The sequence below is a fragment of the Canis aureus genome, chromosome 5, assembly GCF_053574225.1.
Source record: "Canis aureus isolate CA01 chromosome 5, VMU_Caureus_v.1.0, whole genome shotgun sequence".
NCBI classification, from domain to species: Eukaryota; Metazoa; Chordata; class Mammalia; order Carnivora; family Canidae; genus Canis; species Canis aureus.
The window spans coordinates 22,332,049-22,620,406 of record NC_135615.1 but is presented as its reverse complement, the minus strand read 5'-3'; the positions used below and the strand labels follow the sequence as shown (position 1 = coordinate 22,620,406).

General features: G+C 40.2%; 7 protein-coding genes, 1 long non-coding RNA gene and 1 pseudogene across 33 annotated transcripts in view; 5 read left to right on the top strand and 4 right to left on the bottom strand.

Moving 5' to 3' along the window:
* The first annotated feature begins 70,332 nt into the window (after positions 1-70,332).
* LOC144313811 (small ribosomal subunit protein eS6 pseudogene) lies at positions 70,333-72,619 on the top strand (annotated as a pseudogene).
* A 41,535-nt stretch (positions 72,620-114,154) lies between these two features.
* Positions 114,155-132,535, bottom strand: CDNF (cerebral dopamine neurotrophic factor). The gene is made up of 4 exons (XM_077897110.1): positions 132,294-132,535; positions 121,713-121,840; positions 120,280-120,421; positions 114,155-114,823 (listed from the first exon to the last, which is right to left on the bottom strand). Exons 1-4 carry the CDS (start codon positions 132,406-132,408, stop codon positions 114,645-114,647), a joined length of 564 nt encoding a protein of 187 aa, XP_077753236.1. The 5' UTR covers positions 132,409-132,535; the 3' UTR covers positions 114,155-114,644.
* Positions 132,536-132,777: 242 nt separating this feature from the next.
* Positions 132,778-171,412, top strand: HSPA14 (heat shock protein family A (Hsp70) member 14). 2 transcript variants are annotated; one of them, XM_077897120.1, is made up of 14 exons: positions 132,786-132,953; positions 134,254-134,334; positions 134,408-134,490; positions 142,666-142,714; positions 142,839-142,944; positions 143,737-143,827; positions 144,916-145,020; positions 146,080-146,241; positions 147,941-148,096; positions 150,764-150,866; positions 166,930-167,142; positions 167,754-167,927; positions 170,072-170,142; positions 171,206-171,412. In XM_077897120.1, exons 1-14 carry the CDS (start codon positions 132,897-132,899, stop codon positions 171,282-171,284), a joined length of 1,530 nt encoding a protein of 509 aa, XP_077753246.1. In that variant the 5' UTR covers positions 132,786-132,896; the 3' UTR covers positions 171,285-171,412. The 2 variants fall into 2 exon arrangements, with proteins under 2 accessions (XP_077753247.1, XP_077753246.1); XM_077897121.1 differs by lacking the exons at positions 166,930-167,142; positions 167,754-167,927; positions 170,072-170,142; positions 171,206-171,412 and adding an exon at positions 151,370-151,660 and having other exon boundaries at positions 132,778-132,953.
* MSANTD7 (Myb/SANT DNA binding domain containing 7) lies at positions 134,278-141,134 on the top strand. Of its 2 annotated transcripts, XM_077897138.1 has the most exons (4): positions 134,278-134,334; positions 134,408-134,490; positions 136,550-137,277; positions 137,791-141,134. In XM_077897138.1, the coding sequence occupies exons 3-4, from the start codon at positions 136,716-136,718 to the stop codon at positions 138,312-138,314; spliced, it is 1,086 nt and encodes a 361-aa protein (XP_077753264.1). In that variant the 5' UTR covers positions 134,278-134,334; positions 134,408-134,490; positions 136,550-136,715; the 3' UTR covers positions 138,315-141,134. The 2 variants fall into 2 exon arrangements, with proteins under 2 accessions (XP_077753264.1, XP_077753265.1); XM_077897139.1 differs by lacking the exons at positions 134,278-134,334; positions 136,550-137,277.
* On the bottom strand, positions 165,063-178,479 carry LOC144313813 (uncharacterized). 3 transcript variants are annotated; one of them, XR_013379431.1, is made up of 7 exons: positions 178,155-178,479; positions 177,355-177,514; positions 173,429-173,602; positions 170,682-170,994; positions 169,480-169,619; positions 168,320-168,474; positions 165,063-167,898 (listed from the first exon to the last, which is right to left on the bottom strand). It is a non-coding gene; the product is annotated as an uncharacterized LOC144313813 (long non-coding RNA). The 3 variants fall into 3 exon arrangements; XR_013379430.1 differs by lacking the exon at positions 170,682-170,994; XR_013379432.1 differs by lacking the exons at positions 169,480-169,619; positions 170,682-170,994.
* Positions 178,480-178,596: 117 nt separating this feature from the next.
* On the top strand, positions 178,597-231,511 carry SUV39H2 (SUV39H2 histone lysine methyltransferase). 14 transcript variants are annotated; one of them, XM_077897133.1, is made up of 8 exons: positions 179,245-179,303; positions 180,061-180,124; positions 181,372-181,517; positions 189,402-189,571; positions 193,906-194,577; positions 196,420-196,566; positions 213,399-213,649; positions 214,141-221,594. In XM_077897133.1, the coding sequence occupies exons 5-8, from the start codon at positions 193,909-193,911 to the stop codon at positions 214,160-214,162; spliced, it is 1,089 nt and encodes a 362-aa protein (XP_077753259.1). In that variant the 5' UTR covers positions 179,245-179,303; positions 180,061-180,124; positions 181,372-181,517; positions 189,402-189,571; positions 193,906-193,908; the 3' UTR covers positions 214,163-221,594. The 14 variants fall into 14 exon arrangements, with proteins under 14 accessions (XP_077753250.1, XP_077753249.1, XP_077753257.1 ...); XM_077897128.1 differs by lacking the exons at positions 179,245-179,303; positions 189,402-189,571 and adding an exon at positions 178,743-178,760; XM_077897127.1 differs by lacking the exon at positions 189,402-189,571 and having other exon boundaries at positions 179,247-179,303.
* Positions 196,852-239,513, bottom strand: DCLRE1C (DNA cross-link repair 1C). 8 transcript variants are annotated; one of them, XM_077897115.1, is made up of 15 exons: positions 239,333-239,419; positions 235,036-235,087; positions 233,540-233,624; positions 232,299-232,383; positions 228,781-228,840; positions 226,759-226,814; positions 226,122-226,223; positions 225,026-225,098; positions 224,696-224,836; positions 220,984-221,085; positions 218,906-219,042; positions 218,322-218,376; positions 214,417-214,505; positions 213,640-213,734; positions 196,852-205,023 (listed from the first exon to the last, which is right to left on the bottom strand). In XM_077897115.1, the coding sequence occupies exons 3-15, from the start codon at positions 233,575-233,577 to the stop codon at positions 204,101-204,103; spliced, it is 1,956 nt and encodes a 651-aa protein (XP_077753241.1). In that variant the 5' UTR covers positions 233,578-233,624; positions 235,036-235,087; positions 239,333-239,419; the 3' UTR covers positions 196,852-204,100. The 8 variants fall into 8 exon arrangements, with proteins under 8 accessions (XP_077753241.1, XP_077753238.1, XP_077753240.1 ...); XM_077897112.1 differs by lacking the exon at positions 233,540-233,624 and adding an exon at positions 233,242-233,435 and having other exon boundaries at positions 239,333-239,412; XM_077897114.1 differs by lacking the exon at positions 239,333-239,419 and adding an exon at positions 233,242-233,435 and having other exon boundaries at positions 235,036-235,088.
* A 4,636-nt stretch (positions 239,514-244,149) lies between these two features.
* On the top strand, positions 244,150-253,290 carry MEIG1 (meiosis/spermiogenesis associated 1). Of its 2 annotated transcripts, none has more exons than XM_077897109.1 (3): positions 244,150-244,397; positions 248,842-249,008; positions 252,957-253,290. In XM_077897109.1, exons 2-3 carry the CDS (start codon positions 248,871-248,873, stop codon positions 253,083-253,085), a joined length of 267 nt encoding a protein of 88 aa, XP_077753235.1. In that variant the 5' UTR covers positions 244,150-244,397; positions 248,842-248,870; the 3' UTR covers positions 253,086-253,290. The 2 variants fall into 2 exon arrangements, with proteins under 2 accessions (XP_077753235.1, XP_077753234.1); XM_077897108.1 differs by lacking the exon at positions 244,150-244,397 and adding an exon at positions 248,342-248,501.
* Positions 253,291-287,702: 34,412 nt separating this feature from the next.
* Positions 287,703-288,358, bottom strand: part of ACBD7 (acyl-CoA binding domain containing 7) — a 9,513-nt gene continuing 8,857 nt past the window's right edge. Inside the window, exon 4 of the mRNA XM_077897107.1 lies at positions 287,703-288,358. This exon is cut by the window's right edge and continues 1,220 nt beyond it. The gene's annotated coding sequence lies outside the window, so the exon portion shown is untranslated.

Genomic DNA, 288,358 nt, shown 5'->3' with positions numbered 1-288,358 from the left:
GGTGGGGATGTGGAGGAACAGAAACTCTCATTCATTACTTGAGGCAATGTAAAATGTTACAGCCATTTTGGAAGACGTTTTGGCAGTTTCTTAGAAAACTGAACAAACTCTTTCCCCCGATCCAGCAGTTGTACTCTATAACATTTAAACAAATGAGTTGGAAACATGTCCACTTAGAAACCTATACATAAATGTCTACAGTGTTTTTAATCATGATTGCTAGAACTTGGAAGCAACCAAGAGATTTCAATAAATGAGTGGATAAACAAATTGTGGCACATCCAGACAACAGAATATTATCCAGGTGTGAAAAGAAATGAGCTGGGCAGCCCAGGTGGCTCAGTGGTTTAGCACCGCCTTCGGCCCACGGCCAGATCCTGGGGACCCAGGATCGAGTCCCACGTCAGGCTCCCTGCATGGAGCCTGCTTCTCCCTCTGCCTGTGTCTCTCGTGAATAAATAAATAAAATCTTAAAAAAAAAAAAAAGATATGAGCTACCAACCCATGACGTGGAGGAATCCTAAATGCAAATTACTAAGTGAAAGAAGCTAATTTGAAAAGGTTACATGTTGTATGTTTCACTTCATGATATTTTGGAAAAGGCAAAACTCTGAAGATAGTAAAAAAGATCCATGGTTGCCAGGGTTTCAAAAGAAGGAGGGAGAAATAGGCCAAGTACAGTGAATTTTTAGGACAGAAAACTCTTCTGTATACTACAATAGTGGGGTACACATCATTATGCATTTGTTAAAACTCATGGAATGTACAACACAGAGTGAATCTTAATGTAAAGCTATGGATTTTAGTTAACATAATGTATCAGTATTGACTTATCAGTTAACTGTAAAGTAGTACTAGGCTTAAATCTAGTTTCTTGCCAAAGAGCAAGAAATCCCTCCAAGTTACCAAATCAGGAAGATATGATTTTCCAGACCAGCATCATCACTTAAGAAAAATACACATACTTCGATACTTTTAGGACTTTTAGGAAATACACATTTATACTTTTAGGAAATCACAGAAGTAAGGGAGGCTGACTGGAAGTCAACATCATTGGTACAGTGAGTCTGAGGCTTAATGATTTCCAAATTATTGCTGGAAAAAGGTTTAAGGAACAAAATGGTCAGAGCCTTGGGTGATAAGTGGCTTTTATACTAATTTTCTTTTTCTCAGAAGTTCCTAGGAAGGGCTTTGTTTTAGAAGATGAGCCCAAAATTCCTATTTGCTTTGGGCTGCAGTTTAGAGATTTCCTTAGTGGTGACTGAGACTAGAAGTATGCTCCCCTTTCACTTTAGGGCTTCTTGTTTCTTTGGACTTCTTTTCCTAAACTGGGTTTCTGGAGCAGCCCTGGCCTTGGCTACTGAGACTCAGTGGACACCCTGCTGCTATTTGCTCTACAGACAGGTTTAGAATCTCATCAAATCCATGGTCTCTTCTGGCTAATCAGATTAAATTTAAACTAACTACATTGTCATATTGGAGGATAAAGGGTATTATCAATAGTTACTCCGTCTCCCCAGTTGATAGTATGCATCAAAAGCCTCTATATTGTTCTTGTCCCTTGGCCCTGCAATTCCATAAATGTCAGCAAAGGTTTATCTATAAGGATGTTCTCTTTACAGCATGAATAATGTTACAGAAAAAATATTTTTTTAAGATTTTATGTATTTATTCATGAGAGACACAGAGAGAGAGATGCAGAGACACAGGCAGAGGGAGAAGCAGGCTCCACACAGGAAGCCCGATGTGGGACTCGATCCGGGGTCTCCAGGATCAGGCTCTGGGCTGAAGGTGGCGCTAAACCACTGAGCCACCGGGCTGCCCCACAAAAAACATTTTGAAAATATTTTACAGGGGACCACTCTGCAAAAAATGTCCCTGTAACCATTTGCCTTCATGGTCCCAAGGAGAGGAGGGAGGAAATGCCACCTAGAGCTGGAGGAAATTTGTGATACAGAGAAGTCTTTGAACAGGGAAAAGTAATGCAAATCATTTGGCATTTCTGGAAAAAAGGGAAGAAGTGTAGGGAACTCTAGAGGGGAGCAGGACAGGGATAGGCATATGTGGGTGCTCTGGTTTCCCTATTCTGCACCGATGTTTTGATGCAGGGCTTGTTAAATGGGTTGAGCAGAAAGTATAGAACATCAGGGTTCATGGTTGTCTGGCTTAGAGGTTTCTGGAAGCATCTGGGGGAAGATTCTTACTCAGCCACATGCCACATGGAGCTGGAGTGCTGCCGGCTCAGCATTGGTGGTAGGAGGGGGCTGCGTGGATACCCCAATGACATATTGCTGGACTCCCTCAGTCTCTGTTAGCCCAGGGACTTTACAGGTGTCCGTGTGCTTTAATTTGGGCCCAGAGGATTGGTGGGCTGGTGGCCTTGGCTCAGGACACAGAGGTGACAGAGTGATGGGACTTTAAGATAAGATGCAAATGGCTAGTACCAGGACATTACTAAGACCAGAGTTCAGGTCTTCTCAGGGTCCCATGGCACTTAGCTGGGATGGGAAGGTATGAGTCTTCACAATCAGATGATGGCATCAGAGCAGGGTCCCTGGCCGTCTGATTTGATGTTCACTGGACAAAGCCTGCCCCAGTGACATATGCTCAGGCATGGGCCTTAGGCCTCAGTTTAGCTAAGGATGCATTCTCTCTTGCCCATTGTTTCTTGCCTCTGAAATAAGAATCCTGATCTACTTGGTTAGATTATCATCAGGAAAGAGATAAATATTTTTAAATTAGAAAAGTGTTTATAAATGTCCTAATATGACATAATAATACTTTGCCTTCAATGATGCATTTTCCTTTTGAGAACCTAAAATAGTATTTTTCCATTAACATAAATATTTCATAGAGAATGAAAGATACAAAAATGTTAGTAATTTGCTCTGGAGAACCACACAAGTCATTTGCCTTTTCAGATTCATTCTTCTGCTCTTCCCCCACCTATGTTTTTTGGGCTCCCTTACTCTCTAGGTGAGAGGGGTTAGTGGGCATGGTTTATACTCCCCTTCCACTTTGAAAGCATAGGCCAGTGCATGGTCTGGGCACCCTAACCAGCTGCCATCTCAGTAAACCCTGGGGCCTTAGCCCAGATCAGCCCTAATTGTCCCACCAAGATGGTCACAGAGTAGTGTCACTGGGACACCCCTGGTTAGAGCTCACTACAGCCCAAACCTTTGTGCCAAGGTGATGCAGACACAATATACCCAAGAACACTCCAGGACTATTTTCACTTTGGGTTTAGACAGCTTGCTAGGATTCCCTCAGTGCAGAGCACCCCCACAACATCTCAGTTGGAATCTCCTTTGGATCCACCCACCCTGTAGGGTGACACCTGTGAAGAGTGCCCCAGGAACCCCAGGCCTCTGCCTCTATAGGTTTTAGCCACCTCACAAGAGCACCCTCTGTGGGGAGTGCCCCAGACCCCTCCCTCCCATGCTGGCCTCAGCTCTAGCCACCTGGCTACCTGTTATGCTGAACACCTTGGGATACTCCAGCCTGCACCCAGTCAGTTTCAGCTGTCCTGCAAGGTCAACCTCAGTGTGGGAAGCCCAGGAAACCCTGGCATGCACTTAATTCAGCCCCAGCTGCCCTGTCAGGGTACATTTTGCATGGACAGCCCAGGGACCATATTGGCCCATGCCTATTTTAGCTTTAGCTGTCCTGCCAGGACATTCCCTGTGCAGAGTGCCCTAGGACATCCTGGCCTGAACCCCACCTCAGCTTCAGCAGCCCCTTCGGGGCACTCTCAATGTGGAGAGTCTAGGAATATCCCTATTTATATCCACTTCTGCTTCAACTATCCTGCCTAGGTGCCCTCTCTATATATGGAGTCCTGGATTTCACTGTCTTGCATCCACTTTAGTTTCAGCTATTCTGCTAGGGTACTGTCTGTGCAGAGAGCTCAAGAACTTCCTGGCCCACATACACATCAGCTCCAGCCACCCCATCAAGGCACCCCCTGCACAGAGCACCCTGGAACATCCTGGATGGCACCTATTTCAGCTTCAGCTGCCTTGCTAGGGTGCTCTCTGTGCATAGAACCCTGGGACACCCTGGCTTGCATCCAACTCACTTTTATTTTATTTTATTTTATTTTATTTTATTTTATTTTATTTTATTTTTCCAACTCACTTTTAGCCCTGACACGGAATGCATAATGTGGAAAGCACAGAACCCTCAGCTCATGACAGTCACAGCTCCAGCCAGCCAGCAAAAGTCACTAAGTACACACAGTCTACATAGGGGACAACCAAACATAAGACCATTCTTTGAAGTTTAGGAGAAGTAGCTATTCTGCTTAATCTATAGAAACAAGCACAGAAGGTCAAGCAAAATGGGGAGACAGGAGTATGCTGCAAAAGAAAGAACAAGAAAAAATTTCAGAAAAAGAACTAACTGAAATGGAGATTAATAATACGTCTGATTAAAAAAAGACAGTACATCTGATAAAGTAATGATCTTAAATCACAGGCTGGAGAAAAGAGTGGAAGAGCTCAGTAATACCTTCAATAGAGGGATAGAAAATATAAAAACCAATCAACATTGAAGAATACAGTAACAGAAATAAAACAAAAAAAAATACCTAGAGGGAATTAACAGCAGACCATATCAGCTATCTGGAAGATAGGGTATTGGATTGTACCCAAGCAGAACAGCAAAATAAGAAAAGAATTTTTTAAAAAGAAGATAGGTTAAGGGATCTCTTGGACAATATCAAATGAACAAACATTCATTTCATAGGGGCCCCAGAAGAAGAAGAGAGAGAAAAATGGGTAGAAAACTTACTTGAAGAAGTAATAACCAAAACCATCCTAATCTAGGGTAGGAAATACACATCCAAGTCTAAGAAGCATTGAGTTTCAGACCAGATAAACCCAAGGAGGTCCACACTGTGACACATAATAATTAAAATGTCAAAAGGTACAGATAGAATCTTAAAAGCAGCAAGAAAGAAACAAGAATACCTTGTAGGTAACTACCTAGAAGGGAAAATCTATAAACCTATCAGTTGATTGTTTAGCAGAAACTTTGCAAGCCAGAAGAAAGTAGCATAATATATTCAAAGTGCTGAAAGGCAAAAACTTACAACCAAGAATTCTCTACCCAGCAAGGTTAACATTCAGATTTGAAGGAGAGATAAATAGTTTCCCAGACAAACAAAAGATAAATGAGTTTATCACCACTAAACCAACCTTACAAGAAATGTTAAAGGCACTTTTTTAAGTGGAAAAAACTGGTCATAATTAGACATAAGAAAGTTATGACTAAAAAGATGTAAAATATGACAACAGGTACATAAAATGTGGAAGAGGAAGAGGAAAAGAAGAGGAAAAAGGAAAAGAAAAAATTCTTGAAGAAAAGGAAAAAAATGACCATCAAATTAATGCAGACTCTATTTACTTAGGATGGTTATTCATGGTAACCACCAACCCAAAACTTATGACAGATACACAAAAAAAGAAACTCAAACATAAAACAATAGAAGCTCATCAATCACAAAGAAAGAGAGCAAGAGAAGAAAAGAACAAAGAAGAATACAAAAAACAACCATAAAACAATAACAAAATGGCAATAAGTACACATCTATCGATAATTACTTTGGATATAAATGGCCTAAATGCTCCAATCAAAAGATATAAGATAACAGTAGATAAAAAGCAAAACCTGTCTATCTGCTGCCTACAAGAGACTCCCCTCAGACCTCATGACACATATAGACTGAAAGTGAAGGGATGGAAAAACATTTATCATACAAATGGAGGAGGAAAAAAGCCAAGGTATCAATACTTATATCTGACAAAATAGACTTAAAATTTTTTAAGAGAGAGAGCATGCGTGCACGAGTATGGAGGGGCAGAGGGGACCAAGAAAGAATCTGAAATTGACTCTGCGCAGAGCCCAATGTGGGCCTCAATCCCATAACTATGAGATCATGACCTGAGCTGAAACCAGGAGTTGAACACTTAATCAACCCACATGCCCCTGACAAAATGGACTTTATTTTATTATTATTATTATTATTATTATTATTATTTATTTATTATTTATTATTTAAATATTTTATTCAGGAGAGACAAACAGAGAGAGGCAGAGACACAGGTTGGGGGAGAAGCAGGCTCCCCCCAGGGACCCCAGGATCACGCCCTGAGCCAAAGGCAGACACTCAACTGCTGAGCCACCCAAAATGGACTTTAAAACAAGACTGTAACAAGAGAAAATAGGGCATTACATAATGATAAAGGGATCAGTTCAACAAAAGAATATAGCAATTATAAATATCTATGACCCTACACTAGAGCACCTAAATACAGAAAGCAAATATGAATGGACATAAAAAGAGAAATTGATGGTAATGTACAATAATAGTAGGAGCCTTTAATATCTCACTTATATTAATGGATAGATCAGGCAGAAAATCAACGAGGAAATGACATCTTTGAATGACACATTGGACCAGATGGACATAACATATACATACAAAACATTCCATCCAAAACCAACAAAATATACATTCTTTTCAAAGGTACATGGAACATTCTCCAGATCACATATTAGGCCACAAAAAAAAAAAAGCCTCAATAAATTTAAGAAGATTGGAATCATGATATATATTAAGGGTATACAACTAGAAATAAATCACAAGAAAAAAAACAAATACATGGAGACTAAACAACATGATACTAAACCAGTGAGTCAAGAAAACACTCAAAGAAATAAAAAAAAATAGTTGGAGACAAATAAAAATGAAAACATGATGGTCTGGAATCTTTGAGACACAACAAAAGCAGTTCTAAGAGGGAAATATATAGCGATACAGGCCTGACTCAAGAAACAGGAAAAAAAAAAAAAAGAAACAGGAAAAATCTCAAATAAACAATCTAACCTTATACCTAAAGGAACTAGGAAAAGAACAAAGCCCAAGGTGAGTAGAAGAAAGATAATAATAAAGAGCAGAGCAGACGTAAATGACATACAGACTTAAAAAAAAGTAAAAACATCAGTGAAACTGAGAGCCAGGTCTTTGAAAAGAGAAAATTGGTAACCACACTCATAAAAAAAGGAAGGAAGGAAGGAAGGAAGGAAGGAAGGAAGGAAGGAAGGAAGGAAGGAAGGAAGGAAGGACCTAAGTAAACAAAACCAGAAATGAAAGGAGAAATAACTAACACCAGAGAAACACAGAAAATTATAAGAGACTACTATGAAAAATTCTATGTCAACAAATTGGACAACCTAGAAGGAATGAGTAAGTTCCCAGAAACATACAATCTTCCAAAACTGAACCAGGAAGAAATAGAAAATCTATATAGACTGATTATAAGTAACAAAATTGAATTGATAACCAAAAAGCTACCAAAAAATAAAAGTCCAGGACCAGGCAGATTCATTGGTGAATTCTACCAAACATTTATTTTTTTTTTTCTACCAAACATTTATTTTTTTTTTTTTTTTTTTTTTTTTTTTTTTTTTTTTTTTTTTTTTTTTTTTTTTTTATGATAGGCACACAGTGAGAGAGAGAGAGAGGCAGAGACACAGGCAGAGGGAGAAGCAGGCTCCATGCACCGGGAGCCCGATGTGGGATTCGATCCTGGGTCTCCAGGATCGCGCCCTGGGCCAAAGGCAGGCGCCAAACCGCTGCGCCACCCAGGGATCCCTCTACCAAACATTTAAAGGAGAGTTAATACCTATTCTCAAACTATTCCAAAAAAATGGAAGAGGAAGCACAGCTTCCAAATACATTCTATAAATCCAATATTACTCTGATATGAAAACTAAACAAAGACACTACAAAAAAAGCTATAGGCCAATATCCCTAATGAACATAGATGCAAAAGTCCTCAACAAAATATTAGCAAACCAAATTCAACAATACATTAAAAAAGATCAATAAAAAAAAAAAGATCAATCACCATGATCAAGTGGAATTTATTCTGGGGTTGCAGAATGGGTCAATATTTGCAAATCGATCAATGTGATATACCACATTAACAAAACAAAGGATAAAAATCTAATGATCATTTCAATAGATGCAGAAAAAACATTTGACAAAATTCGATATCCATTCATGATAAAACTCAACAAAGTGGGGTTAGAGGGAACATATCTCAACATAATAAAGGTTATAAGTGAAAAATCCTCAGCTAACATCATACTCAATGGGGAAAACTCAGAGCTTTTCCTTAAGATCAGGAATATGGCAAGGATGTCCACTCTTGGCACTTTTATTCAACATAATACTAGAAGTTCTAGCCATAGCAATCAGACAAGGAAAAGAAAGAGGCATCCATATTGGTAAAGAAGAAATGAAAATGTCACTATTTCCAGATGACATGATACTGTATGTAGAAAATCCCACCAAAGACCACCAAAAAAAAGACTATAAGTAATAAGTGAATTCAGTACAGTTGCAGTATATAAAGTTAATACTCAGAAATTGGTAATATTTCTATACACCAATAACAAGCAGAAAGAGAAATTAGGAAAACAACACTATTTATAATTGCACCAAAAAGAGTAAAGTACCTAGAAATAAATTTAACCAAAGAAGTGAAATATCTGTATTTCAAAATGTATAAAACATTGATGAAAGAAATTGAAGGTAGCACAAATGGAAAGATATTTCATGCTCGTGGATTAGAATTAATATTGTTAAGATGTCCATATTACCCAAAGCAATCTACAGATTCAGTGCAATACTTATAGCAATAATTGTGCTGTGGATAAACCTCATTGGCTATGATACTGTCACTGCACAAAGCTGATTCAGTGCAATCCTTATAAAAATACTAGCAGTAGAACAATTAATCCTAAAATTTATATGGAAACTGAATGGCCAAAGGAATCTTGAGAAAGAACAAAGTTGGAGGCATCACAATTCCAGTTTCAAGATATACCACAAAGTTGTTGTAAGCAAAACAGTAAGGTGCTGGCACAAAAACAGACACAAAGATGAGTGGAACAGAAAAGAGAACCCAGAAATAAACCCACAACTATGCTATGATAAAGGAGGCAAGAGTATAAATTGGAGAAAAGACAGTCTCTTCAATAAGTGGTACTGGGGAAAATAGGACAGCTATTTGTAAAAGAATGAAACTGGACCATCTTTTAACTCCATACACAAAAATAAACAAATTGATTAAAGACTTAAACGTAAGACCTGAAACTATAAAAGTCCTAGAAGAGAACATAGGCAGTAATTTCTATGACATTGGCTATAGCAACATTTTTCTAGATATTTCTCCTAGGGTAAGGGAAACAAAAGCAAAAATAAACTCTTGGGACTACATCAAATGAAAAGCTTTTGCACAGCAAAGAAAACTATCAGTCAAACAAAAGGACAACCTACTGATTGAGAGAAGATACTTGCAAATGATATATCCAATAAGAGGTTAATATCCAAACTATATTGAGAACTTATGGGCAGTCCGGGTGGCTCAGCAGTTAAGTGCTGCCTTCAGCCCAGGGCCTGATCCTGGAGACCTGGAATCGAGTCCCATGTCAGGCTCCCTGCATGGAGCCTGCTTCTCCCTCTGCCTGTGTCTCTGTCTTGCTCTGTCTCTGTCTCTCATGAATAAATAAAATCTTTTTTTTTTTTAAAGAACTTATACAACTCAACACTGGAAAAAAACAGTCTAATTAAAAAATGGCCAGAGGGCCTGAATAGACATTTTTCTAAGGAAGATATGCGGATAGCCAACTGACACATGTAGAGTCGCTTAACATCACTAATCACCAAAGAAATGCAAGTCACAACCACGATGAGATATTACCTTATACCTGTCAGAATGGCTAGAATAAAAAAGACATGAAACAACAAGTGTTGGAGAGGACATGAAGAAAGAGGAACCCTTGTACACTGTTGGTAGGAATGCAAATTGGTGCAGCCACTGTGGAAAACAGTATGGAGGTTCCTCAAAAAATTAGAAATAGCATTACCATATGATCAAATAATTCAAGTTTATTGTAGCATTATTTGCAATAGCCAAGATATGGGAAACAATCTATGTGTCCACAAACAGATGAATAAATAAGATGTGGTACAAATATGCAATGGAATATTACACAGCCATAAAAGGATGAGATTGTGCCATTTGAGACAACATGGATGGACCTAGAGGGTATTATGCTAAATAAAATAAGTCACACTGAGAAAGACAAACACTATATGATTTCACTCATAAGTGGAGTCTAGATTAAACCAATAAGAACAACAAATGTATAAACAAACAATGTAGAATCAGACTTATAAATACAGAGAACAAACTCATAGTTGCTGGGGGTGGGGTGGAGTGGGGTGGTTGGGGGGTTAGGCAAAACAAGTGAAGGGGAGAGAGAATAACAGGCTTTCAGTTAAGTCACAAGAATAAAGGGCAGAGCATAAGAAATATAGTCAATGATATTGTACTAGTGATATATCAGGAGAGATGGTAGCTACACTTGTGATGAACATAGCATAATGTATAAATTTGTTGAATCACTATGCTGTACTTTTGTAACTAATGTGACATTGTGTGTCAGCTATACTCAAAATAAAAACAGGAAGTGTAAGCCCTCCAGCTGTATTCTTTTTTATAAAAAGATTATAGTCCAAAAACCAAAAAACAAAAACCAAAAAAAAAGATTATAGTCACTGTGAAAAACTGTATGGAGTTTCCTTAAAAAGTTAAAAATAGAACTACCCTATGACCCAGCAATTATATTAGTAGGTGTTTACCCAAAGGATACAAAATACTGATTCAGATGAGACACATGCACCTTGATGTTTATAGCAGCATTATTAACAATAGTCAAATTATTGAAAGAGCCCAACTGTCCGTCGACTAATGAATGGATAAAGAAGATAGATAGATAGATAGATAGATAGATAGATAGATAGATAGATAGATAGATAGATAGATAGATGATAGATAGATAGATATAGATAGATAGATATAGATAGATAGATAATAGATAGATAATTACTCAACCGTTAAAAAGAATGAAATCTTGCCATTTGCAATGACATGGATGGAGCTAGGGTATATTCTGCTAAGTGAGGTAAGTCAGAAAAAGACCATATGATCTCATTCACATGTGGAATTTAAGAAACAAAACAGATGAGGGGTGCCTGGGTGGCTCAGTCAGTTAAGATCTGCCTTCAGCTCAGGGTATGATCTTGGGGTCCTGGGATCGTGCCCCATATCAGGCTTCCTTGCTCAGTCAGGAGTCGTCTTCTCCCTCTTCCTCTGCCCCTCCCACTGCTCCTGCTCGCCCACTCACTCTCTCTTTCAAATAAATAAAATCTAAAGAAGAAAAGAAAAGAAAAGAAAAGAAAAGAAAGAAAAGAAAGAAAAGAAAAGAAAAGAAAGAAAAAGAAAACAGATGAACATAGGGAAAGGGGAAAAAAAGAGAGGGAAGCAAACCGTAAGAGACTCCTAATAATTGAGAACAAACAGGATTGATGGAGGGGCGGTAGGCAGGGGATGAGCTACATGAGTGATAGGTATTAAGGAGGGCACTTGTTCTGTTGAGCACTGGGTGTTGTGTGTAAGTAATGAATCACTAAAATTCTACTCCTGAAACCCCTGAAAATTTTTTTTAAATTTTTGAAAAAAAAAAAAAGACAAAAAAAAATTATGTTGAAGGTCATTGTCAGACAAAAAATAAAGTTACAAGGAATGGAAAAAACTGTTTTTGGTTATTGTGGTTCCCTTAAATTTTAAGATCAGTTTGTCAATTTCTGCAAAAAAGATGGCTGGAATTTTGAATTGTGTTGAATCCATAAACCACTACAGGAAGTATTATATACATATATTTTTTTTATTGGAGTTCAATTTGCCAACATATAGCATAACACCCAGTGCTCATCCCATCAAGTGCCCCCCTCAGTGCCTGTCACCCAGTCACCCCAATCCCCTGCCTACCTCCCTTCCACCACCCCTTGTTCGTTTCCCAGAGTTAGGAGTCTCCCATGTTCTGTCTCCCTCACTGATATTCCCCACTCATTTTCTCTCATTTTCCCTTTATTCCCTTTCATTATTTTTTATATTCCCCAAATGAATGATACCATATAATGTTTGTCCTTCTCAAATAGACTTCACTCAGCATCATACCCTTCAGTTCCATCCACATTGAAGCAAATGGTGGGTATTCGTTGTTTCTAATGGCTGAGTAATATTCCATTGTATACATAGACCACATCTTCTTTATCCATTCATCTTTTGATGGACACCAAGGCTCCTTCCACAGTTTGCCTATTGTGGACATTGCTGCTATAAACATTGGGGTGCAGGTGTCCTGCCGTTTCACTGCATCTGTATCTTTGGGGTAAATAAACCCCCAGCAGTGCAATTGCTGGGTCGTAGGGCAGTTCTATTTTTAACTCTTTGAGGAACCTCCACACAGTTTTCCAAAATGGCTACACCAGTTCACATTCCCACCAACAGTGCAAGAGGGTTCCCCTTTCTCCATATCCTCTCCAATATTTGTTGTTTCCTGTCTTGTTAATTTTCACCATTCTCACTGGTGTGAGGTGGTATCTTATTGTGGTTTTGATTTGTGTTTCCATGATTGCCAGTGATGCAGAGCATTTTCTCATGTTGGCCATGTCTGTGTCTTCCTCTGAAGTGTTTCCATCTTAATAAGTCTCAATCCATTAAAATGTCTGTCTTTCTGTTTATTTAGGTCTTTTTAAATTTTTTTCAATGATATTTTATAGTTTTCGGTGTACAAGTATTGTGCTTATTTTGTTTAATTTATTGCTAAGTATTCTTTTGATGCTCTAATAAATGGAATTATTTTCTTAGTTTCATTTTTGGAGTGTTGATTGCTAGTATATAGAAACACAATTTATTTTTATATATGTATCTTAACCTACAACCTTGTCAAACTTGTTCACTGGTTTCAATAGTTTTTTTAGTGGATCATTAGATTTTTCTATATATGATATCATGTTATATGCAAATAGAGAAAATTTCACTTCTTCCTTTCCAGCCTGGATGCTTTTTATTTCTTTTTCTGGCTTAATTGCCCTGATTAGACCCACCAGTATCAGGGCATCTGGGTGGCTTAGTGGTTGAGCATCTGTCTTTGGCTCAGGTCATGATCCTGGGGTCCTGGGATTGAGTTCCATATGAGGCTCCCCATACGGAGCCCGCTTCTCCCTTGCCCTATGCCTCTCTCTGTGTGTCTTTCATGAATAAATAAATAAAATCTTTATTTAAAAAAAAAAGAACCACCAGCATCATGTTTTTTAAAAGATTTTATTTATTCATGAGAGACAGAGAGAGAGACAGGAGACAGAGAGAGGCAGAGACACAGACAGAGGGAGAAACTCTCTGCATGGAGCCTGACATGGGACTCGATCCTGAGTCTCCAGGATCACGCCCTGGGTTGAAGGTGGTGCTAAACTGCTGAGCCACCCAGGCTGACCCAGCATCATGTTTAATAGAAGTGGCAAGAGTAGACAGACATCTTGGTTTTTTCCCTGGTAGTAGAGCAGGAGCCTTCAGTCATTCACTATTAAGTATGATGTTAGCTGTGAATTTTTCATATGTTCTTTATCAAGTTGATAAAGTTCCCTCCTATTCCTAGTTTTTTTAATGTTTTATTAAAGGAATACACTTTTGTGTCTTGCCCTAACCCATAGATCTTTTAGCCTCTATTACCCTAAATGAATTTATTCTTTTAGTTCCATGGAAATGACAGCAAATAGCTACCACATTTGATCTCTTCTTCTTACTAACTAGCTTATTCCCTCAGTTCGAACAAAGCAGTTAAGTTTCTTAGAATAAGTATTTAGGATGTTCTATAATGTATAAAGCATACACGGTACTAAACTTTAAAACGTAAGCAAAGAATAAAATACTGCAGTAACAAAATCTCTATTTTATTAATGCCACGAGTCTGTTGTTGCTTGAGCCTTTTCTTCCTGTTATCCCACAGCAATTGGCATTAGTTTGCTTGTCTCAGTCATTTGTGGGATTGAGGTCATGCTTTCTTAGCTGTGTAGCCCAGAACAAATTACTTAATCTCTCTGTACCTTAATTTCCCCATCTGTAAGATGATCCTGAATACCTAACTTATGAAGAGACATGTATCTGTGTTAAGTATTTAATTTAGTGCCTGACACTTGGCAAATACACAGTACAAGTCAGCTCCTACCATTATTACTATTACCAAACTTAGCCATGTATGAGCTTCATGTCTCTATTTCACATTCCGCAGATAATTTAACATTGTATATGAAGAATAAGTCATTTAGGAGGCTGAGAGGAAGTCTGTTATAGTCTAATAATCATCATGACAGCCTCCACTTCCAGTTAGTATTTACTGAATATTCAGCTATATCTGAGTCTGTGGGTTTAGAGGTCTTGGACATAGAATCATTCAAAGTCATTTTCAAAATTCAGGCCTATACCATTTTTACTTTATCCTCAGAATTTTCATGAGTTTAAAAATAAAAACGTTTTCCTAAAATAAAAAGAAAGTGATGTGCTGTATAGACATTTCTTCTCATAAACAGCAGAAGCATGAGCCACTTTCCATGTCCCGGAGGGAGCAGTTCCTTCCACAAACGTACACTCCCTGCTGCTGCAGTGTGTGCAAGGCTGGGAGTATTGGGGAGGGGAGGGTGGGCTGACCCTGGGGTTGATCTTAGATTTTCTTAACTCTGAAGGTAGGTACTTACCTTACCACCCTTTCTGGAAATTTGAGCACTGAACTTTTCTTGGCTTTTCTCGAAGAAACAGATAGTTGTTCCCCAAAACACTGCTCCCTTTCCCAAGGTGGACTTACCACTGGAAGGTAGCTACCCAGCCAGGTACCACATTTCACACAGCTGGGTGCCACCATGTAACTGAGTTCACTAATGGATTGTCCACAGAAGTGATGCCACTTCTTGGGCTGCTCATAAAATTTTGTGGAGCTCTCCATATTCTTACTTCTTGGATGGAATATAATTAACCTCTAAAGAGTTAAAGATGGTAAAACCTCCATCACCCTTGATCCCTGAACAACTGTGGGCTGCTCTGCTGACCTCATCTATCAGTACTGTTATAGGAGTGAGAAATAAAACTCTATTGTCTTAAACTTCTGAAAGTTGAATATTTGTTTCAGAGGCTAACATTACCCTAATTCTCTCACTTTTATAAATCCTGAGTATTTATATAATCAGGCTTGTTTTTCAAGTGAGCATTTGTCTTAGTTCGTTTGGACTGCTGTAACAAAATACCACAGACTGAGCAACTTATAAACAGCAGGAATTTACTTCTTTCAACTCTGGAGGCTGGAAGTCTGAGAACAGGGTGCCAGCATGGTCAGATGAGGGCCCTCTTCCAAGTCAGACTCCTTGCTTTGTCTTTATATGGTGGAAGGATCTAGTTAGTTCTCTGGGGTGTCTTTTATAAGGGCACTAATCCTTTTCAGGAGGGCTCCACCTGCATGACCTAATATTTTCTCAAAGGTCCTTGGGCATCAAGTTGTCAATATATGAATTTGGTGAGGAGACAAATATTCAGACCATAGTAGCATTTATATGGGGAGAAAGTCTTTTTTCCTGAATAGAGAGGGAGGGAGGGAGAGGGAGAACCTGATTTATTTTAGAACCTGGGCTTATTGAAACATGTTGAGATTAACATGCATGCACATGCATGAATATGTATTTATAGTCATATATGTTTGTTTATTTTTATTTTTAGTCATATATGTTTATGTGGATTTCTCTTACCTACTGAGTAGTCATCAGTTCATTCTTTAAATATCAAATGCTTACAATATGCCAGGCAGTGTGTGGACATAGGAGAACATAAAGGTTAGTAAGATATGGTCCTTAGCCTCCAGGGGCTCATAGAGACCTAATTTTAGTTTCTAGCTACCTAGAGCCTAGTTTTGCAGCTATCCCATATAGTCAGATAGTTCACCTCCTAGAGTGACAGAATGCTAACTCCAATGGATCATTTGGATCAACTCTAAAACTGTCTGGAGCATGTGCTCACATTCCATTTTCAGGAGGAGAGTATTCTCTAGGATGGGAAGCTTAGACCAGAATCCTCTCAGAAGGAAAAATCAGCCCTCACATGGTCTTCACACAAATTCCCAGGAAGCCCAGTACTAATAAAGATAGGGAAAAGACTAAAGAAGGACCCAGGATGACAGAAACTCATCTGAAAAGTAGAGTAGTCCATCCTTGGGCCTTAAACAGAGGGACTCCAGTCTCTCCCATTCCAGGGTCACTTGCTTGAGAAAATGAAGCATGGACATTTCTAAAGTGAGTTTGAGAATGAAATCACAAAAATAAACATTTGTGGAATCCATGTATAAGGAGGTTCTGATAACTTCAAAGGATTGCAAGGAAACAACATTGCTATGAATTTGGTGTAAGTGAAACAGAAATATATGATTTAGATTTCCGTAAAAATAAACCCAGCTCCACAGAGAGAATAAAAGCAGCACCTGAAGGGATCCCTGGGTGGCACAGCGGTTTGGCGCCTGCCTTTGGCCCAGGGCGCGATCCTGGAGATCCGGGATCGAATCCCACGTCAGGCTCCCGGTGCATGGAGCCTGCTTCTCCCTCTGCCTGTGTCTCTGCGTGACTGTGTGACTATCTCTCTCTGTGTGACTATGATAGATAGATTAGATAGATAGATAGATAGATAGATAGATAGATAGATAGATAGATAGATTAGATAGATAGATAGATAGATAGATAGTACCTGAAGGCCATATGCCTTTGTATGGGCCTTTGTGTTTGTAAACCCATAAGCCTCACAGAAAGAGTAGAGATTGTCAGGCCCTAAGCAACATCCTAGCTCCCTGCAGAGCCAGTCTCACTGAGCTGGGTAATGAAGCTTGGTTGGGCTTCCTAGAGGCTAGAATCTTTACTTGAAATTTGAGATACTTAGGGAGTCACTTAAAGAAGACAGTAAGGCAGAACAGGTGGAGAAGGAGAGATTGAGATTCACTCCTTAAAATGCAAGGTTTATGACCACGGAATATCTTTTACTCTGGATTTCATATTCAATCACTGCTCTCAATCAGTTTGGGCTACCATAATGAATATACCACGGATGGGGTGGCTTAAACAACAAATACTTATTTCTCACAGTTCTGGAGACTGGGAAGTCCAAAATCAACATGCTCATAGATCCAGTGTCTGGTGAAGACCACTTCCTGGTTTGTGGGTGGCCATTTTGTCATTGTATTCTTACACAGTTGGGGTCTGGGTTGGGGAATGGGGGTAGGTGGAGAGGGAAAGTTCTCTCATGTCTCTTTTTATAAAAGCACTAACCCCCTCACGAGGGCTCTACTCTTATTAGCTAATTACCTCCCAAAGACTCTACCTCCTAATACTATCATATTGGAAGTTAAGATTTCAACACATGAATTTTGAGAGGACATAAACATTCATTCCATAATAGTTCCAAGTCAAATCTTGGGGGAAGTGAACACAGAAAAATGTTCACTGGGAGGCATCTCCTGTTACAAACCAGGTACAGTGGTTTGCTTTGCGTACTGCCTTAGAGCTGAGTAGGAAAATATAGCAGGATTGGATTAGATGTCTGCACCTTAAAGGAAGAAAGGAATGAAACCACAGCGTAGGATAACATAGAACCAAACTGAAAAGACATTGTTTGTTAGATCTTTGAGGGGTATATTTTTTGGGTAATATTCCATAATTAATGACAGTAGTGTAATACTTCCCCCTAGAAATCATGTTTACCTGCATGGCAGCTAGAAATCTGTACAACTTTTTGCAAATGGCTTGACCCTACACAGCAGGCACTTCCCAAAAGGGCCAGTGCAGCTTAAATGACTCTTCCAGGCTTCCCAAATTATTAGCTGCATATCTTGTGCCTTCCTATATAAAAGGGTTTTTAACACTCTGATCATTCTCTGATCTTCAGAAACAGATATGTATTATTTTAGAGATAGCACCATCATGCTTTGGGCTTTGGTCACTGCCAGAGCCATGTCTCTTGAGTCTTAACTATGACAGTTTGTTCCAACCTGGACTTCCAACTGTCAGTAGCTGCATCTCCATGCCGTGGCGCTTTTTCTAGGACTAAATACTGTAATGTAAGAGTCAGCACACCATAGGTACCTGGAAATTAGCACCTCTCATTAGCAGCTCTTAACTGATGACTCTTGGGTGTTGGTGTGTAAATACCCCAGTTCCCTTAATCCTCAATGGGATTATACTGAGGCATGTGTTTTACACACTTCTCAGACTCTCTGCAGTATTAAACTCCAGTTGTCCTCTGTGGTGGCTAATTTAGTGTTAGGCTTCCTTTCCTTGAATCACTTCCCCACTCTTTTCTTGAGGCTTCTGGGGAAAACCTACACTAAAATAGACACTGAAATGCTTAGCTAAATCTCCATGCTTTAGCAGCCCACCTCACTTCCTAGTTTTAAGCAAAACGTTTAGAAAGTGATTACAGCAAATTTTGGGTACATTTAAAAGCTCTAAGCAGATGTAAGAAGATGAAATACCCTCTAGCAAACTCTTTAAATTCCAAAGTATAGAGGGCTGGGCTAAGCATGGGCAACCTCTATCATCATTCTCTCTCCCTTCCTCTCTCCCTCTCTCCCAGCCCTTCTTGCTTATCCACTGCCACACTTGATCTTAGCCAAAAGGCGGAGAAGCAATTCCACTGCCACACTTTATCCTCCTATAATTATGGAGCAAGGAAGCCTTACTGAATAACCCAAAAAGTAAATGTCCAGCCAACACAACACTTTGTGAGCTGCTGGGTAGTCTGAGATCTGAGCCCAAAGCCATGGGCTGGGTTATTTATTTAAATCTTTAAGATCAATTGCATTTGCACTTTTTTTTTTTTAAGCAAAGTTTTCCATTGATAAAAATCACTTCAGTGTACCAACTTTCTTAAAGAATAATCAACAATTATCTTTTCCTCTTTTTGGTTATTTATTTCTTTGATGATGTGGTTTTTAGTGTGTGCCTATATGTGTGTGTATTTTCTTTTTAACTGCCAGTGGTAGATGTCATAACGTGAAAGTAAACCAGTGAGAAATATAAAGACAGAGCACAGTAAATAGAGATGAAGGAGAAAGGAGAGGAGAACCACCCCCAGGATATCAATTCCAAAAGATATGGAAGCCCAGCTGGTCCAGCAGGGGTAATTTATGTGAGCTATCCATCACTGAGGGCCTTACGAAATATATTTCTTTTTCAACAGCTTCACCATCCTGATATATCTATATAGACTAGGATATTGGGTTGGGGATCATATTTTCCTTTCACTGCATGGTGATTTATTTGCAAAATTCTGAATCACAGACAAGTTTGCAAAGCAGTCAGCTGAGGAGGATACAAATGCTTTTAAAGTATCTAGTCATCATGTAACACTACTTATATTCACCTACAGCTTTTTTTTTTTTTTTTTTTTTTTTTTTACCATGCTCACTTGCAAGTACCCAAGAGGAAATCCAAACCGAGGCTAATATTATCCAAATACCAATCAGTTCATTTATTTATTGAGCACTTACTAGATGTCAGGCACCAAAAAAATAAGACAGAGGATGCCTATCCTTATGGGGCTCTCAACCTAGTAGGACAGAGGAATTAAGTCAATTAATTTTACCAAAAAAAATTTATTTCTCAACTCATATACTCCTTTGTTTTTACCACGTTGCTTCCCTGTATACTATTATATCAAAGATTACCAAACATCTGGTTTCCCTGGAACATTACCAATTTACTCCTGCTATCCCAATGTAATTATTAATAATGACACATTACACTCTCAAAAATTCCCCAGTTTCTATGGTAAATTATATGAAGACCTAACAATAACTACCCTGTCTATACCACCTCAATCCTACTATTGATTTTCTGTGTTCATTTTCTTACAACAGCTAGCTCTCCACACAGACATCACTGTTCAGGGGTTATTGACTACATCCTGAATACCCCATGAGCAAGAGCAAGGAAATGAGGCAAACCTATTTTTTCATTCTATAAACCAGTCTCTCCCAAAGATGGACAATTAATCAACTTGTCAGACAGGCAGTGCTGTGTAGTGGGAAAATATTGATTGCACAAGGAGTCCAAGAGCTGTTGTCAGTGATGGCTTTGCCATTTACTAGATGTTATTAAACTTGCTAGAGCCTTAATAAGTGGCCTTATCTTCAAAATGGGAATAATAACACCTGCCTGGACTATTTTAGAGAGTTGTTTTGAGAAGCAAATATATGTGAAAGTATCTCTAAACTGTAAAGTGCTATGCACATGTAAAGTATTGTAAATATGAAAGTAGAATACACTTGATATTTATAATTGACATGCTTAATCCAAATTATAATTCTTGTTAATAGAAACATATACTGTGTATAAAGTACAAATATTTTGAAGGCATGTATACTACTGATATTATTAGAATATTTAATGTTTTATATAACATTTCAAAATATTAGGAGCAAATCTGATACTCTCTTTTTTTTTTTTTTTTTTTTTTTAGAGGGGGAGAAAGAGTGAGCACACAGCGGGCAGGGAGATAGGGAGGGAGGGAGGGAGAGAAAGAGAGGGAGAATCTTAAGCACGCTCCATTCCCAGCACAGACTCCCATGTGGGGCTCGATCTCATGATCCTGAGATCATGACCTGAGCCAAAATCAAGAAGACTCTGATGCTTAACTGACTGAGCTACCCAGGTGCCCAGTAAATCTGATATTTAATGTGTTTTGTATAATATTCAATTTTAGATATTCAGAAGTAGAATAAATTACTGAAATTGCATATAGTATTCTAACTAATGGCAGCCATTATGCCAACTTCTTTCACATTAAGCTATAGTACTGTATAAGCTATAGTACATGTAGTTACCTTCACCCAACTTTTTGAGATAAAATAGCCTCAGAGGCCACCTAATATATCTACTTTAGTTTTGTCAGTGGACATCACATTTTCTCTCAACTTTGTCAGCCTCATGAAAAATCTCTGATTTATTTTGTTAATAAAATGCTGTCAAATTTCATACAAACCTGACTAAAGTTAAGTAAAAATATATGTCATGCAAAAATGACATTCACCAAGATAGTATTGTTTTACACATGATGACAAACTAGTTCCTGAATAAAAAGGTATAGTGACAACAGCCTGCCTGTCGTGCCAGGAAATTTACACTAGCAATGAATATATCATGGGGCTCTTGAAATATTAGAGTAGATACATATAACAGTGGGGAAAGCTTGTTCATGTGAATGATAAGGCAAACTGGTAAATTCAGCTTCTATTAGATCACTTATCTTACACTTTGAGAGGTATTTAACCATGAGAAAACTGTGGCTCAGAGAGGCTGTGCAACTTACCCAACATCAAACAGCAAGTAGCCAAGTCAAGATTCGACTCCAAGCCTTTCTGGCTCCGGAGTTTATGTTCTTTCCAGAAAACCACACTGCTTGTCAACATTTTCTTCTTCGGTAGTTGTCTAATTTGATTATATTAACTGCATATACCGTTTGGAATTAATTTCAGTGGATGTCCCTATATTAATCAGGATTTGCTAGAGATAAAATCAATAGGATATAAAGGGAAATTTATTATGAGGAATTGATTCATACAATTATGTAGGCTGAGAAGTGCCACAATCTGTCATCTGTAAGCTGGAGACACAGGAAAGCAAATGGTGTAATTTAGTCTGAGTCTTGAAGGCCTGAGACCCAAGATTGATTGAAATCTTCACCCAATAGCAGAGGATGAGATGTCCCAGCTTATGCAGTGAGGCAAAAAAAAGGGGGAAAATTCTTCCTTCCTCTGACTTTTTGTTCTGTTTGGGCCTTCAGCAGATTGGATAATGTTCACCCAAACTGGGGAGAGCAATAATCTACTAAATCCATTGATTCAAGTGCTAATCTCATCTACAAATATCCCCACAGACATACTAAGAAATAATGTTTAACCAGGTACTGGGACATCCCCTAATCCAGTCAAGTTGATGCATAAAATTAACTATCATAGTCCCAGAAGTTTCTGGTCACCTGGTGTTTATAGAGAACTTTGGTAAGGACAACTGGTGCTAAACCAATGATGTCATTACTTGAGCCATTGACTCAAATAAATGGACTGCTAGCCACATCCACATAAATTTGGGACTAGATTTATTCTAGACACACACTTAAACTTATTTCAATAGAGTCTTCTTCACTGGAAACAATTTAATTTGTAATGAAATTAAAACGTTAAGATAACAGGAAGAATAAATGTCCTGCTATACATAGTCAAAGATCCATTGTTTTATTGCTTATTAAACCGTGAGGGAAAGTGAATTGAAAGGCAAGATGAAGAGTTTCCAGAGCACTCAGAGACACTAACATTGTCAGACAGAAGCTATAGCCCAAGTATATTTTTCTTACATTGGCCCTACTGGATTAATAGGGAATTAGAAGCATCTACTAAATGATTATAAAGATGATTATGAAGAATTAGCAGGGCTTATTCACCAAAGCTTAGGACACACCTTCATTGCTCAAAGCTGAGCAACATTTTGAGTCTGTAGATTTACCACTGCTCTTGGCATTTCCTTACAGTTCTGTGCTTTTAATAGTTCATTTTCTGGTACCTTAGCAGTGAAATGCAGTGGGTACAGTTTTACAAATCCTCAAAGAAAACAAATTAATATACATCATCTCCCCCTGTGGCACATGGAAGCCCATCTGTCCTAGCCTAACCTGCCAAGTCAGCTTAGTCCTGAGCCAGCCAACATAGGCTGTCATGTAGGCTAGTGTCCAGCAAGACGTCGCCCACCTGCTGTCTCGAGGCTTGTATTGCAAAATTGGGTTGTATTTCAGTGTTTGGTCATTCTAAACTGTTGTGCATGCTGCCTGGAAAAATAAGTGGAATTCTTATCCCCCCAAATCCAGTGACCTTCCATGATGGGGCCAGATACCCATCTCTTGGAGCTATGTAGGAGTGGCCTTGACTACAAGCAGGGTGATAACTGGTTAGATGGCTCCTCAGGATGTCTGTCCGCTCGGTAAAGAAGAAATAACTTGAATTCTTAATCCTTTTAAGAGAAATGAAGCATTAAAAAATAAGCAAGAAAATTTTGGGCAAAAGACCATATGCCTATGAATGATTATAGGAGGAATTCCCCCAATTGCAAGGGAGTAAGACACTGTAGTACATTATTCAGGGAAAGAAGATTGGGAAGACTTCTTTGCAAAGGATTTAAAGCAAAAGGGTGTCTAATGATCTGCCAAGCTTCTCTGAACCAGGGCATGAACTGAAATGCCATTCATACTCAACTTCCACAGATCTGTGAATATCTAGCTTAATAGGATTCTAGAATTCCTTCCTTAGAAATGTAGTAATGCTAACATCTATTTGCATATTACTCTATAATTTCCCAAAGTACTATTATACATATTACCATATTTTATTGTTATAGGAAGGCTAGGAAGAAAATAGGGCATGATTGTAGTTTAAATGTAATAAAATACCTCAAGAGGTTTTAGTTATGCCCAGAGGTGGAGCAGTATGGAGAGGGAGCAGAGACCCAAGATGGAAGTCCTCAAAAATGTCTCCTTGGCAAAGTACGTGTGTTCCTCTAAAGTATATTATGATAGCCAGCCTTAAAATGGACAACTGAAAGAGACCTGAGATATCAAGTTCATTCTCCAGCTTTCAAATGAAGAAAATGAGCCCATAAAAGGGAAGTGATCAGGCCACGTTCACATGTCAGGAGAGAGGCATAAAGGAACAAAAACGCAGGTCTCATAACTCCCAAACCCTCTGCTTTTTCCACTTGTCCACAGTCTACCTTATGATCCTCATATCTTTCGGTTTCATCCTCATTCTTACCAGAAACCTGAGTTTAAAACTGATCGTAGGGCAGCCCCGGTGGCCTAGGCCTAGCGGTTTAGTGCTGCCTTCTGCCCAGGGTGTGATCCTGGAGACCCGGAATCGAGTCCCACGTCGGGCTCCCTGCATGCAGCCTGCTTCTCCCTCTGCCTGTGTCTCTCTCTGCCCCTCTCTCTCTCTCTCTCTCTGAGTCTGTCATGAATAAATGAATAAATAAATAAATAAATAAATAAATAAACAAACAAACAAACAAAATAAATAGGGATCCCTGGGTGGCGCAGCAGTTTGGCGCCTGCCTTTGGCCCAGGGCGTGATCCTGGAGACCCAGGATCGAATCCCACGTTGGGCTCCCGATGCATGGAGCCTGCTTCTCCCTCTGCCTGTGTCTCTGCCTCTCTCTCTCTCTCTGTGTGACTATCATAAATAAATAAATATTAAAAATAAATAAATAAATAAATAAATAAATAAATAAATAAATAAATCATCTTTAAAAATAAATAAATAAAATTAAACTGATCGTAAATGACCAAGAAATCATTTTAACTTACTTTCTAAATGAAAAATACTGTATGCATCATTTTAACTTTTGTTAGTTTTAAAGAACAAAGAAGTAGGAAAAATTTACTGATAGTAAAAATTTTTTGAAATCCAAGAAAATTTTAAAATTAGAAGGCAAGTCCTGTACCCACATTCACTATTTTTATTTTTTATTCAATGGTAAGTCTGTTAAACTAGTTATTAAATATTTCTGAGTGCAAACCATTTGCCAGTAACTATGGAATGGAACAAGATGACAATGAACAGGATAGGCCCCACCAGAAGGAAGTATATGTGCAAAACCAAAAAAGCACAAAGGAGCAAAATACTCTTGGGTGTGGTTTAGTGGTTGGTAGTGTAGCCTAGAATGTTTATGTGTGTGTGTAGCAAAAGATAGAGCTGTAGATGTGTGACCAGATGGTGGGAAACCTTACATTGCCATACTAAGGAATTTGATGTTGATTTTTAAGGAGAGACAGATATGGTCAGATTTATATTTCACAAGGAATAATACAGTGGTGTAGAAAGAATGCACTGAAAGACTGGAGACCTTTTAGAAGGCTAAGGAAATTGTCCTCTAGATTCTTCAGTCATTCCTTTTCAGTGACTTTTGGTATTCTCCTCTACCTGACCCTTAACATGTTGGGGAATTCATTGCTCTGTCCTTGCCACTTTCTCTTCTCTAGTTACACACTTCTTGGGTGATCTCATTCAGCTCTGCGATTTTTAGTATCTTAACATTTTTAATATTTAATAATATTTCTGTGCTCACAATCCTCAAATCTTTATTTTCTGTGAAGACATGTGCAATATATCACTGATCATTATGAAAGTACAAATTAAACCACAATGAGATACCAGCCTATACCCATTAGGAAGGATAACTGTAATAAAAAAGATGTACATTAACAAGTATTGGCAAGGATGTGAAGAAGTTGGAATGCTCATACATTACTGGTGTGAATAAAAAATGGTGCAACTACTTTGAAAAACAGTTTGACAGTTTCCTGAAAAGTTAAATGTAAGTTTATATGATCCAGCAATTCCACTCATAGGTATCATCAACCCAAAAGAAATGAAAACATACATTCATATAAAGATTTGTATGTGAATGTTCATAGCAGCATTATTCATAAGAGCCAAAAAGTAGAAACAAATGTCTATAAACTGCTGAATGGATAAACAATGTGGCATTTCAATGCAATAGAATACTATTCAACAATAAAAAAGAATTAAGTATTGATATTATTGTTATATGTTACAACATTAGTGAACTTCAAAAATATCATGCTAAGTGAAAGATGCCAGACACAGAAGACCACATATTATATGGAAATGTCCAGAAAAGACAAATACGTAAATAGAAAGATTAGTGGTTGCCTGAGGCTAACAGTGGGAACATAGGTTAATGTAAATGGGCATGAGGGATCTTACTGTGGTTATGGAAGTGTTCTAAAACTGGACTGCGGTTATGCAACTTGGGTAAACTTTAGAGAGAAAGACAAACCATTAGAGACTCGTAACTGCAAAACAAAGTGTTGCAGATGGGGAGGGTAAGTGGGGGAATGGGGTAATTGGGTGACAGGCACTTGAGGAGGGCACTTGATGGGATGAGCACTGGGTGGTGGCAATTTGAATTTAAATTTAAAAATAGGGATCCCTGGGTGGCGCAGCGGTTTAGCGCCTGCCTTTGGCCCAGGGCGTGATCCTGGAGATCCGGGATCGAATCCCACGTCAGGCTCCCGGTGCATGGAGCCTGCTTCTCCCTCTGCCTATGTCTCTGCCTCTCTCTCTCTCTCACTGTGTGCCTATCATAAATAAATAAAAATTAAAAAAAATATATTAAAAAAAAATAAAAAAAATAAATTTAAAAATATTAAAATAAATCATTAAATTGTACACTTAAAATGGGTGAGTCTTACCATATATAAATTATACCTCATTAAAGTTAACTTTACTGGAATCTGTTTCCAACCCTGCCATCTTACTGGAATACAGACTTCTACATCCAGTTGATTACTTGACATCTTTGGATGCCTAATGAGTATCTTAAACTTAACATGGCCCAAAAAGAGTATGTTTTAAAATGAAGTTTAGCTTATATAGTTATACAAATCAAGTGTGTAACTTGATGAATTATACCCCTGTAGAGCCACTACCTGGATTCAGATATTTCCATCAGACCAGAATATTCCTTCACACTTCTCCCCAGTCAGTACCTCTTTCTACCTCTCCAGAAGTAATCACTTTTATGATTTCTATCAGCATTGATTAGATTTGCCTGTTCTTGAACTTCTTATAAATTGGGTCTGGCTTCTTTCACTCAACATGTCTATGGGATTCTTTCAGGTTGTTGTATATATAAGTTGTATAATCTTTTTCATTGCTGTTTTTATTGTGCATTCTATGTATGAATATATCACAATATATTTATACATACTCCTGTTGATGGCCATTTAGTTTAACTACCATTTGGATTATTATTAATAAAGCTGCTGTGAACATTCTCATGTGTCTCTTAGTAGCTATAAGCATTCATTTCTATTGGATATTTTCATAGAAGTAGAACTGCTGTCATAAGAGATCCTTGATATTTCCCCTTAAAAGTTATCTTTCTTGAATTTCCCCATATCATAAATACCACCGCTACCTATCTAATTGTTCAAGCTCCAGATACAACTCTTATCTTACCTTTTACCCCATTACTTTTGTCCTTAATTCCTTCTCTGCATAGCAGCTAAGGTTTTAGAAAAGTCAGATCATATCATTCATTTACCTAAAACCTTTTTTCCTCCAAAATTTCCAATAAAGTCTATAAACTCCTTTCCTGAGTTACACACCCCTGTTTTTTCATCTGGCCACTACCTACCTACCTCTGAAACTTTATCTCTTGTGCATGGTGTTCCAGCTGCCTCCAAACTTTCTTTTTGAGTACACAAAGCTCATTCCCAGGGCATTGGTATCAATTCTATTCCATAGCTGAGAGTACTAGTCCTCTGATCTTTGCATGATTGACTCCTTCTGTTCATTCAGATTTCAACCCAAAAGTCACTACATCTGAGAGGCCTTCTCTGAACCCTGAATTTGGTATAGCCATTTGGTCACTAGCTTTTACAGTAATGTAATATAGTTCTCTGTAGGGAAATTATGGCTATCCTATTTTTATTCTGTTTATTATTGTTTGTCTCTCCATAAGAATGTATGCTCCACAGGAACAAGGAATTCATCTGCCTTATTTATTACATGCTAGTGCTTTATAGAATGAATGTGTTACTTCATTGACAGTTACGGTCCAATTGTCACTTCCTTCAGCGGTTCTTAGAAACTCACATCCCTGGGGATCCCTGGGTGGCTCAGTGGTTTAGCACCTGCCTTCGGCCCAGGACGTGGTCCTGGAGTCCCGGGATCAAGTCCCACATGGGACTTCTGGAAGGGAGCCTGCTTCTCCCTCTGCCTGTGTCTCTGCCGCTCTCTCTCTCTCTCTCTCTGTGTGTCTCTCATGAATAAATAAAATCTTAAAAAAAAAAAAAGAAAGAAAGAAACATGTAGAGCTGGAGAAAATGGATAATTCAAGTTGTGGGTCTGCCAGGTGGATGGCAGGAAATGAAGATGTTGAGGGTGTTGGCAGAATGCCAGATATGTTATACCCCAGAATCCAGGCTGGAAAGTAAAAGGAAGAAGCTATGTGGGAAGAAAATATGATTTAGAGGAGACTGGGAGGGGGGGTGGAATCTGACACAGCCAAAGAATATTTATATCCAGATTATATTGACATCTGAATCAGAAAGAGAGGCCAAAATAGCTGAAGAAGTAAGTATTGGGACTTACTTGCTCTGATAGTGGTTCAATAGCATGATTGAATCTTCCTATAAAAACTTATTTTATGTGGTCAGTACTTGGCGCTAGTCAATAAATATTTGTTGAATAGTTTGATAAATTAATGGAAGGATAAAGAAACAGCAAAGAGATGGTAATAGTTAAATGAATGAATGATAGAGTACAAAATTCATGTTCTACTGTGTTGCTTCTGGAAGTTAAAAGAAATAATTTCTTGCCATAAATTTGTCAACCTATTTTCAGCTCTCCAATGATATGAGTAGTCCCACTCCCCACTCCCACTCAGTCTAAGGGACAAGCCAAACTGTTTGGGAGAGCTTTCCTATAGACTCACGATTAAGACTATCCATTTGTATATTCTTCCTATTCCACTAAACTGAACAATACTTTATATAAGTACAGTAAGTTGGCTGTAAAATAAAAACCCCAAGCCCAATTATCACTCAGTTCTCCTTCACTGGCTCTATAAATCAGTGCTATTTTCTGAGTCCAAGATATACTAAAAACCTTACTAAGTACAAGCATCATAAATCATTAACTGATAATTTCCAAAAATTTATTTTAACTCCAGCCAGGAGTAACTCTTACTGGGATTTATTTTCACTCGCCGGCATGCAATATTATTTCAGGGTAGTTAATGCTGTAATGTTGAAATGATAAACTAAAAATAGATTTTAAATGAATGCAATAGGAAATGTTGGCAGTAGAATACAGGGTGAATGTTGTAGCTTAAGTCTGCAGAGGAATCCATTGGAGCCTTGATAATGTCATCCCCCAGCCCTCAAATAGGAAGGCAGCACCAGGTAGCTTTGCTGACAGCCTGGGAAAGATGTCACTCCCTGAGAGAGAGTGAAGAGAATAAAATTCTTTGAACTCACGGTAGGACAAAGGAATAAGGAAAGGAGAAATAGAGGAGGCAGTAAAGCAATTCCCGAGGAATTCCCAGAGCACGATGGAGCCAGAGATCTTGTCAGAACTCTTGAGAAAAAACAGAGAGACTCCATTCATCTCTGCTTTACAGTAGGCCCTTTTGTTTGGCTCCTATGGTTGGTTTCTTTTTTCGTATATTACAGAGTTGGAGTCAGGATGATCTGAGGAAAATAGGAGAGAGAGGAAAGAGGACATAAGAATGAAAGAAAGCACTTCCTTTCATCAGAAAATAAAGTATTTTATTTCCACAGGGAAATGTTCTAAGATAAATTTATCTTCCCCAACCAAGAGACTTCTCTGGAAATGCTCCCCAGGCCAGTAGGCCAGTTCATCCCTGTGGATTTCTGCTCTCTCCAACTAGCTCATTGGCTTTACTTAGACTAGGTACCAGTTCAGTGCCTTAGCTTATCTTTTTTCTCCATCTGAAAATGTAATTTACACCACGGATTGATAGTGATGTTGTAAAGCTTGCCTAACGTTTTGGAACATGACTTGTTCATGGACAAAAGCTTTATCTCTGGAAGCTTAATTCTCCTGACATTCAGCAGCAGCTAGTGCCACCACTGTGGAACATTTATCATGTGCTAGTATTATGAGAAACAGTTTACACATAAAACCTCACTGGAAATTAATAATATTTACACATACAAATGTAGAATGACAGGGAAGAAGTTTTCCCCATTCCGCAGCTGAAGAAGCAGAAACACAGGAAATGCAATTAACTTATTACAAAGGTAATAAGTGGCTGAATCTGGACCTGAATCTACATCTGACTCCAGAGCCCAGGTTGTTTGAAAACAGTCTTAAATTAGATGAGATAAAACAGTGAGAATAGTGAGTTTGTTGGGAGGCAGAGTTAGGGAAAGACAAAGTTATCCACACTACCACTGAGCTCATGCATTTGTACAGAGAATTGATTGTTAACTAGAAAGTGATGTGATGGTTTTCTTGGATTCCAGGCTAGGCTATTTCTCTTGACCATAGCCACACCCCTTAACCTCCTTAGTCTGCTCAGATCTTATCTATAAAATGAGATGGTCTCTCAGGGCCCTTTCAGCTTCAAAACATTCCCTTAGGATTCCCAGTGGTAGCCTATTTCTGGGTAGCCTGAAGCATGTCACACACCATTTGAAAAAAGGAGGTTAGATGCAAAAATACAAAATTAGGTCAGTAGCACCCTAAGGACTGCCTGTAGGACTAGTGACTGCTGAGTGTCCGAACATTAAAACTAGCAAATGTTTGGGACTGAATGGGTTGGTGTGCTAAGTTTCAGTTGATCGTATTGTTATACTAGTTGCTGTCTATTCTGGATATTATTGCTGTGTAACAAGCAACCCCAAAGCTCATGGCTTAAAGCAACTATTTATTTTGCTCACAATTGTGGAGTCACAAATTTGGAAAGGGCTTAGAATGGGCTCTTTAGCCCTGCCCCACATGTATCAGCTGGGGTGACTGGGGCTAGTGGATACCCTTCCAAAATGGCCTTCTTACCCATATGTCTGGAGTCTCTCTCACATAGCTTCTCATCTACTTGGGCCCCTTTGTATGGCTTAGACTTCCTCCAGCATGGTGGTGTCATTATTTGTAGTTCTAACGTGGCAGGTAGCTTCCAAAAGACCAAGACAAACCTGCTAGTACTCTTGGAAGCCATGCCCTAAAGTAGAATGTTACTATTAAACCTATTAAAGTAATCACAGAGGAATCCAGATTCAAAGGGAGAGGAAGGGGCACCTGAGTGGCCCAGTGCGTGGAGCATCTGCCTTTGGCTCAGGTCATGATCCCAGGGACCTGGGATCGAGTCCCACATTGGGCTCCCACAGGGAATCTCCTTTTCCCTCTGCCTGTGTCTCTGCTTCTCTCTGTCTCTCATGAATAAATAAATAAATAAAATATTTAAAAGGGGGGGAGGGGAAACAGCTTCCCCCTTTCAATGGCAAAGTGTCAATCTGCCATAGTGTCCTACCTACCTCAAGATTTGGCCAGAAAGGAGCCACGTAACTATCAGATTTGGAGAAAGTGGAATGAGTCAGGGCAAAGAACTATAATCACCCACTGGGAATGGTATACTTAGCAGTTTGCCTGCCTAGCATTCATGATCCAGCCAGCTCTCTTCTGGCAATAGCACCTTGGGCAACCTGACCTCCTCAGCTCCTAACTCATATGATTTGGATAAAGGATAGATTTTATTCCTGAAATATGTGACTTGGACCTGATCAAACATCTTCAGTGCTTAGAACAGTGCCTGCCACATAGTAGGTGCTCAATATGAATGAATAAAAGAAAAAGATTGCATTCCTCTGGCCACAGGGATTATTTCAGGGATACATGATTCAAGTTATAGGACTTTTTCTAGAATGACTAGGAAAGAACTATCCTCCTTATGCTGGACTTGGAATCTTAAGTATGTAATGCAAAGTTATTGAGAGATACCACAAGGTAAATCCCTGCAAGAAAATAGGACTGGCCTAGTGGAAAGGAAAGCTGAGAGATGAAAAGAAAAAGGCAGAGTCTTGATAACATTGTTTGACATCCAGCTAGGCCTAAAGTTAGTCTGTCTCTTAGACTATTCAACTAACTAGCCAAAATCCAAAACACTGACACCAGCAAATGCTGACAAAGATGAGGAGCAACAAAAACACACTCATTGCTGAGAATGCAAACTGGTACAGCTAGCCATCTTGTAGGACAATTTGGTTGTTTCTTAAAAAGCTGAACGTAATCTTACTGTTCAATCTAGTAATTTTGTTCATTTACCCAAATGAGTTAAAAAAATGTTCACACAAAAACCTGCACATGAATGTCTATGGCAGTTTTATTCATAATTGCCCCAAATTGGAAACAAACAAGATTTTCTTTAATAGATAAATGGATAAATGAACTATGGTACATCTATTCAATGGACTATTTTTCAGATATAAAATAAATAAGCTATGGAGTCACAAAAAGTCATGGAGGAAACTTAAGTGCATATTGTTAAGTGAAAGAAGCTAATATGAAACAGCTAAAAGCTTATATCCTGTATTATTCCAACTATATCACATTTTGGAAAGGGCAAAACTATAAAAGGGCTCAAGTGGGGGGAGAAAGGAAGGTATGAATAGGTGTAGCACAGGGCATTTTTAGTGCAGTGAAAATATTCTGTGTGACATTATATTGGTGGATATGTCCCATTGTATATTTGTCAAAACCCATAGAATATACTGTACAGAGAATGAACCCTAAGATAAACTATGGACTTAGTTATTGTATCAATATTGGCTCATCAGTTGTTATAAATATACCATACTAATACAAGATATTAATAATAGAGAAAACTACTCAGGGGACAGATGGTATAAGAGATGGTATATGGAGACTCTGCTTTCTGCTTTGAAAACCTAAAATTGCTGTAAAAAATAAGCTACAAGTCAATACATCTTCTTTTTAGCTTAAGCAAGCTTAGGTTAGTTTTCTTTCACTTGTGATTTTAAAAAGCTCTAAGGGGTGCCTGGGTGGTTCACTTGATTAAATGTCTGGCTCTTGACTTTGGCTCAGGTCATGATCTCAGAGTCATGAGATGGAGTCCCATGTCAGGCTCTGTGTTGGGCTTTATACTGAGCTCCTCTCCCCCTCCCCACCCTGACTTGCTCTTTCTTTCTCTCTCTAAAGAAAAAAAAATTCTAATAGGTCTTGAGATGAATCTGGTTTAGTGGCCGGGAAATGACATGAGAAAACTGTGACAAGACTCAATTGTGCCCCAACAGCAGGCAGCATGGGATGTGATGATTTCCCAACAACAGGCAGCACTATGGTCAGGTTCCCCATGACTTTGGTGATTAGAGAAGTGCAGACAATATGCCAGAACCAGGGTGCCCAGTCAGGGGTGAGACTCTGAACTAGAGAACGGAGAATGGAAAGAGCAAGATGGGAGCCAAAGTATTGAAGAAACTGTCAAGACAGTCCCAAGGAACAAGGCAAAAGCCAGATATCAAGAAATGGAGGAGGCTTACAGTGTCAGAGTAGTGATGCCTCCACCAGGCCCTGATCTGGAGGTGGAAGGAGAGTGAGCTTGTAAGAGACGATTGTCTGCCCCACCCCTAGAGGGCAGGAGGGAACAAAGGAGGAGAGGAGCTCTGTGTTTTAGGCAAGACAGCACCCAGTTTGATTGCCACACTAGCCTACAAAAAAAGTCTGTTAGGAAAAGCAAACTGAATGGAGAAAGATGTCAATCTCTTTATCTCCAGAAAAACCAGAGGGTACCCTCTGCCTCCAAACACAGACTCCATGAGAAGAGTCCCCTTTAAATATAATTCCTGAAAGCCCACTAGTTTCTTTAAACCCAGATCCCAGCACTGTTAGTTCTTTTCTTATGACAAGTTGATATTATTCTTCCTCCCTTCTTCTTTCCACACGTAACTGCCCAACTTTCTGAATAAGTTTTGTATGACCTAACAGGTGCTACAGAATCATCTATGAGCAATGTTTTAACTGTTTCTCCAAAGAAGCTTGGACAATGAAAAGAACCTGGATTTCAGCACCAGGCTCAATGTGTGTTTTGACATCAGGTAATGCTAATAAAGTACATTATTGATCTTGGTTGTAATTAAGAACTCTCCCTGTAGGCAACCAAAATGATCTCTTCTTTTTTGTTAATGACTTTAGTTTAATAAACTGATGTTTATGTTTAGAGAGATAGGTTAAAAAGCCCACCAATAGCTCTTCTCTTTCCCCCCCAAAAAGAACTGAGTCCATGAAATACAAAGATATATGCACCATAAGGATTGAGTAACGTGGGAAGGGTGTCTTTGAATGAAGACATAGTTTAATCAACAAGGAGAGGCTTGACCTGAATAGAAGCTCCTCAAATTTAGAGACCTAGCACTGTGATGCAGTTTCCCAGGGAGACTGATTGGGCAACAAGGGGAGCTTTGAATCCAAGAATGGCTGTTTTTGTATTTTATGTATTGGTGTTTCAAATAAAATTTCCATTGAAAAGGATATTTCACTAATTTCCCTTAAAAACAAAACTTTAAAGACATAAAAATCACTGCCCAAGACGTATTAGTTGAATAAAGATACATTGCTGCTGAGACTTGGGAATGAAAAGGAGCACCTGTGTCAGTGGTGGTCTTCTTGAGTCAGTAGAACCACTGGCACTGTGATCTTCCATTCTTTGATTTCTGCTACCTGTCCAGGGACAGTTAAGAAGTTTTCCTGGACTTGACTCACCTTCAGGGTTTTGCTCAAATGTCACTTCTCAGTGAAGCCTACTCTGACCAGACTGTATAACATGTCAAACGCATGTTGCCCAATAGGTACTCCCAGTCACCCTTACCTGATTTTTCTTTTATTCCTTAGCACTTTATCACTAACATACTATATAATTTAATTACTTATTACACTCCCCCTGAGACCACCTTGACTAAATGAAAATAGCAGCTACTATCGATTTTGTTCATTGCTGAACCTAAAACCGTGCCTGGAATATGGTAGGTGCTCACTAAATATTTTTAAAATGCTGGATGTGTTGTTTCTCTTTTCACCCTTGGCTGAATCATGGGAGAGAAAATGAAGAGGAACAGTATACTACATGCATTCAGAGATGAGCATTTGGCCAGGTAATATAATGCTGGATTGGTTCATTGGCCAAATTTTAGCAATTCCTCTCTGGATTTTATATAACTCCTTAGCTCCTGTGTTCTCTCTCTCTCAATCTCTATCTCTTTCTCTTTCATAATCAAACTTACTGGAGAATAGTCTACATTTCTCATCTCCACTGTTTAATCATCCTTCTCTCCTACATTCATTGTAGTTCTTGCAGTGAAACAACTTTCTTGAAGATCACTAAAGATGTCTTTTACCGAAACCAATTGTACAGTTTTTAGTCCTCTGACTCTTGACCTTTCTACTCCCTCCCACTTAAAAGTGTCTCTTCCTTTGGCTTTCATACTCTTCTGGTTTTCTTTCTTCCTCTGTTAGTTTGACCCCTCTCCAGTTCTTCACAGGGTCTCTTTACTCTGTTCTTGAAATGCTGGTGGTCCATGCCCATGTGGTATCCTTGGACCTCCTTCATCCATCTGCTCAGATTCTCCCTACTGATCCAGTTGCTCTATGACTTCAACAATGCCCAAGACAATAAGTTTCCAAACTCTATCTCTGGTTTAACCTACCCTCCTAAAGTTTAGATCTACACATTCCTCTGCCTCCTTAGCCATCTTTACTCTAGTGCCTCATAGGCACCTCAAACTCAACATGTCCAAATTCAGACACATCCTCTCCCTCCCAAATCTATAACATCACTTTCCCCACAATTGCCCAGCCCCTTAAGCTGCAAATCATCTATAACTTCTCCTTCTCTTATAAATACCACATTTAATCAGTTATCAAGTCCTATCAATTCTCTCTCCAAAGCATCTCCTTAATTATATCATTCATGAATCTATCATTATTTATTCCCTCAGTTTTTATAGGAACTTCCTAAGTGGTCTCCTTAACTGGCAACTAATTTCCCATGATAAAGTGATGTTTCCTTGAAATTCCCCGGTAATTCTCTATGATCTTCAGTCTAAAATGCAAACTCCTCAGTAAGGCATGCAAAGCTTGTTATAAATATACCATATTTATTGCTCTTTCAATATGAATTTATCAAATGAATTTATCAGAACATGATCTGTTCTGTCACTCCACCCCTATGCCCCACCAGGCTCCTCCATGTCACCATATGCAGCTGTAGTGAAATTTTTTTTTTCTGAAACACCCTCACTCACCTTTGCTCTGGCAGTCCCACCTGTCTTTCAAGATTTCATTTATTGTCAGATCCTCTGATTAGGTACCCCAGTGCTTACTTATATCAAACACCTATTGTTCTTTTCTTATTTTCAGTTTTGTCTGCCTTCCCAACTAGATAGGGGGCTACTTGAGAAGAACATCATTCTCATTTACCTATATATTCCCCATCCCTACCCCTAAAAAGTAGATACAGTGCCTGCTTCCTAACAAGTGCTTGATAAATGTATATTGAATGAATGAATGTCTTCAAGCTGGGAATAAGTACATGGGGGGTCAAGACAAGATCTGAAAAAGGGTAGTGGACATCTGTTATTCTTTTTGGCCACCCAGTATCTGAACCTTCCTCCCACGTCTGGAGAATTTCTGACTCTTAGTGGGAGGCAGAGCCTACCTCACACTCTTGATGCTGCAGATACCAGCAACTCACTATCCATCTCTTGTAGCTGTGGCAAAGGCTCTAGTCTGACTTCCTGCAATGAAATGGACCGTCTTCTCCAAGACTTTGAATGGGAAACTTGCACTTCAGATAGATGGAACTGAAAATGGTGGCCATTAGGCAAAATTTGCATTCCAGGGCTACAACAGCAGTGGTGCAAGTAGTAGCATCTAGAGTCTGGTCCCAGAGGTTTCAAAGGTAGAGTAGCATTTAACCAAGATACAGTGCAAAAGAAGACCAGGTAAAATTCCAGGGGCATCAAAGTCTTAGCAGGACCAAGTGGGACTGCATAACCTGCTTGCTCAAGTGCCAGCTGGCCTGAATTTTACCCCTGTCCTTCCTCAAAGCAAGGTTAAGAATAGATCTGATTATACCTTTGGGATCTGGAAGTAACCTTTCTTTAAAAAAGAAAAAAATCCTGAATGCTTGTTGTAGAGTCAGAGCCTGTGTATTCCGTGGCATGCCTAGAGTTTAGGGCCAGATGAGACCTGTTAAAGGCTAAAAGAGAGCTGGAGTTTGGTTCCAGCCAGCCTTTCTGGGAAGAATGAATCGCTGAGGTAGAATGGCTATATTTGTGAGCCAGGGAACAATGCCATTTAAGAAGAAACAAAAGCCCAGACAGACCATGTGATCTGTCAGCCTCTTGGAAGCCAGTTTGTCTGAGGACTTGTCACCTGAGTGACACTTCAGTGTGGCTGGTGAGTGAAGTCTTTCCCTGCTCACATGGTCTAATGCACTGTTTACTCAGCACATCTCAATGAGATCCTTGTGTTTTGACATTCCTCTGCCAATCCCCTCTTCCCCCTTCAATCAACCTGACTTCTGAGATACTAGTGCCTCATTTCTTCCTGGTTAAAATCTACTCTGTCGATCAAAACTAGATTGTGAGCTAGTCTGTTAAGTAAGTAAAAAACACACTTCATCATACAATAATTTTCCCTGGCACCAGCACCCTCACTCCATGGTCAAATGAATAATGTAGTGGCCTTATTAGAACTGAGGCATGACCAAAGTTCATATCCTAGTCTTAGTGAGGTCTTTATAGAGATGTGAAATGAGTCAGAAGGATAGCAGTTACAATATACCAATATTTATCTGGGTAATTTATCACCATGGGCTTTTTTTTTTTTTTTTTTAGTATTTATTTATTTATTTATTTATTTATTTATTTATTTATTTATTTATGAGAGAGAGCAAGAGAGGCAGAGACACAGGAGGAGGGAGAAGCAGGCTCCATGCCGGGAGCCCAACGTGGGACCTGATCCCGGGACCCCAGGATCCCACCCTAGGCCAAAGGCAGGCGCTAAACCACTGAGCCACCCAGGGATCCCTCACCATGGGCTTCTAACATCCCAGGGAGCAGAGGTACCAAGGGCCCACCCTCTCCAGTAATATACTCTGTATCAATACACTGCAGTGCCTAAAATCAGTAGCAGTAATGTCTTTGAAACAATGCGTAGTTCCAAAACTACGATGACAATGCCCCATGTGTTGTGGGAGGAATCATTAACAGCCACTGACACATCCACAGTAGTAGACCTTTAGGGAATTAAATCTAAGATAAGGAAGAAGACAGCTTGGAAAAAGAAAAGTCTAATCCCATTATGGAAGCCAGTCATGGAAGCCAGTTATGGGTGAGGCACCACACTGATCATCCTGAAGAGCCAAGGTACTTGGGAACTCAGAAAGAAAGATGAGTCAATAGCTCAAATAAGGAGAACAATCTAGGAAAAGCCACCTGGGGCCAGGAGAACAATTTGAAGGCAAGGCTAGTATGAAAATCCATTGGTAGCATCTCCAAGGCCTTTCTTATGGAATTTAAATGGGTCTCATTCACAAATGTCTTCTAAATGCATCCTCCCCTGAAAACTACTCCCCTGAGCCACATCTTGGAATATAGGACATCTGAGATGTTGGAGGAGATCATCAAGAGGATATGACCATAAGCTGACCTAAGAACTGGACCTGGGCAATCAGAGGCTCCTCATCCCTCCCCTATCTTTGGAATGTGCATTCTTCCCACTGTTGCTGCACTAGGAGCCACTTCAAGGATACAACCTTGAGAGAGTAATGTGTTATTTAGATTATCTTGACTGTATATGTGACTGAACCCCAATTAAGGCCTTTATATAATCTCTAAAGGTGCTAGTTCATGGGTGGAAGATCTATTCTTCTTGTGGCCATCAAGACAAGCCATGTACATAAGCTCCTTTGCTTATTAAAATGGCCAACTGCCAATCTGGAAAGGTCTGCTTCTTTCTTTAGTCTCTCCTTGCCCTCCATGTATGGAGACCAGTTTTGGATGTCATTTGGGGAGCTCCCAAGGCTGTGAACCAACAGTGTAAACCAAGGGAACTGAATCAGAATGGAAAAGCATAAAAAATTTAAAATTCCATAAAAAGTAGAATTCCCTGGAAAAGCACTTTTAAAGCACTCTAAAACTATCAAAGATGACAACACTCAAGTCTAAGAAAAGTAAAAACACAGAATATGACTTTTGCTGTTATTGTCCCAGGGATATCATGAAACTGAATGTGTTACGGGAGGAATCATTGCGTGCAGAGGACCCTGAATCCAGCCCTTAGACCCAGGCATCCAGGGTCTCTGCCGGTAGCACTTTGCTCTAGAGAATTCTACTCAAGGAGTCCTAGGCCAAAAGATGTGCCCACTTAGCACCTCTCCCCTTCTAGATCATGCTGCAGGTTCTTGGGACCCAGGAATTCCCTAACTAGACTATCCTAGGTGGAAAACTTTCTTCCTCAAATCTGTAGTGCTGAAGGACCAAATAGCAGATGTGTATATTTCCAGTCAGGAGGAAGGTTCAGAGGGTAACTCTTTGGGGAAGGATGGGACAGCATTGGAACCTGCAGGCTGAGAAGTACAAATGCATGTGCTAGTGACCCCTGAAGGTACAAGACAGAATCAGGAGTGGCACAAAGAGGGAACTTGGCCTCAGACTTGTTTTTATTCTTACTCCAGTCCTGCAAATATTAGGAACAAATCTGCCTAATGCATTATTTCTGTGTCAGCACATCTGCTAAGGAATGGGCCCCAAACTGTTGGACATCCGCTAGGTAATGAGAATGAGGAAGATGACAGGCCTCAGCTGGGCAGATGGGATGTGCACATCTGCTCCCTTACTTCCTCATTATGATCTCTGGGGAAAGGTTGAATCTAAACACAGAGACTCCTCCACCCCCAAGTCTTCCCAAGAGAATGTTCCAAAGCAAATCCATAAATGAGGATTTTTAAAGAAACTCTCTTTGCAATTAAAACTAGAGGACATTATGGGAAACCATTCAGTTTTTATGTAATTTCTGATACATGGCCCTTGTCCTGCAAGGGGCTGAGCATGCTATGTAGACAATTTGTCTTCTGCATCTCTTTTTGAGCTTACCAGTCAATACTGAGAAACCACTAGTGAAAAAGAAAGTCTGCAAGACTGGGATATTAAGCATTGAGTAGTTCTTAAGGGAAGAAAATCAAGTGGAGTGACCTGATACGCTAACCCTTTGAAAATGTGGAAAGTCCTAGAACATTGATAGTTCTGTAGACCATTCCCAATTACCCCCCGCCCCCAGAGTTGTCTCTGGGTATCCATATGCCCTGGCCTTTGGCTCTGAGAGCTGCAGGGACAAGAGGGCAAGGAAGGGTCAGGTTCTTCAGAGAAGTTTATAACATATTTAGACTGAAGTCTACCTGCCCTATGCTCATACCTCCACCTCCAAAGAAGGTAAAGACTTGTTAATAAGACCAGAAAGCTTTTTCCCAGTGGTTGGTAAGAGAAAGAGGTTACAAAAACAGTGAAAGGAATTAGAAGAGAGATTTAATCCACCTCATCTCTAGCTCTGGGTTCCAAATGTTTTTTTTAAATACCCACCAGTCTTCCTATTTTAATATTTACAGGGCCATGGTGGATTTTTCCATTTCAGGTTGATGTCATTCCCAGGCTGCAGGTTTCCCGATATCCCATCTGCTAATGCAGTTGACTCCTGCAGACACAGACCCATTCACTCTGGTCTGAGAGGGCATCCTTCCTTCCTGTTTTTGCTGCAGCCTGGAAAGTGATGCCTGGAAAAAGGGACTGAACTTACTGCTCATCAAATCTCCGTGACGTCAGAGTTTCTTTCCTTTGGCTCCTCACTCGTCTCTTCAAAGGTGGCCCTCTAAACCACCCTGACCCTGTGTCCCTGGAAGGAACAGAGAGTCTGGAATAGACCCAGCTTTACACTCCAAGATTTCCCTGTCCCATTCCACTTACAAAAATTTCAGAGATGAGTTTTACCTCCTCTCCAGGGACAAGTGCAGATACTGAGACATATAGCATCTAGTAAACCTTGCATTGTTAGTAATAAGAGTTTGATATAGGAGATAAACATCTAACTCCAGTGGAACTAGATTTGTGCCATATTGTATAGCCTCATCATGTGTTGGGGTACCTCCTTGTGTGTGACAGTACAATCGTCTGTTGACGATTCTAAGATGGGATGGATAAGGCTTATGAAAACTTAGCCATTCGAACAATATAATATAAAAGAAAATTTTAAGAGCAGGCAATTTTTATCAGTCCAAGTATAATTTTAATAAAGTATGAGTGCTCCCAAAGTACAAAGCTGACTCTTATTCAAAACCTACTTATGACATTATTGAAAGGGTAGCAATGAAAAGAATGGTAATAGATGTCTGCATGCATGTACACAAATACACACACACATACACAAACACATGCACACGGACAACAATCAAGTTCTACTATTTGCTACAATTGAGGATGGTGACAGAAACTAGAAGTTGGGAATGGGAGTTTAAAATCCCATTACAGGGACACCTGGGTGGCTCAACGGTTGGGTGTCTGCCTTTGGCTCAGGGCATAATCCTGGGGTTCCGGGATCCAGTCCTGCATCAGGCTTCCCGCAGGGAGCCTACTTTTCTCTATGCCTTCTCTCTGTGTCTCTCATGAATAAATAAATAAATAATTTTAAAATAAAATAAAATCCCATTACAATGTAAGTTCTTCCTCCTGATGCCCACACCTTAACTGTGGGCAGATCTTCCTCAGACTTGTTGATGCTTAGGAAAATTCACAACACATAGAAGGAACTTATGCATTTATCATAGAGAGCCATTGTAATTATTCAGTACTTATTAAAGGTAAAATAGAATGCTTTTTTAGTTTCCTCACATCCATGTTATATTTATTGTGTGGATGGATGGAAGAAAAATCAGAGGAAAGCAACGGGATGAAGGGATAAAGTTAAGTATTTAAATGACTGACTTTTTAGTTTATTCCAATTTTTTACTTCACATATACTCTTCAGTGATAAGGAGAAAATTTTATTGCTTCTCAAACAAGAAAAAAGTACATTCAACTTTTCCATTTTGATAACAAAGAAAGTATTTTGTTAGCTGTTTTCCAAATGTTCAACATTCTCCTCACCCGTATAAAATTTCAGGTACCTTGAATTCAACTAATAAATTTTTCATATCAAATATTTTAAAGGGAAAGTGAATCCAAGTAATTTCTGAAATATATATGTATTAGACATTGAGCCTCCCCTGAATTCATTGTGCCCCTGCACTGATAAACAGCAATATGTTGTGAATAGGATGGCCTCACATCCAGCCCCAGAGGTAGGATCTAACTTGTCAAGCCAAGTAGAGTAGTTCCATCTCCTTCTTTGTACATCATGGTAACAAAAGTCCAAGACTTGTTCTGATGGAAAAGAAATACTCTTTCCTCTCTGCCTCTCTCTCTCCTCCAGCTAAATGAGGATGGGAAAGTTTGAAGCCCTGGCGGCCATGTGGTGACTGGGGGAGCTAGCCTTTAAAACAAAATGACACTGTGAAAAGCAGAGAGGTGACACACAAAGAGTTGGTCTTTGGTACACCTTTGAGCAAAGCCTGCCCTGACTCCAGACTTTTCAGTAATAAAAGCTGTACTTTCTTTAGTCATTTGAGTTGGGATTTCTTCCACTAAGATGCAAATGTACTATGCCAGATACAGCACATCTACGTGTCTTCAACCATGTGGGTTATTTTATTTTTCTTATAGAAATCCATCATATACTGAAAATTATGAACTTCTTTCCTTTGAAAAATATTCAGTCAAAGATGAAATGCAGATCTGGAAAAAAATGGAAAATATTTCTTAACACCAAAGGTTGGATTAAATTCCTAATGACACGATGTAGTAAGTAAACAAGCCTGAGGTCACCCGTGCTTGCCAGGGCCAGGGCTTGAGTTAAGACCTGTTTTATGATATTTTAATTTATCAGTCAACCTTTTCACTGTCAGGGGAAAGCATATTTCAGAGGGATAGAAACTTGGAAACTGACCATCTGAACAAAGTCAGCAAATCTATAGGTTTGACAACCTGACACTTCTAAGGAGCATTTGACCTGACACTTCTAAAGAGCATTTAACACCAACCATGGTCTAAAGTAAGCATAAAATGATTTAGCGGTCCCAGAGAAATCTCTTTTGAGCAAGAACAGGTGACACTAGGTAAAAGGCCATTGTCGAGTCTAGGAGAGTAAAATTACCAGCAGTGGAATTAAAAGAACTTCAAGATCCCCAAAGCAAAGGCTCTGTAGTCAGAGCACTACAGCATTTTCCTCAATGGAAATATGTCCAATCAATTCCTGCTTTCTCCAGAAAGCATTCCATTGATTTCTTTTCCATCCATTCCATGAAGTTTTTTCTCTTTCTTTCTTTCTTTCTTTCTTTCTTTCTTTCTTTCTTTCTTTCTTTCTTTCTTCTTTCTTTCTTTTTTTAAATTTATTTATTTGAAAGGGATACAGAGCAGGAGGTGGGGAGAAAGATGGAGGGCAAAGAGAGAAGCAGACTCCCCCCTGAGCCGGAAGCCGAATGCAGGCTCCATCCCCGGATCTTGGCATCATGACCTGAGTGGAAAGCAGACTTTTACTGACTGAGCCAACCAGACGCCACCATGATGTTTTTCTCCTTATCAAACTCTTTGTGATAGTCTTATGTGTCATCTTGATTAAGATGGCACCTAGGCCTTTAATCAAACACTAATCCAGGTATTGCTGCATAGATATTTTGTAGATACCCTTGATATCTACAATCAGCTGACTTTAAGTAAAGGAGATTACCCTTGGTAGGGTGAGCAGGCCTCTTCCAATTACTTAAAGGCCTTAAGAGCAAAGACTGAGGTTTCCTGGAAGAAAAGGACATTCTGCCTCAAGCCTGCAGCAAGTCCTGCCTGTTTCTAGCCTGCTGGTCTGTCCTGTGGATTTTATTTTTTTATTATTATTATTTTTTAATTAATTTTTTTAAAGATTTTATTTATTCATGAGAGACACAGAGAGAGAGAGGCAGAGACACAGGCAGAGGGAGAAGCAGGCCCCACGCAGGGAGCCTGATGTGGGACTCTATCCTGGGACTCCAGGATCACACCCTGGGCCAAAGGCAGGTGCTAAACTGCTGAGCCACCCAGGGATCCCCTGTCCTGTGGGTTTTAGACTTGTAGGTTCCCACACCTTTGTGAGCTGATTTCTTAAAATTTCTCTCTATATATAGATGATCAATGGACACATGAGAAAGAGTGATGCATAAATAGATAACATACATAGATGAGTAGATAGGTATTTAGATATAAATACATAAATATACCCAACATACATGTATTTGTGCACATGCATGTACATGTGCATGCACACACACACACACACACACACACACACATATCTTGGTTCTGTTTCTCTGGAGAGCCCTGAATTATATACACTATTCAATAAGCCAGATAGGACAAACCTAAAATTGCCCTGTTGAAAATCAAGAAATTGAGAGAGAATCCTTGGGATGTAAGAAACCACTATTCAGTGACAAAGGGAGACAGTGATGTATAAATAAGACCTCAAAAATGCCGTTTGATAGAGTGGAAACCACAGAGAAAATTTTCCACAACCAGAGAAAAGATTTTACCATTGAGACTTTCTTAAAACAGGCAGCCATTTTACTGATAATGTCCATAGATAAAGGAAAAACAACAAGCTCTCTAGTTGAAATAATTTGAAACTAGTTACATAGAAGGAAGGATAAGCTCACCCATCCTTCTTTTCCTTATTCTGTACACAAAACCATCTGGTTCCTTCTTCGTTGTTGTTATAATTTTATTACTAATCACATAGAGCATAAATTTATGGCAGGCTCCCTTAAGAGGGAAAAAGATTGCACAGAGAGTTTTAAATTACTTATATTATCCCTATAAAATTAGTTGATTAATGTGTCAGTACAGTCCAAACTCAAGTCATGTGTCCATCACTTTTTGTTGTCTATATTAAGCATTTGTTGTGTACCCCATGCTATGCCAGGCCATAGGAGCTATGGGCTTGTTTTCAAAGAGCTTATTTTCTAGTCAGGGACAAAGATGAACCTTTGAAAAGCAAAATGAATAATATGACTGAGTGTAGAACTGAATGCTAGCAGATATAAAGAAGATGCTATCTACCATTGGATTTTGATAAAGATGATTATAAAGGACTCAAATTCTCAAAGAAGATTTCATAAAGAAGACATGTACAGATCACTAGTAAAGATGTAAGATTCTTTGGCATTAAAACAAAATTCCCAGGGTGCCTGGGTGGCTCAGTAGGTTAAGCATCTGCCTTCAGCTCAGGTCATGATACCAGGGTCCTGGGATCTAGCCCCACATCGGGCTCCCTGCTCAGCAGGGAGTCTGCTTCTCCTCTTCCTCTGCTGTTCCCCCTGCTTGTGCTCTCTCACTCTCTCTGTCAAATAAATAAATAAAAATCTTTTTAAAAAATTCTCTGTGATTTAACCCAGAGTTATTTAACCCAGTTTAGCCATAGCATTCTGTCTGCAAAATGGAAACAGTGCATCTTTCTGGATCAGAAATGATGCTTTTAGCTGAAAATTACAGTGCCTAATCACATTTTATGTGCTTAACTATTTGCTAGGAAAAGAAGTGAATGGATGGGAATTATGTCTGGTTTGGGAACTATCTATATAAAGCAATCGAAAAACACAGTGGTAACAATGCTAATGCTGTGCTTGGGCGAGCTGTCAACCTTAATTTGGGACTTGTCACCATCTGTGTCCTGAAAGTGAGCCACACATTGGAAGATCCCTTAGGAATAAATAACCTAGGAGGTCATTCAACAAGGAACCTCAGAAACTTGAGAAGAAGGGTTTCACTTTTGGCCTCTGGAGAAAATGAGTATAATCCAGATGATCAAGCAAGAGAGGTGGTACCACCCAAAAGCATGAAACGTACAGAAACTCTTAAGTTGAAGAACTGGCCAGAATGACTAGATAGTGAATATCTCAAGGAAACATGGATTTAAAACTAACCTGGGACAAGATATCTTGTTTCAGAGGCCGGAAGCTGAGCAGGCATTTAGGAGATAGGTTAGTGATTGTGCCTCTCTTAGAGTGTCTGCAAGGAGTAGGAGTGGAGTGACACACAGTTTGCCCTAGGTGCTGAATTTGGGGTCCCCATCTGTAGGATATGTTAGCAGGCTGATCCCTGAGGAATTGACTGATGCAAAAACTTTCATTTGAAGCCAGAAATCTGGGCTGGGATGCTGCAGCTGCTAACATGCATTCTCAGGTTAGTTGGAGAAAAACAACAAATAGTGCCAGCAAATGGATTAAAAAAGAAAATCTGTGCTCATTCAGTTCAACACTCTCTGTATTTGTCTCATTTCCCTTAACTTCTTTTTTAAAATGTTTAAAATTTTTAATTTAAATCCAATTTAATTAACAGATAATCTATTATTAGTTTTGGGGGTAGAGTTTAGTGATTCATCAGTTGCATATAATACCCAGTGCTCATTACAAATGCCCTCCTTAATGCCCATCACCCAACTACCCCACCCCACCACCCACCTCCCCTCTAACACTCACAGTTTGTTTTTTATAGTTAGGAGTCTCTTATGGCTTTCCTCCTTCTCTATTTTCAACGTATTTTTCCTTCCCTTCCCCTCTGTTCATCTGTTTTGTTTCTTAAATTCCACATATGAGTGAAATCATATAGTATTTGTCTTTCTCTGACTTATTAGCTTAATACTCTCTAGTTCCATCCATGTGTTGCAAATGGCAAGATTTCATCCTTTTTGATGGCTAAGTAATACTCCATTGTGGGTATGTGTATGTGTGTGTATACCATATCTTCTTTACCCATTCATCTGTTAATAGACATCTGGATTCTTTCCATATTTTAGCTATTGTGGATATTGTTACTATAAACATTGGGGTAAAGGTGCCCCTACAAACCATTATTTTTGTATCCTTTGGGTAAATACCTAATAGTGCAATTGCTGGGTCATAGGGTAGTTTCATTTTTAATTTTTGAGGAACCTCCGTATTGTTTTCCAGAGTGACTGCACCAGTTTGCATTCCCACCAACAGTGCAAGAGGGTTAACCTTTCTCTACATCGTAGCCAACATCTTTTGTTTCCTGAATTGTTAATTCATCATTCTGCCTGGTGTGAAATGGTATCTCATTGTGGTTTAGATTTGTGTTTCCCTGATGCCAAGTGATGTTGAGCATTTTTTCTCATGTCTGTTGGCCATTTGTGTGTCTTATTTGGAGAAATGTCTGTTCATATCTTCTGCCTGTTTCTTGACAGTATTTTTTGTTTTTTGGGTGTTGAGTTTGATAAGTTCTTTATAGATTTTGGGTACTTGCCTTTTATCTGATATATCATTTGCAAATATCTTCTCCCATTCCATAGGTTGCCTTTTAGTTTTATTGATTGTTTCCTTTGCTGTGCAAATGTTTTTTATCCTGATGAAGTCCCAGTAATTCATTTTTGCTTTTGTTTCTCTTGCCTCTGAAGACATGTCTAGCAAGAAGTTGCTGTAGCAGAGATAAGAGGCTGCTGCCTGTGTTTTCCTCTAGGATCTTGATGGATTCCTGTCTCTCTTAACTTTTAAATACAAGTTTCACTGGAAAAAAAATCTATCTATTTTGAGATAGATTAATATGCCCCAGAGTACTAACTGGGCTGTGACAGTGAGAGAGGGTCTGCCCACGTACTGGGTCACAAATAGGGTCTGAACTGATAACAAAAGATTGGGATCGTCCCCTGCATATTCTCAGATCATAATGCCTTGAAATTAGAACTAAATCACAACAAGAAATTTGGAAGGACCTCAAACACGTGGAGGTTAAGGACCATCCTGCTAAAAGATGAAAGGGTCAACCAGAAAATTAAGGAAGAATTAAAAAGATTCATGGAAACTAATGAGAATGAAGATACAACCGTTCAAAATCTTTGGGATGCAGCAAAAGCAGTCCTAAGGGGGAAATACATCGCAATACAAGCATCCATTCAAAAACTGGAAAGAACTCAAATACAAAAGCTAACCTTACACGTAAAGGAGCTAGAGAAAAAACAGCAGATGGACCCTACGCCCAGTAGAAGAAGAGAGTTAATTAAGATTCGAGCAGAACTCAACGAAATCGAGACCAGAAGAACTGTGGAACAGATCAACAGAACCAGGAGTTGGTTCTTTGAAAGAATTAATAAGATAGATAAATCATTAGCCAGCCTTATTAAAAAGAAGAGAGAGAAGACTCAAATTAATAAAATCATGAATGAGAAAGGAGAGATCACTACCAACACCAAGGAAATACAAACGATTTTAAAAACATATTATGAACAGCTATACGCCAATAAATTAGGCAATCTAGAAGAAATGGACGCATTCCTGGAAAGCCACAAACTACCAAAACTGGATCAGGAAGAAATAGAAAACCTGAACAGGCCAATAACCAGGGAGGAAATTGAAGCAGTCATCAAAAACCTCCCAAGACACAAGAGTCCAGGGCCAGATGCCTTCCCTGGGGAATTCTATCAAACGTTTAAAGAAGAAATCATACCTATTCTACTAAAGCTGTTTGGAAAGATAGAAAGAGATGGAGTACTTCCAAATTCATTCTATGAGGCCAGCATCACCTTAATTCCAAAACCAGACAAAGACCCCACCAAAAAGGAGAATTACAGACCAATATCCCTGATGAACATGGATGCAAAAATTCTCAACAAGATACTAGCCAATAGGATCCAACAGCACATTAAGAAAATTATTCACCATGACCAAGTAGGATTTATCCCCGTTGAACCAAGGCTGGTTCAACACTCATAAAACAATCAATGTGATTCATCATATCAGCAAGAGAAAAACGAAAAACCATATGATCCTCTCATTAGATGCAGAGAAAGCATTTGACAAAATACAGCATCCATTCCTGATCAAAACTCTTCAGAGTGTAGGGATAGAGGGAACTTTCCTCAACATCTTAAAAGCCATCTACGAAAGGCCCACAGCAAATATCATTCTCAATGGGGAAGCACTGGGAACCTTTCCCCTAAGATTAGGAACAAGACAGGGATGTCCACTCTCACCACTGCTATTCAACATAGTATTGGAAGTCCTAGCCTCAGCAATCAGACAACAAAAAGACATTAAAGGCATTCAAATTGTCAAAGAAGAAGTCAAACTCTCCCTCTTCGCCGATGACATGATACTCTACATAGAAAACCCAAAAGCCTCCACCCCAAGATTGCTAGAACTCATACAGCAATTTGGTAGCGTGGCAGGATACAAAATCAATGCCCAGAAATCAATGGCATTTCTATACACTAACAATGAGACTGAAGAAAGAGAAATTAAGGAGTCAATCCCATTTCCAATTGCACCCAAAAGCATAAGATACCTAGGAATAAACCTAACCAAAGAGGTAAAGGATCTATACCCTAAAAACTATAGAACACTTCTGAAAGAAATTGAGGAAGACACAAAGAGATGGAAAAATATTCCATGCTCATGGATTGGCAGAATTAATATTGTGAAAATGTCAATGTTACCCAGGGCAATGTACACATTTAATGCAATCCCTATCAAAATACCATGGACTTTCTTCAGAGAGTTAGAACAAATTACTTTAAGATTTGTGTGGAATCAGAAAAGACCCCGAATAGCCAGGGGAATTTTTAAAAAAGAAAACCATATCTGGGGGGCATCACAATGCCAGATTTCAGGTTGTACTACAAAGCTATGGTCATCAAGACAGTGTGGTACTGGCACAAAAACAGACACATAGATCAATGGAACAGAATAGAGAACCCAGAATTGGACCCTGAACTTTATGGTCAACTAATATTCAATAAAGGAGGAAAGACTATCCATTGGAAGAAAGACAGTCTCTTCAATAAATGGTCCTGGGAAAATTGGACATCCACATGCAGAAGAATGAAACTAGACCATTCTCTTACACCATACACAAAGATAAACTCAAAATGGATGAAAGATCTAAATGTGAGACAAGATTCCATCAAAATCCTAGAGGAGAACACAGGCAACACCCTTTTTGAACTTGGCCACAGTAACTTCTTGCAAGATACATCCACGAAAGCAAAAGAAACAAAAGCAAAAATGAACTATTGGGACTTCATCAAGATAAGAAGCTTTTGCACAGCAAAGGATACAGTCAACAAAACTAAAAGACAACCTACAGAATGGGAGAAGGTATTTGCAAATGACGTATCAGATAAAGGGCTAGTTTCCAAGATCTATAAAGAACTTCTTAAACTCAACACCAAAGAAACAAACACTCCAATCATGAAATGGGCAAAAGACATGAAGAGAAATCTCACAGAGGAAGACATAAACATGGCCAACATGCACACGAGAAAATGCTCCTTATCACTTGCCATCCAGGAAATACAAATCAAAACCACAATGAGATACCACCTCACACCAGTGAGAATGGGGAAAATTAACAAGGCAGGAAACAACAAATGTTGGAGAGGATGCGGAGAAAAGGGAACCCTCTTACACTGTTGGTGGGAATGTGAACTGGTGCAGCCACTCTGGAAAACTGTGTGGAGGTTCCTCAAAGAGTTAAAAATAGACCTGCCCTACGACCCAGCAATTGCACTGTTGGGGATTTACCCCAAAGATTCAGATGCAATGAAACCCCGGGACACCTGCACCCCGATGTTTATAGCAGCAATGTCCACAATAGCCAAACTGTGGAAGGAGCCTCGGTGTCCATCGAAAGATGAGTGGATAAAGAAGATGTGGTTTATGTATACAATGGAATATTACTCAGCCATTAGAAACGACAAATACCCACCATTTGCTTCAACGTGGATGGAACTGGAGGGTATAATGCTGAGTGAAGTAAGTCAATCGGAGAAGGACAAACATTATATGGTCTCATTAATTTGGGGAATATAAATAATAGTGAAAGGGAATATAAGGGAAGGGAGAAGAAATGTGTGGCAAATATCAGAAAGGGAGACAGAACATAAAGACTCCTAACTCTGGGAAACGAACTAGGGCGGTGGAAGGGGAGGAGGGCGGGGGGTGGGGGTGAGTGGGTGACGGGCACTGAGGGGGACACTTGATGGGATGAGCACTGGGTGTTATTCTGTATGTTGGTAAATTGAACACCAGTAAAAATTTAATTTATTAAAAAAAAAAAAGAGAGAGAGGGTCTGCTTAAGAGTCAGCTTGTGGCATCAGGATACACTGTCTTTACACCATTCTGTCCCTTCATTTCTTCTTCTTCTTTTTTAATTCATGAGAGACACCGGGAGAGAGGCAGAGACACAGGCAAAGGGAGAAGCAGGCTCCTCACAGGGAGCCTGGTGTGGGATTCGATCCCCAGACCCGGGATCACTCCCTGAGCCAAGGCCAACCCACCCAGGCATCCCCCTTTACTTCTTTCAGCAACTATGAAGGCAGCTGACCTCTGGACATATACTTCTATGGAATAAGACATATCCTTCTGTTTAAGCCAATCAGAATCGGGTTCTTGGTCACCTGCTGCTGAAAATGCCTCTGTCTTTTTCACCTGGTGAATACCTTCTCAGCTTTGAGACCCTGCTCTTGTCGCATTGAGTCACTGCCTACCTTCTTAATGCTCCAGATTTCTATCATGGCACCTCTGCTCTTAGGGTTTATTTCTATCTCTGTCAGCCAGACAGTAAGCCCCTTAAGAGAAGGAAGTTACTCATTTTCCCCCCAGAATTGAAAGAGTCCCTGGCACAACAAATGTGAATGAATGAACGAATATGTGACCTTAGAGATAGAGATTCTCTGTGACAGCAGAAATGCTGAAATGTAACTATGAGTCAAGAGAAAAGGAAGCAAGAATAATAAAGGACAGTGTGGAACAGGGAGTGAGGAGAGAGAAAAATGGGAAAAATAAGAGACTGTAATTATGAGAAACTGATATATGATCAAATTAAGGTTTATGGAAATTCCATTGGATGGGAAAGAAAAAAGTGTGTCTAACTGTATAAATGCTTTTACCAATAAGCCATAGAAATAAATATTAATGCCATTTTGGCATTTATCACCTCATTCCATAGCTGTGGATTTGCCTGACTCCTGTGCTAATAGCAAGCAACACAAAGGCAAGCCAAGCACTTGGATCTTCATGTCATGCCCAGCACCTAACACAGTGTGTGTCAGGTCCTCATTAAGATCTGTTGAATTGAGGATCGAATAAAGACTTTAAAGCTTCAAAGTTAGCTCTCACCCTGATTACTGAAAGCGCGGAAGAAATAACCTGTTGAACATTTTATTTGAAATTATTTGTTCCTTGTTAAATCGAATTACTTTTTTTCTCCTTTAACACTCTCTAACAATAACATGTAAATCATGAGCTTTTATTTCAGATTTAGAAACTTAACCATTAAGTACAAAAAGCCTGTGCTTGATACTTAAACCAGTTTAACTAATAAGGTTTAATATATATATTGTGTATATATATATATATATATATATATATATTTTTTTTTTTTTTTTTTAGCCAAAAGCATTGTAAAGCCAGAACTAGAAAAAAAAATTAGGCCATTCTTAGCAATGTCTTTTGTACAGCTTGGTGTCTTATTAATGTGAACAGTATTATTTCTATACTTCTCCACATGCTATTAAAGTCACACAGAGTACTGAGGTGAATGTATCCCTTTGTTCTCTTCTCCCATTTTAATGGTATCATTACTTATGTTATTAATATCCTATATTTCCTCCTGTAATGCTTGAAGTTCTGTATAAATAGTCATTCTTTCCAATCTGGTACTAGAATTATAAAAGCTCTCATTATCCTCATTGTGCAAATAGGAAAACAAGCATAAAGTGGCCCATTCTTTGCATAACGTGGTCCCAAAAATAGAGTATAAGGACAGTTGAAAGGAGACTTCTGGCTGAGTTCACTTCAAAATAAATTTGTCTGGGTCTATTGTCTCTAACCTGAGTAATAAACAGCTCACTCTTCAGAGAGATACATTCTCTTAGGCCCTACTCCCTGGTGTAGTTTTAAATTATTTCCACCAATTTCTAAAATGACAAATGTGTCACAAATATACAGGCCACACTAAACAAAGTCCTCATGATAAAAATATGTGAAGGCTCATGTAACATAAAACTCTCCTCTAATTTTGATTTTATTGATTCATCTTCTATGTGCCAAGTACTGTTATAGGTGCTATGTATAATAGATAAAAAGAAAAGAGGATATAGCGCCTGCCCTAAAGTTCTTCACAGCCTAGTGGAGAGTCAGACACATAAACTTGGTACAGTTTAATAAATGCTTTAATTGAGGTAAACACCAAGTGCCAGGCTAGCCCAGGACAGAGCACCAACCGGGAACAGAGTGTTGGGGATGGTGTCAGAAAGTGGGGACAGAGAAGGGAAGAGCAGTAGGAGAATGAGCAGGATATATCCAAAGTGCATGGAGGATAATGGGGGAGGGAGGAAGCACGTGGCCCAGCTATATAATACGGTAGTTATTGTACCACCACAAAGGGAAGCACTTGTAGGGTGAAACCAGTGTTATGGATGACTGAGCAGAGAGACAGAAGAATCTAGATGCTCAGTGGCTTCATTGAACTGCTGAATCAATCAACTCTGAAGTCACCCCACCCTGAGGCTTGTTTTTAAATGAAATAATACACTTCCATGTTGTTAAATGGAATAATACACTTCCATGTTGTTAAATTTAAGTAGGGTTTTTGTCTCTTGCAGCTAAAAGTGTCCTGAGCAATATGTGGAGGAGGTTAAGGGGGAAAGATAGTTCTTTCTTGCAAACATTGAATTTGAGATGGTTGTCAGTCCACCTGGAGATTTCCCAAGGATAGGTAGGTCCAGTTACCCTTGCTGAACAGTTTGCTATTATTTTAAAATAGCCTTAGCATACATACTTTGAGTATCTATACCCTTACTATAGTATCTGTAGTATATGCATAGTATATATGCACTTGAAGTAGCTCGATGGTATCCTCAACCCAGGTGCTTTCTTGCCTTCCTGCTTTGCCATCTCTAGATGATTTGCTTTTATTTATAGCTTTGTCCTCTCCTGCTCACAAGATGGTTATAGCAGTATCAAGCATCCCATCCACACCCAGCAACATCCAAAGGCCAAGTTAGAGTACATTTTTCCTTGTTCTTTCTTGAGAGCAAACCAAGTTTTAGAGCTGACGCTTAGAGGTGGTTAGTATTTGAAAGACTCTAATCAGGAGTCTGTATTCATAGGCACCTATACCAAGTGCTTCAAATGAGGTTTAGCTAAATCTCAACAACAGAATCCACTAAGTAGGATAAGAGATTTTAGAAATCATTTTTCACTTGTGAAGTGATTGGTATTCAAAGTATGTAACTGATCTGCATTTCTGCCTTTGCAAAATGAAATGTTTAAGAATGTGGTGAGTTCATAAGTCCAACTCCTTTATACTAGCATCCTGGATCTTGAACTTCACTTCGCCCTGGATTCTCATGAGCAGAGGGCACCTTCATCCCCTGTCTGAATAGATGGTTTGTTGGTTTTGCCAATAGAATATTGTTGCATTCCTATACATCATTTTAGTCATGCAAGGGGCCACTGTGTCAAAGACTAGAGGCTGGGGAACCTCTTCCAGCATATAGGGTCAGGGAATATGCCCTTTTTGGCCCGCTTGCCAACACTTGTACCTGTGAAAGAATTCATGTGACGCTTTCTTTATTGCAGTGTATCACTGGGGATCAAGTTGTGAGTGTGTATGCATTCAGCCCCTATCTGCCTTGTATAGTTGGAGGACACCATTGTTTACTGGATAACTTGCAACAACACCACCACTACACCAAGTTACTTCTCCCTGCAGAGACTCAAGTGTTAATGCATTCAGGTCAGATGAGTCCTGGCAGAAACTCAGTCAAAAGAGCAATCTTTCCTGTAGACAGATCTCCCAGAATCCTAGGATAGGGACCAAGAATGAGAGCCTTCTGGGGAAGCCACTGCCTTACTCCGTACCAGAGTCTAATCAGTTGGTCTTTTTCTTCCATCACTGCTTCATGTGTGTCTCTGCTGCAACACCCAGCTCAGTCAAAAAGGAAAAGAATTCCCAGATTAGAAGAGGACTTCTTACTGGTTCAGGGTATATACATGGCTGCTCCCATTCAAGGCTTCCTTAAATAGCATCCCACACTCCCTTTATTCGGCTTCTACTGCATGACTTTCTCACACCCACTATTCACAATCAGCATCCTGAGGTTCTCTAACATCCCCCTTGAATTACTATGCCAGAAAGCAGATCAGTGAGAGTGATGTTTTCCAGCTGTATTGAAGAATGATTGACAAATAAAAATTGTGTATGTTTCAGGTATAAAATGTGAAGTTTTGATATAGGTATACATTATGAAATGATTACCTAGTTAATTAACATATCCTTTATCTCACATCATTACCTCTTTTTTTGTGGTAAGAATGCTTGAGATCTACTGTCAGCAAATTTCAGGCATACAATATGTTGTTATTAACTGTAGTCATCATACTGTACATTAGGTCTGCAGAATTTATTCCCCTATAACTGGAAGTTTGCACCCTTTTCCTGCCACCATCCCCGGCCCTTGGCAACAATCACTGTGTTACTATAAGGGCAACATTTTTGGCTTTCACATATTAGTGAGATCATACAGTATTTGTTTTTCTGTGTCTGGCTTATTTCACTTAACATATGTCCTCCAGGTTTATCCATGTTGTCACAAACGACAGGATTCCATTGTGTTCTATTCCACTGTGTGTGTGTATAATCACATTTTATTTATTCATTCATCCACTGACAAACACTTAGAGTGTTTCCATGTCTTGTCTACTATGAATAGGGCAACAATGACCTTGAGAGTATAAAATGTCTCTTCAAGAAAGTGATTTTATTTCCTTTGGTTATGTAGCTGGAAGTAAGACTATATGGATTATACGGTTCTTCTATTTTTGATTTTCTGAGAAACCACCATACTGTTTTCCTTAATGGCTGTACTAATTGACATTCCCATCAACAGTGTGTAAGTTGTAAGTGTTACCTTTTCTCTACATCCTTGCCAACACTTAGCTTCTCACATTTTTATAATAGCCATCCTAACATGTGAAGTGATGTGTCGTTGTGCTTCTGATTTGCATTTCCTGGATGATTTGTAGTACTGAACATCTTTTCATATACCCATTGGCTATTTAATGCAATCCCTATCAAAATACCATGGACTTTCTTCAGAGAGTTGGAACAAATAATCATAAGATTTGTGTGGAATCAGACAAGACCCTGACTAGCCAGGGGAATATTGAAAGAGAAGACCAGAGCCGGGGTCATCACAATGCCGGATTTCAAGTTGTACCACAAAGCTGTGATCATCGAGACAGTATGGTACTGGCACAAAAACAGACACATAGATAATGGAACAGAATAGAGAACCCAGAAATGGGCCCTCAATTCCATGGTCAACTAATATTCGATAAAGAGGGAAGATTTTATCCACTGGAAAAAGGACAGTCTCTTCAATAAATGGTGCTGGGAAAATTGGACAACCACATGCAGAAGAATGTAACTAGACCAGGGACACCTGGGTGGCTCAGCGGTTGAGCGTCTGCCATTGGCTCAGGTGGTGATCCTGGGGTCCTGGGATCAGGTCCCACATCAGGCTCCCTGCATGGAGCCTGCTTATCCCTCTGCCTGTGTCTCTGCCTCTGTGTGTGTGTGTGTGTGTGTGTGTGTGTCTCATGAATAAATGCATAAAATCTTAAAAAGAAAAAAAAAGAAACTAGACCATTCTCTTACACCATACACAAAGAGAAACTCAAAATGGATGAAAGATCTAAATGTGAGACAAGAATCCATCAAAATCCTAGAGGAAAACACAGGCAACACCCTTTTTGAATTTGGCCACAGCAACTTCTTGCAAGATACATCTATGAAGGCAAGGGAAACAAAAGCAAAAATGAACTCTTAGGACTTAATCAAGATAAAAATGGACCCTTAGGACTTAATCAAGATAAAAAGCTTCTGCACAGCAAAAGAAACAGTCAACAAAACTAAATGACAACCTACAGAATGGGAGAAGATATTTGCAAATGACATTGATATGATAAAGGGCTAGTATCCAAGATCTATAAAGAACTTATTAAACTCAACAGCAGAAAATAAACAATCCAATCCTGAAATGGGCAAGAGACATGAACAGAAATTTCACCAAAGAAGACATAGACATGGCAAACAAGCACATGAGAAAATGCTCCGCATCACTTGCCATCAGGGAAATACAAATCAAAACCACAATGAGATACCACCTCACCCCAGTGAGAATGGTGAAAATTAACAAGACAGGAAACAACAAATGTTGGAGAGGATGTGGAGAAAGGGGAACCCTCTTGCACTGTTGGTGGGAATGTGAACTGGTGCAGCCACTCTGGAAAACTGTGTGGAGGTTCCTCAAAGAGTTAAAAATAGAGCTACCCTACGACCCAGCAATTGCACTGCTGGGGGTTTACCCCAAAGATACAGATGCAGTGAAAAACCAAGACATCTGCACCCCAATGTTTATAGCAGCAATGTCCACAATAGCCAAACTGTGGAAGGAGCCTCGGTGTCCATCGAAAGATGAATGGATAAAGAAGATGTGGTCTATGTATACAATGGAATATTACTCAGCCATCAGAAATGACGAATACCCACCATTTGCTTCAACGTGGATGGAACTGGAGGGTATAATGCTGAGTGAAGTAAGTCAATCGGAGAAGGACAAACATTATATGGTCTCATTCATATGGGGAATATAAAAAATAGTGAAAGGGAATAAAGGGGAAAGAAGAGAAAATGAGTGGGAAATATCAGGGTGACAGAACATGGGAGACTCCTAACTCTGGGAAACGAACTAGGGGTAGTGGAAAGGGAGGTGGAAAAAAAAAAAAAAAAAGGAAAGGGAGGTGGGCGGGGGGATGTGGTGACTGGGTGACAGGCACTGAGGGGGGCACTTGATGGGATGAGCACTGGATGTTATGTTATATGTTGGCAAATCGAACTCCAATAAAAAAAATATACAAAAAAAAAAAAAAAAGAGAGAGAGAGAGCATTTTACCCATTATGTATTCCTGCTGTCTTTGGTGAAGATTACTTGAACACATATGAGTGATTTTTTTTAAATGATACAACTTTGAATTAGCTCTAATTACAAGTGTATGTATATCACATTTGAATTTTTAGAAGACTATGCATTGTTTTATGTAAGAAACAAAATATTTAAAGTTAGTTTACAATCTGCAGATTGCAGTACATTAATTACCATTAGTAATAAATAATGTATGGTACATCTTTTTGAGATTCGATGCCTTAAAGTTACAGAAACGGATCCTCTTCATGGAGGTGGCTTATTTGAGAAGTTTCTCTTTCTGTGGACAACCAAATCATGCCTATGTATTTAGGTTCTGACATTTGCCTGAGTTGTCATTTTCTGTTTAACTGAACACGAGATACCCACAGACCAGCTTCCCATAACAAAATTGTAAACACTTCCCATAGCAGTCCTGTGCCCTTTGTGGAGACTCCCCCTTCCTCTAATTCCTCAAATTTCCAAACACTCCCCTCTCTTGGTGCAGAATTACAAAACCAAGTACGTCAACCTAATATCAGAAAAAGTGTTAACTTGATGAACTCTATTTTATTTGGAAATGAGGAACTGTGAGTGTAAAACTAAAGGCAGTTCAGATCAGGTTAACACATGTCCTTGGCTGAGGAAAAAAAACAACAACCCTCTAACTTACCATGATTAATATAGCATATTCATTCAGCCAGCCCCTGTGGGTCTTGGAGCATAAGAAATTTTAATTTCCAGCATACCCAGTGAGTAGAATAGTGGAATTTTTTTTTAACTGAAGTAAAACTGCATGTTATGTAATCAAGAGAATGGAAATTCCAACTCTACAGATGCAAGTATTTGAAGAAAAATGGGTCCAGTCAATGAATTGGCATCTTCTTGGTGGCTGTTTGGTTAGACACTCCAGGCAACTGATTACAAACAAAGTAAACCTTGCTCTTTCATTAACCACCTGTGAAAATGAGGGCAAAGGATCAACTAGGTCATGGGCAGATTGCCAGATTCTCTCTGATGAGCTAGAAGTAGAGGCTGCTCAAAAATGGTCCGACCTCTTTCTTTTGTACTTCTCTCTCTCTCCAACATATCAACACCTACTTCGATAATATTTATTATTCTTATCTAAATTGTAAATTCTAGAGTAACCTCACTTGAAAATGATGCTTTAACATTTCATGAAATTATACACTCAATTCTTATTTCTTAGCTTGGAATATATATGCCCTTCCACTCTAAATTTTCTGAAAATTTTACATTTTTTACCATCCTCTATAGTCTTTTATGGACAGTCTCCAATAGTCAAATCTGTACAATGTAAATTTTCTTGGTTTTATGAGGATAATTAATTCATTTCATTCCAAGAGAAGCCAGAAAACGATCTCTTTTCCAGTTGGGATGCAACTGAATATCTGGATTGGAAAATTCCTAAGTACACTGGGTATATCATGCAGTCTCATGCCACTATATTTAACATCTTTTGAAAGTAGAAACCTAACATAAGAAGTTATTAGGACTTAAGAGGAATGGGATGGGATTCCCCCCAGTTCATATCCCCTTGTTCAGAAATAGGGAGCATGAAAGGGGACTAGAAAATTAATATTTTCATGGATTTATAAGGGTTTTTTCCTTAAAAACATCCCTTTATATCAAGGGGTGTCTGGGTGGCTCAGTTGGTTGAGCCTCTGCCTTTGGCTTGGGTTGTGATCCCGGGGTCCTGGGATCGGGCCCCGCGTTGGGCTCCCTGCTCAGTGGGGAGCCTGTTTCTCCCTCTCCCTCACACTTGTGCTCTCTCGGTCTCTTGTCTCTCTTTAAAATAAATAAACAAAATCTTTATTAAAAAATCTTTATATCAAACCACCTATCTAGCAGAAAGCTTCCTTAATAGGATATTTGTTTTTATAGGTAGCCTGAAATTCTGTTCTCTTCTATTTAGGCCCATAAGAAAAGGAAGGAAAGATGTCATTCTAAATAAATTCAGGCAAACTGGTTTGTATCAGAAAATGGAAATGCAGCCTAGCAGCATTGCTCTCCATGATGCTTATACAAGGGGGGGAAGCAGAGTTAAGAGTGAGATGAGGGGTGATAGATGTTTACACACAAGTTTACAATATGCTCCTAAGTAGTACTGCCCTCCACAGATAGTACTCTCAAGGCTCAACTTCAAGACAACTTTAAGACATTGAAAATAAAAATAAATTTGTTGAATGAGATCAGTTGCCTATAGAGGCAAATACCTCCAAGAGCTTTTCTGTTAGTATGTACCCAGGAGTCTCTCCAACACCAAATTCCAATTAGCACGGCCTTGATGTAGCCCTGACAGAATATGGCTGGAATCTGATTCTAACAAAGGAAGCGGAAATCCAATTAATTAAACCACCCCAGGTCTCAACAAAGACTGTGCCAAGAAAAGAGGAAGGATGGGTATGGAGTCTAGACAAGAACAGCAGAATAAGTAGCTATTAGGTTATTGGTAGCATGAGTTCTACACTGCCCAAGGAAGTCATGCTTTGACGGTTGAAGTGAACTTTCTGGTCTGCTGAAAGGATTACCCTTAGAGTGGAAATTACTCAGATGCTTACCTCCACTGTGTCCTAGTTTCCCCATCAGTAAGAACAGTAAGAGATAAGTTCTGAGAAGTCATGGGGGATACTTTGTATAGGACTGATGGGCCCCTGTGAAGACCTGACTTTTAAGATTAGGGAACTGGGGAGCCATTGAAAGGTTTTGAGCAGAGGAGTGATTGAGATTATCAGGAACTAACATTGTAAAAGGATAGAAGGACCAAATTAGCTGATCCAAGTAAGGCACTTAGCACCATGCCTAGTGCATTAATAGTGCTCAATAATGAATAATCATGATTATAAATACTATACTTCAGTAAAGCTGTCAAAATAGCCCTTCTTCATCAAGAATAAATCGTGAAGAAATAGAAAATCTGAATAGACCTATAACTAGTAATGAGATTAAATCAGTAACCAAAACCTCCCAACAAAGAAAAGCCTTGGACCAGATGGCTTCACTGGTGAATTCTACTAAACATGTAAAGAATTAATACTAATCCTTCTCAAACTCTTCCAAAACAAATGGGAACACTTCCTAAATCATTCTGTGTGGCCAGCATTACTCTGACACCCAAGTTAGACAAAGATGTAACAGGAAAACTAGAGACCAATATCCCTGAGGACTATTGATGCAAAACTCAACAAAATCCTAGAAAGCAGAATGCAACCACATGTTAAGATTACATGATGACCAAGTGGGATTTATTCCTGGAATGTGAGGATAGTTCAATACACAAACTATCAATCACCATAACACATCAAATTAACAGAGTAAAGGAAAAAATGATTAGATCTATTGATGCAGAAAAAGCACTGACCAAATTTAACATTCTTTCATGATAAAAATACACAATAGAGTAGGAAGAGAAGGAAAGTACTTCAACACAATAAAGTCCATATATAAAAAACTCACACTGAAAAAACAAAACAAAACAAAACAAAAACACCTCACACTGTACTCAAAGGTAGCACCATATACAATGGTGAAAGACTGAAAGTTTATCCTCTAAGATCAGGTACAAGACAAGAATGTTAACTTTTGCCTTTCTATCCAACTAAGTATTGTTGAATAGCATTGGAGGTTCCAGCCAAAGCAATTAGAGAAGAAATAGAAATAAAGGCATCCAAATTGGAAAGGAAGAAGTAAAATTATCTATGTTCACAGATAATATATTCTTATATGTAAAAGCCATAAAGATCACACACAGACACACACACACACACCATTATAAGTAATAAATAAATTAAACAAAATTGCAAGACACAAAGCACATGGACAAAAATCATTTGCATTTCTATACACCAACAGTGAACAATCTGAAAAGGAAATTAAAAAAACAATTTTATTTACAATAGAATCAAAATTGGAGATAAACAGCCTGAAACAAAGAACTTTTATACTGAAAACTATAAAACATTGCTGAAAGTAATTAAAGAAGACACAAATAAGTAGAAAGATAAACTGTATTCATGGATTAGAAGACCCACTATTGTTAAAATGTCAATACTATCCAAAGAAATCTAAAGATTCACTGCAAATCCTAACAAAATGCAAACAATTTTTTTTGGAGAAATAGAAAAAAAAATCCATCTTGAAATTCATATGGAATTCAAGGGACCCCAAATAGCCAAAACAATCTTGAAAAAGAAGAACAAGCTTGGATGTCTCATGCTTACTAGTTTCAAAACCTACTACAAAGCTACAGAAATCAAAACAGTGTGTTACTGGCATTAAAACAAACAAATAAACCAATGAAATGTAATAAAAGAGCCCAGAAATAAACCCTCACATATATGGTGAAATGATTTTTCACAAGGGTACCAAGGCCATTCACTGTGGAAAGGACAGTCTTTTCAACAAATGGTGTTGGAAATATCAGACATCCACATGCAAAAGAATGCATTTGAACCTTTACTTTGCATCACATACAAAAATTAACTCATAATGGATTAAGACCTGAACATAAGTGCTAAAACTATAAAACTCTTAGAGGAATACATAGAGAAAAAACTTGATGGTATTAGATTTGGCAATGATTTCTTGAGACAACAAAAGCACAGGAAACAAAAGAAAAAATAGATAAATTGGATTTTGTCAAAATTAAAATTTTTGTACATCAAAGGACACTAATTCAACAACAAAAAATAACTCCATTTTAAAAATAGGCAAAGGCCTTGAATAGGCATTTCTCCAAAGATCATAAACAGCCAATAAGCACATGAAAAGATGCTCAACATCACTAATCATTAGGGAAATGAAAATCAAAACCACAATAAGATATCACCTTATTCTCATTGCAATAACTATTATCAAAACAAATGAACAAAAACTTTAGAAACAAGTTGTGGCATGAATGTGGAGAACTTGGAGCCCTTACGCATTGCTGGTAGGAATATGTGGTACAACCACTGTAAAACACTGTATGTCAGTTCCTTGAAAAATTAAAGACAATTACCATATGATAGGGCAACTCCATTTCTGGGTATATTGAAAACAGAGTCTTGAAGAGATATTTGTAAACCCATGTTCATAACAGCATTATTCTCAGTTGCCAGAAGGTGGAAATGACATAAACCCCATTGACAGATGAATGTGTAAACAAAATGTGGCATATACATATGATGGAATATTATTCAGCTTTAACAAGGAAGGATATGCTGATACGTGTTTCCACATGGATGAACCTTGAGGACATTATGCTGAGTGATTTAAGCTGGATGCAAAAGTGTGATTCCACTTATACAAGGTACTGAGAATCATTAAATTTATAGAGACAGAAAGTAGAATGGTGGTTGCCAGGGGATTAGGAGAAGGGTGAATAGTGAATGGGGAGTTACTGTTTTATGAATATAGAGTCTGAGTTGCAGAAGATGAAGAGTTCTGGAGATGGATGATAGTGACAGGTGCACATTATTATGGACATACCTAATGCCACAGAACTGTATATTTTTAAATAACTAAAATTATACATTCTATGTTATATATTTTACTACAATTAAAAATGTAGCCTCCTTCCTCTGAGTCATATTTTGAGATTTTATTTATTCATGTGAGACAGAGAGAGAGAAGGGCAGAGGGAGAAGCAGGCTCCCCACTGAGCAGGGAGCCCAATGCAGGACTCAACCTAAGACCCTGGGATCATGACCTGAGCTGAAGGCAGACACTTTGCTGCTTAGCCACCCAAGTGCCCCATCTGAATCTTTACTCTCCAACCAGTTTTCTGGTTATCATTTCTCTTTATGTATAATTTTCCTGTGGCAAAAATACGTGGCTTAGTAAGCCCTACCCTGACAATTTCAAGGCTGACAACTAAACAGTTGTTCTGATTTATACATCAGGCTCTTGTAAGTATGAGTATCAAGGAACTACATCTTACAGAAGGATGACTGACAAAACTGGTATTACTCAGACCCTAAAAAGCAGTGACAGTCAAGCGTAGACTCTAGGGAAGTCTTGGTTACCACTTCTCTGTCTAATAGCAAAAATGGCCTATTATAAAAAGCAATGCAGTTGTCAACTGCAAGATAGGCTTTGTATTCCCTTCCTTTTTAGAAAACGAACTTTTAGTCAAAAATACCCAGGAATGGGCCACCTGGGTGGCTCAGTCACTTGAGCGTCCAGCTCTTGGTTTTGACTCAGGTCATGATTTCAGGGATGGAGTCCTGCGTCAGGCTCTGTGCTTAGCGAGGAGTCTGCATGAGATTCTCTCTCTCCTTCTCCCCCTGCTCCTCCCTCAGTTCGCACCTGTGCATGTGCAGTCTCTCTCTCTCTCTCTCTCTCTTTCTCTCTCTCTCTCAAATAAATAAATCTTTAAAAAAATACCCAGGAATGATTTCCCAACCCACAGTTACTTTCTCTTCCTGTGTCAGGCAGGCAACTTTATAGAGTAAGAACTGAATAAAAAATTAACCACTGCTGTAGAAAGTCTCTGAAACTACCAAACTCCTCTGAAGCTAGTTCATGTGGAAACCATGTCTTTCTTACGCTGCCAACATTGTGAAGGAAGAGTGAGAAAAATAGCACCATTCAACTAAGAAGCCAATTTTAAAAGAATAAAGTAGAAACCCTTCGCCTCCATATATTCTAGTCTTCCCAAGGCTAAGATAGGAGCTTCTTCCATGTGCTCTTCTGGATGTCCATTATTGAGACATAATGATTCTCATATTGCATTGACACCAACAGTTTACTCTCTCTCACTGGAATGGAAGCAACGTCACAAACTGTATCTTCAGTCTTTTTCCTTAGGGCTAGGGCTGTCCTGGCACATAAGAACACAATAACTCTTAGCCAGAAAAATAAACAGCACACTGCTGTGTTTCATTGACTCTACAATCCCAGTAATTATTAGACACTTCAATTGCAAGACCACTAAGAAAAAAAAAGTACAATCAGAAGATAGCAGGAGTTGTAAAACATTCCAGTGTTAGGGTTATTATCACCTTGATTTCAGGCCTGGAACAAGGAAGAGATGGCCACGAAAAGGTTGAAGACTAATTGGTATCACTTCGTAAATACAGATATGTGCACATACATTTATACAAACAAAAACCTTTTTTAAATTAGTTCACTTGGCCTATCTTGAGCTTTTCCTCTTAGACCAGATGTTGCTTCAGATTTTAAAGAATCACCCTCTTGTCTGAACTAGGTAACTAAAAATAGAGAGGAGGACTTGTCCCCATTTCTTAGCTATGGTTATATTGTAAGGCTGAGTCCTAAAAAAGAGTATTATTTGTTGTCTCTACCAAGCCAGTTTAAATGATGAGGATCAGTGCATTAACGGGGAAATGTTTTTGCCTCCAGGCAAGGCTGTAATAAAAGAAGCTCATTCATCTGTGGAGGGGAAACACATCACTACAAAAATTACTAGGTAATGAAAATTCTGGGCAGTCCCATGGCACTTTTAATCAGAAGATCTCTAAACAACCCCACCATGTCATCAACAAAGTCCTGTCATCAGCAGGATGCAAAGTGGAAAATCTCCCTTTCCATAATGTTAATACCATTAATCTAAGATTTTTAAGAGGTTAAGCAAATTAATAAAAAGCAAATAATAATGATGATGGTTATATACACAGATACATTTACATATAAATACATACACATACACACACAAATTTAATTTGATTGCGTATGAAGTGAGATCATGTGTGACTATTTGATTGTAAATCCTCAAACACCATACAAGCAATAATAAGGAGCTGAGTTTCAATCCTGGCTCTACCACTTTCTCCCTCTGTGACCTTAGGCAAGTGTCTTACCTTATCTAAGTGTCAGGGAATCATAAGAATATGCACCTCACTGTAACCAAGGTCCACGGGATGCTCCCTATAAAGCACTTAGAAGAATGGCTGACATATGGCAAATGTTCTGTAAATATTAGCTTTCTCCATTTGAACTATAATAGGACGCCCATATACCACCCCCACAGGACCCACTTTTCCCATACAGCCTGGTCTTAGTTTTATAATGTTTTCATTTCATCACTCCCAGTTTGGTCTCACTTCCCTCCTCACGTGGTCTGAGACCCATAAAACTACTGCATTTGTTGTCCCTTGTGGTCCTTTCTTCTTTGGTCCTCCCACTTCACCTCCCTGCTATTCTTTTTTTACAATATCCTCAAGCCTAGATCATTACAATGACCTCAACTCCAAGTCTTCTCAACTCTAACCCATCCTACTTATGAAATCCTAAGCATGACCAAAAATTTGGTCTGCCCAAAATTTGGTCTGCAATTTCTCTGCCCAAAATTCTCAAAGCTTCCACACTGCCTACTAAGTTCACTTCTGACCATAGCATTCAAGACATCTCACTTTTGGCTTCAATCTACCCTTCCAGGTATCTCTCCAACTTAGCCAATCTGATGTACATATCCCTAAGCTACATTCCCCCACATCCATGGTTTTGTTCATACAATTTTCTTTTATTGCAATGTCCTCCCATTCATCACTGCCATAAAAATCCTAACCCTCCTTCTAAATCAATCTCAAATTCCACCTCCACTACAGTGTACTTTTCCAACCTCCTTCGACCTATCTTATGTGTGTCTTGAGACACTAGTATTTAACCTTACATTGGGGTCGGTTCCATCGTAAGGCCTGTGTCACCTCTGTAGTCTATCCATGACTTGCTCATACTAGTGGACAATAAATATGGATGCTACTTCACTGTGTTTAATTGGTTATATTTGAATATGCATATTTACTTTGAGTCCCTGTGTCACATATTCCACTAAGACAGGAAGATAAAATCAAATCAACCCTTTGTATTCACTGCTATATTTAGCAATATAGGGTGGGTCCTAGGTTGTTCAAATCTCTACCCAACAGAACCTTCCAGCTCATAAAACCAGTACATCATTGGGTCTTTTAAGATGCAATAAATAAAAACCCAGCCAGGATGTCCACTTAGCCTACTATGATACCGCTAACAATATCTTCATCTGGACGTGGATACAAACTGAAAATTGAATAATACATGTTTTTGCTTTTGGTTGTTTGCTTGTTTTGGGTTTTGATTTGGTGATGCTGGGTGGGGAGGAGAACCAAACCACTACAGTGCTTTTTTTTTTAAGATTTTATTTATTTATTCATGAAAGACACAGAGAGAGAAAGGCAGAGATGTAGGCAGAGGGAGAAGCAGGCTCCAGGCAAGGAGCCCGATGTGGGACTTGATCCTGAGACCGCGGGATCATGCCCTGAGCCAGGGGTATTCGCTCAACCACAGAGCCAGGTGTCCCCAAACCACTACAGTTCTTGCTATAACAGAGTGAAATCCTCTGTCCAATCTCAAAATAGAAAGATTTAGACAATAGGGATAAGCTTCAGTAATTTAAGATAAGCCTGTAGAATATCAAATGAAATTAGTTTTAAAAACATGTGTTAACCTTATCTTCACTGTTTAGCAGTTTTCAGTACTAATGAGGCCTCTTGGTCAGCAAGTCAGACAAAATATGATTTGTTAAACTAGATGGAAAACAGTGATTTTTGAAAATTGGAGTATCTTAGTAATGGATCCACAAAGACTTCTCAGTTTTTTAAGTCTGGTCCTAAGCTACTTGGCCAGGAATATGACCGAAAAATGCTCAAAAGGTATCTCTGGAAAACAGCATTCAAAAAACCCTGTCTCTTGAGATTACCAAGAACTTCAGCATGGCTGTATAGCTCAATCCAATCAGAATAGTCAACAATTAAAATTCGGTATTGCCCCCAACAGGAAGACAGATAAATAAATATTTCAACATGATGCCTTTGGAGAGCAGCACTTTTTTGTTTTTTTGTTTTTTGTTTTTTTTTTTTGAAATAGCTTCATTCTCCTGCCTGAGTTGGGAAACTATTGCAGGAACACCCATATTACGAATAGTTTTACAGGTTGGTTCCTTTCTTTACTACTATATATACAATGATCATCATTTCCAAATTTTCCCAAACTGCCTTGGTACCATTTTAAGTAGGGGAAATTCCTTAATTCTATAATTAAATCTTTTATATTGTAGATTTTCATATAAATAAACTCATGTACCAGTTAAAAAAAAAAAAGAAAAACAAAACAAAAAAGCTTTCCCAGACTATCTTACCCCTAATCTGTTGAGACACTGTTGACTCCGAAGCACCATGGGCAGTTAATTAAAGGCCAGTTTTGGCCATTGCTAAGGCCCCAGTGCTTATTATCATTGCCTCCCTTTACATCCTTTGAGGTCCTTATGAGAATTTAAAAGGCTTTACACACTTCCTCTCACCAATAAGAGTTCCCCTCAACATATTATTCACTAACATTAAACAAGTTTGTTTCCTGAAGGCATCCACCAAATAATAAGAACACTCCTCCAACACCATTCCTTCTATAATAGCATTGGGAAAACTCACCGCTGGCATTTCAATAATTGATGGTCTGGGGATAGAAGTCTGGAAAGTAACTGCCTCACAGTCCAACTTATCTTCTGGGTTCCCAGGAGAATCTTCAGGGGTCTCAGCAGGCTGGTTGACAGTGTGGTTACTTGAATTCAGATTTGTGCTGCCATTTTTCTCTGAACGGATGCCAGAATCTTGCCTTTTCTCGGGAATTCCTTCTTCCCCTTTTGAGTGACTTGCATGTCTGCTCGCTTTGGCCATGGGCTGAGTATAGATGGTGGAATGAGTATCAGCTGTGCTGGGCTGATCAAAGGGTGCATTCTCCCTTGTGTTCCCAAAACAAGCAAGCAGAGCTGAGCATGGAAAGGGATGCATCCTCCTAGATGGAGATTTCAGTCTTTTGGTGAGCCTTGCTTTCCATGTGGACATGACCTGCAGGGAAACATTGCAAAGTTCAAAGCAGGAAAACTCTCCAGGGGTTCACATCACCTCCAGTTTCCTTATAGTAACTATTTCCTTGCCTGAAGAGAAGGGCTTTCTAGTGGTTACTCCTAAATAGAAGATTAGGAGATGGCAGTGCCACCCTCCCTTGGAGTCATTTAGCAGCCAACTCCCCTTCGGGAAGCGTCTGTCGCGGGGCGATTTCACGCTCTTCCTTCCTTGATGCTGTCAGTGGCTAAAGAAAGCTGTCTGTGAGGCATGTGTTGGCTTGGGTTACAGTCCCTCAGCAGGGCAGACGCTTCAGTGTAAGGTAGTGCCAAGTAAAAAGACAGTTGCTTCAGGTTACCTTGAAGGCATAAAGATAATGTAGCCTGATAGCGTCTGCCATAATAGTGTCAGCCTGTGTATCAATAACATCATAACAGCAGCATAACCTTCTTCTATTACTCCCTTCAAATATTTATTCTCCCAAACAAAACAAACACCACTCAGTTATCCATCACAAATGAGGACCCCTAGAGGGTCCTCGACCCTGGCAGCTGTTTCATTATTAAAATAGGAGGTAGATTTGAATCTTTTGTCTGGAGAGCTCCATGTTTGGGTTTGATATCACAGGGGCTTTCCTGGATCTTTCCTGAATCTTCCTCAAACAAGCTTCCTGGCTTTAGGATCCATATTCCTCCTCTGGTAACTATAATTGAGTCTTTATTAATTTTCTTTTTCACTACCCATGCTAAGTCCATGACTAATGTTCAACAACACTGAAACAAAAGAATAATTAGCTAAAATGAATAATTAACACAAGTATGTATGTATGAATGTGTGTTCTATTCATTTACTGTGTATATTAATTTTGGAAAATAACCTCCTTTTGAACTTAGATCTGTTTTTTCAACACATTAATGTGTGAATGGTGAAAAATAATAAATTATAACCATATTCTGAGAATATGCTGAAAATTGAAATTTTTTTCCTTAGCCAAGCATCTGCTAGAAATGTTGGAGAAAGATAATACTGTAATGGTTCTACCATTAATAGTGACTTTCAGATCAAGATTTCAGGGTGTATTACCCACTCTAATTTATTCATTTCTCTCTCTTTTAATTTAATGTCAAGATGTGCTCTTAAGCCCAAACAGGTGGTAGATACTATAGTACTAATCTCCCATTTCACAGAGACAGAAAATGATTCTTTGAAATTTCAAGATACTGATACAAGGTTATGCTATTGAGAAGAACTGGTAGAAAGTCTAAGATCACTGCTACCCTATCTGATCTCTGAGGCTCACTCAACTTGACAATCATCTTATTGACATAACAGCTGTACTAGGAACATTGCAGTGAATGGGCAGTTATGGCCATCATACATCAGGTCAGATATAATTTGAAGAAGGTGGATAAAACATCAAATGCAGACTTTATTCTAGTCTTTAGCAAAATTTAGAAATATAATATAAAACACTGCCATTACTGAAAGGTTACCATGTAGCAAGCCCTGTGCTAAACCACCTATACCAGACTTCCCAGTCATGAGGGATCATTCTCCCTTTAATACTGAAGTATAAGCAGTGTAAATCCTTCTCTCCACGATAGCGGGAAGTTGAGGCTTTTAGTAGGCTCCTCAACCAAGTGTTCCTGAGAAGCCCTAGGAACTGTGTTTTGTCTCTCCTGCCATGGTCACTATGATCCCCTCAGGCAGAGTGACTTTAAGATGCTTCCCTCACAGGCTCCTTTGTGGTCCCCTCCCTACCAGGCGTGTTTACAGTAAAGCAAAGATGGCTTGCAGATGGCAAGAGGGAATTAAAAAGAAGTAAAAATAATTCTTAAACTTGGTTTCATTCACTCATTCATTTATTTACTCAACTATATGGCAAACACTGTCTAAAACTAGAGAGACAGCAATTAACAATGCAGCTTTCAAGTGGCTACAGTTGGTAGGCTCCTGGGCAAAAAAGCTCTGAGCCCTCCCCAGACCTTTTGTATCTTCTCTTCTTGGTCCTGTGCTCAGGAACTCTGGCCAGAGTGCCAGCTCCAGCCCATGCAGGGCAGTGGCTTCTTTTTAGCTAGCATGGTAGCTAAGTCTTACCTAAAATAACAGTAGTAACAGATAATGGTTATTGAGTGTTTATTATCAGTCATGATTCTCAACAAATTAACTCATTTAATCCTCACAACCCTAGGAGAAAGGTGATATTATTAATTCTCATTTTTACCCATTAGAAAAACAAGACACAGAAACTTAAGTAACTTGCCCAAGGTCACAGCATTGCTAAGGAAGAGAGCCAAGATTATGAGCCCAGGCAGCCTGGCCCCAGAGTTCATGCATTTAATCACTATACAATATCACTTTCCAAAACTACACACGTGCTCCAAAGGGGAGCTTTCCAACAGCCTTCAATCCAACACACTACCTCTAGAAATTTATTCTACAGATATACAATGCATAGAGATATATCCAGAAATATTCATTGCAGCAGTATTTGGAATCACAAAATTAACTGCTAATTAGTAGAAGACAGGTTAATATATATTTTAAAAATCCAGACAATTTTACATTATGCAGCTATCAAAAAGAATGATGTAGAGACTGCAGGTTTAATATGGTAGGCTAATTAAGCACATGTATTTATATCCTCTTTCTGAGAAATTATTAAGATAATAGTAATGGAATTTTTTAAAGACTTAAGTTCACAAAGAGAATAGGAAGAAGGCTATTAACATAAAAAGAAAACTCAATAAATTCCTATAAAACAAAAATCAGATGAAATATTAATTAATGAAAAAAAAAAACAACAAAAAAACAGAAAGCCAGCATGGAACAGCCATATAATACAACCACATGGAACCTCTTGGCTTGGGCAACAGGTACAATGGAACTTAAGAAAAGTCCTGAAGGACACTTGGGGTGGCTTAGTCGGTTAAGTGTTTGCCTTCAGCTCAGGTCATGACCTCAAGATCCTGGGATTGAGTCCCACATCGGGCTCCCTGCTCAGTGGGGAGTCTGCTTCTCCCTCTACCCCTCCTCCCCCACTTATGCTCTCTCTCTCTCTCTCTCTCAAATAAAATACGGAAAAAAATTATATATTAAAAAAGGGAAGGCCTGAAAATATGGGATTAATTGAAGGTCTATGAAAATCAAGTTTCTGCTCTTTTTCGTGGTGCCTCCGAGGCAGTATGCTGCTTCAGGATGAAGCTGAACATCTCTTTCCCAGCCACTGGCTGCCGGAAACTCATTGAAGTGGATGATGAGCACAAACTGCATACCTTTAATGAGAAGCATATGGCCACAGAAGTTGCTGCCGATGCTCTGGGCGAGGAATGGAAGGGTTACATGGTGCGAATCAGTGGTGGCAATGACAAACAAGGCTTCCCCATGAAGCAGGGTGTCTTCACCCATGGCTGCGTCTGCCTGCTGCTGAGTAAGGGGCATTCCTGCTACCAACCCAGGAGGACTGGAGAGAGGAAGCGCAAATCTGTTTGGGGTTGCATTGTGGATGCCAATCTCAGTGTTCTCAATTTGGTTATTGTGAAAAAAATGGGAGAAGTATATTCCTGGGCTCACTGATACTACTGTGCTTCGTCACCTGGGGCCCAAAAGAGCCAGCAGAATCTGAAAGCTTTTTAATCTGTCAAAAGAAGACGATGTCCACCAGTATATTGTTAGAAAGCCCCTAAACAAAGAAGGTAAGAAACCTAGAACCAAAGCACCCAAGATTCAGCGTCTTGTTACTCCACGTGTCCTCCAACACAAACGTCGGCGTATTGCTTTGAAGAAATAGCGTACTAAGAAAAATAAGGAAGAAGCTGCAGAATATGCTAAACTTTTGGCCAAGAGAATGAAGGAGGCCAAAGAAAAACGCCAGGAACAGATTGCCAAGAGACGGAGGCTGTCCTCTCTGAGAGCTTCTACCTCTAAGTCTGAGTCCAGTGGAAAATGAGATTTTCTAAGAGTGACAAAATAAATAGGATCAGACACCAAAAAAAAAAAAAAAAAAAAGAAAGAAAGAAAAAAGAAAGTCAAGTTTCCTATACCTTCCTGTACCAGCAAGCAGGCTACAAAATGAGTGGGTGAATAAATAAAATAAGTAAGTAAACAATAAATAAATAAAAGTTAAGGTGTGGAGTCAGGGTCTTATTTAAACATATCTTTAAAAACTGCCTAATTGGGGCACCTGAGTGGCTCAATCAGTAAGGTGTCTGCTCTGGTCATGATCTCAGGGTCCTGGGATTGAGCCTCCAAGTCAAGCTCTCTGCTTAATGGAGAGCCTGCTTCTCCCTTCCCCTCTGCCTGCCCCTCTGCCTACTCTATCTCTCTCTCTGTTTGTCAAATAAGTTAATTAATTAACTAACTAACTAACTAAAAAAAAAAACCCTGCTTAATCAGTTCTTGCCTAAACTATTTGATGAACTGTCTAAAGAACTAACAAGGGTAACTAGCCTGGATGTCACTATCCAAGAATAAAGGCCTTCTGCTGCTTTATTTCAGCCCTGACATTATAGCCAAGAGTTTTCTGTCCACTTAAAGTGAACCCATAAGTTAGTGAGTCTCATCAACGTTTACAGAGTTGCCAATCTTCAAACTCTTCCCTCATGTGAAAATACAAATAGATCATAAGACATTTGAGAACTGCCAACATCAATAAACAAGGAAAAAGAAAAGAAAGAACCTAGCAAGGAAGAATGAGGGAATGGCAGTGGGGTAGGCAGCAACATCTGCCATTAAAAGTATGGTACAAGTATGCAGCTGGATTCTGAACAATGGGAGGAGAGTAAGGAGAGAGACTCTTTGCAATTTGACACTGGGAACATTCTCTTTGGGTGCCATACAAGAGGTGATGAGGGCCCCAGAGAATTTGAAAACATTAATTTGCTCTGCCATGAAAACTGTTTACATAGCTATCATAATATAAGTACTATTCCAATTTTTTCATATAAGTACTATTCCAATTTTTTCAACTTTTAGAATTAATATACAGACCAAGAGTTGCATAGTGGTTACTCTCACGCAAAATTAGGCTTAAAGATGTGTTTTGTTTGGCTCTTGACATTTAAAAAAATTTATCACATCACTGTTAGATCACAGAAACTGCCACTCTCTGTATGTTTCACGGAGTCAGTTCACAAGTTTATGTAAACAGAACACTACAGACATTAGAGTTTGTGGTCTAGGGTGGGTATTTGTGGTTGGTGCCTCAGTATCTTTTCCTTCCTTTCTTTTGGTAACAGTATCCTGATTTCCTTTTGGGGAACTCCTTCTGTCCTTTGGGTAGAACTTTGGGCCTGGTTCCAGAAATGGGAGTTAGGTAATCAACATCCAGAGCTGCTGATCACAGTGATGGGTTCAAAGATATACATGAGAACACATTGTTCCAATCAGGATAAATCCCAAAATTTGGCTTGGAAGAAACTTTCTCATCTTCTCACTGATTAACTCAATTTCAACTTGAGAAAGTATAAGACTGGAGCAGCTGCCAACATCTTGTGTCCTTGAGAGAGCTTTTCCAGGATGGAACCAGCACAGGGCAGAATTTTAGAGATGTAGAGAAAAAAACGGGTCCTGAAAATGCTAAGTTTTGCATAAGCCACATTTTCCCCTGGGTTTCCTTTACTGTTTCATTTGCATGAGCTGAGTTTTCTGTCACTTGCTACTAAGAGTCCTAATCAGTATATGACCCACAGGTACCAGCAAATCACAGAAGATCATTATGGTTACAGAATAGGGTGAAAACATTATCCACTTGACAATACCAAAGTAAAAGAAGAGCTGAGAGATTCTGAGAAAGGAAGGGTTGTGAGGCGGTGATATGTTGAGAGAAGAATAGGCTTGCTAATATTCTTACATTTCAAAGTCAGAAGGACTCCCTATGGTTGCTGCAAAGAGGAACAGTTAATGTGTGGTGTCTGAGGCTGCTGAGGTGACCAGATGGGGAACTGAAATAGAGATCGAGCCACACCGGGAAGATATAGGGCAGAACTAAATGCTCACCTGTCTTACTAGAAAATTTATGGTAATGTCTAGAATTGGTAAAGACAAAACCATATTAGCAGGATAAATGGTCATCTATCATACCTGAATGTCAATAGATAATATTTCAACTCAATAAATTAAGAAACAGAAGCATAAACATGTTACTTATGATATGGTGCTATCCACCAGAAAACCAAAGACTGAAACAGGTAAAAAAGGTTGCCTTTAAGGAAATAAGGATAGAGGTGAGGATATGAGGGAGATGAGTCTCTTCTATTATAAATCTTTATATATAGTTTAAACTTAAATCATATGTATTATTCTAATATGTTTTTTAAAAGAAAAGAATGTAGTAATTTGCATATGGCAATATGGAAAATATCCAAGATATGTTTTGAATGACAAAACCAAATTGAAAAACAAGGTATATGGTTTGCTTCAAATTGTATTAAATATTTGCATACATCTATAAATATGCCTATATAAATATATACATGTATGTGTTTATACTTATATAGAAAGTTTATGGAAATATGTCTAAGAAGTATCTGCCTCTAGAGAGAGGGCACTAAACATCTGGCTGGGAAGAAAACACTTCTCATGGTATGTCCTGTTTGACTTTTTTTTAACCATATGTAAATATTAATTTTTCAATTTAAAAAACCTGGCATAGAAACATTCCAGGGTAACATGGCACCAACATAATTATTTCTAGGCAGGGTCACAGATAAAAGTCAAAAGTTTGGTTCAAGTGATCTCTCTAAAGAGAAGACTAACAAGGCTTAGGTCTTAACCTAAGAGTGAGTGAAGTCATTTGGTGCCACTGTTAGAATGCCTTAAGAATATTAGTCATTTTCCATATAGAACTTATAGGTGTAACACTAACAATGGGACTCATTTATTCAAACGATGTTTATTGAGAAGCCATGACATAGCAGATTCTGAGTTAGGGGCTACTATGGGGATTCTTGCTTTCTTAGAGCTCAAAGGCCAGTGGGGCATGTAAGCAAGTATGCTAAATACAATAGGGGAAACCTACTGGCCTCCAGAAATGACATAATAACTTGTGTGGGGAAGGATAGCTGCCCTCACAGTCCATGTCCTTGTCTGCTGGCATTCACTTTCTCCTTGGGAATCCTACTTATCAGTATCTTGCCACAACAACCTTGGGAGGCACTGCCCTCCCCTTTACACATACAGCCCAAGAAAAGGCGCACCTGTCCCTTCTCCTCCATAGCTCAGCTGGTACTAGTATATGGTTCTGATGATTCACTTTACATACCAAGTTGACTGGGTGAAAGGATGCCCAAATGGCTGGTTAAACAATATTTTTGGATGTGTCTATGAAGATGTCTCTGGAAAAGATTACCATTTGAAGTAGGAGGTTGAATAAAGACCACCTTTTCCAAAATGAGTGGATATCAGCCAGTCCACTGAGGGCTGAAATAGCACAAATAGGCAGAGGAAAGGCAAATTTGCTCTCTGCTTGAGATGAGACATCCATCTTCACCTACCTTTGGGTATCAGTGCTCCTGCTCCTGATTTTGAGATTTAGATAGGGATTCACACATCAGCTCCCAGATTCTCAGGCCTTGGGATAGACTGAATTATACCACCAGCTTTCTCAGTTCTCTGCCTTGCAGACAGCAGATCATGGAACCTCTCAGCCTCCATGACTGTGTGAGCCAATTCCTACAGTAACTCTCCCCTTATGTCTATCTATCTGTCTAGTAATGACCATTTTACCCCCTCAAGTTCATCTAGACACCTTAGAGACCAGCCTCAAGAGACAAGACCCTGAGAGAGAGAAAGGAGCTCTCTCCTTCCTGAGAGCTCCCTCTCTAGGCACTTCCTGTACCAGTGTGACTGACACTGGAAATATCCCCTGCCCTGAGAAGACTCCCCTTGCCCTTAGGTGGTAGCCCATGTCCCAGCAAGACAAATAATCACAACAGAATTCAAGGGTCCCGTATGAGTCCCTGAAAGTAGCAGGAGGAGCCAGCCTCCTTCTAAGTGTTGAGAAAGGAAGGTGACCCAACCAAGAGAGGCAGGGCAAGAAGATGCAGGAAACAGGTCACTCAGGTGTAAGACCCACAAACACAGCCATAGTTCTAGATGAGGCCAATGTCATTGTTTGATTTCACATCCTCCTCCTTTCCTCATATTTATTTTAAAATCAAAATGAATTAAAATGGGGGTTAAACTTCCTTGTTGTTGTTGTTAAACATTTCTCAAACATTTCTTTCTTTTTTTCCTCAAACATTCCTGAGACTGTTGAAAATGACCTACATGTTGCAGAACTAGATTTGACTGTCATGGGATGTGCCTCAAACTAAGACTGGCCTACCTTCACATTTCCAGAATTTTCTTTACCCTTCTTTGTAATACTCACAAAGAAATCCTGCCTAATTACAGTGTGATCTTCCCTAGAAAGCATAAGCAAAAGCGTGCCTGCTTTCCATTCAAAAGCACAGCTGAAATTCAAAGGGCTAATGTGTCAGGTAGACTGAAGAAAGCAGACGTTCTCTGTTCAATGCTCAGTAAATCTCTAAGCTTCAGGATTATATTTATATCATTATAGCTTCCACCAGTACTTCTGAGGTAATACTGATCTATCAGGTTCCTAATTAGATTCCTTCAATGGGCCCCTAATCTTTGGGTGGATTCAGAGATTCCCCACATGGGCCCATTTCCCAGCCCAGTTTACCATTCTTCATGTTCCACAGCCTGCCACTCAGAGGTGTTTTCACCCCCAACCCCCTGGGGTGGGGGTGGGGACAGCTGTAAGAACAGGCAGTGGGTATTGATGGCAGTGGTGGTGAGTGAATAAAGACAGATGGAGTTATATCCTTATGAGAGTGGCTAGTCCATCTCCTGATACAGTCATTAGGATGTCTTATCCATAGGTAATGTCTAGATATCCATAAAGTTTTGCTCCAGCAGTTTCAGAGTAAAAAAGCATCTTCCCTAAACCACAGGTGTTATGTCCTTTCCAAGTAGCTGTACCTTGACCATGATTCATCCTGTACTCCGATCCCTCCTCACTTAAAATTCACAGCCTCTGGCAATTCCCCTTCTCTTTGGCAGTGGGTGTGCCAGCCATACTTGTTTTCTTGCATTGTATACCACAGGCAGGTGGTGACAAAGGAATGAGGAGGGCAGGTCCCCTGGTAGGTTGACCACAAACTAAAAATCTTTATACTCTACTAATTAAAAAAAAAAAAAGATTATAAAGCATCCTATATGATCTAATTTGTTAAAGAGACACTGAATTTGAAATAAAAAATGAATATATTTCCTGACATGGTTCAAAGCTCTACTCTAAGTTCTAAGCAACTAAAGAATATTGAAATGATAGTAAGAGAATTTAACTAAAATAACAGTAAAATAAGACCTTAGCTCTGGCTGCTCTAAAAAAATATCAACTGGATGGTTTAAACAGCAGACATTTATTGTCTCACAGTTCTGGAGGCTGGGTAATCCAAGGTCAAGGTGCCAGGCAATTCAGTTCCTAGCTTACAGATGACTGCCTTCTCACTGTGTGAGCCAGCAAGCTCCAGTCTCTCTTCCTGTTCTTTCAGGGACACTAGTCTTATCTTGGAGGATCCCCTCATAACCTCGCCTAAACCTAAATACCTCAGAAAGGCCCCATCTCCAATACCATCATATTGGGGGTTAGGGGTTTGGGAGAACACAAACATTCAATTCACAACAATAATCTAAAGGGTTTAAATCCATAAGGACAAAAAAAGAGAATAGAAGACAAGAAATAGAGGAAGCTGGTAGAAGAGTGGTAATTGTCCTTACTGATTGAAACCCACATATCCAAGGATACAAGATGGTAAACAAGTGAATCTCCATTGAACCACCCTTCCACCCAACTCTCCACTTCCCCACTCCTTTCAAAGGTTTAGAAATTGGGAACAGAAAGTAATCTGGAGGTTGCAAGGAGTGGGGGATTATTTGGGATTTTTTTTTAAGTTTGTATGTTTGTTTATGAGAAACACAGAGAGAGGCAGAGACATAGGCAGAGGGAGAAGCAGGCTCCATGCAGGGAGCCTGATGTGAGACTCCATCCCAGGACTCAATCCCAGGACTCCAGGATCACTCCCTGGACCGAAGGCAGGTACTAAACCGCTGAGCCACCCAGGGATCCCCCTATTTGGGAATTTGTTAAAGAACACTTAGACACCATGTCTTTTCTCTAATCCAGGCAGCCAAGTTGCTGCTCTCCCCCGACCCCAGCCCTGCCCTCCACCCCCAGAGAAGACGGTTACTCTCCAGAGGAATTGAATCACAAAGTTTGTGGGCTTGGGCCAGGGGAAAGAGGAAAGCATGGAAATGAAGATAAGAGAGAAGACAGGAAAAAAAATATTAAATCAACCCATGAGATTCAATATCTACTGAATAGAAATTCCAGAGAGAACATTGAAAATAATGGGTAAGAAATTACTAAGAAAGGAGGGAAGAACAACAGGAGGGAAGGAAAAAGAAAAAAAATTAATCACTATCAGCCTGTCACTGTCTTTCTCCAAGTCATTGATTTTCTCCAGTTTTAGCTATCTAATTCCATATTCCTTATAATTAATAATTCCCAATTTTCAAAATATGTCTAAAACATTACACTCACACATACCTCCAGTGCCATCACTTCACTAGCTCTGATCCCTAGTCCATGCTAATAAAAAGTTAAGCAATGGTAATATAGCTGCACACCAGGGGTTGTCACTGCTCTGTCATCACGGAGCTATGCAGCTATTGCCAGATGGCTGGTAGATGATCCCCCATCAAAATTCAATTCTGGGGGAGGTGGGTGGGAGGATGGGATAACTGGGTGACGGACACTAAGGAGGGCACCTGATGGGATGAGCACTGGGTGTTATACTAGATGTTGGCAAATTGAATTTAAATTTTAAAAAAATTCAATTCCAGAATCTGTTTCCTAGAACCACACCACCAACCAACTCTTCAGGTTGGGTTTGTTGGCAAGCAGTCTGAGTTGGAGATTGATGTGTGGAAAACTTATCAAGGAATACTTAATACTTAAATAATTGTAATTAATAATGATATACAAATCTCTGATCTGTAAACACACCACCTCTCAATTGTTGTAATACATGAAAGGGAATTATGATGCATATGAATTTAGATGGTGAAGAAATGACCCAGATGGACCAACAGTCCTGTCCTGGGTGTAGGGTCACTGAAAGTGTCTTGTCAGGAGCAGTTATTAGTTTTTCCAGGAGATATTTCTCTGTGAAGCTTTACCTTAGAGGTTCCCAGTTTCCCCCCTGCCTTTAGGAACTGGCTGTCAACTGATGAGTCTGCTTCTCTAAAATCATATCACCTTTACTAGATGATAAAATAAAAATAGAAGTCCTTTTGCTTTGAGTCTTGATATCCTTGGCTTTTTCTTCTTCCACCTGAATTAATTGTACTAATCAGAGGCATATTCAGGAGGTTTCAAGCCTCTTAGGCTAGCCTGAGGCTAGCTAACAGGCACTGTAAATGGATGCAACCAGCATCTATTAAATTTCCTCCCTGTTCACATTATCGTGTTTCAAAGTCCCCTCTCCACTGTCTTTGTAAATGTGTTTCCCTGCCCACTGGAAAGTTATGGCATCAGTTCTTAAAACCATCAGTTACTATGGTTTAACAGCAAGAGAAAGACAATTCAAGATAAAATGGTTTTAGCAAAGTAAGACATTTGTTGTCTTACATAAGGAATATAGAACTGGCTTCAGGCAAAGCTATACATAGAGCTCAAGTGTGTTTTCAGATCTGGGGGGCATGAAGAGTATTACAGAAGCACTCAAGAGAAACATCTAATATAACTCTGAGGGGTCAAGCTTCCTGGAGCAGGTGACATCTACAGTAAATCCTGAAAAATGAGTAGGATGAATTATACAGGAAAAGAGAGAGATTGAGGGAAGGAACAAAAGGACATTCCAGGTAGATGTGGAAGCACCTGGTGAAGTCTGGAAGCAAGGAAAAGCAAAGTTCTTTTAGGGCATGGCCAGCCCTATAAATGGCTGAAAGGTAGAAGAGGTGAGAAATAATGCTGTAACAGTAAGTGGTGTATAGATGAAGTTGGTCTTCTGTCATGCTGAAAATATGAGCCTCCTGCTGAAGGCTCCGGGAAGCACTGAGAAGGACAACTTCAAAAATAGAAGGTGTCATGAAAACTGAGCCAGGAAAAATGTGAAATGAAGAACAGGCAGTCCTATCATCTGGTCTAATGATTGTGATGGTTTAAGGTAAAAGTGGATATAGAAGCACCTAGTCCTGAGAACTGCTTTCCCCACTCACTTTCCAGTTAACTACTTCTATAGGATTCACCAAATCCTAGACTACTAGTTGAATATTTTTAAATTGCTAGAATAGGAGTATTAGTAATAAACAGAAGGCTTTGATCTGTGCCAACAAGAATCCCCGGTGACAAGTATGAATCAACCATCCAATTTCATTGTCACAAAAAAAAGAGAAGAATTTATGGATAACTATGTAATATATCACCCAAACTGTTACAACTTTTTAAAAATCAGATGTCTTGAGTTACAATTTACATACCATAACATTTCTAAATTCAAGTGTTTGTTTTGTTAAGTGATGATAAATGGCTAAAGAGATGTAACCACCACCCTAGTCAAGACATAGAATGTTGCCAGTACCCCTAAAACTTCCCTATGCCCCTTTTCAGTGAATCTCCTCATCCCATCCTCCAATTCTGACAACCACTGATTTCTCTGTCACAATAATCTGGACTTTTCTAGAATTTCATATCAATGGAATCATCTAAATATTAATCTTTTGTGCTTGGCTTTCCTTCATTTAACTTTTGAGATTCATGCACACTGTTAATTTCAGTAGTTTCTATCTTCTTATCAGCAAGTAATATTTCATTGTTTGGAAATACCACCAGTTAATGTTTATTTTTTCCACGTGGCTAACTAATTGTGCCAGCACAGTTTATTGTAAACACTATTTTTTTATTCATTGAATTATTTCAGCACTTTTGTGGAAAATCCATTAATTATACATGTTTGGGTCTATTTCCGGACTCCGTTCTGTTCCATTGATATATATGTCTAAATTTATGCCAATAAAAATAAATTTAATAAACACTGTTCTGTTTACTGCAGCTTTACAGTAAGTCTTAAAATCATGTAAGTATGACTTGTCCAGATTTGTTCTTTATTTTCAAAATTATCTCATATACTCTAGCTCCTTCACAAACTGTACCATCAGTTTGTCCATTTCTACCAAAAAAACTTTACTGGGATACTGATTGGAATTGCACTAAATCCATAGATAGATTTGGGGAATATAGTAGGCTAAATAATGGCCACCCAAAGATGTCATGTCCTATTCTCTGGAACCTGTAGATGTTGCCTTTTACGGCAAAGACTTTACACATATGCTTCAGGATCTTGAGATGGGGAGATTATCCTGCATTATCTTGGTGGGCCCTAAAAGCAATTATGTGTACCCTTGTTAGAGGGAGACAAGAGAAGGCAGAGATTAGGGGTGATGGAGCCACAAACCCAGAGATTACAGCAGCAACCAGAACCTATAAGAAGCAAGGAATGATCTCCATGAGAGCCTCTGGAGGGAGTGTGGCCCAGCCAACACTTTGCTTTCATCTCCAGGAAATGGATTTCAGACTTAAGGCCTCCAGAACTGAGAGAGAATATAAACTTCTCTTGTTTTATACCACCAAGTCTGTGGTAATTTGTTATAGCAGCTATAGAAAATTAATACATGGAAAATCAACATCTTAATAAAATTGAGCTTTCCAACCCAAGACCATAAAATATGTCTCCATTTATTTAGATCTTCTTTATTTCTTTCAATATTTTAGTTTTGAATGCACCAATTTTGCACATATTCTGCTAAATTTATCCCAATATCTTGCATGTTTTTTTGAGGCTACTGTAAGTATTTTTATTTTTCTTTATTTATTTTTAAAGATTTTATTTGTTTATTCATGAGAGACACACAGAGAAGCAGAAACATAGGCAGAGGGAGAAGCAGGCTCCCTGCAGGGAGCCCGATGTGTGACTCAATCCCAGGACCTAGGATCACTCCCTGAACCGAAGGCAGACGCTCAGCCACTGAGCCACCCAGGCATTCCATAAATATTTTTAAAATATCAACTTACGATTGTTTATTTTCAGGGACACATGGGTGGCTCAGCGGTTGAGCGTCTGCCTTTGGTCCAGGATGTGATCCTTGGTCCTGGGATCGAGTCCCACATCGGGCTCCCTGCAGGGAGCCTGCTTCTCCCTCTGCCTATGTCTCTGCCTCTCTCTGTGTGTCTCTCATGAATAAATAAATGAAATCTTTAAAAAATTGTTTATTTCCAGCCCATAGTGACATGACTAATTTTTGCATATTAACCCTGGACCTTGTGACCTTCTTAAACTTATGTATTAGTTCTGGAAGATTTTTTTGCTGATTCCTTAGGGTTTTATACTTAAATAATCATATCTGTGAATAAAGAATTTTACTTCTTTCTCTCCAGTTGATATGCCTTTTCCTGACCCTCACTCCTTATTAATTTGGCTAGGAAGTATAGTATAACACTGAATGAACGTGTCAAAATGGATATTCTTGTCCTGTTGCTGATCTTGGGGGGCAGGGGGAAGTGTGCATACAGTCCTGTACTATATTATATTGTGTTAGCTGTGGGTTTTCTAACATTCTTCTATTAGAATGAGGAAGTTCTCTTCTATGTGTAGTTTGTAAGAGTTTTTATCATGTCTGTGTTGAATTTTGTCAATTTTTTTCTTTTGGCATATATTGAAATGCTCTACTCATTCTTTTCTAGTCTATTAATATGGTGGATAATGTTAATGTTGACTTTTGAATGGGAAATTAACCTTGCATTCCTGGAATAAATCCCAGGTGGTCAAGATGTATTATCCACTTTGTAATCTGCTAAATTTGATTTGCTAAAATTTTTCAAGGGTTTTTTGTCTCTGTTCATGAAGGCTATTGGTCTATGATCTCTTTTTCTTGTTTAGTTGATCAGGTTTTATAAGAAAATTATAAAGATTAAAGATTTCTGACTCTTGGCCAGTACTCTAATGTTTTTAAATTTTTTATGAAGCATAATATCCATACTGAAAACGTATATATCATAAATGTACAATTTAATCTACTTTTATAAATTGCACACACCCTTGTAACTGGCACCCAGAACAAAAAGAATAGTACTAATGTCCCAGAAGATCTCCTTGTGCCAGCTTCTTTTTACTACCCCTCCCCAAAGATAAACACTATTTGACCTCCAACACCATAGATGAGTGTTGCCTTTTTTAAACTTTATGTAAATCCAATTGAATAGTCTGGCTTATTTCACTCAACATCATGTTGCTAGATTCATCCATTTTGTTGTGTGTAACCATAGGTTGCTCATTCTCATCAGTGTGTAGTGAGTACCGTGGAGGGTCAATACAATAAAATACCTGTTCTACCAGGAATTTGGGTAGCTCCCAATTTGGGTTCTGTTGGGCATAGCCAAATATTGCGTTATGTCATAAATTGTCACTAGTGTAGAAAAAGTGAGCATGAGTATTAAAGAAGTTAAAATTTTAAAACTACTAAAAAATTGCAACTGAAATCAATCAACTTGCTTTAAATACTAAGTAAAGCAAAATGTCACCCATCGTTTCTTTACTCTCATAATATAATGGTGCCTCCCACCAACCTCTTCTTTTTTTTTTTTTTAAGCTTTTATTTATTTATTCATGACAGACAGAGAGAGAGGGGCAGAGACACAGGCAGAGGGAGAGGGAGAGAAGCAGGCTCCATGCAGGGAGCCTGATGTGGGACTCAATCCTGGGTCTCCAGGATCACACCCCGGGCTGAAGGCAGCGCCAAACCGCTGGGCCACCAGGGCTGCCTCCACCCACCTCTTCTATCCGTGCTGCTCTGTCACTTCAAACTTATCATTCTATTCATGTTCTCGCTACCCTGCACCTCCTCCTTTCCTCTCACACTGCACTGGCCATACCCTCCTAACATTTAAAAGTTAAGTTGGGGGATGCCTGGGTTGCTCAGCATTCGAGCATCTGCTTTTGGCTCAGGGAGTAATCCCAGGGTCAGGGATCGAGTCCCCCATCGTGCCCCTGTGGAAAGTCTGCTTCTCCCTCTGCCTTTGTCTCTGCCTCCTTCTCATTCTGTCTCTCATTAATAAATGAATAAAACCTTAAAAAAAAATAAAAGTTAAGTTGGGTGCTTGGGTGGCTCCATCAGTTAAGCATCTGACTCTTGATGTCAGCTCAGGTCTTGATCTCAGGGTTGTGAGTTTAAGCCCCACATTGGGCTCCATGTTTAGCATGGAGCCTGCTTTAAAAAAAAAAAAAAAATCTCAAGGCATTCCCATAAGTGAATGAACTCAAAATCTTACCCTTTTGGGTACTTAGTGGCAATGCACCTTCTAAATCTCTCTTGGGTATCCAGGATTTAAATATATTAGCTTTGTGTCTAAAACTTACTCATAGAGTGTTCCATTGGTTTAGTCTTTTTAGATCTCAGTCATTATCTCAGTTAGTTTCCAGTAATTTATATTTGCTCACACATTAACAGACCTAATTTCAGATATTACCTATGGTAACCAAGATCATAAGTAATTCCATGTACTTAAAAACTACTATTTAAGAAGGGAAATCATAGTAAAGTCAAAGGAAAGCTGGCAACTCCTCACCTAATTCTCATCCATGCTAAGAAACTGCTCAAAATACAAAAAAAAAAAAATCTTAAACTCTTTAGCAGTTAATGTGAAGAAGCAGCACTCTGTTCTCTGATCCTGAAACACTAACATAATTATTTTAAAGATTTATTTATTTATTTGAGAGAGGGAGAGAGAGGACAAGTGGAGGGAGGAGCAGAGGGAGAAGCAGGCTCCCCACTAAATTAGGAACCTGACTTGGGGCTCTTGATCCCATGGGATCAGGACCTGAGCCAAAGGCAGACGCTCAACCACTGAGCCACCCAGGTGTCCCCATCACACTAACCTAATTTAAAATATACTTACATATTCTTATTGTAAGTACATATATTTTACATGTAAACTTAAATTTACTATTTAAGTTTTAAATATATGTTTATATTTTACATGCAAATATAGAGAATATTCTGAAATACTTAGAACCAAAACACATCAGACATAGGTTACTAAAGTTCCCTTAAATTGTTCCTTTTCCTTTGTAACATGATTCTGCCTAAAATGTTAACAGGACCCACTCAAATTAAATTTTAAATTATTGATTATGTATTTAATGTTACACAGCCTAGGAAAATAAATATTGAAAACTTTTATAACTTCACTTTCCTAAGACTAATATAATATCTAGTCTTTTTATTTAAATATGTTTTCCTACATGATAGACTAAATGCAATTTAATAATCCTATTTTCTTCACTTACAGCATAAGTATTTCATACTGCCACCAAGTCTTCACATCATTATTTCTAGTAGCTGTCTGTTCTATGTTGTATGGCTACTTTCTGTTTCTCAGTATAATAAGCATTCTGGGAGAATTTTCATGAATACAGCCTTTTCTCTGTATTTTAGATTATCCTACCAAGAGAGTAGCACAAATAATATAAATATTTTCATGGTTCTTGAAATTTGTTACATCTTCTCCTGAAAGAGTCCATTTTATTTCTTCTGAATAGTAGTCACAGGACTCCCTGGCTAAGAAAGATGCAATAAGCAAAAGGTTGCAATACAGGTTTTGCTAGTGAATAATTGAACTTAAAAAAAATGTGACTCAAATGATAGGTTTTGAAAATACGTTTATTTTATTAAAGATAATAAAACATGCATTAGGTTTCTTTGAAATTCAGAGAGATAAAAAGGAAAAATGGGAAGCAAAATTAGGCCACAATTTATCTGCTTGGATTACTCTGGTTAGCATATTTTAATAAAAGTAATAAGTGTATGCAGTTACAGTTAGAAAATGCAAAGTTCATAGAACAAAACATGCCAGATCAATGCTTCAATCCTTTCAATCCTTCTTCCCAGAGCTATTTACAGCTCAAATTTTAGTTCAAAATATTAAATGTATCATCTCTCTGGGGCAAAAGGAAGAATTTGAAACCATAGTGAAAAAGGAGAAATGGGGTGGTTATTGTTCAATGGGTACAGAGTTTAATTTTGCAAAGTGAAAAGGCTTCTGGAGATGGAAGGTGGTGGTGGTTGCACAACTATGTGAATGGACCTAATACCATGGAACCAAACACTGAAAAATTATTAAGATCATTGCCCCTAATATGAGAATAACCAATTATATAAGCCAATTGATAAAAAAATTAAAGAAACACATTGATAATAATAATAAAATAATAGTAGGAGACTTTACCATCCCACTCACTGCAATGGACAGATAATCCAAGCAGAAGATCAACAAGGAAACAAGGGTTTTTGAAAGAGACACAGGACCAAATGGACCTCACACATATATTCAGAACATTCTATCCTAAAGCAACAGAATACACATTCTTCTCAAGTACATATGGAACATTCTCCAGAATAGATCACATACTGGGTCACAAATCGGATCTCAACTGGTACCAAATGATTGGGATCATTCCCTGCGTATTTTCAGACCACAATGCTTTGAAAGTGGAACTCAACCACAAGAGGAAATTTGGAAATTTGGAAAGAACTCAACTACATGGAAGCTACAGAGCACCCTACTAAAGAATGAATAGGTCAACCAAGAAATCCAAGAAGAATTTAAAAACAAATGAAAATGAAAACACAGCTGTTCAAAACACTTGTAATGCACCAAAGGTGGTCCTAGGAGGGAAGTATATAGTAATGCAAGCCTTTCTCAGGAAACAAGAAAGGTCTCACATACACAATCTAACCTTACACCTAAAGTTGCTGGAGAAAGAACAGCAAATAAAGCCTAAACTCAGCAGGAAAAGAGAAATAATAAAGATTAGAGCAGAAATCAATGTAATAGAAACCAAAAGAACAGTAGAACAGATCAAAGAAACTAAGAGCTGATTCTTTGAAAGAATTAATAAGATTGATAAACCTCTGGCCAGATTTATCAAAAAGAAAAGAGAAGGAAACCAAATAAAATCATGAATGAAAGAGGAGATATCACAACCAACACCAAGGAAATACGAACAATTATAAGAACATATTTTGAATTACTATATGCCAACAAATTAGGCAATCTGGAAAAAAATGGCTGGATTCCTAGAAACATAAAAACTACCAAACATGAAACAGGAAGAGATAGAAAACCTGAACAGACCCATAACCAGCAAGGAAATTGAAGCAGAAATTGGAAATCCCCCCATAAACAAGAGCCCAGGGCCAGATGGCTTCCCAGGGGAAGTCTACCAAACATTTAAAGAGGAATTAATACCTATTCTTCTGAAACTATTTAAAAAAATAGAAATGGAAGGAAAACTTCCAGACTCATCCTATGAGGCCAGCATTACCTTGATCCCAAAACCAAAGACCCCACAAAAAAGAATTACCTGGCCAATATCCCTGATGAATATTGATGAAAAAATTCTCACCAAGATACTAGCCAGTAGGATCCGACAGTACATTAAACTGATTATTCACCACAACCAAGTGGGATAATAATTATTCCTAGGCTGCAAAGGTGGTTTGACATCCAAAATCAATCAATGTGATACACTACTTTAATAGGAGAAAGGATAAGCACCATATGATCCTCTCACTAGATGCAGAAAAAGCATTTGACAAACTACAGCACCCTTTCCTGATTGAAACCTTCATAGTGTAGAGATAGAGGGAATATATCTCAATACCATAAAAACCATCTACAAAAAGTCCACAGCGAATATCATTCTCAATGAGGAAAAACTGAGAGCTTCTTCCCTAAGGTCAGGAATATGGCAGGGATGTCTTCTATCACCACTGCTGTTCAATATAGTACTAGAAGTTCTAGCCTCAGCAATCAGACAACAAAAAGAAATAAAAGGCATCTGAAGTGGCAAAGAAGTCAAATTCTCACTCTTTGCAGATAACATGATACTCTATATGGAAAACCCAAAAGACTCCTCCCGCCCAAAATTGCTAGAACTCATACAGGAATTCACCAAAGTAGCAGGATATAAAATCCATGCACAGAAATTAGTTACATTTCGATACAGTAACAAAAAAAAAAAAAACAGAAGAAAGAGAAATTAAGGGGTCAATCCTACTTACAATTGCACCCAAAACGATAAGATACCAAAGAATAAACCTAACCAAAGAGGCAGAATATCGGTACTCTGAAAACTATAGACCACTCAAGACAGAAATTGAGGAAGACATGAAGAAATGGAAAAACATTCCATGCTTATGGATTGGAAGAACAAATATTGTTATGGAACCAGAAAAGACCCCGAATAGGGATCCCTGGGTGGCTCAGTGGTTTAGTGCCTGCCTTTGGCCCAGAGCACGATCCTGGAGACCCGGGATCAAGTCGCACGTCAGGCTCCTGGCATGGAGCCTGCTTCTCTCTCTCTCTCTCTATGTCTATCATGAATAAATAAATAAATCTTAAAAAAAAAAGTTTCTATAAAAAAAAAAAAGACCCCGAATAGCCAAAGGAATGTCGCAAAAGAAAACCAAAGCTGGTAGCATCACAATTCTGGACTTCAAGCTCCATTACAAAGCTGTAATCATCAATACAGTATAGTACTAGTACAAAAACACATAGATCAGTGGAACAGAATAGAGAATCCAGAAATGGATCCTCAACTCTATGGTCAACTAATCTTTGACAAAGCAGGAAAGAAGATCCCATGGAAAAAAGACAGTCACTTCAAGAAATGGTGTTGGGAAAACTGGACAGCCACATGTAGCAGAATGAAACTGAACAATTTCCTCACACCATACACAAAAATAGACTCAAAATGGATGAAGGACCTAAAGGTGATAAAGGAATCCATCAAAATCCTAGAAGACAACACTGGCAGTAACCCTTGTAACCTCAGCCACAGCAACTTCGTGCTAGACATGTCTTCAAGGGAAGGGAAACAAAGGCAAAAATGAACTATGGACTTAATCAAGTAAGAAGCTTTTGCACAGAAAAGGAAACAGTCGACAAAACCAAAAGACAGCCTATAGAATGGGAGAAGATATTTGCAGATGATGTATCATAAAGGGCTAGTATCCAAAATCTATAAAGAACTTATCAAACTCAATACCCAAAGAACAAATGAGCCAATCAAGAAATGGGCAGAAGACATGAACTGACATTTCTCCAAAGAAGACATACAAATGACCAATAGACCTGTGAAAAAATCCTCCACATCACTCAGTATCAGGGAAATACAAATCTAAACCACAATGAGATACCACCTCACACCAGTCAGAATGGCTAAAATGAACAAGTCAGGAAATGACAGATGTTGGCAAGAATAAGGAGAAAGAGGAGCCCTTGTACATTGTTGGTGGGAATGCAAGCTGGTGCAGCCACTCTGGAAAACACTGGAGATTCCTCAAGAAGTTAAAAATAGAGCTACTCTACAGCCTAGCAATTGCACTACTGGGTATTTACCCTAAAGATACAAGTATAGTGATCTGAAGGGGCACCTGCACCCCAATGTTCATAGCAATGTCCACAATAACCAAACTATGGAAAGAGCTCAGATGTCCATTGACAGATGAATAGATAAAGAAGATGTGGCATATATATATATATATATTATTCAGCCATCAAAAAGAATGAAATCTTGCCATTTGCAATGATGTGGATGGAACTATAGGATACTACACTAAATGAATAAGTCAACAGAGAAAGACAATTATCTCCTTCATATGTGGAACTTAAGAAATAAAACAGAGGATCATAGGGAAAGGGAGGAAAAAATAAAACAAGATGAAATCAGAGAGAGACAAACCATAAGAGACTCTTTTTTTTTTTTTTCATAAGAGACTCTTAAGCATAGGAAACAAACAGAGTCACTGGAGGGGAGAAGGGTGGAGGGATGGGAGTAACTGGATGATGGACATTGAGGAGGGCACATAATGTAATGAACACTGAGTGTTATATCACATCATCTTCTCTCTGTGTGTGTATCTGTGTCTTGATATCTTCTTCTCATAAGGACACCAGTCAGATTGGATTAGGGCCCACCCTGATGACCCCATTTTAATTTAATCACCTCTTTAAAACCTGTCTTCAAATACGGTCACATTCTGAGGCTTTGGGGGTTAGGGCTTCAACATATAGACTTGGGAGAACAAAATTCAGCCCAAAAGAAAATGACAAATTTTATGTTATGTGTGTTTCATCACAACTAAAATATATTTTTAAGCCAGTTTATTTTTGTGTTAATGAAAATGATGCAAAAGTGGGGAGGAATCCAGGGATACAGGAAAAAGAAGGGCACGGAGCAAAGTCCTGGAATAGGTGAGATAGGATGAGCATGGACTGTTTATCACTTGTAACGAAAGAGAAGGCAAAGTGTCTAGGTCCAAAAGCAAGAAAGTTGGCATATTTGGTGGAGATAGTCAAGGATGTCTTCTCATGATTGTGCTTATCTTCCTGATTGGAATCAAGGTCATGAGCTGAGAGGGAGGGTAGGACAGATGCTGAAATTTCATGAAATGACAGAAGATGTGAATTGGTCTTCTTTGTAAATAGAAGAGTTAATTCAGCAGGGCAATGAGATAGGACTGCCAGGTGCGATGCTGGTTGACAGCCATGCGGTTGATGTGAGACAGCCCTCATGGTCGGGGGCCTCTAGCCACACTCAGTAGCTCAGATGCAGAGACAGAGATGGCCAGAAATAGATTTAATCAGGTTTTGCCAGGAGAGTACTGGGCAGAGATCAAAGGAGTTGAGGATATATGCAAAACATTGTTTATGATTATAACATTGCAAAGCTTGGTGAGAAAAGAAGGAAGATCATGGGGTAGGGGTGATAACTTTAAGTAAAGAAATAAACCCAGGGGACACCTCTTGACTATGACTCTACAGGCCAGAGGAGTTTACATTCCTGGTCCTGTGAACTGTAATAATTATTATCATCTAGAAAGAAGCTCATACCCTTGTCTTGGTATCCTAATTAAAAGGCTGCTGCCAGGAAACACCTCTGCATTTCCTGGCTCTGATGGCCAGTGGAGCTTATGCTCATGGGTCCCAGAGGACTTTAATTAACAGAGAAAAGGTTCCTAAACAGCCACCACCCTCAGGGCACAGAAGAGGCCAGAAACCTAGGAGCTCAGTCTTTCTGTGAAGGAAACCTATTAGCTAATCATCAAGGCTAAGGGTCAGGCTTTTAATTAAACATGCATGTAAGGGCTGATAATAATCCTTTCCAGAGACTTCACAGCATGGGTGCTATCCTTGTAGTTCCCCTCTGCCATCCTCCAGAGCACCAATGTCTCCTGGAGCGGAGTGTTAACATGTAGCTAGTGACCTGGTTTTTATGTCTAGTGCCTCAAGTTTTGCAGCCAGGGAACACCCCTTGATCACCTGGCTCTAATGACCAGAAGGGCATGCACAGTAGTGGCAATCAGAGAGATGGTTCTTGGCAGGCTACCACCGCTAGGGCACTGAACAGATAACAGACTGAGGCACCATCCCCAGTCTTTCTGTAAAAGGGGCCTCTTTGCTTGTTCTGAAGATTTGGCCTTAGGGACAGGTTTCAGTTTTGACACACATTTAGTAACCTCTAGAACTGCTCTCAAAGAATATAGGCTGCAGATGCCATTTTGGTTTTCTCTCTCTCTGCCTTACTCCAATTTGCCAGTATCACCTACAGAAGAGCTTATACATTCATCTGAAGACTCAATTTTTGCAACTATCACCAGGCAATACTTTCAGATCACCTGGCCAGCAGAGCTTATACTTGTAGTCCCTATACAGGACTTTATATAGTTGCATACTTTTAAAAAATGTATTTTATTTATTTATTTGAGAGAGTAAGCAAGAGAAAGAGAGAGAGAGAGAGAGAGAGAGCGCACGCAATCATGAGCAGGGGAGGAGCTCAGGGAGAGGGAGAAGCAGACTCTCCAGTGAGCAGGGAGCCAGACACTGGGCTCAATCCTAGGACTCCAGGATCATGACCTGAGCCAAAGGCAGACATTTAATCAACTGAGCCACCCAGGCACCCCTATATTTGCATACTTTTGAAAGCTGCTGCCTGAGGGCCTGATTTCAAAACAGCCTGAAGCTAGGTGCTGAGATCCTTCAACTAGGAACACTGATAGTTCTTGACACATCCTCAATACTGGGAGCTATTAAAAATATAATAGGCTGGGCATCACCTGGGTGCTCAGTCAGTTGAGTGGCTGGCTCTTGATTGCAGCTCTGGTCATGATCTTGGAGTTCTGGGATTGAGCCACTGTCAGGCTCCATACTCAGTGAGTAGTCTGCTTGAGGATTCTCTTTCTCCCTCTGTCCCTCCCTCTCTCATATATATATAATATGTATAATAGGCTCTTTGGAGAAACACAGAGGTTTGAGAGACAACAAAAAGCTGATACAAGGTTAAGCAACAAGGTTCACCTTCTACACAAGACCACACTTTCAAGACTGGGAGAGGTGATTGCTTCATCTGATGTATAAAAACCAAAACAGAGAGCTAAGCAAAATGAAGAATCAGAGAAATACGTTCTGATTAAAAGAATAAGATAAAACTTCAAGAGAAAAAAAACTTTAATCATACCTGATAAGAAGTTCTAAGTAATGGCTATACAGATGCTCAGCAAATTGAGGAGCAGAATGGATGAACACAGTGAGAACTTCAACAAAGAGATGGAAAATATAAGAAAGTACTAAATCAAGGTCGCAGAGCTACAGAATACAATAACTAACTTGAAAAATACACTAGACAGGTTCGATAGCAGACTAGATGAAACATAAGAAAGGATCAGTCTACTCAAAGGTAAGGCAGTAGAATTCACCCAATCAGAGTGGCAAAAAGAAAAAAGAATGAAAAAAAAATGAAGATAGCATAAGAGGCCTATGGGACAACATCAAATGGACTAACGCTCATATTATAAACATTCCAGAAGAAGAGCAAGAGAACAGGGCAGAAATCTTTGAAGACATAATGGCTAAAAATTTTATTAACTTGGGGAAGAAAATAAACATCTAGATCAAAGAATCCCAGGGAGGATTCCAAATAAGAAGAACCCAAAGAGATCCCACCAGGACACACTATAATTAAATGTCAGAAGCTAAAGACAAGGAAAGAATATTAAAAGCAGCAAGGGAAAAACAACTTATTGCATACAGGGAATGCCCATAAAACTATCAGCAGATTTTTCAGCACAAATTTTGCAGGACACAAGGGAGTGGCATGATATATTCAAAGTGCTGACCAAAAAAGAAAAGAGAAGAGAGAAAAAGAAGAAAAAGGAAAGGGAAGGAAAAGAAAAGAAAAAGAGAAAAATTCCAACCAAGACTACTCTACCTGGCAAAGTTATCATTCAGAATTGAAGAAGAGATAAAGAGTTTTCCAGGCAAACAAAAGCTCAAGGAGTTTATCACCACCAAGATGATCTTATAAGAAATATTAAAAAGACTTCTTTAAAGCTGAAAAGAAAAGGTACCAATTAGTAATGAGAAAACATATGCGGGACACCCGGGTGGCTCAGTGGTTGAGCATCTGCCTTTGGCCCAGGGCATGATCCTGGAGTCCCAGGATCGAGTCCCATGTTGGGCTCCCTGCATGGAGCCTGCTTCTCCCTCTTCCTGTGTCTCTGCCTCTCTTTCTCTGTGTCTCTCATGAATAAATAAATGAAATCTTAAAAAAAATATATGAAAGAATAAATGTCACTAAAAATGTAAATATATAGCAAAAGTAGTGAATTAATCACCTATAAAGCTAATATGAAAGTAAAAGAAAACATGGTAAAAATAACTGTGATTACTATAATTAGGTAAGGGATACCTGTGATACACAAGATAAAAATATGTAAAATGTGACATCAAAAATATAAAATGTGGTTGCGGGGGTAAAAATGCTGAGTTTTAGAATGGGATCAAACTTAAATTGTTATCAACTTAAAATAGACTGTTACAAGTATAAGTTGTTTTATGTAAGCCTCTAGGTAACCACCAAACAAAAATCTATAGCAAATACACAAAAGATAAAAAGGAAAGTATATAATTAAACCGCTGAAGAAAATCATCAAACCACAAAAAAAAGAGAGCAAGAGAAGAAACAAAGGAACTGTGAAAGCAGCCAGGAAACAATTAACAAAATAACAAAAAGTACATACATACCAATACTTAATTTAAATGTAAATGGACTAAATTCTCCAATCAAAAGACATAGAGTTGCTGAATGGATTAAAAAAACAAGATGCTTCCTTATGCTGCCGACAAGAATCACTTTGTTTTTTATTTTTTTTTAAGATTTTATTTATTTATTTATTCATGAGAGACACCAAGAGAGAGGCAGAGACCTAGGCAGAGGGAGAAGCAGGCTTCTCACCGGGAGCCAGATGCAGGACTCCATCCCAGGACCCCAGGATCACAACCTGAGCAAAAGGCTGATGCTCAACCACTGAGCCACACAGGCACCCCAGCCACCCCAGCTCCCCTATCTTTTTTTAAGATTTTTAAATTTATTTATGAGAGACACAGAGAAATGGGCAGAGACAGACAGAAAGAGAAGCAGGCTGCCTGCCGGGAGCCTGATGTGCGACTCTATCCCAGGACTCCGGATCACACCCTGAGCCAAAAGCAGACACTCAATCACTGAGCCACCCAGGCATCCCCAAGACTCACTTTAGATAAGGACACACACAGATTGAAAGTGAAGGAAAAAGATATTTTATGCAATAGAAACCAAAAGAAAGCTGCCATAGCTATACTTGTGTTAGACAAAACAGACTTTAAAACAAAGACAGGCATTACATAATGATAAGAGGATTAATCCAACAAGAGGATATAAAATTTGTAAAGATTTATGCACACAACATGGGCTTACCTAATATGTAAAACAAATGTTAACATACCTAAAGGAAGAAATAAACAGCACTACAATAATAATAAGGTACTTTGTATCCCTCTTACATCAATTGATAGTTGATCCAGACAGAAAATAAGGAAACATTGGCCTTAAGTAACACATTAGATCAGATGGACTTAATTAACAGGAATATACAAAGCATTCCATCCAAAAGCAACAGAATACACATTCTTCTCAAATGCATATGGAATATTTTCCAGAATATGTCACATATTAGGCCCAAAACAAGTCTTAATGAATTTAAGAGGATTGAAATCATATTATCTTTTCCAACACAAATGTATGAAAGTAGAAATTAATACTTGAAGCAAACTGGAAAATTAACAAATATGTGGAAATTAAACAATATACTACTGAACAACCAATGGGTTAAAGAAGAAATCAAAAGAGAAAATATGAAAATACCTTAAGAAAAACATAAATGAAATTGGACAGCCACGTGCAGAAGAATGAAGCTAGACCATTCTCCTCTACCATACACAAAGATAAACTCAAAATGGATGAAAGATCTAAACATGAGACGAGAATCCATCAAAATCCTAGAGGAGAACACAGGCAATACCCTTTTTGAACTTGGCCACAGCAACTTCTTGCAAGATACATCTGTGAAGGCAAGGGAAACAAAAGCAAAAATGAACTCTTGGAACTTCAAGATAAAAAGCTTCTGCGCAGCAAAGGAAGCAGTCAACAAAACTAAATGACAACCTACAGAATGGGAGAAGATATTTGCAAATGACGTATCAGATAAAGGGCTAGTATCCAAGATCTATAAAGAACTTATTAAACTCAACAGCAGAAAAATAAACAATCCAATCCTGAAATGGGCAAGAGACATGAACAGAAATTTCACCAAAGAAGACATAGACATGGCAAACAAGCACATGAGAAAATGCTCCGCATCACTTGCCATCAGGGAAATACAAATCAAAACCACAATGAGATACACCTCACCCCAGTGAGAATGGTGAAAATTAACAAGACAGGAAACAACAAATGTTGGAGAGGATGCGAAGAAAGGGGAACCCTCTTGCACTGTTGGTGGGATTGTGAACTGATAACAGCCACTCTGGAAAACTGTGTGGAGGTTCCTCAAAAAGTTAAAAATAGAGCTACCCTACGACCCAGCAATTGCACTGCTGGGGATTTACCCCAAAGATACAGATGCAGTGAAAAACCAAGACATCTGCACCCCAATGTTTATAGCAGCAATGTCCACAATAGCCAAACTGTGGAAGGAGCCTCAGTGTCCATCGAAAGATGAATGGATAAAGAAGATGTGGTCTATGTATACAATGGAATATTACTCAGCCATCAGAAATGACGAATACCCACCATTTGCTTCAACGTGGATGGAACTGGAGGGTATAATGCTGAGTGAAGTAAGTCAATTGGAGAAGACAAACATTATATGGTCTCATTCATATGGGGAATATAAAAAATAGTGAAAGGGAATAAAGGGGAAAGGAGAGAAAATGAGCGGGAAATATCAGTGAGGGTGACAGAACATGAGAGACTCCTAATTCTGGGAAATGATCAAGGGGTAGTGGAAGGGGAGGTGGGCAGGGGGTTGGGGTGACTGGGTGACAGGCACTGAGGGGGCACTTGATAGGATGAGCACTGGGTATTATCCTATATGTTGGCAAATCGAACTCCAATAAAAGAATATACCAAAAAAAACCATAAATGGATATATAACATACCACAATTTGTGGGATCAGCGAAAGAAGTTCTAAGAGGGAAGTTCATAGGGGTAAATGCCTACTTCAGAAAACAAGAAAAGTCTCAAATAAACAACCTAACTTTAAACCTAAAGGAATTGGGATGCCTAGGTGGCTCAGTGGTTGAGCGTCTGCCTTTAGCTCAAGTCGTGATCCTGGGGTCCTGGGATCAAGTCCCGAATCAGGCTCCCTGCTCAGCGGGTAGCCTGCTTCTCCCTCTGCCTACGTCTATCTGCCTCTCTCTGTGTGTCTCTCATGAATAAATCAATAAAATCTTGAAACAACATTTAAAAAAATAAAAATAAATCTAAAGGAATAGAAAAAGAAGAGACAGCAAAGCCCAAAGTTAGTTGAAGGAAGGAAATAAAGTTAGAGGAGAAATAAATGAAATAGATACTAAAAGAATGGTACAGAAGATCACTGAGATCTAGTTCCTTGAAAAAATAAAATTGATAAGCGTTTAGCTAGACTCATCAAGAAAAAATGAGACTCATTATAAATAAAATCAGAAGCAAAAGAGGCAATGTTGCAACTGATACCATAGAAATACAAAGGATCACAAAAGACAATATGAACAATCATATGCCAACAAAATGGACAACACAGAAGAAATAGATAAGTTCCTAGAAACCTACAACCTACAAAGAATGGATTAAGATAAAATAGAAAATAGATAAATTAGTCATACCAATTACTAATAAGGAAATTGGATGTGTAATCAAAAACCTCCCAACAACAACAAAAAAGTCCAGGATCAGATGGCTTCACTGGTAAATTCTACCGAACATTCAAAGAAAAATTAATACCAATCCTTCTCAATCAAGGGGGAACTCTTCCAAAGTCATTTCATGAAGCCAACATTATTAGCCTTATATCAAAACCAGATAAGAGTGCCAGAAGAAAAAAATATGCATGCCAGTATCCCTGATAAATGTAGATGCAAAAATAATTGGCAAAATAATCATACACTATGATTAAGTGAGATTTATCCCAGAAATGCAAAAATGTGCAAGTCAGCCAATATGATATATCATATGAACCAAATGAAAGATAAACATTATATGAACATCTCAATAGATGCAGAAAAAGCATTTGACAAAATTCAACATCCAGGGTAGCCCAGGTGGCTCAGTGGTTTAGTGCCGCCTTTAGCCCAGGGCCTGATCCTGGATACCCAGGATCAAGTCCCACGTCGGGCTCCCTGCATGGAGCCTGCTGCTCTCTCTGCCTGTGTCTCTGCCTCTGTGTATGTGTGTGTGTGTGTGTGTGTGTGTGTGTGTGTGTGTCTCATGAATAAATAAATAAAATCTTTAAAAAAAATTCAACATCCATTTATAATAAAGACTCAACAAACTGGGTGTAGAGGGAACATACCTCAACATAATAAAGGCCATATATGTGTCAAGCCCACAGCAAACATCATACTCAAATGTGAGAGCTGAAAGTATTTTCTTCAAAATCAGGAACTAGACAAAGATGCCTACTCTCTGCACCATTTTTCAGCTTAGTAATGAAAAAAATTGAAGAAGGCACAAATAAATAGAAACATATTCTATGCTCATAGATTAGAAGAGTCAAGATTGTTAAAATGACCATACTATCAAATCAGTCTACAGATTCAATGCAATCCCTATCTAAATTCTCATGGCATTTTTCAAAGAAATAGAACAAATAATCCTAAAATTTGTATGGATATACAGACACACACACACACAGACACAATCCAAATTGCCAAAGTAATCTTAAGAAAGAAGAAATCCAGAGGCATAGTGCTCCCTGATTTCAAACTATATTACAAAGCTATAGGAACTAAAACACTATAGTATTGGCATAAGAAGACACATAGATCAGTGGAACAGAATTGAGAGACTAGAAATAAACCCACACATGTCTGGTTAATTAATTTACAACAAAGGACCCAGGAATATGCGGTGGGGAAAGGCTAGTCTCTTCAATAAATAGTGCTGAGAAAACTGGACATCCACCTGCAAAAGAATGAAACTCAACCTCTTTCCTACACTATACACAAAAATGAACTAAAAACGGATTAAATACTTGAAGTAAGACCTGAAACTCCTAACAGAAAACATAGGCAGTAAGCTCCTTGACATAGGTCTTAGTGATTACATTTTTAATCTGACACCAAAAGCAAAAGTAACAAAAAGCAAAAATAAATAAATGAACTCTATCATACTAAAATGCTTCTTCACAGAAAAGGAAAGTATCAACAGAATGAAAAGACAATTTACTAGATGAGAGAAAATATTTTGCAAATCATATATCTGATAAGGTACTTATACCCCAATTATAGAGAACTCATATGATTTCACTTATGTGTGGAATCTAAAAACAAAACAAAACAAAACAGAAACAGACTCCTAAATACAAGAGAAAAAAACTGGTGCCTACTAGAGGGAACACTGAGAGGGATGGGCAAAATAGGCACAGGATATTGACAGGTCTAAACCTCCAGAATAAATAAATAAATTTGAAAATAAAATGGTTTCAAAAATTATAAAGGATAAAGCCATAGGAATTAATCTAGCAAAAGCTATGAAAAAAAATAATAAATTAAAATTAAATTTTAAAAAAAGCTATGAACATTTAGGCAGAAAATTAACAAACTATTAAATGACATAAAAGAAGACCTAAACAAATGGAGAACTGTAACGGTAACTATATAAAAATCAACAGCAACATAATTCTTCCCACATTAATCTATAAATTTACCACAATTCAAGTAGAACTTCCAATTGCTTTCTTTCATGGACCTTAATGAGGAGATCCTTGAATTCCATTTAGAATGGAAAAGCCAAGCAAATTTTTTTTCAAGTAACAGTGATAACAGTGATATCAGATTTTGTGGTTGAGGGATCCCTGGGTGGCACAGCGGTTTAGCGCCTGCCTTTGGCCCAGGGCGCGATCCTGGAGACCCGGGATCAAATCCCACATCGGGCTCCTGGTGCATGGAGCCTGCTTCTCTCTCTCTCTCTCTCTCTCTCTCTCTCTGCCTCTCATGAATAAATAAATAAAATCTTAAAAAAAAAAACATAAATAAACCTTGAAAACAGTATGCCAAATGACAGAAGCCATACCAAAGACCATGTATGGTATGATTCCATTTGTATGAAATGTCCAGAATAGGCAATCCACAGAGACAGGGATGAAACTAGTATTTGCTAGGGTTGGTGGTCAAGAGAAAAGGGAAATGACTACTAATGTGAGTACAGGGTTTCTTTTGGGGGTTAAAAAAAATGCTTTAAAATGAGGTAGTGGTAATGGTTATCTAATCCCATGGTATGCTAAAACCACCAAATTGTATACTTTAACAAGTTACATTTCATGAGATGTGAATTATATCTCAATAAGGGTGTTAAATACATATGTAGTTATTTATAATTTTAAATCATAATTGATGAATTGAACATAATAGGGAGCATAATAGGAAGATTAGATATAGCTGGAGAAAGAATGTACTGAAAGACAGAGCTATACAAAGTTATCCAGAACTCTCTACAGAGAAATAAAGAGAAATATAATGTGAAAGGTAGCTTATGAGAAGTGAGACGGGCAAGTAAATTCCAACATGATGGTAAGATATAGAGAATAAAAAATAAAGAGATGTAGAAAAGGTGTATTTCAACAGATATTTTTGTGATTTAATTTTTTCAAAATACAAGCCTATGCACAATCTTCACTTGTATAACCTCCAGTTTACATTTTCCTTATCCCTTCACATTTCTTCAATGACTCGCTGCTTCTAAAGTGATGTGCTTTGCAATAATTGTATATTTTAAAATATAGTATGTATCATCAGTCTAGATTTACATATACAAAGGTACCGTCAGCATATATTTATGTCTTCATTCAGCAAAATAGAATTATTATCTACTTAACATGAGTGATTTTTTATGAGCAATATCTGTCTTCTTTTCCAGTTCCATACTAAGTATTTTGGTTCCATTTGTAACCCTTTAATAAGAAATAATTTTGCTTGTCATCAAAAAGTATCAAACAGGGAAGCCCAGGTGGCTCAGCAGTTTAGCGCTGCCTTCAGCTCAGGGCCTGATCCTGGGAACCCGGGGTCAGAGTCCCACATCAGGCTCCCTGCACGGAGCTTGCTTCTCCCTCTGCCTGTGTCTCTGCCCCCGCCCCCGTGTCTCTCATGAATAAATAAATAAAATCTTTTTTAAAAAATAGTATCAATCATACAACTTCTTGAATTTAATCCTTCTGTAGATGGTTTCACAAAATTTCATTCTATCAGGAATAGTTCCTGCTATTATCTTCTCAAGGTTTCCCATGGCTCTGGGAGCTGGCTTCTATGAGGGTGTGAAGGCAGATCCAAGAATGTATGTCTTAGAGTCTTTGCTTACATAGCATAAAAGCCAAAGACCCTTGAGAGCCTTTTTCACATTCATTCCCTGGATCAGAGTCCTATCCATTTGCTCAGAAATTACCATCAACTGTCACCAGATTCCCAAAATGTGCCCTTCCTCCCAGAACTATTCCTTTAACAGATACAGTGAATCCTGTTAATATGAAATGTCATGATTGAGCTCATTCCTCTAAGAGTCAAAAAAGAAAAAAGAAAAAAAGAAATGAGCTACATCTAGATGCTTGCTAAATGATGAAACTAGCAAACTCCTCAAATATGCTAATGTGATACTTGGCTTTAGGACCTCCTAGGTCCCTTGTTACCAACTTCCTGGTATGTTTCTTTACTCCTTCCCTTACAGAACTTGTATCAACTAACACACAGCAGTGCATTCACTGAAACAGCTCTGGGATTATTTATGTTTTAAATGACTTTCATTTTGGGGAATAAAATCTTCCAGACACAAAGGACTAAAATCTCTAAGGGTGAAATTCTAAACCACTGATAGGAAGTGAGGAACAAAGTTTGGGCCCAATACCTAGCACATATTAGTCTGTGTATTAAATGACAGAAAATATTAAGGAACACCTGGGTGGCTCAGTGGTTGAGCATCTGTCTTTGGCTCAGGGCGTGATTCTGGGATCCTGGGATCAAGTCCCTCCCCTTGCAGGGAGCTTCTCCCTCTGCCTATGTCTCTGCCTCTGTGTGTGTGTGTGTGTGTGTGTGTGTGTGTCTCATGAATAAATAAAATCTTTTTTAAAAAAATTTAAGACAGCAGTGCCAGAACAGCACCCCAGACTGGTGAGTGTTGGTGGACATAATTGATGGGAAAATCAGTGAGTCCTTAGAAGTACTCGAAAGTTCCACAGAGCCAACTTGAACTTGGACTAGTATCCTTTCATTGGTTATGTGACAAAAATTCTGAGGGGGGGAAAAAAAGCTAACCTTTACATTTCTTCTTCCTCCCATTTATCCCTAGACACAAACATAGTGTTACGTAATGTTTGAGGAAATGTTTACAAAGTGGCCAAGCATATGGCCAGTGGACCGGCCAGATAAGCTGACACCAACATCAAAGGAAGGACAGGAGGGGTGGGAAGGTTATGAGTCAGTGTGTGCACATCTCCTGGCGAGATGATCCCTACATCCTCTCAGTCTATGCTAGAGCCACATTTGCTCTCCCAAACACCTCAGCCTGGAGGGCCTGCAAGGCAGTAGCATTTGAATGGAAAATGTTTGCCTGCTGTTTCCCCCAGAATCTGGACGGCAGCCAGCTTCCGCAGTGGACAAGTCCTTATGTTCAAAGAGTGAGGGAACCTGTTGTTTGGCCTTCTGCACCTGGGAAGGAAGAAGAACTTCATCTGAGGATGCCGCCTTAGGCACAAGTGCCCACCAGGAGGAGTGCACGGTGCGTGGACCTGGCCTGCTTGCTGACTGCTTTATGGAGTACTGTACTGCTGAGTCCAGTGTGGTACCTAGAGAGAATCTGGTCTTGGTCTCCCACAGAGAGAAGAGAAGAGAGGGAGAACGCCATGCTAGTGACTTACACCTGATGCGCCTAGAATTAAGACTGGGGGACCCATCCCCCAATGTAAAGAGTTGTTATCTTTGCCAGTTGTAATTACTAGTGATAGCAATTACTTAATTTTTGCCTAGGTTGGTTTTCTAAATTTTCTACAGTGAATATGTATTATTTTTAAAAGAGGGAAGGAGGTGGGAAATGTTCTCTAGACATCTCCCACTTCACACACTGGAGAACATTAGCTCAGCGGACCCTTCCACAATACTTTAAGGTATGGAAACCCACATCACCATCATTAGTTTGCAAATAAAAAAACTGAGGCCTGAACTTCATCATTCTTCACTGGGTTATACTTACCCCAAGCAAGCTGATGTCACAGGCAAGCAAACCCCTTTTTGGATGGCTGATAAAGCCACCCACTACCCTGAAGCCCTCTCATGCTCTCCACCCCACCCCTGTGGCCTGCCGAAGGTTGCTGCTCATTCTTCAATCAATGGCTACTTAACCAGAGAAGGCAGCACCCTTTATTCTGAGACTCGGGATCTATACCCAATGAGCAAGAAGTAGCAGGGTGGCTTGCTTTCTCTTGTTTATGGCTTCCCTCTGAAGAAAGGAATCTTAGAGACTTGAAGAGGCTAACTAGTTTGTCCAAGGCCGCACAGCTAGCAAGTGGCATAGCTACTACGTAGATCTAACAATCTGACTGTAGAGACCTCACACTTAATCACTAGATTATAGCCCCTCAATAAAATAGTCAAGATTCATTCAAAACAATATAGATGTGAAACTCTCAGCTGGCATACCACCAGAGCTGGGGGGATCTCTTTGCTCTTGACCTGGCCAATTTGCATCAGAAGCACGGGAGGTAAGACAGCATGAATGGGAGATTGGTCACATCCAAAAGAAATAATCCCATACATTAAGGATCATGGAAGCCAATCTTCTCATTGTTGAAGAAGAGAGGCACAAACATGGAAAAGGCAAGACTCGTGATCTTGGATTGTAATCAGGCACATTGGCATGAACACAGGGTTTCTAAAATATAGAGATATAGCTACAGATGTAGTTACCAAATGTACATGTGTGCTTATAGCTCTACCCACTGAGAGGACCCAGAATCAATGACGCTCTGGTAGCACTAAGCACTTTTAATGCCTAAATCCTGATATCTAAATAACATTCTCAATTAAAAGGAACCAGGGCTCCTTGAAGATATAGTTGACTCCAGGGCTAGGATAAGGAAAGTACCAGATGAGCATGGAATCTCTCATGGCAGAAATAAGGAAGTTCTCCAAGAATCTTTGTAACCATCAAAAGTCCTAGGAGCTTGAAAAGTCTCTCACTGGCTAAATCTGGGCTAGCTTGAGCATCACAGTAAATAATGCTAGTAGTGTATTATAAATCATTCAATAAAACAGGAATCATGGATCCACACTGATACAAATAAATAAGAAGAGGAAGCTCTCCCTTATGCCAGCAAATATGTATAGAAGAAATAGTAGCATTATATAATTACTTATCCACCATGTTAATAATACTTGGGTGAGGAATAGCATCTCTGGATGCCACAAATAATGGGTAAAGGTTTAATAAGGAACCAGGTATTTATACAGACTTGAGGTATCTCCCCACAAAATACTTATTAACATCTTAATGAATACTTACTTATCAATACTTACTAATACCCCACCACAAAGTACTCATTAATTATCTGTACTGTGGAGAAACCTGACAGACAGCATTTTAACCAAATGATAAAAGTCAACATCACCAGTAATAAGTTAAATCAACATCATGTACCTGCTGATAATATGCACTGAGAAAAATATCTGCTCATTTCTATGCTAGTGTCAAGATACACCTGAATCTAATCATGGCAAAGGATGAGACAACTCCAAATTGAGGGACATTCTTCAAAGTAACTTACTGGGACACTTCAAAAAAGATAAGACTAACTAGCTTGTTCCAGGTTAAAGACAACTAAAGAGACATGCTAACTACATGCAGTGCATGATTCTGGAAGTATAAACACTGGAACAATCAGGGAAATTTGAGCAGGGATCTGCAAAGTAGAAGACAGTACATTATCAGTTTCAATTTCCTGATTTTGATGGGTATCCTGTGGCTACATGGGGAATGTTCTTATTTTAAAGAAATGTGCACTGAAGCATTCAGAGGTAATGGAACATTGCACCATTTGCAACATAATTTCATTTTTTAAAATATTTTATTTATTTGAGAGAGAGAATGAGCAGGGAGAGGGGCAAAAGGAGAAGGAGAAGCAGTCTCCCTGCTGAGCAGGGAGCAATGGGGACTCAATCCCAGGACCCCAGGGTCATGACCTGAGCCAAAGGCAGATGTTTAAACAACCAGGTGCCACCTGAGCCAACCAGGTGCCCCTGAAACATAATTTCAAATGGTTGAGAAAAATATGTGTATATAGAGAGAGATGAAAAATATGGTAGATTATCAATAATTGGTGGATCTGGGGAAGGACTTCTGTGTTCTGTTCTTGAAATTAAATTTTTTTCTATAGGTTTAAATTTATTTCAAAGAAAAAGTTCCCCCCAAAAAGTATATGATAAAATTCAATACCAACTTTTAGTTTAGCAAAGCAACAAATAATACATATCTAGAGAGAGAGAAAGAGCAAGATATACTACTGAGAGACAGACAGAGATGGGGGAAGGGAGAAAAAGTCATTATCTGAGACATTTTTCTATATTTATGTACATACATAGCTTTGTAGCAGTTTTTAAAAATAGGATAATACGGTATAAACACAACTCACTTTTTTTACTTAAAAATATTACTTAGCAATCTTTCCAGATCAGTAAGATAAATCTACCTCAGTCTTTTTAAATTACTACATAGAATTGCCTTATATTGCCAGTCCATCATTTTTTAAAAATATCTTATTTATTCATTCATAGAGACACACACACACACACACACACAGAGAGGCAGAGACACAGGCAGAGGGAGAAGCAGGCTCCAAGCAGGGAGTCCGACGTGAGACTCGATCTCGGGTCTCCAGGATCACACCCCGGGCTGCAGGCAGCGCTAACCCGCTGAGCCACCAGGGTTGCCCCAGTCCATCATTTATTTTTTTAAAGATTTTATTTACTTATTACTGAGAGACACAGAGAGAGAGAGAGAGAGAGAGAGGCAGAGACACAGGCAGACGGAGAAGCAGGCTCCATGCAGGAAGCCCGACATGGGACTCGATTCTGGGTCCCCAGGATCACACCCTGGACCGAAGGTAGCGCTAAACTGCTAAGCCACCCGGGCTGCCCCCTACCCCCAGTCCATCATTTTTAAACCAATTTCCCATCAGAAAGTATTTAAGTTGCTACCTAAAATCCTTTATTTTTGTAATAATAAAATTATTTTTTATTGGTGTTCAATTTGTCAACATACAGAATAATACCCAGTGCTCATCCCGTCAAGTGCCCCCCTCAGTGCCGGCCACCTAGTCACCCCCACCCCCCCTCCCCCGCCCTCCTCCCCTTCCACTACCCCTAGTTGTTTCCCAGAGTTAGGAGTCTTCATGTTCTGTCTTTCTGATATTTCCTACCCATTTCTTCTCCCTTCCCCTCTATTCCCTTTCACTATTATTTATATTCTCCAAATGAATGAGACCATATAATGTTTGTCCTTCTCTGGTTGACTTATTTTACTCAGCATAATACCCTCTAAAACATTTGTTTTCATTTTACACTTTTACTACCAAATCAAGATCATATACTTAAAGTCAGCATGTGAACTACTCAGACCTGGGTCACACAAATATTCAAAAGTAATGATAAATTCAAGGCAAGGCTAGTGCCAATGAACAAATCAATAAGACCCTTCAATCGGGCCTAAATTTCTCGTATGCCCAATGTCTATTAGTGCAACTGGCAAATTTTCAAGGATTTAACTTTTTCCAATAGTCTACTTGTTATTAAAACTCTTTCATTTTGACTTAGGAGACCTGTTTGTCAGTCTACTTAGGAATGGGCATTGCAATTTCTTCCCTTATCCTACAGCTATAAGCATTTTCTAGAATGCACGCACATGTGAAATTATTCAGACCTATCGATAGCAAAAACACAATCAGAGGAAACCATTTCGTCCTCTGTGTTTATTGCTAAAGAATCATCCTCCCTTGAGGTACTCATTGGGGATGGCAGAGCTTCTGCATACATGTCATTATTCTGTAATTAGAAGAGGGAGGTGGGAGGGGCCATCCATGAAAGAATGTAAGCTTCGCAAAGCAAGATGGGGCTAGGTCAGAGGTATCTACAGCACCACCACCCTGCCAACGTCCAGTAAGGAGCGGGGGTGGACATTAAGTATAGTAGAAGCAGAGGTAGTCGCAGGATGAGCATTCAAAGCCTTGGACATTTCTCTTGCAAAACTGACCCCCAAGACACTGGGAAATTGCTAGATATTCAAGGTAGAATTTCTGTGCATGAACAGAAAATAAGCTTGCTCATGGTTATTTTTGTGAGGCTTTGATTTTGTTCAACGGAGCCAGTGAAGCTAAGAGAAAAGGTATCCCAGGAGTCCCTCCTGTTTGCTTCCAACTTACTAGGAAGTGACATGATCATCAAAGACTCAAGATCTTAAGAGTGAAAATTTTACTGCCACAATCACCCTTTCCATTCCACCTAAACCACACATGATAGTCACTTTAAAAATATTAAATTTTCAAGTCATCATCATTCTTACAGCTGGGGGGGTTGGAATTCCATTCAAGTTAAATACAATGATTAGTAGAAACATTTAAGTGTCCTTTTGTCTTTTATATATAGTATTTACTAATGAAGATCTAGGTTTAAAATTAAGGCACAAATAGATTTATACCCAAAGCACATTTATAGTCATTGATTTTCCCAAACATTATATTTACCCATTGCCGCCACCTCCAGAAAAGAGTTACGTAAGTTGGAGTGTGTTCTGATAAGCATAGGTTAGATGAAAATAATTGATACTACTATAAAGATAGGAAAAGAAAAATCAACTTTATGTTTTCTAACAGTTGAAACAAGTGAGAAGCAATTCTTCAAAACAGAACAACAAAATATCACATGATAGTATATTACCTTTTTGTCTAATAGAAAAGGGAAGACCATCAGGAAAGTTCTTAATAGTCAAACTAGTTCAAATAAAGCATAATACAAAAGTGCTTCATCTGAGATTGCTGACTTTCAAGAGTTTTAAAAGGCATTTCAGAAAGATGCTGATGAGTACATTTCTCAGGCGTCTCCGGACAACTGGTATATGAGGTTGCAATAAAAAGATCCAGGAACATACTCATGCTTTTTTGTTGCTGGACAAGACAGTTACAGTTGGCCTAATTTCTTCTATATTTCACATGAAGCAATAGCATCATGGAGGTGTGTAGAATTATAGGATGCTCCAGAAATATTGAGTCACCCCACATAAAAGACATAGCCCACTATTGACCACATGTGTTGTTCTAGAACATGTTATGGTCATGACTTATCAAATACCAATCACTTCAGGTCATTTCTATTTGACCATTTCTTGTGATGTTTTTCACACCCCAAAATGTGTAATGTGAATGTGCCTACTTCCCAAAGATCACTTAAAAGTCCTAAATTCCAAATCATCAAACTCTCTCACCCCTGAATTTCTCAGCCTAAAAGTTTACATCCAATCCAGAAGTCAAATGACCTGAATTCATTTCCTTGCCTCAGTGGGCAAGTCACTAAATGTTTCCTTTGCCTTACTTCCTCATCAATAAAATGGGCCACTGCTCATCATACCTTCATATATAACATTGTGACAATAAATGAATTGTTTAAAATAAAGTGCCATGCAGATTCAACTCACATCTATTGAGGTGTCTATCCTGAGCTGGACACTCTGTTACATATTTTACTTATATTTTTCCATTTAATAAAATAGCCCAGTTATTAGCTATACCTAAGACAAAAAACTGAGAGCCAAAAAAGGTGAATTACTTTTCTCAGCACAACTGGCCAAATACAGGATTCAAATTTCATTCTGGTGCTCTTTCCCTCTTATTATTTCTACTTCTATCTTTGTATAGTCAAGATGCTATTACAGTACTAAGATTTTCCAGTAGAATGAAATGTTTAGGAACCACCAATAATCTATTAGAGAAAGCAAAGAAAACTGCAAAGATAATTTGTAAAATTTGGGTCTGAACCAGAGTCCTGAGCATATACATCCCAAGGTCAAGGAGCTGTGACACTGAACTTTCTGAGGAGACAAATATATATGCGTATAAATATAATCTGAAAAGGAGAAAAGTCCAGACTCTTTTCAGAAAGAAACCAGGAATTTATTAATTTAGGACTGAGGAAGAATAGAAATATATGAGCAGCAAATATCTGACCAGGGGAAACACCTGAATTTCTGGGATAGGCATTCTTAGAAAACATCCAGGAGGTGAGCAAGTTTACTGCCCGCTAGAGACTGCACAGCCCAAGATCCCTTGGAATGTATTTATAGACGCTCCATCACTAAGGGGCCAACATTTGATCTGTTCTTTCCAAAATAGGTCTTAAAAAATTCAAAAGGAAAAAGGTAAGAGCCCTGTAAACAACATCCTCTGGGGCCGATTGTAAACATTGCCACCAAAGAGAAGAGCAGACTGTTGCTTGCAAAGTGTGAACAGACTTTCAGTCTGGAGAGAGAGAAGTCTTGAGGGTGGGGGTTGCAGAAAGGAGGAGCAGCCTCCTTTCTGCTCCTTGGCTCTCAGGACCTGAGAAGGAGAAACCACAGCTGACCCACCTGTTTAGAAGGAAGACAACACGGTGAGCGAATTTCCCTGATAAGTATTTAGTACTGACCCTGTACCATACATACTTCTGGAAGGCATGTGGCCAAAAGAAAGATGTGAGGCACCTGGAGTCCTAATTTTCTGAGACTCTCGGGTGCTTTTCAACTCCTTTCTAGGAGAAGGAAGTTCTGTCCATGGGAGACTAGTCTACGGGCGGGAGAGGTTTTATCAAAGAAGGCCCAGAGTCTTAATTAATGATTGATAACAGCTAGATTGGAGTCAACACAGAATGACAGTGCACAGTCTCTCATCTAAGATTCAGAAATCCAAAAGGCTGTGAAAATAAAAGATTCTTTTTTTGTAACTCATGTGACAAGCAAGACCTGATCCAGCTTCTTCTGGTGACCAAACCTGGCCTGGATTGGTTGGTTGATTGATTGATTGATTGTTTTAAAAAGATTTTATTTATTTATTTGATGGAGAGAGAGAGCACAAGCAGGGAGAATGGCAGGCAGAGGGAGAGAGAGAAGCAGACTCCTCACTGAGCGAGGAACCTGAGTTGGGGCTTGATCCCAGGACCCCACAATCATGACCCCAGCTGAAGACAGATGCTTAACTGACTCAACCATCCAGGCACCCCCACCCCCGACCTGGATTTATGAGTATTATGGGGTGCTGCTTCAAACCCCTAGGTGATTATGAAATACTTAGTATATGTACCATACTGTCTTTCCAAAATCAGAAAAATTATGAATTCCAAGAATACCTAGCTCCAGGTATTTTGGTAATGGATTGCAGACCTGTATTATATATCTTTATGTGTTCTTTTTTCTTTCTTCTTTTGTTCTAAATGTAGGTTAATTCATGTCTCACACAGTACAAGTAACTAATCCATAGCATCTTAATAAGCAGCCATATGTTCCCAGAAAATGCAGTTTGCCAGACCAGGTATCTTATCTTGCAAGGTCAGCCACCAAAACTTTGGAAGGGCCCAACTGCACAGGGTGAGCTTCCCACATCAAAAAACTATGACGGCTTGGAGGAACTTCTAGTATTCTATGTAGAGTACTTATCGACAGCCTTCCAGAGAAATCACATGAGAAGCCTTAAAAAATACTGCCTTTTCTAAAACTGATCCATTTCAGTGACAGCTAACAACTTTACCTCTGTTAACTATCACATTTACATTTTTAATTTATCTGTCTCACACATCAAATTTTTCATTTAAATCCTGGTGAGCTTTAGAAATTCAGCACCAAAAAAAAAAAGAAAAAGAAAAGAAAAAAGAAAGAAATTCAGCACCAGGTCTACCTGCACAATCCCAAATTCTGAAAATGTGTATCAGTGAAAAGCAAACCCCCAAACAAACCAAAAATTTAATATATACTGTTCATCCTTTTTCCATTTCATAGTTGGTGGAATTGTTTTATTTCAAACACACTGTGAAAGAACAGGTCCTTGATTCAAACACACTGTGAAAGAACAGGTCCTTGACAATCATTTCCCTTAGATGAGTCTGGAAGGCAAAAACTCAGCTATCTGCCAAGAAGAAACACTTAATCAAGAGCTGCTCAAACCCATAGGTGGAGCCTCTGGGATCACAAAGTGCCCTGCTTGTTTTTAAGGATCTGATCATCAAATATTTTCTTGTATATGCCAAGCTCTTTTGTTCAAAATGTAATACTCTAGTGGAATGTAAATGACGAATATCCATACTCAAGGAACTACAACTTTTAAATGTTATACTTAATCTCCCAGATGTATTTGGGCACCAAATTAAAGGATCATCTACTTGAACTTTCTGAAATGTAAAATAGATTGGGAATAACATCTGTCCCAAACCGCTGCTGTTTAGATGAAAGTTCTCAGCTCAGAGTTCTGCCACACTTGTCAGAAAGTCTGATTTGTAAATCTTGTGTGCTTATGGACTTGGGGTAAAAATACAACACAAATTGTATACACACACACACACAATGAGAGAGGAAGCAATTTAAAATGAAAATAGAAAAACAGGAGCTACTTCTTGTCAAACCAAAAAAAGAAAGATATAATTGCCTACATTTACAAAAGAAGCAAATAGTAAGAAGGAAGAAGAGTTATTTAGGGTATGATAACCAGGAATTATAACTAAAATTCATGGGAATGAAAAATTTATGCTGTGTGACAGAGACGGCTTGTGGCCACAAACTATTTCTCCCTTCTTCCTCATTAAAAACAAACAAAAACCTCTATTTTATTAGGGCAGCTATGAACTCAACTAAAAGATATTATTTCCCAAACTCCCTTGCACCTAGGTTTGGCATGTGATTAAGCTCTGATCAATGATCTGTGGCAGAGTGTTAAGTGGGAGATGGACCCGAGGGGGGATGTTGAGGAGGGGTAACAGGAAGGGAAGGGGGGGAAGGCTGCCCTAAAGAGGCTGGCTTGGCTTAAAGACTATTCTTTCCATGCCTTCTCCCTTCTGGAGTAAGGAGCTCCAGACTGAGCTTGGACCATGGGTTAAGAATGGAACACGCACCTAACGTAAAGCAAAAAGATAAGAACTCGATCCCAAGTAACTCAGTGGAGTTGCCATATTTACTCTGGACTGACTACCTCTGGACTTCTTTTATATGAGAGAAACAACTCGTGTGTTTATTGTTTTTGTTGTTGTTGTTGTTATATTCGGCTCTATCAAAAAACTAACAGAGAATTGGCAGCTGGAGAAAATAAATCAGCTGGGGGGTCCATGACTCAGGCCTTTGCCGCTCCAAGCATGTGATCCCTGCAAGAGCAGCATGGGCATCACTTAGGAGCTTATTAGAAAAGCAGAGTCTCGGGCCCCACTCAGGCCTTCTGAATCAAAATCCAAATTTAAACAAGATCCCCAGGTGACTTATGTATGCAGTTTGAAAAGTTTCAGTGGCATTCACTGAGTAAATGCTCTTTGACAAGCCAGACCAAACATCATGGATCTGAATGAACCTGCTGGGCAGTATTCTTATTACCTAGATTTATATCCTGGGGTGGGGGGGAGGGGGTAGGACAGTAAGAAAATATGATCTGTTTTGAGATCAGACATCAAACATGCTATTTTCAAATGATAAGTTTCTCAATTGGTTCAAAATGCACTAAAGGAAAACAAATACCAAAAAAAAGCCCTAAATATGGACTTTTTGAAGATATAATTCATAATAAAGTAGAGTGCTTTCCACATAATGATCAAGCTGCCAAAATCCAGAAACAATAACCCTTTTGGTCACTTACTACACCAAAGCTTTTTATTCTCATTTTTAAGTTACTAACCACCAATTCTCTGACAGGTTCAGTTATATCCCAACTGACAAATTGAAAATTTGCTTACCTGCGCAGCATTTAAACGTGAAAATTATACTTTCAGTGTACATGTTCATTCTGGAAAATTTCTCCTCCACTCCCCAAAAGCACTCCCAGTCAGTAAATGCAATTCTTTACATGAACAAGATGATTTGAATGAACTAAGTTCAGTTAACTTTAAAATAAATTTTCTATATTTCAGATAAAACATATATACAATAAAATGCCCAGATCTTAATTATACTACTGGATGAGTTGCATAATCATATCCAACCATGTAACCACCACCCTAGTCAAGATATACAACTTTCCCATCCCCCCAGAAAGTTCCCTTTGCCGGCCTTCCCCACCTCTGCCTTCCACCCAGAGGGAGCCACTTGTACAGGGGAGTTCTTACTCTGATGTGACCAGAAAATAGAGCCAAGAATGATTTTACAATCTAAAGCTAATAAAATAGGGCAGCCCGGATGGCTCAGCGGTTTAGCGCCGCCTTCAGCCCAGGATGTGATCCTGGAGACCTGGGATCCAGTCCCTGTGTGGAGCCTGCTTCTCCCTCTGCCTGTGTCTCTGCCTCTCTCTCTCTCTCTGCCTCTCTCTCTCTCTCTCTCATAAATAAATAAAATATTTAAAAAAATAAAGCTAATAAAATAGCATTAGGAACCATAGAGCTCTATGTTGCCTGCAGATGCTGTTACCATGCTTTAATTCTCTATCAAAAGCTTGTCTAATATGTGGTAGAAAGGAATACAGAATACCTTGAACTTGGTTCAATCAATATGAGTGTTGATATGATTTGTTAAAACATTGACTATACTTGAGTGGATTCTTGATCTATTTTCTTTAAGTAGGTGTAAGTGAATTTTAAATAGGTATTCCTTCTATTGGGAAACCCTAATTTCAAGTAGTGCTTCCTGCCCTCCCATATTTGATACCAAAAAGAGCCAGAACATAAAATGATTTGCAGTTGAAAGTACAAAGTTTATTTTTTAAAACCTTTGATTATGTCATGTGATTGTGTTGGATTGACGGTGGGTGTTAGGTAGGCTAAACACTGTTTCTTTTGTCTTAAACCAATATATTTAATTAAAAATCAGTGCACAGAGAGGGGCCTCTGAGCACTGTCTTCTTTTTTCGAATTGACTTATTCCATCCATTTTTCAGTAGTTCATCTTTCCCAATTTTAAGGAAACAGGCAAAGAAAGATATATAATCCTTATAAAAATTATGAGAAAGGCACTGTTAGGTTGGGTACACTGGAAATATAAGACACCACGAATATTAACAGTTTTCACTGTAATTCCAAGTAACCAATTCTTGGCTGGTTGTGTTAACCAAAACAAAAAATGTGAGACCACATACAGCACAACTCCTGGTTACTCTTAACCAACAAGTCCATATCCTGGAGAGTCACTGTATCTGTCATTAATGGTGTACCAACATCCGAGGATCAGAGCTCTGTTTTGGGATGGGCTGCTGCATACTTGGGTGCCAGTTCAGTGATCAGATTCACATAGTCAGTTTTTTCCGCACAGGCTATGCACTCCTCTCCCCAGCTGTGCAGTATCTGTTTCAGCTCTGCTACTCTCATCTTTGACAGGTCCACTGATGCCAAGTCCAGTTTCTTTTCTAAATGACAAAAAGGAAAAGCAGTTTTTAAAAAAAAAAAAAAAAAACAACAACTGTGAAACACTTAGAAAAGCCAGTGGTGTTACTTATCTTGGTGCTGACTACCCTATGTTTCAAAGTGGGGATCAGTTCCAATTTCTATGGAAACCAAGACATACCTAAGGAAAATGTGTTATGTACAAAGCTATTGGGATCATTAGTGTTCTATTAAACTTGTTTTCCATGGAATTATACTTGCTTCAAAACAGGGGACCGGGTAGATTTGCAGTATTTTGTGACTTCTCAAGACCATAATTATTAAACCATGACTGCACAGCATTCTAATTGCTGCTCCTAAAATACAAAGAAGGGAACTGATAAATGACGGTGCCTTGAAATGGCCTTGAGTGTGGCCAACTGAAAGCCCTTAACTGTAATTAATTAAAGAAAAAATAAATAAATAAATAATTGTAATTAATTAGAAAGTGATAGTTCACCTTCTATACTGAAGACATGTCTGCACTAAAACAGATGGACATACCTATTACAAAGCACTATTGAGTTTTTAAATACAAATATAAAGAAACCAAAACACATGAATAAAATTAAGAGCATTTTCACTGAGCCTTAATTGTTTGGGAATCTCTGCTTGAACTCACCTGATCCTCTGTCCCTACTGGGATTACAGAATCATCACAGCATTCATTTATAGTCCTTTGGGATATGCCCACGTCTCTAATGCAGGCTCTTTGGTGCCAGCCGATCTGGCTCCTAACCTTCTTGCCAATAACACTTGTCATGAACATCCAACTCCTCTAGAAAGACTACTGCTCCCATTTACTATCTATAGACAATGTCAAGAACTCAGCTTCTTCTCTAATGCAAAACCCAAAGATAGGAAATACAAACAAACAAAGCTCATCTATAACATACTTATGATTATAATCCCCGTCAGAAAGGGGAAATTCTTTTCCTTCCCCCTCCCCCATGACCAGCTGTGTGTTTGAACATGGATGCAACATTAATGTTGCCACAATAAGTGGCAGCTCAGAACCTTTGCAGCTTGACTTCTCTTGAGGAGCCCTTTCCTTTTTTTTCCCTGCATAAGGCAACACAGCATTTAAGTCTTTCAACAACCTAACATAGTTGTCAAGTGACTTATCAAAAATTTCCAGTAACTGCTCAAATTTAAAAGTTGGATTTTATACTTAGGAATAAATTTAATCAAGGAGGTGAAAGATCTATACACTGAAAACTACCAGACTTTGATGAAATAAATTGAAGAAAACACAAATGGAAAAACATCCTGTTTGTGGATTGGAAGATTAATATTGCTAAAATGCCCTTTCTACCCAAAGCCATCTACAGATTTAATGCAATCCCCATCAAAATTCCAGTGGCACTTTTCACAAGAAATAGGAAAAACAACCCCAATTTGTATGGAACCACTAAAGATCCTGAATAGCCAAAGCAACCCTCAGAAAGAACAAAGCTGGAAGCATCCTGATGTCAAACGATACTGCAAAGCTATAATAAAACAGTGTGGTACTGGCATAAAAACAGACACATACACCAATGGAGTAGAATCAAAAGCCCAGAAATTAACCCTTGCATATAAGGTCAACAGTATTTGACAAAGGAGCCAAGAATATTCAATGCAGAAAGAACAGTCTCTTCAGTAAATGGTGTTTGGAAAACGGGATAACCACATGCAGAAAAATGAAACAGGACTCCTATCTTATATCACTTGGGAAAATTAACTTGAAATGGATTAACAAGTTAAATATAAGACCCCAAACCATAAATAACTAGGAAGAAAACATGGGGAAAGTCTCCTTGACATTGGTCTTGGCAACGATTTTTTGGATATGACACCAAAGCACAACACCAAAGCAAAAATCAGTAAGTGGTACAAAATAAACTAAAAAGTTTCTGCCCAGAAAAGAAGCCATCAACAAAATCAATGGCAAGTTATGGGATAGGAGAAATTATTTGAAAATCATATATCTGATATGGGGTTAATGTCTAAAATATATAAAGAACTCACGCAACTCAATAGCAAAAAAATCCCAAACCATCTGACTAAAAAAATAGGCAGAGGGACTGAATTGATATTCTCCCAAAGAAGACATATACATGGCCAACAGATACATGATAAGGTATTCAACATCACTAATCATAAGGGAAATGCAAAACGGCACTACAATGAGGTATCACTTCATATTTGTTAGAATGGCTGTCATCAAAAACCTAAGATAGGGCAGCCTGGGTGGCTCAGCAGTTTAGCGCCGCCTTCAGCCTGGGGCATGATCCTGGAGACCCGGATCGGTATCAAGTCCCACGTCAGGCTTCCTGCATGGAGCCTGCTTCTCCCTCTGCCTGTGTCTCTGCCTCTCTCTCTCTCTCTCTCTCTCTCTCTCTCTCTCTCTCCCTCCCTCTCTTGTGTCTCTCATGAATAAATAAAATCTTAAAAAAAAAAAAAAAAAAAAAAAACAAGATATAGCAAATGTTGAAAACAATTTGGAAAAAAATCACTGTCCCTGGCAGCATAAGTTTGTACAGCCACTATGGAAAACAGTATGGAAGTTCCTTTAAAAATTAAAAGACTGGGATGCCTAGGTGGCTCAGCAGCTTAGTGCCCGCCTCAGCCCAGGGCACGATCCTGGAGTCCGGGGATTGAGTTCCACATCGGGCTCCCTGCATGGAGCCTGGTTCTCCCTCTGCCTATGTATCTCTGTATCTCTCTCTCTCTCTCTCTCTCTGTGTCTCTCTCATGAACAGATAAATAAAATCTTTAAATAAATAAATAAACTATCAAATGACCTAGCATCCACTTCTGGGTATATATCAAAATGAAAATAGGTTATCAAAGAACTATCTGCACTTCCATGTTTATTGCAGCATTATTCATAATAGGCAAGATATGTAAACAAGCTAAGTATCTGTCAACAGATGAATGGATAAAGGAGATGTGTGTGTGTGTGAGAGAGAGAGAGAGACGCAGGTATACACACACAATGGAGTGCTATTCTGCCATGAGAAAGGAAATCTTGCCACTTGCCACAACATGAATGGACTTTGAGGACATTATACTAAGTAAAATAAGTCAGACAGAGAAAGATAAATGCTGTATATCACTTACCAGTAGAATCTAAAAAAGCCAAACTAATAGAAACAGAAAGTAGAATGGTGGTTACCAGGGGCTGCAGGGTGGAGAAATTAAGGAGATTTTGGCAAAGGGTACAAACTTCCAGTGATAAGACAAGTTCTGGTAGACAAGATCTAATGTATGCCATGGTATTTATGGCTAATACTGTATTATATACTTGAAAGTTGCTAAGAGAGTAGATCTTAAATGTTATCACAAAATGATACGGTATTTATAAGACACAATGGAGGTGTTAGCTTATGTAATGGTGCTAATATTGCAATATATAAGTGTATCAAGTCAACATGTTATACACCTTAAACCTACACAAAGTTTTATGTTAATTATATCTTAATAAATCTGGAAAAAAATAGGTAAAAGTTAAATTTTAAGGCTTTTTTTATTTGGAGGGTCAGCTACACCCTGTGTTCCAGAGAACCCTTCGATTTTTATAGTGATACCTATCCTTTAAAAAAAAAAATAGATCTAGTGAAAACATACTTTCAGGTCAAAAACCAAATGACACCTTCCTAATTAAAAACATAATCCAGGCAGCCTGGGTGGCTCAGTTTAGCGCCGCCTTCAGTCCAGGGCCTGATCCTGGAGACCGGGGATCAAGTCCCACATTGGGCTCCCTGCATGGAGCCTGCTTCTCCCTGTGTCTTTGCACCCCCGCCCCCACTCTGTGTCTCTCATGAATAAATAAATAAAAATCTTAAAAAAAAACAAAACATAATCTCTTCTACCCAATCTCAGCCTACCCAAAAGGCTGGTCCAGATACAAGTCCTATTCACTTACCTTGTTTGTTAATTTCATGACTGACTTAGCAAAATACCTTTAAACATAGATGCTTTTATAGCTTAAATTATTAATATCCCACCATTCAAACGCCCTGTTCAATCTTAACTTTCCTGCCAACAATAAGATGAGAAGGAGAATTTAGAACATCCTTCAAATGACTGAAGGAAAAAAAAATACTTTCTTGCAAGTGTCATTAGAGTTTTTGAGTTTTTCTAGAAAACTTGGCCTCTGGCATTAATTTTAAAAGAGGAAAAACCCTGTAACCCTAAACCTATAAGGAAAATGTTGATCCCAAAATTAAAACTAGTTCATGGCTCCCCAAGGGCCTCTAGTGGCCAGCATTGCCAAAACATTAGTAAATATGCATTTCTTCTCAATAATATATGAATATTTTTTGTAATTCAAGGACCCAAGTAGGATCCCTTGTATATACCAGATGTTATTCCAAATACATTTATCAAATGAAAGAATCAGGACAGGTTGGTCCCTTTTGTGAATATTGTTCATATGTATTCAATGATTTCTGCCTCTATTTCATTAGTTGGAAGCCAATAAAAACAGATGCCTTCCCCATAATCACTACCTTGGAGATTGGGGCCTGCCCTTGGCAAATTGAGAAATAGGTTGTCTTTGGTATCTTCTGACCTTAAACCTATTTAAAGCCAGCTTTGTTGCTATGGCGCATAGGCATATTACACAGCTATGTTGGAAAATAAGACTAAAATTATTCAGAGTCGGTGTTAATGACCTAGTTTGTAGTACTACAGTGGATCTGTAACACAAAACAATGACTTAAGAAAAAAAAATGTGTCTTTCCTGGTAAAATCTCAGGTATTAAGGATTGGCAAAGGGAGGGCTCCCCAGGCTTTTAACACACCTATTCAGTCTACCCAAAAGGCTGGTCCAGATACAAGTCTTCAGTACTGTATAAGAATAGATCTATATCTGTGAAATTCCTAAGGCCAAGGATAATGTTTTAAATAGGACATCTCCTTCCTTTCCTCACTGTTTATTTTAGGCACCCTTGATAAGCTTACTTCATCAAGCAAAACCTGACTTGATGTGAATAACCTATTTTCTAACATTTAAAACTGGCAGGATGGTAGACAAATCTAGGGGAAAAAGATACAGTCATTTTTAAAATTTCAAAGTTCCAACATCACATTTGAATAGATGCAACTTTTTGTTTTAATAGGTTACCAAGAGCCAAATCACCATGAATAGCTGCTCCCTTTGCATTTTGAATTTTTCCTTGACATACATAGTTGACATTGCCTTGGTGATTTAAGAGTTTAAACTTTGCTATCTGGGTTGGCAATTTTACCGAAAGCTGATTGTGCCAGGATTCATTTCTCTTTCCCCAAAGGAGCTCAGATGGCACTAGGCACCATTCAGCAGCCCAGCCACCTACTGGCAAGTGGAGATTGCCTTCCCTTCTCACACTGACTTTTTAGAAACAGGGACCTTGATTTAGGGAATTGGCAATCCCCTGGACATATTGGAAAAATACATTTGACTTCATTATACCATATTTCAGCTCACATATCTGGCTGTCCATCTTCTTGAGCTTCTCACAAATCTTTATTGCAGGCATATGCACACTCATTGGGCGAGCAACCTCACTGAGGATCTTTGTGGCTGCATCCTTCGTTGCTCCTAGGTAATAGCACTGAAGGGTACAAAGAGAAGTTAGTGTCCTGGGTGATGAAAAAATGTAGTTAGTATAGTTTTGGAGAAGTGAGAAAGAGGTTAACCTAGTTTTCTTGACCCAGCTATTAAATTTTAACCCCTGCTGACTAAGACACCAGAAAACAAATTATTCCATCCCCGTGATCATGTTAATTAGAAGCGCCCTACAATTCACATGATGCTCAAAAGACTAATAAGAGCCAACACTTGCTAAGTGTTTTCTCTGTGTGAGGTGCTGCTCTCAGGGCTTTAAAGGTCTTAACTTATTGAATTCTCACAACAATCCTGTGAAGTAAGTACTATAATTATCCTCATTTTACACCCAAGTCAACTGAAGGTCACTAGTTGGTAAGCAGAAGAGATAGAATTTAGAAACCTAGGATTTTGGCTCTAGAGTCCATATCCTTCTCCCTCATGTTAGGCTTGCCTTTCAGGTAGCTGCCTAACTGAAGCAATTTACATTTAAAAATATGAAACTTAATGCCACAAATAAATATTGAGAGTTTTACAATGTGTCAGTGGTGAACAGTCAACAATGCAGATTTAACTGACAAATTGAACATGAAAATTTTAGGCAAAATGAATTGGCCTGCAATTATCTGTAGTAAAGTAAAACACTATTGAAATAAGTCATCTGTGTAAATCCAGGTAACACATTATAAGATAATATAAATACCTCATTAGTTATATATAAATCACGTTATAGAAATATTTTGGGGCTGCCCAGGTGGTTCAGTGGTTTAGTGCTGCCTTCAGCCCAGGGTGTGATCCTGGAGACCCCAGATCGAGTCCCACATCAGGCTCCCTGCATGGAGCCTACTTCTCCTTCTGCCTGTGTCTCTGCCTCTCTCTCTCTCTTCCTCTCTCATGAATAAATAAATAAAATTTTTAAAAAAAGAAATATTTTGACAGGTTTGGTAATAATAGTCTTGGTAATAAATGGTCTTAGTAATAAATAGAAAATCTACCACTCTTAAACCAGGACAGAAAAATTCTCATTAGGAATTTGCATAAAAAAAAAGGAATTTGCGTAAAACATGGAATTTCTTGTCTATGGTTTATTCAGAAAACAAAATGAAACCGGATATATTCTAGATGAAAATACATAGGACTACATTTCACTGGAAGATCAATTTCTGCGTGCTATCTACAATGAACATGCTTGAGGCAAGCATCTAAGCAGGAGAACATTAAGACTAAGATGAAAAATGCAACTATTAACAGTTTTCTTCAAGCATAAGGGAAAAATGAAAGATGAAAATTTACCATACCAGGCGGTTTTCTTTTCCTTTGACATCCAAGCAAAAGCTGACCAATTCATTTTCTATGGTGTCTAGGGAAAAGTTGACTCCTCTGGCTATTAAGGAGTTATAGAATCGGTTCAAGAATTCTTTACATACTAGAAGGATCAAAGAAATTATGTAGTTACATACAATATAATCATACACTCATACAATACATACAATACACTTATGTGTATCCCCCACTCATCAAATGAAAAGTTAAATATGATTCAACACATTGTGACAATGGATTCAAATTATAAGTTAGAATGGTTTGGGGTCTACAGCTATTAGCTTAGTATTGGGTCTTGAATAATATGAACTTATCAAATCAATCAATCAAATGATCTTTGGAACCAAGTTGAATCTAAAAATGAGAATTTTCCCACAAAATTAACCTTAAGAGAGAATGTAGCTTTATATAGGATATGATGCTTGGGACAACTTTGTTTAAAGCACAGAGAAAAACCTGAATACATATCTTAAATGAAACCCCTTGGAAGTCTGCCTATGTCTCTATGTTCTATCATCACAAACCTAAGTAAAACTCCAATTTGAACAACCATATTCAATCCCAGCATCCAGAGCCAGTGAAGAGGTGGAGGGAACTAACTAAGAAGTGCAGGCAATAACCATAGTTAGCATTTGTTGGGTGCTTACAGGTGCTGGCACTGTTCTAATGTATGTTATTAACTCATTCAAGTCTCAGAACAAAGCTATGACGTAGATGCATTACTATCCTTATTTTACAGATGAGGTAACTGAGTCAAAGAGAGGCCAGTTAACTTGCCTAATAAGTGCTAGGGAGGAAATTAGATCCCAGGTCATCTGACCCTGGCCCTACACACGTATCCATTAGGTACTTCTGAAGTAGGAGGAGGATGCTTTCCCATGTTGCTTTCCCAGATGGGGCAAGCATCTGGCCCTAGCAAGCAGAGGATATGGCGGCCTAGAAGCTTATGCTGGAAAACAGTGGCCCTAGTATTGGAGAGAGAATTCTAGAGAAACATTCTAAGGAAGAGTGGAGAGTGCTCAGGCCCTTGCTTCTGTCCCTATTCTTGATTCATGGTATTAACTAAAACCAGATAATGGGCTCTCTCCTCCATCCCCAATATTCAAGTGTCTTATTTGTCTGTCTGATAAATGAGACAAGACTTCTGATCACCCTAGTACACAAACTAGACACCTACTGTAGTTTAAATTATGTTCATTTGATTAAATTAATTTTTTTATAAACATTTATTGAGCACTTCCTCTGTATAAAGCACTTTTGGAAGCACTACTAAAAGATAAACTTCAGGAAGTAGGAGGCAAGATCCAGAAAGGAGAATCAGGTTGCAAGAAGTAATGTGAGAAGAGAAAATGGCAAGTGGGAGAAAAATCTAAATCAAGATCAACTGTGTAAACAATAATAATAAACATGTAGGGGTATAAGCATAAGGTAAAACCCAAATACAGGACAATCCAAACACATAAGATGGGAAATAAAGGAGAATTCACATGAAACTTCTGAGATCCCTTATCATCCAGAAGAGGGTGGAGAAACATTACTGTTAAGTCATAATAATTTTTAGCCAATTAACCATGTTAACAATGACAGGGTAATAACTAAAAAATATAAACATTACTTTGAGATGGGTATTTGTGCAGGGCCTGGGGAGGGATTGTTAAAACATTATCAGTTCATTAGAAGGCAGAAAAGATTAGAAAAAGAAAGAAAAAAAAGCACAATAAGTGTTTTTTAAACTACAAAATTAAGTGGGAAAAATAAACCCAACTATATCATTAATTACAATAAGTATGAATGTATTAAGCTTGCAGTTATATAACAGTATTTTTCAGAGTAGAACTATTAAATGTTCAATTATATGCTATTTATAAGAGTCATATAAAGAGTGAGAATATAGCAAAAGGTTGAAAAAACAAAAAACAACATTAGGGAGATTTTAAAAATAAAAAGATATGCCTGGAAAATGCTAACCAAAATCTGCTTTAGTTCTGTAAAGCATTTTTGAGCATAACAACAGTCACTACCAATCAATCTGAACCATTTACCAGAAATATCAAAAAGAAATGTTCCAAACTAATGGACAGCCAATAACATAGCCTAATAATATAAAAACTTCTGATAGAACTATAAGGAGAAGTTGACAAATTCACAATAACAATAGATGGTTGAACACTTTCACAGCAGTTATTTGATCAACTCAACCAAAAGTTGATAACGACATTAAACATTTAAGCACTATTCACAAGTTTGACCTTGTAACATACGAACTCCTCTCCCCCAAGTTAGAGAATCCACATTCTTTTCAAGAAAATATGGAATATTTACATTTATTTGCCAGGTAGTGGGTCAAAAAGCAGTTCTCAACAAGCACAAAAAAACCTGTACTAAGCAGGCCACATTCCCTGAACATAATTAGAAATCAGTAACAAAGCTAATATGATCCAACTCACTGTCTGCCCTCCTTACGCCCGGATATGTTTAAAATAACGCACTTCTAAGTAACCCATGGGTCACAGAAAAAGTAGTAACAGAAATGCAATTTTTAGTACTTAATTCCAGTAAAAATGCTATATATAAAACTAAAGGACTTCAGTTAAGCAGTACTTACAAAGAAATTCATAAATAAGTATGTATCTTTCAAAAGAAAAAAATAGAAAATTAATGAGAAAGCATTCAAGTTGTTTTAAAAATATAACTATATAAACCAAAAGAATATAGAAATTGTTAGATAATAAAACCATACAAACTAAGTACAAAAAAGTAAAGATAAAATGAAACTAATAAAGATAAGTTCTTAGCAAGGAAAAAAATTTAAGTGATAAATCATATAATATTCAGACAACCAAATAACAAGTAAGAACTTTTGGTAATTAAAAATATTGCTGAATTAAAGAGAAAAGTCATCAGATTTATTGCGGAGATCAAGTTGGGGCAGGGGCAGGGGCGGGGAATCACCAGGAAGTAGACCACAAAACAAACAGGTTGAAAATGATTAATAAAATTTGAGAAATTCAGGAAGACAAATACCTAAATAATACAAGCTTCAGAAAGATAGAAGAGGCAATTGCCAAAGAACCAAAATAGGAAATATTCTCATTAGCAGAAGACATGAATATCTGGATTGGTAGACCCACAAAATTGAAAAAGATCTATACCAAAACACAAAAATCAAGAAACTTTGGAACACCTGTAAAAAAGAAAAGATTCTATAATTCTGAAATCTAAAAAAGCTCTAATAACAGTATAAAATAGAGTGAAACAGAGTTATGAAATAGATTTGCTAACACTGGAAACTATAAGAAAATGACTTAATATCATCAAAATTCTACAGAAAAAAAATTTTTTTTTTCAGAAAACATATTTTTGACCAAGAATTCTATAAGCAGGTAAGCTATTTTAATGTAAAAGTAAATAAAGTCATTTCCAACATTCAAGATCTCAAAATTATATTATCATGCACTGTTTTTCAGGACAGTAGGCTTCACCAAACTGGAAGAATGAAGCAATCAAAGGAATGCCTTGGGTTCCAGGAAACAAAGGCTCAAACACAACAAAGAGGCCAAGGAAATTCCCTGGAGGGGAGGGGAGTGAACCATAGGAAGCCAGCCACATAGCAGGCTGGAAAGATGCCTGTCCAGGTTAGAACAGGACACAGAGAGTCCCAGGAATTATGTTACCAAGCAGAAAATCAAACTAATAGACTACCTGATGTGGCTAACATGTTCAGAGATGATTTTCAGCTGTGTATATATGTATATGTATATATGACATACATATATGATATGATCAATTAATGATTGGAACAAAACCAGAGAAAAATTAAGGCAAGTTTTTGTTTTGTTTTTTTTAAGATTTTATGTATTTATTCACAATAGACATAGAGGAGAGAGAGAGGCAGAGACACAGGCAGAGGGCGAAGCAGGCTTCATGCAGGGAGCCTGATGCAGGGCTTGATCCCAGACTTCAGGATCACACCCTGGGCCAAAGGCAGGAACTAAACCGCTGAGCCACCCAGGGATCCCCTGGCAAGTTTTAATTCAAGGGGAGAAAGATGTACATGAAAGATGAAATCCTGGTGCACTAGGTAACTCACTTCTGAATAATATTGACATGGGCCCAACAATATAAATCCTGAAGTTTATTTTTAACCCAAATAGTGATATAAATGCATGTAAAATGGGGGAATGTGTGTGCAGAAGACAGATGTGGGTGGGTGTAATAAATCTAAAACTTAAAAAAAAATGAAAAATAAAAAAATAAAAAATAAAAAAAAATCTAAAACTTCATTTTCCAAAGATAATAAAAATGCAAAACTGAAAAAGAATTATAAGCAGTTTATTTAGATTAATAAAGATATGTGTCAGACAGGGACACCTGAGTGAGTCAGCAGTTGAGCATCTGCCTTTGGCTCAGGTAGTGATTGAGTTCCTGGATAAGTCCTGCATCAGCGGGCTCCCTGCATGGAGCCTGCTTCTCCCTCTGCCTGTGTCTCTGCCAATCTTTCTCTCTCTCTCTCTCATGAATAAATAAAATATTTTTAAAAACCCCAATAGAACGTTTATAGATTTTACAACCTGGTCCAAAAATACACACATAAAGGACGCCTGGATGGCTCAGCGGCTGACCATCTGCCTTTGGGTCAGGGCGTGACGCTGGAGTTCCAGGATCGAGTCCCACATCGGGCTCCCTGTGAGTACCCTGCTTCTTCTTCTGCCTGTGTCTCTGCCTCTCTCTCTCTGTCTCTCATGAATGAATAAAATATTTTTAAAAAATACACATGAAGAAACAAGAGCAAATGAAAGCTAAGGAATGTTTGAAGAAGAAAATAAAAAGGAGTCTGAGGAGTGGACACTATCAGATATAAAGATTTAGTTCTAGAGTGATGGCATTGAAAACAGTGTGGAAATGCCACAGAAATAGACCAGGAGAACTAGGCTAGAAACAAATGCACAAATCTCGAAGAGGTTGGTAAAGGATGGAAGTGATGCTAAAAATCAATAGAGGATAAAAATTTACTAGTCAGTAAATAGTACAAAGACAACTTACCACGGCATATGATGACTGACAACCCTTCCACTTGCTAAGGAGATCCTATCAAACCCCTGCTCCTACACTTGTGCCCTCTCCCTCCCGTCTTGTTCCCCATTAGCCCACAACGTACTGTTACTTCTCACATCTCAGAAACAATAGAAAGCTCTCTCAACACCACATCTTCCCCATCTCCCCACCCGCCACCATCAAATACCACCCCATTTCCCCACTCCTCTTTAAGAAAAAGACTCAAAAATTCTTTATGCTGCGGTTTCCAAGTCTCTTTTCTCTTCCTCTCCCTCACTCCCCCACACCTAGTTTAAAGTCAGTGAGTTATAAAAGATTTGTTGTGAAAAACAGAGTCCTTTGCTTCCCTTTGTTACCTGGTTATTTGAAATTTTTTGTCTGCTTGCTTATTTTGTCCTGCATGATACTTACAGTCACTTGAAATGTATTCGTGGAGATCATTAAGGCCTAAATTGAAGATGCTTTATTTCCATAAAGGATTTATGTCTGTATTTTTTCAGGCTTAGGAGTTACTAGCCAGGGACTAGTTTAAATGAAACTGACAGCTTGATATTTTTTTTGTGAATTTTAGCTGTAAATCCAAGTGAGGACATCTTGTGGTTATAATCTCAGAAATGTATTTATTCTTTTTATTCTGCTCACTGTCAAGGAAATTTTCCTTAGAGACCCCTGTGGGCAGGGATGGGTTAGGTTTATGGCTCATTCAACCTTACTCTGAGGGAGTAACCCTTTGGGAATTCCAGGTTAACAGAGAAGAGTGTCCTAGTGGACTCCCCACTTGAAACAAGTCTTAGGCTTTGCCTTCCATCTCATTCACACCAAACATCGTCTTTACTTTGGCCAGTGTCACCCGGGGAAAATGAGTGTAAACTCAGTTTGCCATTTGGGATTACTTCTTCCCCTTCAATTTTGCCCTAGTAAATCTTTGTCTTGTCAGCTCTTGGTTCCTTTATGATGTTTTCATATTTTCTCCTGCAGCATTAGGGTATCTTGGTCAGATTACAACAATCTGACCCACTAAATTCCCAACAGTCTAATCAGATTATTTAAAAATGAAAGTCAGATTATGCTACTTCACCTGCTCAAAACCCTCCTGTGGTTTTTTTTTTTTTTTTCCTTTCTGTATCAGCCAGAGTCTGATCCAGTCTTTAGATTGTCCCATGGTCTCTGATGACCTGACTTCTCACAGCTTCTCACACCTCAGCTTCTGTCACCTCTCCCACTTAAGCCACATTGCTCTGTCCTCAACAACGTACCTAGACTGGGTGTGAAATATATATTTTTTGGCTGAATAAAAGAGCTCCTGTATATCTATAAAAAATAATCCCACAGTCCAAAAGGGAAGAGTTAGGTTGAAAATGCATATAACATCTCACCCAGAAATTCTTCTTCTATGACCTAGAAAAATCATCATATATGTGCTCTAGGAGACATGTATAAGAATATTCAGAGCACCATTGTTTCAAATTATGTAAAAGTGGGAAGAACCTAACCATACCTCCAAGAGAGAACAGTTGCATTTCACTCAGAAAGTGGAATTGTATAGGCAAGTTAAAAAGAATGAACTACATCTATAGTTCTCAATGTATATAAATGCCCCAATATAATGTTGAATGAAAAAAGTTGCAAGTGAATATGTACAATGTACAATTATATACATCTAAGATCCAAAAAATTACATAATTTGTGGATACACACTTTTATAGTAAAAGTTCTTCAAAAATGGAAAAGCAGCACACATTAACTTTAGAACAGACATTTGTCCTGGAAATGGAGAGAAAACAGTGGCTCAAATGTTTTATTTTATTTTTTAAAGAAAGAGAATAGTAGCAAATGTGGCAAAATATTAACAGTTAATCTAGATGCTAGGTATATGTCATAAAAAATGTTCCTGTATGTTTGAAGTATTTCCTAATTGATGTTAAAAACTCACCACAGTATCTTCGACCATCACAGAAATCCCCAGTATGCTCAATAAAATATTTGGTAATATTAATGAAATTGAATTTAAAATGTTAAAGTGAAATCACACATCAATTAAGCAATTATTAGCCAGAGCCCAAAAGGAGAAAATAGGATTTGGAAAATATAATAATGCCACCTGCAGGAAAAGAGCTACAAGTTATTCAAAAAGATAATGATAAACGTTTAAAGTCAGGTTAGTGGAATAATTAAACTGGAAGTGAGCTAGAAATATTATTTTCAACAGTTCCATCCACATCTTCTCACACCGAAATCAGTCCCACATTATCTGTTTGATTTTAGAGGAAAAATAAAAGACAACAGATTAATCTTGGACACCAGGACTAGAGGAGAATTGCTACCTAAGAACATAACACATGTTGTTATAAGGAGTTTAGGAGTTTAAGAATAGTCAGATCTTGAATAATTTGTATACCACTTAATTTTTCTGATTTTATTTTTAATATTTCCTTAAATGATTTAGTTCCTAACACTATACTGAGAAAGCAATATAGGTGATAATTCAGTGCTTGGATTCTGAAACCAGACTCCCTGCATCCAAATCCTGACTTTACTGATTACTAGCTGTGTGACTTTGGGCCTTTCACTATTGAATCATCTGACAGTCTAACTTGAAGGTCATCAGAATTTTTCTTCTGGCTGCATTTAAGGTTTTCTAATTTTTTCTTCTTCTTTCTCTCTAGTGATTCATTCTTGACAACTTCTTCAATCTTCTTCCTAATTCTTTTATCAGCTGTATGTAATCTGCTGTTAATACTATTAATTTGTTTGTAGCCATTTAATCTGGTTCTTTTCCAAATATGGTTGGACATTTTTAAGAGTCTTTTGCCCCATTTTCATATTTTTCAATCCCTTCCTTCATCTCTTTAAACATAATAAATGTATTTTCTATTCTGTGTCTGATAATTCCAGTACCTGAAGCCTTTTCTCTGGTCCCTGCCACTAGTTCAACTGGCTGTCACTTATGGTGCCCTTCTTTCCTGTGAGTGCCAGAACTTTCTGAATGTGAGCTTTATTTCTTAGACTCTAGCTGTGAGAATTATTTGTAGACTGGGTTAAAGGTGGATTCTTACAGGTAAGAACAATATTTGCTGATGTCTGCTTAAAATCCCTTTAAACTAAAACTTCAGTTTGAGATGTTCTGGACCCTTCAAGTTGTGTGCCTTTGGGCCTCAATGCCTATGTGGGTTATCTTGTGATTAGGAGTTATCTGGAGACATTTTTGTTTTCCCTTTTGGTACAAAGTTCAAGTACCACACTTAATTTTACTCTCTAAAGATGAGGGTAGAGCTGTGGTTATTTCCAGGTCACATTTTATAATGGAGGTGAGCTCTTTGGGGTTTCAAATTAATTGGGGGAAAACCTAGTATTATACTCCTAACTTGGGAAGGTCCTGGGCTTTATCTTTATTCTTGATTTTACCAAAGCCAGGAAAACCTAAATTCAGATCGCCTGGATAACAAATGCCCTCAAGGCAAAAGCCATCTACCAGCCTTTACCTCTTTGAGTTTCCACTTTTACCTTTATTTTTGGCCTTGGTAACGTTATGCCTTACTAACTTACTCTTAAAATTATTTTTAGGAGTGCCTGGGTAGCTAAGTTGGTTGAACGTCTGACTCTTGATTGTGGTTCAGGTTCTGATCTCGGAGGGTCAAGGGATAGAGCTCCTCAGGGGAATGTTTTCTGGTCTGTCTCTCCCTCTGCCCCCCTCCCGCTCACAGTCTCTCTCCTTGTCTCTCAAAAATAAATAAACCTTAAAAATATTTTTTTTTACATTTTTTTATTTTATTCAGTGCTTATAGCTGTTTTCAGCTAGAGGATCAGTCATGTCTTTTGGAGCTCAAAGTCCTATTCATTCCTAATGCTATTACTAGGAACAGAACATTAAATACAACAGCCTGTCATTTGTGTTTTTAACATTCATTGAGCAATTAGTAGGTACCAGACGGTGTTCTAGGTTGTTGAAAAAGAAAGTCCATACCCTCAAGGATTACATTCCAGGGAATAAATAGAAGAATCTCCTGGCTGTGAAGAAAAAGCAACATAATGGGGGTAGAAAGTGACAAGATAAATAGTGTTACCCTAAAAAGGGTAGTTAAGGAAAAAGTGGATAAAGTGGTACTTGTGCAGAAACCTTAAGAATGGGAGTGAAAACCACGAGTGGACTACTTGGGGTAGAACTCTCCCAGCAGAGGGGAGAAGTGCAAAGGCTCTAATGCAGGAAGTCCTTGGTGGGTCCAAAGATAGGGCACCAGGGTGGTAGAAGCAGAGTGAGCAAGAGGAGGGAGGACAGTAGACAATGAGGTCTAGTCAAACATGCAATAATCACAATATGCTGTAATAAATCTAGGAAAGATGGCATAAGCTTCACATCGAGATGCTCTGGCTTTTCTGAAATGTTTTTAGGTAGTAGCTGGAGAAATTGCTACTAATGAGTAATCAGATCAATTGTTTATGTCTCACAAATTCTGCTTTAAATGTATAGCATGCAGTTATAAGATTCTTTAAACAAAATTATAACTTAGCTGAATAAATATATCTAAAGAAAGTTTAAAAATGACATCGTGTGGGTATTTCAAATTTCTGGAGAGAAAGTTTAAGTATTGTAGGGCTGGTAGAAAACTGGACTCCAATTCTTAGCACTTCATTAAGTTATTATACAAACTTCACTCATCCAGTTATTCAATGTATACTGTGAACTTACAGTTTCTGGTTAAGTAGGGATAGAGTCCCAAGATCACACAAGGGTGAGGAGGATATACACTTATGTAAATTGTTTTGGTGAATGAGATATGGTTATTACAGCAGTCCAGGAGGAAGGGGCTAGCATAGCTAACTATCTTCTTTGACCTTGTTAACAACCCTCTGAGGTAGGTATAATCACGCTGATTTTGCAATCAAGAGGTTTGGGGGCTCAGAGCCAGAAGAGTTGGTGGAACCTAAACCCAAGTGTTCTGATTGCAAACGCACAGCTGAGGTTCTGCGAACTGGAAAGAAATCATTGCTGGGTATTCCTCTTGAATCAACGTACTGCTTTGTAAAGCAACTTGACTCTGTAAAGTTCTAACAAACGTTAGTTCTGTTTATGGCACCTCAACTCAATTACACACAACTTGTTTTATTTTTCTTTTGGGAATCAGACAAATTTAAATTTGAAAGACATCTCCTGGGCAGGGAGAGGCCGGATTCGCCCGCCCGGATTCGCCAGCAACAGCATCATTGACGGAGCGCCAGGGTCTTCAGAAGCTAGTAGCGTCTGCACAACATCTAATCCAAATCCAAACTCTCCAGTTTTGACCGCAGCAGTTTAATAGACCAGAACGCGGCCTCAAGGCGTCACTGGGCCCGGCTCGAACTTTTGCCCAGGACTGGAAGACGGCGATGGGAAGCCAGGGAAGCGGACCTGCATTTCCTGAATCTAATGTTATTTATAGCCAGGGCCAGGAGAAGCCAAAGCCGACGACAGCTGCGCTGCAGCGCGGTGCCACTGTCACGCAAGCAGGGCTCACACCGCTCACCTTCACAGTCGGCCCCTGGCCTCTCCCCGGCCTCGTGGCCCAGCGCCAGCCCCGGGTTAGAGACCCAAAGCCCGGCACAAAAGGCCACCACTGCGGCCGGGCCCGTGCACCACATGCTGAGCCAGCCGCGCAGGACGCCTCGCCACCTGCGCCCACCAACAGCCACGCTGCGATGTAGCCCGGAGCCGCTCCGGGACGCGTTGGAGGCGGGCGAGTGTCCCGGGGGAAAAAAAATCTGCCGGGAGTTGCTAGGGCGAATGACGCAATTCAATCCTGAGTTCCCATTGGCCTCCGCAGGGGGCGGAGCGAAGAGATCCCTTCCAGGCCCTCCCGACCGGCGCGTGCGCACCGCCGCACACGCGCTGCGGACCCGGCAGGGCGGGGCTGGGAGGGCCCAGGAAAGCTATTCGCCGACAGTCCGGGAGGAAAGGCGAAACCTTCGCGCTGATTGGTGGCGGCGCGGGGGGCCGCGGCGGATGGACCGGACGCAGTGGGCGGGCGGGAACGTGAAGTTTCCGCGGTGCCTGATGGGGCTGCTCCGAGGCCCGAAGCTGGTGCCACAGGGGGACCCCTCGCCACTGCTGCCGCCTTCTCTGCCGCCTCATGGCGGCCATCGGGGTTCACCTTGGCTGCACCTCAGCCTGTGTGGCCGTCTATAAGGTGAGGGACTGGGGGAGCTGGGGTCTGCGCTGCCGGCCGCCCCGTTCTCCGGCCGCGGGGCCGAGCCCTCCGGTCTACGGGGCTGCGAGCAGCGTGTCGCCGGCCTAGGAAGGTCGCGCGGGGAAGTTTGGAGGCGGAGGGCGGGCGGACCCGGCCTGGTCCCCCGCAGCCCCTGCGGAAAGGGTCGTGACGGCGCCGGGGCCCGGGGTCCGGGAACGTCCGCGCACGTCCGGGCCGCGGGGAGCCTGCGGGGAGCCTGCGGGGAGCCTGCGGGGGAGGGGCCGGGCCCGGGGACGCCAGGGCCTCTGCAGGCCCGGAGGGGTCTCGGGGCCGTCGTGGGCACTGGGGCTCCGAGTCGGGCAGCCCCGGGGGCGTCAGGGCCGCGGGAGGCCGGCAGAGGGGGGCCGTCCCGGGGACATCAGGACAGAAGAAGGCCTGGGGACGTCAGGGCCGCGGGAGGCCGCCAGAGGGACGGGCCCGGGGACGGCAGCGCCGCGGGAGGCCGCAGGGGTCTCGGGGTCTCGGGGACGTCGTGGGCACTGGGGCTCCGAGTCGGGCAGCCCCGGGGACGTCGGGGCGGCGGGAGGCCGGGAGGGGTCTCGAGGACCTCGTGGACGCCGGGAGCGGGGGCGGTCCCGGGGACGTCAGGGCCCCTGGAGGCCCGGAGGGGGCCCTGAACGTCCCAGCCGGGAGGTTTTTTGAATGTCAGGAAAGGCCTGCGTGGTGGAGGTCTGGAACTGGGGTTGTTAATCCTGCCAGTTGGTGGTCATGCTTTACAGACTTGACCTTTCTTGAACGAGAGAGCTTAACGAAAAATTGTAGCCTTCCTCTCATCAGTGGGGAGGCGGAAGGAACAATAATAATGAACTCCCCTGATGTTAGTCTTGCATTCAAATGTCAAGTGACTTGGAAAAACCGAAGGGATTTAGTGCTACTTAGTCATACGTAGGAAAAGGAAGAAAGATAATGTTTGTCAGGGAAGGAAGAAAACTAGGAAGGGTGATGTAATAAGGCATCTTATTATTGTATATGTTTGTCCCAATGATTGGCTACGCAGAGCAGGTTGAAAAACTGAGGCAGTTCTTAATGGAATGTTGATCTTATATAAAATCCAGGAAATTAATAATGGCAGTTAAATCCACAAGTTTAAAATATTGGTAACATCAGTTTTCTTTCTACAGATGTGGCAAGATAACACTGGCCCACATATGCCTGATGAGACTCTGTGTGTGTGTGTGTGTGTGTGTGTGTGTGTGTGTTTTTCAAAAGACCTGATATCCTTGTGCTTTTTTTTTTCCAGGATGGCCGGGCTGATGTGGTTGCAAATGATGCAGGTGACAGAGTTACTCCAGCTATTGTTGCTTACACAGAAAATGAAGAGGTACTATTCCCCTTATTTTTTTACTTTAAAATAAGTTAAGATTACATCATTGTAATATGGTACTCTTTTTCAGGTTGTTGGATTGGCAGCAAAACAAAGTAGAATAAGAAATATTTCAAATACAGTAATGAAAGTAAAGCAGATCCTTGGCAGAAGGTATGGAATAAAATAATACTTTTATATATGGAAATTAAGAATGTTTATGCATTCTAAGCATAATGTGAAATGAAACCAGAAACACCAGTGTGGTTTTTTGTTGTTGTTGTTGCTTTTTTATGATTAAGTCATTTTCAGAGATTATCCCAGTAAGCTCTTTCATTTAATAATTAGTGTTGTATCTTCTTGAGGATGGGATTCATTCAGGAATTTGTTTTTTGCTGAGAGGTCTCTTTTTATTGATAAATGCCAACATTTGTATAGATGGTAATATGTTTCACTTAGAAATAGTAATTTGGATTTTTCACCTTTTTACATTACTGGGGGAACTTAAAAGATTTTTGTGGGAATTTGATGATTTTTCTGCACTGTTGAATTTTGCAAAATATGTAACAATTGGTCATAGTTTGTATAGAAGCTATTGATTCTCTTCCTCAGGTCCTTTTGTGACACTTTCTGGGAACTAACTTTTCCAGTTGGCTTACAAATTTAATCATTAGAGAAACAGCTTAATTAACATCTTAAGAATCAGGTTAATCATCTGTTGTAACTTTAATTAAAAGATTAAAGAGGCTTCCTTCTCCAGACTTCTGTCTCCTCAAATTATAGATTACCATAATAATTAGAGGTTTTCATTTTCACTGGAGTAGTAATACTTGGTACAGTGTTTTTAAATTTTCAAAGTGCTTTCACATCTATTATTTAATCCTCTCAAATCCCTAGAAGATTGGTAGGGCAGGTTTTATTCCTCCCCATTTGTAGAGGAGAAAATCAAGGCACAGGAGTTATGCTATTGCTCACTTGCGGGGCGGGTGGGGAGTGAGCTAGAAAGGACTGCAGGTCAGGACTTCTAATCCTTAGCCCCAGGTTTTTTCCTTTCTTTTTTGTTCAGTTGAGAATTTAAGTATAAATGTCCCGTGTTGATCTTAGGATTTGGGGGTTATGGGTTAAATGTAATATTTATTTCTTTTATACATATAGATATTTTTATTATCCTTTATCTGTATTTAGTTAAATTGAACTTGATATTTATTTTTTTTCTTAGGGTATTTATGTACTAAGTCAAAAACAATAATACTTTGGAGAGAATTTAAATTTTTCTGATGATAAATATACTCCTCTATCCATTTATGTGTTGATAAAACTGAGTATTGAGCATATTGAAAACAAATTAGCTGGTGTCAAAAATTTGCAAGTTATAAAACCCTAAAAAAGCAGGGAGCTCTAAATGGGCTTTGAAGCTGTACTCACTATAAGCAGCCAGCAATAGAGGATTTTTTGCAATTAAACTTTTTATTTTGAAATCATTGTAGATTTGCTTACCGTTATAAGAAATAATACAAAAAGATCCAATATATTACTAGATTTACCACTTTCTCTCATTGGTAACATCTTGCAAAACTATAGTATCACAACGCGGATACTGATGTTGGTGCAATCAAAATGCAGCATATTTCCATAGATCTATCTCCTGGTAGCCCTGTTTTATGTTACTACTTTAGGGCAGATGATTGGAGTAATGATACAATTGTCTTCTGCCATATTATGTAAAATCTTTGTATTATCAGGAACAATTTAAGTTTGCTTTTCTGACTCTAAAAGTTATCTTTTAACAAAGTGCAATGGTGACAGTCAGATGGTAATATGTAGCCAAAGCATGCTGCTTAGGCCAAGGCTGGCAAAGTATGAGCGCCCTTCAGACCTGCTGTTCAACCATGGTCCTGCTAGCACTTCTCTAAAGTGAGCTGCCTCACAGTCCAGATATTCCTCTCTCCATCTACTTAAAAGACAATGTGATTTTTACGGATATACAGTTGTATCCAGTCTCGGCCTTAGAAGCACCCTCTCTTTTGTGGAGGAGCCGGTCCCCTTTTACCAAGCCAGTAAGGCCCGTCTCAGCCTTTGGTCCAGTACCTATCCCAGGCGAACTCACAGTTGGGCTCTCTTAGTCTTGGCATCCAGCCTGTTTGCACCCTACTTACAGGTAGCACCATTTAACTTGCTGCCACAGTTATCCTTACACCCTCCCTGTAACTCTCATTCCCCTGTGGCCTTCCAGCCAGAAATGCGGTCCTTGGACCTGGCTTCTCAACAATTAGCCCTGAGAGGGAAGAATCGGCTGGCTCCTGGAAGTACATTGAGAGCACACAGAGCTTCCCCACACCTTCAGACTTGACCTTGCTGCCCAGGACCTTCCTGCAGCTAGCCTTCCTTCCCAGTCCACTATGGCCAGTTCCAATAGCAGTGCGGGCATCCGGTGGTCCAGACAGGAGACACGAACTCTTCTCTCCATACTAGGCGAGGCAGAGTATATCCAGCGCCTCCAGACTGTGCATCACAATGCAGATGTCTATCAGGCTGTGTCTAAGCGAATGCAGCAGGAAGGCTTCCGCCGCACCGAACGTCAGTGCCGCTCCAAGTTTAAAGTTCTGAAGGCATTATATTTAAAGGCGTATGTTGCCCATGCCACAAGTATGGGTGAGCCACCACACTGTCCATTTTATGATACGTTGGATCAGCTTCTCCGAAATCAGATAGTGACTGACCCAGACAACTTAATGGAGGATACTGCTTGGGCCAAGCACTGTGATCAGAACTTAGTGGCCTCTGACACCCCAGGGGAAGAGGGAGCCAGCATTCTCAGAGCAAAAAGGACTCAGGCAGCAGACCATCAGCCTATCTTGAAAACAGTTAAGGAATCAGATGAGGATTGTCAACTGAGAATCAGTGACCAGATGCGAGAAACCAGTGACCTTGAGGACTCCTGGGATGAATCCTCGGGTGCAGGTAACTCCCAAGCATGTGAAGGATTGGGGTGCCAGAGTCACTTGGTTCTAAACAGCAGTATATGTTTGGATGGTGTTCTCTTCAGCATTGTCTCTATTTCTGCCCCATGCCCTCTGTTTTTTAAGCCTTCTGGTAAGATAAAGGGCTCCAGGTTTTCAAAAGCAATGATTCTAGGTATATAAGATATTGGAGCTTTTTCAACATGGAAGAAGTATTCTTTAGAACCAAACGATTTGGTATTATTTATAGTGGGTACTTAGAAATTTGTGACCAGAGATTGGGTTGTCTGGCTACCTGGAAAGGGGTTCAGGGAAGGCAGAGGGGAGGTTTTGGAGGTAAGACGGTAGGCCAAAGTATCCAAATCAAGGAATTGAAATCTTCCCAGACCCTTGTGGAAAGAGCCATTTTCAGAAACTACCAGAGTTTTATAATTGTCTCTCAGCTCCGCTGCTGGCTCCAAGCATTCCCTTAGCAGGAATGTCCTCTTTGCAACATTGTTGCTTTGTTTTTCAGGGTGCTCTCAAGGGACCCCCAGCTACAGCAGTTCCCACCACCTTTTCAGAGGTGCAGTTGCTCCCTGTCAGAGCAGCCCCATGACCAGACTGGGTGTGTCCGGTGAGCCCAGTCCCTGCGCCAGTACCAGCCGAAACACTCCTGGGGTGGCCTCCACACAGCGGCCTCCGGCCTCTTCCTCCAGAGTTCCTTTTGTTTCTGGTGGGGATAGGCCCTTGACCAGTGAGCCCCCTCCAAGGTGGGCAAGGCGAAGAAGGCGGTCAGTGGCCAGGACTATTGCGGCTGAGTTGGCAGAAAACAGGAGGTTGGCACGAGAACTTTCAAAGCGTGAGGAAGAAAAATTGGACAGGCTGATTGCTATTGGTGAGGAGGCCAGTGCTCAGCAAGACACTGCCAACGAGCTCCGCAGGGATGCTGTGATCGCAGTCAGACGCTTGGCAACAGCAGTGGAAGAGGCCACCGGTGCTTTTCAGCTAGGGCTTGAAAAATTGCTTCAAAGATTAATTTCAAATACCAAAAGTTAGGAACTCGTTACAGAAGAGTCTATTTCCTAAACTGGGAGAAGCCCAGTTCCAACACCTGCCTTTTGGTCCCCTGGCTCCTTCCACAGGTCCTTTGGAAAAAAAGAGTGGATGAACCATTTAATATGCAGAGTAGCAGGAAGATCTGTGCTAGTTGCTTTTCCCAGGCTTCTCTAATCGAAAGACCTCTTGGATATATGAGGAGTGGTCTCATAGAAAACAGATGGAGCCAAGGCCAGAGAGCTGGTCAGCTGTGGCTTTGCTACTGACGTGAGGCAGTTTAGTTTACCTCTACACCAGTTTCCTCATCTGTAAAATGGGGGCTAGGTAATAACTCCTGACCTGCCTACCTCACAGGGTTGTTGTGAGGATCAAATGGCTAATAGATGTGAAAGGGTTTAAAAGTTTAAAAGCACTACACACTATATACATGTAAGTTATTGATACATATGACCTTGGCCGAGGTAAGGCTCGGGTGAAGCACATTAGCTGACAAGATACAGAATTATGGTGTATACCATGACCTCATTGCTTGAATCTTTACTAGTTTAACTTGACTGCTTCTTGTAAGATCTTCATTTTTTAAAATTTCTCTATAACTCATTAGACTAATATAGATACATGTATTTGTACCTTTATCTCATATTTTCACTGCTGTGTCTGTGACATACCTACTGGTAAGCACTCAATGATCAAACCATCATGCCCTCCCATTTTACTAGTTCTTAATGACTTATCACTATAAGGGTATAATTCAGAACAGACAGGGAGCCACAGTTGTGTGTTATGATTCATATTGATAATCTTCAATATAATGAGGTATTGGCTGTTCTATAAAATATTAAATGTAAGTAAATTCTTTGCATTCCATATAATTTGGGTCCCTCTGTGTGCATAATTACATATCTTTAGGTTGTCATTTGAACAACATGTGGAAACAATTTAGAATCTGTTTTCCAATTTCTTCTAGCTAATTTCATTCTTTTTCCCTAGCCTTTTTTCTGTCTAGTATGTTACAGAAAGGGAACACCAGGAAACTTTCTTCTAGGGAACTTTCCAAAGTCATTTTTTTTCATATGATGTAGACAAAAGTTCACCTTGTTAATGGCATATGGTGGAAGAGGATAGCTTTGGCAACAGTTGAGAATGATGCGGATAAAGACTGCCTGCAATAGATAACTCCTTTTAAGCACAAAGCCCTCAACAAACACACCTCTCTCCCTGCCCAAAACACACACACTTCCTTTAGGAGATAGGAAGGTGTTGAGCTATACTTCCAACTTACTTTAGAAGGAATGCCATTACTGGCCATTATTAAATTAACTAACTAAAGCTTTTAAGTAATTTACTTAGTACTTTCAGGAAATACAGATGGGAGCGTTGGAATTTAAAAGGCTTTTCCTCCAGTCTACAGGCTAAAACAAAGACAAATGCAGGCATGTTTGAAGAGGTTTTGTTTATATTTTGTAGGCTTGGGTGCTTACCTAAAAGCTGTCAATACAGATAGATAGATAAATAGAACAACAGTGGGAATGCACCTGGAACCATGAATGGATGGCAAGCAAGCAAGCCGTTCTGATGAACAGATGATGAATGTAGAAGGCAGCTGGTGTGATACAACACACTGGACTCAGAACTGGGTTCTAATAACCCTGTCACAATTTGTTATATGGGGCAGATGACGTGCCCTTCTTGTGCCTCAGTTTCTTTAAAATGAGAGGTTTGTACTAGATGGCTTTTCTAGTACCTTCCAGTTCTAAAAAAATTCTATAAATGTTATAAAGGACAAAGTGAAATTTTAATTGCAGTGTCTTCAGTTCATAGCCACATGTTGTATGTTTGAAATCCTGGTAACAATTGTATTTTAAGGAAGCATCCTGTGGTATTAATATTTATCAATATACTCATCTTAAATAAGCACCACACCATACATCCGTTCCTTGCTTTAAAGAACCATATATTAAGACAGTGAAATGGATATGTGTGTGTGTGTATGTGCATTTTCTCAGTTGTTTTAGGCCTTTATGTGGAGGGATGTGTGTCAGTTACGACTGGATAACACTAACATAGATATGTAGACTTTCTGGAAAAACAGGGAAATACTTGAAGGAGAGTAGACCTGTACAATATTAATCTCTTAATGGTAGCAAAGTAAATATGCAGGGATTAATTTGCGATAAGAGAAGTGCTAAAGAACAAAAGTGGAGTTAAACTTGGGGGTAGGATTGTGAATATCTTTTGGGTGAAATAACCTTAATGTGAGAATAAAATTAAAGGGAAAGTTCTTCATGAGATAAACAGAAAAAGAGGCAAAAGATTAGGAGGGGGTCATATGAATGAGAACATGTCCTAAAATCCTGCCTAAGCTCTAGGCCCAGCCATTCCTACCTGCCCGTCCTTTGGCAGGTCATTTTACCATTCTGTGACTCAGGTTCCTCACCTACAGAGGGAAAAACGAATAACTCCTACCTACCTCACAGGAGTGTTGTGAGGGCCAAATGAACAGATGAATGTAAAAATAAAAATGCTTTCAGATGTGGAAGGCACTGTTTTATGACAGTAACGGGGAAGAAGACCCTGTGGCAAGTTAGTGCTGATGTGTGCCAGGTCCAACAGCCTGCTGATGATGCAAGAGACATTTAAGGAAGGATGAGGAACAGAAAGTGGCGTTGCTTGTAGAGGTGATACAGTGGTGGGATTAACACTCTGCCTCCTGAAGATGATGATGTAAATGAGGTGCTGTGTATGCCAACTTCCCACCATCCTTTGTGTTTCTGTTAAGTGATTAAATCCTGGTATGGACAAATAAAGTTATTACTTGTATGTGCTTGTGGGTCAGTCCGCTACTTTCTGGTGATATCCATGACCATTTGTCGTCACCTCCACTCTCTGCTTTCTGTTTCTTTACTAGCAAATCTCCAGGGTCTTGCGTGTATATGGCCCTTAGAGCTTTGTGTGCTTCCTGTCCTCACAAGAGTAGGGCCCTCTTTGCAGGGCAGTGGAGAAGTAATTTCCCATTTCTAAAAGTTCTTTAAATTCCATAATAAAGGTTTTCCTTGGAAATTGTCTTAGATAGCTTACAGATAGTTTGCAGAGAACAACGTAAATTGTCCTGGTTGACTAAAATTCTGTTCTGACGAAAACTGGTAAGTGTCACGCTGGAATCATATTGGTGCAAAAAAATTAGTATGGACATACTTCATCTTTTTTTTCTTACTCTGAAAATAATTTGTCCAGGATATAGTCTAAATACTGGATTTTTAAAAAGGGAGAAAGTGTAGGCTTGGTGACAAGAATACTAAACTTTGTATTAAAGATCTGGATTCCAATCCATTCTGCCATGAATTAACCATGTGACTTTGGGCAAGCTCCTTACCTATTTCCCTCTCTATCAGTTTTTGGGTAATAGAGAAGAAGTATGAAGAATCTACAAGTGTTCTGAGAGATTTCTGAGCTGTAAACCCCTTTGTCTTCCTCTTACATGGGTTAGAGTCCTCAGATGTTCAATAACTCTGCAGCCGGTAGTCACTATTACTTTCCAACTCCTCTTAAAACTAGTCTCTGAATAGAACAGCTATAGCCCTGTTGGAAGAAGGGTTAAGTGAAAGGGCTTACATTAATTTCTAGATGAAGTTAAGCCAAGGATCAAAGACTCCTGTCACTGCTCAAAGGGGCAGAAGTACTTCAGTCATTTACCTTCTTACTGGGAGCAGGTGGTAAAGTGTAAACACCACGAGCCTGCCTGAGAAGACTGGATCCTGATTCAGCCCCTTATTAGCTTATAAGTCGTTGACTCTCTATGAACCTATTATCTCTAAAATAATACCTGCCAAATTAACCCCACTTAAGAGTTGTGAAGATCAAGTGAGGTAATACATGTGAGAACATTTTGTAGTCTGCATAAATTGCTATTTTGAGCAACATAACACCTATTGTAATTTTTTCATTGCTATACACATTTAATGCCCACTTTGTATAGGACATTATAGATTTTATCTTTTTCATCTTAGTGATTGGGTCTTCAAGATCATAGGTGAAAGAGTATATGACATAAAGTCATTGATATTATGGAAAATTACCCTCAGTTGTATAGCATCTGTTCATAATAAGATCAGAACAAATAAGAGCTATTTACTTTCAAATGTGAAGGTTAATACTCTAATAGAATTACTATAACCATTGTAAATATTGTATCCATTTGATCTATTGTCTATATCATGATTTTTTAATATTAAGCAACTTAATAATTTTGTATTTTGATATTTGTTTAGTAGTATTGAAATACATAATCTTTACATATTACAGATCAACAATACTTATTTTAATATTTGACTATCTTTATCTTTATGGACAGCTCTGATGATCCCCAGGCTCAGAAATACATCACGGAGAGTAAATGTTTAGTGAGTATGATTCTATTATTCTTTTACACAAAGTAATTACCAAGGTTATAACTTATTATATTATTTTGAAACTTTGTGTTTTTATTAAAATTATTCCTTATTTAACACGCAATTTCCTTTATAGGTCATTGAAAAAAATGGAAAGTTAAGATACGAAGTAGATACTGGTGAAGAAACAAAGTTTGTTAATCCAGAAGATGTTGCCAGACTGATCTTTAGTAAGATGAAAGGTATTGAGCCAAAGAGATCTTTTAAAAGTTGACCTTAAGAAAAAGTTAGGGGTGTTTCTTGATGTGGAGAGAAGTGGGGTGATTGAGCAGATGCAGGTGACCTAATGCTAGACCTGACTGTGCCACTACCTGGCCCTGTGACCTTGGTTAATTGACTACCTTCCCTGACTTTGGTTTCCTTAGAAGTAACGTTAATGGGTTGGGCCAGGTTAGCATTTTCACACCTTCTTAAGCTGAAGTGGCTGAATAAGCTTGGTGAAGTGCTCTTTGAACACTTACTTAGGCAGTTTAAGTCAGTCTGGCTTATTACCACTTCCTATGAAGGCACCAAGCTGAGTGGTATGCTGTGGAGCAACTTGGGAAATTCTGGAGTAGATTATTTATCAGGCTCACTTCAGTTCTGGAATTGTGTTAGGAATTTGTGGGCAGCCTTTTAATATGTTGAACTAACATGCCGCTTGTCTTCACACTGACGCTTTAGAAGCTCATTCTTAATAGAACCAGTCTAATTTGGGAGGTGGTTGAAATTTCTGAAGCCTAAGAACCAGGCTTTTTGGAAAGTACCTGGTTCCCATGACCACAAACCCAAAACCACGAAAAGTTCTGCACATTTTAAGAGATCCAGAGAAGCAAATGAGTGGGGTGGGTGGGGAATCAGGTGAATTGGAAAGTCTTTACAATGAGAAGATCATTGGCACAAATTAATAAGCCACTTAAAAAATAAAAAAAAGCTGCAAAGTATCATGACTTTTTTTGTCATTGGAATTTATTTGTATGTTTTTTCATATACAGAAACAGCACATTCTGTATTGGGCTCAGATGCAAACGATGTAGTTATTACTGTTCCATTTGATTTTGGAGAAAAGCAAAAAAATGCTCTTGGGTAAGTTTATCTTATTTGCTTAAAGGAAATATAGCTTTCATAATATTACAATGTAGTAAAAGGTAAAATTGTATTTGAAAATACCTTAGGCCTTAAAATTGTATTTGTAAACAGATGTATGTATTTATATATGTAATTAGTATGATAAAAAGTATAGTAATGATCATTAATATTTCCTGTCTTTTATGAAGTACCAAGAGAACATACAATTAGATGTGATTGTTAGCTATTTTGATTGGAAATGTTGGGGGATCCCTGGGTGGCTCAGAGGTTTAGTGCTGCTTTCAGCCCAGGGCCTGATCCTGAAGACCTAGGATCGAGTCCCACGTTGGGTTCCCTGCATGGAGCCTGCTTCTCTCTCTGCCTATGTCTCTGCCTCTCTCTCTCTCTCTCATGAATAAATAAATAAAATCTTTTTTTTAAAAAAGGAAATGTTTTTATTATTTTTTTAAAGATTTTTATTTATTTATTCATGAGAGACACAGAGGCTCCGACATGGGACTCGATCCCGGGTTTTCAGGATCAGGCCCCTGGCTGAAGGCGGCGCTAAACCGCTGAGCCACCCGGGCTGCCCAGGAAATGTTTTTAATACCAAGTTAGGTTGATGTTTATAAATTGCTTTACCTTCGTTCCATGCAATCAAGGTTTATGTAGGAATTATATAAAAATAATACAATTTAGAAAATATTTGCAATGACTTTTTCACCTTAGATCTTCACATCTAAGCCAAAAATTGGGTTTAGTTTTTATGTGTCATTATGCAAATGTAAGTGGCAAGCATGCATATTTTTGCCTTAAGGATAGAGTTTCATATGGGACTTTATTTAGCAAGCATCCGAGTTGCTTCTGGGACAGATAATTGCTTATTCACTTGTAGGATGCTAAGAACTCTGACCCTAAGTTATAGAAACTGGAAAGTTCCAAAACGTATTGTAAATTTGTTTTAATCTCTTTCTAAAGTTTATAAACACAGGCAGTCTTGCGAGCTTTCCTTTTCTGTACTCAGTATATGCACACATTATTTTCTTTGTCAAGAAAATACTTGAGCAGTTGTGATATTAAATTCATTGAAAGCAAATCGTCCACAGGGAAGCAGCCAGAGCTGCTGGGTTTAATGTTTTGCGGTTAATCCACGAACCATCTGCAGCTCTTCTGGCTTATGGAATTGGACAAGACTACCCCACTGGAAAAAGGTAAAAACCATATTTGCAGCTTTAAGTTTTTCAGTGCAGAAAACATTTTAGATTACAGCACTTATATCAATATGAATTGTTATATAAAGCCTTTATGAATGAAAAGCTGAAACTCTCACCTGGAGTTCTTCAGATAGGTGAGAAAAATGTCCTAGGAGAGCAGAAAAAGGACATAACAAGAGGGAACATTCAGCTTTCCTGCTCTTCTCTTATTACTTATGTTATATTTCTTCATTGAAGGAAGATTTGAAATTTACAAGCCCAGCCAGATTCTAGCTCAAGCTAGGGCACTGTTAATTCTACCGATTTCAGTTATTAAACATGTTTAGAAATAGTGAGTACTTGTATATACATTTTTCTCTTGGCAGGAGATGGGAAAATGCAACATAGGATTTAAGATGTCTTTTCATAGTGAAATAGTAAGACCTACTCCTAATTTAGTTGTGAAAACCTGTCTTACAAGAGCTGACACAGGTACCTTTAGGAAGATTAATTCAGATATGTTAATTTTCCCTAATTGTTTCACTTCATTCATATTTCACAAAGAAACTAATATGTATGAATCAGTAGGAAATCAGTTTTAGGTAAACTAGATAAATGTAGAATATCAGAAATTAGCTTCTAGTTTTGCATATGTTTGATTTTTATAGAACATGTTATTGTAGTGGTTACTTGGATAATATTAGCACAAAGAATTTCTATACTTAATTTTCTTACAATTCACTATAATCACAAATCTCTACTTGGAAAGGTTAGTGTCTTGCACTATATGTCAATTATACTAGAATTAGAAAAGTTTGTGTTTTGAATTCCATTACTCAGAAGAATCCAGTTTTACTGGTACATCTAAGTAAAAACAAATTTTGACTTTGAATCAGAAGGTGTGGTTCTAGGCTTATTCAGCACTAGGTGATGACCATGGACAGTTAATTTGACTTGTGTCAGATTCTCAGTTTCCTTATTGTGATTAGGGGTTTAAGTAAGTTATTTCTAATGTCCAACCTACTTTTAAAATATTGTGGTTCTCTCTTAACTTGTTCATGTTATCTTTATTTTAAGCAATATTTTGGTATTTAAACTTGGAGGAACATCCTTATCTGTCAGTGTCATGGAAGTGAACAGTGGAATATACCGTGTTCTTTCAACAAACACTGATGATAACATCGGAGGTACACATTTCACAGAAACCTTAGCACAGTATCTAGCTTCAGAGTTTCAGAGGTGAGTATTTTGATGATATACTTTAAGTTTCTTTTCAGAGTTTTGGATTTGTTTGTTTGTTTTTCTTATTTTAAATTGCCCTGCTTCAAAGGAGGATGTGTGTTTTTGTTTTTAGTTCCAGTGGCCTGGATGTTTTCATGTCTGGAGTTATAATGTCCTTTCTAGGCACTTTCAGGGAAGCAGAAATTTGGTTGCACAGTGCAGTGTGCTCAGATTTTTCACATACTGTGAGGGCCCACCAGATGTTGAACTGCATGAACTTGAGTCTCAAGTTCAAATTCGTAATTCCTCAGGTGCTGCAGCTGTTATGTCTAGATAAAGGAAGGTACAGGCTCTGAGGGCTTTCTACCTTCTAAATGGCTTTTGAAAGTTTAGATGTGATGAAAATTACATTATATTATAGTCACATACTAGTGAATTAGTGCCTTTGGCATGTTTATTTAATTACTAATCTGCTGTCACAAGGAGTATTTCGGTTTTGTTACTAGGTGCAATTATTCCATTCAAAATCACAAGTCAAATAGATAAAAGTTATGTTTTGGACATTGCCACTCTTAAAAAAAAAAAAAATTGGAGCTCAAACAGTATTTTCATCAGCTTGACTAAACCGACTGGGTAAAAAAGTCTTGAAAAAGAGGTAAGTTCTCACTTGTTTCGAAGACCTGTGCTGCTTTTTGTTATGCAGGTGCTCCAGCTCAAGGTAGGGCATTGTTAATTTGACTCCCAGGTCCAGTTATTAGACATGTTTAGAAACAGAGCCAAGCAATTTTAACAATTAACTTGTCTTGGAGATAGAAGAATGAGAATTTTATATATTTGATACATGTCAAATTTCTTGGAAGAACTCTTTTTTATTTTTTTTTAGTGCTGGACAATGATTTTTTACTATTAAACAGTGATTGTGCTGTAGTTGTAAGGGGGAGATAGGAGACTTGACTTGGTTAAACAGATCTCCTTCACCCTCTTTTTGTCACATCTGCAAAAAAGGTGTCAAAGATGTCCTTTGCTTTCTTCAAAGGACAGTCTGTTATTATGGTCACACAGAATTTAGCAATTCTAAGTATCAAGAATACTTGTTATTCACTTTTCTTGAGGAGACCTTTCCTTTCCTTTTTTAAAGATTTATTTATTTATTTGAGAGAGAGCTCGCACACATGAGCGGGAGGGAGGGGCAGAGGAAGAGGAAGGGCAGTCTCCAGCAGACTCCCCACTGAGCCAAGGGCCTGACAGAGCTCAATCCCATCGCCCTGAGATCATGACCTGAGCTAAAATCAGGAGTCCAATGCTTAATGTACTGAGCCACCAGGCGCCCCAGGAGACCCTTCTTTTAATTGCAAAGAATTTCTTCAGAAATTTGGGAGGGAGGGCAGTCCTGGTGGCTCAGCGGTTTAGTGCCACCTTTAGCCCAGGGCCTGATCCTGGAGACCCCGGATCGAGTCCCATGTCAGGCTCCCTGCGTGGAGCCTGCATCTCCCTCTGCCTGTGTCTCTGCTTCTCTCTCTCTCTCTCTCTCATGAATAAATAAATAAAATCTTTAAAAAAAAATTTTTTTTGGAGGGTTTGAAGCCAGTTACTGAAATCTAATATTAATATGAATTTATGAGCTTGTTATTATTCTAATAGGCATTATCCAGATTTGAGTTTTATAAATTCTACATGGCCTAGTAATTTTTAAACTCCAAAGATATTTTTGATTTAGAGCCTTCAAACATGACGTGAGAGGGAACGCCCGAGCCATGATGAAGTTGATGAACAGTGCTGACATTGCAAAGCATTCTTTGTCAACCTTGGGAAGTGCCAATTGTTTCCTTGATTCATTATATGAAGGTCAAGATTTTGACTGCAATGTGTCCAGGTAAAACTGAAGTTCAAAAAACTTTGAAAAATTCCAAATACATTTATATTTTTAGGTGTAATTTTCTCACTTAGGGCTTTTTGTTTGTTCTTTTGAGACTTATTAGCCGTCAATAAAAGGAGAGCTTGCACTAAATTGCAGCACTAAATCATCAGAGATGTTTGTGACATGTTAATAAAACATAAAAACTGGCATAGTAAAGTAAGAGAATCACACAAAAAGAAAAACTTCACAAAAACAGTTCACTTCTAAACCTCTAAGACCTTTGTTTTTGCTATGTTTACAACAAAGTGGGAGGGGACAGCTGAACTGCAACACATAAAAACTCCTTCCTTGGAATGAAAATTCCCCATGAAACTCTCTTTTACAGAGTTAGTTTGTTCCCATAAGTCAGGTGGCAGCACAGCAGGGGAGGCTGGAGAGGATAATCAAGAGGGAGAGGCCAACATTACCTTCCTTCCACCCTCCCCTCCATGCAAGTGTTCATCATTTATCCACAGCTTCTCCCAGCACAACCAAGTGTACATCGGCCTAACTGCACACTGGCATATGGGGGTGAAAAGATCTCCAACAGAATTATTAACGGAACTGCTCAATCACTGTCTTTACCTCTGAGGTCCTATTCTTGTCAGACTATGGAACAGCTTCCAGAGTACTGACCTCAGTTGTGATTGCCTGCCCTGTTACTGACAGCTCCAAAGAGCAATGTGTGAAAAAATGCATCCTAGATCTTGGAGAGAGAGGCTTGCTGTTGATTAAGTTTGATGTGGGGCATGTTTCAGTTATACTTATCCTAACTAACTAGTTAACATTGTGTGGCAGGCTGTAATCTAAGTAGTCATTACATTAATTCATCAAATCCCCATAACAACCTAGTGAGGAGAGTAGTAGTATTTTCCTTATTTTATACATGAGGAAGCTGAAATAGAGAAGTTTCATTCTTGCCCAAGGTTAGACAATAAATGTTGTAAATTAGCAGTGGACCAGGGGTTCAGACCCAGCAAGTTTCACTCCAGAGTTCATACTTTCTATCACATCTTACCAAAGATTCATACCTGTCTTGGTTTTGTTGGTTGTCATCCATTGTCAACATTTTAAATTTTGATATGGTTTATTTAGTAAACACAAGTTTAATGTGCATAAAATTGTTTAAAATTACCTATCTTTTACATAATCCAAAACATTGGTTACGAGTAATTGGCACCTTTACCCAGAGAATCCAAAGGGAGGACATTGCCCTCCCATTTTCCTTTGCTTATTATTGACAGTAATAATAGCCACTAGTGGTTCACTGTTTAAACCTCTCAGCAACCTAACAGGTGACTTGGAAGCAGTAAAAATTTCCAGAATTACAGTATTATTTTTAGGATTCTCCTGAATGTATTTAGTTAAATTCACTCTTCATCTGGCCCTTGTACTTTAGCTTCCTCACTTCCCTAGGCTTTCCTGCAAATCTAGATCTGTGTGCCCAATACAATAGCCACTAGCAACCTGTGGCTATTTAAATTATAATTAATTAGAAATAAGTAACATAAAAAATTTAATTCAAGCACTCAATAGTTTCATGTGGCTAATGGCTCACAGAAAATTCTATTAGCACTGCACTAGTTCTTTTTTTTTCTTTTTTAAAGATTGTATTTATTTATGGAGACAGAGAGAGAGAGAGAGGCAGAGACACAGGCAGAGGGAGAAGCAGGCTCCACACAGGGAACTCAACATGGGACTCGATCCTGGATCTCCAGGATCACAACTCGGGCTGCAGACGGCACCAAACTGCTGTGCCACTGGGGCTGCCCTGCACTAATTCTTTTAAGAGAGATTTCAAACTACAACCCAGAAGATTGAAAGGTGTTAAATTAAACTGAAATCTCTTTGTAGGCAAAGTGTTGTATATTTTTTCTATTTCTAGAATTCCTAACTTAGTGCTGACTTTGTCCAAGTACTCAGTATATGCTTGCTAATTATGGCTTAGTTACTAGGAATGAAATAGAATTTGTAATTTTTCATCAAGGAAATTTTGCCTTTATCACAAAAATTTCAACTTATGTACAGCATAAGCATAGTCTCAGGTTACAAAGAAAAAATAATGAGAAATAGTTTTTTAAACTTTTAACATAAAAATAGCAAAAGCTTCCAAATGATGATTTGGTTTGCATCTGTGGCTTTCTTAGGAATGCCATACACTGAACATTTACTTGTAGGTTTTTTTAAAGCAGCCATAGGTAAGAATCTTGTCAATTTGACATTGAATGTCTTCATACATTTGTAGGTGAATAATTTCGATGTCTCCCCCCCAACACACACACCATGGTATTACACTGTTGGATGTTAAATATCTTGTTCTGGTCATAAACCTTTTTTTTTTTTTAAGGTTTTATTTAGTTATTCATGAGAGAGAGAGGCAGAGACACAGGCAGAAGGAGAACCAGGCTCCACGCAGAGAGCCCGATGCAGGCCTCGATCCCGGGACTCCAGGATCAGTCCCTGGGCTGAAGGCAGGCACTACAGTGCTGAGCCACCCAAGGATCTCCTCATAAACCTATTTTTAAGAAAATCATCACATTTGGTTTTGGCTTTTACTCATCATAAGAAAAATTGTCATGTTTAATTGTATTAAGCCTTTTCTCTGTGTCTTTTCCTATGTGTGTGGTGTGTGTGTGTGTGCAGAGCAAGATTTGAACTTCTCTGTTCTCCACTTTTTAATAAATGTATAGAAGCAATCAGAGGACTCTTAGAACAAAGTGGATTTACAGCCGATGATATCAATAAGGTAATACTTTTATATTTTTCTTATTTATTTTTGGAGTAGTATCAGACTTAAAATTTAGGGAATAGCCCCTTGGTACTGAAATAATATTTTTATTAATTTAAATATTTTCTGAGCTTGTGTTAATGAATAAGGAAAATTGAATTTTTTATTACTGGCTCCAATGATATGTATTTATGAATTTCCTAGCAAAAAAAGAATAATTCCTTTCCAGTATATCTTTTAATATGTAAGCAAAAGCTGATGGATATTTGCATGTTTACTATGTGCAAAACGCTCTAAGTATTTTACATGGATTAACTCCTTGAATACTTACCAGCTTTACAAGGCAGGTGCTTTTATTTATCCCCATTGTATGAGTGAACACCCCAAGGTACAGAAAAATGAATAATTTCCTGGCAATCCTGTGGTTAGCGGTAGAGCCAGGATTTAACTCCCTGTAGTTCCTGAGTCTGTATTTTTTGGTTTTTTAGTTTTTTAAAAGATTTTATTTATTTATTCATGAGATACACACAGAGAGCAGCAGAGACATAGGCAGAGGGAGAAGCGGGTTCCATGCAGGAAGCCTGATGCGGAACTCGATCCCGGGACTCCAGGATCATGGCCTGAGCCAAAGGCAGATGCTCCACCACTGGGCCACCCAGGCATCCCCTGTGTCTGTTCTTAACCAGTACAACTGTACCGCTTCTCTCTGCTTGCTTGAAAATATTTTGGTACTTTCAAAGATATTCAAATTGTTAGTGTTTTCTTTTTTCACCCCAAGATTATTTCTGCTCCTTTAAAGTGTATATAAGTTTTTTTTTCATTTTCAGTATTAAAATAGTAAGTATTCATAAAAAAAATTCTAGAAGTACCAAAAGGCAACTACCACTGTTGTATTTTGGAACATTTCTAACTAATCCAATCTTTATGTACAATTTGGATTTTATTTTTTTAATATATTATGACCAGTTCCTTTCCCCATATTACTGTATAAGTTCATAAACACATTTTTAATTTAAATTCAATTAGCCAACACATAGTGTACATCATTAGTTTCGGATGTAGAGTTCAGTAATTCATTAGTTGCGTATAACACTCAGTGCTCATCACATCACATGCTCCTTAATGCCCATCACCCAGTTACCCCATCACCCACCTCCCTTCCAGCAACCCTCAGTTCATTTCCTATAGTTAAGAGTCTCTCATGCATAAACACAATTTTAAATAGATTCGTACCATTCTAGGAAAGGAAAGATATAATAGATTATTCCATTCTATTGTGTTCTATTGTGGACACTAGGTTGGGTCTCCCTGTCTTCTAAGCAGTGATGCCCATCTTTGAACATCAGCTTTTACCATAATTGGGGTGGATTCCCATTATAAAATTACTGAGTTGAGCATAAATAGCATAAGACTATTTTTACCTTCAATTAATTTCTAAGAGTTGCACTAATTAATACTCATGTCAGCAATACCTAAAGATGTGCATTTTACCTTGCCAACTCTGAGTCTTTTTTTTTTTTTTTAAGATTTTATTTATTTATTCATGAGAGACCAAAGAGAGAGAGACAGACACAGGCAGAGGGAGAAGCAGGCTTCATGCAGGGAGCCCAATGTGGGACTTGATCCCAGGACTCCAGGATCACGCCCTGAGCCAAAAGCAGATGCTCAACTGCTGAGCCACCCAGGTGTCCCTGAGTCTTATTATTTAAAGATAAATTTTCCATTGAATTGTTGAAAAAAGATAGGTCTTCTTATTTTATTGACATTTAGAGGACTCTTAAATGTTTAATTTTATATTTCCTTCTGTGTACTTCATATTTTTTACCTACTTAATGATTTAAATCTTAGGGTTTTAAAAAATGTATTTGCACAAATGCTTTACATATCAAAATATTAACTAATTTACTGCAGTCTTCTTTTGAACCATGTACTTTACTGCTTAATTTTGGCCAACTGAAGGAAAGTGGATATTTGACATATAAAAGTTTCATTTATTTTATTTTTATTTTGTCAAATACTTTACATATTTATTCATGAGAGAGAGAGAGAGGCAGAGACATAGGCAGGGGGAGAAGTGGGCCCCCTGTGGAACTCGATCCCAGGACCCCGGGATCATGGCCTGAGCCAGACACTTAACCGTTGAACCATCCAGGCACCCTCATTTATTTATTTAAATCTGTTGGTCTCGTTTTTTCAGGTGCTTCCAGGTTTATAAATTCCATCTCTGTTCAGATGTATGACAAACATTTAATATTGTTTTCCTTTAATTTGTCTATAGTTTGAAAGTTTTTATATTGTAACTATTGTGGTATACATTGTATAGTGCAGATTGGATTTTTTTTGTTGTTGTTCTTTGGGTGGTTTTCTTTGCAATTTAGTTCAAGAAGGTTTTGTTTTGTTTTGTTTTGAACACTTATAATATGCCAGACATTGTGCTAGTGCTTGGGGCCTTGGGCTGGATCATGGAGAATAAGACATGGTATATTGATAGCAAGGCAGCAATGGAAATGAGTAGGTTTGGAGACAGACCCGCCTGAACTGGAAGTTTCATGGTTCTAATAGTTCCGGAGTGGGCTTAATTTCCAAATCACTTAATTTCCTGAGCTTTCTCTCTTCTTATGAGGGGGTGATAATACTTACAAGTGATTAGTATTATAACTTATTCTACAGGGTTGTTACAAGAGAGTTAAGAAAAATATCATGTGTAATATATTGTAAGTAAGCAATTAATGTAAGTTCTCTTCATTCATTCATACAGCTCTGACATTTAAATATCACAAATGGTATAGTTCTCAATTGCTGGAATTCAGGTCGAATATATTCTTAGGATTAAGAGTGTTGTTAAAGATCACTCCCAGATATTTCTAAAATAAAGACTTTTAAGAACTTAAAAACAGAGTTTTCTTTTTAGTTTGTTGACCTTCTTACAGTAACAAGCCCCAAATCTCAGTGGTTTTCTACAGTAAACAATTTTTTCTCACTTCTCATGTGAGCTGCTGAAGGTGGCTATAGGTCTGTTGCTATGGCTCTCTTCTGTGTGCTTCCCATTCTGTGACCCGGGCTAAAGGGGGCAGCTAGCTCTCTGGGACATACATTTTTCATGGCACAAGGGAAGGAAGGATAGAGTTTGCAAAAAGATGCATGGCTTTAAAAAAACTTCTACTTAGATACAGTATGCTTCACCTGCGGTCGGCCAAAACTAGACACAGGGCTGGGCCTGACAATGGGGCAGGGGAATCTGCTCCGCCTGCAGAGAGGCAGAGTTGGGGCAGTGGTAATGGGTGGGGATGTGTAATCCTCTTAGTGGGAAGGAGGAGGGAATAATTGGACTTCTACTTGCCCTAAAACATTTAATCCACACAACAGCAACATGAGGTAGGCACCGTGATCTCCATTTTCAGGTGAGAAAACCAAGAGGTTTCCAAACAGGTGAAGCACTTAAGTGGTGGAGGTGGGACTGGAGCCCAGGCAGTCTGCCTCCATAATCGAAGATCTTTCTTCACTCATGGCTATGCCCATTGCCTTTCTCATCTTAGGGTCAGAAAGTCTCATCTTAGCAGGATTTGTTTTTTTTTTTTGTTTTTTTGTTTTTTTTCAGAAGAAATCCTCTGATCTCTTGCTTGAGAAGGACATGTCTGGTTTCTGGCCTGCTGAAAACAGGAGCCTCAGGGTTCCTGTTCCTTAATCTACACACTTCGCATGTTCTGCCTGTTTTCAGCACCATGCCCACTCCTGCCCCATGCTGTATGCTTGTACCCACATCCCATACCTTGTCCAAACCTCCATCCCTGCATGTGGGAGAAGGTGCTCTCGGCCCCCTGTCTGAATTAGGGGAGGGCTTTGGAGAGTCCAGTCACTCTGTGTGTATCCTCTCTGCCAGTCATCCTGCTTTCACATCTGTGCTTCACCCTCCCTTCCTGTGGTGCTTGGTGCTTCCAAGACCTAAGCCACACTGGGATTCTGTGCAGGTGAAACCACCTTGTCGTCTCCTTGGTCCCCTTAAACTTAATCTACTTTAAGAAAAATCCCTCTGTTTTCCAGCTTCCAGAATTTGTTGAAATTTCAAACTCAAGATCTTATTCCCATTTGTTTTAGCATTGTGCACTTATATCTTAAATTTATTTACTGTCAGTTTAATGGGCTTTTTGGAAGAAACATAAATAAATTGATGTGATTTTAATCCCTCCATTTTAATCTAGCTCCCATACTCTTACAGCTGCAACTTTAGCTGCATGGTATTTGATTGGTATTATGGTATTGACATACCACAATTTATAAAACCAATTCTTTGTTTTGGTTGGATAGGTGATTTTGGTTTTATAAACAGCAGTCTTGTGGCTTTGTGAACATCCTTAATTTCCTTAGGATAAAATCTAGGAGTAAATCCCAAATTTTAAAGCTTTTAGTATTTACCACCAAATTGCTCACCTGAAAGCAATTTACTTTCCAAGCAGTTGTAAACCTTCATTATTAACATAGCAATTTTTAAAAATTCTCTTTATTCATACTTCTTTTTCTAGAGGACATTAGAATTATTTTTTCAACTTCCTACATAAAATCCCATTGTAATTTTGTTAGTTTCATTAAGACTGTGAGAGTCACTTGTGCTCTCTCTCCCGTTTGCTTTGTGTATGTCTCTCTCCAATGAATTAATTAATTAAATCTTTAAAAAAATGAAAAATTTGGGATGGTGTAGTAACTTTACAGTATTTCGTTTTCCTAACTATGAAGTTGATATGTCTCTGTTTAGATCTTTAATACTTTAAGTTTTGTGTTTTCTTAGCATTTGCATTAAATTATTGCTATATGTGCTGTCAGATTTCTGGTTATTGTGAATGAGTTGTCATTTATACTTTTGTTTTCTAATTTGTTTTCACTGATAAGTGGAATATTTACTGGATTTTGCTTATTTGTATCTTACATTTTGCCATTCTTTTTTTTTAAGATTTTATTTATATGAGAGAGAACAAGCCAGAGCAGGGTGAGGGGCAGAGAGAGAAGGAAAACCAGACTCCCAATGTGGGGCTCCATCCCAGGACTCTGGGATCATGACCTGAGCCAAAGGCAGACACTTAACTGTCTGAACCACTCAGGCACCCCTATATTTTGCCAATTCATGAACCCTTGGTATTAAGTTTTCTAGAAATTCCTAGGCATGCATTTAAATTAATTTACTGATTAATCCACAACTAATTATTGAGCACACCTATTCTGTGCAAGCAGGTTCTAGGCACTTTGGATATAGCACTAAGTGTAATGAAGTCTTTGCCTTCATAGAACTTCTAGTAGGAATATTCAGGTAATGTATAAAACATATAAGGAAAATAATGCCCAGTTATGATAACTGTTAGGAAGAAAAATAAAGCAAGATAAGGGCATAGCTAGTGACAAAGGGTGATTTTTCATTTAAGAGTTCCATATAAGGAGTGGCTTTTGATCAGAGACCTGAATGAAGTGGAGGAACTAGCTATGTGCATATCTGCCAGTTCCTAGGCCTTGGGAACAGTGACGTGAGAGGAGCTTGCTGTGTTTAAAGAGGAGCAGTGAGGGTAGTAGGTGTAGCTGAGTGGACCAGGGAGAGATGGTAGTAAGGGAGCTAAGGACCAGATCAGAACAGCATGGATGTCTCTAGCTGTAGGAACAGGAGTACAGTGTGGTTAGACATGTGAGTCTGGGTTTTAGGAGAGTTTTGAGCTGGAGATCTACATTCATCACATTCATCAGTGCCTGTGTGCCACTTAGAGCCATAACTGGATGAAATAGAGCCACAACAACGATGAGACCTCAGGATGGGGACCAAGGCTCTGGACATTTACAAGCCAAAAGGGGAAATAGCACAGAGGATTTAGGACTAGCCGGTGAGGAAACACGAGAACCAAGAGACAAGTGACACTGTCTGGGTTAGGGAAGGAAAGGTCACTTGTCCTGTGGTATTGGAAGTCCAATAGGTGAGGCTCGAGAATTGACCACTGGGCTTGACAATGTGCAAGTGCCTGGTAATAGCAGTTTTAGTGGAGTTATAAAGAGAAACATGTTACTGGAGTGAGTTAAATAAAGAATAGATGGTAGGATCATGGATACCACGAGTAAAGAGAACTCTCTTGAGAAGTTTTTCTATAAGGGCAGCAGGAAAATGCCATGGTAGTTGAGGTGGGCTGTGAGTTCTGGAAGAGGGTTATACATTAGTGGTGATATTTTCTCAAATATGTATCTCTCGCTTTTTTATATATACTTGGTTGCCTTGGTCAGAACTTCCTTCTTTTATTCTCTTTTTTAGGAGAATATTATTATTAGTCTTTTAACAAAAAATGTGATTACTGGTACTTGGGTTGAAATAGATTCTCATATTAAGCATTTCTTTTTTCCTATTTTTAAAGGGGTTTTATTATGAAATAGGTGGTGAGTCTTCACAAATGTATTTTCTGGATACCTGCAAGGCAATCTTATGGTTTTCTTTATATTTGTCTTAGAGTTAGATGATAATATATTGATAATTTCCTAATGTGGAACTGTATTCCTGAGATAGACCTCATGTGGTTATGAAGAAATGTTCTTTTATATGTTGCTTAATTTTCTGTGATTATTTATTTATTATTTTCACCTTATTTTATGTGGGTTAGCAGGAAGGAACAGATGGTGTATTTCAGGTTTCCCTACCTTAACCATATTGTCTGAACAAAGTAACCCCTTTTAACATCAGATACTTAAAAGAGGAATGGTCCTGCTTTTTTATGTCATTGGTCTAAGAAGTGCCTTAGCTGCTGGCCTCCAACTCATACTCTCATCCCTGCATGATGAGTTTTCCATGGTTTCTCCTGAACTATTGCTTCTCAGTAAGGCCCCAGGGTTTCTATTTAGGGACAGTGAGAGGCATATGGGTGAGTCTCAAGCATTGTTCAAATAAGAAGCATATTGTAAGCTGGAGGCACAGCTTGGTCCTTCTCTCATCCTTCTCTCATCTTTTCCTGCCCTTATCTCCCTTCTTCTATCTACACAATATGACCTGCTCCTTCCTTTTAATGGTCTACCATGTCCAAGTTGTAACTTTATAAGCAGAGGAAATTAAGTTTTCTCTCTCTCTCTTTAAAAACAACAACAAAACATCCTGAGACATGTTCAAAGAAATAAGGGCATTAACCCTTTTTGGCTCAATTGCTTGAACTTTGACAAAATACCACAATATATCTGATTCATTTACTCAGAATAATACCTTCTAAACCAAAACTTCCAGTACTTTACTTTATTCCAGATAATATAATCATACACAGTGTTCTTCAGGAAAGAGGCTAATATTACCTTCCTTTTCTTCATAGCCTTAAGCACTGTGTGGGAGAGGTTACACGCTCTAGGAGTTGTAGGGGCCAGTCATGAACATGAGTAAAGTTGTCAGGTATAGAAAAACACAACTGCCAGAAAATATCAATCTGAACTCAGTATAAAAATACAAATATCCTATAGTAGAGGTAACATTTTAAATTCCACCTTGAAAAAAAAAAATAGATCGACAAATAGAAATATTTAATAATTAATGTTCTTTTACCTAATTTCTCTAGATTTGGAACCTGACACCCTTTTGCTTCTGTTCCACAATGTCAGTGTCAGATCTTACATTTTTGTTATGTTTGGCATAAAATTCAGCCTTAAATCCTTTAACTAGAAGTAATATTTCATTTTTTTCATTTTTATCATAAGAAATACCTGTTCACAAAATAGATTTCTTTCGGGATACCTGGGTGGCTCAGTCCATTAAGTGTCTGACTTGGGCTCAGATCATGACCTCAAGGTCCTGGGAGTAAGCCCTGCGTTGCCTCCATGCTCATCAGGGAGGCTGTTTATCTCTGTCCATCTCTCTTTGCCCCACCCCCCACTTGTGCGTGCGCTCTCTCTCTAAATCTTAAAATAATAGGTTTCTCTAAACAAGGACAGAATGTACACTGGTTTTTTAAAATATATATTTAACATAACTAAAGATACATGTAGGATTCTAAAATGAATCTTTAACCACATAATGTGGGAATATGATTTTAGGTTGTCACTTTCATATCTGTAAGCTAAGTTCAACATAAGAAAGTATGCAGATCCCTTGCCAAGTAGGTTTCCACAGTATTCATTTCATTTCTCTAGGAGTGAGGAAATCATATCTTTTACAGGGACAGAAGTATTGGTAGTTCTTATGCAGAATGTAATGTCAGTCAGAAAGATAACGTTTGGTCCCTCATACCTGATGCACCAGGGCTAAGATTTTCCCCACAGATGATATGAAAAAAAGATCGATTTCTTTCTGCACATAAACTATATGAATATCTTTAAGTACTCCACCACAGTTAAGCTGTGTAGCAGCCAGGTAGGACAGCGGGTTGAATGTACCATACCATTCTTCAAAAAAGAAATATATTCCCCACCATTTTTCTTCAAACACACAACAATCCTCTTGGTCTCTCTTTTCCTACTGGATTAAGAGATGGGTTTAAAGAGTTTGAGGAGTTTCACATTAAACTCTTTATTGTCATAGTGCTCGCTTTGGCAGCACATATATACTAAACTCTTTATTGTCACAGACACAAGAGCAAAAATGTGATTATAAATGGCAAGTGACCACTAAGCTGGTGTGAGGGCCACAGGAGGTAGTGGTTGGCCTGCTACATAAGACAGAGCTGTCCTAGTCCAAAAGTTCCTGGCCACCTACTGATTACTGCCTTTCAGGGATGCAGGCTAGTGCTACTAAAGCCTTTGACTTTCTGAGAGACTCTGAAATAGGGATTTTAAATAAATTTTACTGTTTATTTTGAATTGGTTTTATATTTGCACAATTCAAAGTGCAGAGGCTTCCCCCCGTCTCCCCAACCACTCAGTCTCTTTCCCTCCCTGGAGGTAACTAATATTACTGATTTTTTGTGACCCCTTCTGGAGATATTTTTACAAGTAGTGTTTTGATTTTTTTCTTTTTTTTTTTAAATCTGCTTAAATATTAGTAACTAATTCAGAACTTTTAAAAATACTCTGTAAAGAGGTAAAACATCTTGTATGATAAAAGGTGCAAGTTGCTACATTGCACCCTCCATTTCAGAGAGTTTTCTTTTATTGGTATTTGTTTTTATGGTTTTGTTCTTGGGTTATCAGATGCTCATAAGATGAATTTTATATCTTTTCATCTTCTGAAGTATTCCATGGATATTCTCTGTTCCTCACACATTCCAAAGAAACTTTCATCATTTCTCTTTACTTCTTTAATTTTGAATTGAAGAATTTTGTAGACCTATTTCAGGATGATTTCTTAAATTTTTAACATTTGACTTTGTATAATCATAATTTTTAATTTTTGTGTATCTTTTGATACCAAGATTTTAAAGTACAGAGAAATTTTTGAAATCTGGACAATTTCTCTATTTTTTCCTTGAGTTTTTCTGTTTTTTGCTTTCCTAGATTTGACATATTTATTTTTTCTCCAACTCCTGCCACTACTACACCAAAAAAAACTTTAGGTCATGTTTTTTTCTTTTCTAGGTTGGTTTATGTCTGATTTTCTCTTTATTTCTTTCAGTCTTTCCATACACTTTCATTATTCTTACACTGCAATTTATTCCTTCCGTTGTTTTTTCCCCTAATAAAAAATTTAACTACAATCTCACTTCTTTTTTTTTAAGTAATAGAACATTTTTATTATTTTTTTTTTATTTTTTAAGATTTTATTTATTTATTCAGAGAGAGAGAGAGAGAGAGGCAGAGACACAGGCAGAGGGAGAAGCAGGCTCCATGTAGAGAGCCTGACGTGGGACTCGATCCCGGGACTCCAGGATCATGCCCTGGGCTGCAGGCGGTGCTAAACCGCTGCGCCACCGGGGCTGCCCTACAATCTCACTTCTTTTTTTTATTTTTATTTTTTTTAATTTTTATTTATTTATGATAGTCACAGAGAGAGAGAGGCAGAGACACAGGCAGAGGGAGAAGCAGGCTCCATGCACCGGGAGCCCGATGTGGGACTCGATCCCGGGTCTCCAGGATCGCGCCCTGGGCCAAAGGCAGGCGCCAAACCGCTGCGCCACCCAGGGATCCCCACAATCTCACTTCTTAATAATTTTGGTTTTATTCCACAAGTTTTGACAGATTTTATTTTCTTTATTTTTAGGATAATCTGACTTTTTAAAAAATTTTTGTTGTTTAGATTCATGTTTGGTTTTTTTTTTAAGATTTTATTTATTCATGAGAGACACACAGAGAGAGAGAGAGAGGCAGAGACACAGGTAGAGGGAAAAGCAAGCTCCATGCAGGGAGCCTAATGTGGGACTTGATCCTGGGACTCTGGGATCACGCCCTGAGCCGAAGGCAAACAGACGCTCAACTGCTGAGCCACCCAGGCATCCCAAGATTCATGTTTTTAATACCCAAGTAATTAAGATGGTTTGATTTTTTTAATAGCTTTGATTTTTTAACAGTCTTATGAAATTACTGTGAGAGTTATATTTGAAAAGCCTTTAGTAAGAGAAGTTATTTATGTTCAAAATATGTATATTCTATTAAAATTTAAGTGTCAGGAACACCAAGGTGACTCAGTGGTTGAGCGTTTGCATTTGGCTCAGGTCATGATCCCAGGGTCCTGGGATCAGGTCCCACATCGGGCTCTCCACAGGGAGCCTGCTTCTCCGTCTGCCTATGTCTCTGCCTTTCTCAGTCTCTCATGAATAAATAAGTAAAATCTTTAAAAAATAAAATTTAAGTCGCAAAAGAAATCTCATGCTACAAACTAGATGTTTAAACAAGTTATTTAAATTAGAATTTGCTGGTTACTGTCAGCATTAATGGTAACACATTCTTAATATTTTTTACTTTTTCAATGAAAATTCCAAAAGCTAAGATTTTCTAGTTTGTTTTTTTTGCATAGCATCACTTATTTGCTTCTCTTTTTTTTTTTTTTTTAAGATTATTTATTTACTTATTCATGAGAGACAGAGAGAGAAAGAGGCAGAGACACAGGCAGAGGGAGAAGCAGGCTCCATGCAGGGACGTGGGACTGGATCCCGGGATTCCAGGATCACGCCCTGGGCCGAAGGCAGGCACCAAACCGCCGAGCCACCCGAATATCCCCAAATTGATTCCTTTTTTTTTTTTTTCTTCAAGATTTTATTTATTTATTTATTGATGAGAAACAGAGAGGGCGGGGCAGAGACACAGGCAGAGGGAGAAGCAGGCTCCACGCAGGGAGCCCGACGCAGGAGCCCGAATTGCTTCTTTTTTTTTTTTTTTTTAATTTTTTTATTTATTTATGATAGTCACAGAGAGAGAGAGAGAGAGGCAGAGACACAGGCAGAGGGAGAAGCAGGCTCCATGCACCGGAAGCCCGACATGGGATTCGATCCTGGGACTCCAGGATCACGCCCTGGGCCAAAGGCAGGCGCTAAACCGCTGCGCCACCCAGGGATCCACCCGAATTGCTTCTTAATAAAGCTTTTTGATGATGAATATGAGAAATTCAAAAGAGCATACATATTCTACATTTTTATTCTCATGGTATTTGCCTGTGATCATAAAATTTTAGAGAAGACTTATTTTTCTTGCCTCCAAAACAGACTTTTTAAGGAAGTCTTAGGGAACTTTGCTCAACTACAAGGCTTTTCTTTTTTTCTTTGTTTCACTCAACTGATACTCCTCATGCCCTCCCCTGAAGATCAGTATGGTATTACTCCTCATTTCACACCTAATGTTAAAGAGGCCTAGTTTTCATCAGTTGATCCTTTCCTCTGACACATTGAGCTTTGAGAACATCCATGAAAAGACTCCAAAATAAGTAATTATTATTTTTTAATAATAAATTTATTTTTTATTGGTGTTCAATTTACCAACATACAGAATAACACCCAGTGCTCATCCCCGTCAAGTGCCCCCCTCAGTGCCCGTCACCCATTCACCCCCACCCCCCGCCTTCCTCCCCTTCCATCACACCTAGTTCATTTCCCAGAGTTAGGAGTCTTTATGTTCTGTCTCCCTTTCTGATATTTCCCACACATTTCTTCTCCCTCCCCTTATATTCCCTTTCACTATTATTTATATTCCCCAAATGAATGAGAACATACACTGTTTGTCCTTCTCTGATTGACTTACTTCACTCAGCATAATACCCTCCACTTCCATCCACGTTGAAGCAAATGGTGGGTATTTGTCGTTTCTAACGGCTGAGTAGTATTCCACTGTATACATAAACCACATCTTCTTTATCCATTCATCTTTCGATGGACACTGAGGCTCCTTCCACAGTTTGGCTATTGTGGACATTGCTGCTATAAACATCAGGGTGCAGGTCTCCTCCCCATAAAAGTCAGGGATTTCTTGTCTCTTGCTGCTTTAAGGATCTTCTCTTTATCTTTGGAATTTGCAAGCTTCACTATTAAATGTCGAGGTGTTGAACGGTTTTTATTGATTTTAGGGGGGGATCTCTCTATTTCCTGGATCTGAATGCCTGTTTCCCTTCCCAGATTAGGAAGGTTTTCAGCTAGAATTTGTTCAAATACATATTCTGGCCCTCTGTCCCTTTCGGCGCCCTCGGGAACCCCAATTAAATGTAGGTTTTTCTTTCTCAGGCTGTCGTTTATTTCCCTTAATCTATCTTCATGGTCTTTTAATTGTTTGTCTCTTTTTTCCTCAGTTTCCCTCTTTGCTATCAACTTGTCTTCTATGTCACTCACTCGTTCTTCCACCTCGTTAACCCTCGTCGTTAGGACTCCTAGTTTGGATTGCATCTCATTCAATTGATTTTTGATTTCTGCCTGATTGGATCTAAATTCTGCAGTCATGAAGTCTCTTGAGTCCTTTATGCTTTTTTCTAGAGCCACCAGTAGCTGCTGTATAATAGTGCTTCTGAATTGGCTTTCTGACATTGAATTGTAATCCAGATTTTGTAACTCTGTGGGAGAGAGGACTGTTTCTGATTCTTTCTTTTGAGGTGAGGTTTTCCTTCTAGTCATTTTGCTCAGTGCAGAGTGGCCAAAAGCAAGTTGTATTGGGAAAAGGAGAAAAAGAGAGGAGAGGAAGAAGGAAAGAAAAGAGAAAAAGAAAAAAGGAAGAAAAAAAGAGAAAGAAAGAAAAAGAAAGGAAAAAAAGGGTGGTGGAAGCAAACAAATCAAAAAGCAAAAAAAAAAAAGAAAAAAAAAGAAACCACGGGGAGTATCTTCTGATTCTGTATACTTTAAGTCCCTTGACTTCCCCTGGAACTTGTCCGTCTAGCTGGTCTTCTGGGGGAGGGGCCTGTTGTGCTGAATTTCAGGTGTTAGCACTTGGGGGAGCTGCTCTGCCCCCTGCCTGGTGCAGGGCTCAGTGGGGGTTGTTTACCCCGTGAGGCCCCAGGAGGAACAACTGCAGTGGCGGAGCCAGCTCTCGAGCCCTGGATTCAGCTACGGCAGGAACTACGGAGCTCTCTGCAGGGCCTGGAGGCTCCGGGGCGGGGCGCTGATCTGCTCAGCTGGGGCAGGAGCGTCCTCGCTGTCCTGGGCCCTCCCGGCCTCTGCCTCTCCCGGGGGGAGGCCGGATCCTGGGCTGTCTCCCCAGCGCCCTGTGCTCCGGGGCCTGCGCTGTTGGATTCGCGCTCCCAGCCGCGCAGCCCCCTCCACGCAGAGCCGCCGCCTGAGCCCCTCTGAGCTGCTCCGGGTCCAGCCGTGAGCGCTGCGGCCCTTAGGGAGCTCGGCTGCCCTTAGGGAGCTCGGCTGCGGGGTATGGCGCACTCTCCTGGGCGCGCAGGTGTCTGTTAGTGTCTGTTAGTGTCCCAGGGAGCCTGAGGCCATCCCCGCCCTCCTGGGGTCCTGCTCTAACTCCCTGCGGGCGCCTTTCCTCCCGAGAAGGTCGGTGCAGTTCCTGCTTCTCCGGGACGGGGCTCTCCTGTCCTGGGGACACTCGCCCCGGCCTCAGCCCGGCTCCTCGTGGGGCCCCCTCCCCCTTGGATGCCTTTTGTTTCATTTCTTTTTCCCCATCGTCCTACCTTGATAGAAGCACGAACTCTTCTCACTGTAGCATTCCAGCTGTTCGCTCTTTAAATCTCAGGCCGAATTCGTAGATTTTCAGGATGATTTGAAGGTTATCTAGGTAATTTGGTGGGGACCCTACTCTTCAGCCATCTTGCCCCTCCTCCCAAGAAGTAATTATTGATGATTTCCCTTCTTAGGCTATTTAATATCCTGTGTGCCTATGGAGATGTAAGTGTTAAGTGTATGAATAACTGAGGAAATTAAGGTCTTTATAAAGGAGCAATTTTATTCAGCTTTAATGAGGTGTAATTGACAAATAATTGTAAGCTATTTATAGCATACAGGTGAGATTTGATAATATGTATACATTGTGATAGGATTCCCACCAGAGTCCATTAGCACATTAGTCACCTCATATTTTTACTTTTTTTAGGTCAGGGGTGAAAACACATAAGTTTGCTTTCTTAGTAAACCTCAATCACACGGTACTGTGTTATCAACCATAATCACCATGTTATACATCAGATTCTCAGACCTTACTTACAACTGAAATTTTGTACTCTTTACTAGCCTCTTCCTATTTCCCCCATCACTTAGCTCCAACCACTTTTCCATCTTCTGTTTCTATGAGCTTGACATTTTTTTTCTTTTTTTAGATTCCACATATAAGCAACATCACACAGTATTTGTCTTTCTCTGTTTAGCTTATTTGACCTCTCATAATGCCTTCAGATTCATTCATATTGTTGCAAATGACAGAGTCTCTTCCTTTTTAAAAACTGAATACCTCACTGTGTTTGTATATATGCCACATCTTTATCCGTTTACCTATCAACAGACGCTTAGGATACTTCCATATATTAGCAATTGTGAATAATGCTATAATGAACATGAGAGTACAAATACCTCTGAGATAGTGACTTCATTTCCTTTCAATATATACTCAGAAGTGGGATTGCTGGGTCATACGATAATTCTGTTTTTAGTTTCTTGAGGAATTTCCATACTGCTTTCCATAGCGGCTTTATCATTTTACATTCCCAACAGTGTACAAGGGTTCCCTTTTGTCTGTATTTTTGCCAATACATGTTATCTCTCATGTTTTTGATGAGAACCACCCTAACATTTGTGAGGTGATATCTCATTGTGGTTTTGATTTGTATTTGCCTTATGATTAGTGATGTTAACCATCTTTTCATGTGTCTGTTAGCCACCTGTATATCTTCAGAAAAATGTCTGTTCAAATCCTTTACCCATTTTTTAATTGGGTGGTTTGGTTTTTTGCTTTTGAGTTTATGACTTTCTTTTATATTTTGCATATTAACCCCTTTTCAGATATGTGGTTTGCAAAAATTTTTCCCATTTTTATAGGTTGTCTTTTCATTTTGTTGTTGGTTTCCTTTGTTGTTCAGAAGCTTTTTAGTTTGAAGTTACTTATTTTTAGTTTCGTTGCCTTTGCTTTGCGTGTCATTACTCTCCTGACTTCAGCAAGCAGCTTTATTACTATTACTTGGAACTGTATTGGGAAAATCTCTTATCTTTGTTTCATTAAGATTATTTTTTGAAGATTTTTTTTGTTATTTCATTTGGAATACATGTATTGACTATCCGTGTTGGTTTCTGTGCATTACATGTAACTGCCACGTTCTAGTCTTAACACATAGCAAATGAACTTTGTCAGTCAGCCCAGCCCAGGCTCCTGGTTGCTTCTCAAACCTTTGTGAGATCTCATTTTAAATTTTGCTTTTATGAGTAAAAAATATATTAAATATTTAAATGTGTTAGATATATATTTATATACATATGGTAAGTACAACATAAAATAATGTTAAAATAGGGCTTCTTATATTTTATTATTACATGTAGTAAAGATGGCTGAACCTGGGCAGCCCAGGTGGCTCAGTGGTTTAGTGCTGCCTTCAGCCCAGGGTGTGATCCTGGAGACCCGGGATTGAGTTCCGCGTCAGGCTCCCTGCATGGAGCCTGTGTCTCTGCCTCTCTCCCTGTGTCTCTCATGAATAAATAAATAAAATCTTTAAAAGAAAAAAAAAGATGGCTGAACTTAAACGCTTAATTTTGAGAAATAGCTATTGTTTAAAAGTAAAAAACTGAAAATTATTTTTATTTTCCAGGTTGTCCTTTGTGGAGGCTCTTCTCGAATTCCAAGGCTACAGCAACTGATTAAAGATCTTTTCCCATCTGTTGAACTTCTGAATTCTATCCCTCCTGATGAGGTCATCCCTATTGGTGCAGCTATAGAAGCAGGGATTCTTATTGGGAAAGAAAACCTTTTAGTGGAAGACTCCCTTAAGATAGAGTGTTCAGCAAAAGATATTTTAGTTAAGGTATGTTTAACTTTTCTTTACTTTTCCATAAAAGTAGTATCAACTTATTGCCATAAGTTTTTATACATATCATGGTTTTAAGTGGAACTTTGTATATTGTTAAAAAGTTTAAATTTAGATTTATAATTTTACATTTAATGAGTTTCTCATGTTCTTTCAGGTGGTGTTTAACATATTATTTTTTTTTAAGATTTTAAGATTTTATTTATTTGAGAGAGAGAGAAAAAATAAGAGCAGGTGGAGGAGAAGAGGGAGAGAGAGAAACAGACTCCCCACTGAGCAGTGAATCCCATGTGGGGCTCCATCCAAGGACCCCAAGATCATGACCTAAGCTGAAGGCAGATAGATGCTTAACTGACTGAGCCATCCAGATGCCCCTAACATGTTAATTTCTTATATTTTTAATCATAAGCTTCAAATCCAGAACCTGTTTCAATTTATTTTTAAATAAAGTAGGTTGAGATTAAGGATCATTTCTAATTTCTTTTCTTTGCCTATCTGTAGTTTCCAAATTATCAACAAGGAATAAGTAGTATATTTATAATGGGAGTGACTTTACTATTGTAATGATAAATATCAAAGGATATACATATTATTTTTCTGTTTATTAGGGAGTCGATGAATCAGGAGCCAATAGCTTCACAGTACTCTTCCCATCGGGGACTCCTTTGCCAGCTCGAAGACAACACACATTACAAGCCCCAGGAAGTATATCTTCAGTATGCCTTGAACTCTATGAGTCTGAGGGGAAAAACTCTGCAAAAGAGGAAGACAAGTTCGCACAGGTGAAGACAAATTTGAACAATGAATTAGTCATGTGAAACTGTTTAGCTTTTCCTTCTTCATTAGACTCAGTTTAATATCAATATAAAATGTATATAAGACATCTAACACATTTTTATGAATGGATTACTTCTTTTAAAAGAAAGAAGCAATTTTAATCTGAAAGAGTTACAGGAAAATAAGAACAACATACAATATGTATTTTTTCTGTTTGCCTTTGTGTTCTCAGCCCTCCTTGGTAAAATGTAAGTGGCAGGGGAAAATGACATTTTTTGGTTTGCCATATGCCAGGTGCTATACCAGGCAACTTACATATATAATCTCAAAATGCCATGAGATAATAACTTTGTTCATTTCATAGATGATTGAGAAACAGGTTCATGGCAGTAAATACCTTGTTATTTTCCTGATTGGGCTAAGATTTATCCTTAGTTTGTTTGGCTCCTGGCCCCTTCCTCTTGCCAATATACCGTACTGCCTCTGATATGGGATACCTTTGCTTTTCCAAAATACCACATTCATATTTCACACTGTCGAGTCTTCTGCGTCCTTTAAAAGGAATGAAGTGGAGCCACATTATTTGCTTAGAAACATGGCCAAGAAATATAATTACACTAAAACACATATACAAGGACTGCAGAGCCATATTTATAGTCTGATGTCATTTGTGTCTAAATAAAAAGTTTGAGAGCATGAGTGTGGGTGAGGGAAATGGTGTTTGGGTAGGTGTGTGTATATAAATATCCATGCATAGATACAGAAAATATCTATAGGTATTTGAACTATATTTAGGAAACTTAACAGTGGGTAGATTTGAAGGTATCAAGAGGGGTTTTTTGTTTTGTTTTGTTTTTTTACTTTTTAACACTTTGTCCTGAATTTTTAATCAACAGCACAGGACATGAGCATGAAATATTTTTATAATGAAAATAAAACAAATATGGTAACCAAAGAGAATGTATAGTACTTTAAGCTTTATATCTATTTTCTAATTTCAACAAAAGAATAATGAAAACACCCATACAAAACATATCTGGGCTCCACCTCAGACATCTTAAAATCTAGGGCTTCTTCAAAAACTCCTCCAGATGTTTCTGTTGTAGATTACTATAATATAAGCCCTTTCCTGTGTACTATATTTCTAAACTCAATTGGCTGTCTTAGTAACCCCTTAGCTTCTCTCTATTGTACATTACCTTTTTTCCTCACACACTACTCTAAGACTGCAGCTACTGTCACCATATCCTAACTTACAGATGCCAGGAGAATGGTTAGTCACCTAATACTGAATTTGGAAGATACTCGTTTAAAAATCCCATCAGTTCTAGCCTCTGTGTTTTACAAAAGAGTAAATCAAGGTACTTAGTGCTTGCCTAAGGTCATAAGACTTGCTATTGGCAAAGTCACTTCCAAACTTAGTTTATTGGTATACCTTTCGTTAGGAAGCTAAAGAATTTTTTGATAACTTCATTAGTATCTCTTACATACAAATGCAATCATAGTTGTACAAAAGAATTTGTCAAGTATTTCTTTAAATTGGTTTATTAGGGGGACCTGTGTGGCTCAGTGGTTGAGCGTCTGCCTTTGGCTCAGGTTGTGATCCCAGGGTCCTGGGATTGAGTCCCACATTGGGCTCCCTGCAGGGAGCCTGCTTCTCCCTCTGCCTGTGTCTCTCATGAATAAATAAATAAAATCTTAAAAAAAAAAAAAAAGAATAAATTGGTTTTCCAAGTGTATTTAAAATATTGGAAATTTTAAAAGTTTATATGGAAGTATATGTCAAAATATAATTTACATGTTACTGGTACTGACTTAATAACCAAAAAGCAAAGAAGTCTTTATTTTCTGAGACACAGAATACTTCATACAGAAGCAATCATTTTAATCTAGGACATCACATTTAAGAGGAACAAATCTATTAGTTATATGCTCTCCTTACAGAGGAGACATTTCCACTTAAGAAAGCTTAGTCCTATTCTGATTTTGGTAAATGGTAGGAAAACCGAAAACTGCCCTATTTTAAAACGTTTGTTTCAGTAATAAGTAAGATTTGATCCATTGGAATAACTGATGCATTAATATTTTGACTTGATATAATAATACTTCGGTGTACTAAATGATCTTTGTATTATTTTTGCACAAACAGGTTGTACTCCAGGATCTAGATAAAAAAGAAAATGGATTACGCGATATATTAGCCGTTCTTACTATGAAAAGGTACAAAATTAAACTACTCTGATGTTGAGAAAATTCACTGTGAGGCTTGACCTTTTTTTCTTAGTTTGTTGGTTCTTCACACATTGCCATTCTAGGAAAATCATATTTTAAAGCTGACAAAGATTTTACCAACAAATTATATTTTCTGCCGTGCAAAATTGCTGTCTCTTACAAAGAAAACTGTATCTCAAATCATTTGCATTCTGAATTTTTTTATGAACTCTTATTTTGGTGTGGTCAGCCTAAAAAACTGGTCCATGAAGTTTGAAGTATAATTTTTATCAATTTTAAATATAGTTCTCTAAGGTTTACATAATTAATATTATTTGTCCTATGAAAGGATAAGTTTATTTCAATATTGCTACAGAAGATCTCTAGGAAGTAAATTCTTAGATAAATCCAGATATTAACCACTCACTAACAACCAGCCATGCATAAGACTATGTCTGGCAAGTAAATCATTTCCAAATTAACCCTGAGGACAATTCATCCCATAACCATACTTAGCAAGAATGTCAAATTCATTAGAGTAGGTTTACCTTGGCCTGCCTGGGCTTAAAAATGGCAGGTTGGGGCAACCCCGGTGGCTTAGCGGTTTAGCACCGCCTTCAGCCCAGGGCATGATCCTAGAGACCTGGGATCAGTCCCATGTCGGGCTCCCTGCATGGAGCCTGCTTCTTCCTCTGCCTGTGTCTCTGCCTCTCTTTCTCTGTGTCTCTCACGAATAATAACAACAATAGTAATAATAATAAAAATGGCAGGGTGCATCTTCAATGTGTATGAAGTCTTAAAGTTGAGATTTTTATCATTGTATCATGGTTTTCAAGGAATACCAACTTCTGTATCACGGGTCTAGGAAGAGATTTTTAAGAACAGCTACCTAATTATAGCATATGACATTAATTTTAGACATTTAGACACTGATATTGTGTTTCTTCTTAATCTTAATACTCTTCTTTCAGAAATTAAAATTATCTGTTTACTCAAAGTCCTCAAATAATTTCTTTAGAACTTTCTGCTCTTATGACATGAGCTTATAAAATGTTATTTTTTGTTTGTTTAGGGATGGATCTTTACATGTGACGTGCACAGATCAAGAGACTGGAAAATGTGAAGCCATCACTATTGAAGTGGCATCCTAATGTTCTAAAGAAACCAGAAATTTTTTAGAACTAGAATATTATTTGGTTTTGTTTACAAGTGATGTTTATATTAAAATACTTTTTGAATGAATTGTATATGTTTCTATTAAAATACAATATATTGGTAAGTGTTGCAACCTTTTTTTGTTTTCCATGATGGGAAATATAAAGTCCTTTAGTAGTGGGAGACATAAGGAGCTTTTTCTATCATGAAGCTATTTAGAATTATTTAATTGGATGGAAGGAAATTTTACAAGAAATTTAACAGTGTCTTTTTAAAAAATTTTTGTTTCTATAACTTCAAATTTGAAGAAGTCTTACTAATTCTTATTAGACAATAAACTAAAAACAATTTGAATATCTTTGATATTAAATGAAGAAATTGGAGAGCCATGTGCAAAGTAAAATACCATTTTTGCTTAAAAGAAAAAAGTAAATTCATAACCCAACTGTTGTATACACATATGTATGCAACAAGCATAGGAAACAAAAATCTAGAAGGCTGCCCACCAAACTCATAACAGTGGCCTTTTTGTGGACAGAAATATTATAGGGTGCCACTTTCACCTTTCCTTTTTACAGTTTTATTTAGTGTGATTTTTCTAACATATTTATCTCTTGAAATTAAAAGATTTTTCTATTTTGAAGAGAGGGCTAGCCACATTCCATTTATCAGAGAACAGTAACTAGTACACTGAGATACTCAGTGGATTACTAATGAAAAGCTTATTCACTAACTAAAACAAGACAACTAATCTGTGTATATTGAAAAAAGAGCTGGAAGGTAAGCAGTGTACATCAGACTCTATTATCAAGAGAGGATTTTCCATTCATTTCTCTCCTTGGTTCCCAGAAGACTTGAGAAGAGGAAATACCTTTACCCAGTGGTAAAATTAAAAAACAGTGCTGTTTTTATCTTGTTCAGGCCTTGTGGATGTGCTTTATTCATTATAGTTTATTTTTTTGGAGCTAGGTTGCAGTAATATTCTGTTTCTAAAGATACAGAAACCAAACATTTTTTCCTGATTATTCTGTGTCAAATTATTGACAGAATCAAGAAGAATTCAGATAAGATTTTGACTCCACAAAGAAGCAGACTCAAAGATATATCTTTTGGATTAAGGCTAAATACTTAGCTATTTTTTAGGATCTTTTCCAAAGTTATAAAAACTTTGGAATCAAGTAAATAAATGTAAATTAAATGTTTTCAAAAAATAGGAAAATAGCATCCAAACTAGTTGAACTCCTTTCCGTTATGCTTTGGAAAGTGCTTTAGGATTTTATTTTGTAGTTATTGATAGCTCTTTAAACATTTCAGGCCCTGGCCAACTATAGCCAGTGTGTCAGTTCTTCACCATTCCTATTTTTGTAAATAAAATCTTACTAGAACATAGCCAGGCTCAATGGTATATGTATTGTTTGTGGCTGTTCTCACACTGTAATGGCAGTGAGTAGTTGCAACAGAGACTGTGGCCCACAAACTTTAAAATACTTACTGTCTGGCTCTTTATAGAAAATGTTTGTCAACCCCTAAAGTAGATTAATGAAATTTATAGAATAAAATATCATAAGGATTTATCCAAAAGTTTTCTTTCCTTCCATGTCCATTAATTATTTATTTATTTGACTGCTTTCTCCACTAGAGCAGTAAGTATTGTGAGAACAGAGACACTCTTAGTCACCATTATGTCCCAGGCCCTAGAATAATACCTGAACATAGGTGTTCAGTCAGTGTCTATCAAGTAAGTGCATTACATGGAAGAAAAAAATAAGTCCTCTTTTTATTCTACAGGACAATGGTCACCAGTAAGTACATCTTTTGCATATCTTATGATTTCTTTAGAAACAATAAAGAAGGAAAGGAATACCACTACTTCTGGCTTCATTAGTCAGCTTTGCATGATTTTTTCCTCAGACATACCAAATTTGAAATTGTCACCGAAGGTGCTCTATTGCCTAGTAAAATGTAATCCAATTTTTTTTGCATCCTCATATGACAAGTTATTTTTCTTGGGGAAGTTTTGCCTTAAACTAACTTTTCTTTCTTGTGTTTTACTTTTTCAAGATAAAAATAGCTTTAACATTCTTCTAATTATAAAATGATACATGTTCATTAAAATTAAAATTTCACAAGAAAGGGGCACCTGGGTGGCTCAGTAGGTTAAGCTCTTGACTCTTGATTTCAGCGCAGGTCATAATCTCAAAAGAGTTGTGAGGTCCAGTGTCAGGCTCCAAGCTCAGCAGGAGTCAGCTTGAGATTCTCTTTCTTCCTCTTCCTCTGCTCCTCTTCTGTTCACACATGCACATGCAAATTCTCTCTGTAGTAAATAAATCTTTTTTTAAATGTTAAAAGAAGTAAAATTGCAAAGGAAGAAAATCTAAAACGTATTCCTACCGTGTTGAGTAACAACTGTTAAGACGTTTTTGATGAACATCTTGATAATCTTTTCATGCACTTACCAATTGTCTTTGCAGCATCACATACATTTAAAAACATGAGCACTTTTGCTAGTAAAGCAAGAGGTTACGTCAAACTATAATTTTGCCTATCTACATATCTGATACTGTCTAAAGGACAGAGCCAAATATGCAGCTAGAAATAAATGCCTACATATAATAGTGTGAAAATCCTGGGAGGACAACATATCTGGCATCACAAACAAAGCTTTTTATATGTATAAGAACTTTTAAAGATTAAAAGAAATGTATCAGCACAAAACAAATTCTGTGGGAAAATGTTGAGATTTCTAAAATAACTGAGTGACCATGTAACATTTATAACAATACCAGTTTGTTTGCTTTAATTCTTTATCTCATTTTTTAATTATGACCTCACTCTAACTGCCTGAGTAGTTGCAATAGAGTGTAATCTAGCCTCTTTTGTGTTCTACATGTAGAAATAGATTCAGAGGAATTAATTTATTCAAGAACTGACAGTAAATGTGAAAATTTGAACTAATACTCATGCTTTTTTTGTGAAGTTTTTCTTGCTTACTATTATAAGCACTTTATGTGCATTTCATTTAAATTTACACTGTCCATTCTACTGTTCCCTGCCTTTCAAGAACATTCACATGAAAGAGGAGACATTCCATGGGTCTCCAGAAATCATGTTTGCAATGGTTTTTATGAAAAAAACTGGGGAGTAGAGGCATAATTCTTTGTTTCCCTTGAGGACATTGATATATTCCTCTCAAGTTTGATTTCCCTTTCTATTTATAGCCAGGATTTACCAAGATCCTCAAAAGTTTTAGTCTTAGGACTCATTTACACTCAACAATTATCGAGAACAGGGGTGCCTGGGTGGCTCCATTGGTTAAGCGTCTGCCTTCAACTCAAGTCATGGTCTCCAGGTCCTGGGATTGAGCCCTGCACTGGGCTCCCTGCTCAGCAGGGAGTCTGCTCCCTCTGAGCCTCCCCCTGCTTATGTTCTCTCAAGTAAATAAAATCTTTAAAAAAAAAAAAAAAAGTTATTGAGAACCTAAAGAGCTTTTATTTATATTGACTTTATGGTAATAGTTATTTACCATAGGTGTTAAAACCAAGAGATTTTTTTTTAATCCTTCACTTTCAAATTTAAAAATTAGATGTTAAGTAACATTTTTATGAAAAGTAACTTTTCAAAAAAGATTTAGTGGGTAAGTATATCATTTATGCTTTTTCAAATCTCTTTAATGTCTGCCTTGAGAAGATAGCTCTGTTCTGTTTCTTCATTAACTCTGTTGCAATGTCCAAGTTGTTTTTCTCTGAAAAACCTCACTCTATACTTGTGAGAGGAAAAAAGGCAGATAATATCTTGGTATTATTATGAAAAGTTTTGAACTTATGAGCCCCCTGAAGGGCTTCATGGTCCCTGTCCCATAGTTTGGGAGTTGCAGTTTTAGATAGTAGACACAGTGGTGCCTGTTGAAGAGACCAGGTCTCATCTGTCTCCTGGAATTAGTGGGGTTGGACATGAAAAACAACTAATTTACAAAAGAGTCTAATCCATTCTGTAAATTTTTACTGATACTGAACAAGACCTAAAGAAACAGACAAGATGACTACAAATGTTGGGAAGTGCATTTGGTGCAAAGAAGAGAGAATGGAAGAGGGTAGGTACCTACTTTTAGTTAGAGTGACCAGGAGACGCCTCTGAGGAAATGGAAGCAGCTGAGACCCAAACAATAAGAAGGTAGCCGGGTGGAGAGGAGCTTGTCTTCTAGGAAGACAATTCTTCCTACAATTACTTCCTACAATTAGGAAGTAATTATAGAGTTGCCTTAAGGTATTTATTTGTTTATTATCTGCTCCTCCCACTAGGATATAAGGTCTAGGCAGAAACAGTCTTTTTCTTTCCTGTTTTAGCACCTCATACAGTGCCTGGCACATAGGAGATGTACCATAAAAGATTTCTGAATGGATGGAAAACATCCTAGAGAACAGTGAGCACAAGGGGAGAGTGGCAAAGTAAGGTCAGGGTGACAGGGTTCCAATCACTTAAGGCCTAGCAACTATCCAAAGGTTTAGATTTGGGGCCCCTGCATGGCTGAGTCGGTTAAGCATCCTCCAGCTCAGGTCATGATCCAGGGTCCTGGGATGGAGCCCCCATCAGGCTCCCTGATCAGCGGGGAGTCTGCTTCTCTCTTTCTCTTTCTGTGACCTCTCATTGCTCTTGCTCTCTCTCAAACACATACCTTTTAAAAAAGATTTGAATTTTATTGTAGGTACTCCAGGAAGTATTTAAAGCAGAAGGACATGTCCCACTTTATGTTTAAGGTCACTTTTTCAGTTGGATGGAAAAGGGATTGGAGGGGAAGCAATAGTGGAAGTGAAACCAGGTAGGCTTTTACAGGACTGAGGGTGAGAAATGGCCTGTACTAAGGTCATAGCAGCAGCAATGGAGAAAAGAGATAGAATCAAGGTGTATTTTAGACATAGCATTGACACAACTTGCTAACGAAATTACAGAATGAGGAGAGTAAATCAAGATGACACCTAGATTTCCTTCTTGGGCCCCTGAATAGATGGTAGTGCCAGTGTATTAAGATGAGAAAGTCTGGAGGTATGGCAGTGGAGAGGCCCAGGCTTGGAGGCAAAAATCAAGGGCACTCTTAGGAGTGTGTTTGATTTGAGATGTTTGTGCACACCTAAGAGGATATGTCAGCTAGGTGCTATGAATATTCAAATCTGGAATTCAGGGGAAAGATTAAGGCTGGAGACAAAAAGTTGGAAATCTTAAGTATAAAGACAGTCTATAAACCCATGGGAATGGAGGCAGTCACTTAGGGAGGGAGCCTAAGAGAGATGTCTTGGAGACAAGCCCTGAAGAACCCTAGCATTTAGGCTCGATAAAGGGAGCCCAAAAGGGTAGTTAAGAGAGGTCAGTAAGGTAGAGGTAAGTGAGGTAGAAGAAAAACCAAGAAAGACATTGAATTAAGACAGATGCTCCTGGGGTGTTCTAAGAACATAGAGGACAGACAAAAAATACACTTGGGGAGGGAAGGCGGGCGAGGCTGTATCGAAGTCTTAAAGGATCTCTAGGGCAGCCCAGGTGGCTCAGCGGTTTAGCGCCGCCTTTAGCCCAGGGCAGGATCCTGGAGACTTGGTCAGGCTCCCTGCATGGAGCCTGCTTCTCCTTCTGTCTGTGTCAGTGTCTCTGTCTCTCACGAATAAATATAAAATCTTAAAAAAAAAAAAAAAAAGGATCTCTAGTAATCCTAGCAAAGATGGGGGAAAGTAGGCATTTTCTATCAGCAAGGGCAGAACTGAAGAAGTCCCTGGGGACAGGGAGCAGGAATATTCAAGGAAGTCATAAACTAGAATAGGAGAGAATGATGGATGAATCCTTTATTTTTCAAAAACAAAGTGATGGATGAGCAGTAAGGCTTGACAAGTGGACAGGAAACACCAGGTTACAAAGGGGCTTCTATACGACAGGGTTGGATAGGACCTTTAATTCCTTACTATCAAGGTACTAAGATGTTCATTATAGAACATGGTTAAATATGTAAAAAGGAGAAGTCAAAAAGGAAACCACTCCCCGGAGATTTTACATTTATCTTCCTCTACATTTTTATGTAGTTGAAACCTTTTAGGGCAGCCCCGGTAGCGCAGCGGTTTAGCGCTGCCTGCAGTCCGGGGTGTGATCCTGGAGTCCCTTGATCCAGTCCCACGTCGGGCTCCCTGCATGGAGCCTGCTTCTCCCTCTGCCTGTGTCTCTGCCTCTCTCTATCTCTCTCTGTGTGTCTCTAATAAATAAATAAATAAATAAATAAATAAATAAATAAATAAATAAATAAATAAACAAATCCTAAAAAAAAAAAAAAAAGAAATTCGAAAAAAAAAAAAAGAAACCTTTTAGTTTTTTGTTGTTTTGTTTCTATTAAACACTTCCTCCATGATAATAAAGGCCTCATAAACGTCTTCCTAAGTGGCTAGACAGTATTTAATAATGAGACCTAACACACTGATTTCTTTAGTGTTCTGTGCGCACCCTTCCCCTCGACGCCGCCCAGAAGCATCAGGTGGAGAACCTGGGCACCTGGGTGGCTCAGTGGCTGAGCGTCTGCCTCCGGCCCAGGGCGGGCCGTCATCCCAGGTCCTGGTGATCCAGTCCCGCGTCAGTCTCTCCGCAAGGAGCCTGCTTCTCCCTCTCTCATGAATAAATAAATCTTAAACAAAAAAACAGGCAGAACCTCAGGTCCCAGCACAGACCTACCTAATTTGAATCTGCATTTACTGTAACGAGATCCCCCAGATGATTCCCATAGCCACTCAAGCGCGAGCAGCACCGATGGAGACTGGTGGTTTCAAGCGGCGGCAGGCGGCACACTGCAATCACCTGGGGGAGCTCTTAAAAAATTCCAAGGCTCAGGTCACGCCCCTTACCAATGAAATGCATCTCAGGGAGCGGGACCACAACGCAAAAGCTTTCCACGTGATCCCAGCTTGCAGCCCATTTTGAGAACCTTTGATCTAAGGGTGTAGCGTGGAAGGAAAACCATGGTTAGCTGGGCTCAGGTAGCTGAGGCCCAGGCCCGGGAACAGGGAGGTAGAACTACTCCGCACCATATGGCTCTGCTCTGCGTCGTGGATTTTGCACAACATACAAGCAGCGCTGACGTGGAGCAACGCAAAAGCGTGGGAAGGCCTGGTGCGCGCGCGAATCAGGGATGCCGGCCGCGGCCCCTCCCGCCTCCACGCCTCGCGGCTCCCGCGCCCTCCCGCGCCCTCCCGCGCGTCGGGATGGGACGTGCGGCGCCTGCGCGCTGGCCGCCGCGGCCGCGGCCGGGGCCGGCCTCCAGTGACGTCAGAGCGCGTCGCGGGTTCCAGCCCCCCAGCCCGGGCCCCCAGACTCCCGCGCCGGCCGGCCGGGCGGGGGCGGGGGCGGGGGCGGGGGCGGGGCGTCGGGCCAGCTGAGCTATCCCGTGTGACCGCGCCAGTTTGAATGCAAGCTCCTTAAGATGGCGGCGGCCGGGGCCGAGGCGCGACGAGGTGAGGGCTGGAGAGGGGCTCCCCTCACTGTCCCTCGTTCTCCAGGCAAACTCCCGAGGCCCGGGAAGCGGGGCCGGGACCCGCAGGCCCGCCAGAGCGCGACACGGCGAGACGCCGCCTCCTGCCCCGCTGACACCTCGGGCCCCAGAGGCGCCCCGCGGGCGTCCCCCGTCCCCCGGCCCCTGACCCTTCTCGAGGCCCGGCCCGCCCGCTCCCCGCAGTTTCCTCCTGCGCCCCGCTCCCGCCGGGCACGGCCCTCGCGCCCTGCCCCGAGGTCGGCTGCCTCCCGCTCGGCGGAGATCCCGCGGGCTCCGTGGACCCCGTGGCCCGGCCCCCGCTGCCCGTTGGGCCCGGGGCCGCCCCGCGCCTGGCCGCCGCGGTGTGGAGGTATTCGGGCGGCCGCCGCGGCTCCCGGTAATCCCCGGAAGTGGGGGGGGGGGGCTGCGGGCGCGCGCGCGGTTTGCTCCTTTGTGGTGGTTTGGGCGGGCCGTGCCGTGTCGGGGCTGCCTTTTGGACTGGGAAGCAGGAAGTACCCGGTGGTGTGTGAGTGTGACCTCGGGGCCTGAGGGGAGGCCGGGACGGAGGCTGAAGCTCGGACGCTAAACAGACGAGCGGGCGCACTCCCCGGTTCCGACGCGCTGCGAGCGACGGTCGCGTCCCCGTCGCAGAGTAGAGCCCAGTTCGCGGGTGTTGGAAGACGTAGCCTCGGGCTTACGGTCATTTCCGTACCCCCGGGACCCCGCGTGGTATCTCTGTGGACGCCGGAGAATTAGGTGGGGGGGTGTGTGGGGGTGTGTGTCCGTCGCGCGCACTCTCGGGAAAACTGGAATTTTCAAGGCGTTCTAGAATTCAAAGGCGTTTGCTGGCACCACTCCCTAGATTAGGAACTCAATTATCCCCAAACTTACCTTCCACGAGGGCTTTGTGTGAACCTAGCGTAAGGTGGTGTTTTTTGTGGGGTTTTTTTTTTTTTTTTGCATTGGTAATGAAATGTTTAATCTTGCAAATGAAGTATTTTTCTACATTCCAGTAGATCACTGGAATGGTTACCAAAGGGTCTGCGGAATTTTGTGTTCCTTTTTTTTTTTCCCCCCCCTTTTCTTCTCAAGAAAAAACAAAAATGGCATTTCCGTCGAGGGTTGTCTTGAACGTCAAGTTACATAAACTAGATCAGAACGGTAGGGACGACAGACTTGCACACCTTGGGTCGATACCCAAGAGGAAGCTCCCTTGCACGCGATCGCCATGAGGAGGGTCACTCTACACACAACATCCTGAAGTTCTTGTTTTTGTTTTTAAGTGGAAGACACTGAAGTGGTCATCTCTGTTCTAGCGCTTTCCTATCCTCAAACCACCACTTCAGAGTAAGCAGTCTCTCAAGATTTTTTTTTGGGGGGGTGGGAGAAAATACCTTTCATTTTCTTGGTCTGGCATTATGAGTCTTTTGTGGGAAGCGGGGGTGATGGAAATCGTGCCTCAAGGTTTCTGACAATGAAGCCCCTGTGAGAGCTGGGGAGAGTGAGGGAAGGATGTGGTAAGAGCAGCTGTGTTCTCTCTTCCTTGGAAATCACCGCAAAACAAAAGGTTACCACAATTACCTGGGAGAGCTACCAAGCAAAGCTGGAGTTTACCGATAGATTTTGTTTGTTTAATTGCACTCTGCATCCACCCTCACTTTTTTTTTTTCCCCCCCACTGAACCTGAAATCCGTAGATTGAAATCTCCCTAAAGTCATGTCGCTGGGCACCCTAGCAAAGGCTGAGGCAGAGGACCCTTGATTCTCTGGAGTGCTTATTACCATAACACTAGCCATAAAACCAAGTTTATTACATATCGCTAAACACCAGTTTGTGTTAACATATTTTACGTGCCATATGGTAGCATACTGTTTCCAGAATTTTGAGAATAAAATCTTTGGCAGCACATTTAGTTAGTGGCGCCTGTAAGGTTAATTACGAGTGTGTCTGGTTTTAAGTGTGGTATGTGGATTATGTAAATTAAGTACTCTGTTTTGTAAATCTTGGCTTTAAAAACAATATAGGAAATGAGTTATGAAAATAAATTCTCCATTATTTATTATAACTCCTGGGCTTATTTATCTTTAACAATACAGTACAGCATAGGCAACATAATAAATGGAGTTAAAATTTCATGCAGGATTCCAGAATGGGAAAAGTAGGGTGTGTGTAATTGATGTATAAGTTTCTCTTAGAGCTCTACATTTTATTAAAACAGCAGTTATATTCTATGTAGGATATGATGGAAAAGGTAAAAACATTATCTTTGTTGACCTTTGCATCTATATGTAATTTTAAGAAAGCTTACAAACATGAAACTTTTCATTCAGGTGGCTCAGTAGAAATTAATTGATACTAGTTAAGCGTAGTAGGATAGAGACCCATGAGAAAATCCAAGAAGACCGATTTACCAAAATGGTTCTTTAATGCTTAATTTTTTCTTGAAGACACATAAATGGTTTCTTGTCATATGAATTTTCAGTCCTGTAAATTTGCCAGTTGAAGGGTGGGGATATAGAGGTCTTAAGTTTTTCCTTTTTTGTTTTAATTGAGTAGCTACTTCATTAGTAAAGAATTCTATTTTCTTATTGTAGCTTGGTGTGTGCCTTGCCTAGTTTCACTTGATACTCTTCAGGAATTATGTAGAAAAGAAAAACTCACATGTAAATCGATTGGAATCACCAAAAGGAATCTAAACAATTATGAGGTGGAATACTTGTGTGACTACAAGGTAGTAAAGGTAAGGCAAATATCTAGCTCCTTAAAAGAGACCTAATCAGACTTCAACTCAGTATTTCATATTTCTGTAACATTAAAAGAACCTTAAAAGTAAGCAAAGTTCTTCTTAATGTTAAAAATTCTAAGCCATAATAAATTTATATGTCCTATCATCTATATTGCCAAGTAACATTGAGAGGATTTTGAAGCATTAAATGTTCTTATATTATTTTAAGGTGCTTACATCATTCTACATCCAACTCTTGATTATCTCCATGTGGATTACCAGAGCAAATGTTTTATCTCATATTGGCTTCTCCTGTCATTCATTTTGTTCCTGTATCATATTTCCCCACTATCACCTGAAATAAACCTAGAAATTCAAACCCAGTTTTAGTGCTATTGGATCTCCTCAGGAAGCATCAACATTTGTATGTCCTGCATCATGTCAAACTCCAATATTAGTGAGGTTCAGTGGTGTAATAGAATGGCCTGGAGTTCAGAGTCATTTCTAATCTTCGATTGATACTTTGTAGCTTTCATCAAAGTCCTGTAACTTCTCTGAGCCTCACTTGATTCCTATTTCTCTTTAAAATGACAGGGTTGTTTTCCTAAGAACCTTCTTCATTCTAAACCTTATGATATATTTTTGAGTGATTCATCTTTCTGTAGCCTGCTGCCTCTCCAAACCTCTCCAAGAATTCTTTTTTGGTCATTTATTTGTCAGTTCTTCCAGACAAATGAATTAGGAATCCTCCTCCTTCATCTTCCATATCGATTCAGTCATTAAATCCAACTCTTCCTTTGAAACATCCATCATCTTTTCATATAACTGCCTTCCTCACTCAATGGGATTTTATGATCAGGCATTTCACCTGCACTCTTCAACAGCCTTCAACCACAAAACAGCCCAGTCATCTGCCATCTCAGTGTATAAACTGTGGCCTCACCAAACTAGCCAATAATATCCTATAATCACACGTATTGACACCATTGAAGCTTATTTCTAGTCTCGTTCCGTTCAGTTCTACATGAGGTTTTTATCTGTTACTTTTCCCTTTCTTGTCAGCAGTTTTTCCGACTTACTACTTTTCTGGACTTCTCACGCTATCCTTCACCTTCATATTCAGCCACAGATCTCTTTCAGTGGCAGATAGGATCTTACTTGAAGATCTTTCAACCTACCTTTACACCAGTTATGTATCTTTGCTGTTACTGTTTTTCCTTTTTCTTCCTGTCCATCCCTGGTAGGACTTTGTTTAATCTGTGGTACTTTATTTATTTATTTACTTATTTATTTTTTAGCTTTCTTTTTCCACTGACTTGTCTCAGGCAGTAAAACCTACTCACAGCTTCCCCAGTCTTTCTTTGACCTTGCCTCCCCACTCAAGCATTTCCGGTCTTCTACTTCATTCCCATTAAGTTTTTAAAACAGCTTTGTCACGATGTAATTCACATACCGTACAGTTCACTAATTTAAAGTGTACAATTCAGAGCTCTTAGCATGCTCTCAGAATTATTCTAAAGTTGACTGTGGTGATGATTGCATGTTTTCATTATGCCAGGAAGAAAGTCCTTACCACCCAGCCATCACTCCCCAAACCTCCCCAATCTCCTTCCCCCACTAGCGCTAGCTAACCACTAATCTACTCTTTGTCTCTGTAGATTGCCTATTTGGATTCATAAATAGAACCGTATAATATGTATGTGGTTCTTTGTGATTGGTTTCTTTCACTTAGCATGGTGTTTCCAAGGTTTGTCAGTGTTGCATCATTCCTTTTTATTGACAACTATTCCATTACAGGGACATTTAGCACATTTACTTAATTTATTTGTCACTTGGACATTTGGGTTTTTCTGTTTGGGGGATATTATAAATGTTATGAACGTTCATCAGAGGTTTTTGTGTGGACATGTTTGGATGTATACCTAGGAGTTGAATTGCTGAGTCATATAATTTCTCTTTGTTTAACCATTGGAGGAACTGCCAGATTTTTCCAAAGGGACATTCCCACTAGCAGTGTTACTAGTGTTTCTGTTTTTTTTTTTTACCTCCTTACCAACACATGTTGCTACCTGACTCTGATTACCGCTGTCCTAGTGGCTATGGAGTAGTACCTCCTTAAGGTTTTGATTTGCATTTCTCTGATGGCTAATGATGCTGAGCATCTTTTCATGTGCTTTTTGTGTATCTTTGGAGAACTGTTCATTCTGAGGCTTTGCCCATTTTTTAGATTGTTTTTTAATTATTGAATTGTAATAGTTCTTTATATATGCTAGATAGTCCCTCATGAGATACATTTGTATTATTTTACATTTGTAAAAATTTTCTCCTGGGGGTTGTCTCTTCATTTCTCATTAACTTTTTAACCCACTTTATTCTGATCCATGCCCCTATCAGTGACCTACTTCTATCCCCTTCTTTTTTTTTTTTTTAAGATTTTATTTATTTATTCTTTAGAGAGAGAGAGAGAGGCAGAGGCAGAGGGAGGAGCAGCAGGCTCCATGCAGGGAGCCCAATGTGGGACTCAATCCCAGGATTCCAGGATCACGCCCGGGGCTGAAGGCAGGTGCTAAACTGCTGAGCCACCCAGGCTGCCCTTCCATTCCCTTCTTAGCAATATCTGATACTGTTGGCCTCTCTCTCTTCTTTGAAATATTCTTGTCTATGAAGAGTGCCTATGTTCATACTCCGTCTCTACTCTTTATTAGTTGAGTGACTTTTAGCAAATTACTTAGCCTCTCAGTCTTCCCATTTATTCAAATATAGAATGAGGATAGTCATAGTACCCATCTCATAGGGTTATGATTAACATTAAATGCATTGATAAAGATAAATGCTTACAACAGAAACTGATCTCTGATATTGTAGAAGTGTTTTCTGACATTGTTATTCATCTCTATATCCCTTCCTTTTTCCGCTTTTCCTACCACTCTTTCTGAATCGCCTTTGTTGTCTCTTATCTGTCCTTCCTCTGAAATGTAGGTAACCTTCACAACTCTATCCTTGACCCTCTACTCATTTAAAGTGGCTCTGTAGATGACCTCTTTCCCAGTGGTTTCTACTTCTGTCTGTTTGACTCATGACTGCCAAGTCTTTGTGAGGCATTGATCTCTTTATGGATTCATTTTGAACTGAACACTACAGGTTCCCAAATTCACCATATTCAAAACTGTACCTGCTTTCCTCCCTCAAATCTGCTTCCTGGTCTGGTGTTCCCTATCTAAGCTAAACATAATACCTCCAGATACCTAACCTTATAAGTTCATACTTTTTTTTTTTTTTAAGATTTTATTTACTCATGAGAGACACGCAGAGAGAGAGAGAGAGAGAGAGAGAGGCAGAGACATAGGCAGAGGGAGAGAGAGAGAGAGAGGCAGAGACATAGGCAGAGGGAGAAGCAGGTTCCTCACAGGGAGCCTGATGTAGGACTCGATCCCTAGACGGGGATCACACCCTGAGCCAAAGGTAGACGCTCAACCACTGAGCCACCCAGGCATCCCAAGTTCATACATTTTTAATTCTTCCTTCCTACCTATCCTCTAATAGGTTGTCAGATTATATTATCTCTCTCTATTGTGTTTTCCTGTTCATTCTTGCTGTACTCTCACAGTTAGTTACCTCGGGATCTGTGCTTACATTGAAGGAGCTACCATTATTCTTATGCAGGATTCTGAGTATTGTAGTTAGGTTTTAGATAGCTTTTGCTCCTTGGTTTCCCCTTGGTCCTTCTCATCAATCCTTTTGGTTTCTTGTTTTGGAATAAGCACCCCTACTTGCGCACTTAGATCCTCAATATACCACTTGTATCCCTCCTTTCTTCTCATTTCTAGCGCAGGTTATTTAATCTATAGCCCAGTATTATTCCAACGTATCTCTATCTTTTCTCTCTCTGCCCTCTCATGTTCAGGGCAGGATAGAGATCTGTGTCCTTTTCTCGTGTGTACCCCTCCACTTAGCTCATAAGAGACTGTTGCAATACCATATTCTTCAAAGCCATGATAGAAGTTTCTAAAACACACTTCTGGTTGCATTAGGGCCTTGCTCTAGACCTCTCAATGGCTTGTCTACCAATCTAAGCTGAGATCCTTTGTGCTGAGGTTCTTTATTATCTGGGAACCAACTACCTTCCCAGCTTTATCACTGGTCACATATCCTATTTTTTATGCACACGGAAATACTTGTAAATTCTTTCATTTAGCTAAGATTTAATGAGCACCTGCTATGAGCTGGGCAGTCTTCTAAGCATTGAGAACATAGTTTAAATACAGATAAAGCTTATATTCTAATTCCTTAAACATATTATGCACCTCTGTGCCCTTTTGCTGTTCTCATCCAGTTCCTTCTTTGGAATACTGTTGTTTCCCTTCTCTCCTTGACAGAATTCTCTTTGGTCTGGAAAGTTAGCTGAAAGGCTACCACTATTTTTGAGCCTTCTTCCCCTCCCCCATGTCCCTAAAATTAATTTATAGTCAGGACTTAAAAAGCACTGTTTTTGTTGTTATTCTAGAACTTTGACATCTTTTATAGCTTGGTTTCATACCTCCTCTGCTAAATTGTCAGCCATTTAGGGCCAGACTATGTATTACTGTAGTCTCTATCTAGTACATAATGGGTATTTAGTTAGTGGTTAATTAATTTAATTGGCTTTTGCATCAGTGATTTTTTCTAATCCTCACACAGTCACCAGTAGACTAGACCTTTTTAGCTTCATACTTAGGGTACAGCAGCAATCTGTTGACTAATAGCTCCCGTGTCATGTTTCTCTAGTCTCAGTGAACATATGAGTTTCTTCTGTGTGTCAGGTATTGTGTTATGCTCTGGGAAAAATAAAGATTAATCAGCCTGCTGGAAAGATTGACAGATAAACCATTCATTGTATAGTATAATAAGTGCACTGGCAGACTTGATTATATATCTGTGGGAGGTGCACTGGGCCAAGTCGCAGAAAGCTGCTCAGAGGAGGGGAGGTCCCACTGAGGCCTGAAAAAGACAGGTACACTGTAACTCATGGTTTTAAGAGAATGGAGTGCTAGAATATGGGAGTGGGAAAGAATGAGAGAGGAATGAAGAAACTTCCACATCATTCTACAGCAAACGGGGATCATTTAAAAGGTTTCAGAAAATGATACAATCAGATATTTAGTTCAGAATTTTCTTTCTGCAGTGAGGAAGGTGGATTGACGGGGAGGGGAGTGATACACAATTTAAACATTCTGAAAGACTGTTGCAGTAATCTGGGCAAGAAATGATAGTGCTTAAACTAAAGTAGCAAAGGAGGTGAAAAGAAATAGGTGATTTTTTTTTAATTATCATGGTTATTAAATGTACAAGTGTATGGTTTAGTGGTTGGGATTGGGGAGGGATCCAGCAGTGAGGGATCCACATCTTTGAAAACATGGGTTTCTGACTTGCAGCAGTAAAGATAATACTGCTCCCCAGGATCCAGCAATATAGGAGGATTAGGATAGGAGGACCAGGTTGGGTTTGCAGAAGGTTGAGAACATTTAACTGTAAGATGACCAGGAGACAGTTGAAAACTGGAAACACAGAAAATATAGCAATTAAAGTTCTGGGAGTGAATACGGTCACCCCTTAATGAACTCAGCAGCTTTTATTGCCATCTCCCATCTCTAGGATTATATCCTAAACACTAGGGATCTCAGCATTGAATGACACAGAGGTCATTTTATCCACTGATACATAGAGTGGATCCTTCAGTGAGGGTAGAAAACCTTACAGTTTAGGTAAGGACTAATGTAACAGAACGATGTAACTTCTGGAGAAACTAGGCAGCCGTTTGTGAGAAATGGTGTTTAAACTCAGTCCTAAAGGATGGGAAGAGAAGTAGGGAAGGGTCCTGAGGCAGAAGAGAGCCTGACTTCTTCAAAGAATAGAAAATGTGAGTGGAACATAGCAAGAGGGATTGAAAGGAGACTAGAAGGATGTAGAGGACCAGAAAGTACAGTTCCCTACAGTACAGGAAAAGAATTTGGACTTTATCTTAAGGGCAGTAGGGAAACACCTAGTAGTTTTGAGCAGAGGAGTGACATAATGAGGTGAATGTCTTGAAGATGGTATTCTGGCTATTGTGCCATGAATGGTTCGAAAGTGATAAAGGTTATTGCAGTAATTCAAGCAAAAGAAATGTAAGAAGAGAACAAGGACTGATGAGTGGTATGGGAAATGGGGTAGGGAGTTCTCACGCGAAGAACTATCAAAGAAACAGACAAACTGGCCAAAGGTGGGATGAAACCCTGGAAAAATGAGTCATGAAGCCTGAGGGAGAAATAATGTCAGCAAAATAAAGAAGAGGCCAATAGATCAGAGAAGAACCAGAAAGGACCCATTGGATTGAACAATGGAAGGGTCATTGATGCAGTGTCTGTGCATGGGTAGAAGAAGCCAAAGTAGAATAAATTGAACAAATTAGAAGTGAGAAGGTAGAGTCAAGTAGTGTGGACAATGCTTTGAAGAATTCTATGTTTGAAGAAAGGGAGAAATGGCTATGTAGGTTTAAAAGGCGTTTATAATTTTATACTTTATTAACAAATCTGAATAGGTAGTATATGCCTGTTATTTTAAAAATTGAAGGTTAGAAAAGTTGAATGTTCTTATACTGAAAAGAAATCTTACCCCACCCCCGCAATGACCTTAGTCTCCCATCTCTCAACTTTTAGTAATTTATCATATCTTTTTGAAATTCCTTACATAGTCCAGCATTTATATCTCAAAGAAGGTTTGGTCTGATTTTGTGTTTAAAAAAATGAAGGACGTTTAAATGCTAGTGAGAACAAATAGGGAGAACCTGAGAGATAGGAGAGGTGGGACAATTGATGGAGGAAGTACATCTCTTGTATCTGCTCCACTTTTTCTCTAGTTATATGTTCACGGAAGGGTAAAAATTAAGGGAGCTTCTTTTTTTCTCTCTGTATTAGGAACAGAGGTCTAGTGCTACTGAAAACAATGGGGGAGGTAGCGGGATAGTGCCCTTGAACAAAGTGGGAGAGTTCTGAAACAGCCAGCGTGGGAAGTGGAACAAATGCTCACTGGAAGAACAACAAGACTCTTACTGTCCTGAGTTCACGTTCGGGTCCATTTGAACAAACTGTAATAGTGTCAGTGCTGTAGGATTCTTCTGCACCACGTTCTTGTCATGTTGAACTTTCATACAGGAAAACTTGTGACAAAACTGAAAAGAACCAGAACCCCCCATGCACATGGTAAGGCTTCTCCCTTAGTAAGCAAATATTAAGAAAGAAATCTTACCACAGTTTGGCTTCATAAAGTTTCCAGGTAGTTCTGTGTCTCTAGAACTGCCACTGCAGTGCATGGCACATCTGATAGAATCATCCACATCAAACAGTAGATTACTATTCCTAAAAGACTGATTGCACTTAGAATGATTTGTTAAGAACTGGGGTAACATGGAAATCACTTGACTAAAATCTGTATTTTAGAGATGAAGGAAACAGAACTCCAAGAAAGGGCTTTTCCAGGGTCATGTTGCTCAGTTGTGTCTATCTTGGACCACTAGCCCAGGTCTGAGAATTGCTACTTGGTCAGTTACTGGCCTGAAAATCCAGTGACCTTCCACAGACACTAGTGTTTTCATAATTAAATGCAGGCTGTTTTACCACCAGTACTAAATATGTTTTTAAAACTTGGAGGAAAAATTAACTATATATATTTCTTTAAGTTTTTGTGCTTGCTACCACTTAGTGGCTGTAGACAGCAGATGACAGAACAAATATTGAAAAAAACATGAATTACTATCCAGATTAAATTTAACAGCTTGTGTTTCTTTTAAAGATCCATAAAGTTACTATTATTTGTGATTTTTTTTTTTTTTTTTTTTTTTATTGCATGCATGTTGATAGTCCTATTTTTTGTTTTGGCATTCAGAAACATGTAGTCAAAGCCAAAGATAAAGTAGCCCATTGTGCTTGGTTTGGGGGCTATGAAGAATAAGATTTCATCCCCCTCGGTCTCTGGTTAAGTTTGGAAGTGGGAACACAAGGGGTTGGCAGTGATCAGCTCTCCTTGGATAAGAGAAGCAAGAAAGACTTCACAGGGTAGGTGACATTTGAGCTGACTTATAAAGATGAGTAGCTTTTTTTTCACAAATAAAAGATGAGACCAAAATAAGTTCATTATGGAAATGGAAGAGGTCATTGTAATTAGAACTTTGTGAACAAAGCAGAAAGGAGTGAAAAGGCCTGGCATGTTCAAGTACTAGCAGCCACAGTTCAGTATTGCTAGAGGGTGGTGTATGAATGGGGCCATAATGGAAGACTGTGCCAGAGAGGCATCAGGGACCCAATCAAGAATGATCTTTTTATTATTTTTTAAAGCTTTTATGTATTTATTCATGAGAGACACAGAAAGAGAGGCCAGACACAGGCAGAGGGAGGAGAAGCAGGCTCCATGCAAGGAGTCCGATGTGAGACGAGTCCATCCTGAGAATCCGGGATTAGGCCCTGAGCCAAAGGCAGACGCTCAACCACTGAGCCACCCAGGCGTCCCAAGAATGATCTTTTTATAATAGGAAGTTTGAACTTCATTCTTTAGGTTATGGGGGAGCCATTAAAATTTTTAAGCAAGAAAGTAATAGAATGATTGGTATTGTGGATTTCTTATTTTTATAAGAAAACTTTAGTAAAGATAAAGTGGGGTATTGTCAGACTAGAGGCAGGGAAACCAGTTAGGAGGTTAATGTAATAATCCCAGGAAGAATTGAAGGCCTGAAGTAACTAGGGCTATGGTAATAGAGATGGACAGGAACAAGTATCTGAAGAAACCTGATGGGTTGAGAAGAATCTAGATTGAGCTCCTAGTTTGTGACTCTGTGACTGGGTAGATGGTAAGATTACCATGGGAAACAAAAATCCATCTAGGAAGTTCCATGGAGATAGGTGGATTTAAGAACCTATTGGACATCCAGTAAGCTATTGGATATATGGGGTGGGGCATTGAAGTTATATAGGGATGAAGTTTTGGAAGTCATTAGCATATGTTAACACCACTAGAGTGATAAGATTGCCCAGAGAGCAAGAATTAACTTCTGGAATCCAAACAGTCTCCATTATCCAAAACACGACATATGTGACTTTTGTTAGGGGAAGGTCCATAGTTTTCTTTAGATTCTCAAAAGGGATAAACATTTGTTGTGAAAAGGGGCAAGAACAGAGCCCCGAGTATCTGCATTAAGTGATGGGCAGCGATATAGTATAAGTAGTCTCACCAAAGAAGGCAGAAAAGGAACAATAGTGAAGAGAAAAAGGTGGTATCAAAGCCTAAGTGAAGTAGCAGGAGGACTGAAGAAGAGTCGTTGGCTTGGCAATTAGAAGACTGGTAAATTGTTCCTAATGAACAAGGTGGAATTAAATGTATGTGTATGTAATGAAGCTTCCTGCAGAAACACCATGGTTTCTGAGAATTGTAAGAACCATTGGCCTACAAAAAAGTTCAAATGCCTCTGTTGAGTGTTCAAAGCTGAAATTTGCTCTTGCCTTGCCATTACAGTTGAATTTCTTGCTTCAATATTCTGAACTTTAAAGCTAGCCAGATCCATCTCTTCACTGTTTTCTGGATACTTCATACAAATCTTAGCTCCAAGCTTTTGCTGGTGTTTTTCATCCTGCCTGCCCTGTTTGTTCCCTCCCAACAAACCCTATCGGCTTCTCACAGTTTAGTTTGTTCTGCTTTCTCTGTACTCCTTTCTGACTATATTAATTTCCCTCTTTATATTCTAGGTATTTATTGTCTTGTTTTGCCATTTAAAATTGTACCGCTTTGCATTGCTGCTTACTGTACATATTATTGCCTCTTTTCCCAGTGAGATTTTTTTTAACTCCTAAAGGTTAGCCCTACCTTATATCTCTTCACACCCCCTAGTGGCTGAACTTACATGTACTTATTTTAAATACTAAAATATTTGAATGAATTTTAACCTAAGCCATGCATAGTGGGGGAAAATGTCTTTAAGAAAAAAATCTTATGATGCATTCTAAATTATACAGGAGTGATTGATGGATTATTTTTACAATCATACTCCATTTCTATGGGTAATCAAGAGTTGATTGCATATCAGAAGATACTGACATCTATGAGGCTTAGGAACTTTTGGGCTTTTATTTGAGATTTTTAACATAATGAATTAACTAAGTCTGTTAAGCCAAACTAATTTTTCTGTGTAAAATTATCAACTTTTCAAAATGGGAATAGTTTTGGATTTAAAAGTAAAATACATTTACTAAAATAAGTCTATCAAGTAGAGATATTACTAGTATTTCTATACTATCTTGCCAAAGGCACTCATGTTTTATAAACATCTTTACTAGCCATAAATTAAGTAGATACCAATGGGATTAACATACAAAATTTAGTCACTAATAATGCAGCTGGCTCATAATTAAACAATACATACTACTTTGGAAGCTGACTTCAGAGGCCTGGTGTTACTAGTTCTGCTGAATGATAATTTAGCTTAATCATTTGATTTGAAGCCAGTGTTATTGTTTCTTTCATTATTTGCTGACAACTTTTGGCATAATCCAGGGTTATGATAGGAAAAACTGTTGTAGACAAAAAAGAGGACTAGAGTTGAATTGCTTTATTCCCAAGTCAGAAAAATTAAAAACTTCCTTAGCTAAGAAGTAGAATAGATATGTTAGATACTGCCACTTGGATCACATTATTGTTGAGCCAGATATCTACTAATGTAAATCCTAAATTGTAGTAACCGGACAGGAGGAAGAAATCTGTGTTACTTTAGTCAGCCAGTTTAACACTTAAATATGTGACTAAGCTTTTCCTTTTTTTCCACTGAAATCACAATATGTATTTCCACAAAAGTACAATTTTTGTGCATATCTTCACACCTTAATTTAACCATATTTTTTAATAGGTAATGCATATTTTGACTGTTTTTGATAAAGAATAGTTCTTTTAATTCACAAGCAGTATTGCTTATTGAGTAGACTATACTGAAACATTGAGATTCATCGGTGGAGAGAAAATAAAACTTACTGGCTAAGTGACTTCAGCAAAGCTGCCTCAGGGTACCTCCCCCTAATTTGTGCCTCAGCAACATTTCTCAAGTCTTCCAGGTTATTTGGCATTAATAAATTATGAATAGTAGAACAAGTGTGATGCTCATCCTTACTTTATAATAAAAACTTTGTTAAAAATTTTAGGGAAAAGCAAATGTATCCCAGTTAAGGTTTTAATCTATATCTGATTTAAAATAACTAAAAACTGTAGAATACAGTTTAATCACTTTTATATTTTAGAATGTGGATATATGTTATTCCAGACGACAAAGAAAAAATTGAAGGGCTTTAGAATTTTTTTATTTTATTACACACTTGACTACATTTTTAAAGAGAAACTTACTTAACATGGAATTCCCTGATTTTAAGGGAGGAGAACCTCAGTGACTCACTGGGGTAGGAAGGCAAAATTCTAGTTACCATGGTGGCCACAACAGCAGTCAGAGGGATAAATCAAAATGTTTGCTCTTTGGTAGCTGCTACCTAATCCATTCATGCGTGAGTCTAAAGTAAGAATTCTCTGGAATAGTTATGTCCAATAGAAACAATATAAGCTACATATATGTAATTTTAAATTTTCTAGTAATCACATTAAACAAGTGAAATGAAACCAGTGAGATTGCTTTCAGTAATATTTTTAATCAGGGGCACCTGGCTGGCTCAGTCGGTAGAGTATGTGACTCTTAATCTTGGGATTGTGAGTTTGAGCCCCACATTGCTCATAGAGATGATTTTAAATTAAAAAAAAAAAAAAGATATTTCACCCAATAAAAGCAAAATATTTCAGTAATCAGTATTTTTCAAATGTTGAATATGTTATTTTTTTGTTTATTGTTTGAACTCAATGTATATTGTACTTAAAGCACATCTCAATTTCGACTAGCCAGATTTAAGGTGCTCAGTAGCTACATGGCAGCTAGGAATGTTTGTATTGAACATTGTGTTTCTAGAACATCTAAGGGCTGTGTGCCCCATGATATAGAGAAGTAGAACTTGCCTTATATCCAATGTAAAATATTAAAATTCCCTACTTAGAGGATGCCTACATCTGTGCTGGTCATGTCAAGTACTAACGTAGGTCATAAATTGTTAGTTTTGAGACTACCTGTTTCCATGATCAAGATAAATACCATTGAATTTCAGTACTCTTATCTCCGAGGTGCAATTCTTTACCTGTGTTCAAACATACTAAACTAAATTCTGTACATATTTTATGTAGTATAAAGAAAACCTCTGACTCAGTGTATTCTGAACTTTATTAAGGAGAATGATAATGGCTACCTTACCCTTCAAGATATTATTTTAAGTAATTAGGACTGTCATAATCTGATTGCAATTTTCTTTTATATTTTAAGGATATGGAATATTATCTTGTAAAATGGAAAGGATGGCCAGATTCTACAAATACTTGGGAACCTTTGCAAAATCTCAAGTGCCCATTACTACTTCAGCAGTTCTCTAATGACAAGCATAATTATTTATCTCAGGTAAAGAAAGGCAAAGCAATATCTCTAAAAGACAATAACAAAGCTCTGAAACCTGCCATTGCTGAATACATTGTAAAGAAGGCTAAACAGAGGATAGCTCTGCAGAGATGGCAAGATGAACTCAACAGAAGAAAGAATCATAAAGGAATGATTTTTGTTGAAAATACTGTTGACTTAGAGGGCCCACCTTCAGACTTCTACTATATTAATGAATACAAACCAGCTCCTGGAATCAGCTTAGTCAATGAAGCTACCTTTGGTTGTTCATGTACAGATTGCTTCTTTGAGAAATGTTGTCCTGCTGAAGCTGGAGTTCTTTTGGCTTATAATAAAAACCAGCAAATTAAAATCCCACCTGGTACCCCCATTTATGAATGCAACTCGAGGTGTCAATGTGGACCCGATTGTCCCAATAGGATTGTACAAAAAGGCACCCAGTATTCACTTTGCATCTTTCGAACTAGTAATGGCTGTGGCTGGGGTGTAAAAACCCTTGTGAAGATTAAAAGAATGAGTTTTGTCATGGAATATGTTGGAGAGGTATGTTCAACTTAAATAATGGGTGTGGGAGGTTTATGCTTTTTTTTTTTTACCTTAGTAACAAATATTGGTACAATTTTATATTACTATTTGCAAGTGTGTAAAAATCTCGGGTTTGAGAGAAGGGTTCACTGGCATAATTAGAAATACAGACTTGTATATGAACAAAAATAGATATAATGACAAACAGTCCTCTTTCAAAAGCACCCATTCCAAAAAAAAAACAAAACCAAAAAACCCACACATAGTCATTGAAATTGTAAAATATGGCAACTATTTTACACAAAAGTCCTAAGAAAAAAATCAGATCTACACACATGCTAACTTTAGAAACGTTTAGATTATAATCCATCCATTTGACTAAATATGGTTAAGTGTAGTTGGCCAAATTCAGTATTGTATCAACATGAGAGATACTGTAGACAAATGTTTTCCGTACAAATGTAAAATATACCTAAGAGCATTTATTGCATCCACAAGAAAATCCAAATTCTTTGTAGCTCAGAGACTATTCTCTAAATTACCAAAGACTGAGCTAATTTATTTTTATACATATAATTTGAATATATGAAAAAGTAGTATTTAGCATGTACCACATACTATTCTAAGTACCTTTTGTTTTAACTCATTAATCGTCTCAATAACTCTGGGGTAGTAGTATTATCTCCATTACTATAGATGAGGAAACAGGCATAGAGAATTTAACTTGAGCAAGGTCACGTTGAAGTGAAGAGGAGCCAGGATTCAAAACCAAGGCTCCAAAATGAGTGCACCTTTCCCCTATGCTACACTTCCTCAAACTGAGTGAAGGATTACGCTGACTGGAAAATAAAAGCGTGACTGTGTATCTCAGTTTGTCACATATGACATTTTAAAGTTATGTGGAATTAGGTCACATATAATTATCTGTATTCATCTAGAATTCTGAGATTGGAAGTATTTCAAGCCTTCAGTATTGAGACAAGGGCAGATTATTGTAAATCTCTATTAGGGATACTAGATCTTGTATAATCAGATTTGTAAATCTGGTTGACACCGACAATCACTTTAGATGTTTTTGGTTTAACTCAGGCATCTGGTAAAGCTATGTTCTTAGAACAGAACTGTACACGAGAGTTTTGAGCTACAGAATTACATGAAAAGAGCCTACTTTACGAAACTAAACTTCCCATACAGTTGGCTGCAAATTCTGTATTTGTAACAAATTTCCATTTATAACTGCACAGATTAATTACAGGAAAAATAAGGTTTTTAAGACTATCTTTACTTGTAAATTTATCCCTTTATATTCCATTATATCCTACAGAAAGCTATACTTGGGTAGCTTTTTGAACATCTGAATAAATAAGAATGAAAGTAATACTGTCTTAATTTGTTAATTGTGGGTTGTCCCAATGCCTGTCTAAACAGCCTTGATTCTTTTGCAGTCATTTCTGCCCTTAGTTTGCCACATCTTTCCATTCAGCTCTTGTAGAGAGCTCTTGTAGCTCTTGTGTAAATATGTTTTATTTTTTTTAACATTTTTTTTATTCATTTGAAAGCAAGAGAGAGAGAGAGCGCGCACAAGCAGGAAGAGAGACAGAGGGAGAAGCAGACTCCCAACTGAGCTGGGACCCCAACATGGGGCTCTATCCCAGGATCTAGAGATCATGACTTGAGCCAAAGGTGGATGCCCAACCATCTGAACCACCCAGGCATCCCTGAATATTTGTTTTAAAGACACCTCAATTTCTTACTTTCTAAACCTTTGTTGTTAAGGCATTAATAAATTAATAATAGATTTATGGGTGAGTGTTCAATTCAACAATAGCTATATAATATACTATAGTTTCTTCTTTTTAGGTAATCACAAGCGAAGAAGCTGAAAGACGGGGACAATTATATGACAACAAGGGAATCACATATCTCTTTGATCTGGATTATGAATCTGATGAATTCACAGTGGATGCAGCCCGATATGGAAATGTCTCTCATTTTGTTAATCACAGTGTAAGTGATACTTAAAGAATAGACAGGACTAATCAACTTAGTACTGTTTTTAACGATTTGTCCATAGTTGAGGAGTATTTAAGTTACTTACCCTTTTAATATTTCCAAAGCATTTTTTTTAAGATTTTGTTTATTCATGAGAGATGGGGGGGCGGTGCAGTGACACAGACAGAGGGAAAAGCAGGCTCCATGCAGGGAGCCTGATGTGGGATTCGATCCTGGAACTCTGGGATCATGCCCTGAGCGGAAGGCAAGATGCTCAACCGCTGAGCACCCAGGCGTCCCTCCAAAGCATTTTAATACAAAGAACTCTTCAGTTAGGTTGTGGTATTATTGCTGTATTTGGAAAATTCATTGAGGTGACTACCAAATACCAGGCATTTTGCAAGAGATTTTATGTATTTCATCTAATCTTTTCAAAACTTTGTAAGGTTTTCTCTTCATATAGAGGAAGAAGGGAGTGGAGGAATTAAGAGGTGGAAAGGTGAAGAATCACATGCAACTGTAGAAGTTTCTTACAGAAGTTAACAGCTGAATTTTAGGATTGCAACTAAAGATAGCTGTATTTTCTTAAAATGTAAACATGTTAAGCTGTTTATAAAATTTCAGAATTTGGGGATCCCTGGGTGGCACAGCGGTTTGGCGCCTGCCTTTGGCCCAGGGCGCGATCCTGGAGACTCGGGATCGAATCCCACGTCGGGCTCCTGGTGCATGGAGCCTGCTTCTCTCTCTGCCTGTGTCTCTGCCTCTCTCTCTCTCTCTCTCTGTGTGACTATCATAAATAAATAAAAAAAATTTAAAAAAAAATAAAAAATAAAATTTCAGAATTTGTAGAATAAGTTTTTAGGGCCATTTTTCTAAATTACAAGTTAGTATTTTCAATTCATGTTTGAAAAGATCTTAGACTACAGCTAGAACCTTAACTGTAGAATTTTAACTTCTATAAACTATTTCTAAAAATAAGAGGTGAATAGTTACTGGGTACCTACTAAGTGCCAGCAGATAAATGTAAGTTATGTAGCTGCCATATAAGGAAGGTAGACCATGCTAAACTTTTGATGGATTTTTATACCAAGAAACTAGTTTATGTTTAGTAGTGAAATGTCAGACCTTCTGATTCCTTCATTGTTAGTTTTTTTATTTACTTATTTTGCTTTAATTTTTTTTCTTAATGGTAAGTTTGAGATACTCTGGAAATAGTCTATTCAAGGACAAGTAAACACTTATTTTGATTTCTTAGTATGATTCACTAGATGTTTCTTCCTGCATTGTCCAGAACTTCATGTAGAATTCCAAACAGAAGTTAAAGCAATGAAACCCCATACAGTATGGAATCTGAGTTGTATAGTGCTGACTTATTCTATTTCTATTTCTTTATGCCTTACTGAACTACATACAGGCTAAATGATAATGTTATCATGACAGAAAAGTTAAAAGGTTGAGACTAAATGAAACAGGATTGGTAAAAATGTTAGTAATTGTTGTAGCTGCAGGTGAATATATGTGGATTTATCATTTTTGCTAGTGTGTTTAAGATTTTCTGTAAGTGAAAACAGTATTTTTTAATTTGCATGCCTCAAAGACCTCTAAACAATAAACAATGTAATTCCTAATAGAACTTTAAAAAATACAAGTCTGGGAAATTAAGTATTTTATATGGCATGTAGAAGAGAAGGTTCATGTCTTTTTTACTTAAATGGGTTCTAATGTTCCTTTTTAGTGTGACCCAAATCTTCAGGTGTTCAATGTTTTCATTGACAACCTTGATACCCGTCTTCCCCGAATAGCATTATTTTCCACAAGAACTATAAATGCTGGAGAAGAGCTCACTTTTGATTATCAAATGAAAGGTATGGTTTTCAAGTAGTTTGATTGGTGTTCAGTTGTTTCGGTACAAAGAATCTAATCAAAAAAAAAACCTGAACCAAAAGATCTGAACCAAGCAGATATTAAAAAGGAGAAAAAAATGAGGCTAAATTTGTCATTTTACTCAAGGTCATAAGCTAATCTGACACAGGTAAAACTAGAATCCAGGTCTGTATGACCTTGAGCTGAGTAATGTTCTTTTCTCTATACCACATTGCCACCTGCTTTTTTCTTAATTCCCATTATGAAAGCTTATTATACATCTTTTCTCAGTATTACTTGTATTTTTAAATTGTAAGGCATACATTCCTGAATATTTACCAAGAGATGTATATTCAAAAGGCTGAAAATCTGATTTAAATCATATGTTAACTTAGTTCAATCCTACTCGGATTTGGCTTTTTTTTTTTTTTAATGGTACTTTTATTTGCTTCATTGTGACTGTTTTTTTTCTGTTTTTTCTAAGTGTTAAGTACAGCTTGTTACTATTTAGCCTAGCTTTATGGCCTTTAATAGAGTGTGAAATTGAGTGATTATGTATTGGATTTTTCCCAGTAAGTTCCATCATTTCCAAGCTAGTCTTATTAATATGGGCTAATAGCATATGTGTTTATCTCTTACTAGCTCACACCATCCTTTCAAAAGATAATTCATAATGATTTGTCTCTGAATATTCACATTTACTTAAAACTGATAGAAAATTTGAACTTCCTTCTGAATTGTCTTAACTCTTCTGTATTTCTTTTTCTATGTGATCAGGTTCTGGAGATATATCTTCAGATTCTGTTGACCACAGCCCAGCCAAAAAGAGGGTCAGAACTGTGTGCAAGTGTGGAGCTGTGACTTGCAGAGGTTACCTCAACTGAATTTTCAGGAAATAGAGCTGACAATTGTAGTTTTGTTTTTTTTTAATGTTAACATTTCAAAAAAGTATTTGGGACTCTTTTCAGATTGTCAAGATTATATGCTATGTTAATTACAGTTCATGTTTCAAACTATTGGCCAAATGTATTAGTGATGCTTCTGAAGAGAAGAACACAGGGTCACATAGACTAATTTGAGATATACATATTTAGTGATTAGATACTAAACATGAAGGGAAAACTATTTATAGATGAGCATATGCATACATAAAAAGACTAGAGAAAAATGCCTCCTTCAGTGTTTAAGCAAACTAGTAGTGTAAGTCACTAAGATCAAATATTCAACCTGCCATACACCTTGAATTTAGAGAGTTAATTCAATTTGGGCAAATATATACAAGTGCTATTTCTGTTATGTTGTCATTCCCATTATTACTCACTGTACTTGTATTTGAGACAAACAGGTGATACTGAATTATTCTATTTTCCTACTTTCATCAAAATACTGGATTTTAATGATAAATTTAAGGTCTAAATTAAATATAAAAGTTTAAATACAGTTTGATTTCATATTTTGAAACAATCTAGACTGTTCTGAGGCATGTATATCTGAACCAGTAATTCTTAAAGATTTTTAATCCCTTAAAGGAATAATTTCCAAAAAAAGCTCTAAAATTCTAGAATGGCTGCCCATTATGCTGCTTTGAAGGATGGGGGCAGTGGGACCAGGAGAGTTTTGGGGAGTGCCAGGCAGAGGAAATGGAGCACTTTAAGGGCCCCTCTTAGTAACGTAAATTAAGAGATCCATGTTGAGTACTTCTGGTCTAAACATAAATAATAAAACAAGATAGCCCTGAGTGCAGTTGTACCTAACAATAATGTTTCATATGATACATCTTCTGAATTTCAGGCAGTTTTAACATTTCCACCAAACTTAATTATTTTTATATTTTCTGCAGTCTCTTAAAATAATCTATATTTTGAACTGATACTTATTTTTTATACATGAATTTTTAAAATATGATAAAGCTAAAACTTGGGTTGGACAAAGTGTGTACCTGAGTTATGAGAACTTTTTTTACTTGAACCATGAAGACTGAAATGGAATATATTCCTTGTTTGGTTTTTGTTTTGTTTTCCTGTATAGTAAAACATCAATCAGGAAAAAATGTGTTTTCATTTCTGTGATTGTGGGATTTGTAATCATGGTGTCCAGCATGAAGGTAAACGCAGCAAGTAAATCTGGCTTTCAGTATTCCTAATTAAATTATACCTAAGCTCATTGCCCTGTTGCTTTAATGACCCTAAAATAAGTGGGTAAAATTGAATGGACCTCAAATGCAGCACTTCCAATATCTTCTAAATTCTTAACCTCTTTTTTGGGAGAAGCTGTGTTTCTTTATGCATTATATTTTTATAGCTACCACATGATTTTGCTCTTTTATAATATACGGTAAATTTTTTTTACATGTTTGGAGTCTCAGTGTGTTAACCAAAATCTGCAGAAGGTGTCAAGGAAAAATACATTTTTTTTTAGTGCCATTTCTTAGTGTTTTTTTAATGAGAAATTAGTCACATGGTTTCAGTGGTGAGAACATCACAGATTTATAATGCTCCAATGGCCAAGCTTACTTTGAATTATAATTCTTCAACAGGTTTAAAGATATAATTTTAATATTCTTCTTAAAAAGTCAGTTGTACTATCCAGTTAATCTTGTCTACTTTTTGTGGTTAAAAAAAAATGTAAAACAGGAGGGCAAAGGGAAAATGGCTATTTTCAGTAAATTTGTTTCATTTTGTCTTTATTACTAGAAATTTAATGGATCTTTGAGATTTTAATGACCTGTTACCCTTACTTTATTAAAAAGTTGGACTTAGTAAACTAGAAACCCTCTACATGAAACTGTTAGAAGCTTTTAACTATTTTGTCAACATTTAGCTTCTTTAGTTTCTTGTCAGAATTTGTCCCTTCAGTATAAGTATAGCCAAAATTCAAGGGTAATATTTAGATCAAGTTTAAACTGTAAATTAATCCAGTCTGAGTTTTACTAATACCGTTGTTTTCAGTATCTATATAAGGATCGCGATACACAATTGGTAATCTCAGGGTCTTTTCCCTCTATGTGCAAAATCTAGACTGCACTTATTTTTCTTACAGTTCACTTTTCTTTAGCCAAATAAATTTAGTTTGGCATTTGATTTTCTATTTATTGTAGGTTAGCTTTGTTTCTGAATATTTTACTGTCTTTTCCAGTAAGGCTACAAAAGGGCCAAAAACACCAGTATATTCCCGCCTACTTCTTTTGAAATTAACCAGAGGTTTTTATACTATTCCCTTAAATGTTATTTGCCTTTTAAGAAGTTTGTCAGTCATGGTTGATCCATTTAAATATTAGAGTAGAATTTTACATAGCATAAAATGGATATGGATAGATACTTGTAAAATTTTTTGAGTATTATTAGTCACCAGGAAATTTAACATAAAGCTTCCATTCTTTGAGCAAGTCTTAGGCTCTTTATATGTGCTCTTGTGCTTCTCCTAAGCCTGTGAGTCTGGTGCTCTTGGCCCTATAGCACAGCAAAGGAAAGGGTCTAGACGGGTAGATAAGATTAACACACCCATAGATCACCCAGCTTGGGGCCAGTAACACCTGACTATAATGCACTCAATTTTATACTTTTAGTTTCAACAAACATGTAACTCTTGGATTCCTAAGGCAAATGTGGCTAGCATCTGGGCTGTATCTTGGCATTTTGAAACTTTTTTTCACTTATTCTTTTATACTTTACAGTTCTTAAAGTAAAAATCAAGTAGTCACTATAATTAATCCTGCTTCCTCCTGTGCTCTTTTTGAGAGGCATTATTGCATGGTGGCTAAGAGCATGGACTCTGGAGCTTGAGTTGCCAGCATTTTCATTCCTGGCTTTACCCCCTCCCGGCTGTGTGAACTAACCTCTCTGTGCCTTAGCCTCATTTTTGAATGGGGAGAATAATTTCTCTACCTCAAAGGGTGGTGGTAAGAATTAATGGAGTTGATATCCAGTGTGTAAAAGAATGAATCATCATCATAGAGTAAGCACCATATGTAAGTATTTGCTACAGTTCTTCTGTACTGTAATCTTCAGTGATGGCTACAAGTTTTTTTTTTTCTTCTTAAGTTTGTTCTAGTGCTCCTAGCCCTTATATTCATTCAGCTGGCATTTATTATGCCAGATTCACCTATAGAACAATAAGAACATGGCAGTATGTAATATTAAATTGATAGTGTGATTATAAAGTGCTAAAAAATTCAGAATGTTTACAGGCATGTTTTGGGTTATAAGCTAGACTGTTAAAGGTGAGGTCTTCAGTGTCAGTGAATATATAGTTACATTTGATAACCTGATTTTTTTTTAAGATTTTATTTATTTATTCATTCATAGAGATGCAGAGAGAGAGAGTAGCAGAGACACAGGCAGAGGGAGAAGCAGGCTCCATGCAGAGAGCCTGACGTGGGACTTGATCCAGGATCTCCAGGATCATGCCCTGGGCTGCAGGCGGCGCCAAACCGCTGTGCCACCAGGGCTGCCCTGATTACATGATTTGTAATAATTAAGTGTAACTAATTTTTAGAGCTGTAAATAAAAGTCTCTGGGTTTTATTAGGCCTGTTGTAGTTATGACTTGATACTCAACCAATGATCTGCAATTTCTGCTGGTTTCCTTAATAATTTTATATTCACTTTGCATTTAGTAATAGTACTCATAGGAGAGAGGGGTAAAATGGGGTGAATGTATTTCTACCCGAGTCATATGGAGTCTGTGGAATATATTTCATCAAAAGCTGAGGAGTAGCTGCTGAGGTAGAAAAAAGGGGTCAGTGATACGCATGATAATGCATATCATTCCATTTAATCTGCAGATTGTTTTAGATTCTCTGCTTAAATCATTGTAAGTGAAATCTTTTTGCTTCCGTAATGTATAAAATGTCAGCATACCCCAAAGTGTTGATGACATAACCCATTGATGGACTTGAAGGAAAACAACTCAGAACACATTAATGCTTTTGCCATTTAATTATTTTAGGTTCTAATTTTTCTGCTTTAAATTTTGTCATTGTATTCATACCAGCATTTGTAAGTGATACAGCTTTTGAGATAAATAAGGGGCTGATTTTTGAAGCATTTTATGACCTGCAGGATACGGTTGTCTATCGTGGTCAGTGTGCCATGGGCACTTACGTTGTTGGGTGGAGTGTTCTACGTCAGTTAGATCCAGTTGGTCAGTGGTGCTATTCATTCTGTATCTTTCCTCACTTCCTGTATGCTGATTCTGTTATTGACAGAGGAATGGGCAAGTCCCTAGCTAGAATTGTGCATTAGTTTGTCTTTCTCCTTGGTTTTAGCTCTTTGTATTTGGAAGCTGTTTTTAGGTACATATACATACAGCGTTGTGTGTAGATCTTTTATCATTAGAAATTTGCCTGATGCTAATATGGTCATTCCGGCTTTAAGTAGTATTTAGGGATCTTTTTCCATTCTTTGCTGTTAACCTACCTGCATCATTCACTATATATAGGAGGACTGTTTTTCCCCTATGTTTTCATGGTGCGTTTTGACCATTTTCACTTAATGTAATTATTGAGGTATGGATTTAGTTCTACCATATCTGTCCCATTTTTTGTTCTCTGCTTCCCCTTTACTGCCCTGTTTTAGGTTACAGGAGCGTTTTTACTCCACTCTGATATGTCTGGTATGATTTGGACTATTACCTCTTTAGTGTAGGTTTTTTTAGTGGTTGCTTTGAGAATGCAAGCTTTAAAATTTTTAAGTATCCAAGAATGAGCTTTTTCTCTTTTCAAGGACTATATTCTCACCTGTTGCCAGCTTCTCATACAAATACTGCAAATGCTCTCCTTTAGGTAGCTCAGCCTCTGGTGTTGAGGGAATTTCGAAATCTGAGGAGCTTGGGGAATCTGCATTGGTGCTAAGATTTAGCATCCTTTTCTCCTGAGGTATGTGTTTCCCACTGCTTAGGGCAGTCGGTTCTCCAACACTGGGAACTACCTTTACATTTTGATCTCTGTGTTTCAAGTCAGAGGAAGTATTCCTTGGACAAAGTACATTTTGTTCCATCTGAGAAGCAGGGATATTCTCCTTGATTTTTGGTCTGTAGCTACTTTTGTTTAAGGAGGTAATATCCCCACTGTTTCTCTCTTGGGATGATAACAAAACAGTATCAGATTGGCTGTCCCAGCCTTGACTCCCCTGTTCAGATATGTGTGTTGACTGAGAAGAATTCTGGGAAGAAATATGAGTTGATTCCCCATCAGAGTCACTTAAGAGCTTCGGTGATTGAGAACCTCCTGCCTCTGTAGAAGAAGGGAGGTTTTCCAAACTGTCATCTGTGATTTCATCATTTCTTTTAAAGAATATTTCCCACTGTGGTACTTCTACATCAGCCTTTTGCTGCTGCTGTGTGACAGCACCCAAGTCTTCTTGAGATGAAGCTGGGGTTTGTAATTCTTCTTCACTTTCACTGTTAGATTCTTCACAATCTACAAAGTTTGCCCAAGGAACGGTTTGCATGCTCTCTGCTTTGAGGTACCCTGTGCTTTGTCTCCATTGTTCAGGCTGGTTTTGTGATGTTGCAGTCATTACAAATACCTCAGGGTGGAGAGTTAGCTGGTATGGAGCCTTGTGCCTTAACGGTAATGGCACAGGATCATCAAAGAGGTCATCTTCCTCCTCTGTGGGAAAACACAAGAGATACATGGGAAACAGAACGCAAAGAGGCTAATTGGTGCTTTTAACTTAAAATCCAATTTGTAGCATTTAACTATGATTTCAGTTGGTGGAACTGCAAGTAATAGTTCACTTTTCTTCTAAGAAAAAGGCCCCTTAATAGTGAAAGGGAATAGAAGGGAAGGGAGAAGAAATGGGTAGGAAATATCAGAAAGGGAGACAGAACAAGAAGACTCCTAACTCTGGGAAACAAACTAGGGGTGGTGGAAGGGGAAGAGGGCAGGGGGTGGGGGGTGAATGGGTGATGGGCACTGAGGGGGGCACTTGACGGGTGTTATTCTGTATGTTCGCAAATTGAACACCAATAAAAAATAAATTTATTATTTAAAAAAAAAAGGTCCCTTAGATATTTTGAACAATTTAACCCATTTAATACAGATCTGTGTTCTCCAAATAGGCCACAGTCAGTGGTTCTTAAACCTGGCTGTTCATTAGCCTTTTCTGCAAAGCTTTTTACTTTTTCCCCCCCCATTTATTCACTCATTTAAGTAATCTCTACACCCAACATGGGGCTCAGACTCGTGACCCTGAGATCAAGAGTTGCATATTCTTCTGACTGAGCCAGCCAGGCACCCCTGGAAACCCTTTTTAAAAAACAGCTTTCTGTATCTCATTCCAGACTACTGAAATGCTGAAGGTAGGACCCAATAATTTGATTTATAGTTTAGTAGTGACTTGTTCAACAGCCAGGTTTGCAAACTGTACGTGCCTGGCAAATAGTGGATACTCAGTGAATTGGCTAAATAAAACACTTTTCTATTATTTCTTTGAACATTTTGATACCTACTTTGCAGATGTTATGGGCCAAAATGTCTGTGTCCTCAAAAGTTCCTAAATTTGAAGCCCTAGTGTCATGGTATTTGGACGTGGGAGCCCTAAGACGGGATTAGTGTCTTTGTAGGAAGACTCACTTTCCTTCTTTATGCACGGACAGTGTGTAGAAAGGCAGGTGAGCACGTGCTGAGGAGGAGGTTGTCTACAACCAGGAAATGGACCCTCTCCAAGAACCAAATCTGTTGGTACCTGGACCTTGGACAGCCCAGCCTCTAGAACTGTGAGAAATAAATGTCTATTGCTAAGTAACCCAGTCTCTAGTATTTGTGATAGCAACCTGAGCCAGCTAAGTGCACAAGGCTGTGATAGACACTGGGGGGGAACAAATGTGCCAGATGGGGCTTACTTTGAATAAGCCACATTTAGTGGCCCAAAATGAAAACCACGAATTTAATTTACTGATTTTCTTTTTTCTTTTGTGTGTATGATTTTTCTTTGTTGTTTTTGTTTTTTTTGTGTGTGTGATCTTCTTTTTAAAGCATGTTGCACTAGCAATATAATGAGCCAGTCCCCTTAAATTCTTAAAAGGAGGAAACCCTACTTGGAGAATGAAATTATCATAAATTGAGTAAGCATGTAATTGGAGGGAAAACATTCTTTCCTGCCCTCTAATGAAACATTACATAAGAGGAAAATTAAATGCTCGTGAGACTGCTGTCCTGGCAACTTAAAAAGGTAACATGGATGTAGCTAAACACTTACATATATAAAAGCTGCTTTTAAAAAAAAATGGGCCAGAGATCATCATCCTTGCATTTTACCAGTGAGGAGACCAGTCGAGAGAAGTGGTGTGACGAGACTGTAGGTCAAAACCAGATCAGTTTGATTCCTTGCTCTGCCTAATTCTTAAGGACTTAAGGCGACTAAGATGTCTAGCGACTATATTTGGAATCCTCCTCATCTCCAAGATACGGCTTTTCTTTCAAAACACGGAGTATAAATTTGTTTTTGCCACAGTTACATTTTACGAAATATTTCTATTGTTTGTATTTAAGGTTAAGCAGTTTCATATTCTTCTAGATTAGTGACTATACTAGAATCACAGTATGTTTCAACTGTAAAACCTATCAAAACATTTTTCATATTAATCTGTATCTAAGAAAGTTTCTTTACTAAACCAAGATTATTCTAATTTCTCCATGAAAATGGAAAGGCATATAACACTAAGAAAATAAGTTTTAAAATCCTTAATAGCATTTACCCAGGCTGATAAGCACATCTAAACCCAACTTTAAAAAGGACAAACATCATAATTCATAGATACTTTGTAACTTGGTAAGCCATACTGGACAAAATAATTTCTACAATTTAACCCAATAATGAGAAGTGTGAAACAGACTTAGGTACAGTGTTGTTCATCACAAAATTATTTGTAAAAGTGAAGTTTAATTTCCCCACAGAAAGGTTAACTGCTTTTCAGCCTCTACACACTGTACAGCTAAGTCCCCAAGTGTTTTTCCTTCCTTTTCACTGCCCTGGTCCCTGCTTATGTCCTGTTGTCCACCTCTCCACAGTCCCAACGAGCCTCACACAACTACAGAACCTTAGGACCCTGTTCTGTTCTTACTGGTGCCTACACAGTAAACATTTTTAATGTCCTGTGAGTTCTAGGTATTTACATAAATGGGGAGAAGGAAATACATTAAAATGCTATTCAAAATAGAGTGGTGGAATCCTATATTCTCAATAAGCTATAATAACAAAAAATCAGAGCACAAAGAGCTTTACTGACTGAGAAAAGAATGACTGCTCAACTTGCCCTTCAAATGCTGACACACAAAAAAATCCGTTGCTCTAAGATTTGTTAAACACTGCATGGTTAACATTTGTTAACCATTGACTTGCATCAACAGAACATTTAACAGACTAAAGAAACTAAAAACTACTCCAAAATTACCATAGACCTTGCAGCACACGCACAGGACTAAGGTCAACGATATGAATTAAAGTAAACATCCCTATGGCTTACAAAATACATCTAAAAACATCAGACTGACACCAGAGATTGCTAAAGATCTATACCTATACAAATAAAAGCTATAAAAATCACTATAATAATAATAACACTAGGGAGTCAAGGAACAAAATCAAAGCTAACAACAACAAAAAAAAAAGCAAAAATGAGGGAAAAAGAAACACCAATTTGAAAACTTAGAACTAGTGGCCCACAAACCAAAAAAAACCAGAGTCCTCTGGGTAGATATAGATATATATAAAATATAGATATAAAAAAGATATATATAAAAGGACAAAATGTTAAAGATTTCTGCTTCCAGCCAAGAGTAACAGGGACTAAATTGAACTTCCCACATGAAACCACTAAAACCAGATAAAATATGTCAAATTTCTTGAGAGCCTTCGTTATCAGGCACTGAAGGACAAAGACACCTGAGACAGGAGAAGCAAATGAAGGGGCTCCGAGCCCTAAGACTGCCCCAGTTCACTTTGTGACCTTTCCAAGCAGGAAGAGCCCCTGGGCATCCAGTAGTTGAGGTGTGGCTGGATCTATAGAGCAGAGGCTTAGAGCGAGGGCCCCCTCTGGTGTTCAGCACCCTGGCCAGTGCACACTTGTGTGTGAGATAACTACCTGAGGCCAGGGAACACTTACTCCAAAAAACTAAAAGTGACCAGAATGCACACAGTGCTAGGAACAGTGCCTGTTCCCAACAGTCAGTGTGGAACCCCTTATAATTCACAGGGCATCTGTAGGGGTACTAAAAGGGGCCTTGTGTTAGTAGTGGGGAGAGTGAGTTCTAGACACAAAAGAATCACACTATCCGAGCCATTTAACCATATGCCTGAACAAAATGCATGAATACTCTTAGAAATCCAAAATTATTGCAGAACCTAACACAGTAAACTTCAGGTAAACTGAAATGATCAAAAATACATGGGAGAATATCTTCATGATCTTGGAGTAAGCCATAGTTGATTAGGACCCCAAAAGCACAAGCAGTAAAACAAAAATCAGATAAATTGGACTTAAATTTTAAACTTCAAAAGACACCATCAGTAAGGTAAAAAGACAAGCTGTATAGACTGGAAGAAAATATTTGCAAATCCTAATTATGGACACTGGGTAGAAGTCCTTTAAAAATTCTTACAGGGGCTCCTGGGTGGCTCAGGTCATGATCCCAGGGTTCTGGGATGGAGTCCCGACTGGGGCTCCCTGTTCAGTGGTGAGTTTGCTCCTCCCTCTGCCCTTCCTCCCTGCTCATCTGCACACTCTCAGATAAAATTTTATATATATATATATATATTTAAACCCCTCTTATAATGCAAGAAGATAATCCAAATTTTAAATGGGCAAGAAAAAAATAAAATGGGCAAGAGAGGATCCCTTGGTGGCTCAGCGGTTTAGCGCCTGCCTTTGGCCCAGGGCGTGGTCCTGGAGTCCCGGGATCGAGTCCCACATCGGGCTCCCTGCATGGAGCCTGCTTCTCCCTCTGCCTGTGTCTCTGCCTCTCTCTCTCTGTGTGTGTGTCTCTCGTGAATAAATAAAATATTTAAAAAATAAAATGGGCAAGAGATTGAAGTAGACATTTCAGCAAAGAACATAAATACTTAAGCTCAAATAGTGAAATGCAAATCAAAACTATAATGAGACACCTCTTTATACCCACTAGAAGAGCTATAATCAAAAAGACAAAGTGTGAGCTGCAATGTGGGGAAATTGGAATCCTTAGCTAGTGGGAATAAAATTGTGTTCAGTTTGAAAGATAGCTTCTCAGTTTGTTAAAATGTTAAAACATAGGTTTACTGTGTGTATATTATGGAATAAATGTACCTCCCCCTAAATTGACATGTTGAAGCCATCTAACCCCCAGTGTGGCTGTATTTGGAAATGGAGCCTCAAAGGAAATAATTTAAGTTAGGACAGCACCCTGATGAAATAGGATTGGTGTCCTTAGACATCAGAGAGCCCCAGCACATGCCCCGGGAAGGGGCCTTTCAGCACCACAATATGACAGCTGCCTACAAGCCAAGAGAAGAAGCCTCAGAATGAAACGGCCAGCACCTTGTGGACTTCCAGCCTCCTGAGTTATGAGACCCGTCTGTTATTAAGCCACCCAGTCTGGTATTTTGTTATAGCAGCTCAGGCTAAGATCGCATCACCACCCCCACCATCATCTAGAAATGCTACTCCTATGTTACTTATCCCAAATAAATAAATCCTGTGTCCACACAAAGACCAGTATGCGAATATGCAAAGCAGCATAACTTATAACTAAAAGGTAGAAACAAAAAAATAAATAAAAAAATAAAAGGTAGAAACAACTCAAATGTCCCTCAACTAGTGAATGGATAAATAAAATGTGGCACTAAAAAAGAGTATGCTTAGGAAGCCAGGCACACAAGACCAAATGTTGTACAGTTCCACTTACATGAAATGTCCAGAAGAGACAAACCTGTAGATTTAGTGGTTACCTAAAACTGGAGGTGCTAGTGGGGAGGGACTTGAAATGGGCATAGTTTGGAAGAACAGAAATGTTCTAAAATTAGGTGCAAACGTCTGCATGTCTGGTAGTGTGTGCCTAAAAAGGGTGAAATTTATGGTATCTAAATTACACTGCAATAAAGCTTTAAAAACCTGACAGCATAAAGCAAATATTGTGGGGTTTATAACAAGTAAAACGTATGAGTAAAATTGCAGACTGTGAGGGGGGAAATAACTGCCATTAAGTTTCTTATACCATACTATGCTATTACTACAATAATACATATCTTTTCACTCTGCTAAGTTAAAGATGTATACTTAAGCCACTAAAATAAAAAGTTACAGGGGCAGCCCAGGTGGTCGCTCCTTCAGCCCAGGGCCTGTTCCTGGACACCCTGGATCGAGTCCCACGTCAGGTTCCCTGCATGAAGCCTGCTTCTCTCTGTGTCTCCCATGAATAAATGAATAAAATCTTTAAAAAATAATAAAAAGTTACAGCCAATAAACCAAATAAAGATTAAATGTAATCTCTCAATTCTTCCCAGATCAACAAATTTACTAACAAATCCCAATCAGACTCCCTCCCATGGACATTTGTACAAATGGCAAGATGATTCTAAAATTCAGATGGAAATGCAAAAGACCTGGAATAGCCAAAACAACTTTGAAAAGTAACAAAAAAGCTCAAGAACTTGTATCATTTCAAAATTCATAAAGGTACAATAATCAAGACAGGGCAGTACTGATGTTAAGACAGAGATCATGGAACATAAAAAGTCCAGAAGCAGACTCCCACATATATTGTCAACTGATTTTCAACAAAAGTGCAAAGACGATTCAGTAGGAAAAAGACAACTTTTCAGGAAATGGTTCCAGTGTCTAGATGTTCATATGCAGGAGAAAAAAAAAAAAAAAAAAAAAGACCTTGGACCTCTAGTTTGTACCATACAAACTAGAAATAACTAGAAAAATGGATCATAGACCTAAATGTAAAACCTAAAACTATCAGAAAACAAGAAGAAACCTTTGTGACCTTCAGTCAGGCAGAATTCTTAGCTATGCTACAAATAAACACTAATAAATTGAGCATCAAAATTTAAAATTTCTGCTCTTCAAGAGACTGCAAAGATGAGCCACAAACCAGGAGGAAGGTTTTGCAAAGCATGTAACTGATAAATTTATATCCAGAAACACTCAGAATAATAATAAAGTGAAAAAGTAATTTTTAAAATGGGTAAAGAGGGGCAGCCCAGGTGGCTCAGCGGTTTAGCGCCTGCCTTCAGCCCAGGGCCTGATCCTGGAGACCCGGGATTGAGTCCCACGTCGGGCTCCCTGCATGAAGCCATGGAGCCTGCTTTTCCCTCTGCCTGTGTCTCTGCCTCTCTCTCTCTCTCTGTGTGTGTGTGTGTGTCTCATGAATAATTGGATAAAATCTTTAAAAGAAAGAAAATAATTATAAAAAAATAAAATGGGTAAAGATTTAACAGACACTTCCCCAATGAAAATACATGGATAGCCTATAACCAAAGATGCTCAACCTCACTAGATCTTAGAAAAATGCAAAATAAAACCATGAGATACCATTTCATACACATTAGGATACCTAAAAGTACAAAGTCTACCCAGACCAAATAATGACAACAAAGTAGAGCAAGAGAACTGGCGAGAATACAAAGTGGTCCAACCACTCTAAAACAATATGGCAGTTTTTTAAGGACACAGATACCATACGACCCACTCCTAGTATGAAAGCATACATTCATACAAAGATGTGTATATGAATGTTTACAGCTCTATTTGTACTAACCAAAAACTGGGAACCCAAATGTACAACAGGTGAATGGATCAGTAAATTGTGGTACATCCATGCAATAAATACTATTCATCAATAAAAAAGAATGAACTTTGATACATGCAACAATATCAGTAAGTTTCAAAATATGCTGAGTGAAACAAGCCAGACATATACTTGTATGTGATTACTTTAGAAAATGGTAACTAATCTACAGTGATAGCAGATCAGTGGCTGCCTTGGCATGGATCAGGACAGCAGGGAGCAAGAAGGGTAGTTGGGAGGAATTACAAAGTGGCACAGGGGGACTTGGAGGTAATGGATATTTTCATTATCTTAATTAGGGTGATAGCTTCTCCAGTACGTGAATATGTAAACATGCATCAACTGGACACTAGGGACACCTGGCTGGCTCAGCAGGCAGCTGCCTTCGGCTTAGTTCGTGATCCCAGGATAAGGGACCAAGTCCCACATCGGGCTCCCTGCATGGAGACTGCTGCTCCCTCTCCCTGTGTCTCTGCTTCTTTCTCTCTTTCTCTTTCTCTGTGTCTTTCATGAATAAATAAATAAAATCTTTTAAAAAAAAAATAAAGTTTTTTTTTTTTTAAACTTACAACTAAGTTTGTATATATAAAGGATTAGAAGATGCAGTACATGATAGCGGTAACATCTGAAAATGCAACTGTTTTTCTAGAATCAGTCCTGGAATTTGCATCTTAATGGTTTTCTATTTGATTTTAAATGAGAGGAAATGCAGAAATGGAGAAGAGAAGGACAGGCCTGGATTAGAATCCCAACCCCATCACTCACTTCTGGCTGGACCTGGGGGGATTTACTTCACTCTCTAAACTTCATTTTTCTTGTTAGTGAAATTGGGATCCTGCCCCTTGGAGGTTTGAGGTTTAACTGTAACATACGTAAAGGACCTTGCACAATACCTGCCATATACAGCAGGTGTTCAAGAAATACTATCATTATTTACTCTCTTTTGGTCATGTATTAGCTACCTGGTACAGTAACTGGCTCCCCACTATAAAGCAACTGAAATTCAGAATCCTAACCACAAAATGTGGCTGCTATAAAGGAGCAGAGCTTTGTTTGGAGTCTGAAGCTCTGATTTCTTCCTCAGAGGTTACTGCTGCTCTTTGCTGAAAAACTAAAAGAATAATGAAAAAGTGACAAAAGTTCCCATTATCAGCATTTACTAGTATCTTGAAGGAAATGGCCAAGACTAACAGCACAGCCTCTCCTTACAGGCCCTACCATTCAATAGAGGCACAGTTCTCCCAGTCGCTTGTTCTAAGCTTGTGAAGGAGATCGGACTCCTGATTCTACAGGCTGAAGAAAGGAAGGCAAAGCACTTTGAGAGAATGATGACAGGTCTGAGTGACAGTCCGTTCCAGGCCCACCTCTGCCCAATGCAGCTTTCACCGGACCAGAGTAGCCTGGAAAACAGCCTTGCTTGTGGAAACCCTGAGCCCAGGGTCATTTTCTTACCTGAGTCTAGGTGAGTTTTTCTAGCTCTCTTCAATTTTCCAAGTGGTTTATACTTTGGCTCAGTACTTTGGGAAGATCGGCATAAAGGCTTTAAGCTGAAACGAATATGATAATTATATTTTTCCTGTGGGGAAAGCTACTGGAATATAATCATCATTTACAGAGATTATAAAAACTTAGCCATGGGAAAAATCATAAATAACTACTTTTAAAAACTGAAAAGCCATGTCTAATAATTAAAAAACCACTTCACTGTAATAAAGTGGTAAACAGAATACAACCTGTTATACAGCTATCTAGTCGTAGGATGGAGGAAGGCAAAACTCCTGTATTTGCTCTTGCACTGCAGAAAAGCAGGTCCTATTCTACAAGACTATTAAGTAAGACAGTGACACCTTCTGGCTTTCAGAGAATACATCTAGCTGGCTGCTTACTGGTCCCTGTTTAATGAGGCTTCCTGATCTCTTCGAAGAATCTCACAAATCTTATCTCACTCTACAGGCTGAAAGCTAAGGCACGGTGATGATAAAATACAAAAGGGCACAGAAAAAGACTTGAGGAGGGCCTCACTGCCAAATGGTTCCTTGGGCCAGATTCCCAGCAGCCTTTAGGATTATACATAACATATCGTGTTATGTATAAAGCCATCGTATTCCCAGCAAGAAACGTATTTATAGCCATTCCATCTTACACCCTTGCCTCCAATTCTTAGGCCCAAAACTAGTCTCTGCATCCATCTGTTCAACAATAGAAGTTTCACAAGTAGCAACTACTCACATTTCTACAACCTTATCCAAAGTTGTGCCTATTGGAATGACATTTGGATACACATTCACAGGACAGATGTAGTTCAAGAAATCTTTAATCTAGAAGGAAAATAAAATAGGTGAATTATCTCTATGCTGAAAAATCTGGGTGTCAGAGAAGCAACAAATGAGGCCAGGAGAAAGAGCAGCAGGAATTTCTTGTGTGGTCCTCAATGCTAGCTGCACATGGGGACCACCTGGGGGCCTCCCAGGAAAAATGAATCAACATTCAGGCCCACCCCCAAAATCCTTTTGTTACTGAGTTACAGTGGGGCCTGGAAATCTGAATATTTAAGTGTTCTTCAGGTGATTCTGTTCCACAGTAAGGACTAGGAATCACGGATTCATGGACTTCTTCCAGGATGCTTGATTTGTTCTAACAGTTTATTCTAACCTAGAGGAAAACTGAAGGCAAAAATTTCATGAATACCTTGATTTTCTGCAAAGTTCTGAATGCTATAAAAGAGGAACTCTGTCAATATTCCTCAAAACATCTCTACAATCCAGACAAGTTTCAGTTTTGTCACTTGTTAGATCTTGGTGAACATGTGATCTTGGTCAGGTTACCTGGAGTCTGCATTCGATTCTTCAGCTAAAAGTCTTAATGAGATAATGCATGTGAAGAGTTTGGCCTGGCATATGTTTAACATTCAGTGAAATTATCCATCACACACATGATAATGACAACACACAAAGGTTTTTATTCCCTTCTGCAAGTGGGGAAACTGAGATCTGAGTAATTATTAGAACCCAACTTTACCAAATCAAAAGAAGTAGGAACCCAGGAATTATCAATAACTCCATATTAAAATAAAGTGGCTACCTTATTTAAAACAGGAGAAAAAGCAAGACGACCCATTCATTCTTCAGGTATTTTCCATAAACTCTTTTTTTTTTTTACTTTCAGAGCAGAAACTATTACTTACCTGGCCACAACCTATATGATTTGCATAATTTGTTCTGAGGCTTTTCAAGGGAAGAGGGATAAAGAAAGTAAGGTTTACCTATACCAGAAATCATTCACTTTTACTTAGAAATGAAGTGGCCACAGGAGGCAAGAGACACCCACTAGAGAGGCACCCTCTGTCCCTTGTAAAAGCTGATGTCCTTGCATCAGATGTCTGCCTTAAGACCATTCACGAAGACCGTCTATTCTTATCCTCGTTATGTTCATTGAAGTCACTGGGCACGGTGAGTCGGCAAACACTGAACCAGGGCTCCTACCAGGAAGACCAGGTTCCTGTGAACCTCTGGTCACTGTTCCTGTCAGCCTACCAACGCATCACCTTGTTTTCTTTTTTTTTTTTTTTTTATCACCTTGTTTTCTATGCGCTTCTGACACCTATTCCACGTGCACTGTTGACTCATTACCACTGAATTCACGGCCAACAGCACCATAACTCCTGCCTGAACAAAGCTTATCAAACACATGTATTTCTTCCATGAGGGCACAGCCCAGCCTCTGTGCTTAGGAACATGCACAGCTCCCCAGCACTGCACCTGGGGGCCATTTTAAACAGTGAAACCCCCAACAAAAAGCACAGAAATGTGTAAATGCAGCACTGACCTGCCTGCAAAAGGACACCTGTTTACCCTGGAGCTCAGTGGCGAGGGCAGAGCACCACCCTGTTCAGCCTCAGCCGGGAATATGCGTGTCTGCTGACTCCCTGGGCCTGACTGCAAACAACCTTGCAGCGCTGCAACTATTAATTTGGGGGTCATAAATTTTGATGAGCAAGCAGACTTTTGTAAATAAGGAATCCATGAGTAAGGAGGATCAGCTGTAGTCAGAAAAACTGACAGGAAATGATACTTAAGCCTCCTATTTATGGGAGGCACCTGGGTGGCTCAGTTGGTTGAGCAGCTCACTTGGTTTCAGCTCAGGTCATGGTCTCAGGGTCATGAGGTTGAGCTCTACACTCGAGATTCTCTCTGCCTCTCCCTCCCATTCGAGTATATGCTCTAAAATAATTTTTGAAAAATCTACTACTTATGTTTTTAAATATATTTCAACGTGATCTATACTTAGGATAGGCCTATTAGAGTTTTCAGGAAAGCCTGTCTCCTCACCACCCTGAGAGATGACCAAGTGGAGCTCATGGTGACTCTCCATGTGTGCGATCAGTAGTGCTAATCCAGAGGGAGTGTGGGGGATGATGGCAGGGCAGGGGGGTCATCTGTTTCATCTCTCTGCTCAAGCACCAAAAAGACCTCCTAAGGGGTAACTGCATAAAATCCCAGGAAGGCTTATGCTTTCCAACCCGGCTGCTAACTACACTGAAGGAGGGAAACAGGCCAGATGTAGTCCTAAGTGAAAAAGTAAGGCCAAACCCATTCCCTCATTAGATGCCTTCCCGGTGGCTGAGACAGAAAGAATCCCCAGCCCTAAGGGATCAAAGGAAGGGGCCTTGATCCTGAGCCAGATACCAAACAGAAGACAAATCCCCAGGAGGGGGCTTTGACAACAATCTGAGATTTCAGGATAAAATGAGGAAAACACATTAGCTCAATTATGCCATCACAATGAATCCCTTCCAAGCTGCTCTCAGATAACCGATTTGTACCTGAAAGTTAAGGTCAGTTATTTAATAGTATTTAAATACTATTTAAATAGTATTTAAATACACTGTGGTATTTCGATAATATGATGAAGAGTCATTTACAACACTACGGCTGACTTGCGCTCTGAAGAATCCAATTGTTTGAATCATTAACACGCCCACGGCTCACGGCTCACTGCTGCAGTGCCGCATCCGTGTATCCCAAATACAAAAATGATAGTTACCCGGGAAATCAATGTTTAAGTGCAGAAATGGTCAAACTAAAAGTGTCATACAAAGTCTGATTTTATGCACCTTTTTCTCCTAATATGTACATGAGATTACTAAAACTCAGCACTTATGAGATGCTGGCATTTACTCTGGAAATGCATGAGGAGTTTGCAAATAAAGTACACATACCAAGTTCCCACTCTAGCAGGTCAATTTCCTACATGAAAAGGATCCTGACAATGCAAAACTGATAACTACTGAGCTCTACATCTGAAGCTAATAACGAAGCTAATAATGTTTTATCTATATGTTGACTAATTAAAAAAAAAGAAAGAAAAGTAAAAAGAATCCTAACAAAACTATTTAATAAGCCTTAAACTGAGTAATCCCAATATGCTACATCCTTCTTAAGGAAAAAGGTCTTGGGCAGCCTGGGTGGCTCAGTGGTTTGGCGCCACCTTCAGCCCAGGGCGTGTTCCTGGAGACCCGGGATCGAGTCCCACGTCAGGCTCCCTGCATGGAGCCTGCTTCTCCCTCTGCCTGTGTCTCTGCCTCTCTCCCTCTCTCTGTCATGAATGAATAAATAAAAATATTTTTAAAAAAGAAAAAAGAAAAGAAACAAGGTCTTTACCTCAGTAGCCTTTGTTCTTCCCCACTGCTGAATATTCAGGACTATTTTTTAAATAGTTTTTCAGCACAAATTTTGGAAGGGGGCAAAAATCTGGATGGCACCTTCGGGCCGCCCATAGGAGATTTATCTGTAGTACTCCTTCATGTAAGTTACAAGCAGCTAATGACAGCTGGACAGAACAACCAAAGTGGGGAAGTTAAAATATATGCAGGAAGTAAGATGGGAAGAAAACCTTAATCATCCACATTTTTCAATGTTTAGGCTGAAAGTAGGCGATAATAGCCAATTTCCTCTGTACTCAGCAAACATGGCTCATCTACTGATATGTTTTCCCTAAACTTCTTTAGGAAAAGCCAAAACAAATCTTAAGCAGTAAGAAGAGAGATGCCTCTGGTAGTCAGAGGCACTACTGTCAACCACGATGGCTGCCGAAGCAGGTGGCAACAGGGGTCTGGGTCCGTGGGATCCTCTTACCTCACTGTAGGAAGAATGAAAAGAAAAACAAGCTCTGTATGAACTCTCTCCAGTCCTAAAGGGAAATGAAAACACAAAAATTAAAAGTTCTTTTGACAAAACCAAGCTAAGTTCTACATTTCCTGCCTTCTCATTTAGTCTACTCCAATATGCAATCACCCTACAATCAAAGGTTTCTCCTTGGACAAGAGGGAACTCTTTCCAGAAATATAAGTATTTGTAGACATTCTGAATACCCAATATTAAAGAAGTGTTGCCAAAATGGGATGATCGCTATGGTTCTCCTCTGCTCCACTGAGGGCTTCTATCCCCTGCAGCGTCACCCCCCCACTCCCTGACAAGCAGGATGCCCTCAGTCTCCAGCCACCCAACCAGAGTAGCCCTCAGCAAATACTGGCTAAAGACACTGGCCATCAGACAGGTTGGGAAGCAGAACCTTTTTAAATAGCGTTTAAATTTCAGAAGTTATTCTCCATAATTATAGTGCATCCTCCTCCCTGGGTTAGGCTCAATTGCATTTAAACTAAATCAGAGAAGTTACCTCAAAAGCAAGGTTTCTCTCAAAAGAGAGGTTGCTTTCTTACCTCACAATTACATTTGTTTTTCTGGTTCTTTCTCCAAACCACATAGTGGATGGCTTAATGCTGATTGTGTGGAGCGGGATTCTGTTTTTGGAAATAGCTCCACAAGGTAACTTATTCCAGTGAAAATATTCCTCTGCCTAAAAAAGATTGCGAAGAAGGAAAAGCAGTTCAACATTTTCAACAAATCTGTCTGTAGGCAAGGTCTCAAAAACAAATGTTTCTAAGTTTACAGACATGACAAAAAAGTAGATGTAAGGAGACAATCAGATAATCCCAAATTTAGGAACATTCTGCAAAACGACTGGCCTGGACTCTGAAAATATCAGTGTCCTGAAAGAAAAGCCAAAAGCTGGAGACCTGATCTCCATCGAGAGATAGAAGAGGGCACAGGGGCCGCAACACACACCTGATCGTAGCTCGGGGCGCCCTGCTCCCCCGCGCCACATGCTAAAAAGGACACCACTACACAACAGGGAAGCATGGATACGGGCTACACGTCCAACTTTTTCAAAATACAGTTCGAGGGAAAAGTAACAAAAATGCTTTTAAAGGGCTAAAAAGCAATGAAACTGTTTTCCCAAGGACATCACGTTTGGAGAGGGGTCCTGCAAAACCATTAGCGCTCCATCCAAATCCGATGTCTCGGGAGGCCTCTGGAGCCTGATGAGGCGGAGGGGTATGCCAGGGCTCTGCGAGCTGTACCCCTGAGGCCGGGGGACCAAGACCAAGCAGTTAGAGGAGGGTTTCGAGGCAGGCAGCCTTGTGGGAAGTGACAGAAGTGACAGTTACAAATTCAGCTACTTGTGGGACGTAAGAAAACTCAGAGCAGAGACAAATCTGCCAATTAAGAGATTTACTGGGCTTGTGAGGACAAAGGCTACAAGTCAGGGACTGGGGGCTCAGCCGGTTGAGTGTTTTGCCTTTGGCTCCGGGAATGATCCTGGGGTCCTAGGATCAAGTCCCTGAATCGGGTGCCCTGGTCAGCAGGGAGTCTGCTTCTCCCTCTGCCTGCTGCTCCTCCTGCTTGTGCTCTCTCTCTCTCAAAGACATTTTTTTTTTTAAATAGAAAGAAAAGGGACAAAACAGTTGCTATTCTGTATCTATCGGACTTTGCTCCATCCGTGAATTCAGTGAGTAGGTGTGTGTCTCTGTGCACGAAAACAAAAAGATGAAATAAATTTGTATTTGAGTTTTAATATGCAGCTTACCAATCATCAAAATAATTTCTCACCTTGTAGTTACCCTAGAGTGGTCTCAAGTAGAATAGGCCAGGCTGTAGATAAGAATTCTTTTTTTTTTTTAAACTATGCTTTACTTTAGGGCTGAGCAAGTTTACTTTAGGTTTTTGGCAATGGAGCCAATATTATTACCACAGTGAGTATCTAAATATATAAATGCAGCATTTACTAAAATGAAAATTACTCAGCAATTGAATGCTCAGATATTTTAAAATTTAGAGGGATATGATGATCATGCAATCCCACTTCTGAAGATCATGATTATGGCTATATAAATTGAAAGGGAAAAAAATGTTAAGGGCAAATGCAAAATTTAATACCTGACATTTAATAACAGGACATTTAATAAGTGATGAGAGTTCTATGGTGGCATTCGAAAATGAATTACAAATGAGGGGCAAAGACACTAAAAATGGTCATTTGAAACTGGCCCAGCAATCCGTAACACCATTTCTAAGTCCGAAGCAAGGTTATACCTAAGTATTTATCTCAAATAAGTAGAAGAAAAATAGTTTATAAATGTTTTAAGTTAGAAGCTCTAACATATTACTATTTCCATTATAAATACATTACTCATTACCTAATTCATTACAAATAAACATGTATCAAATGTGTATGGATTTATTTCATTAAACAACCAAGAGGGTCTGTGTCTGTTGACTACCATGCAGTTTATGGAACATAGTAACGTCTAGCTGCATGGCCTGGGGTATCTCAGCCTATCTTCACATTTGTAAACTGAGGGGCCTAGAAAATGGGATTTCACAGCTTCTTTCTGGACCAACAATTCTGTTTTCCCATTCATCACGCCAACAGTGAGAAAAACAATGGACTCCGTACCTTTGGATGACGACAGGCATGGATCTGAGTGTTACGGTCTGTTGTGAGATGATGGAGAATGTCCGGCATGTTTCTAAACATGTCTAGTTTGTCCACGTGAATCTGAGTAAAATAGCACATATAAGCGTATTATTTGAATTGTATTTCCTATAAAGAAATTGTTCAAGGGTAATTATGCAGGGCAAATCATCCAGTTAGTGAACTCTTTCTTCTTTCTTAAAACTTAAGTTTTTGGCAGCGGCACCTGGGATCAAGCCCCGTGTTGGGCTCCCTGCTTAGCAGCGAGTCTGCTTGTCCCTCTCCAAATAAATAACACCTTTAAAACAAAATACACCCCTAGTTTTTGGCTATTTCCGTCCACACCAGTAATCTGCTGGCAGTCAACAGCGAAGGACAAAGATCATATCCCCACCGGTCAGCATTAGTGCCTATCGGTGGTAATAAAACATGCTGGGGATTCGGCTGGTGGCTTTCACTGAACCATGCTAATACCGCTGGCCTCGAACGACTGTGGTGCCCCAATGCCCCATAGTCAAAAAAAAAAAAAAAATCCCCATCACTTTCTACTCCCCCAAAACTTAACTACTCTAGTAGCCTACTGTTGACCAGAAGCCTTGCCAATAACATAAACAGCCAATTAACACAGATTTCGTAGATGGATCACATACTGTATTACAATAAAGTAAGCTAACAAAATGTTATTCAGAAAATCATAAGGAAGAGAAAATGCACTGAGTACTGCACTGTACTTTTATGGGTTGAAGTACAGCTTACGCAGTGTTACATTAGTTTCAGGGGGAGGCACAGCGATTGAAGGAGGAGAAGGACACTAGAACTCTCTGTCATGCTGTGCTCACCGCCAGTGCAGCCACCATACGTTACCACATAGGATATGATAGCACATCTGTCAAAGAAGATCCACGTATACGTGGACCCATGCAGTTCAAACCCGCACTGTTGGAGGGTCAATTCTGCTGTCCTTCATCAAGAGTCATTCAATGCCTATTTACTGTGCACCTACTACCTGCCAAGTCTTATTCTAAATACTGTTCACTAAATACTGTGAACACACAGACACACAAACACCCAACAATCACTGACTTGGGAAGACACATCTCCAATGTGCCGCGTAAGTAAGGGCAGTTTTAGAGGGAACACCACTGGAGCAGGAAGCAGAGGCCCAGATCCCCCCTTAACACACATCCCTTTGCAGGAGTAAAAGGAGGAGGAAGGCAGATGGAGGGGGAAAAAAACCAAACAACCTTAGCCACCTGTGGAATTTTAAGGTGAATACATTTTAAATTGTTAAGCCAATGTGTCAGTTTTTTAAAAAATATTTTATTTATTTATTCATGAGAGAGACACAGAGAGAGGCAGAGACACTGACAGAGAGAGAAGCAGGCTCCATGCAGGGAGCTCGACGTGGGACTCGATCCCAGGACTCCAGGATCACGCCCTGGGCCGAAGGCAGGCGCTAAACTGCTGAGCCACCCCGGCGTCACAATGTGTCAGTTTTAAAGGATTCTCTTCTTTAAATGACGTGTACCTAAGCGGGTGGTAGGACTATGAAGTGGCACAGTAAGAACTAGTCTCAAAAAAAAAAAAAAAAAAAAAAAAGAACTAGTCTCATTTTGAAATCTGACTGACAATAGATTGGAATACAGTCAAACGCTGTGGTAATTAATACCAGACACGCGTGAAAAGGATCCAAGTGTCATTGCTTACTTAGCCTGCGGCCTATTCCACTCACTCCCTGTTTACTAACGACTAACAAGAAGCAGCAACAAATTTGCTTTTCTGGACTCTGTACAGAGATGAAAAGGGGTGAGTTCTGAAGTGTACAGAGATACAGAAACTTTTGTCCTCAACAAAAATAAAGAAGCCTGAAAAAGTTGCCACAGACCATCTCTGAGGTTCCTTAGTCAAACACCTCCCTGTGGTCCCTTTTGAAATTCCTGATCTGAAACTGTTTCTAACCCCTGCAGAGGGATTAAGGGGCAGAAGAGAGGGCTCCCTCCAGAGGTCACCAGGCCACCCCCAAGGTCACCGGGCCACCCCCAAGGCTGCTCTCCCCTATCCGCAGGCTCCTCAGCCCATGGTTTCTTCCTTCAGAGCCTGCAAGAGCAGGAGCTTCAACCCTTTCCGGACTTCACACACGCAAAAATTTACAACCCAAATTTGGCACCTGCTAAGTGGCTGTCACCTTCCTATTTCACTAAGAGAGGCCAGGAGGGAAAAAACAATGGAGAACAGAGATCAGCGTGTGTGTATGTATGCGTGCGTGCACACAACCTATCCTCACTGCGATTTTAATTAATTTTTTTAAGATTGATTGATTCATTCATTCATTCATGATAGACATAGGGAGAGAGAGAGAGAGGCAGAGACACAGGCAGAGGGAGAAGCAGGCCCCATGCCGGGAGCCTGACGCAGGACTCGATCCCAGGACTCCAGGATCACACCCTGGGCCAAAGGCAGGCGCTAAACCACTGAGCCACCCAGGGATCCCCTGATTTTAATTTAAAAGGCCATTTTAACACCCAAATTACAGGAACAACAATCTCAGAATGAAAGCAAACCCTCAAAACGGAGAATTTACAACTTTATACCAATATATTTTGACAGAAGGAAAGAAGGACCAAAGGAGTCACAACTTACGAAGGAAAGGAGGGAGGAATTTATAAAATGTCCAATGCAGAAAAACTAGATCTTTTTTATTTTACTGAACGACACTGTGTATGACTGAATTTTTGGCACAAATCTGTTGGCTGGAGGGCAGGGAGGGGTGGGGGGGCGGAGATCTATGTTACAAGGCACAAAATGGAATGGAACTTGAATGTCCAACTAGCTCCAGCACTTTGTTTTATTCAGGGTCATTTCTCTCAGGGACAAGCAGAAGCCACATGCTCGCAGCCACACTCACGCCCCAGGCTCCGCGGTCAGCCTGAGAGCCCAGCACCAAAGCACATGGAAGGGAAGGTGCAACAGAACACCCTCCCAGCCTGATCGGGGGCAGATGGATCCATCCAAAGGGTTCGGTGCTCGAGGACAGTGGTTTTCACACACCTTGACCAGGACCCACAGTAAGAAATGGGTTTCCCAGGGCACCACTGCACACACGCGTACATGCATGTGTCTGATTCCCTAAGTAAACTGTCACAAAATGACAATTACTCTGACTGTAAGCAATACACTCAGATGGCTACGTTTATTTCACCACCCACAGTTTTGAAAAAAATATTTGCTCTACAGGACATTTCACCAAAGGGCTCTTCCCAGCCACCGGGGCTGCAGTGGGCTCTTCCTGTGAGGACACGAATAAACAGAGATGACCTCTCACTCCACAGGGCTGCCAACCTGCGCCACACATGCCTTTGTTTTGGTTTAAGATTTTATTTGACAGAAAAAGAGAGAGAGAGCACCTGCATGCACACACACAAGCAGGGGGAGCAGCGGAGGGAGAAGCAAAGGGAGAAGCAGGCTCCCCACTGACCAGGGAGCCTGACCTGGGGCTCGATCCCAGGACCGGGAGATCATGACCTGAGCAGAAGGCAGAGGTTTGTTTGACTGAGCCACCCGGGCCCCCAACACGCTGTCTTTGATAGGCTGCTTCCCTCTGCTACTGCGGCTGGTTGTTGAGGGGTTGGGAGGGGGAGGAAAGGAGAACCTGGAAGGATGGAAGGAGCAACAGAAAAGAAAGCCATCACCGTACCTGGACTCCAAACTCTTCACTAAGGTTGGTGAATAGATACTCATACCCGTAAGCTGCTTTGCAGTTCAGCCACACGACATGGTAGGGACTGCGAGTGATCCAGCTTCGAACCAGCTCCGATATTCCCCTCAGACACTCCTCCTGGTCAAGAGGTTTAAAAGGCATTTAATGCTTTTAAGAACATCACTCACCCCTTCTACTCCCAACAGTCACAGGTATTAATGCCAATTAATAATGGGACGATTATGATCTGACCTGTTATTCTAGAAACCCCCCACTAGAAATACAGCCACACCCCAGTTACTACCCTGCCTCTCTGGGGAGACTTACTCGACTAGGAATTTGATAAAATTTCGGATCACAGAAAGTAGTATCTAAGTACACACTTTGGATGTCTTTCACTCTGGAAAAAAAACAACACAAGAACAACAACAATTAGGGTTTAAAAAAAAAACAATTAGTGTTAACCACCTACCATGAAATAAAACAAATGTGAAATTTAAATTCTCAGTGATTTTATTTTTTTTTTTAAAGATTTTATTTACTTATTCATGAGAGACAGAGAGAGAGAGGCACAGACACAGGCAGAGAGAGAAGCAGGCTCCATGCAGGGAGCCCAATGTGGGACTCGATCCCAGGACCCCGGGATCACACCCTGGGCCGAAGGCAGGCGCTAAACTGCTAAGCCAACTAGGAATCCCCTTAAGAATTTTTTTTTTATGATTTTATTTATTTATTCACAAGAGACAGAGAGAGAGAGAAGCAGAGACACAGGCAGAGGGAGAAGCAGGCTCCATGTAGGGAGCCCGACTTGGGACTCAATCCCCCCGGGCCGAAGGCAGGCTCTAAACTGCTGAGCCACCCAGGGATCCCCAAATTCTCAGTGATTTTAGAAGGTGCTCCATTCCATTTGGAATTTTTTTGTGAAATCAACTTTGTTAGGAAATGATTTCCACACAATAAAATACAAAGATTTTGTAAATGCAGCTCGGTGAATTTTGACAATTCACGTAACTACTGCCCCAATCAATTTACAGAAAGAATGTTACCATCACCCCATTGCAAGGAGAAAAATTTGTTTTACTATCACAAATAGTATAATAAACTTCATTTTCTAACTGAAACATAGGCTTGTACTTGGGGGGAAGGGAGCAGTAAAACTTCTTAGATGATTCAGCCCTCCAGTCAAGAATTACATGAAGTCTGGGGGTACCTGGGTGGCTCAGTCAGTTAAGCAGCTGACTTGATTTCAGCTCAGATCATGATCTCAGGGTCTAGAGATGGAGCCCGCGTCAGGCTCCGTGCTGCCTGTGGAGTCGGCTTGGGATTCTCTCTCCCTCTGTCCCTAACCCTCCCCCTGCTTCTGCAAGCTCTCAAAAAAACAAAACAAAACAAAACAAAACAAAAACCAGACAAAGTCTAATACCTGCCCCCGGAGTGCAGAAGCTCCATTCTAGCAGCTTCTCCCTTTGCCATTCTGAAGTCTCCTGTGTACAAGACTGTTCCGTTATTGCCCTGAAATAAAAACCTGAGAAGGAAATTTGTCTTGGTGACTTTTAAGTCTCATACAACATCCTAACGAAGCAAATATACACTAAATCCACAGCAAATGTTTCCTGGCGAACAGAGCCACCTACGATATAGTATTAATGGGATTTTAATATAAGCTCTAAACTATACCAGCCACTCAGCTGCCACCTTTCCTGGGGGGAATAACACAATAGAATATACTTCCGCATTTGCAACAGACATCCCCTGAAATGTGTTGGCTCTCCCAACTATGTGAGATCACTCCTACTCATGGAGAGAAAAATCCATGGGATGGGAAAATGCAAAGCCAACAGAGAAATGGCCATGGAACACTTCTGTTAAAAGACAGCCACACAGGTCAAACTTGATTTCACCTCAATCCCCCAAGTTCAATTTTAAAACAAAGATTAAAGAAATTGCCACCTACATATTAGAGAAGTAATCTCCGTACACGTTATTATTTTCTAGACCCTGAAGATTTATTTCTACAAATACATGTATAATAAAATAGCAAAATAGATGGGCTCCCTTACATAACTGATCCTGGACAGTGACCAGCTGGTAAGAGAGTCACAACAATATCTTCCTTCTAAAAAGAAAATAAAGAAAAAATAACAATGATATAAATTATCGTTAGGACCTTGCCTAAAAAAGCGCTCCTTGGTAGAATAGATTCAAGTACTTCTCAAGAATACGGTACGCCTTTTCTCATTTCCTCATGCAACATATCCTGGAAACAAGTAGAATCCTTGCCCACAAAACGATGGTTAAGCATAGTGACTAGTATAACCCAGCAATTCCGCTCTTAGATACACGCGAGAGAAATGAAAACTTACATCCATTCATGCATGAAAACCGGTGCACGAATGTTCACAGCAGCAGCATTCACACTAGCTAATGAGTAGAAAGACCCTGAATGTCGATCAGCTGATGAGCAATTTCACAAAATGTGGTACATCCATACAATGGAATATTATTTGGGCCACAAAAAAGAGACAAAATACTGATATATCACAACATGGATAAATCTTGAAACCATGATGCAAAATAAAAGTAGTAAGTCACAAAAGACCACATACTGTTCGATTCCATTTATTTTTTTTTTCAATTCCATTTATATGAAATGTCCAGAATAGGTGAATCCTATAGACTTAGAGTAGTGGTTGCCATGGGCTGAGGGAAGGAGAGACAGGGAATTACTGCTAATGGGTACAGGGTTTCTTTTTTCGGTGATGAACATACTTGAAAAACGACTGTAATGATGAATACACAACTCTGTGAATATACTAAAAGCCACTAACTGTACATTTCAAATGGGGTGAGCCGTATGATATATGAATTATAAGTCAATAAAGCTATTATTAAACTAAAAAAAAAATAAAAATAAAAAGCCTGACATAGCCTGGCCCCAAGTCACCATTCTGTCCTGGGCAGAGCTAATAGGCAGAGCTCTGGACACCCTGGCTCGCTCCCTGATAGTGGCAATTCCTTCTGAAGTCTAACATCATTCGTTCCAACAGCCCCTTTAGAGCAAGGTCCCAGGGTAAGTGCTGGCGACACAACACACAAAGCCACAGCACATGAGAACAAAGGACCAGAGTGGAACAGCAAGACTCTGGTCAATGGGAGCTGCCTGCTGTCTGGTGCCCAGATTTGACAAAGCCTGTCACCAACATAAGTGGCAAGGCAGTGAGGTGATCAGAGGAGTCTAGTGTTAGCTAACTGAGTCCAGGACAGCATTGAGCAACCTTCAGGCCACCCCTTTTACCTCCTTTTTAACCCACCCTCAACTGGCCCTGCAGTCCTCACTTGGATAACAAATCGAAGAGGACTGCTTCACACGCCTAATCGTCCCCAGAGAGGAAATGTGAAAATTCAGCCCCCGCCTGGTCACAGAGAGTGGACACCCATCAGAGTTCAACATGTCAACAGAGCAGGTTATAACCAGGCCATGGAATTAATCTTACCTAGATTTACCATAAAATAGGAAAATACTTCCTGGCCCTAGGAAGAATTTGAGTTAAAACAATAAATAAAAGGCAGGTCCGTAATCCTGCGTATTATTAAAAAAATATATTCACAACACAAAAGTATCTGCTTCTAAATTTAAGGACAAAAAATATATTGGATCCATTTGGACACTTAAGTGGATTTTCTTAAGAAATGATTCAGGAAAAAAAGAAAATCACAAATACATAAATTTGCTACAAAAGCACTAAACACCGTATTATATCCTGAATATTATAATAAGCTTAATAAATTTGACAATGACATCAGAGTAATAACAACTGGAGTTCTCAACATTAGAAGGTAATACAAAAAGGATCAATTCAAGACAGGAGTTATGTCCAAACTTTTGCATGTAGAAAAGAAATGGAACACAAATATTTTTCCCCTACAAACTCACCCAATTACTATAATTTTTTTATGGTAAAATGCACATTTAAAATCACAGAGAAAAAAAAAAGAAAAAAGAAAAAAAAATAAAATCACAGAGAAAGTCAATCATCTTATTAAATAATACTTTCTTAAAATTAAATTTAACATTTACTTACCTCCCCTGACGCTTCATCGACTAAAGGTATCTGGGTAGGAGTTTCAATTTCAATGGATATCTATTAAAATAAGAGATCATATGTATACCATACTGAGTGTTTCTACAGTTTTTCATAGATTTATAGGTCTTTGCCATCTCAAACACACAAAAAAAGGACTAAGATGTAGTTATAAAACTCTCTGCGTAACAATTTCTGATTCACGGTACAAAACGTTTCCAGTCTGAAAACATGATAGAGCTAAAGTAGTACCTTTCTTGAGGGGCCGTGGCAACGTGGGTTAAATGCCTTCTAAACCTACATATCCTTTGACACGGCCATTCTGTTTCAACTTTTCCCCTTAACCTCCCCATCCCCATCTTCCCACTGCCCTCTCCCTCTGAACCTGAGTCTCTGTAACACACGTGGCTCTGTGTTCTCCAAGCTTAGGTTCTGTGTTGCAGAAAACAGCCTGGATCAGTGCAAGAGGTGGTGGCCTAATCTGCAGATAAATAAATGCGATCTCACGACTGTGAGATTCAGTGAGCTACTACCTTAATCAGGATGTTCACACGGCCATATGTGAAACCGTCAATATCAAATCTGCCAGAAGAATGAGCAACTTACCTCTTTACTATATCCCACAAAAGCACACCTAGTGTGGGGAGTATTTGTCCTTGGAACATCTGGCAAAATGCACCTATAAAACCATCTGGACCTGGGACTTTACTGAAGAAGAGATCTTTGCACATTGTTTTCATTTCCTCAATGTTTACTTATTCAAGGTTTCCACTTTTCTTGCCTCAGTCTGGTATTTTCCTACTTATCCAGAGATTTATCCACTTTGCCTAAATTATCAAATATACTATCATTCATTTTCTTTTTTTTTTTTACTATCATTCATTTTCAAAAAAATGTACTGCTGCTATTAATAGTTCTTTTCCTTTTTATAATTCTGTATTTTTATATGCATCTTCTTTTTTAAACCTTGGCAGAAAAAAAAAAAAAAAAAAAACCTTGGCAGAAATCTAGTTCTACTCCTCTAAAGATGAGCTTTGACTTTTGTCAACCTTCCCTTTTATTTTCTGCAGTAGCTATTGGGTCTCTGCATCGCTAACTTGTCCTTTTACCTTTATTATCTCCTTCTTTCACATTTGTTGCTCCTTCTCCTTCTTATTGAGTCAAAGACTCATTCCATGTAATTCTAGTCTTTGTTTCCTAAGAGATGTACTTAATGCTGGCAACTTCCCTTCAAGTGCTAATTTAGCCATGTTACACACATTTTGACATGGTGTGTCCTCACTGTCCGTCAGTCCTAAGTATTACATGGTTTTCTTTATAATTTCCTCTTTGACCTAATGGTCGCTTATTAGATGCACTCAGTTCCAATAGGTGTGGGATGATCTGAGCTCTCCTTTTATTTGTGACTTCCAGCATCACTGCACTGCAGAGGACAGATCACTAGGATTTCCTGCTTCTTCTGCGACACAGTATGTGGTCAATTGTTGTAAATGTTCTGTGTATACCAAAGATCTGGTTTTCTCTTTGGGTGCCTCGGACTGCCATGAGTTCGCCTTTATTAGTCATGCCCTTCAAGTCTCTGTGCTTACTTCCTGCCTCCTTCCTCTTTCAGCTTCTGAGCAGTGTGGGAAGTCCTCCAGCTACTCCTGTCAAGCAGCCTAGTCTCCCTGAGACTGTGAGGGGGCCTTGGACTGCACCACTCCTTGAGCTGGAACTGTCCTACAGGTCCCTTCGGCATACACCTCCAGGTTGGAGCTAGCTGCTAGAAACATCTGTGTGAGATGCGGAAGGCCAAAGTGAACCAGCAGCCATTTCTTAATGCTCTGAAGAGCTCCAGAAACTCCACCAGTTCATGGATGTGGATCTGCTGGCTCAGCTCACAGACACACAGGGCAGGACTGCAGCAATCCCACCTGTGGCTGCATATCCTCCTTCGGCTTCTTGAAGGCCTGGGCAAGGAGCACAGAACCTACCAAGGCTGGAAGGAGTGAGAGACAGACAGGGGCTCCAGTCTGTCCTTGTAGACTCCAGCCCAGCTCTTCTCTGCTCTTCATTTCTCAGCTCCACTTCCCGACTGCAGGCTGGGCTGATCCACAGCCAATGTCAGGCGTAACACTGGGCCGAGGTTCCAGCCTTGGCGTGTACGGTCACTGTGCGGAGTGGGGATGGATCCCACCAAGTTACTGTCAGAGGTCGAGGCTGAACATGGCACACGTACACTGACAGGCTATGAAAACCCCGTATTTCTCATGCTGTGGGACTTTACAGAGACAGGAGAGCAGTGCTCCAGCTGGGAGGAAGTGGCTCTCATGGCCAGAAGACAGTAGGAGCAAGTAGCCCTGGGTTTTTATTGTGGTTAGGGGGTATGTCTGGGCTTGAGGTTTGAACTTCATGTCAGTGCCAAGGGAGGGGTAGGCTTTTTATTATTAGCCCGCCCAAATGTGGGGTACTAGTGGAAAGAGGATGTGAGAGCTGAAAGCTGTCAGTAGACAAACATCAGACTCTGACACTTGTTCAGACTTCTCTGGCAGCTCCCACAATTACTTAAAGTTTAATCTGTATAGTGAACCCTAACTGTATTTCCCCCCCAGCCGTCCTCTCTCTCTGATCAAGCACCGGGTATCAGTTACTGTTTTATCCAGTTTGAGGCCATGTCAATTGGACGTTAAAATTCTTATCTTCCCCATCCACTGTTCCTTCTGACAGTAAATAACATCCTCTTTGAAACAAAGATCTCTTTTTGCCTTCAATTCTATTTTGTATGATACAAAAATTGCCACTCTGGCATTTCTGGCTTCTAACTGTTTAGTACATCTTTTCCCTTTTTGGATTATTCTTTCCATTTCAACCTGCATTTCTCCTTCTGTTTTATCTAAGCCTCTTGTAGACTAAGACTGATGGAGCTTTCTTTTCTTCTTTTTTTTTAACCTAAACTGAAAAAATTACAGTTTGAGCAAAAGTTAAATTAAAGCCATTTTATAGTAATTACTGCTATAACAGAACCTTTCCTGGCATCTTTACATTTTCCATACACCATTCTTTTGTTTCTCCCCTTTGCTATCTACTTTCCATTGGACAATTTTGAATCTGTCAGATTCAAAGTTGTCCACTCTATTTTTATTCCAGTTATTATCCCTTTATCATAACCCATAAGATGTGTTCATTCTTCCCAGGCTACATTGTGACCTAAATAAAAGGATTTATCAACGGTGTTAAATATTTTACACTATAAAGCATTAAAATGCAACTTAGCAAGAGTGAATGAGATTAAACCAGCAAAACTAAGACCTGAGATCAAACTGTTAAGGAACAAGAAAAACAAATCAGCAACAATAAAATGTCTGCCTCCTCTAAACTGATGAATTCTAAAGACTAAACATCAATATTGTAATTAATGTGGATAAATGTAGTGTAGGAGGAACTGGGCTTTGAATAATTCGAAAGCTTTGTTTAATCGACCTCGAAAAATATTTCCCCTTGAGAAGAAGAATTAGTGTCATTCAAAAAATAAAACTTACGATTCGTTTCTCCCAAAATCTGTACCTCGGGCTGGTTAACAACAACTCTTTAGTAACAGGTGAACAGTATAAGCGAACCTTCAAGCTGAAAGGAAGAAATTTAGAAAAGCTATGTCAGTACAATCCACAGGGAGCCATCTGGGTGACCAGAAAATACGTTTCATCATTTATCAGTTATCTCAAGTCATCCAGACACTCAGCTGGCCCAAAAAGTGTTAGAGCAGTTCCCAACATGCCACCACCTGTGACTATCTAGGTCCCATCAAGACCGCAAAGGGGGGGGGGGTGCCTGGCCAGCTCAGTCAGTGGAGTGTGCAACTCTGGATCTCGGGGTTGTAAGTTCAAGCCCCACATTTAGTGGGGAGATTACTTTAAAATCTTAAAAAAAAAAAAAAAGACTGCAAAGGGACAATGGGGAAGAAACAGATGAGAGAAACTACTGGGCCCTCTGACCTCCTCAAAAGAGTGTCCCCCATCACTCTTAGTTTTTATACATAAATGTTTGCACATGATTAGGTACGAAGCTGCCTCTCCAGAACAGAAAGGGGTGGGGAACAGAAGACTTCTGTGTTTTACTTCATCTACACCTATTCTATTTTTTAGTGAGCAAAAATTTATTTCATGATAAACTTTAAAAATTCAAAAGCAAAGCTTAGAGGTTAAGAATATAGTCTGTGGTGGACCATATCTTCCAAAGATGGCCACACTCATATATATCCTGACCATACATGCTCTGTTTACAAAATGGATATGGAAATCCCTCAGGGTTTGTTTTAACCTCCCCTTCAGCCTGTCTTTATAACTGCCTCCACCAACAGAATGTGATGAAGGAAGGTCACAGGACTTTGGAGGCCAGGTCTCCTGGCAACATGGCTATCTGCTAGCTCTCCCTTGGGACGTACACTTTATAAACCCTGAGTCTCCATTTAAAAAGTTCAGCTACCTTGAAATCACCATGCTGAAGAGTTTTCCAGCAACAGAGATGCTCGAAAGCCCCAACTGCCTGATTCTTCTCAGCCTCAGTGTCAAACACTGAGTGAATGAGCCTCCAGATAATGGCAGCCCCAGCATGCCATGGGGCCCGGCAGAAACCAGCCACTCCCACTGCGCCCTGTCAGAGTTCCTGACCCACAGAAACTGAGAAAGAGAACATAAGATTAGTTGATTTAAGTCACTAAGTTTTGGCGTAATTTGTTACGCAGCAACAGATAACTAATACCCAGCTCGAAAATCAGACAGACCTGGTTGAAATCCTGGTCCTGCCACTTACTGGCTGCATGACCTTGGGCAACTAATTTAATCTCTCTGGTTCCTCAGTTTCCTCATCTGCAAAATAGAAATAATAATGGTATCTTTTCAAAAAATTATCAAGAGGCTCTGATGAGGATGTTGGCTCCAAGAAGACAGGGATTTTCATCTGTGTTGTTACTATTATATCCTCAACATCCAAGACAGTGCCTGACTCATCACAGGCACTCAGAAAAACTGCAGAACCGATAAATACATAGTGCCTGGCATATATATAGAAGTACTCGATTAACCACAGCTAGCATTACCAGGATACACGGACTACTGATACGACTTTGCAGAGAACACTGACATCCATTGGTTCAGAAGTTAAAAAGTCAACCCCCACCTGTGAACTCTCTCTCTCTCTCAAATAAATAAAATCTTTAAAAAGAAAAAAAAAGTTGGGGCGCCTAGGTGGCACAGTCGGTCAAGCATCTGTCTTCAGCTCAAGTCATGATCACAGGGTCCTGGGATGGAGCCCCATATCAGACTCCCTGCTCAGTGGGGAGCCTGCTTCTCCCTCTCCCTCTGCCCCTCCCCCTGCTCATTCTCTTTTTCTCTCTCAAATAAATAAAATCTTAAAAAAAAGAAAAGAAAGGGAAGGGAAGGGAAGGGAAGGGAAGGGAAGGGAAGGGAAGGGAAGGGAAGGGAAGGGAAGGGAAGGGAAGGGAAGGGAAGGGAAGGGAAGGGAAGGGAAGGGAAGGAGTCAGCAGGGTCCTATTCAACATATATCTTGAGAATTTGGAATTGACACTGAGGCAAAGGACGGCTGTAGGAAAAGAATACTGTAGTTTAGGGATCCCTGGGTGGCGCAGTGGTTTAGCGCCTGCCTTTGGCCCAGGGCGCGATCCTGGAGACCTGGGATCGAATCCCACGTCAGGCTCCGGTGCATGGAGCCTGCTTCTCCCTCTGCCTATGTCTCTGCCTCTCTCTCTCTCTCTGTGTGACTATCATAAATAAATAAAAATTTAAAAAAAAAAAGAATACTGTAGTTTAGCTTTAAGATCCAAAAACATGATTTTCTTCACAACAGAACCACACATACACTTGAAAATGAACACACTATTGCTACACCCAACAGCATGAGGAATCCCACAATTATAATGTTAAGTGAAAGAGAAGTAGAATCATACTGAATAGACTGTATGATTCTACGTACACAAAGTTCACAAATAGCCAAAGCTAAACCACAACAACAACAAGTTAAAGTACAGGTTGCCTCTGGGAGATGAGGACTGACTGTGGGGAGGGACGGGGCTCTGCTCTGGGACACTGGTCCTATTCTATTTATTGATTTGCGTGGAAGCTCTATAGATGTGCTCACCTATAAAAGCTCATCCAACTGTACCCTTATACATTGTATGTACTTTCCTGCGTAGAAGTTATACCCCAATAGAAATGTTTACTTAAAAACACACCCACACAAATAAGTAGCAAAATAAATTACCTGCATTCCAGCCTTCTTTTCAAGGCAGGAGCTCTTAATCCTTTCATGTGATCTAAAAACAAAAGAATAAAAATTCATAAGCACTTTTTTTTTGAGAGGATTCGTTAGGCCAAGCAAACAATTGTCTGTTCTTTTACGAGAAAACAGATGAGAGGTTCATTTTTTTTAAAGATTTATTTATTTTAGGGACACCTGGGTGGCTCAGTGGTTGGGAGCCTGACTTTGGCCCATGGCGTGGTCCTAAAGTCCCAGGATCAAGTCCCACATCCAGCTCCCTGCATGGAGCCTGCTTCTCCCTCTGCCTGTGTCTCTGCCTCTCTGTGTCTCTCATGAATAAATAAATAAAATCTTTTTTAAAAATTCATTTATTTTAGAGAGAAGGAGAGTGTGTGCACACATGTGCAAGGGTGGTGAGGAGGAGAGAAGCAGACTCCCCACTGAGCAAGGAGCCCAACACAGGGCTCGATCCCATGACCCTGAGATCAAAATCTGAGCTGAAACCAAGAGTCGGACACTGAACCAACTGAGCACCCCCAGGTGCCCCAAGAGGTTCTCTTTTATAAGAGAACAGATTCTTATGGACTATTGGATCTTTCTTCTGCAGGTGACGATGCATCTGAAAACAGGTCAGGAACCACTGAAAGCTGGCCATCTCTGGCCATCATTTAAAAGGACAATGATCAAAAAATAAAATAATAAAATAAATAAAAGAAAAGAAATAAAATGAAATAAAATAAAATAAAATAATAAAATAAAATAAAATAAAATAAAATAAAATAAAATAAAATAAAATAAAATAAAATAGAAGGACAATGATCCCCTCCATCTTAGGAGAGTCTAAATCACTCTGAGGAGCCACAGAAGAATGAGTGACTAGACCCTCATTTCAGAACTACTTCCAGCACTTTCCTTTATGTTCTTCTTTCATTTCTATCCAACCCTCTGTCATGCCCCGCTCCATGTGACCCATTCAGTTCCAGTCACTTAAGTCAGTCCATCTGGAGACTCGAGCTAGCTTCCACAGACTCTAAGAATTTGTTCAGGCCTAGGCCAGCATGAGAAGGTATGATATTTCCATCCACACAGGCCCACTTCACAGCCCTCCAAATGAACAGGTACAGAGATGGCCTTTAAAAACACAGTAAATTCTAATACATTCTGAATCTCAGCATGGGAAGGACTAGACAGCAATGGCCACACCTCCTCAGTTGAGTTGAATTAAACCAATCCTAATTATTCTAATTACCACCACCACCACCACACACGTGCATGTGCGCGCGCGCGTGCACACACACACACACACACAGACACACAAGGACACACACAGCCTCAACTTCCCTCTGGTGATCCTTAACTCCAGAGAAAACAAGGCACACCCCCCACCACAGACCTTGACCAGACCTGCACCTGTCCCCACAGAGGGTCAATCTCCTCAGACCACCCCTGGTCCAGGCTTTCAGGGCCCATGGGGGGCATCCCAGGGCAGGACTTTCCAAAGAATTTGTGCCATGGCAAAAAGAGGCTCAATCAGGACTTGGCCTCAAGTCCCAAACTAAATCAGCAGATAGCACTCTGTAGCTGCTGTAATCAAGATGGCCCAGGACCACCCCAGCCCCCTCCCCTGACTGCCAGCCAAGAGAACTTGGGCCAATTTACCTGGTGCTGCGAGGACTGTACACAGCATCTCCTTTATAGGGGCTTTTTCCTTTTCCTAGACCAGATTAAGTCACTGTAAATTGTCCTCTAAGGGGGTCTTCTCCACCCCTGGGCTGCTACCTCAAGCCATAGGTCCCCTCTTGTCTCCCAGGCCTTGCTGTGATGCTTAGCAAAGCCTGCCCTGAGCATAGCACTGGGTTCCAGATGGTTCCTAAACAGGACTGAGTGGGCCATGGGATGAGATGTTCTATCTCATTTATGTAATTTTTTTTTCTACCAAAAGAGTCCACAGATTTTGTCAGATATTCTGTATTAGTCTGTTCAGCCTGACGTAACAAAATATCGTAGACAGAGCGGCTTAAACCACAGAAATTTCTCACAGTTCTGGAGGCTAACTTCCAAGATCAAGGTGCCAGGGTTGGCTTCTGGTGGGACTCCTCCTGGCCTGCGGACAGCCACTTACTGCATGCTCACACAGTCCTTCTTCAGGTTGTGTGTGTGGAGAGGAATCTCTATTCCTCTTTTTACAAGGCCACCAATTCTAACAAATTAGGACCTTGCCCTTATAAGCTCGTGTAATTACTTCCTAAGAGCCCCATCACCAAAAAGAGTCACATAGGGAGTTTAGAGCTTCAGTGTGATTGGGGGTGGAGGGTCACAATTCAGCCCACAGCACGTCCAAAGAAATCTGTTTCTCAAAAGGGTTAAACACTCCCAGTAAGCAATGTGGGAAATTTCTGAAAGCAGTTGAGTTCTTGCCTTGATAAGTTTACATCTTCCTTGAGTGAACACACATGTAATGAAAGAAGAGGAAGAGTTACAAATTGCCCAATGATAGGGAGTCAGTTTCTTGCTTAAGCATAAATTCATGATCATGATTTCAGATTCCTGCAGGCGGATTCTTTCTCCAAACTCCCTACTCCTAAACACGAAGGGCAAGCCCCTAAGCCACACTTCAGTGATGGCTAGCACATTTCGAGTTGAGGCTCAAGACAAAAGGTCAAACAAAGGTATCCTTGCCCAGCTGGAGACTCGACTCACAATGAAAAACAAAACAAAAACAAAAACCACATTCTGAAGAATAAAACGGACTCTCAAAGAGGCTCACGGTGCTAGTTAGCACATCGAGAGGAAGTACAGACTTTGTTCATTAATGAGAGAGAATTTGTAGCTCAGAGCAAAAAAGCAGAGGCACTTCCTAAAAGCAGTAACTTCAGCATCCTAGAGGTTAAACACGGACAAGAGTTGCAACATGAGGCTCCTCTGGCTCTGGAGATGGGCTAGAATTTTTTTTTTTAAGATTTTATTTATTTATTTATTCATGAGAGAGACAGAGAGAGGCAGGGACACAGGCAGAGGGAGAAGCAGGCTCCACGCAGGTGCTAAACCGCTGAGCCACCAGGGATCCCCAATGTTTTTTGTTTTAAAGATTTTATTCACGAGACACACACACAGAGAGAGAGAGAGAGAGAGAGAGAGAGAGAGAGGTGGAGACGCAGGCAGAGGGAGAAGCAGGCCTGGGTCCCCAGGATCATACCCTGGGCTGAAGGTGGCGCTAAACCACTGAGCCACCCGGGCTGCCCAAACTATAATGTCCTAAGAGACCCTCCAGCCCTTATCATCAGGGGGAGCCACTCAGGCTTAAGCCCTAACTGTGTGCAGCTGCTAAATCTTAGTCTTCTGGTTGCCCTGCCTTAAACAAAACTTTTACACTGGATGTGGGCAGAACATCAACAAGGAGGGGGAGCTTGCGCTTCATAGAACTTTCAGAGAGGATGCTTGAATTGGTGTCCATGCACTTGCTTGATAATAAATATTGGGGGGGGGGGTAGGTAAGGGCATAATTGCATCTGAAACTTGTCTTTTTCTTCTTTTTTTTATTTTTTTAAATTTTTATTTATTTATGATATTCACAGAGAGAGAGAGAGAGAGAGGCAGAGACAGGCAGAGGGAGAAGCAGGCTCCATGCACCGGGAGCCCGACGTGGGATTCGATCCCCGGTCTCCAGGATCGCGCCCTGGGCCAAAGGCAGGCGCCAAACCGCTGCGCCACCCAGGGATCCCCTTTTTCTTCTTTTTTTAAATTTTTATTTATTTATTCATGAGACAGAGAGAGAGAGAGACAGAGACAGAGACGGAGACAGAGGCAGAGACACAAGCAGAGGGAGAAGCAGGCTCCACGCAGGGAGCCGGACGCGGGACTCGATCCCGGGACCCTGGGGTCACGCCCTGGGCCGACCGCAGCGCTAAACCACTGAGCCACCTGGGCTGCCCTCTTCTCCTGTTTTAAAGGCATTTTATTTTTTCATGAGAGGCACTGAGAGAGGGGCAGAGACGTAGGCAGGGGGAGAAGCAGGCGCCCAGGACCCCAGGATCACGGCCTGAGCCAAAGGCAGACGCCCAACCACTGGGCCACCCAGGTGCCCCCGAAACAGGGAAGCGAAGACGTGGAGGCGGAGCGCTCCCCGCTGCCCCCCGACGCTGCGCTGCTAGGAGAGCGACCAGAAGAACCTAAGTGTTCAGTCCTGCGCCGTCGCGCAGACGAAGAGGCTGCAGAGCCAGGCCGGGACACGCGCACCTGCTAGTGTGGGCCCCGGCCCCCCCGCCCCCCCGCCCCCCGCAGCTTCCCCGCGGGCACTCACCCTTGTGGCAGTGGGACAGGAAGTAGGCGCGGGCCTTCAGGTTCTCCCTGTCGAAGCGGTCTATGGAGATGGCCGGGTACTCGGCCATCTGCCCCTTGAAGGAACTCATAGCGCCGGCCGACCGCCGCGGCCCGCTCCCCACCCGCCTGCGGAAGCTCGGGTCTGCCCCGCGCCGCGCCGCGCCGCGCCGCGCCGCCACTTCCGGGAACCTGCCGCCGCCGCGCCATTGGCCGACCGGGCGCAGCCACGTCCAATCAGAAGAGCCGTGGGGCGGAGGGGCGGGGCCGAGGGGCGGGGCCGAGGGCGGGGCCGAGGGCGGGGCCGAGGGGCGGGCGGGCGACTCCGCGGCTGGAGACCCGCGTGGCTCGGCGGTGCGAGCGGCGGGCTGCGGGGCCTCGGGGGCTGCGGGGCCTCGGGCGCGGCGGGCGTGACTCCTGCCCGACGCCTCGCCTGGAAACCGCGGGGGGCGTCCGGTGCGCAGTGCCCGTTTCTGTGCAGGAGCCGCGTGGCGAAGGGACACGGAACACCTGCAGCAGGTGCTCCACCCCAGGACGCCAGGAAGGGCGATGCGAACCTTCGGTTGCACCTCCTGCTTGTCAACTGAGAGCCTGAAAGCCGAGCTCAGTTTCCCTTCTCCCCTCCTCTTCCCGGTTTCTACCTTAGGGGGTAACCAAGAGGATTGTATGAGGGGAACTATATTTGTGGAACTATATTTGAACTATATTTGTGGAAGTTTGGAAGGATGGATAAAAGAAAAAGAAAGTGGTAAGTGAAAAGCAAAAAGCGTTTTAGGGGAAAGGTGGAGGATTTTTTTTTTTTTTCTCTTAAGCAGACTCCACGCCCAACATTGGTATTGAACTCACAACCCAGAGATCAAGCATCACATGCTCCACTGACTCAGCCAGCCACCTGGCCCAAGGGCTGGGGTTTTTTAACCACCAAAGTAACTTTATGAAAAGGTTTGTTAAAGTATTAAGATTCACCAAGTGGTATTTATTGGACCTCTTCCCAATAATTCTCCTTAAACACCACAATATTAATAATCAGAAATAACTCAAACACTCTTGAGTTCTTGCATTGTGCATAACACTGTAATAAGCCCTGCAGTGGTTACATACATGACCAAGATGTACCTTCAGGTATATTTTCAATCCGTTTGAAGACAACAGATTGCCAACACCTTTGATTTGGTATAAGATGGTTTGTCTTAGAATAAAGGAGGGCTAAGCTGTCTATATCAACAACAAATTCTGCAGATCCCCTGGGATCTGGAGAATCTGGTGAGTCAACCTCTGACAGGATTTTGAACTCCTGACAAGGCAGATAAAGGTAATATTCATATGCTTATCTACCCACTTATTTATCCTCTCTTCCTTCCACAATGGATACAGTATGAAAGAGTAAAGGGAAATAAGATAAAGGGGGAAAGATAGGTCAGGAAATAGTGAAGCTGGGTAGGCATAGCCCACAGACAGACACGCATTGTTGGAACACATGAGCCAATTATTTGGCTCTTCTAGAGGAAGCCACATTGACTTACTAGCCTTATGCATCCTCAAGACACAAATAAAACAGGTTTCTCAGAAGTCAAATTTTCTGGATACTGAATCCCAAGAGAATTCCTCCTGTGGCTGCTAGTAAAGAAAACTGAAATATAGCCAACAACAGCAACTATGCTGTTTCCTCATCCTGCATTTGGGAATCTTTCCGCAACCCCAAGCTCTTCAGACTTCTAAGTCCCTGATATATTCTGTCTCACAGGACTGCAAACCACTACCAAGTGTATGCTAAATACCAAAAAATTCGTTCTTGAGGTAGGTATAAGTCTGTTGGGAAATAACTATATATTTTTTTCTTCACTCATAAACTGTTGTCAATCTAAATAAACATGTGTTACAAATTTACTGTATTATATTCCTTTAGAATAAAGGACATAAAGTATCTACTAGAAAGTATATGATGAGATAATATATGTTTTCTGAAGTATGTATCTGTGTGCTAGGGCTGCTGTAACAAGACTGGGTGACTTATACAACAGAAATTTAGTTGTCTCATAGTTCTGGAAGCTGGAAGTCTGAGATCATATTGTATGATTCCGCTTATATAAAATTATGGAAAGTGTGAACTGGTCTAAGGTGACAAAAGCAAATCAGTAGTTGGTTGGGGACCCAGGAAACAAGTTCATTATCTTGATTGTGGTGATGATTTCACAGGTGTATGCACATGTCAAAACTTATCAAATTATAGGCTGTTAAATATGTGCTAGTTATTATATTTCAATTATAGCTCAATGGGTTTGTTTTCAAAATGCTTGGAGAGTGTATGGGAGAGTGTGGACAAAGTGAACAAGATTGGCAAGGATATCCCTTCTCTGGAAGAGTGAAGAAGACACTGTATGGCTAACTCCCATAACAGAAGGTGGCTTTGAAAAATCATAGTGTTTATTTTGCGATTAGTTTCATACACCTCTCCAACACCAATATCTCTTCTTCATACCTCCTACCCTCAACCCTCTGACTGATGAAAAAATGGTATTATACAACTAAGAAAACTAAAGCCAACCCAAAGTCCTGGAAAATGGCAAGTGTTCAATAAATATTAGCTTTTATTATTAGTTCCTGGGCATCCACTAAGTGCCAGGCATCGTGCTAGAACCATGAAGTACATAAAGGAATCAGCCTTGGCACAAGACCTTACAATCTGGCAGAAGTAGGAGCTCAGGGAAATAAATAAATGCAGGAAGTTTCACAGGGCTCAGAATGCATTGCAGAGACCGAACAGAAGAGCTCACTTCTGCAAGGAGAAAGGGGCCATTGGCAAAACATAGCAGAGAAGGTGAATTTGAGTTCAACTTCCAGGCCCAGGAACGGCTGAAGTCCCTGGAATGAGCTCTTTTTTCAGTCTGCACCCTGCAAAGAGCTCCTTTTAGCCAAAGTCAAAAGGGATGAAATAATAGGGACTTAATAGGGGAAGTCAAGGCTAACCCAGCTAAGGGACCAGACCATGATGGCTTATTCACCAACCCAATAGTTTACACTTTAACCAGAGTGACAGCAAGAAGCTGGGTGGTTTGAAATAAGACAGTGACAGGTGAGATCAGAACAGTGTTTCTCAAAGTGTGGGCCCTGGAAAAGCATCACCAACAGTATTTGGGACCCTGTTATAAACGCAAAATCCCTACCGCAGCCCAGACCTACTGAATCAGAACTGTCCAGCAGTCCCCTGTTTTAACACACTCTCCAGGACACTCTGATTGATGCTTAAGTTTGCAAGCCACTGGATTTAAGTTTGAAAGAGCACTCAGGTAGCCTGGGGCAGCACATCTAGATAGGAAGCTGCCCCAATATTCCCCAAAATGTGATAATGCGTGTTCCTTTATTCACTCAACAGTCCCTGACCATCTACTATGTGCCACACACAATTCTAGACATTAATGATACAGCAACAAGTAAGCAGAGAAAAACCTATGTGGCAATGGAGTGTACATTCTAGTGGAAATCATGTCTCATTTATATAGTGCTAGGTACTGCCCTAAATGCTTTATATTTGTTATTTCATCCTCACAACTACCCCCATCAGATAGGTACACTTTTTGTCTTCACTTTACAGTTAAGGAAACTGAGGTTCAGTAGCTTGTACAAAGTCATGTGACAACTAGATAGAAAACAGATCCAAATCCAAGGTCATGTTTTAGACATGATGGCCCCAGCATCGTAGTGGCCTTGGTGGCGAAAGATAGTCATCGAAACATATTGCTTTCGTGCCTACTGTGCGCAAGGTACTATTCTAGAAATTTGGTTAACAAGATCACTGTCTTTACGGAAATTACATTCTCGCAGAAGATAAATAATAAAATTAAGAAATAAGCGATTTAAACAGTATAATAGGTGGTGATAAGTGCTGTGGGACAAAAGAAACACTAGAAGGTAAGAAGGGGGATAGAGAGCATGGTGGGAGGAGTGAGCTAGTGGGATGGAGCCGGGCAATTGAGACATTAACAAAGACCAAGATGAGGAAGTCAGCCCCGGGGGTCATGGGAATGGAGGGAGCAAGACCGTGGCAGGCAGAGGGAAGAATCTCTAACCCAGGCCTCAATGTGGAAGCTGGGCCAGGAATAACCAGGAGTGGCGTGATCCAGGGCTCCAGAGCAAGGGAAGCGGGATTGTATGCAACTCAGGGAGGGTTTTGTTAGTTTTTATTCTGTAAGATAGGGAGCCCTTGCAAGACTGTGAGCAGAGAAGTGACACAATCTGAATTACATATTTTTAAAGACTTTATTTATTTATTTATTCATGAGAGAGAGAGGCAGAGACACAGGCAGAGGGAGAAGCAGGCGCCATACAGGGAGCCCGACGTGGGACTCGATCCCGGGGCTCCAGGATCGCGCCCCGGGCTGAAGGCAACGCTAAACCGCTGAGCCACCCAGGGATCCCCTAAATGTAAGTATTTTAAATACACGCGTAAACGTAATGATAGAGAAAAATCCTGTAAGCTAGGGATGTTGTTTACTGTAGGTTTACTAATTGTCAGGCTCTAAACTCCGCCCCATGGTTTGTCCATTTCATTTCAACAAAATGAGAAGTGAGGTGGGACAGACAGGAGGTATCTATCAGGAACCAAAATCACCAACGGAATTCCGCTTGGTCCCGGGGAACCAAATCACACACTCTGCTCGCTACCCCTGCCTAGGGCTCAGCGCCCCGCGAGGCTCCACACCGGGCTCGCCGCCCCGCCCACCCTCGCACCTGCGCACAAGGGCCCGCTCGCAGGGGGCGGGGCCGGGGCCGGGGCCGGGCGTCACGCGTTGCTAGGAGACGCGAGGGTCGCCGCGGCGCGGCAGTTGGCCTCTCGCTGCCCGAGCACCGCCGCGCTCTTCTGCGAGCTCCCGGGCGGGGTGCCTCGGCCTCTCCAGGTCGGCCAACGAGGGTAACAACGGAGAGCAGGACCCAGGGAGAGCGGGGGAGGGGGGGTGGGCACTCCCCGAGGGGCGCGAGCGGCCCGCCCCCCTCCCCTGCGCCCGCCCGGGCCCCGCCCCGGAAGCCTCGGCTCCGCCCCTTCCGCTCCGGTGAGCCTTTATGATTTCTGAGATTGGTGTTACTTGCCTATGTTTTTTTGTGTGTGTGTGGCTTAGCCGTGGCCTGTGTTTGCTACTCCTTGAGTTTCAGACTCCGATTTTCTGGTAGCTTCCAGGCCGAGCCGTGCGCCCTGCGGCTTGAGGTATTCCGAGGGTCTCCTTTCAGAGTTCTCCTGGAGACCAGTCCTATGACCCCCAGTTTTCAAAATGCTTCCTCCAGCATTTTGCTTTTCTCAGCCTTCTATGGCAGCTTTTACCTCACGTGCAGATTTCTGGAGAAGAAAGGTTTGAGGGACTGGAGAGAGCGTGGAGTGGCTTTACACTGCACAGATGCGGATTTGCACACCTCAACCATGGACCACAAAGACATATTTTTAGAGTAATTATCTTTTGCCACTACTCTAAGTAAAGCACTAAATTTCAAAGTGCTGAATGTTACCAGCGCAGTTAATATTGCCCCTGAATTTCCCAGAATTACTGAAATATTTAATCAAGAAATTAAGTTGATCTTTCTCAATTTTAGTTTCATTTTATTTTCAGGAAGTAGAAAGTAAGTCAGTAAGAGAGACATAAAGGGTGGTAGGATTTGTATCACCACTACATAGAATAGTTACAGTAACCACAGGGGCTCCTATTATGGTGAAAATGCATTTATGTTCCCTTTAGGTATTGTGGAACAACAAAGTTTTGAAATGCCTAATATGTATAGGAGATATGTATTTCTACTAAGAAAAAAATGGGTTTTTTTCCTCCAGTAGTTCTACTCTTCTGTAGAACTTTTCTGTTGAAAGCATTTAGAAAAAACAATTTTAAGATGTTACTCATTTATTTGAGAGAGAGCAAAAGCAGGGGAAGGGGCAAAGGGAGAGGGCAAAGCAGACTTCTTGCTAACTAAGCAGGGACCCCCGTAAAGGGCAGGATCCCAGGACCCAGGAGATCATGATCTGATAAGAAGGCAGACACAACCAACTGAGCCACCCAGGCGCCCTTGTTGAAGCCGGTTTTTTTGTTTGTTTGTTTGTTTGTTTGTTTTGTTTTTAATTTTAAAAAAGATTTTATTTATTTGAGAGAGAAAGAGCCCAAACAAGGGGAGAGGCAGGCAGAGGAAGGAGGAGGAGCAGGCTCCTTGCTGAGCAAAGAATCCAGTAGAAGGGGCTGCTCAATCCCAGGACCCCCCCCCACCCCACATCATGACCTGAGCCTAAGGCAGATGCTTAAATGACTGAGCCACCCAGGCACCATGAAAGCATTTTTAATTTATAGTTGACATGATTGTTTTGTTTGAAACTGGCAAGAGGTAACACGGATGACATTCAGGAAAATATTTTTTGAATGAATATGAGTATATAAAAGTATTTTATGTATAAAAAAGCCAAGCCTAAAGCAAAAATGGTTTGGGTAAAACAAAAAGTATGACTGTGCCACTGCTTTGAGGAAATGTGCTTCATCTGTAAAAGCAATATAATACAGCCACTAAATTCTCATAGCAAACATGGCTATGATTCTGAAAGTACCTTTATACAGTGAATTCCCACCTTTTTTTCCTTTCATGTTTCTTAGTGTCATTTTTCTGCGAAAAAATAGGTTTTATATATAGTTATGGATGTTAATGGCCTGTCAGGCTGTACTATGTGTGTCCAACTCCCTGGTGGTTCTATTTAGTGTGTAGCAACAAAGCATTAAAATGAATGGAAACGAAGGGTAAGGGTTTTGGTGAATTATGACTCACTTATTGTTTTGTCGGGTATTCCAAAATTTACACACATTCACACAATAACATGACAACATGTTGCCTTAAACTACAACATGAGGGGAGTGCCTGCCTGGGTGGCTCTGTCAGTTGAGCATCTGCCTTCAGCTCAGGTTGTGATCCCAGGGTTCTAGAATCCATCCCTGAGTTGGGCTCCCTGTTCCGCGGGGAGCCTGCTTCTCTTTCTCTTCCCTGCTCATGCTCTCTCACTATCTCTGTCTGTCTCTCTCAAATAAATAAAATCTTAAAAAGTAATAAAGTAAAATACAACATGAGCCTAAACCTAAATTAATAAGGATCAAAAGTTTTTAAAAGTCAACTATTAACAATAGCTTAATTTTCTTTGGTCTAGTCAATATATATATTGTTATGCAGGATGGAAAAAATGCAAACAATACTAATGATACATCCATTTGGATAGTTGCTACTTTTATCAGAGTGAACTGTGTAACTCAAATGACTTCATTTTATTTCATTTAAATCTGGAGCTAAGCCCAAACAACTGTGAGAATTTTGGTTTCAGGAGGGAATGTAAATGCAATATTGAATGTTAAGTCAGAATGTGACAAAAATCTACAGGAGGTAGGAGGAAGCACAGGACCAGTTCCCTTATTTTTCATAGAAGAGCCAGTTGGTACTTGTGTGTGACTGATAGATACATAAAGTTCAAACAAATGGCTCTTAACCTCCTAACAGTCTCCATCAATCTATTTTTATTAACCATGAGGGAAATTTTAGGCCACATCTTTCACACTGAAGAAATATTTATGTGAAATTCAGCAATTCCATCAATTTTATTTCCATTTCCTACTCTCCCCCTCCACTCCCTACCCTGTTAAATCCAGGCTGAGCTAAATTTGTTATACTTGTGAAAGCATTTATTATAAGACTCCATTTTATAAAACTTTTAAAGTCTGTCCTTCTAACTCATCTTACGTTCAAGATGATGTTCACCCAATGTTAAGGACAGATACTTCTAATTGATGTGAGGATTATTTCGACTTTTCCTTTTTTTGTACTTTAATGTATTTCCTGGTCTTTTCAATACATACTAGTCCTCCCCTTATCCATGGAAGATACATTCCAAGACTCCCCAGTGGATGCCTGAAACTGCGGATAGTAACAGATCCTATATATCCTATGTTTTTTCCTAAACATACATGTCTATGATAAAGTTTAACTTATAAATTAGGCACAGTAAGAGGTAAACAATAATAAAATAGAACAATTATAACAACATGTTTGAAAAAGTTATGTGAATGTGGCCTTTCAAAATATGTATTCCTGTACTCACCTTTCTGTGATAATGTAAGATAAAATGCTTGTCTGATGAGATGAAGTGAGGTGAATGACATAGGCATTAGGATGTAGCGTTAGGCCACCACGGACTTTCTGACACTAGGTCAGAATGAGGATCCATCTGCTTCCAGACTGTGGTTGACCACAGAAAGTGAGACCACAAGTAAGGAGAGACTACTATAATAAGAATTTGTGGTTGTGATAAAAAAAAAATTCAATAAATAAGAATTCATTTATAGGACCTACTTTATGAGGTCTAATCTAATGTATTTCAGCCAATAGAAACATACTTTAAGAGAAGAATAGATTCAAGGAATCATGGTAAAAATTCTGGGCACTTTATTTCAGTTAACTGATACATTTCAGTAACAAAATAAGATGACTGAGAAAACAACTGCAAGATAGGTCTTTGAAAAACTGACTCTAGAAGTTTGGTGAACAGACAAATTACATGTACATGTACAAAGAGTTGAATCTTTGAACTTCAAAAGCTACTGGTGACTGCTTACATTGTTTTAAAATCAATGATCCTGGGGATCCCTGGGTGGCTCAGCAGTTTAGTGCCTGCCTTTGGCTCAGGTTGTGATCCCGGGGTCCTGGGATCGAGTCCCACATCGGGCTCCCTGCATGGAGCCTGCTTCTCCCTCTACCTGTGTCTCTGCCTCTCTCTCTCTGTCTCTCTCTCTCTCTCTGTGCCTATCATTAATAAATAAATAAAATCTTAAAAATAAATAAATAAATAAATAAATAAATAAATAAATAAATAAAATGATCCCAGTATCAGACAGTCATACAGCTTTCATGGACTTTGTGTTCGTCTATCTTTTCACATTGGGCTGTCACAGGAGCAGGGTCACAGTGACCACCTGAGTGAATGGACCACAGTGATTGGATACCTCCAAGTAGTTCAGATATGGAAAAAGAGGAAACCATTGCTCCTCAACAAGAAGAATAAGAAGACAGTGAGAAGACTGATCTTACATTCCCTTTTTAGGAAAAAAAATAAGTGGGGGATGCAGTTTTGAATATAATCAAATGGAATGGTGGTGAGATATTTTGACAGTCTACTGAGTAGTTAAAAATAAGAGTGTGACTTCAAAAATGTGTAAACTATTGCCTAGAACACCAGAATTAGGAGATCACGCTTTGAATGCAATTTTATTTGATTAAGAAATAAACAGTTCCCTATGCATCTTTCAGGGTTTATTTTATTTTCAACATAGAGCTTGAATCCTTCTCAATCTTGGAATTGAATGTTTAAATTTTAATATACCTAATGGGATTATCAACTCTCATTTTTAAAAAATCCACTTGTGTTCATTTTTAAAGGGACTTTCAAAATTGTCACTACTATGCTATTTTTAATGTTGTTTTAACATCTTTCAGAAATAATTGGCAATAAGACTTCTGTAGCCATGGCTAGTTCTGACGTGAAACCAAAATCAATAAGTCGTGCCAAAAAATGGTCAGAAGAGATAGAAAATCTGTACAGATTTCAACAAGCAGGATATCGGGATGAAATTGAATATAAACAAGTGAAACAAGTTTCTATGGTAAGATATCTCTAAAAACCTGAACTCAAAATATTCAGTCAAAAGTACCAAACTCAAACAAAGAGCCAGAAAATAACTAAAAGGAAGCTCTACTCCAATTCTCTCCCTTTATTGATGAGGAGACAGGCCCACAGGAGTGGTTTTCAGGTAGAATGGAGGGAGAGGTGGTCCTTTAGCATGGAAACATTAAGAACTTTCTAGCTTTTACTGAACAACCATGCTCTGCCAGATAAATCTTTGATGGTAACCACAAAAGCAGAGTCTTTTTCCCTTAGGTAATTCTATTAACAGATATTCAGTTTGTTGTATAACTACTATGTCTTTCCAGTTTCTTCTTTTTTAAATTTTTTTTTAATTTTTATTTATTTATGATAGTCACAGAGAGAGAAAGAGAGGCAGAGACACAGGCAGAGGGAGAAGCAGGCTCCATGCACCGGGAGCCCGATGTGGGATTCGATCCCGGGTCTCCAGGATCGCGCCCTGGGCCAAAGGCAGGCGCCAAACCGCTGCACCACCCAGGGATCCCCAGTTTCTTCTTTTTTAAAAAATAACATTATAAAGGGGTTATATTCTGTTTATTATGGAGATTGTAAGTGACAGAAAACTATTAGAAAGCAACTCCTGACTTTGGTTATGCATTACACCCCAGGCCCAATAATGTGATTGAGATAAAATTAGATTTAAGAGAACACAAAGAACGTCCTTGAAGGGGAAGCCTCACAAAGTGGGAGGGGTGTGTGATGTAGGGAAGAGCAAGCCTATTCACTGTATGACTTGGCAATTTTGAAAAGGTCTTGCATTTCACTTCAGTTTATACTAATTGGGTATAAATTGTCAGGAAGGAGAAAATTTCCCCCTGGATTCTCTCTGTTCTTTTGGCTAGTCTAATAATTAAATTGACCCAAGACAGATAACAATTTTCACCTAATTTCATGAATATGGGGCCCCCAAAGATATAAGACCCAAGAAGTGACCAAAGTAAGCCATTTATATACCTTTTAGAAAAGAAATGATAAATGTGTGAAGAACTAACAAAGTAATTTAGGCTTGAGTATTAATTAGTAGGGAGATAAGTAGAATTTATTTACACACCCCTCTTGGTCCTGAATTCTCTGTCCCTGGTGATACAGATGTCTGTCTACCTACAGATATGAAAAGGTGCCTTTCACATGGGAGATTTATTTTCTGCTTTCAGAGGAAGGATCAGAGTCCTTCATGCACTGGTTTCTCAAGTAACTTTAAACCATCAGTATGCAAAGTGGCATATTCTGGGGCAGCATGCCCTCAACTCCGTCACTACCATGTGCAAATTTCTGTGCCAAGTGCATTAGGAGATAAAAATATAAGTGAGGACCTGGCCTCAAGAAATTGAGTGGGCCAGCAAGAAGAGAACCAGATTTGGAATCTAGCCAGGATCTGCATTAGTTGAGCAATCCTCGACAAGGTTCTTAACGTGGCTGAGCTCAACAGTAGAATGGTGATGGCAATATCTGTTTTAGAAAACAGTTACAGGAATTAAACGAAATCATGTATTTCAAGTGCCTAACATTGCAGCGCTTAATAATTTATTGAGTGAATGAAGGATAAGTGTTTAATGAATGATAGCTTTTATTATTCTTAATATCTTGAAGTAGAAGATTAATAATGACACAAACAGTAAAACCTTATACAAGTCAAAATATGTGTGCCTTTAAAAAGGAAGCCCAGGAATTTAGAAGAAGACAAAATTGCTTTCTTTGAGGGACAATCCTCCAGAGTGGCTTCATGCCCCCAGAGACATTTGCAGAGGTCCTTAAAGATTGGCCAGGATAGTAACTGAAGGCTTACCTTGATCAGTGTGTCTACCAGTGTACAGAGGTATGAAGGGTTAGAGCTAAGTTCTCTTTCCTTTTGGGACATGTAAGCTTGTCCTCCCTAACTGGTCTTGAGGACTTTACCACTCCACTCTGTTCTAGTTAAAGGAATGGAGCTTTCCTCATTTGAATGGGAGTCATCAAGTGAGAGGACAAGAAGAAAAATTATAAAATACAAAGGTTATTTAAAATGAGTAGGGGTTGGGATGCCTGGGTGGCTCAGTGGTTGAGCATCTGCTTTTGGCTCAGGGCATGATCCTGGAGTCCTGAGATCAAGTCCCACATTGGGCTCCCTTCATGGAGCCTGCTTCTCCCTCTGCCTATGTCTCTGCCTCTCTCTGTGTGTGTCTCATGAATACATACATAAAACCTTTAAAAAATAAAATAAAATAAAATGAATAGGGTTGATGAGCACAGAACCAATACAGATGCTTGGAGACTCATCACATATACAGTATCTATTTCTTCACTGAATGAGATGCTTTTTTAGGACTCTACTAAATGAGAGCCTGCTCCTGGCCCCAAGAGGAAGAGAGTTATAATGGTGTCTTAAGAACACCCTTCTTTCTCTACTGCGGGCAATGGAAGCTATGAAAGGCAAGCTTGACCTATATGATAGGAAGCATTGATTGTTTTCTACACTGTATATGTCAGCCCTCCAAGGTTTATCAGATATGCTGCTACCTATTTTCACTAATTATTTATTTTTTAAGATTTTATTTATTTATTCATGAGAGACACACAGAGAGAGAGAGAGAGAGAGAGGCAGGACACTGGCAGAGGAAGAAGCAGGCTCCATGCAGGGAGCCCAACGTGGGACTCTATCCGGGGTCTCCAGGATCACACCCTGGGCTGAAGGCGGTGCTAAACCACTGAGCCACCCGGGCTGCCCATTCACTAATTCTTAAATAAACAAGAGAACATAAGAAAATGAAAATGTGCTGTAAGAAAAAAAAAAAACATGCATTCCTTTGTATTCATGATGTATTCCTATTCCAGTGGAAAGTTGTGATTTATGGGTGGTGCATATGAGAAATGACAAGCTGCCCATAGAGATAGTGGTGAAGAGCATTCAATTATCTAGACCATGATACCTGAATAATCAGGTTTTGACAATGATAGAGTAGATCTCACAGAATCCAGAAGAAACATATTGAACTGAACAAGAAAACAGAACATGAATTTGGAGAGGAAGGAAAGAATAATGTTCAAACTAGGTCAAGCCAAATTTAAAGTAAGCAATATAACGTATGAGAAAGAATAGCAGGGCAGCCAGGTGGCTCAGCGGTTTAGCGCCGCCTTTGGCCCAGGGCATGATCCTGGGGACCCGGGATTGAGTCCCACATTGGGCTCCCTGCATGGAGCCTGCTTCTCCCTCTGCCTGTGTCTCTGCCTCTCTCCCTCTCTCTGTCATGAATGAATAAATAAAATATTTTTTAAAAATTCATGACCTCGAATTTCTATTAAAAAGTCAATTTCAAGGGGTGCCTGGCTGGCTCAGTTGGTGGATCATGCAACTCTGGATCTTGGTAAGTTTGGCCCCCATGTTGAGTGTAGCAATTTATTAAAAAATAAAAATCTTTTGTAAAATTTGGTTTCAAAATGAACTTGTGATATGGACTTGCATATGCACCTTTAGGTATCTTGAATCTAGGTGCTTCCATTTGTTACTGCTGTGGTGTCAATGCTCAGCACCCAAGTGCTTTCAGAGTGAGGCCTGAGCCTAACTTCCATCTAAGGCATTACTTTCAGAAGTTAGGAAGTAGTAATGTTTGAAATGGTTTGTAAATGTGAGAAAAAATAAAGTTTAGAGTGTTTTGAATGTTTCCTCTATCTCGGCAACTGAGTAAAAATTTAAATCTAGAAATTGGGATCTAGAGAGAAGCACCAAATGAACTGTTTTGCAGTATATGGATACAATTTGGGATGCATTCGAGGGGTGTATAATACTCTCTTGAGAGCTCAAGCATTTTTAGATTGAATTTTATGCTTTGATTTTTGGATGTGAGTTATCCTGTTAACTCTTTGGTAGTCAATTATTATGTAAAAATAAAATCAGCATCACAGCATTTGTATTCTGGTTTCTGATATGCAGGTAGACCGTTGGCCAGAGACAGGATACGTGAAGAAACTCCAGAGAAGGGACAATACTTTCTATTACTACAACAAACAGAGAGAGTGTGACGACAAGGAAGTCCACAAAGTAAAAATTTATGCTTACTAGCCTTTGTTCTTTGTGTTACTTATCATTACTTTTTAAGAATTCAATTGCTTCATTCTACATCATGTAAATGTCATTTTACAAACTAATTCAAAATGCAGACCTCAACTGAGTGTTATGAAACATGAAAGCCTTGAAACCTGGTATCAATCATCCTGTTCTGTTCAAAAAAAATAATTGCAGAAGCATTAAAATCGTACCCATCTTGGTCCTGTTCTTCTGACTATTTTAATTGGGGTAGAGTGACCATTATGCACAGAACAAGACAGCCCCGTTTGAAACACTCCGGTGGTTAGGCTAGGTATGTTAGGTTAGCACCCACAGCCCCTACGCCAGCCCTCAGCCTTTACCACTTTCCAGGACGATTGTTTTGAACTGTTGGATCTGTCTCTTACGGCCTGAGGGCTGCCTCTTGCTCCTGGAGTCCCTTGTCTTTTACTGAGTGGACTGGAAATGCCAAGGAATGCTGGCCCCTGGGAGCAGCCCTGACCCAGTGACTGATGGGGAGGGGGGTGTATAAAAGACCCAGCTGCCTGGTTCTGAGAGATCCATCTGAGGTGTGTGCTTTACACTGGCGCCCAGTTTCCCAGCAGGATGAAGCTTCAGTCACCTGCAGCCATGTCTGACTGGATCCCATAGTCTATTGGCTGTCTCCCTTCCTGGCCACCCCCTCACTCTCTCCAGGGGTTCCTTTCCTCCTGAATCAGCTCTTTGTACATGAAGCCTTGTCCCAGGGTTGGTTTCTGGGTTCCCAATCTACACAACTCCTGATCCAGTGCTGACTGGAATCACTGCAGAAACAGCCCGAGTGCTAAAGAGCAAGGCAATAATTAACCTGTAAGATGGGGGTGCCTGGGTGGCTCAGTGGTTGAGCATCTGCCGTTGGCTCAGTGCGTGATCCTGGAGTCCTGGGATCGAGTCCCACATAGGGCTTCCTCCATGGAGCCTGCTTCTCCCTCTGTCTATGACTCGGCCTCTCTCTTTCTGTCTCTCATGAATAAATAAAATCTTAAAAAATAATAACCTGTGAGATGTAGAAACCCCCCAAATTCCTGAGTTGGTTGCTTTGAGATTAAATAAATGAAAGACACCCTTTCTATTTTAACTGTGGTTTCACTAAGGTTATTTTATTTGTCACCATTTGTAAGCCCTGACCTTTAATAGATTTTTGGATGTGAGGCTCATAGCCATCAATTCATTGAACTTCAGCTAGCTCCCGTTTTCCAGAACTATCTGCACTGTGAAGCCCCATTAGTTTCCCCAAATCAATGTTGTGCTTCTTCGGCTCTTTTTCTTTTTGAGCAAACACATCACAGGAAGGATAAATAGATTGGCAAACCTCTTTTATGCCTTTCCTGACATTGCTTGGGGGCATCTTACTGCTTTGAAGCCATTTATCTGTACCTCTCTGCTCATGCTTTTTATCATTTTCTTCCAGATTTGGCCAATCCCTCACTGCTGAGCATACGAGGTTTTCAGAATCTTTTTTTTTTTTTTTTTTACCTACTCTGATAAAAGACATCCACTGACATCCACATTGCCTCTAAATACACCCCTATCCCTAAAAACTGTACATACCGTAACTTACATGGCAAAAGATACTTTGCAGATGTGATTAAAGATCTTGAGACAGGAATTATCCTGGAATATCTGGGTGGGCCCAATGTAATCTCTAGGGTCCTTAAAGAAGGCAGCAGGCTGGTCAGAGTTAGAGAAAGGTGTGATGGGAGGTCTAAGGGATGCAAGGAAGGAGTCAAAAGCCAATGAATGCATAAAGTCTCTAGCAGCTGGAAAAAAACAGGAAATGGATTTTCTTCTCTAGAGTCTCCAGAAGGAATACAACCAATGTCTTGGTTTTACCAAATAAGACCTATTGCAGGGATCCCTGGGTGGCGCAGCGGTTTGGCGCCTGCCTTTGGCCCAGGGCGCGATCCTGGAGACCTAGGATCGAATCCCACATCGGGCTCCCAGTGCATGGAGCCTGCTTCTCCCTCTGCCTATGTCTCTGCCTCTCTCTCTCTCTCTCTCTCTATGTGACTATCATAAATAAATAAAAATTAAAAAAAAAAAAAAGACCTATTGCAGACTTCTGGCCTCCAGAACTATAAGAAAATAAACTTTATACCCCTTGGTTTGTGATAATTTTTACATCAGCAAGAGGAAACACAGCCCTACATAGAAGAGATGAAGCAAATACCCATCCATAGCCTTGGAGTCAACCTGAACTTCAATCATGGTGCCATTTTTTACCGGAGAACACATTTTGTTACAGATAATATCCATTCCAAGGAAGTTGGCCAGGCACACTTTGCCTGGAACATTCTCATTAATTAGTTCAAATGTTCTAAATGTCGCTTCATCTTTCTGCAGCAAGACTCTCTTCAGACATATGGCCCTTGGAACCAACAATCAGATGCAAATTTGGTTCCTTGAATCCATGTGACTAGGGTTTTCACAATGGCTCTTACAGTGAGAATAGCTTGTGCTTTCCCACTGTGCCAATCTTTCTTAGAAAATGGATCAGCCCCTTTTTGGATGGCTCCTCTTTTTGCCACTTGTGTAAGATGCTTGTGTCTGCTGACCACTGTGATGCCGCTAAGAGGCGTCTGCAGCCATTGCCAGCTGCTCTTTGTACGGTGTCAGCTTTTCTGGTGAGACTTGGCCAACAGGCCTCTGTCCATGATAGCAACAGCCTCCCCTTCAAGAGGACTGCCCATCCTCTTCCATGCTTAACGCTGATGCTCAGCTTCAGGAAAAGGTGTTCTAACAGGAGCACACAGTGGCCAGTCAGACTACAGACCAAAGCAGCAATATGGCCAGGCTGTCAAGCTTTGTCACAGCATCCTACTATCAGTGCACACTGCAGAAGGACCCCTATTGCCTGGGTTTCTGAAACCCATAAGATTGCTCCCATTGAATTGCATGCATATGGTGACACTTGTCAAGAAGGTGGCAAATTTTCACAAGCTGTGTACTTGTCCTGGACAGTGACTCTCCAACCAGGTTGCATTTTATAATATCACGAGGCACTTTTTAAATAATACTGATGCCTGAGCCCCACCCTCTTCTAGTTAAACTGTGTCTCTAGGGATAGGACACAGGCATCGTTTTTTTTGTTTTTTGTTTTTTTTTTAAAGCAAAACCAAAAACTGCACTGGTGATTTTATTGTGCAGTCAAGGTTAAAAACCATTGCCCTTGGCTCTTGCTTTAAGATTCAGACCCCAAGTCCAAGCATCTCCTGACTGCCATTATAGAGCCTGGATCCCAGTCAATACTTGTTATCATACACAGAGATATTTTCAGGCATGGCTGTGGAGAAGCTTTGCTCACCTGTGTGCTTGTGTAATTCATCTTGAAGAATATCACACTGCCCCAGTTGTGTGCTTCTAGTGCCTCTGGCTAAGGCAGACAGGACTCACTCGGCTCTCTGGCCAGTCTCTGCAAAGCAAAATGTCAAGCTCTTCTTTTATGAAGATCACCAAAGGATCAACAAATTTATTATTGGAAACCTCTACTACTTCCAGCAATACCTAGACATACAGGGGCGGGGGTACAAGGCTTTATGAATGAGGCCCCCTACCATCTTCTCTGGGGAGTTTCCCCAGGAAGCCTGTTCTAAGGAAACTTGAATATATTTTGATGTCATATGGCTCCAAGTTGTATTTCTCCCTAAGGGGCAGAAGCAGATGTAGGTGGTCAAAGGTGACAGGACAAAGATAAGGAAGAGTATGCAGAGAAGACTTAGTGTCATGGGGCTGGGCCTACAATTCTTAGAAAAGCCTGCCAGCAAGGGCAGTTGGAATGCCCACCACTCCTGATAAGAGTGGTTTACCTCACTGAAACTGTTTATACAACACTCGGCAGCATTTCTCTGTCCAATGACCCTGGCAGATGCTGGGACAACTGCCTGACTTTTCGTCCCACCCCATGTCTTGCACACCGGGTAGGATGCTGGGCCAGAGAATAGGAAAACCTCCCCTCCTCATGGTTGCAGATTATCTCGACACATCACAGCAGTGTTTTTCACAGCATGGGTCACCATCCATCAGCACCAGGGGTCTCATCCCTGGCTTCACGTGAGAATCATCTGGTAGCTTTTTAAAATGTGGATGCTAGGCCTTGCTCCAGACTTTCCAGCTGAGAACCCCTACAGGTGTGATGCTGGCACCACATTCTGCAGGGCACGGCAGGTGCTTCTTACCAGCGGCCAGGGCATATGGTTCATCGGCCGGTGGCTCATAGGCTCAATGTGCTGAGTCACAACTGTCATTTTTTCAAAAAATTAGGTAGATGGGTGCCTGAATGGTCAGCTGGTTAAGCATCTGCCTTTGGCTCAGGTCATGATTCCACGGTCCTGGGATCGAGTCTCATGTCAGGTTCTCTGCTCAGTGGAGAGTCTGCTTCTCCCTCTCCCTCTGTGCTCTCTCTCTTAAATAAATAAAAAGCTTTTAAAAACTATTTAGGAAAAAAAAACTATTTAGGTATTAAAGAATGCGTGCATGGACCGAGTCTTGATGTGAAATGTTTTCCTGACCTACGTGTCAAGTAAAAAAATGTTGAAAGCCATTGCTTGAGGGCATCCGTCTGCACTCTGCTTTCATTTGGGGCCTGGGAGCAGGGTGTTGCTGCCTCTTTCTGCCCAGATTCTCATACATCCCACCCCAGGCCAATCGGAGGGAATGCTGGGCCCCGTCAACACCACCACCTCCAGACCCTCTCCCCCCTGCCCCTCTCTACCCCTCCCTCCCCATCCCTGACAAGTCCCCAGTGTCCTGAGCAGCTGGCTGCAGAGAGCTCACAGGCCAGCAGAGAGGAGAAAAGATTTAAGGAGGAAGCAATGGGCTCTCCATGACCTGGCGGCCCTGTCCTTCCCGGCTCCCTCTGCTCCAGACACACGGGCCTCCTCTGGCTGGTCTCCCGACCCGCAAGGCCTTCCCTCCTGGCTTACAGTGTCCCCTCCAGATGCTCACGTGCCTCGCTGTGTGAATGCCAGCTTTCCAGAGACACCTCTGACCACGATACGAGCCCCATCTTCTTGCTCCCTCACCCTACTTTTGGCTTACCATCTGATCCCACTGCCCACCGGAATGTAAGGTCTCTGAGAAGGCGTTTGTTTCGCACACTGCTGGAATCAAAAAATTAGGTAGATGAACATGGTCAGGATCCCGACAGACTTTTCTCCAGTGAGGGGACTGACGGCCCACTCCACACACGTCCTCCTCACTACTTCAGGCCCCCTAATGCCCTGTCTGGCGCCCCCAGACAGCCCCATCAGCCTGCGCTGGAGTGCCTGACTACAGGGCAGAAAAGGGGCTGTGGCCTCTTCATAACCCGGTCCCCACAAAACACTCTCAGCAAGAAGAGTTGTTGTGAGAAACCTCTTCCTTCCTCCCGAAGTGTGTCAGAAACTATCGGTGCCACCTCCCCACAGGCCCTGGGGATCCTCAGGCCCCTTTGTCACAGGGAAGAGTTTGAAGCCAGGGGAGGAAGGCCTTGGGTTCAGGCTTCTCATTCTCAGGGCCTCCCACCCTGACTCAGGCCAGGTGGTGAAATATCTCCTACACTCCCCAGATCAGAGAGCTTCTCCTGATTCCAGCTCCCACTTTTTTTTTTTTTTTTAAGATTTTACTTATTTATTCATGAGAGACACACACACACACAGAGAGGCAGAGACATAGGCAGAGGGAGAAGCAGGCTCCACGCGGAGAGACCAATGTGGGACTCGATCCTGGGTCTCCCAGGATCACACCCTGGGCTGAAGGCGGCGCTAAACCACTGCGCCACCCAGGGATCCCCCAGCTCCCACTTTTTGCTTTGAATTGTCTCCCTCTTGTCTGGGTTTTGTGCTACTGGTTTGAACACAGATTCTTCCTCTCTGCACCGATGACTTTTTTGGACTGTGCGTCTGGTTCTTTAATTTGAAGCATCCTTTTCTCCCAAGATACTGCTTCTCAGGATCCCTGGGTGGCGCAGCGGTTTGGCGCCTGCCTTTGGCCCAGGGCGCAATCCTGGAGTCCCAGGATCGAGTCCCGCGTCGGGCTCCCTCCCGCTGCCTGTGTCTCTGCCTCTCTCTCTCTCTCTCTCTCTCTCTGTGACTATCATAAATAAATAAAAATTTAAAAAAAAAAGATACTGCTTCTCTAATTGCCCCACGGCTCCATGCACTGCATTCTGAGGACTGGGATTGGCCCAATTCCTGAACATTTCCAGCTGCCAAGACACCACGACTGAGCACAGGCCTGCTTATGAGAGCAACACTGGATACTGGCATGTGAGGTGGTGATGCTGCTAAAGCAACAGGAAACACTGGTAAACCCTTGTAATGGCTAATTTCATGTGTCAACTTGCCTGGGCCATGAGGTGCCCAGATAGTTAGTTGATCAAACATTGTTTTGGGTGTGTCTGTGACGATGGTTTTGGATGAAATGGTATGGTGCTTGGCTGGCTCAGTCAGGAGAGCACGCAACTCTTTATCCTGGGGTCATGAGTTCAAGCCCCATGTTGGGCTTGAATTCATTCCTTAACAAAAATAGATGTTTAAAAAATTTTTTAAAACCCAAACATTTGAAATGGTAGATTGAGTAAAGCAGATTGCTCTCCCTAATGTGGGTGGTCCTCATCCAATCAGTTGAAGGTCTGAAAAGGACAAAAAGACACTGCCTCCCGTTGCCCTGTGAGTAAGGGGAAAGTCCTCCTGCTTGACTGCTCCATCAGGCACCTGGGCCTCTTCTTATCTTTGAGCTGGAACTACACGGTCGGTTCTCTTGGGTATATAGCTTGCCGACCGCAGATCTTGGGAGCTGTCAACCTTCATAAACACCTGAGCCAAGGCCTTACAGCAAATTCCTCCTATCTCCCACTGATTGTTTCTCTGGGAATGCTGCCTAATACAACCTTCCCACCCAGAACCCACAATGCAGTTAAGAAGGTAACAAACTCACAACGAAGTGAGTAATAATAGCCCAGCAGCCCGTTCTTTGATATCAAAACATGGATCTAAAAAACATGAATTCTATAGACTGGAGAAATTAGGACCACCCACATTAGGGAGAACAATCTGTTTTACTCAATCTACCATTTCAAATGGTTTTTGGAAAGTTTGGATAAATGACAAATCTGAGCAGAACAGAAACTAGTCACAGGCATTGAACTTCCTGGGTCTCACCAAGTAAATCTCCAATTGGGTTGGGTGGCCCCTTGCAGAGCAACAATAACATCTAATTCATGTTTGCGTCCAGTGCCTAGGACAGTGCCTGACACATGGCTCAGAAAATGTATGTTGAGGGCAGCCCCGGTGGCTAAGCAGTTTAGTGCCATCTTCAGCCTGGGGTGTGATCCTGGAGATCCGGGATCGAGTCCCATGTGGGGCTCCCTCCATGGAGCCTGCCTGTGTCTCTGCCTGTGTCTCTGCCTCTCTCTCTCTCTCTCTCTCTCTGTTTCTCATAAATAAATAAATTTTTAAAATCTTTAAAAAAAAAAAAGGAAATGTGTGTTGAATGAATTAAGGGATGAAGATATTGACATAGTTGCCATATTGAGAAATGCCACGGATAAATTTAGAGTGACAAAGGACTGTGTAGGTAATTCAAAGATGGTACTTTCCCTACCATCTTGGTGTCAGAGATATTATCTAAGACTGATGGAGAGACAGCTCTCTGGGTGAAAGGCGGCTCCAGTGGGCTCCCAGCTGTGGATAGTAACACTTGAGAGCAGAGGATCACCACCGAATTTCTGAAAGTGTTATTGCCTCCTTCTGTCCCCAGCCTGAGTGTTCGGGAGCTCTGTCCATAGCTTTTATTTTTTTTTATTTTTATTTTTTAAAGATTTATTTATTTATTTATTTATTCATGATAGACATAGAGAGAGAGAGGCAGAGACACAGGCAGAGGGAGAAGCAGGCTCCGTGCAGGGAGCCCGATGTGGGACTCGATCCTGGAGCTCCAGGATCGCGCCCTGGGCCAAAGGCAGGCGCTAAACCGCTGAGCCACCCAGGGATCCCTGTCCATAGCTTTTAGATGGTGCTGGCAACCATCTCACCCGGGCCACCTGTACGTGTGTCATCCCCGAGTCTTGCACTTCCACGCAGCTCAGCCCCGCCCAAGGCCACTGCTGAACACAGTGTGGAGACCACACTCCCTTCCTCCTACGGCCTCTTTCCGTGTCCTGCTAAGGAGCCCTCAGGGCCACTGGTATGAAATCACCTCATAGCTCTCTCAAGGGCACAAGAACAATCTTAAAAACAAACTGGAAGGATCTTTGGGCAGCCCAGAGAGTCTTCCTATAGTTTAGTCACAGAAAAGCCTCCTCGTGTTGCCGTACTTGCCAAGGAAGCAAAAGCAAGGCTGCGTTCTTTGGCTCTAGGCCGAGCGGCTCCTCAGAGACCAGTGGATACATCACTTGGGTGTTACCTCGAGTGTGTTTCCTCTTTCCTGTGCGGAGCGTTCAGCCGAGGGTCTGAGGGTCCATCTGGATTCAGCCCTCTCCCAGCCTTGCACGGTCTCCACCCCCGGCGGCTACCCCGGGCCAGGCTGCTTCTCCTCCCTTCCAGACACTACAGTCCTCACGCCACTGCCAGCCTCCACTCCTCGGCAGCCCCAGAGAGCCCCCTGAAGTGCCAGACTGGACTCTGACCTGCTTACAAAACTCTTCTGACGTTCCCTATCATTCTAAAGAGGAAGTTTCAATGCCACCCGATGTCCCGCAGGGCCCTTCATGACCTTGTCACTGTTTACTCCTTGGGCCTCTTCTCTGAGAAGCGCCAACCTCCACACCAGACTAACCTTTTCTTTCAGATTCTTACAGCAGCCAGCCTTCCTCTCGCCAGCCAGCTTTCTCCTCGGCTGGCCGCCACTTCCCCCACAAACCACCCCAAAGCTTGTCCTGGTTAGCTCGCTCGCTCTCTCCGTGCTCTGCTGCCCATGGCCTCTCTTCAGAGGAAGCTCTTCCTCACCTCTGTAACTCCCTCAAATCCGGGTTAGTTGTCCTTCCCTGGCATGTTCTCACAGCCCTCCGGTGTAGGCACTTCCCTCACTCTTATAGAATCTGTTTTCTGATCCTGCCTGCCCACTCCCTTCTGGGGCAAGACTGTGAACTCACAGAGGAAGAAACCTACAATGTCTCTCTCTCTCTCTCTCTCAGCATTTCTTAGCACTGTAGTTCTAGAAGGGATGGGTGGAGGGACGAATGAATGAATAATACGTTCTACTAACGACTAACAAAATAGAATTCAACTATTGAATCTTCAGGAGAGCCCTGCGATATAAAGGAAGGAGTCGTTTGTTACCAGAATGAACTGGGAAACACTGGATACATTTCTTTTTTGCATTTGGAAGCAATGCACGTTCATTAAAGAACATTGAGGAAATTACCTTCTGTAGGAAAATCAAAAGTCACCTATGGATCCACGTTTACACACAAAATATATTACAATCTTGGTGTGTTCTTTCGATCAAAAGGACTATAGCTAATATCTCAGACTCACAAATCCTCACAGTAGCCCAGGATGGCACAGAGATTCAGGAACAGGCTCCAGGTCACAGAGCTGGTTAAATAGGAGAGCCAGGATCTGGATCCAGGCATCTTGGTTCAAAGCCCTCACTCACACCTTTCTTGTTCATCCTAAACTATAGCTACCTAGACTCACTGCTTTGGAAGAAAACGTACTTCAGTTATGCTCAATTTATTTTCCTATTGTAGGTCTTTTACAGAATGATTTTCAGTGGTTGACCCAAGTGCCTCTCACTTTTGCATGTGATCTATAAAACAATGATGAAAACTGTTTACGCTAATGAAAGGCACCAACAGGGCCATCTGGATACCCATTTCCGGGGTAGGCTACTGCCTAGCTTGTCTGAGCTACGGCCTTATTGACCTACAGGTAACGGGCAGTTTGAAAGTGTCTTCATGTGAGACGTCTTGACCAGAACTATGCAAATCGAAAACTATCCCACAGAGAATTTTTTAACCTGCCCAAAGTATTGGACTTCTCACTCTTGTTATTTCTGGCACAGGAAGTGGTTTCTGAAATTCTTTTCAGAAGACATCAAAGTCAACATGTTCTTAAATTCAGGGAAGTGGGAACCAAATCTAGCCCTACATTCCTCTCTCTCATGAGAAACAGCTTCCTTCATTCTGATGCTTATCAAGGCAGGAACATACTGAACTCATTTAGCAATTTCACTGACTGTGGATTTTATATTTATCAGGAATCATGTCTAAAAATCACTGGTTCTCTAACTTTTCTGGTCCACAATTTCAGATTTCTGAACATATGTCATCAAGATAATGGGTGACAGAGAAGATCAAAACCTTTTATGATTTAAAATCTAAGCATCTTAGCATGACTGCTCCTTTCTTTACCGTTATTAGGGTGCATATAGTAAGAAAGAAGGGGAGGTCTGGGTGCTTCTGTCAGCTAAGCATACGACTCTTGACTTCAGCTCAGGTCATGATCTCAGGGTCCTGAGATCGAGCCCCAAATCAGGCTCTATACTCAGCAGGGAGTCTGCTTGAGATTCTCTCTCTCCCTCTCCCTCTGCCCCTACTCCCCTGTGTGCTCTCTCTCTAAAATAAAAGAATAAAGGGACCCTGGGTGGCTCAGCGGTTGAGCGTCCCCCTTTGGCTCAGGGCGTGATCCCAGAGTCCCAGAATCGAGTCCTGAATCAGGATCCCTGCATGGAGCCTGCTTCTCCCTCTGCCTGTAACTCTGCCTCTCTGTGTGTCTCTCATGAATAAATAAATAAAATCGTAAAAAAAGAAATATTTAAAAGAAAAGAAAAGAAAAGAAAGAAAGAGGGAGGGAGGGGAAAGAAGAGGAGGAGGAGGAAGAAAAGAGAAAAGTCGGGGAGAGAAGGATGGGGGAAAGGGACGGGGAAGGGATAGATAGGAAAGGAGGGACAGAGACACAGGGGTGATGGGGCTCTAGGAAAAGCTGCTGGGGATGAGAGTCTGCTGGCTGTTGAAGAAACACATGAATAATGGCCTCTCCCGCTCAGGTAAGTCGATCAGAGGCAGATAGACACCCTTGGCCTTAAGGAGAATATAGACCTTTCATAATCCAAGGAAGGCTGCCTCTCCCAATAATCTTAGCATGTAAAACTACTAGTAGAGAAAGAGGTAGAGAAAGTTCAATAGGATCCAAGGAACCTGCTAGGAGGAAACGGAAGACTCCAACCTTTCTGAAGTTCAACACTATTAGAACTTCTCTGATGGGCTAGAAAGGACACCAAGAAACCTCAAAAGGAAATACAGTGATGAGGGAAGGAGGAGTCTGTTGAATGGTGGCAAAGCAAGATTAGTGGTGGTGGAGTGTGCAGGGGCAGGAAGGAGACTGTGGCCCCACCATCTTGGTCCTGCAGGTGTGTTCTATGAAGGACTAATGTGCTACCATCTTGGGAACCCATGCTGGGCACCACTGTGGCCGTTGCTGAAATCATAGGGTGTCTCAGTTTGTGCGGTCAGTTTTCCAAAGTGAAGCACTGAGAGTTGACAGGCTGGGGTCATTCACTGAACCTCTAGAGTCGAGTGGGAGCTAGGAGAGAATTCAGTGGGGGAGGATTCTTCCAGAAACACGGAGAAGCAAAACCAGAAAAGGAAGCCACAGACCAGGGAGAGGATGACCTGCTGGCATGGTGACATTCCAAATCCTGGGAATGATGAGAACGCCACCACCTTCCTTGTCCCACCTCATCTTCCCATCAAAAGCACTTCATACTTTCTTTTTGCCATACTGCATGGGGACCCCAGGAGAAAGTGCAGAGTAGAACTGACCCTGTGGTGGGCATGGGGAGAAAGGCACAGAGTATACCATTTTCCAACTTGGAAAGTCACAAAATCAAAGGGTGTTAGAACTAAAACACGCCTCAGAGGACGTGTGGCCCAACAGTTTTCAGAAATCCAGGCCCACAAAGGTGTGAGGGGTGCTGGAGGCTTCACCGTGGCTGAGATCCTAGGCTTAGCCCAGACTCCTTCTGCACACCACCATGCTGTCTACCTGTAACAAGCCCACTGAGGAACAGGAGCAGAGGAACCTCTCAAGAGGCCCTGGTCCAGAGGCTGGGAACTGTACACTCAAGTCATGTTCCTGTCCTCATGCTTAATTATGGCTATCGCTACTTCCTGTCAAAGCCCCTATAGGAATATCTGACAGTGAGAGCTACACATTACTAGCTGTCAGTGTAACCATTTGGGCCCGAACTGATAGCCTGAGAGCCCCTTAGACAACACACAACCCACCCCCTCTGAGCCATCCACAGGCCACGGTGTGCCTGAGCAGGGCAAAGGGACCGTATGGGGAATCCTACATCCTACTTACCCCTTGGCCCAGATGCTCTGCCTCTGAGGGGCATTCAGCTTAGGTGGCCTCGTCGTTATAAGCACTGTTCTCTGCTCTGTGTGCTTGGCAGCAACTTGGGGCAAGAGCAAGACTTCCGAGGGCTGCCTTCTGTACCCCCAAGCAACAAGCCAGGAGCCAGGAACGCAGCCAGGATGATCAGGAGAGGCTGCGCCCCAGCCCTCGGGGCCAGTGGCAGGCACATAGGAGTCATGGCAATTTGAGCGGTGTTAGGGAGATGCCAGGAGAAAGGGGGGTGGGTGAGAGAAGTCTCGGGGAGGGTGGGCAGAGGGAGTGAGGCAGTGCAAGTGCTGAGAGCGTTGGCGTCTGTGGCATCACCACTCAGCTCTGGCAAACGTAGTCAGCACCTTGATTAAGGAATCTCAGAAAAGCTGGAGTTTATAAAGTCTCCCTAGCAAGGTGCATTTGGAGGTGCTTGTGAGACACCCATTCAACACCCTCCTACCTACTGTGCTTATGTTTACATTTGGGATCCAGTGAAGGCTTTTGGGACAGCACGTGCTGCTTTGATATGTGGAGTCTTTTGAGCCAAAGGCACTTGAGACCCTGTGGGCCCACAAGGAACTTTGTTCCTCCCTTAATTACACAGAAGAATCGAAACTGGGAGTCTTTCCCAGAATAAGGATTAGCAACAGAAATTACACCTGAGTGCCCCGTCTGCACGGTAGAGCAAACATCTACCAAACACCGGCTCCCCCTACCTCCCTGGAAGTGATTCCCTCCGTCTGAAGGCCAGACCCCGTGCCCCTTCTTATTTGGAATGACATGTAGACCTTGTTTTGCCTGACTGCCTGGAACCCCCGTGGCTGTGTGGACTCCCCATATGTACCCCTATTAACTTCCATCTTCTCCTGTTAATCTGTCTCATGTCAATTTGATTCTTAGCCAGGCTGGAAGGACCTTTGAGGGGACAGGAATTCTTGTTCTCGACATCAGGATGTGGGGTGCATGCTGCTGGGAGGGGACCCCCTCCTTTGGGGCCCACTTGCTCACCCTCCTACTTTCCTGACCTCCACATCCAAGTCCCCTCTGCAGCTTCTCTTTGCCTGCCTGCCCTTTATTTTTTTATGATAGTCACACAGAGAGAGAGAGAGAGAGAGAGGCAGAGACACAGGCAGAGGGAGAAGCAGGCTCCATGCACCGGGAGCCCGACGCGGGATTCGATCCCGGGTCTCTAGAATCGCGCCCTGGGCCAAAGGCAGGCGATAAGCCGCTGCACCACCCGGGGATCCCAGCCTGCCCTTTAAATACTAGTGATCTCGGGGCTGGGTCCAAGCCCACTTCCTTCTGCCCTTGAACCTGAGATCCACTGACTCTCAGTGAGTCCCTGGGTAGGCTTAGGGGAGATGGTCCATAACCCCATTAAAACAGCACAGGGGGGGGAGCACCTGGGTGGCTCAGTTGGTGAAGCATCTGTCGTTGGCTCTGGTCATGATCCCGGGGTCCTGGGATTGAGCCCCACGGGCTCTCTGCTCAGCAGGGAGTCTGCTTCTTCCCCTCTCTCTGCCTCTCTGCCTGGCTTGTGCTCTCACTCTCTCTTAAATAAATAAATAAATAAATAAATAAATAAATAAATAAATAAAACAGCATTGAGTGCCAATATAACAAATAGGCCTGGGCATTCCTTCTAGAAAGAAGGGCCGCAATACACATATGATTCTGGTGGAGCCTCTGGGCCTGTACTCTGCCACCATCCCAGGGAAGAACACTGCTCTCTGCTCTGCAATCCCTCCTCACTCCACCCTTGGCTTCATCCACCCCACCACTCAGACCACCCCCAACTACTCCCAGACACCCGCCTGAAACCCAGATCCTGATGGCCAAAGACTTGCTGGAAATCTTGTCTGGGAGGCCTCGCAGGTACCCCTAAACTTAACAATCCAAAATTCAACACATCACCATTCGCCAAATCCACTCCTCCTCTTGTGTTTTCTATTTCAGTAAAGACACCACCTCATCCCCAGCTGCCCAAGCCAGAAAGCTGGGAGTCATCCTGCTTCCTCCTCCCCAACCCCCCTTTCCAGATCCAGTAGAGGGCTTGAGAGCTCAGCTTCTGGAGCCACACTGTGTGTGTCTGCTCCCTACCTACATGTGTCTTCTTGGCAGACACATTTAACTTCCCTGTGCCTTATGTTTTCCATCTCCAAAATGCAGGTAATAGTAATATTTTCCTCACTTTTGTGAATCGTGCCCACATAAGTAAAAATTTGAAGACTTGATACATCACAAGCTCAGAGCAATACTGAGCAATCTGCTCAGAGCAGATACATTACTGCTCAGAGCAGCTGGGGCTCTGTGTTTGCTAATGTGATGATTAAGCCGGGTCCCCATCCTCTGTCTCTCCTAGATCAGCCTCCTAGCTTCCTCTGCCCCAACCCTGTAGGCTGGGCCCTCATTCCGAAAGGCAGTTCTGGTCATCACATCTCTCAGTGGACTCTCGTCATTCCTTTTTTTTTTTTTTAAAGATTTTATTTATTTATAAATAAATATATATAATATAATTATTTATAAATAAAAGAGAGGCACACAAAGAGAGGCAGAGACACAGGCAGAGGGAGAAGCAGGCTCCATGCAGGGAGCCGACGTGGGACTCGATCCCGGGACCCCGGGATCACGCCCTGGGCCGAAGGCAGATGTTCAACCGCTGAGCCACCCGGGTGCCCCAACTCTTGTCATTCTTAAGATCAAGTCCAAAAATGCTGGCTGACAAGCCACTCATGACCTGCCTCCGACTTACATCCTTGCTTCTTCCCTCTACACCTGCTGGCCATGCTCTGCCCTCCAGCCATAATTGTCCTCTTCTCCTTGACCACCGCTGGGCCTGCTGTCCTCTCTGCCTGTCCTCCGGCCACTGCATTCTCATGATCTTCTTTGCTTGGCCTGCCCCTGGCTGAGACAGGGAAGCTGAAGGGACCCTGTGGGGAAAAAGTTGCTTGGGTATTTTTGTTGTTGTTGCTGTTGGGTTTTTTGTTCTCTTTTTCCTGCTTTTATTCTTGCTGGGACCCGTGCCCCCATCTTATGCATGCAATGCATGTCCTCCTTGTAAGGGACAAGGGGTTAATGATTTCTGTGGATTCTTCCAGCACAACAGACAACAGCTAAGGAATGTCCAAGTGAAGCCATCACAGGCATGTTCCAGAACACTGGCACTAGAGGTCTTGATGCCAAGACCCCGGGTGCCAAGGAATAAGTGACTTACGATGGACACCAGGCCCCTGTCTTTATTCTGACCAGTTGCTGGATGCCTGAGGGGACACATGCACCACACCACAACCGTCAATAAAAACCCCAGACCCGGAGCAAAGATCGGTTTCTCTCTCCTTTCCTTTCGGCATCTCCTAGACGCTCTGTCTGTATCCTCAATAACCTCTGCTCTCACTTCTTCTCGGTTCATGTTTGATTTCCATCCTGCAGGAAGCCAAGACCCTCTTGGCAGGTCCTGCAGGACCCCCTCTTGGTCATCTTGGGTTTATGAGCTCAAGCCCCCATGCTGGATCGAGAACTTACTTAAAAAATAAAAAATTAAATACATATTAAAAAATCTAAAAAACAACACAAAACTAAAAAAAAAAAAAAAAAAAAGCTGCCTTGAGGTTTCTAACCTGGCAGGTTTTTTTCTGGCACTTGAGGAGGTCTAGCTTTCTTAGGTCTGAGTGCTGTTCCTTCCAAGACAATAGTACACACCCACTTCTTCACCTTCCTGGCTGCTCTTAATATTTGTCCTTTGTTTTTATTGCTAGCCTTACTAGGTTGTTAGAGTGCATTAAATAATTTCTCTGATCAATCTCAACTCTAAAGTTTCAGAGTTCTATTATGCATATATACATAGCTGTGGTACACTCTACTGAAGTTTCTTGCACTCCTTAAAAGATGAGAGTAGTGTTTTTCTACCAAGAAAAAGGTTGATCCTCATGAAACTCTCATGGAAGGCTGATCCATTGTCAATGAATTTGTTGACAATGAGGTTCCTTAGTGGGAATAAGCCTCAGTACAAACATTCTTCAACAGACAAATTAGTCATTTTGTTTTTACTCTTTAAATGAGCAATTATTGACATAGTACCCAAATATAAGGCAAGGAGCTTTTCTTCAAAAATTATCTTTCCCTGAAAAAGATTTTAACTTGTGCTTACAGTCATTTCAAGTCTCGCATCTTATTAGTGTCCTCTCAATTATTTTATCACAATAAACAAAATCTTCTCTAGAGAACACATATTACCCTAAAATGCTCTCAATTAGTGATAGTTTGGGTTGTTTATAAAGAGCAATCAACAAAACTAATACAGAAGAAAGCAAAAAAAGAGGCAAAAACAGTCATTACTCTCGGGTTGATGGCCTCACATTTGCAAAGACTGTAGATCTTTGTAAACAGCTTCATGATCAATTTGAAAACCTCATAGGAAGTGTTTAAATTGTGGAGAATACAAATCTAAATATATAGGTTGAGTTTTTTAAAAATAAAGGATCCTAATACTAGGTGAATGGATAAAGTGGAGGAGGGACCATAAAGTATGTCCCAAACTGAGAAGGCACTTTAGGACCAAAGAATGAAGTAGATCCTCTCCATACAGGTTACACAGAATTTTATTCAGGGTAATTTACTGACAGGGAATCCAGTAATAATCCATGGCGGCTGCACAGCTATTTTTTGCAAAATCCAGACCTTAGTCCAGAGATTTTTATAGAGCAAGGAGACATGCAGAAGAGCACTGTCATGAGATCAAAGGGTTCACACACACCTCCAAGGACTTGCCTGCCCCTAATTGCCAGTAAACTTTAATTAGATCTTGGGCATCACCTGTGCATCAGGAAGGAGAAAGACTCATGGAAAGCCAAAACAAGCCTCCCCCAGCCCCAGCCTTGGTGAGCATTTCTAAAGTATGTATTCATCTCTAAGGGGCCTGGAATACATAGCCCTAAGAGAGGTCACTGAGCAAACATGAGCAAGATGGAGGGCCAAAGTTGGAGCCAGTATTGTCTGCACTCCTACAATGGATACTTGGATGTTGGGGGAAATTTTCCAATGACAACAATATGTACAGATGAAAAGTTGTATTTATCTAACAGTCAGAATGAGTGAAAACTGTGCTCTAGAAAACTTGCAGATGACATGCATAGTGAGTGGCTCTAGTGATCATAAAGACACTGAAATGGAAGCTGCCCATAAACTATTTTAACGATTTCTTTAAGATTTTATTTATTTGTTTGTTTGTTTTTTGTTTAAGAGAGAGAAAGAGAGCACGCATGAGTTGGGGGGAGGAGCAGAGGGAGAGGGACAAGCAGACTGCACTGAGCACAGAGCCCAACATGGGGCTTGATCCCACAACCTGAGATCATAACCCAAGCCAAAATCAAGAGTCAGTCACTCAACTGATTGAGCCAACCAGGTCCTCTCATAAATTGTTTAGATAAAAACATTCTCTGGATGCATGCTGCCATTTCCTCCTTCCAATTTTTGCTATTGTCTCTTGTATATAGCCTATGGAGTTTCATTTCACTTTGCATGGCAATCTAAAAATCTTTTTCTTTGAATGGGTGAATTAAGCCCATTTACATTTATTGTTAAGACAATATGTTTTATCTCTGCTCATTGTTCATATTATTCACATCATTCTGTCATATTTATCTTGTGTCTTTCACTTTGTGATAGAATTGTTTTATCTTTACCTTTTTTATATTTTTAAAGAATATTTGTAATTTTATTTTGTAATAATATTTATAACTTTGCAGTTACCTTCATACTTTATATATTTCCTTGGCCTTCGTATTCCTTAATTAGGCTTCTACTCTTTGCTTTGTCAGGTTTAATATCCTTAGGCACACACCTATTATATGTATAAAATCAGTAAACTTATTCTATCTTCCCTTTTCTTCCTTCTCCCATTTAAAAATAAATTGTATTATTTCTACTTTACCAGAACGTTCATTTAGATATTGATCTTCCACCCTCATCCCCTCCCTGCCTTTTTATAGTCTTAGAACTACAATTACAAATATTCTTTTTTTAAAAAAGATTTTATTTATTCTTGAGAGACACACTGAGAGAGGCAGAGATATAGGCCGAGGGAGAAGCAGGCTCCCTTTGGGGAGCCCGATGTGGGACTCCATCCCAGGACCCTGGGATCACACCCTGGGCCAAAAGCAGACACTCCACCACTGAGCCACCCAGGCACCCCAATTGCAAGCATTCTAAGCTCCCTATCAGGCTTTTTGCCAAGTGTTCCCCAATTGTCTCTTGATTGGATGAAATTCAGCTTCTAGTACAGGAACTGGCAAACTTCTGGAAGGGTCAGAAAGTAAACACCTGCAGCTTTATGGGCCATACAGTCCTTGCTGTAACAAGTCAACTTTGCTGCAGTTGTACACAAGCTGTGGCAGACAATACATGGCAAGCTGAGGGTGGCTGTGTTCCAAAAAACTTTATTTACAAAAACAGGTGGAAGCTGTTTGACCAGTGGGCTATAGTTTGTTGCTCCTGATTAATATATTCCTTAGGCAAGGCTCATGATCACAGTATTTTGTCACTTCTTGCATCTGTATGACTGCTTTGATACAGGAAATAAATTATTGTATCTATATTCCAGTTGCTTGAAAATTTTACTTCACTGTTTTCTTGCTTTGTATTTTGCTATCAGTAAGTCTAATACCATCCTGATTTACTTTCCCATATAAATGATTTGTTAATTTGTCTGCAGACCCAGAGGGTTTTAAATTGTTTTCAATCTTCAAATTCTAATATTATGTGCCATATGATAGATTCTTTCAATAGTTTCTTGTTTTATCTCAATGAAATTTACAAAGATAATAATTTCAAATAGTAGTTCTTTTGGAGTGTTTTATTTTGTTTAGCTTTCTTGAAAGGGATCTTTCTTTAGGAATCTTTTCTTTTTCTTAGCTCTTGCATTTCTATCCTTTGTACCCATTAACTACTTTGCATTTATTATCTCATAGACAACTTTCTTTTTTTTTTTTTTTTTTTAAAGATTTTATTTATTTATTCATGAGACACACAAAGAGAGAGGCAGAGACACAGGCCGGGGGAGAAGTAGGCTCCCTGCAGGGAGCCTGATGCAAGAATCTATCCCAGATCCCTGATCAGGCCCCAAGCTGAAGGCAGAGGTTCAACCGCTGAGCCATCCAGGGTCCCTCATAGACAACTTTCTTTTAGTCGTTTTTGAAATAATTTTGCCTTTTGATCCAATTTCTTTCCAGTATTCCTCTAGCTCTTTTTGCAACTGTCTATTCCTATTCAGAATTTTACATTGGTGGGGTACTGTGTTCTTGCATTTCTATAATCTGCTGGATTAAACTTAATTCATGTTGGACTATTGTGAGTTTTGTGAGTTCTGCTCTGTGAGCTTATCTATTTCTTTAAAAGATTTTATTCATTTATTTGACAGAGAAAGAGAGAGAATGAGTATGAGCACAAGTAGGAATGGCAGAGGGAGTACTCCCAGTTGAGCCCAATGATGGATTCCATCCCTGGACCCTGGGATCATGATTTGAGCCACCCGAGCGCCCCTGCTTTGTGAGTTTAAATAACATTTGCTGAAAAGTTTGATTTATGCTCTCTTTGTTCTGTTTGTTATGTTTATTCCTGTTTATGAGACAGTGTGTTGACTTTTCCTGACCAGCGATGACAGATTGTCCTATCACAACTAACGCGTAGTTGCTTCCTCTGTTTCTTGGTTCAAGAATGCCCTCTTCTGGGCAGTTTTAATAATTAACTGGCATCTTGTTTGAATGGTTGGGGAGTCTGTATTCTTCTGCCTCTTTGCTCTTACCGTGTTGCTTATCTGCAGCCCCTTCCTTCTTTATTTTTGCCATCAGACTTCCAAGAGACACGTTCCCTTTCTAAGAGGCCTTTCCCTCCACTGGAAACGCTGCCTCCCCAACACTACACCACTCTGCTCCCTCACGTTTTCTGAGACCACTTCTTTCTATTCACCAGCTATGACTCTGAGACTCTGACACCAGAACAACAACAAAATCCATTTATTGGAAGAGAGCCCTGTCATTAATGTATAAATATTTTTTAATTATTGGAAGTACTCTCATATGGGGTTTTTCATCAACAGCTGATGGTTCAGTATAATTAAAAGCTGCTCCTTTGAAACACATTTTAAAATATTTAGGGCAGCCCCGGTGGCACAGCGGTTTAGCGCTGCCTGCAGCCCAGGGTGTGATCCTGGAGACCCGGGATCGAGTCCCACATCAGGCCCCCTGCATGGGGTCTGCTTCTCCCTCTGCCTGTGTCTCTGCCTCTCTCTCTCTAGCTGTGTCTCTATGAATAAATAAATAAATAAAATCTTAAGAAAAATATTTAATATATACAAATGTGTAAAGAATAATACCACAAACTTAACCATGCCCACTGCTTCCCTTGAGGAATAAGACATTATAAGTGAGGTCTGCAGGCACTCCTTCTTCAACAGTATCTACTCTTTTGACCTCTTCAAATACTGACCTAAGCAAGATGCAGTATCATTTAACATATTTCTAATTTTATAAATGTGTATCATATTGTAAACATTTCTCTAAAACTTGTTTTTCTCAATTTACTTTTCTGAGATTCATCATGTGGATATACATGTCTCTACTTCATTGATTTTTAACTATGATAGAGTATTCTATTGTGTGACTATCATACAATTTTTGTGTCTATTTGTCTTTTTATAGGCATTTAGGTCTCTTTTGTTGTTTTGCTATAATTAATGCATCTATGAGCAATATATATATGTCTTCTTATATACTTGTGCAAGAAAGTCTATATCTAGGAGTGAAACTTCTGGATGGTAGGGTGTGAATGTCTTCAACTATATAGACTATTGCCAGTTGTTCTCCAAAGGAATGGAAAGATTTATACTGCCAAAGCAATATATGAAAAATCTTACTGCTCTATATTCTTGACAATATTATCAAATTTTTGTTTTTTTTGCCAATCTGTGCATGAAGTTATTCTGATTTTATTATTTTCTAGTTTTACCGAGATGTAATTGACATGTAACATTGTAAGTTTAAAGTGAACAACAGGGATCCCTGGGTGGCGCAGCGGTTTGGCGCCTGCCTTTGGCCCAGGGCGCGATTCTGGAGACCCAGGATCGAATCCCACATCGGGCTCCCAGTGCATGGAGCCTGCTTCTCCCTCTGCCTGTGCCTCTGCCTCTCTCTCTCTCTCTGTGACTATCATAAATAAATAAATAAATAAATAAATAAATTTAAAAAAAAAAATAAAGTGAACAACATAATGGTTTATGTATATGTTGCAAAATGATTACCACGTGAGTTTAGTTATCCATCACCTCACATAGTTATACTTTTTTCTGGGACAATTTTTAAGATCTATTCTCTTAGCAACTTTCAAATATATATAAAGTATTCTTAACTCTGACATTTTTCCAAAGACACATGAAAAGATGCTCAGCATCACTCATCAAGGAAATGCAAATCAGAACCACAGTAAGATATCACCTTACATAGGTCAGAGTGGTTATTACTAAAAGAAAAGAAATAACAAGTGTTGGTGAAGATGTGGAGAAAAGGGGACCCTTTTTATTCAATCTCTTTCCAGAATTCTCTTGGCTTTTCTTTTTTCAACTAACCGCTTACTCTATTTTTATTCAGAATTTTAAATTTGTGAGTTACAGTATTCTTGTATTTCTATGATTTGATTAAACTTAATTCATGTTTGAGTGTTGTATTAAGTTTCCTCTGCTTTGTGGGATTTTTTTTTTTTTTACATTTTATTTTTTACCCCTGGGGCTCCAGGATCGTGACCTCGACTGAAGGCAGACACTTAAGTGTGTCTGCCTTCACCCAGGCACCCCTTCTAGCCATTTTTTTAACTGGATTGTTTTTTGGGTGTTGAGTTTTATAAGTTCTTTCTAGATTGTGGATACTAATCCTTTATCTGATATGTCATTTGCAAATATCTTTTCGCATTCCATAGGCTGCCTTTTAGTTTTGTTGATTGTTCCCTTGGCTGTGCAGAAGTTTTTTATTTTGATGAAGTCCTAAAAGTTTATTTTTGCTTTTCCTTCTGCCACCTCAGGAGACATACCTAGTGAGAAGTTGTTATGGCTGATGTCAGAAGTTACTGCCTCTAGGATTTTAATGGTTTCAGGTCTCACATTTAGGTCTTTAATACATTTCGAATTTATTTTACGGTATGGTATAAGAAAGTGGTCCAGTCTTTCCAACACCATTTATTGAAGAGACTTTTTTCCATTTAGATATTCTTAGCTTCTTTGTTGAAGATTGACTATATAGCTGTGGGTTCATTTCTGGGTTTTCTATTCTATTGATCTATATGTCTGTTTTGGTGCCAATACCATACTGTCTTGATGACTACAGCTTTGTAATATAACTTAAGGTCTGGAATCGTGATGCTTCCATCTTTGTTTTTCTCTTTTCAAGATTGCTTTGGCTATTGAGGGTCTTTCGTGATTCCATACAAATTTTAGAACTTTTTGTTCTAGCTCTGTGAAAAATGCTGGTGCTATTTTGATAGGGATTACACTAAATGTGTAGATTGCCTTGGGTAGTTTAGACACTTTAATAACATTTGTTCTTCCATTCCTTGAGTATGGGATATTTTTCCATTTCTTAAGTGTCATCTTGAATTTCTTTCTTAAGTGTTCTATAGTTTTCTGACCACAAGCCTTTCACCTCCTTGGTTAAGTTCATTCCTAGGTATTTTATTTTTGCAATTGTAAAAAGGAATGTTTTCTTAATTCTCCTTCTGCTACTTCATTATTGGTGTGTAGAAATGCAAAAGATTTCTGTACGTTGGTTTTGTACCCTGTGACCCTACTGAATTCATTTATCAGTTCTAGCAGTTTTTGGGTGGAGTCTTTTCGGTTTTCTATATAGAATGTCATCTGCAAATAGTGAAAGTTTGACTTCTTCCTTGCAGATTTGAAATTTTTTTTTAATTTTATTTATTTATGATAGTCACAGAGAGAGAGAGAGAGGCAGAGACACAGGCAGAGGGAGAAGCAGGCTCCATGCACCGGGAGCCTGATGTGGGATTCGATCCCAGGTCTCCAGGATCGCGCCCTGGGCCAAAGGCAGGCGCCAAACCACTGCGCCACGCAGGGATCCCTTCCTTGCAGATTTGGATGCCATTTCTTCTTCTTGTCTGACTGCTGAGGCTAGGCTGCCAGTGCTGTGTTGAATAAAAGTGGTGAGAGTGGACATTCCTGTCTTGCTCCTGACCTTAGGGGAAAAGCTCTCAGTTCTTCCCCATTAAGGATGATATTAGCTGTGGGTTTTTCATATATGACCTTTATTATGTTGAGATATGTTCCCTTTAACCCAAAGTCTCCACTGAAAAAGAGAACTTCAGGCCAGTATCTCTGATGAACCTGAATGGAAAAATTCTCATTAAATACTAGCGGTGATCCTTGGGTGGCTCAGCAGTTTAGCGCCTGCCTTCAGCTCAGGGCGTGATCCTGGAGACCCGGGATCGAGTCCCACATCGGGCTCCCTGCATGGAGCCTGCTTCTCTCTCTGCCTATGTCTCTGCCTCTCTCTCTCTCTCTGTGTCTCTCATGAATAAATAAATAAAATCTTTAAAATAAAATAAAATAGGGATGCCTGGGTGGCTCAGCGGTTTAGCGCCGCCTTCAGCCCAGGGTGTGATCCTGGAGTCCCAGGATGGAGTCCTGCATTGGGCTCCCTGCATGGAGTCTGCTTCCTCCTCTGCCTGTGTCTCTGCCTTTCTCTGTGTCTCTCATGAATAAATAAATAAAATATTTTTTAAAATAATAAAATAAAATACTAGCAAACTGAATCCAACAGTATATTAAAATAATCATTCACCACAATCAAGTGGGATTTATTCCTGGGCTGAAAGTGTGGTTCAATATTCACAAATCGATTAAAATGATACTACACCACATTAATAAAAGAAAGGTTAAGAACCATGTGATCCTTTCAGTAGATACAGAAAAAGCATTTGACAAAGTACAACACCCAATCATGCTTGGTGTTTTTTAAAAAGCATTTTTGCCAGCTGAAAAAGCTAGATTTATATTCTTTGTGTCCCTCTTCTTATGTTTATTTCTGTTTATGATGAAGTGTATTGGCTTTTTGTGACCAGCAGCAAGAAGCAATGCCTCTATCATCCTCAGATATTCAGTCTGCTATATTTTATGCTACTGCTTTTTTAAAAAAAGATTTTATTTATTTAAGAGAGAGAAAAAGCATGAGTGGGGGCGGGAGAGAGAGGCAGAGGGAGAAGCAAGCTCCCTACTAAGCAAGGAGCCCCATGCAGGACTCGATCCCAGGACCCTGAGATCATGACCTGAGCTGAAAGCAGATGCTTAACCCACTGAGCCACCCGGGTGCCCCTAGGCCCTTGCTTTTTTTAATCAGCAAATTCTAAGTATCTTATCTGACTGGATTTCACCATTCTTACTCATTTCTTTGAGATCATCCACATCGTGTCAGTATAAGCCCTTCCCCAGCATCACCGGGTCTCACGCAGTGCCTGCAGGATTTAACTGGGTTTCTCCGCGCCCCAGCACTCCGTAAGGGCTTGCTGAGACAGGAGGTCCACTCCCCGAGCCCCTGCACCTGCCTTCCACCACCTGGTTGGAGAAATAGCTCATGCTCTGCTGCAGGTGCTCCAGGATGAACCATTTCTATTTTTGGCCACAGGTATTTAAAATCTCTTGGAAAAGACATTTAGGGAAGTGACTTCAATCACAAGTCCAAGCAGAATGCTGTTCTTCATGTCCTGTCGAGTGCTTACCTTTTTTTTTTTATTGCTTACACCACTTCTCAGTGCTTGCAGGAGGGGGTGAGTGACCATGTCCTCAGACAAGCAAGTCAGACCCAAGAAATGGTGCAGAGAGGGACCATAACGACGGAAATGCCAGGTGGTGGGGTTAACTGGATTCTTTCTTTAAGGAGTGTATCAATCCAGGCCTCCTCTGGGCATTTTCTTTTAGAAAACAGTCCCAGCGTGTTGGGCAACTATGACCCTCAGAACTCTTTCAACTGTTTCAATTGTACAGCAATTATAACTTTTTTCCTTTTAGGCTAAAAAAAAAAAAAAAATCAAGACTTTTGAAACCAAGACTCTTAACAGCAATTTGTATTCTATTTTTTAAATTAAAAATTACATAAATAGTATATTTTTCTTTTTTTAAACTTTATTTATTTATTTATTTATTTATTTATTTATTTGAGAGAGAGAGCAAGCACGAGATAGGAAGCGGCAGTGAGAGAGGGAAAAGCAGGCTCCCCACTGAGCAGGGAGCCGGATGCGGGGCTCCATCCAAGGACCCCGGGATCATGACCTGAACTGAAGGCAGATGCTTCACCGACTGAGCCACTCAGGTGCCCCAATAGTGTTTAATACTTTTGAAAAGCACTGAGTACCTCAAGAGCTTTTTTTTTTTTTTTAATTCTTTTTATTTATTCATGAGACACAGAGAGAGGCAGAGAGACACAGGCAGAGAGAAAAGCAGGCTCCATGCAGGGAGCCGGACGTGGGACTCGATCCTGGGTCCCTAGGATTAGGCCCTGGGCTGAAGGCGGCGCTAAACCACTGAGCCACCCGGGCTGCCCAAGAGCTTCTGTTCATATGTGATATATTGCCAATACAGATATTAAAACTAAGACATTTTAAAGATACTTAACTGTGGACACCTGGGTGGCTCAGCAGTTGAGTATCTGCCTTCACAGTCAGGGCGTGGTTCTGGAGACCCGGGATCGAATCCCACATCAGGCTCCCGGTGCATGGAGCCTGCTTCTCCCTCTGCCTGTGTCTCTGCCTCTCTCTCTCTCACTGTGTGCCTATCATAAATAAAAAAATAATAATAAAGACTATATTTTCTGACTCTGATGAATAAATAAAATCTTTTTTTTTTTTAAAAAAAGACTATATTTCCCCCCAAAAAAATAAGTAGTGAGAAGAATGGCATTGTTTTACAGTTTTACAAATCTGCCTAATGCCTGTCTTAACAGAAGGCAGCTGGGTTCTCATTCCTGCTTCTGCATTCAAACTGTCACAATGCTCCAGGCCACGGAGCCTCAAGGAAAGCTCAACTGTGCCCAGGTGGGTGAATGAGTTAAAAAGGCAAACATTTTAGTCTTTTCTTGAAAATAGCTTCAACCACCTGAAAAGGTCTCAGGAATTCCTGGGGGTTCCCCAGACCATACTTTGAGAACTGTTAATAAGTGTACTATCAAAGATGTTATATCTTTAAGGGAGAAACAAGAATTAGTTTTGAGATATTATGGAAGTCAGTATCAAATCTTCATCAGAATTATTTAGGAGGTTTTAAAATACTTTTTAATGGTGATATAAGTCATTAAAAAGACACCTTTACAAATAAATTAGTTATTATTCAACTGATAATGTCTTTTGACTATTTCTTTTTTTTTTAAGATTTTATTTATTTGACAGAGAGAGAGAGAGAGAGCACAAGCAGGGGGAGCAGCAGAAAGGGAGGGGGGTAGAGAAGCAGGCTGTTCGCTGAGCAGGGAGCCCAACGTGGGGCTCCATCCCAGGACCCCAGATCACGACCTAAGCCAAAGGCAGATGCTTAAGCACCTGAGCTACCCAGGCGCCCCTCTTTTGACTATTTCACGGTCACTGCTATGTGATATTTGTTCTATCCACTTTCAAAGGATTATCACGGGTTTTGTTGAACAGTTGCAATCATGTTTTTCTTCCCCAAATGTGGCATGGAGCCCATCTTGCTTCTTTGATGGCACGATCCCTAAGAGAAAAATGTAAGCTAGAACCAATGTGTTCCTTCAACTCAGGGACAACTCCTTGTGGGAGTAATTTTGTTTCCTTTGCAGGGAGGACAGTGGAGAGGCGAGCCAGGGAAGGAAGAATCAGGTCCTTACTTTCCTAGCCAGTGAATTTTGGCCAAGTGTGAGGACAACAGCAGGGAGAGGACTGGCCAATGAAAAGGCCTTCAAATCTCTGCCAATAGAATCTCTCCTTTACTCTGAAATGTGCTCCAACCATCTCTTGGCCAGTGCCTGCCATGTCCCCAGTGTCTCCGAGCTCATATGGCCCATGAGCACTTTTTACTTTCATTCTGAGGCAGCTGGGAACTCCATCAACTTTCAGCAAAGTAACTGGATCAGAGCCAGAGAAGAATCCTGCCTCCGCAGGATTCTTCTCTGGCTCCGCAGGAGACGATGACATCAACACTTCAGAAGCGCAGCCTCTTCTGTTCCTGGCCTTCTGCTCTTCCTTCCTTCCCGGCCAGGACGGAGGCTCTCTCTGCCTGGAGATCCAAGCCCAGAGTGTCACTTTGGTGGCTTGATGACACTGGAGTTACTAGTCAGCTTTTTCCTCCCCACTTTTACAATGAGGTAGGTCTCCATGAAACTTGTACATAAAGAAATTCACTGCCAAACCTTGATTTAAAGACTTTCTTTCCCTCCCATAGCCAGGTTTTCAGGTTTTTTTTTTTTTTTTTTTAAGATTTTATTTATTTATTCATGAGAGACACAGAGAGAGAGGCAGAGACACAGGCAGAGGGAGAAGCAGGCTCCCTGTGGGGAACATGATGCTGGACTTGATCCCAGGACCCCAGGATTACGACCTGAGCCGAAGGCCGATGCTCAACCACTGAGCCACCAGGGTGCCCCAGATTTTCAATTTCTGGACAAGAACAAAAGGGCTGGCTCCTTAGGTTTTTGCTAAAGGATTTTGCTGACAAAGACAACTTTCTCAACAACATAGTCCCAAATTGATGGCACATAAACCCACTGTTAGTAATTACATGTGAGACAAGTGGGGTTTTTAAAAATATAATTATGTATAGAAAAAAATGTAGATTGGCAGTTCTCTGAGGCTGCTGCTACAGGAAGACGACATTCGGAGAGTTTGATTTCACCTCCTTTGGGGCCATCTGTGATATTTTTATTGGCTTGCATTGGAGCCTGGGCACAAAAATTGTATCTACAAAATATTTAAATAAAAATATGCTCTATTCAAGCTTTATAGATATAGTGTCTGTGCCCAGGATCCACTGTAAGCCAGGAAAATATATATCCGTGTGGTTCAACATACATTTTTCATCATCCAACAAATATCTGTTCAATAAATTCATGCCAAGCATTCTCAGCTTCCTTAGAGGGGTCAGCAGAAGCAGCTCCCTACTTACTAAGTGTGGAGGTGAACCAGGAGACAGAGAAAAGTGGTTTGGCTTCTTGTGAATTTTGTTCCAGAGATCATTCAGCTCCACAGCCAGGTCTATGCCTTTGCCTCAGGACGTGTGTATAGGGACACTTCATTCCTCCAAGAGGACGGAGTCCAAACATTCTGCAAAGCCTCCCCCAATTCCAACCCTACCAATGCCTTTCCTGTTCTAACTTGTCTAGGGCAGTGACTGAGGGACCAGCATCTGGACTGTTGTCACCACTGGACGCTGTCATGCTTTTCTCCTATTTTGCCTGCATTTCGTTCCTTCCATGTAAGTTTCTAGAAGGCAAATGCTTGGCAGATGCTCCTTTTATTTTCTCCACAAAGCCTGGAACTGGGTGTAGGGCCACCGTGGCTAGTGCTAGGGACTAGAGGTTTAAGCAAGTAGCTACAGAAAGTGGCCCAGACTTGCCGTACCTTGAGAACAGAGCCAATCTCGCCCATCCTCACGTCCCTCCATTCACTGCCCACCTCCGATCTGCCAAAGAGCCCACCACCCACCTCCTGGGTGCTCCTGGGAGCACCCTTCTCCCTCCATTTCCACCCCACTGCCGCCTCCTCCCACACGGTAGGCGGTGTACATGGCTGGCTTAGCACAGAGTCAGAACAAAGGAAACCCCAGTCTGACCTCGCCCACTAAAAATGGAAAAATAAACCAAACGACTGTGCACAGTCATGTAATACTGTATGCAGAGCAGGACTGTAATACTTAGGCCTGGCTGCAAACTTCGATCGCGCCACCTGCAGACTCCACCTCGCAGGATGGAGACCCTCTGCCCAGGGCTTTCCAAGCTGTGAGGCTGGGAGCTGGGTCTCACCTACCGGGGAAGGGAGAAGAGTAACCCCAGGTGTCATGGGGAGGAGTAAATGAGGTCACGCTTAGTTGACAGTTTGGCACAAAACCACAAGCAAGTTTAAAAAACACACACACACACAACCAAATTTAAAAAAATATATAACCAAAGGCTCTTGTGAGTTTGCTAAATGAACCTTTCTCAAGCAGAGCCCCAGCTGGGGGCGGTGAGCCTCGGTTCCACAACAGATGACCCACCGGAGAGGGTTATTAGGGTCCTGGAGGAGGAGGCCCACAGCATGCCCGGCGGGGGGGGGGGATGCGGGGGGGGGACCAGGCCAGGTGGCCACCCTCCCACGAGTGGCAGGACCCATAGCACTTGCCCATGTTCAGGGGTGCGGGGTGCCTTTGGTGGCCCCAGGCTAAGGCCTGGTTGGTCAATCCAAACAAAAATGCAGGATTTTGGTAAGTTTCACGGGGTGGGGTGGGGTGGGGGTCACATGAGGGGTGCCCAAGGGGAAGGCTCTGGGATGCCGGAGAGCCTCGAGGGCCGCTGGGGGGAGTCTTGGGGGACTTCCCTTCACCTGTTCGTCCAGGGCAGGTGCTCAGGGCCTGCAGGCTGCGGACCCCACAGGGTGGAAGCCAAGGCTTGCTGACCTCTCCACACTTCTCAAAAGAAACCTCTTGGAAGCCAAAAACAAAAGATAAATCAGTCTCGGGGATGTTCCACCCACAGAGTATAAACAACCTTCTTAACAGTCTCCACAGGGAATCAGGTCACTCTAGCTCACCTCTCTGCAAATCACCAAGAATCACCAACCCCTCGGGTTCTGATCTTCCCTCCACTCCGGCTCCTTCCCCTCCCGGCTCCCTGCAGGCTCTCAGCTGTGTGTCTCAGGGTGCATACAATCAGGGTGATAAAGCCCCTCCCAGCCTCCCCTCCGGCCACCTAGGAATGGAAATGGGTCACAAAAAAAAAAAAAAAGAAAGAAAGAAATGGGTTACAGCTGGGAAAGGCCACCGCCTGCCCCCGCCCCCTCACTAGCTGCCCCCTCTCCCGCCCGCTGGTCCGGGTGCCAGGCCCACCTGTCCCGGACCCTCCGTTCACATACATCAGGCCCTGTGACAGTATCCCCTGGCTCTTGGATGTTTTTTTTTTTTTTTTAATTCTTTTTTTTTCTTCTTTGGGTTTCAGTTTGGATCATTTCTATTGAGCATCTTCAGGTTCATGGAATATGTCTTCAGCTGTCCTGGGTCTACTGCTCTTCAGGGGATTCCTCATTGTTAGGGCCGCTTATTTCTAGAATTTCCATCTGGCCCTTGGTGTCTTCCCTCTCTAGAAATCTGCCCTGCTTATTCACTCATGTTTCCATTAAGCCCTTTGACACCTCAATCAGAGATATTGTATGTAAAGATTTTATTTATTTATTTGACAGGTGCACAAGCAGGAGGAGTAGCAGAGGGAGAGGGAGAAGCAGACTCTGCTGAGCAGGGAGCCCAATGCAGGGCTAGATCCCAGGACCCTAAGATCATGACCTGAGCTGAAGGCAGAGCTTAACCCGCTGAGCCACCCAGGTGCCCCAATCGGAGATATTTTAAAGTTGCTCTCTGATAGTTCCAGCACTTGGCTCTCATCTGAGTCCGATGCTGCTTACTGCCTTGCCTCTCGACCATGGAGTTACTTCCTGCTTTCTTGTAGGTCTGGTAATTTTTAAATCTGAAAGGCAGGTATCCTGTATAAGCCAGAGATTGAAGCAAATAGTTTTACATCTGGATTTGTTGTTGTTTTTTTTTTAAATTTTTTATTTATTTATGATAGTCACACAGAGAGAGAGAGAGAGAGAGAGAGAGAGAGGCAGAGGCAGAGACACAGGCAGAGGGAGAAGCAGGCTCCATGCACCGGGAGCCCGACGTGGGACTCGATCCCGGGTCTCCAGGATCGCGCCCTGGGCCAAAGGCAGGCTCCAAACCGCTGTGCCACCCAGGGATCCCTACATCTGGATTTGCATGCATCTCTCCTGAGGGCCCTGTGGGGAGCTGGGTCCCTCTAGACTGGGGGTGGCTGCTACTAAGAGTCCTTTGGGGCCACACCAGCTTCCAAGCCCCCTGGTGTTGCTGTGCGCCTTGCACGGAGTCCAGGCTGCTGGAGAATTCTCTCAATTTCTCAGTCTTTCTAGTGCCTAGGAGAGCAGGCCCCAGGCTCCCCACTGGAGCCAGCTGTTGGGTTTGTCGGGCTTTTACCCTCCCTGTTCGGGATGGAGCAGCATTCCTCCACCCAGGGATTCCCTGGGAGACGCTCTGGCCTCCTCCACCCAGTCCCCGCACCACCCAGGTCACAGGTCAAGTCTGCTCAGGACACAGCTTGTCATCGTCCATCCCGTTGGTGGCTTCCTGTTGCTCTTGGGACGGCCAGTATCCCTTAGGATGCCGAGGCTTGGGCCCTGCCTTCCCCTCCACTGCAGCTTGTCCCCACTCCCCCTTTGCTCCCCCTTTGCCCTTGGAGCGGCAGCACCTGTGCTGACTCTGTTCCCTCCTCCTCTGCTGCCTCGGCCTTCAGATCTCAGAGCCAGCTCCAGGTCCCCAGGGAGACGGTGCTTGGTGCCCCCCACCCTCTACCTGTCGGGCTCACTGACCCCCCTGACACTGGCAGGACCTGGCCCTGGAGCCACCCTGCAGCCCACTGTGCTGCCACCTGCATTGTTCAGCAAAGGGCCTGGCCCCCAAAGAGTCTCAGGTGCTGACAGGTGGAGGTGCCACAGGTACAAAATGTTTGCATTGCTGGAAATAGCAAAAGGGAAGACAGCGAGGACGTACTACGTTTCATGTAAGCCAAGTGCTTAGCAGGGAGAGGCTCGGAGATGGGGGCCGTGGGGAGTCACTCCAGGCTCTTTGAGGTTTACTGCTTTGGTAACACCACCTGGGACTGCTGTTCGAGTTAACACATTTTGTTGGATCCGAAAATATAGCGGAGGATATGGAAGGTGAAATTGTTTGGATGGCTTGGGGTATTTTGAGAGATTTGTCCGGTGATTTTCAGCTAACATCGACTAGCACTTACTAGCACACTGACTGCAGCAAGTGGAAATTTGGCCTGGGTTTTTCTTCAGCGTAAATGGAGAGAGATGTGTGTGAGATGTGTGCCCGTGGTGTGTGAAGTGAGAGTGCAGCAATAGCACCGTGCACTGATGGGTCTCAGAGAAATTAAAAATACAGGGTGTCCAGAACATGAGACCTTACAAGTAACCCTACCACCGGTGTCAGCTTTTAGAAAAGCTGTACCTGGAAGTAAATCTTGCTGTTGTTGGTAAGCATTGTTCGTTGTTAAATACAATTTTGTTTATTTTTAGCCTGGAAAGGTGTAACTGGTGGGAGTTTGGTTATTCACGCACTTTCAGGAAATTACTTTTATCTTATGGAAAGGCCCAGTGAGACTTTCATCAAGAACTACATAACCAAGTGTCTAGAACTATTGATACTTGCCTATTTTTAGATATTTTTCCTTTCCGTCTGAAGAGTCTGAAGTGATTATATGATACTCTTCTTAGTTTTTCTCAAGTAGGTCATTAGTTTTATTCAGAGGTTGGGAACTTACCCAACCCAACTACTACTGGGGAGATGTGTTACCCATAAATGTATTTCTTCACAGAGTGCTTATGATCTGGAGACAGAAGGCAAAGGGGTACGGATTCCTTCTGCAGGGAGTATCTTCCTATCAGAATCTCATTGCAGTCTTCTCTGTTGGAAGCTTGTCAGCAACACTTCTGCTCGGTTAATTATCCATTTCTTCCCCTTCCATTATTTTAACAGTGGAAATGATAGGGAAAGTGCTAGGAAATAAATTTATCCATCAACACACTGTTGATGTTTAAAGCTTGATCCAATCTTTTTGAAATGTAGGGTCATCCATTTAATAAGAAAATGTAACCTAATTGCTTTATTAAAATAAGACACTTCTGAGCCATCATTGCTGTCTCTACTGAGTAGCAAGCCCAGGCCCCCTCCTACCCGGCCCTTTCTACACTGAGCGGCTGCTGGCTCTGTGGGTCCTGCTGGCGCCTGGCAGTGACTGCCTCGGGCCGACGTGGGTCCTCCATGGACAACCAGTCTGGTATCTGGCCCCTGGTGTGTAGAGTGGCCAAACACAAATGCCACGCCTGACAGGATGCCTCAGCCTTGCTTGGTGACAGTTTGAGGTTGATGTAAGGAGAAAGCAGAATAGTTAGAGAAAACAGGTGCTAAGGGGGGAAAAAAGCAGAAATAAGGAAAATAAGGTAAGTTTGTATGATGCAAAGCACTACAAACGGGGCTCAGAATTGCCGGCTGACAGGAATGAAGGGGCATGGTACCCTTGGAGCTGAACGGGCCCTGCAATCTCTGGCAAGTCCTAGAGTGTGTTTGTTTCTTGGAATCCTGGCTATTCAGTTGGATACGCTGATTTCCTGTCCTGGGGATCTTCCCAATAAACTCCACTCCTTGGTGTCACTGATGTCTCTATCTTAAGGCTTAATGTACTTAACAAAGCAATATATATTAATGTTAAATTTTAAAGCATTCATTTGTTTATGATCACATAATCACGGGGTGCCTGTGTGGCTCAGTGGTGATCAGGTTGTGATCCCAGGGTTCTGGGATTGAGTCCCAAATGGGGTTTCCCACAGGGAGCCTGCTTCTCCATCTGCCTCTGTCTCTGTCATAAATAAATAAAATCTTTAAAAAATTTTTTTTAATTACATACATCTTAAGAAGATTGAGCAAAATGCCTACAAAACATGTTTTTCAGAGGTTTTCATTCCTAACAAAGGGCAAATCATATAAAAAAATTCATTGTGGGAGGAGTTAGAATTCATGCAACCAACTTGGGTTAAAAATAGGCTGAAGCAAATGATGACACGTTTGGTACCTGTCGTGCTTTACCCTTTGGTGTGACATTTTTTCCAAGGCTCCCTTATGGAAGGAGTGGCACAAAAGTAATTTGATTTGTGATTATTTGTTTCAATAGTTTTTAGTTACTATGGTCCATAATGGGAATCTCATGATGTAGCCAACCCCAGGCTTTGGGGACGGGCCTTCTCACCTGCCGCCCCACCTGGCAGCTGTGAAGCCCACATGGGAATAGCTCTGAGAGTTTCCAAGCTTTGACTGGAAGGAGCAGCCCCATCATTGCCGATGGCTTCGTCTTCTTTCATTTGGACGTTGACTTCATGACGGTAGACCCCTGACAATCTTCAGGAAGACTTAGTAGAGATGCGAACCATCTTTCTTTCCAAAAATTTCCAGAATAGGAATCAAGCTAGATTCATTTCTCATTAAACTTTTTATTTTGAGATAACAGTAGATACACATTTTATTGTGAGAATAATACAGAGCTACCCAGTTTCCCCAAATGGAAACGTGCAAAACCCCAGTATAATGTTACAGCCAGATGTTCACAGTGATACAGTCAAGGAACAGAACATTCCATCCAACGGGGTCCCTCCTGCTGCTTTTTAAAGCCACACCTACCTCCCTATTCTGTCCTCTATAGTAATCATTATTCTGTTCTCTATGTCTGTAATTTTGCCATTTCAAGAAAGTTACATAAATGGAATCACACACTGTATAACATTTTGGACTGGCTTTTTTCACTCAGCATAATTCCCTGGAAATTCATCTAGTCAGTCTAGACTTTTTTTTTTAAGTCACATGAAGGGACACCTGGGTGGCTTAGGCAGTTAAGCATCTGCTTTTGGCTCAGGTCATGATCTCAGAGTCCTGGGATCGAGCCTTGCATCAAGCTCCTTGCTCAGGGTGGAGCTTGCTTCTCCCACTCCCTCTGATGCTCCCCCTCCTTGTGCTCTCTCTCTCTCTGTAACAAATAAATATAATCTTTAAGAAAAATAAAGTCACATGAAATCAACTTATCCCTCATTGGTCATAGTGTACCAAACCCAAACCTTTATCCAGGGAATAGA

What these genes read in the sequence shown, in the direction of transcription:
- CDNF (XM_077897110.1), bottom strand. Translation starts at nt 132,408, where the DNA reads ATGTGGTGCACGGGCCCGGCCGCAGTGGTGGCCTTTTGTGCCGGGCTT. An exon ending in GCCAGGGGCCGACTGTGAAG is followed by an intron (nt 121,841 to 132,293) that starts GTGAGCGGTGTG and finishes TGATCCTTCTAG; the next exon opens with TATGTAAAGAATTCTTGAAC. An exon ending in GATATGTGAGCTGAAATATG is followed by an intron (nt 114,824 to 120,279) that starts GTATAATGAAGT and finishes TTTGTCATTTAG; the next exon opens with AAAAGAAACTGGACTTGGCA.
- HSPA14 (XM_077897120.1), top strand. Translation starts at nt 132,897, where the DNA reads ATGGCGGCCATCGGGGTTCACCTTGGCTGCACCTCAGCCTGTGTGGCC. An exon ending in CTTACACAGAAAATGAAGAG is followed by an intron (nt 134,335 to 134,407) that starts GTACTATTCCCC and finishes ACTCTTTTTCAG; the next exon opens with GTTGTTGGATTGGCAGCAAA. An exon ending in CAGCCGATGATATCAATAAG is followed by an intron (nt 150,867 to 166,929) that starts GTAATACTTTTA and finishes TTTATTTTCCAG; the next exon opens with GTTGTCCTTTGTGGAGGCTC.
- MSANTD7 (XM_077897138.1), top strand. Translation starts at nt 136,716, where the DNA reads ATGGCCAGTTCCAATAGCAGTGCGGGCATCCGGTGGTCCAGACAGGAG. An exon ending in GGATGAATCCTCGGGTGCAG is followed by an intron (nt 137,278 to 137,790) that starts GTAACTCCCAAG and finishes TTTGTTTTTCAG; the next exon opens with GGTGCTCTCAAGGGACCCCC.
- SUV39H2 (XM_077897123.1), top strand. Translation starts at nt 178,730, where the DNA reads ATGGCGGCGGCCGGGGCCGAGGCGCGACGAG. An exon ending in GTGACTACAAGGTAGTAAAG is followed by an intron (nt 181,518 to 193,905) that starts GTAAGGCAAATA and finishes TTATATTTTAAG; the next exon opens with GATATGGAATATTATCTTGT. An exon ending in TCATGGAATATGTTGGAGAG is followed by an intron (nt 194,578 to 196,419) that starts GTATGTTCAACT and finishes TCTTCTTTTTAG; the next exon opens with GTAATCACAAGCGAAGAAGC.
- DCLRE1C (XM_077897112.1), bottom strand. An exon ending in ATGCCTGTCGTCATCCAAAG is followed by an intron (nt 219,043 to 220,983) that starts GTACGGAGTCCA and finishes AATCTTTTTTAG; the next exon opens with GCAGAGGAATATTTTCACTG. An exon ending in TTCATTCTTCCTACAGTGAG is followed by an intron (nt 214,506 to 218,321) that starts GTAAGAGGATCC and finishes TTTTCCTTCTAG; the next exon opens with ATTAAAGATTTCTTGAACTA.
- MEIG1 (XM_077897109.1), top strand. Translation starts at nt 248,871, where the DNA reads ATGGCTAGTTCTGACGTGAAACCAAAATCAATAAGTCGTGCCAAAAAA. An exon ending in AAGTGAAACAAGTTTCTATG is followed by an intron (nt 249,009 to 252,956) that starts GTAAGATATCTC and finishes TCTGATATGCAG; the next exon opens with GTAGACCGTTGGCCAGAGAC.